This window comes from Cinclus cinclus, chromosome 3 (genome assembly GCF_963662255.1).
Source record: "Cinclus cinclus chromosome 3, bCinCin1.1, whole genome shotgun sequence".
NCBI lineage: Eukaryota > Metazoa > Chordata > Aves > Passeriformes > Cinclidae > Cinclus > Cinclus cinclus.
Genome location: NC_085048.1, coordinates 116,470,290 through 116,747,647, shown reverse-complemented (window position 1 = coordinate 116,747,647; position 277,358 = coordinate 116,470,290). Strand labels below are relative to the sequence as shown.

General features: G+C 53.0%; 14 protein-coding genes across 23 annotated transcripts; 4 read left to right on the top strand and 10 right to left on the bottom strand.

Moving 5' to 3' along the window:
- Window positions 1-13,215: 13,215 nt before the first annotated feature.
- Window positions 13,216-38,133, bottom strand: LOC134042805 (cullin-9-like). The gene is made up of 42 exons (XM_062490730.1): window positions 38,068-38,133; window positions 37,867-37,928; window positions 36,221-36,820; window positions 35,275-35,429; window positions 34,384-34,917; window positions 31,537-31,675; window positions 30,350-30,540; window positions 29,487-29,865; window positions 29,073-29,274; window positions 28,611-28,818; window positions 28,329-28,522; window positions 27,988-28,205; window positions 27,612-27,843; window positions 27,120-27,225; window positions 26,583-26,810; window positions 26,324-26,414; window positions 26,085-26,256; window positions 25,800-25,905; window positions 25,542-25,637; window positions 25,274-25,449; window positions 24,621-24,754; window positions 24,365-24,541; window positions 24,016-24,131; window positions 23,407-23,589; window positions 22,915-23,072; window positions 22,420-22,630; window positions 22,156-22,321; window positions 21,888-22,033; window positions 21,593-21,710; window positions 21,013-21,209; window positions 20,674-20,933; window positions 20,232-20,595; window positions 19,811-19,951; window positions 18,098-18,262; window positions 17,837-18,000; window positions 17,607-17,700; window positions 17,342-17,416; window positions 16,746-16,856; window positions 15,338-15,455; window positions 14,859-14,992; window positions 14,586-14,677; window positions 13,216-14,211 (listed from the first exon to the last, which is right to left on the bottom strand). Exons 3-42 carry the CDS (start codon window positions 36,804-36,806, stop codon window positions 14,013-14,015), a joined length of 7,536 nt encoding a protein of 2,511 aa, XP_062346714.1. The 5' UTR covers window positions 36,807-36,820; window positions 37,867-37,928; window positions 38,068-38,133; the 3' UTR covers window positions 13,216-14,012.
- A 4,187-nt stretch (window positions 38,134-42,320) lies between these two features.
- SRF (serum response factor) lies at window positions 42,321-55,042 on the bottom strand. Its single transcript, XM_062490731.1, has 7 exons — window positions 54,602-55,042; window positions 53,063-53,329; window positions 47,814-48,072; window positions 45,560-45,679; window positions 44,661-44,852; window positions 44,075-44,151; window positions 42,321-43,807 (listed from the first exon to the last, which is right to left on the bottom strand). Exons 1-7 carry the CDS (start codon window positions 55,040-55,042, stop codon window positions 43,712-43,714), a joined length of 1,452 nt encoding a protein of 483 aa, XP_062346715.1. The 3' UTR covers window positions 42,321-43,711.
- A 5,229-nt stretch (window positions 55,043-60,271) lies between these two features.
- PTK7 (protein tyrosine kinase 7 (inactive)) lies at window positions 60,272-95,278 on the bottom strand. Of its 2 annotated transcripts, none has more exons than XM_062490727.1 (20): window positions 95,112-95,278; window positions 72,524-72,817; window positions 71,865-71,967; window positions 71,166-71,356; window positions 70,405-70,552; window positions 69,339-69,469; window positions 68,823-69,089; window positions 68,468-68,601; window positions 67,933-68,068; window positions 67,701-67,820; window positions 67,408-67,557; window positions 67,017-67,167; window positions 66,525-66,652; window positions 66,030-66,239; window positions 62,812-62,967; window positions 62,396-62,628; window positions 61,809-61,889; window positions 61,577-61,728; window positions 61,324-61,502; window positions 60,272-61,117 (listed from the first exon to the last, which is right to left on the bottom strand). In XM_062490727.1, the coding sequence occupies exons 1-20, from the start codon at window positions 95,158-95,160 to the stop codon at window positions 60,957-60,959; spliced, it is 3,174 nt and encodes a 1,057-aa protein (XP_062346711.1). In that variant the 5' UTR covers window positions 95,161-95,278; the 3' UTR covers window positions 60,272-60,956. The 2 variants fall into 2 exon arrangements, with proteins under 2 accessions (XP_062346711.1, XP_062346712.1); XM_062490728.1 differs by having other exon boundaries at window positions 66,039-66,239; window positions 95,112-95,276.
- Window positions 95,279-97,375: 2,097 nt separating this feature from the next.
- Window positions 97,376-101,755, bottom strand: LOC134042320 (heme-binding protein 1-like). The gene is made up of 5 exons (XM_062489515.1): window positions 101,596-101,755; window positions 101,417-101,502; window positions 98,788-98,929; window positions 98,465-98,648; window positions 97,376-98,316 (listed from the first exon to the last, which is right to left on the bottom strand). Exons 1-5 carry the CDS (start codon window positions 101,753-101,755, stop codon window positions 98,142-98,144), a joined length of 747 nt encoding a protein of 248 aa, XP_062345499.1. The 3' UTR covers window positions 97,376-98,141.
- A 168-nt stretch (window positions 101,756-101,923) lies between these two features.
- On the bottom strand, window positions 101,924-127,344 carry KLC4 (kinesin light chain 4). 2 transcript variants are annotated; one of them, XM_062490725.1, is made up of 16 exons: window positions 127,263-127,344; window positions 116,630-116,896; window positions 116,213-116,443; window positions 115,837-115,915; window positions 115,525-115,750; window positions 115,133-115,220; window positions 114,724-114,825; window positions 114,236-114,409; window positions 113,982-114,081; window positions 113,362-113,414; window positions 110,839-110,906; window positions 110,649-110,757; window positions 109,721-109,870; window positions 102,910-103,034; window positions 102,738-102,795; window positions 101,924-102,387 (listed from the first exon to the last, which is right to left on the bottom strand). In XM_062490725.1, exons 2-16 carry the CDS (start codon window positions 116,876-116,878, stop codon window positions 102,298-102,300), a joined length of 1,902 nt encoding a protein of 633 aa, XP_062346709.1. In that variant the 5' UTR covers window positions 116,879-116,896; window positions 127,263-127,344; the 3' UTR covers window positions 101,924-102,297. The 2 variants fall into 2 exon arrangements, with proteins under 2 accessions (XP_062346709.1, XP_062346710.1); XM_062490726.1 differs by having other exon boundaries at window positions 109,748-109,870.
- A 119-nt stretch (window positions 127,345-127,463) lies between these two features.
- MRPL2 (mitochondrial ribosomal protein L2) lies at window positions 127,464-129,080 on the top strand. The gene is made up of 6 exons (XM_062489514.1): window positions 127,464-127,726; window positions 127,803-127,944; window positions 128,038-128,153; window positions 128,243-128,353; window positions 128,668-128,741; window positions 128,832-129,080. Exons 1-6 carry the CDS (start codon window positions 127,477-127,479, stop codon window positions 129,042-129,044), a joined length of 906 nt encoding a protein of 301 aa, XP_062345498.1. The 5' UTR covers window positions 127,464-127,476; the 3' UTR covers window positions 129,045-129,080.
- A 1,356-nt stretch (window positions 129,081-130,436) lies between these two features.
- On the top strand, window positions 130,437-144,794 carry LOC134042801 (cullin-9-like). The gene is made up of 29 exons (XM_062490722.1): window positions 130,437-131,025; window positions 133,236-133,390; window positions 133,748-134,266; window positions 134,390-134,525; window positions 134,736-134,926; window positions 135,411-135,789; window positions 136,002-136,203; window positions 136,458-136,665; window positions 136,746-136,939; window positions 137,063-137,280; window positions 137,425-137,656; window positions 138,043-138,148; window positions 138,458-138,685; window positions 138,854-138,944; window positions 139,012-139,183; window positions 139,363-139,468; window positions 139,631-139,726; window positions 139,819-139,994; window positions 140,514-140,647; window positions 140,727-140,903; window positions 141,137-141,252; window positions 141,679-141,861; window positions 142,196-142,353; window positions 142,638-142,848; window positions 142,947-143,112; window positions 143,235-143,380; window positions 143,558-143,675; window positions 144,059-144,255; window positions 144,335-144,794. The coding sequence occupies exons 1-29, from the start codon at window positions 130,440-130,442 to the stop codon at window positions 144,617-144,619; spliced, it is 5,886 nt and encodes a 1,961-aa protein (XP_062346706.1). The 5' UTR covers window positions 130,437-130,439; the 3' UTR covers window positions 144,620-144,794.
- Window positions 144,795-144,920: 126 nt separating this feature from the next.
- Window positions 144,921-199,699, bottom strand: LOC134042802 (phosphofurin acidic cluster sorting protein 1-like). 2 transcript variants are annotated; one of them, XM_062490724.1, is made up of 25 exons: window positions 199,623-199,699; window positions 164,947-165,034; window positions 159,801-159,890; window positions 159,352-159,477; window positions 158,995-159,157; window positions 158,756-158,835; window positions 156,734-156,814; window positions 155,894-155,953; window positions 155,108-155,259; window positions 151,116-151,209; window positions 150,735-150,806; window positions 150,323-150,453; window positions 150,067-150,199; window positions 149,839-149,943; window positions 148,504-148,610; window positions 148,038-148,192; window positions 147,834-147,944; window positions 147,644-147,746; window positions 147,247-147,279; window positions 146,851-146,893; window positions 146,721-146,763; window positions 146,493-146,634; window positions 146,180-146,394; window positions 145,869-145,982; window positions 144,921-145,775 (listed from the first exon to the last, which is right to left on the bottom strand). In XM_062490724.1, the coding sequence occupies exons 1-25, from the start codon at window positions 199,676-199,678 to the stop codon at window positions 145,660-145,662; spliced, it is 2,613 nt and encodes an 870-aa protein (XP_062346708.1). In that variant the 5' UTR covers window positions 199,679-199,699; the 3' UTR covers window positions 144,921-145,659. The 2 variants fall into 2 exon arrangements, with proteins under 2 accessions (XP_062346708.1, XP_062346707.1); XM_062490723.1 differs by lacking the exon at window positions 147,247-147,279 and having other exon boundaries at window positions 146,180-146,403; window positions 158,756-158,847.
- Window positions 199,700-205,408: 5,709 nt separating this feature from the next.
- LOC134042318 (transmembrane protein 121-like) lies at window positions 205,409-207,638 on the top strand. The gene is given in 3 exon segments (XM_062489513.1): window positions 205,409-205,447; window positions 205,450-205,478; window positions 206,705-207,638. Coding segments are annotated over 3 exon segments (1,002 nt in total).
- A 2,722-nt stretch (window positions 207,639-210,360) lies between these two features.
- Window positions 210,361-218,980, bottom strand: RRP36 (ribosomal RNA processing 36). Its single transcript, XM_062490721.1, has 7 exons — window positions 218,715-218,980; window positions 215,526-215,661; window positions 212,168-212,234; window positions 211,297-211,401; window positions 211,104-211,178; window positions 210,885-211,002; window positions 210,361-210,655 (listed from the first exon to the last, which is right to left on the bottom strand). Exons 1-7 carry the CDS (start codon window positions 218,866-218,868, stop codon window positions 210,516-210,518), a joined length of 795 nt encoding a protein of 264 aa, XP_062346705.1. The 5' UTR covers window positions 218,869-218,980; the 3' UTR covers window positions 210,361-210,515.
- A 349-nt stretch (window positions 218,981-219,329) lies between these two features.
- On the bottom strand, window positions 219,330-222,368 carry NPAS4 (neuronal PAS domain protein 4). The gene is made up of 8 exons (XM_062489132.1): window positions 222,268-222,368; window positions 221,554-221,720; window positions 221,319-221,455; window positions 221,028-221,133; window positions 220,662-220,908; window positions 220,285-220,394; window positions 219,719-219,854; window positions 219,330-219,625 (listed from the first exon to the last, which is right to left on the bottom strand). The coding sequence occupies exons 1-8, from the start codon at window positions 222,366-222,368 to the stop codon at window positions 219,334-219,336; spliced, it is 1,296 nt and encodes a 431-aa protein (XP_062345116.1). The 3' UTR covers window positions 219,330-219,333.
- A 1,847-nt stretch (window positions 222,369-224,215) lies between these two features.
- On the bottom strand, window positions 224,216-243,384 carry KLHDC3 (kelch domain containing 3). Its single transcript, XM_062490719.1, has 11 exons — window positions 243,249-243,384; window positions 237,209-237,444; window positions 234,820-234,996; window positions 232,574-232,689; window positions 231,160-231,231; window positions 230,719-230,932; window positions 230,350-230,436; window positions 228,992-229,100; window positions 225,445-225,518; window positions 225,059-225,137; window positions 224,216-224,841 (listed from the first exon to the last, which is right to left on the bottom strand). The coding sequence occupies exons 2-11, from the start codon at window positions 237,360-237,362 to the stop codon at window positions 224,775-224,777; spliced, it is 1,149 nt and encodes a 382-aa protein (XP_062346703.1). The 5' UTR covers window positions 237,363-237,444; window positions 243,249-243,384; the 3' UTR covers window positions 224,216-224,774.
- MEA1 (male-enhanced antigen 1) lies at window positions 242,420-244,802 on the top strand. The gene is made up of 4 exons (XM_062489131.1): window positions 242,420-242,446; window positions 242,943-243,845; window positions 243,925-244,039; window positions 244,107-244,802. The coding sequence occupies exons 1-4, from the start codon at window positions 242,420-242,422 to the stop codon at window positions 244,268-244,270; spliced, it is 1,209 nt and encodes a 402-aa protein (XP_062345115.1). The 3' UTR covers window positions 244,271-244,802.
- Window positions 244,803-244,909: 107 nt separating this feature from the next.
- On the bottom strand, window positions 244,910-274,896 carry PPP2R5D (protein phosphatase 2 regulatory subunit B'delta). 7 transcript variants are annotated; one of them, XM_062490712.1, is made up of 17 exons: window positions 274,749-274,896; window positions 272,404-272,456; window positions 271,211-271,300; window positions 264,527-264,746; window positions 263,254-263,453; window positions 262,752-262,862; window positions 261,315-261,407; window positions 260,726-260,856; window positions 260,555-260,614; window positions 259,790-259,898; window positions 258,880-258,933; window positions 255,951-256,121; window positions 253,849-253,976; window positions 251,061-251,162; window positions 248,469-248,541; window positions 247,896-248,012; window positions 244,910-247,559 (listed from the first exon to the last, which is right to left on the bottom strand). In XM_062490712.1, the coding sequence occupies exons 1-17, from the start codon at window positions 274,753-274,755 to the stop codon at window positions 247,422-247,424; spliced, it is 1,857 nt and encodes a 618-aa protein (XP_062346696.1). In that variant the 5' UTR covers window positions 274,756-274,896; the 3' UTR covers window positions 244,910-247,421. The 7 variants fall into 7 exon arrangements, with proteins under 7 accessions (XP_062346696.1, XP_062346702.1, XP_062346698.1 ...); XM_062490718.1 differs by lacking the exons at window positions 272,404-272,456; window positions 274,749-274,896 and adding an exon at window positions 272,073-272,129 and having other exon boundaries at window positions 264,527-264,725; XM_062490714.1 differs by lacking the exons at window positions 272,404-272,456; window positions 274,749-274,896 and adding an exon at window positions 272,073-272,099.
- Between the last annotated feature and the right edge of the window lie 2,462 nt (window positions 274,897-277,358).

Below are 277,358 nucleotides of genomic sequence, written 5' to 3'. Positions count from 1 at the left end.
ATGATAATTAGTGAAATAACCTGTTGGAGGGAGCTTGGTGGAAAAATTAAGTTTTATGCTAACATGTGCATTATTAGGACTACTGTTCATCCCTGGTCTTGCTCCATGCTTCATTCGACTAATCCAATCCGCAGTTCAAGAAATGCAAGTTGCTACAATACCAATAGACCCTGAGATAGCAACAAAATTAATGGCAATAAATGAATTAAATGAAGTACAAGAAGCACTAGCAAAATTTGAGGCTCGAACACAAATTTATTTGAAAAAAAAAAGAAGTGGGGAAATTGTGATAATTAAGAAAATATTAGTGTCAACAATAAAAGTAGTGGGGTTTGTATAAACCACAATACTCAGGTCTGAAATGAAGCACGGACATTAAAAAGAGAAAAATATATATGATTAAATCATTTTGTTTAATTTTCCCTATTATGAATATTGTGTTTTTTAGTAAATTGTATCTGACACCAGTTTGTACAATGGGGGTTTCCCACAGCCTGAAACTTTTCCAAATCATATTTCCTGCCTTTGTACAATCAATTGCAGCCTGCAAGATTTTGCAATACCAAATTTCCTGACTTGGTGCAATCAGTCGCAACTTATCTGTTAAGACAAGACCCCCCAGGTCTACTGTTCCTTATTTACCAAGACCAGAGGACAAACTGTCTGGAGACTACAAGGAAAACCATCCCATAAAAAGGAGCTGCAAACCAAGGTTCCATGGAGCGTGGAGTGGGCGGGGAGCCCTCACCTTCCCCAGCGCTGTTTGCTCCCTCTAGATCAAATAAAGCAATCTAAATCTTTGCTAAATATCGAGACTTTGTTTCTCATTTATAACAGTTGGGCTTTCAGAACTGGAAATGACTTGCAAGCACAAGAAATCACCTTTTTTCCTTCTTTCTCCTGCTGGACTTGCCTCTGGGGATGCGTGCTGAGCTCTCGCTGCAGGGGACTGTCAGGCCTGAATGGCTGGGAGTTCGTCCTCTTCTCCCTGGGCAAGCAGAAATTGGCATTCATTACACCACACAAATGCTTTCTGAAACCTTTCCCCTCCCCTGTCCTTTGCTGCTACATCTTCTCTCGCTGCCTTGGAATTGACAGCTGTATCCCTGATATCATTTCCCCTGCCTGATTTCTGTGCAGCTCCAAGCTGGGACAAACTGGGATAACTTAAAGGGGGACAGAGGTGAGACTTTCAGCTGGATTTTTCTCCAATTTCTAATTACACCATAACCTCCTCCAATTCCCCAGGGAGAAGAGCACAAACTCACAGCCATTCCGGGCTGGCAGTCGCTGAGGGAAATGTGACACAGTATCAATAAATAAGTGACCTTTCCTGGGAGCAGCCATCACCCCAGTCCTCCAGCCTCGGCGAGCTGCTGCAGTCAATGGACCCAACTTCCAAGGCTTAACCTACATTTCTGTCAGCTCTCGTTCGAAAGCTCCCGCACAGTAAATCACACGACAGAATTTTAAAATGGCACCAAGAATAACAGAGCCCAGGCCAAACCCAACCACCCCCATCGCTGCTCCACCCCGCTCTTGGCAGAAACAGTCGTATCCTTTAGAAATCTTCTCCTTCCCCTGCTACTCAGTCCTTCGCTGCCCATCCCCACAGAGGATTTACTCCACCTTTGGCTCCCCACAGCACCTCTCTCCCCAGCACAAATCCCACTTGGCACAGACACAGACGGAGCAGACCTAAGGCCATGGATCCAGCGGCAGCTGCGATTCCGAGCTCCCCGTTCCCCGCACGGCTCATCCATCCAAGCACTCCCGGCAATCTCACCTCAGCCCGGACTCTCTGTTCCTCAGAGGCAAACACGGCCTGATGGGGCACGGCTCTGGCACCCCATTTCCTCCGGCTGCTGCCGACCTGGAAAGCCACAGGGAAACGCAGTCCCCCGGAACCTCACGTCCCTGGATACCAGCAGAGCCGCAGTTTCACCCAGATCCCAGATTCCATAGACACTTCATCCCAGCGGGGAGGAAAAGGGGAACCCTGCGGGGGCAGGACCGGGAGCCCTCCAGTGCAGAGCCCTGGTGCTGAAGCCTCTTGGCTCTGGCTCCTCAAACAGCACAGCTTTTGGCAAAGATGAGAGGAGTGGAACCATTTCTCTGGTCCTGAGAGAGAAGAAAAGAAAATGAAGTCCCCTGCAGAAGTCAAAGGATCCCAGCTTTTACACTTCTGCTCTGATTGCTCAGTGTGGGGCTTGATCCAAGACAGGTGACACCAATTCAAATATAGAAGTGCCCCTCTCCAGCATTTTTGTTCCTAACCCTTTCAGACAGTAAAGGGATGCTCGTTTTTCTTATTGCAGTCTTTGCTCCATTTTAACAGAACCATTTTCATGCCAGACCCCACTTGTCACTCACTCAATCCTCCTTCACCACTGGACTTTGCACAAAGGGACACCCGGGGTGCTGCATCACAAGAAATCCCAAAGAGAAACCCCTCCAAAACCTGACAGAGAAAGGTTTCAAGGCACTCCAGAACACAGACACAGCTGTTCAGGACTTCTCAGGCCACACCAATCCTGTCCCATCCACCTGAGCTCTGCAGGTGAGCTGTGCAATGGCTCCCCTTCCTCCCAGGCCATCGCTGTCTGAAGCCACAGATGTCCCCCCTGGGCAGCACCTGGAAACAACGTGGGAAAGGCAAAATGAGAATGTTTTCTGTCAGAAAATGAGGAATAATAATACTAATCAGAAGTTCTGGACAAATTTAATAACAGCACTTTCATATGGTGAATACAGGCCATGCCCATCCTTCCAGCCCAGGTGAAAACAGGAAGAAGAACTACAGGAAAAGCACAGTCCCTACTTTGGATGTCTTTCCGAAAGACTCTCTGCACTGTATGCTCTTTGTACTCTTTAAATTAATGGACTGCTGCTAAAAAAAAATCTCAGCCCATATTTTCTCAGCCACAGGCAGGACAAGGTGGGCTGCAGCTGGAGAGCCAGGGAGATGCAGGACCTTGGCACGCAAGGGATAAGGGCAGGGGATGCAGGGGGGAGAGCTGGACAAGTCAAGGAACAGGCATTTTCTTGTCTACATTCATCAGGGCTGGGAACTTGGAAAAAAACACGTGGTGCTGCATGCATCCAGGACACAGTGCCCACGGTTTGGTTGTTTTCCCTCTGCTCATAAGCCCGGCCTTCAGCCCGTCTCCAGGGGAGCAGAGAATTCCTCCAGGCTAAGGGTGAGTCCGGACCCACACCCCAGGGATGGGTCCGGTAAAGCAGGGGAGTTGTTTACAGGAACTGACCGCAAAAATCAAACCCAACAAACACTGAAATGGGCTCTGTGGAGCTGCAGCACCAAGTGTTGGCAGCAGGCAGAGGCACGAGGTGCACGCAGGACCAACAAGTAACACCTCACCTGGTTCTTCTGCTTACCTGTATTGCGGTCCTGCTTCACCTCACAGCTGCTCTTCTGCCAAGGCCATTTCCATTTCCACAAGCCTGTGTCACGCGTAGTCAAGGCTGGAATTCCTCCCTAAGGATTTCCACGTCACATCTGGATTTGCCTTCCTCCAGAGGGGATCCCCCCTAACCCGCACCCCACCCTCTCCCCCGGACCGCCTCTAAAGGAGGGGATCCCCCCAACCCCAGCCCCGACCCCCCCAGTGTGACGTAGGGAAAGCCGGAACCCAGCGGTGTCAGGCACTGTGTGTGACAGGGATGGGGACACCCTCAGAGCAGGCCAGTCCTGGTGTGGGGGCTGCAGGGAGGGTGGGGGGCACCCGGTCCGGACCCCTGGGGTTTATTACCCTGCACCTGAAAACCCCCGGCTGTGGGGGAGACAGAGGGAAAAGGGACAGAGAGGGGGGATAGCAGGGATGAGAAGGGACAGAGAGGGGGGATAGCAGGGATGAGAAGGGACAGAGAGGGGGGATAGCAGGGATGAGAAGGGACAGAGAGGGGGGATAGCAGGGATGAGAAGGGACAGAGAGGGGGGATAGCAGGGATGAGAAGGGACAGAGAGGGGGTCGGGGTGCGGAGGGAAGCAGGAGGGGAAGGTAAAGGCTGGGTACGGGGAGAGGGACGGGGGACAGAGGAGGGGGAAGGAATAGAAGGGGGGGTATCGGGGTAGGGACAGGGGAGGAAGGATGGGGGGGTCCGGTTTGGGGGGAGAGGAGGGGAGGGTTTTGGGGAGAAAGAACAGGAACACGAGGAGGAGAAGGGAGGTGGAGAGGGTTCGCGAAGAAGGGAAGCCCAAGTCCGTCGTGTCCCTGTGCACGGAGCTCCGACAGCAGACACCCGTGCGCGCCGCGCTCAGAGCGACAAAAGGGCGAGCGAGGCGATTTCCGGGAGTTAAATCACCTCGGCTCCGGCCGCACAGATGGAGTCCCTCACGGCTGAGCCGAGCCCGGGACCGGCCCCGAATCACCGCCCCCGGTCCCTCCGGGCCCCGCCTCACAGAGCCCCGGTTCCCCCCCATCGCCCGGGCTGGGGCGGGACCATCGCTCGCCGCCCGGCCCCTCTCCCCTGAGCCGGACCTGGAGTTCACAGAGCAGCTGAGGTGGAGAAAGTGGAAACTCCCCTTGAAGATGTGCATCTTCAACACTCCATTTTTTCAGGCTTCTTTCCCCAGTGCAGCATTTTCAGAGCTGACGTAAATCTCTGTGGCAAAGGAGTTTAGCGCAGTCCTTGCCTGTGTAGGTGTTTCCTACAGCCATCCTGCCCCATGCAAAACAACACCTGGGACAAGGCATCACTGACAGCTGGATTTCTATCTGTTTGTTTTAAGGAAATGCACTTGGTGAATATTAAGTTCCCTTTTGAAAAAATAAAACAAGAAAGGTGGACAATAGGCAGCCAATGCTTCTTCATTATTTAATTCTGGAATGCTTTTTCATTTCACACAGCTCATGGAAACAGAAGCTTTTAAGTGACATTGCTTTGAGGTTCAAGTCACAGAGTGTCCCCTTTCTTCCATTCTCAGTCTGGGTGTCTTTCTAAAAGGAAAAAAAAAAGCTTAGAGCAAGAAAGTTTTGTAACAGAAAGAGTTTTGTAACAAGCCCTAATTGTCTGCAGGGTCAAGTTCTACCACACTGGACTGTGGAATGTGGGTCTAGTGCATGCTATAACCAAAGCAGTCATCTGCATTTTTCATCAGCTGTGTTTTCCTCTTGGTTTTCATGTACTGCTCAATAAAAAAAATATATACCAATAAACTAAAGCTGATATTCAAAAGATTCAGCGTTAGAGTTCACAATGTGAAGGAAGAATGCTTGCCCTCTATGTCCTGGTTAATTCAAGTTAGACATGGTAGTGAATCAAACTGGAACAAATCAGGACTGACAAACAAGTGATTTTTTTTTTTTCAGCACATCCACGAAATAAAAATATTGCAGTGTTGTATTTAATTCAAAGGATTTTGTGTTTAATATTCAAAATGTTTTTTTTTTACAAAATAAAATATTTTACTTTGCATGTTAATTAGGTTTCTCTAAAAATAAGCGTTTTAAATATTTGAAAATATGCACATTTTCTTACATCCCATTATCTCAGAATTAAATTCTGTATAGCAAACTTTACTTCCATGTGCTGCTGAAATACCAAATAAGGAGGGAAATTCTGAATACTTTCTTTGCTATTTGTTGACAATAACCCTAAGGAAAAGTGTCATAAGATATTCATTGCAAGCATCATGTCTTCAAAAGATCTGCATACTCAGTATGCAATAAAAAAAAATATATCTGATTGCTTCATTGGAAATACATAGCTGGAAAGAATATTATGAACTGCAGATTTTCTTCTAGAAACTGGTATGCAGCCACTCCTGAAAAATTAACCATGATTTACAAGAAAGATGCATAGTACTTCCATTGCTTGATGCTGTTTACATAAGAATTGAGGCCACCCTCATTCTGTCATGGCCACTGGTAAACAATTTTAATGATAATGACACAGCTTTTTAAGATTGGTCTAAAGATTCACTGTGACCTGTGGTAAGTTTTCTACTGACTTCCCTGGGATGACAGCAGGGAAAAGTATTACAAATTCAGTAGATATTAATAATATTCATATGCACTCTTCAAATAGTTTCAAAAAATTGTATGGGCCTGTAATCACATAAAAATATTGATCTCACTGGACTGTGGTCCTTAATCTGAGAATTCTGAAATACTTGAGGCAAAACACATCGTGCATCTATAGATCCTGTAAGGATCTATGAGGGTATGGAGGAAAAGAGCCAACTCATCAACAGTGCATTACAACAGAAATTCTGTGACTTTATCATGACAGTAACGTAACAGCAGAGCAAACATTGTTTTCTCAAAATATCTCCATTGTTAAAGGCAGGTGGACATTTCTATCTCCAGCTGGCCAGTTGGTCAATTCTGAATGAATCTGGCATCACTGAAAAGGCAATTGTGCTTGACTGAGATGCAGTGATTTTTGAAATAAGAGCATCTAGTGCCACCGAGATGTAAACGCTCAGACACGTTCAGGCACAGCTGACAGTCGGGACACAGGACCTAGAGGAGAACCAAGTCCACCTAAAATAGCAGCAAAAGCTAGTCAGGAGAGCCTAGGACATTTCATAGGACACTAAGCGTCTGCACTGGCAGCTGAATCAGGCCCAGAGACCGGGATTTATCTCCCTATTAAATACATGTGGCACCTGCATGTACACGTGGCTAAGCTTCCTATGCCTCTCCTAAGGCAACAAAACATTTTCAGAAGGTGCCGTGGGGTGTCCTGAGACTCCTGCACTGGGCTCTGTCACCCATAAAGCAAGCCTAGGTTCAGTTTCCTGCTGTCCAGCGTAATTTTCCTGAGAGCATTTAGCCTAAAAGGCTCTAGAGAAGAGAGGGTGGGCCTTTAAAATCCTAAGATTACTCCTATGAGACGCTTCGGATCTGACACGATTAGATTTGAACTCCGAGGCTTTAAAAAAATTAAGCATCTGTTAAAATTTCTTCGTGAGCCACGACCAGGAGAAAACATCTAAAACATATTCTAGGCAATAAATGTTAAAATGGCTTTGGCTCTTAACCCCACACCCTTAATGAAATAAAATAAAATGAAGAAAAATCAATGAAGACCGTAGTTTTATTATTGCCACACGTATTATGGAGGCCCCCTGTCCTTTCCCTGCGCCAGGAACGAACCCACGAGCCCTGGTATCCCTGTGATAATGCAGTTAGCAAACGGGGGAGAGCCCCGTGCACGGCAGCAAGCGCAGCCAGCGAGAAGAGAGAAAATCTGTGAAGAGAGACAACTCCGCAGACACCCTCGGGGCAGGGAAGGAGGAGAGGGAAGGAGATGCTCGAGGCGCCGGAGCAGAGCATCCCTGCCCGCGGTGAGGACCGTGGAAGGTCTGCGGCCACGGGGGTCCGTGGTGGAGCGGAGATCCACCGGTGCCCACGGAAAACCCCCCACACCTGAGCAGGTGGATACCAGAGACGGCAGCGGCTCCGCGGGATGCCCGAGCCGGAGCAGAGCGTGACAAACTGCGAGCCGAGGGAAGGGCTCGGCCGGGATCGCGCTGCACCGCCTGCCATGGGAAGGACCCCCGTGCTGGAGGGGAAGAACGTCCGGAGTCCTTCGAGAGAGGAGGGAGGAGAGGCAGGGACAGGGAGAGCCGGACCGAGCCCCTGCTCCCGGCCTCGCCCGAGGCCGCTGGGGAGCGGGAGAGAATTCCCGGGAGGAGCCGAGCCCGGCAGGATGGAGGAGCGGGAGAAACAGGGGTCAGCTCTTGGTTTTCTTCCTCACCGCCGCCTCTCCCGAAGGCAGGCTTGCTACCTGCAGCAGGGACAATTCACGCACCCTGCCGAGCTATTTCTATTTCTCACCGTAGCTCGTGCAAAATGGGGAGCCGGGTGGCAATTCAGGGAAGCGGAGCTCTCCAATAATCCAAAAAATTACACCACTTTTACACTTGTACACGCAGGTCTATACCCTTATGCAGGCAAATCAGTCACACAGAGCAAATACCTTGTTGCCGGGGGTACGCGAAGGGCATCTGAGGGGCAGGCGGTGACTCCTCGTGTCGCCGAGGAGCCGGGATGTCGTGGGAGAGGCGTACGGGGACCCAGCCTGGGGCTGAGCGGGCGGCAGGCGCCCTGCGCGCCGCTCCGGGGACACCAGGATCGCCGAGGGGGACGCCGCTTTGCCGCGGGTCCCTGCAGGAAATGAGGCTCGCCGGGGACGCGTCCTGAGGGAGACGGGGCGGATCCCGCCGGGCGTGCGAGCGGGCGCCGCGTCGATCATCTCTGCCGCGCCGGCGGGAGCTCGAAGCCCCCGCGTCCGCACGATGGAGGCGGAGCGGCAGCGCGGCCCGGGGGCTTCCCCACACGGTAGGCGCGAGACCGCCCGGCGCCGCCCCGAGCGGGGCGGAAGCGGAGACGTCGAGCTCCCGGTGGCGCGGCGCCCGGGATCGGCGCGGCGCCCGCTCGCAGGCCCGGCGGGAACTCGACGTCGCCGTGTCCGCTCCTCGTGGCGCGGCGCCGGACCGGCTCCCGTCGAGCGTGTGGGGTCAGCCCCTCGGCAGAAGCACGGAGGGCGAAGGGGCAGCGCGGGCGGGGCTGCACGGTGCTTCAACTTCGGACGGCAAACGCTGAGGTAACTCAAAGGGGGCAGAAAGAACTTAATCGGGGAGGAATGCTGGAATTCCCTGGCTTTACCTGTAGGGAACGGGATGAAAATTTTGGGGAAAAAACTGAGCAGTCTGGGGGAAAAAGCTGCGGTAATCTGTGGAGGATGTGCGGCCGCCATTTTGTTGGGAAAGTCTGAGGGGAGCTCTACCCGAGCCAATGGCTTCTTGAGAAAATTTTTTTTCTGGGGAAAAGTCAGAGGTAATTTGTGCAGGAAAGGCAGAGAAAACTTTGTGCTGAAACCTGAGGTAATTTTTAAAGGGCAGAAAGAACATTTTTTGTGATCAGATAATCTTCACAGAACTGAACAAATGTAAAATTGGAAGTAATCCCCATGCAATAAAATATTTTGGAAGGAAAATATGGGGTAATATGTAGAATATATTTTGGAGGGAAAATTCAGAGAAATTTTGGGGGTGCAGGACGGATATGGGTGTAGAATGTGAAGTAATCACTAACGGACATTTTGGAGAGGAGACTTGAGCTAGTTTAAAGGAGACAGACTGAATAATTTTTGGTGAAATTTTAGGTGACATTATAAGACAGATTGGAGATGTTTTAGAGGGAAAGCCTAAAGTAATTTATTTGGAGGCAGAAATCCATTTTTGCTTAGAAAACCTCAGGTAATTAGATAAAAAAATTACGATTTTTTAATGGGCGAATTTATTGTAAGTGAGAGAGAAAAAAAGAGCATTTCTGAGGGAAATAATGTTGTAACAGAGTAGACAGCAGCAGAATCTTTGACAGAATATCTAGGGTAACTCAGAAGGGACATAGGAGAGATTTTGAGATGAAAAGCTAAGCATGGCTGAAAATCTAAAAATTTAGGAGGGTACTGTCGCAGGCAGAGTGGGAGTTGCAGACAAAATTTCTTAGAAAAGCCCAGCTATTAAATCATGAGGTACAAAAGTGAATCTCTTACTTTTCTACGCTCCCTAGAGAGGAACCTGGGTGTGATAGAATCCAGACTTATCCCCAAGATATCCTGAGAGCTTTACACCTGAAGGATTGCAGAGGACTAATAGATTTTCTATAGAATTTTGTCATTCGGGATAATGTAAAGGAATGCAAACGAGATAAATAAATAGAAATAATAACACGCATAACAAACATAAATGAACAAAAGTAGCTAAAGTAGAAATATTTGCTACATAGCGCACAGTGGATAAAAACTATGATCATAGAGTGCACAGCATTAAATGAGAATAAAGGTGACTATATGAAAATTTTTACGAAAAAAAATTAATGTCACCTATCCATAAAACAAAATAGGTAAAGTAATTGTACAGACCATCGAAACTTAACTGAGCTGTGTCCTCAATGACAAAGGGATCTTGACAGAGAAATTCCAAAAAATGAATAGATAAGAAAGCATACTGCTAAAGATGTATGTGGCAGGCAGCTCGAGGGTCGATTTCCCCGGGGGGCGCTGTCGGGTGGCGGTTCCCCGCCCTGAGGAGCCGGAGCTCTCCGGGCCTGAGCGCGTGGTGGTCCGTTGGCAGGAGCGGCGGGACGCCGAGGCAAGAGCGGGCCGAGGAGAGCAGCGGCTTCGAGCTCAAGAGTGGAACGGCGAGGCAAGAGGGAAGCCAGGAGGGCGGCAGGTCGCAGCTGAAGGAAGAGGGGGCGAGAGAGGCCCTCTGGGCAAATGGCATTCCTGTCACGGCCGGGGCGCCTTGTGGGTGCCGCGGTGGGTTTTGCGCTGGGCAGCCATCCCTGTAAGCGGGGCTTGGCCTTTGCTGTCGTTGGCCTTTTGCCGTTGTGCTCCTTTGGCTGCCTGGAGAGAGGGGCGACCCTGTAAGGAGGGTGAGAGCCCCCGTCTCCGCACCCGCGGGGGGGAAACAGAGCTCTGCCGGTCCCCGGCCCGGCCTGTAAGCAGGCCAGGGCTTTCTCCCGGCCCGGCGGCTTTCTGCCCCCTGCCCGCCGGCCGCCGGGCAGCGTTGAGCCCCTGTAGTCGGGGCTCGGGACAGCCTTTGTCCCTGTGCCAGCCCTGGAGCGCCTCCGTGCGCGGAGGCCCCTGCGTCCTAGGCGCAGTACAGGGGCAGGCCTGAGGCTTTTCTCTCCCGCTGAGCGGTGGGGATGGCTCCCTGCACGTTGGCTGCACAGAACTCGCTCCCTCTTCTGGGACGGTGTTCCCCTCCCCTGCCATCCCCTGTGCTGCCCTTAGCTGGCGTGAGTGAGAGAGCGAGTTGATGGGTTAGGCGCCCTTTAGCACTAGAGCAGCGTGGTTTAGGCGTCCCAGGAGGGAAAGAGGATCTCTGTGCAGCCATGGGGCCGTCCCCAAGAACGCCCGGGTGGAGAAACGGTCCGGCCTGGCCCCCGCTCTCTGAGGACGGAGCGAAGCCGCTTAGTGGTAGCGTGGGCAGCGGGACCCGCCTGTAGCCAGGGCCCGGGGTCTCGGCCCACGCTGCGTGGCTGCCAGTCCCGCAGCTGAGCTGCCAGGCGTGCCGGCCCCGTAGTCGGGGCACGTGTCACGACCTTGTGGAGCCCTTTGTCCCCAGGAGCGGGCCCGGGGCGCTGTAAGCAGGGCCGGCGCGGCTCCTTTAGCCGGGAGACAGGAACGAGCGGCCCCCGGCCCTTGCGAGGCCGCAGCTTGAAGAGGCGCCGCGTAGGGCGGGCGCGAGCTCCCCGGGCTCCCTGGTGCGTGTGAAGAGGCTCCCCGGGCTCCGGCCGGCCCTGTAAGCGGGGCACGGGCCGGAGCCCGCGCCTCGGTGGCGCTTGCTGGGAGTGCCGGGCCGCGGGGGGCGGCCCCGTAAGCGGGGTGGCGCGCGTCCCCCCGGGCCCGGCGGGCGGTTGGAGGGACCCCCTGTAATCAGGCGGGTATCCCTGGCCTTGGCCTTTCAGAGGCCCGGGGCCAGGAGTCACGGGGCCGGGCGTGCGCCCTCCCCGTCGTCGGGGCTGGGAGCCCCGGCCCCTCGGCGTTAGGCCGTGAGCTGGAGCGCTTGAGCGTCGAGTCTCCTTCCTGTCTCCCTGGGGGAAGGCCGAGCTCTGTGGCCCCCTGGGTGTTGACCGGCCTGTAAGCAGGCTGCAGGTCTGGGAACCTTCGTGCTCCCTCAGCTGGCAGCCTGCGTGGGGCGAGCGCCCCCTTGGTGGGGAGCGGCCCGGAAGCGGAGAGAAGGAGCCTCCGTAGGCCCTGGGGAGCGGGGCCGCCCCGTAAGCGGGGGCCGGTGCCCTGGAGTCCCGGGCACTTTGCAATCCAGGCAGCGGCCCGAGCTCCCTGTAAGCAGGGCTGCAGCTGTGCCCAGCTTCATTTGCCCAGAGGGCCTGGCTCCCAGCAGCGCACGGGACGCCGCGGGACGTCGCAGCGGTGAGTGAAGCTGAAGCTGGAGGCTTTTGTGGAGGTGGGGGTGCGCGGGAGGCGGCTCGAGGGTTGATTTGCCAGCCAGGGCCTTGGGTGTCCGCCCATTATGCATGGCTGCCAGTCCTGCAGCTGAGCTGCCAGGCATGCCAGCCCTGTACTCAGGAGGGCTTGGGGCAGAGAGCAGTGGGCACGTGAGAATCTTGGTCTTTTTGCTGCTGAGGCAGTTGCTGTGCAGTGCTCGAGCAGAAGAGTTGGAGCTTGTCACTCTGCCCTGCCATCCAGCTTTTGTCCAAGAGTAAATGAATGGGTTGGGAGGTTTGGGTTCTGAGTGCAGCCAGCAGCCTGGCCTGAGCCCAGGCTGTGGTGGCACAGGTGGGACCGGAGCCTCCTGCCCCTCACCGTGGCTTTCTGCTTTCTCTCTCCAGGCTACCAGGAACTCATGCCATGGAAACGGCGCTGTCGCTCAGCCTTCCAGTCTGGCAGGGCTGGGGAGCAGCAGGTGTGCATTTGCTGTCAAAAATAAATCTTTTCCTTCTTATGATCAGCATTGTCCGAGTGTTTCTTTAGTCTTTTTCCAAGCTTTTGGCCTCCCTTCTTCCCCGGAAATCTTTTTCTGTCCCTCTTCAGGCACTTGGTGACATTTGGGACGGGGAGTTAAGCAACATGAACCATTCAGCAACGGCTCCTTTTGCCAACTGTACGGCCCGTTACAGAGTCCTGAGCTTCCAGCTCGGTCTACGTCTGCCTTGTATAAGGGTGTGGTTTGCAGGGATGGAAGTGTCACCCCACTGTTAAAGCTGGGAGGAAATCAGAAGTGGCAAAGTGCCATTTTGGCTAAAGTGCTGCCCATATTCTTTGTCCTTCCCCTTTCCCTGCAACTGATCAAACCATTTAGTTAAAACAGGTCAATATCCTCCATGAGTCCATTTTGACATGGCACTTTACAAGTTCCATGTTGGATCATATGCCTTACTCCGGGCACCAGATGTTACCACCTCCATCATCACTCAGGCCTCCGGTCTTGGACCTGGTCCCAGAAACACCAGCCCCACTACTCCCTATGGCCTGGTCCCCTGCCCTCTTTCACAGCCCTCCCCATCCCCTCTCACTGTTACCTGAACTTCCCTTGCCCAGGAAGGAAAAGCCACTTTGCAGGGAAGACTGTGTGGCCTGCCTGGGGATTACAAGCCCACTTATTTCACAAATAACTTCTGGGATAAGCACATCCAGGTCACATCCTCACTTGTTACCCTTCTCTCCCTCCACTCTCCTGGTCCCCACAGACAACAATAAGGCTTGTGCTACAAGAAAACTGTTTATTTTTTTCAAACAGAACTTTTTTTTTCAACACTTGTTTGTCAGGGTTTTCATTCTTTTTTTGCAAAGATGCAGTATTAGCTGAACAATCTCTGCAGATACATATATATAAGTGTATGTATATATATATATATATATATATAAAATATATGTGTGTGCATGTATTTATAAACTTAAACAATCCTGGAAACTTGTGTCACTCATAGCCCTTCCTGCTTTGTAACAGACAAGAAAACTCCCAACAAAGGGCAAAAATGCAGCCCCTCTCAACCAGAACTGAATCATATCCATCTGTGGCTGGACACCATCTCACCAGCTCCAGCTGCGAGGCTCTAACTCGAGTGTAAATGCATCCTTTTACAGCATTTCTAGACACTGGCCATTGCTAAATAGGGCTGTGCTGGGACATTGGCCCCCCTCCCCTGTGCCCAGCCCTTGGGGAGAGCACACCAAGGACAAGGAGCAGCCCTCTAACAGGTGGCAAATGGTTCTCACTTTGCAGGTGGGCTATGACTTTCTAACTCAAATACCTACAGGCAGAACTGGAGACAAAGGAAAAAGGGAAGGAGATGCTTTTCTGAGAGAAGTGGCCACAGTAACACAGACTGGCTGCCCAGAGCATGTTTCTGCTTATTCAAGAGTCACTGAGGAAGAAACCTCCCAGAGGAAATATTTTGTTCCACCTGAGAGCTCCTCCCTGCCTTTGAGGAAATACATTAACACAAACTGGTTGAGACAAAGTAGAGGCAGAGGTCCAAGGTGGTGGGCTGGGGGACAGAACACTTCTAGTGTTAGCTACGATAGCTATCATTATCATCAAAGTAAGAATCACAATCTGAATAATTACCAATCATAAAGTTGTCTTCATCAAGGTCATCATCATCATCATCATCATAGTCTTCCTGCCACTGTGGATCATAGTCCTGGTCTTCAACCTCCTTTTCATCTTCATCTGTGTTGGGGGAGTCACACAGGATCATACATTTTTGCCTGTTGAGAAGGAGAGCATAAGAGCAGAGCCTCTGCTGTGAGCATCAGCTGCCACCTAGCCCCACAACAGCCCACTGTCATTGTCTCAGCATCTCCATCCAGAGACACTCAGGAGAGTCCAGGGAGAGCAACTTCCATAACTGAGTCTGCCAGTGATGGAACTTTCTTGATCATAGCTGTATACAAGCAGAGGTTTTGCTGGTTTCCCTACACCACTATGTAACTTAAATTGCTACCTCAAACCATAAAACAGGATTCAAATAATCAAGTGTCTGTCATTCACCCTCTTGTATGTCAGTGAGCACAGGAGAAAACTGCTCACCTGCTTTTTGCCTGCACTCACTTGCCCTGTTAACCCCACTAAGAAAACTAACCCTGTACATGCAAGGGCTGAAGCAGGAACATTTGCGAGTTTCAACTTTCTCTGAACAGCATCTCCTGAAGTCTGGAGTCCAACATGGAAATCCTGTTAGCAGGAAAGAACAGCCAAAAGAGACAGAGAAACAGTATGTAATTTGGGGTGCACACCCTTACCCTGCACACACAGAATCCTGAGTATATCCACTCAGCTGATCAAGCCCCTTAGTCTGCCCACAATCAAATCAGACCAGAGCAAGACAAGCCATGAGCAGCCAGGTGGCCTTCACCTGTGTGGAGTGCCAGAGAATTGCAAAGAGACGCTCCTTGATCTGCCGCATCAACTCCAAACCCACGCGGAAGTGCTCTGCTTTCAGGAGCTGCAGGGAAGTGGCCAAGTCCTGGTATTGCAGCAGGGTTTCCTCTGCAATTCAAAGCCAACACAGTCATGCTGCATCCCACACTCTTGAGCAGAGACCAAGTCCTGGGCTCTGATTGTGAAGTCAGCCAGAGCTGCTTAGATCTCCTGTCCACTTGCATCCCCCTTTCAGAACAGAACATTGCTGCTCTTTACTGCATCCATCTCCACGGGCAGCCGAAGTGCTCCAGTGGACTTTCTCAGAAGTTACATCAAGAAGGCAAAAATGGACTGGGAGAAGAGAGGCCAGCTGGGTGTTGGTATATATGCTACTGCCCCACTAGAGAGCTGCTGCTCTTTGACTACAGCTGGAAATGCTAGTGACAGCTTCAAAGAGGCTGCAGGACTTACCTAGAAGGATCTGTAGAGCATTAGTGAGCAGCTCCAGGCTCTCAGTCTGCTGTTTCACAATATCCATGCTCTCAGTGTCCTGGTTATAGTAGCTGTACACACAGGAGTAGGCCAGCACCTGGAAAAGTATAGATCATATAGTTAAGCACCCTCTTTCAGCTTCAGAGTGGGCAAAAAGGGAACAACATCAAACCCTTCCAGACCTCATTATTACCAGTGGGATCTGGCCTGTGGCCATAGCCCAGTGACCCATTATAAGCAGCAGCAGTGCCAGGCTAACTAGAACTACTGGCAGGATTGGAAATGAATGTGCAAGTATTTTATATTGAAGTCTAAAATACCTGATTGTTCCCACCTGCAAACCATCACAAGAACACAGACTGTAAATGCATAACAAGTGTGATTGAGCAGCAGGCAAAGAGTCAAACCCACCAGCACACAGGACCATGCAATGCTGGCTGAACAAAAGTGGCAGTGAAGTAAGAGAATGGAGCCCAAAGAGAACCAGGCATGGTGCTTTACAGCACCAAGAGCCCACAACAAAGGCATTTCAACAAGTGGCAAACTTCAGTTATTAATGAACAACCCCTAAAGCCATATAGGCACCCAGCTGGGAATGAGATCACTGCTTCCATTTAAAGAAATTGGCCAGAAAATTTGGTATCAGCAGCAACAAGCAACAGGGATATGTACCCAAGAAAACTCAGGGGTTAAGACACTGAGAAGACAAAATAGGGTCAGGCACCCTTGTCCTACATGCCTCTCTCAAAATCAAGCTTACCTGCAAAACCAAGGTGTATATGCAAAGTCAGTACTGCAAATACAATTCCCACCTCCTGCTGTTGTTTCAGGACAGAGCAGGCATTACAGGCCTAGAGTGTCACAGGCTAACACACACACAGTGGCTGCACTACATATCCTTTTTCATGTGGCTGTGAGGACATGCAGTAAGTAACTCAGTGCTTCCAAAATATCTTAGTTCATGAAATCAAGATAGGAAAATAAAATCCTAACATGAATATCAAGAGGAACTTCCTGACTGCAACATAGCATCAGGAGATTTCCAAGTACCTTCACTAGGGCATTTCTAATAGGAAGGGACCAAACCGAGTGGATGAAAACCCTAAATATAGACTTTGTGTTGATTCCATGGTGTTAACTTGAGCTGAGCTCCAAACCCTATGACCTGACTGTAAGGAACATTGCAAACAAAGCTCAACTCAGACTCAAAACCCGAAAGGGCAGACATGAGCTCTTCTGTCCTGATGCTATTCCTCCCCTCAAGTTTTCTCTGTCTCATCTTGCTTGGAGAAGAACGATGTTAGTGTCTCCTCACTTTAAAAAAGGCATGAAATACACCAACAGAATTAAGTCTAAATCTTAGCAAGACTGTATTATCCAGACTTACCTTCCGTGCCTGTTCTAGCACTTTGCAGGCATCAAGAACAAAGGTCAAGTTCCTAATTTTTGGCATCTCTCTGATGGAAGAAATGCTGTTCCTCAGACCTGTGGCAAATTCCTGCAATAACCAAAAGAGAAGGGGGGGGGGGGGGGTAAGTCAGTGTCACTGTCAAGCTCCACAAGACTAAAAAACAGCACCTCCCACACAAATAACTGCTAAGCATTCTGAAGTGCCATCCCAGAAGATGCAGGCAGCAGCAGAGGATTTAATGCATCCAACTGTAACATTTCTAGTGTGCCATAACTTAAACTTTTTACAGCACCTCATCTCAGCCTTCAGTCACCATTGCTTCCAACTCCTACACCACTCTGAGCCCCTGAACACCACCAGTCAGGTGCTCAATTTCCACAACAGACTGGATAAAAGAAAGCAGCCAAGGACTACTCCTTTATGACAGAGTCAGGGCAAAATGATCATCCAGTGATCCCCACCTGGATGTGAAGCCTGCTTCTAAGCAGAGAAGACACTGACACAACAGCAAGTGCCCTGCTCACCAGGGCTGAGCAGCAGTCAGCATCTGCAAAGGAAGGAGGAGGCCTTACCCTCGCATGGTGATGAAAGGTGCATCTCTCGTTGTAATCCTGGAAACGCTTCTCCTGCCAAGCTGCTTTACTCACCTGAAGGGAAAAGTACAGGAACTTGTAGCAATTTCCCTCAAGTACCAGGGCTACCTGGAAATGCCAGCGTTACTGGCAAATCCACAAAGTTCAGAGTAAAGGGCCCAAGTGGAGATCCTTACCATCTCTGAGATGCTACAAGAGCCTCTGAACACAAGCATGAACCAACGAGACACAGCAAACCACTCACCATAGCAGAGCAGTTGTAATAATCCTTGTGATTCGGCCTCCAGGGCTTGAGGCAGCGCCAGCAGAAGCCGTGGTTGCACTTTGCACATGTCATGCTGCAGAAGGACAATGGGAATCACTCAATCCTGAAAGCCACTTTGCAGACAGCTCCCGACAGTGCTCCCCTGCACCATAGCCAGGGACTGTGCCACCCAGTCACGAACACAGCAGCAAACAAAACTGTATACTCACTGCAGGCACCCCTCATTTTTCTCTATCTGAGCCTGGCAGTTTGGGCAGTGCTTTGAAATGAGCTTAGCCAGATGTTTGCTTTGGGCTTCACTTGTCATTCCCTCATAGTATCCATCATCATCCACCCACTGAGACATGTGGCTGCAGCTGGCAGGATAATGGGCCTGAGAGAGAGGAAAAGACCATCAGACAACCACACAAAAGCAGAAGGGTGTGTGCCAAACCTAAGACAGTACAGCTTGTGATCTAGCTCGGCCTCACCTCTGGGAAGTTGCAATTGAAGCAGGATATCCAGGAGCACTTGGAACAGGCTGCTCCATAACCAAGTCCATCCTTAAGGAGGATCTGATCACAGCCCTGAGGATTGGTGCACCATGTCAGGTTGGAGCAACACTCAACGTAGCATCTGAGGAGGGCTTTTTCATACTGTAATGAGAAGCCAGGAAAGGGATTTAAGCCTGAGAAGCTGCATGGTTAGCCCTTAAAAGCAGGGTCTGGGGCTCTGGGCTATGCATCTCACCAAACAGCTGCTCACAACAAAACAGCAGTCAGTTTACATTTTAATTCCCTTTGTGCTAATTTTTATATCTTACCCATGTTATATCTGGAAGCTGTTTAATTTCACAAAACTGCTGAGGTAGGAAGACATTTCTGGAAATAAAACCTGGTCCAACCTCTCCATCTTAAAGCATGATTGCTTGGGACTCCGTCCAGCTGGATTTTGAATATAGCCAAGCATGGACACTTCAAACCTCTCTGCCCCAACTGGTCCCATGTTTCACTTACTATTAAAAAAAAACAAAACAAAACCCTGACCCCAACAACCAGTTTTGTTATGTTTAAATATAATTCCAGCATTACATATTCTTACAATAATCTAGTTATTTTGAGCTCGGGATTGGACCACAGACCTCCACGTATTATTGTAACTCAAAATATTCCATGACTTTATGTGTGAATCTGCATCAGACATTAACACTCCAGCCACACGACTTACAGATGAAAAGGAAAACATAACATTTCAGTGAGAGCAACTTGTTCAAATCAGCTGCTATTTATGTCCACCTGCAATAATTATTTCTTTTAATAAAACAGAGCCACAGGCTAATAAATCCTGCTTTCAGACAGGTGTGACTATGGAATTTGCAAAGGTAGTAAGGACTAACTATCGAGATATACGCACTAATTCTCCAAACAATTCCTATAAAAAAACAGGACAAAAGATACACCTGTCAAACAACAGAGCAGTGGAAAAGAGACTATTCTGCCCAGCAATTAAGAGTCTGTCGTGTGACAACTACAACTCTGCCATTTTGTGGGGAGGGCATTCAGCTCTAAAAACTGAAAGAATAGAAAAAGTAGCTTCTGCTTTAGAACAAGCAGGTTCTGCTGTAGCCCCATGACAGAGCACTAAGGTAAGCAGAGCTCAGAAAACCTGGTTTAGAGACATCTGTAGACTCACACAGACTTAGAGTGAAGATTAAGTCTCATGTGGTAATTCCTGCCATCTTCACAAAAACCTGAACTGCTGAAAGCCAGAGACTGATGGAAGAAAAATGACACAGGGGTCACTGATGCAGCAGTAAAATGAAATTGCTTATGTTTTTATTTGGCTTTGATTTTTATTATTATTTAATTGCTCCCAGCACACTAGTAAAGGATACTTGTCATAAACTGCTACCATGGCTCTCATCTAGTCCTGAAGTAATGATCTCCCTGAAATGTTGCTTGCTAGAGATTTATTTAGAGGAAATACCACTGTGCTTTTTTGTTAATGTTATGCTTTCCTGAACAGCTTATGATTATGGTATTGAACATAATCAGAGACAACAGACAAAATCTGGCTGGCCACCATTATCGTGCTACTGGACTTGGTAACAGGAAGGGGAAAAGCAGAAACAAAATTATCTGATAGTGCTGACCAAAATGTAAGAAGAGAGCTTGGACACCTAGCAAGCACCCCTCCTGCTTTACCTTGGCTATGATCTCCTGGGAGGACACGATGGAGTAGATGAAGGCTGTTGTTGGCCGAGCACGGCACTCGGATATGGGACAGGTGCAGTTGACAACCATGTTCTGCTCGATGCGAGTCGTGAGATACTCCCTCCAACAGGGCTGGCAGGGCACAAGAGGAGAGATCAGACCTAAAAGGGGCCGTGTGACCCTGCAAGCCCTCCCCACCCAGCAGAGGGTGCGCAAAACCCCACAGATCATAGGCAAAGCACACAAGTAGGAATAGACAAACCAGGGAGTGAAGAATCACAACAAAAAAAAGTGAGCTAAGAGAATGTACAAGCTCTGAAAAGTCCCCGAACACATTCAAAGAACAGCTGCTCCAAGTAGACAGCAGCAATTCCCTGTTAAGTAGCAGGAACAAAAGCCCCAGGACCTTCACCTTGCAACAGTAGTGCATGCAGCAAAGGGTTGGTGGCTTCTCAGTAGGACACAGCTGATTCACACAGACTGGGCAGTGGGTTCCAGGACTTGGGGGAGGCTGGACATCCTGCACTTGCAGCCCTGAGGAGATGAGCAGGGCCTCACGGTTCTCCACATAGCACTGGATCAGGAAATCCACGTTCCACCTACAGTGCATGAGCAGGTGCTGAGCAATATCATCCGGTACGCTCAGAGTATCCTGGACCTGCTGTACTGTCTGGTTCATGAGCAGCTTTGCCTCCTCTGGACTGAGCGTGTGCCCCATTGGCACCTGCAGCATTGCCATGAGATATTCTTCTGCCTTGTCTGTGCCAGGATTCCGCCTGATACGGAGAAATGTGTTAGGTTCTTACAGGGTGGAGATGCACTACCACACACACCTGGTGACACGAACCCCCTACCAGTGCAGGCTGTCCCTGCTGTCCTCCTCCAGAGATGCCTGGGCCAGCCTGCATTGGAAAGTCATCTGTGCTTGGCCGCCAAGAGGTGCTGTGGATTCAGCAGAGATGTATTCCAAGACATGAGGCCTCCCCTCCTGGCGCCGGAGATAGCCCTGGTTCAGCAGGTGCAGGATGCAGGACAGCACGTCCACGCTGTGGCAGCAGAAGCTCAGGAACTGCACGCCTGGCCCCAGCTCGCCCTTCTGACAGGCATCGATCACCTACGGCAGCAAGGGAGCCCCAGTGCAGTGGCTGCAGCCCCCGGGCAGCCCCTGTGCCCCCTGTGCACCACCCCCGTACCCTGAACACCAGGTTGTCGATGTGCAGCTGCTTCTCCACCTTGAGGATGCGTGTGATGAGGCAGCACAGGACGTTCCTCTTCCTTTCCAGGGCGCTCACCTCGGCCCTCTCTGTCCGCAGGTACCTCTGCTGGGGCAGCAGCCTCAGCTGCCGGCCGGAGCTCTGGGCCAGGGCTGCCTGGTTCAGCCGCAGCACACCTGGAGCCAGCGCCCAAGCCAGGCTCAGCCAAGCCTCCAGCTGGGCCCTGAAGGAGCCCCAGGACCCCTTTGTGGCTGGGGACCCAAGCCGGGGCTCCTGCGGCTGCCGGCACCGCCGGCCACCCCAGCCCCGTCCCCCACCCGTGGCCACAGCCACGCACAGACCCGAGACCCGACCGCCCAGGCTGACCCACGGCCCCTGCGTGGCCCCGACCCCGCCCCACACGTGCCCCCAGCCTGACACCCACCCACCCCTGTGCCCCGAGCACCGACACAGGGACACAGCCCCCTCACCAGCCCCACGAGCTCGTGCACCCCTAAGCCCAGCTCCCCATCGGGGTTCAGGCCAGCCCCTCCCCTGGGTGCCCCGGCCCTGCACTCACCCCCTGGAGTGCAGCTCCCCACCAGGACGCCCTGGCCGTGGGTCAGCGGTGTCAGCGCCTGGTGCACCAGGTCAGCAGGGAGCCCCGTGGCCTGCAGCAGGGCCTCCACCGCCACCTCCTGCAGCACGGGTGGGAGGGCAATGGCCGAGGCTCACTGGCCACAGGCCTGGCCTAGCAGTGGGCTCCTGTGCCTCATTCGCTGCTGGAGACCCCAACAGAAAGGAAGGGAGGACGCTGCCCTGCCGTGCTCCTGCCTCCACTGCTTCCCTGGCCCCACCGTGGCCCCAGCCCCTACCTGGGCGTTGTTGAAGCACAGCAGGACGTACATCTGCAGCGTGGACACGTGCAGAACGCAGTCTCCAAACCGCAGCTCAGCGTGGCCCAGCCACGTCCACTGCAGCCGACGGGGCTTCGTGCACTCCCAGCCCGGCCGGCCCTGGCCTGCCAGGGACAGTGTCAGTGCCAGGGATGGGGACCGGCCCTGCCAGGCACTCCCAGCCCACCACCCCTCGTGGCTGAGCTGCCCTGGGGGGTCGGGGCACACCCCCGGCCCCAGCACTCACTCTGCCGGCAGAAGTCGGCAAACTCATCCAGCGGGGAGGTCAGCATGGCCGGGAAAAACCTCCCAGGGTTCTCCATGTAACACAGTGGGGAAACGGGCCAGCAGCGGGGGGACAGGGCCAGCACCTTCACCTCTGGCGCATCTGCCACGGCAGCTGTCCCCAGCACCTGGGCGCAGGGGCACGAGGGCAGCTCGGGTCAGGCTCCAGGATCCCCGCGAGGAAAGCCTGGGGCCTCCGGCCTCCCCACGCCACCATCCCTCTCACCTCGTCCAGGCCCGTGTCCAGCTCCAGCAGCCGCTTATCCTGCTCCTGCAGCTGGAAGAGGCAGAACTGCCGCTGGAGCTCCTCCGACTCGGCCAAGTTGCTCAGCATATCTTGGGGAAAGCGGCTGGGGAAGCACAGCCCGATCTGCTCCACGACGCCTCCTTCCAGCCAAGACGGCCCTTGCGTCAGGAGCCGGTCCCCCAGGTAGTGCCTGCCACGGCCGCCAGCTTCAGTCAGGGCTGGGACCGAGCCCTGTGGCCGTCAGCCACCCGCCAGGAGACGGCCACAGCTCCCAGCCCGGCCTCACCCCGCGGCACACGGGCCTGGCAGCGCACACCCGTCCCCTCCCTGTCCCCAGCAGGGAACCGATTCCACACGCTGGCAACACCCACGGGCCCTCTGCCCGCGATTCCGTAAAAGCAAAGCGGGAGCGCCGCTGCCACGCCAGGCCACGCTGCGCCAGGGCCCTGGCTCTGGGAGACGCGGCAGCCTCACCTGTAGAAGTGTTCAAAGGCGTGGGCAAACTCCAGGCCACTGAAGACGACGAAGGGCTCCAAGAACTGCTGCAGCCGCTCCAGAGGCCCCGTGCTGCCCGCAGCCCTGCGGAGCTCCTGGATCTGCACGTCAAGGTAGCGGGCAAACCGCTCGCTCACCTGCAAGGGACAGGGCTGGCTGCGGACAGGACTCACCAGGTGCCCGCAGGGCAACGTCCCTGCAGGGAGCAGCTGGGAAGCTCCGGCACTCCCGAGCAGGGGCTGAGGGTGCCCAGGCACCGGCCCAAGGCAGGAGTGTGCCAGGGCCGGGCCCACGCTGGGATGAGCGCCATGCGTCTGAGCTGGGCACCATCCAGGGTGCCAGGCCAGGGTTCAGTGACTCGGGGGGAACAGGACAGCCCCCACCCAGAGACTGCCCCTGTGCCGTGGGCCAGGGCAGCTCCCCGGCCCGTGCCCAGAGCCGCGGCACCGGGGCCGCGCTCCCTGGACTCACGTGCAGGGCAGTCAGGAAGGAGAGCTGCAGCAAAGCCCCCGCAAAGCCCTGGCCCAGGGCCAGCACGAAGGTGGCCTGCTGCCCGAAGAGCTCCTCCGTGGCCCCGCGCAGGCGCCGGTACAGCCGGCAGTACCGCTCCGCGAGGTCCGGTGCCTGCCCCGCCGCCTCCAGGAACCGCTGCACCTGCGGGAGCAGGGCGAGGGCTGAGCCCCCAGCAGGATGTGCCCCTTGGAACAGCCCCTGCCCTGCCGTGCCCTGCCCTGCCAGCAGCAACTGCCTGGGTCCCTGGGGCTCGGGGTCCTGGTGCTGCTGCGGGGCTGCCAAGCTGGGAGTGCAGCTCTGAGGGCTGGGCAGGGGCTGTGGGGGCGCTACGGAGACACAGCAGCAGCCCAGCAGAAAATAACAGCTCGCCACTGGACCCAGCTCCTGGCCTGCAGCAGCAGCCTGGCAAACGCAGCAGGGCTGTCCCCGCATCGCTGCAGGCTCTGTGCAGGCCAGGGACAGCCCCGTGCCCTCCCCGTGCTCCCAGGGCACTGCCAGACCCCGCTCCCTGCTCCAACCACCCAGGGAAGGTCCCACACCCCTCCCAGTCGGCCCTCCAGGCTCTACCTGCTGCTGCACCACGCCACGCCAGCACTGTGAGATTCCCCACAGGCCTCTGGACTTCTCCACCACCGCCTTTGCAGTCCTGGCCAGCACCTCCTTGTTCTTCCCCTCCTTCCCACCTGCCAAGGGTCAACCTCAGGCTCCGTGTGCCTCCATGGGCAGGCCCCGCAATGACCCCCCACAGCAGGGCAGAGGGGACGCTGGGGAGGCCACCGCTGGGGCATGACCACAAGCCTTCCCTGCCCCAGGAGCCTCTGTGCCATCGGACGCTCCCCAGAGGAGCCCCACGGCCACAGCCTGGCACTCTGGAGCAGCGCCCACCCAGCCCCAGAGCAGGGCAGCCCCGGCTCACCAGCTGCTCTGGTCTCCTCTGCCTCGCGGCCGCCGGGGTCCACGTGCACCAGGAGCTGGGTCAGGCGCCGCACGCAGGACCCAAAGGCAGCCCTGCGCCCCGCGGCACGGCGGGGCAGCTCCGCGCTCTCCAGGTACTCGCTCAGCAGCCAGGCCAGGGGACTGACACCATCAGCATCTGCAAGGCCAACCAGACTCAGAGCCAGGTGCCTCTGCCTGGGGCACAGCACGGCTGGGTCCCGGAGAGCGCGGGGTACCTGGGCTGGTGATGCTCTGCACCAAGGGGTTCACCAGGGCCTCCCAGAACGTCCTGCCCAGTGCCTGGGCTGCCTCGTCGTCAGGAAGGAAGCGGTTGGCAAAGCCCTGCTCGTGCTGCAGCGCCCGGTTCAGTCTGCAACAGCCACCGGGCAGCGCACGGTGCCAAGGGCTGGAGAACTCCCACGGGAAAGCAGAGCGCAGTGCTGGCTCCCTGCTCTGCCCTTGCCAAGGCACCGTGGCTCACTGGCCCCACTAGCCCCCAGCAGCCAGCGAGGGTCCCTTGCTCCCTCTGGGACCTGCCCCCAATGGCCCTTGGGGCCCTCGCAGCCCCCGACAATTGGCAGCTGGGCAGTGCCTGGACCATGAGATCCTGCTGTGCCTGCCCAACCTCTGCCACGTCAGGATGTGCTGGCCCTGGCGGGAGATCAGCATCCCCCTCTGAGGGGTTAGCCCAGCTTAAGCCCAGGGACCCCAAGGTGGCCCTGGCCATCCAGGACCCGACGGCCAGGAAGGAGCAAGGGTCCCTCCCATCCACGTGGCACATTCAGCAGCTCCTTTCCCAGCCCTGCGGTCCCCTCACAGGCTGCCAGCCGCGTGTCCCCCGGGCCCTGGGACACCAGGCACGCGATGGCACGGCCAGGACGCAACTCACCTGCCAAAGAGCTGCGGCAGCCGCCCCCGGTCTCGGCAGATCTCCTGGCTCCAGGCATGAGCCCGAGCAGTGCAGGAGAGGAACGTCCGCCGGCACAGCTGCTCCTTGAAGATGGGCCAGAAAGTGGGCTTGGGACCCAGCACCTCGATGCCACGCACACGTGTGTCAATGCCACCCTGCGGGAGAGCGGGACCCTGGGTTCCTCGGGCACGGCCCCGACGCCCCGACGCCCCACGCTGCCGCTCCCCGGCCGGCCCTGCTCCCCTACCTGCTGGCACCGCTTCACCCGGATCTGGATGACGGGCCAGAAGCGGGTCATGTTCTCCAGCAGGATCACTCTGCTGTCCGAGGGCAGGATGGTCACCTGCAGGGAAGCGTTGAGCCCTCAGCACGACGGGCAGCCCGAAGAGGCACCGCAGCTCCTGCCGTTCCCACCTCCCCGAGGGCACCTCCCAGGGCCTCACTCCAGAGCCAGACCTCCACGGGGCACAGCAAGGACCAGCCCGCCACTCCCACGGGGACTCACCGCGTTGAGCTCCGTCCTGATGGTGGCAGGGCTGTCCCCGCCCAGCACCACCACCCGGGATGGCATATAGCTGGAGTCCTCGCTGGCCACCAGCATGCTCAGCTCCCTGCAGCACAGCAAACACGGGGCTGCCCAGCTCTCCCCACCTCCCCGCGCTAGCCCCTGGCAGCGCCACGCCCTGCCGGCCACGTCCCGCCGCCCCCAGGGCGGGGCCCGCTGTGGCAGGGCTGCCACAGATCCCCAAAGCCCTCTCCTCCACACACAGCCCTCCCGGCCCAGCCCCACCTGATCACCACTCCACACTGCATGTGCACAGTGATGAAGTGCGAGCCGGTGCTGCCGTTCGACTCCCAGAAGGTCTTGGGGTTCCTGTCCGTGAGCCTGCAGGCCAGGTGCGAGTTGGAAGAGACCTGCACCTTCTCCCAGCACCTGTCCTCCTTCACCTCCATGCTGGAACCTGCGGGCAGAGCACATGGAGCTTCCGGCCACCAAGCCTGCCGTCAACTCCCCCTGCCTGCACTCACCTCGGCACAGGTTGCGCAGGAAGACATCAAAGAAGGGGATGCTGATGGGCTGCTGGCTCCGGCGGTGCTCCTCAATCTGCCCCAGGACCAGCTGGGGGATGGGGCAAGGCTCTTACCGGGGGCCCCTCGTCCTCCTCCCCTCACCCCCCGCAGGGCTGCGCCAGCCAGAGAGCACAAGGCCGCCCCTCAGCAGCAGGGACAGCCTGGTGCTCCCAGACCCAAATCCCCAGCGCAGCCGGGCCCCCCCCCCCAGGCCCACCTGGATGCAGCCAGCCAAGATGCTGCTCGTCAGCTTCTCGTAGAGGCTGGCGTACTTCTCACACTCCATCACCAGCTCCAGCAGGGCCGGCGCCAGCGACGGGACGGTGCTGTGCTTTTCCAGGGCTTTGGACAGAGCCTCGTGGGTGCCCACGTGGCACATCACCACCACACAGTCCTTGCAGGCGCTGCCCAGGCGGTGCAGGAAGCCAACAACCTCCTGCAGCACCTACCGAGACGCAGCCGTGAGCAGACGGGGCACCGCTGGCAACTCCCCGGGCCCCCCAGCAGCCGGAGCTGCAGCTCCATTCCCCTCATCCCAACCCCACCAGCACCCACCAGAGCCTGGCAGGGCACAGCCAGACTGGGCACGCGGCCGCCAGGACACGGCCAGCGCAGCCGCTCCCCCCCTCTCCCAGCACCTCGGACACGAGGCCAGGCTGCCACCAGCAGGGCCCTGCTTGCCCAGAGCCAGGCCGGGCCGAGGCACGGCCGGCGCAGCCACCCCCGCCTGCCGGGAGTCCCGGGGCCCCCTCACCTCCCAGCTGCTGCTGTGGGTGCTCAGGAAGGACACACAGGGCTCCACACTCTCGTGCCAGGGCAGCGCATCCTCCTGGTAACCGTCCAGGAACCTGTTCAGGATCCTGGGTGATGGAAGGGGCCTGCTCAGGCCGGGGCACAGGCACAGCAGTGCTACAGGCAGCCCTGCTTCCCTGCCCTGCATGGAAGGCTCCTCTCAGGACTGGGAGCCAAGGCTCCCCCGGCACCTTGCACACCCCACCAGCACCCAGGCGTGTCCTCTGCCGCCCCTGCGTGTCCCCCCCGGCCCCCAGGCACACACGCTGCCGTGTCCCCACACGGCCCTCTGCCCCAGGACGCTCCCATCAGCGCCTGCCTACGTGCTGGGGTGAGCCCGCCCCCAGTGAAGAACACCCCGCCAGAACCCGCAAACGTTCACTGGGTATCCCCAACGTGACCACCAGCACTCTCACACCTGCTGAGGGGGTCCCAGACCTCCCCAGTCACCCACCTGAGGATGCTCAGGCTCACGGCCTTCTCTGTCCCCAGCAGCTGCAAGCTGCGCAGCAACAGCTGGAAGCAGCTGTGGTCCTGCAGCAGCTGGGCCACCTGGCCACAGGGAACGGAGCCTTGGCTGCAGAGCTGCCGTTCCAGGGCCACCACCACCTCCTTGGACAAGATGCCATCGTCCAGGCCACCCAGCAGCATCTGCACGCCCTTGGGGTCCAACGGGACCTCTCCGCCTGTCGTGACAGGGACACGTGAGCCCAGCCCGGGCCCTCGCTCGGTGGCAGCAGCCCCTCAGGGCGCTCTGCCCTGTCAGGCCGGGCAGCCCTGCCCGTGGCACCCGCGGGGCCGCGGCCGGGGCAGGGTGGGCAGCGCGGTACCTGCAGCCTCCGGGCCCAGGGGCAGCCGGTGCTCCGCCAGGCGATTGATGGCGCTGAGGGCCAGCACCGCCTGGGGGCAGCCGCTGCTCTGCCCCTCCCTCCAGCAGCTCTGCAGCACCGCCGGGAGACCGCAGCTCGCCAGCTGCTCCGCCAGGCCCCGGTGCCCGTCCATCAGCATGTTCACCACCAGCAGCCCGTTCCGCACCCCTGAGGAGCCCCTGCAGGGACACGGCCGTGCCACTCTCCTCCCCCAGCCGCAGAGCCTGCCCTGCGCCCACCCGCCCGTCCTTCCCCCCGCACGCTCGCCCCAGCCTCAGCCGCTCCCCACACTCTGCCCCTACCCTGGGACCCTCTGCATGGTGCTCAGGGCAGCAGGGATGCTCCTCAGCAGGCTGGCAGAGCCCTCGCTGGAGGCAGAGCCGATGCTGGCAAAGATCTCCCGCATCATCTGCGCGTCGCCGTGGTTCCAGGGCAAGCACTTCCCTCTGGCACCTCCCGGCTCACCGTCCGCAGCTCCCACCAGCACCTTCAGGGCCTGCCGGGACAAGAGCGGCGCTCAGGCCGGCGGCCCCTCCGCCACCCCCGGCGCGGCCCTGCCCACCCCCGGCCCCCCGGGCACTCACCGCCAGCCCGGCCTGCTGCACCAGGGCGGAGCAGCCGTGCTGCCGCATGCAGCCCAGCACGGCCCGCACGCCGCCCTCCGTGGCAAAGGGCACTCGCCGCTCGTACCGGGCCAGCAGCACGGCCAGCAGCCGCAGCGTCACCGCCACCAGCGCCTTCTCTGCCACCTCCGTGCTCAGCAGCTCCACTGCCACCTGCACCAGCTTCTCCCTGCGCGGGACGGGACACCTCAGGCACAGCCTCCTGCCGCTGCCGGCACCTTGGGCCCCGCCAGCCGCCTCCTTGCTGCCCACCCCGCAGCTGGGACAGCCCCACCAACGGGCCTGCCTGGGACAGAGGCACACAGAATCCACTTCTCCTCTCGCACGTGGCTCCCTTCACGCTCCCACTGCCACCCCCCGCTCTTCCAGCTCAGCACTGTCCCCGCCTGCAGCAGGAGGGGTGCGCAGCACCCCAGCACTCACCCGGCGCTCCCCGCGCCCAGCCCGCCCTGGGCTGCGCCGACTTGCCGCTCCGACCTGGGCTCCTCCTCCAGCATCTTCAGGATGTGCTTGAGCCCAGCCAAGCGCAGCCCCGCCGCTGAGCTGCTGCTCTGGACCACGTCCACCACAGCCTCAACCTTGGCCAGCGAGCCGCTCTCACTCAGCCCCTTGGAGCTGCCCAGCGCTGGCCGGAGGGACGGAGGCGTCAGGGCAGCGCTGACGCCTCCAGCGGCTCCCGGGGTGCCGCAAACCCACGGACCCGGCACCCGCAGGCAGCCCCGCTTCAGGCAACCCCTGCCTGCACGGCCCCGTGCCCTGCCCACAGCCTTCCCCTGTGGAGGCAGCAGTGCTGCTGCCAGCACCGAGCCTGTGCCCCAGCGTGCGGCAGGACGTTACCCTGGCTCTGCTCCTCCGTCGCCTCCGGCAAGAACAGCCCTTCCCTCTCCAAGAGCTCGCTGAACAGCTGCGAATCCGACTTCGCTGCCTCACCTCGGCCCTGGGGCGGCCCCGGGGCCGCACACGGGTCTCCCTCCTGTGCTGCCTCGGCCATCGCGCCTTCAGGGCCGCTGCTCCCGCAGCCGTCACCCTCTGAGGACTCTGCGGGGCTCCCTCCACCGTCCTGCTCCGCCCCGCTACCGAGGAAGTGTCTGGCGTAGACCCGGGAGCCACGCAGGTCACGCAGGGAGCTGCCCTGGCACCGCTTCTCCAGGACCCGCAGCACCTTCTGGGCCAGCTCCGCAGGTACCGACAGCTGCACCAGGCCCTCTTCGTCCACCTCCGACAGCCACCCCCACGGGGGCGAGTTAATCTCGGGCTCGCCACGCACCCCACGCCCCTTGCGGTGGCCACTGGCAGAACGGACAGAAAGGCTGCACCGCCACAGGTGCCCAGGGCCACTCCCCGCTGCCGCCCTGCCCTGGCTGACCCAGCCCAGCTCCCACCAGCCCACACCTCCCACCCGTGCTCACCACCCAGCTGCAACTGGCAGGATGACTCCACGGCCCTGCCTCGCCTGCCCAAACCCTGCTGGACAGTCACTCTTCCAGTCAGGGCACCCTGCCTTTCCTCTCCTCTCCCCTCCCTGCTCTGCTGGGCCAAGCTCTCCACGCTTTCGCCATCCCCGCTCACCCTCCCCTTTCTGCCCCGTCCAGGCTGTCCCTGCACAGCTCACACTTGCCATCTCCTCTGGGCCTGTTCCCTTCCCTAGTGCTCCCCTTGCTCCTCCCTCCCATTTCCCTGCTGCAGCCACTGGACCCTACCTGCTCTCCCTGGTGCTGCTGGATGAGACAGCTGATCTCTTTCTGCTCCTGTGCTTCCAGCTTCCTCACAAAGAAGAGCAGCTCCCACCATTCGCCACGGCTCAGTGTCTCTGCAGCCTTGGGCAGCTGCTGGCCCAGGTAAGGCAGGGAGTACAGCCCCCCCAAGGGCTTGCACAGGAATGGCTGTGGAACTGCAGGGAAGCACAGCAAGGAAGGGCACTGTCAGCTCTGCCAAATCCCCTATCCTCTGCTGCAAACCCCACATTTCAATTCATATTCTGTGTGGCATATGATGCCTGGAAAGAGTAATACAGAAGTGAAACAGAGCTCCTGCTTCTCCCCAAATCAGAATGACCACGAGAAGGAGATATCCAAGTAAGTTTGTTTTAAATTAGATACTGCACAGTGACATGAAGTTAAGCCTTTAACTACAAGAGCAAGAAGCCATTTAAGAAACCATCTTTTCAACTGGCAATAAGAATATTTTCAAAGTGTGCAATTAGCTGATGATCTCAATAATATTCTCTCTTGCAACCAGTAAATCCAAATCACTCTACACAAAAGATATCCTAGAAGATCACAGCTGTGATAAAAGCTATCCCTGGCTAGAATAATAAGAGATGCTGAACAAGAAAGGGGTATCTGAAGTCTGGATTCTGCCTTTTATCTTCTCCCAGTACAAGGGCAATGTTAAATGATTTTCAAGATGCTGCAAATGTCTTATGAAAATACTTCTTTAATACTTTAACACCTTGTTAAAAGCTTAACCATATGAAGTTGAAAAAAATTGTTGCTGTATTACTGCTTTTAAAAATCCTTATCACTTACTTAAGGGGACTTGAGTGCCCCCAAAGAGCTTCACCTCAGAGAAATTCTAAGCTCATGTTTTGGCAGTTTGGTCAGTTAATTCAAACACAAAGTTGTGACAGTTGCAGTTTAAATCAAATCTTATGCTTTTTGTATGATTACTTTTATTATACATCTTGAGAGATGCCTAGGGTTCAAAAATACTCCACTCACAAACCATGCAATTCCTTAACTAACTTTACATGGTCACACAAAGTAATAGTGCCTTCTAAACCCAGCCTGCTACTTTGCTATGTGTTTGGCCATATAGAGGTCACCACTCCTATCCCACAGCATAATCAGAAAGAAAGAGATGATGTACACACACATCACAACCTCACCTGTGTCTAGATTAAAGCACTTTCTCCCGCTATATTCCTTTTCCTGAGCAGCAGGATCTCTCCACTGGTCCCCAAAACCAACAATCTCCAGTATGTGCCAATGCATCCAGTAGGTCCGACCCGTTGACTCCCGTAAAACCTGTGGGTGAAACAAATCCAGATGATCAGATTTGCTCACTTGTTCAATCCTCTTGCTACATTTGTCCTCCTACTTCCAAAATGCCTGGGAACAGGAAGCACTGCTCAAGTAGAAGAACACCCAATTTGTGTACAAATTTCAGCACACGCATTGTCCAGTTTTGAGACATACCATCTTTACTAACTTGTTGCCTTGGTTACACCTGGATCTTTATTTTTTTAAAAAACACTAACTTTGCCTGCAACCACTACAGATCTCACTTGGTACAGCAGCAGAAGCATGAGTGCATCCAGTTAAACACCCTTGTTTCAAAAGTGCCAAGCTGCAGATGCCTTGGGAAAAGTGGAGAAAGGAAGAACATAACCAACATTTCCTCAAGACAGATGAGCCGTACATAAAGTACCTCAAGGCACTTTTATAACCTTGGTCATTCATCAACCCTCTCAAACAGGTTTTGGGCTCTTGACAAGCCTGCCTCAAAGGCAGCAATTGTTTCCTCTGCTTTATCCAAGTTGCCTCTCAAAAATCAAAAGGATTTTTTATGGCTTCCCATATCACAGTGTTACGTTTAACCTTCTGAGCAGAAACCAGCAACAGCAAGTACAACATGTCAGTAGCTAAAAAAAACCAGCAGAAAAACATATGGTTTGCCTGTTTCACTGACCTCTTTTGGAGTTACACCAGTGCTACTAAACCCACTGTGTGACAGGTGAGATGCAGACAGACTTTGGGAAAGACTGTATGGAAGGAAACTGAGTTGAAGTACATACAATACCAAACTGCCTTCAATGTATCTCTCACCTAAACTAGTTGTGCACCAATGCTATCTTAAAGGAGTCATGGAAAGATATGGCTGCAGGACCAGACACAACAGTGAAATTCTTTCTTTGGAGAGGCAAGAAAAGCAACAGAAATCTGAGCAATGTAAGAAAAATGAGACAAGGTAAGAGACAGACTCATGACAGACTGGCCCAATTGCTATTCAGATCTGGTTTTGTCAAGAGTGTGAGCCTTACAAATAACTTACTGAAAATAACCCTGGATGGAGCAACTGCAAATTCATTCAACCCAATTAAACAGAAAAACAGACAGAAGAGGGAACCCAAGGGACCAACAGGACAAAGGGACTGAAAGCTAACAGTACACTTGAGCTCAACATTGCAGAGAAAACCCTTTGAAATTTATGTCACTGGCAACAGAAGAAAAATATGAAAGTATCTCAGTGCTCTTTCCAAGTGTCCAGTTGATTAAGAGTAAAAGCAAGTACAGGTTTGTAAGAAAGAGAAGTCACTATTCCAAGAAAACACAGATATTAGAGACAAAGAAGAATAAGGACAAAGAGAGAATCACTACAAAATAAATTTCCTTTGCAATTTATCTTTATGGAATGGGTTATAAAAGAGGTTTATAAACCACTTAAAAATAAGATGCAAAGAAGTTATTCAGCTTAGGGGGCCTGAACAGAAACATCACCAGTGCATGGACTAGAACCAGAAAAGCCTTTTAACTGAGGCTTTTATTCCCTGTCTTTTATATGAAAGACAGGGAGGTGATTCCAGAAAACCAGGGGAGAGTCTTGCCTGGCCAACCTACTGGCCATCTGTGATGGAGTGACTACATCAGTGGCCAAGGGAAGAGCTATAGCTATCACCTTTCTGGACTTCAGTAAGGCCTTTGACAGCAATCCCACAACGTCCTTTTCTTCAAACTGGAGAGATATGGACTATTTAGTTGATGAGGAATTGGTTGAACGGTCATATCCAGAGGTCAACAGCTCAACATCCAGCTGGAGATCAGTGACTAGAGTATCCCTCAGGAGTCAGCATGGGGACCAATACCATCTGTGACAACAGTGAGACTGACTGCACTCTCAGCAGGTTTGCTGACATCACCGAGGTGAGCAGTGCAGTTGACAAGTCTGAGGGATGGGATGGCATCCAAAGGGACCTGGATGAACTTGAGAAGTGGTAACCTGATGAGGTTCAACAAGGCCAAGTGCAAGGTCCTGACCCTGGGTTGTGGCCAACCCCAGTACCAATCCAGGCTAGAGGACAAAGGGATTGAAAGCAGCCCTACAGAAAACTCAGCAGAACTGGTGGATGAAAAGCTGGATGTGACTTGGCAATGTGCAGACACCAAAGAGCCAACCATATTCTGGCTGCATCAGAAGCACTGTGGCCAGCAGGTGAAGGGAGGTGATTCTGCCCCTCTGCCCTGCTCTGGTGAGACCCCACCTGGAGTACCTGCACCCAGCTCTGAAAACTTCAGTACAAGGCATGGACCTGTTGGAGCAAGTCCAGAGGAAGGCCACAAAACCCATAATAGGGATGGAACAGCTCTGCTATGTGGAAGCTCTGAGAGAGTTGGGGTTCTTCAACCTGCAGAAGAGACGGCTCCAGGGAAACCTTGCAGAGACCTTTCAATACTTAAGAGGGGCTTGTAAGAAAGATGGGGACAGCCTTTTAAGTAAAGGCTGTTTTAGAGGCCAAGAAACCTTAGCAGCACAACCCATACAAAACCAACTAGCCTTCCATGCAACCCACCCCTTCAGCTCTGAAAGGCATTCTGCTAGGACAGATGCAGTGATACACATCATGCCACACCTATTCTCTGACTTCCTGCATATAAAGGCATCATTAGGAATTCATCAGTCATCCCCACCACTCCCCTCTGCCATTCCAGCCAGAACAAGTCTCTCCATGACCTACCTGTACTGTGTGCGTGTTACTTGTGCTCTGGAGAAACTCGCCTTCCTCCCCAGCTCTAACATCATCACAGTCCTCCAGCAAGCGCACCCTCATGCCGCTCACCAGGTTTGCCCGCAAGTACTCCACGTAGTCACTGCTGTCTGAAAAGTCTGATGCAGTCAGGAAGGTACAGCCCTGCTTTTTGTGAGGGCCAGGATTTGAAGGCAACGCAGGCTTTTGGACAGCAGCGCTGGCCGGGGTCTTGTGCTGGAAGATGGAGCGGGCAGGGCGAGGCTGCGGGTCCCCTTGGGGCAGCGGCTCTGCCTTGTGGCTGCGGCTCCAGCCCATCACGTGCACCAGCTCCGAGATGAGGCTTGCCATGGCCATGCTGAACTCAAACTCCTGCTTCACACGGCTCCTCTCCTCAGGGGCAGGGCTGGGCACAGCACAGCCCTGCTGCTCCTCTCCCCGCTCCACGCCGCTGCTCAGCTTGTCCAGGAGAGAAGTCACACGCAGGTAGCGCTTCACCAGGACGAACAGCTGCTTGCCAGGGATCTGCAACAAGCACAGCTCTCACGCACGGTCTGCAGAGCACCTCCAGCCCCCAGCTCTCTCTGAGCCACCAGCTCATTCCCAGCCAGGCTCCCCTGAGAGCTCCAGAACAGCTGGCAGCAGCAGAGACCTCAGCCCAGCCTCCCCTCCCTGCTGGCAGACCGTGCTCTCCAGGTGCCTCTGCACCACTCCCAGCCTCTCACCAGGCCCAGGTCCTGAGCCAGCTCTCCCAACAGCCAGTCCTGCTCACCCGCCCGCCTTCCACTCCCCTCTTGTCCTGGACAAGGGTGCCTGCCCTGGCCCCCCCACTCCCACCCCTCCTGCCCCACAGGCCAGGGCTGGCGATGGGTCTGTCACTACCTGCGGGAGGTGAATCCCCTCGAAGGACATGCAGTGCTCTGCAGAGGACGTGATCTCAGCAAACAGCTCCAGCAAGGTGCAGCGGCTGTCAAAGTCCATGTGCTGCTCAATGCCATCCTGCTGGCTCAGGGACAGCAGGACATAGGCCCGGCTCCCTGCAACAACAACAAAAGCTCTTCAGGCCCAAGAAAGACAACCCTCACCCCACCCTCCCTGTGAGAGAGACAGAGCCACAGGGAAGGAACAGCTTTGCTGCTCAGTGTCACCTGATCCATATTCTGTCTCTTCCTCTGGAGTGGCAACAAAAATACTCCATGGGGTATTTTTTCTACTCCTAACTCTGCAATATTCTCACAAAGCAGCAACCCCAAATAACTGACTCCAGAACAGGGTCCCGGGGAAGAAAAGAAGTCCAGTTCTAACCTGAATCAGGCCCTCATCTGCCCAACTTCAGAGCTGCATGAACTCGAGCACCAGGACAGGGAAAGCCTGATCTCCTGTGGGATACCCCACAACCAGCAACCTTCCAGGTGCACCCAAGTCTCATCAAGCACTTCCAAGCCATGGCAGCACCTCTTAAATGAGGACTAGACTCTATTCAGGACCTGAGGAAAGTCTCCCTGCTAAGAACAGGCCAGAGACCTTCCAACTGACAGCTCGGAGCAAAGTCACCTCACACTTTGCCAATCTCCTTGGCCTAAGTCCTCCTAACAGTTAATCTGCATCCCAGCTCAGAAACATGGCAGGGGAAAGAGTTTCTAACTCCAAGAGCAGTCCAGACAACTGCAGCCAAGGAAGTCTGGAAGATCCAGGCTGAATCTTCCCCCTTTGCCAAGAAGCCCCGAGACATGCTGCTTCCCAGGCATCTCACCCCTCCCAAAGGCCTGGCACCCCTCAGCTGCCCGGCAACACCTCCTCGGCGGCGCCGAGCAGGAGCAGCCCCCACCTGCATCGTGTGCACCCAGAGCGCGCAGCATCTGGCCGGCAGCGCGGCGGATCCGCTTCTCCTTGTGGCACAGCAGCGTCGTCAGCAGCTCGAGGGCTCCCGTCTCCCTGAAGGCGCCCGCCAGGGAGCCGATGCTGGCGTAGGCGCCCAGCACGTGCACCGTGCTCAGGATGGAGCCCTCGGGCGTCCCGGCCTCGGCCACCTGGCGCCCGGCTCGCTGCACCAGGCTCCTGACATCAGCCTTCATCTCCAGCAGCGAGGCTTCGTCCGGCGAGGCTTCGTCCGACGCGCCGGGCGCCTTCTCCTCTTTCGGCCCTTCCGGCCTCCTCCGGCCCAGCAGCGCCGGGCAGCTGGCGCACACCTCCTCTGCAGACATCCACATGGAGATGTTCTCTGCCTTGGTCTCTGCAGAGGAGGCACCGCTGCCTCCCGCTGCTCTCTCTTCCGAGCTGACGACGCTCCACCGGACCAGGTATTCCGGCCGGCCGGCGTGGCCTCGGCGCTGCCGGAGCAGCTCCTTTGGGCAGGCCTGCAGCTTGGGCCCCAGCTGCACAAGCAGGGTGCCATTGTGCTTCTCATTCATCATGGCAGCAGATGTGTCTGCAGAGACAGAGGGGAAGCAGGGTCAAGCATTTATTTCTGAGCTGCATGCTGGGGGAAGTGTGAGCCAGCACTGACAGTAGAAGTGGTCAAGGCACGGGCTTTGATCCTGAGATCCTACACCCAGGATAAAACTACTTTTCAGAGGCTCACATTCCCCTCCCAAGAAAATAAGACAGGTTTTCATAAACAAAACCAGTTCCAAGTACTGCTGGCACACACAGGAGATTCTCCTCAAAAAAGAAACTAACACAAGACATGAAGGCAAAACAGGCCCTTTTACAAGATAGCAAATAATAGGAGATTTTAATCCTGTTCACATCCCTGCCACTATCCACAACATGACTCTCACAAGTTGCTGCTTTTGCAGTTCTGCCTTCTCTCTTGCTATTTACCGTTTATAATTGTTTAGATTGTGAGTTTGCATAAAGCTCACGGTACTCTTACTGTGTATAGGGGCCTTCGTATCACCAGGCTCTGAAGAAAAGCATGAGCAGTTTCTCAGATCTAGTTCATACACATCAAATCAGGTTCACTACCTGAAAGTCTCTCAGTATTTCCTCCTTGGCCTCTTCTCAGAATTCTTTACCTTTACAATGTTTGTCAATGGACAAAATCCACAGTACTAAAAGGTTTCTACTCTGCTGCCTGACTGTTCTGCATCTTGGGACTACAAAGAAGACACTGTGCTTCTCTGCTTTCATCCATGCACAGAAGTAATCTGCTGTCCAAGACAATCAGCAAGCCAGCTGCAAGCAAAACCACCACGGATTGAGTTGACAAAGGATTCCACATCAGGCTGATAGAAAGGATCTCACGGGAGCTCAGTCACGTGGCAGTGGGAAACGCTCCTACCACTTACACACACTGCAAGAGAAGCAGTGAAGCAAGTCACCAGAGAAACTGTTTTGGCTAATCACGGCTTCTGTATGAAACCATGTTTAACCAAGGAAGATACTAACCATCAAAGACTATGACAGGCACGTTAAAAATATTTTCCAGGTGCAGAGAGAAGCAGCCTGAACTCCCAAGACATTCATACTTACCTTCGATTGCGCTGCCTTCTTTGCAATTTGCAGCACGCCAGATGGGAATCTTCTTGCAGTCTCTGTAATAAAAAGACCAAATTACTCTCCTGTGCTTTGTAACAGTGTTTAGATACCAAACCACAAGCACAAGAATTGTCTTCCTTCAATGAGCCTGCACAGTGCGCACACACACACAGAGGACAGCTCGCACCGACGTGCCTCGGTCCTGGCGCCGCGGAACACACGGGCTTTCCTCCGGGTCGTCCCGGACACCCCGGCGAGCCGCGCCCCTATGCCGGGCCCTTCGCTCACCGCTGTTCCGCAGCCACGGGGAACCGGGCACGGTAAGATCGGGCCCAGCCCCGGTACGCAGGAAACCAACCAACCCCCGAAGCGGGAAGAAGGTAGCGGCTTTTGAGGCGTCGGTCCGACCCTGCGCACGCCCCCGGTCCGACCGTGCCCACGCCCCCGGAGCGGCCCCGGGCGGAGGCGCAGAGCGGCCCCGGCTCCACCGGGAGGCGGCGGAAGCAACGCGCCGCTTCCGTACTCGCTACGGACAGCGGCGAGGGACACGGGAGTAGCGGGAGTTGCGCGTTCCGCGCCCGCGCTCCGCAGTGTTCCCGCCGTGTCCCACCTCAGAATCCCAGGATGGGTCCGGTTGGAAGAGACCCCCATGGTTCATCTGGTTCAGCCTCCCTGCTCAGGCAGGGTCATGGCACAGGATGTGTCCGGATGCTTCTTGAACGTCCCCAGCGAGGGAGACTCCACAACCACTCTGGGCAATCTGTCCCAGTGCTCGGGCACTGCACAGGGAAAAAGTTCTTCCCCATGTTCGGGAGGAGCTTCCCGAGCCTCAGTTCCTGCCCTCTTGTGTCCCCTGGTGCCACTGCCCGGCCCTGCCGAGCAGAGCCTGGTCCGTGCTCTGCCCCCTCCCTGCAGACACTGACAGACATGGATGAGGTTCCCTCTCAGTGTCTCTTCTCCAGGACGAGCGGGCCCAGCTCCCTCAGCCTTTCCTCACAACTGAGGTGCTCCAGCCCCTTCCTCATCTTTGTCACCCTCTGCTGGACCCACTCCAGGAGCTCCTTGTCTCTCTTGCCCCGAGGATCCCAGAACTGGACTCAGCACTCCAGGCTGGCCTCACCAGGGCTGAGCAGAGGGGCAGGATCCCCTCCCTGACCTGCTGGCAATGCAGTTCCTAATGCAGCCCAGGATCCCACTGGGAATGTCCCACAAGAGCGCTGCTGGCTGCCCCACAGGGCGCCTCAGGCCAGCTCGTGGCTCCCAAGGGGTTTCAGGCTGGCACAGAGCCCAAGGGCCATGGATTACAAAGCTGCTGTTCCCCCACAACGGGAAGGGTGGTGGGCAGTGGAAAAGCATGAAAGACTGGAATATCCTCTGATTCCCCTGGCTAATGTTAGAAACGAGAACAAATGGAAGTTGCAAGCTGAAAAAGGCATCTGCTAGAGCGAGATGCTTTTTGGTAACGTGGTAATGTTGTGCTGGGTGTTGGTACCATTTCTCTGGTGATTAATTCTCTTCATCAAGGGCTGTAGCAGGATGGGTGGCAGGATGGCTAAAAGCATGTCACGGCAGCATTCATATCATTAGTGCAAATGCACCATTAATCAAGAATTACAGTGCAGAATTAAAATGTCAGGCCCATGGCCCTGGGGTGGTTCCAGCCCTGTTGAAGCCAGCTGCACAGAAATTTAGCCTGTTTCCAGCTCCCTTCCAGCTTTGGTATTCACACTGATCTGAAATGCCCATACCATAAAATCTAAATTTTTATCCTTTGCCCATACTTCCCTTCCTTGGGGTGCAGGTTTCTATCAATCTGATAAGATTTGCTTTAAATTATAAAAACAACCAACATTAAAATCATCAGCTAACTGGATGAGACTTTGCTTTCTTATTTCATCCTAGAGCAACTTGTATGTGCCCAACTTAATTTCTACCTTCAGTACTAATGCAATGGATTAGAAAATTTCTCTGTTTTACAATAGCAATCAGCAATTAATCCAAACAATATAATTGCAATTAATTATAGGCTGGATACAACAGTGCTGTGCTGTGTTAGTTCGTGGAGGCCATACTCTAAAGCTGTGGCACCAATGGTAGATTGTAAATTTTTGTGTTTCCAAGCCACACTCTCGATTTCTCCATTAGTACGTGCGATCTCTGTTGATCCTATCGATACTTTCTTTCCAGAATCCCATGGATGCTCTTGAAATCTCTGTTCTCAATTAATATGTAGTTTTCTTTCCCCATTCACTATGTAGTGAGTGTAGGCATGAGGCTAAAAGTGAGGTTGTACTGTGAAAGTGAGGCACCTCCTAATGGGGAAAGAGCCATTTCAGCTGCCTTTGGTCCTAATCCTTTCCCTCCCTGAGGTATTTTCTCCAAACTGCACACTTTTATCAGTGATAAGCTTTCCTCACACTATATTGGCATCTGCTCCAGGATCTGCTGCTATGGAGTGGCCAGCAGTTGCATTTTTAGCTGGCATACTCTGGCCCCAGCAGCCCTGATGATGGCAATGAGCCCCTCTTCCTTTGGTTTTAGTCACACCATTGAACACTTTACTGAGCCTCCACGTGTCCTTGATCTGGCTTCTAGGCCTCTGCCTGACTTGAAGTGACATCCCTCTGGGTTTTGAATATTCCCGTATCTTGTCATAGCAGTTCTCTGCAGGGAATTTAAATCTTCCTGCTCCTCCCTATAAACACCCATGAATTAGAACAATTCTTTTTCGAAATTCCCCGTTACTCCTCATTGCTGGTTTTTACTACTCTCGTCTTGACACCATGCCCTGCTCACCAGGGGCATCACTCCAGAGCTTTCAAGAAAGAGAGCCCTCACAGCCCTTGTCAGGCACTGGCCCCCACATTAGGCTGAGACTCCAGAGGGTAAGTCCAGGTGGTTAGGAATAACCTGTGCAGGAGGCAGGAGGGATGGCGACTTTTTCCAAGAGCCCCTCTTTGCCATGTCATGCTCAGACAGCTGCAGATCCTCCTCAGTGCACAAGCAGGTGCAGGAATCTTCCCCTGCTCTCCATTTGTTAGCCCTAAGGTGTGCATCATCCCCTTCCGGAAAGCATAGTCAAGATCCCAAATCTGTGCACAAAATGATAACATTTATTGAAAGAGTAAATTTTTTTTTTAATACAAAAGAAAGCTCTGTACATAGTACTGTGATTACTTCCACATCCTTCCAGAAACACAACCCTGGAAACTGGAGGGAAAAAAAAAATAATCCCACACACACTTATGCGTACACACACACACACACACGCACACACGCGCACACACACCCCTCAAACCAGTAAAATGAACTAAAAATGTCACCACACAATAAATGCCATTTCATCCCTGATAACACAAGTGTTCTTACAGGTCTGCACTTAAATAAAATACACCATTAGCGTTTAACCAGCAGTTGCCTTTGGGGAGCCAGGGAGGGGATGCAGTCAGACATCCTGTAGCAGCAGGGGCTCTCCGCCGTTCTGGCCCAACAGCTCTGCTCCATAGTGCCAGCAGAAGCAAAGCAGAGCAAAGCCAGGCCACAGTGATGTGCTAGGGCAAAGGACAATGCAAACTCTAACTCACATTTCTCCCTGGATGAACTCCTAGGTACCTACATGGTTTTGGAAGCACCACTGAGCAGTTTTTCTACACTGAGCCATGGGACATCATGGCTCAGCACTCCCACATGCTCTGAGCTGCAGGGTTTGTATCACTCTTAGAGCAAGAATTCCAAGGGGATGCAGCATGCAATGTCACCTTCACCAGATGGACCACTTTGCTCCCCACAAGCCCTTCCCAGGCTGCCAACCGATCGAGGGCCGAAAGACCCTCTGGGAATTCTTTGCACAGGGAGCTTGGAGGAGACCTGTCCCATCTGTGTGCTGCAGAAGGGCTTTAGAGAGGGAAATACAGCCCAGATCGTTGGCCAGTTCAGGAGATGCTGCCTGCACGCCAAGCAGGGAGAGCAGGGATTAGCCACTGCTGGTCACTCACCACAGGGAGGAGTGGGGACGCCCCTGTCCCTTAGGCAGACACAGGCAGCACTGTTCCACACCAAGAGCAGTGACAGTGACAGAACAGCTGTAGGTCCCTGGACCAGAAGTGACCAGGGCAGTCATCAGGAAACCCAGCCCGCCTCTGGCTCCTGGGCACATTGCAAACTGCCTGCTTCTGAGGAATGGGTTTACCACTTCCAGAGACCAGCCACTGCTTCACTTGCCTTCTGCCCATTAAGCCCAAAATTATGGGTATGAAGTCCTCGTTACAGGTGTAGGAAACAAGCATCCCACTCGGTTCAGCTTGATCCCTGGCACATGCTGGTGGATGGAGAGTGCAGCTTAAACGCTAATGCTGAGGGAACATGTCCAAGGTTACAATACAAACTCAAAAGCAAGGCCCCATTCCTGCCTCCATGCCCGCCCACCCACCCCTCTCCCATCCCCCTGATACAAACCCCATTAAAACTGTACAGGAGCCAAACTTTTATTCCTTAAAGAATTACATAAATACTGAGTTTAACACTTAGAAAAATAAAGTAATTTTCTTTTTTTTCTTTTTTTTTTTTTTTTTCTCCAAGGCTTCTTTTTTTTTAACTTAAAAAAAAAAAAGTTACTGCTTATTCCCCTAAGGATTCAGCAGCTTCTCTCACTTGCTCACTCTCCCTCCAGGGACAGGGCTAGGTAGCAGAGCCATTCACAGCAACTCCCATGCAGGACCAAGCATGCCCCAGCCCTTCTCCCCCAGCCTTGCTGAGCTTGTACAGGCATCACAGCTGCTCCCCCACAGCCCAGGATGGCCTGCCGGTCACCCTGCTGCTCAGAGGAAGAGCCTGCCACCTGCCCAGCAGCTCTGTGCCCCATGGGCTCTTCCCTTTGACATTGGAGTTGTTTCTCCACCTTGCATCAGACACAGAAATTTAGAAAGCGCTGGCTGGAGCTGCAGGGGGATGTAGAAAAGATCCAGCCACGTTCCCCTGGGTGTATGGAGTCCAGAAGCAGTGTGAGGGCTGAGAATGTGGGGCTGGGCAGAGCACAGGGCCCCTGAGGAGCTCTCCAGGGCATCTTTGTGTTCCTGGGCATCAATCGACCACCTCACCTGTGCAAGGGCAGCTGCCGGGGCAGGGCCAGTCAGGCTGAAAATCTGCCAGGCAGCCCAGCGAGGAGGCACTGAGGGCAGAGGGCTCACTGTAGTGCATACGAGGAGGACAGGGCCACGTGCCACCAGCTGTGCCCTGCCCTCCAGGGAGAGGGCACGCAGGCCCAGAGATGCACATGCAAGCTGGCCCCTCTCTCCTGTCTGGAGCACAGGGTGAGTTGCTGCGGCCAGGACCTGTCACCCCCACAAAGGCACATTGCTGAGGCCAGCAGCACAGCCACAACCCACTCTGCTCCAAGCTGCACCTGCACGACGGCTCTGGGTCTACGCTGAGCCTCACACAGAGTAAATACTCATGGGCAAGGTGACTCAGAGCACCCAGAGGGAGCCAGAGCCTCCAGCTGGGAATGTCCTGCAGTATTTATTTACAGTGCAGAGCAATCCTCCCCTCAAGAGACAAATTTCTTTGGCTGGCGTGAGACAAGCACAGCTATTGCAGCATCCAAATGCCCCGAGCCCTGCACGACCCCAGCACGGCTCCACCCCGGGTGGGTCCTGCAGCCCCACGCGCATGCCTGTGTGTGTGGGGGTGGGTGAGTGCGTGTGTGTGTGTGCATGTGTGGATGAAGGAAACGTGAAAAGGCAACAATAAATAACTGGTGCAGTCTGTACGAGAAGGAGTTGCTGCCAGCCCCGACACTGGCACGACAAGCCAGAAACAGAAGGCCGGCAGCAGAGGCCTCTCAGTCACTCTTGACGCTGTGTGAGGTGTCCAAGTTGACCACCTGCAGCTCCGTCAGGCTGCTGCCACTGCTGCTCTGCTGCCCGATGACAGCCATCTAAGAGAGAGAAGGGAGGAGGAACCACTGGGGGACAGCATGCCCTGAGACCATGAGTGCCATCAGCCCGGGGGGGCGCTGTCCTTCCTGGGCACCAGTCCAAGGAGGACAAGGCTCCCTCACCCAAGGGTGGGTAGCACAGACTGCATTCCCAGACCTGAGGACTGATCCTACCTAGCCAGGTCTGCCCAGACACACCAAGGATGTGCAGGCAGAAGAAAAGCAAGAACAACCCCAGAACACCTGCAAGTGCTACTCTGTGCCTACCTGGTGAAGTTGGACAGCTGAGACTGGGATCTGAACCGTGCCTGATGGGGCTGTCAGGAACACTTGGGGGACGCCACCTGCCGCAGAGAGAAGCAAAAATGACACTGTCCCTTCAGCAGTGCTCCCCCCATGGATCCTTTCTCAAACTACTCAAGGACAAAGCTGCCTATTTGCACACAAGGAGACATTCCAGAAGAAAGCCACATGCACTAGTTTTCCAAATGCCAGGAGAAGCAGGCACAAGGCCTCAATCCAAGCCTTGCCCGCGTGGCTCCATGCTGCTTTTCCCCCTCATGCAAGCACATATCCTCTCCAAAGCTTCCTGGCTCCCTCTGCTGCCTGCCTCACGTGCCGCCCCATCCCAGAATCCCTCACCCTCCTTTTTACCCATCAACAACCCTCTGCACAAGAGAATGGCAAGACCTAAAAGCACACACAGAGCATCGCCCCTGCCAGGCCTTTTCCCAGCCACCAGGACTGCTGCGAAGAAAACCCTTTGCGATGAACGTACAGCGTAAATATACGCGACCAAAACCAGGGTGTCGGTGCACTCCCGGGGGAGCACTGACCTGGAGAGATGCCTTACCCTGATCCTGGACCTGGCTGTGGGACACCTGCATCGCTGAGGGCGCCTGTGGGAAAGCGTTGAGCACCGCGAGCCCGCCGTCGGCCAGGCCGGAGGTGGGCGCGTACATCACCGCGTGCGGGCTGGGGTACATCATGTGGCCGCCCACGGTGGTTGGCACGGACGACGTCATGATGGTCGCCGGGAGGGTCACTGCCACCGGGACAGACCACACGTGAGCCCACGGAAGGAACCTGCCACGCTCGCCCGCTCGCTCAGCACCCCCACCCCAGCCATCCCAGGAATGCTGTGCTGAAGCACGGTGTGTGGAGATACCCATCTTTGTCTTCCAAGCTCTTGGGAAAAAGCCCCAGACATCAAGCAGGAGAGGGTCAAACCTCTCCTTCCGTGAGTATGAAGAGGCAGGAAAACACGGTAGCTAAACATCCCAGGACTAAATTCAACTTGTATCTCAATCCCCTGATGAAACTTTAATAGAAGTGTTGAACTAGACTCAGCCTGCGTCCAGGCACCTGAACTCAGATTTTGCTGACAAAGAGATGTCTTCTGCAGAGACAGTGAAAGTCTCAAGAAGGTGTGAGCCGATGCCTTGTGCTAGAGGCAATGCTGGCTCACTAAGAAACCCCCTGAGAACTGAGCAACCTGTTCCCAGCTCCATGCTGCAAGTGAGAGCTGATGATGTATCAGGAAATCCCTTGTAAGGTGCCCTGTGCCCAGCGTAGGATACACCATAGCAGAGGACCTGGCAACAGGGATCAATAGGCATGGGAAACTATCAGAAATCCTTGGATAGAGTTGGCCTGAAGAAGGAAACTGGCCAGGGAACAGGCATGGGGCCTGCTGGTGTGGGTTGTTTTCAGCAGTGGTTAGGAAGGCTGACAGAAGGTGGTTACCAATACCTGTTCCGCTGGAAGAGGTCTGGGTAAGGTCAGTGCTGCTGTCACTAGAGGGAGACGTTTGCTGCGGTGCCTGGTGCACCTGGATTGCCTGGACTGGAACCTGCTGAGCCATGGTACCACCTAGGGAGAGAGAGGAGCCCGTGAGCCTGCGGCTCCCCAGGGATACAGGCACTCTGGGCCATGTGAAAGCCCCCCTGGTTCCTTCTGTGGCTGCACACAGCTCCACATCACCATTCTGTGCTGCACTGGGGGAGGCTACACAGAAGCAGTGCGTGGCAGAAACCAGAGAACAAAACCTGCTCCTTCCTGGCACGTGGGCCAAGAAGGGGTTAAATGCCTACACAGCTCCAAGAGGGAAGAAATGGTCCCAACAGCTTTTGCCCAACTCCCAGCCGTGGTTCAGGAACATTCAGGATCCTCCTTGCCATTCCTGGTTCCACCAGGACACAGAATAGACGTTGGGAAGAGAGGGCCGAGATCTTCCTCCCCAGTGAGGAGTCAGCTCTGCAAGGATCACCTTGCTGCACCGAGTGGAACTAAAAGGGCCCAAATGCCCACACCAGCTGGGCTCTTCTTCCTTCACATTCTGGAGCCCAGCTCCATCTTCCACAGGGCATTTAGGGTGCAGCTCTCAGCCCACTTGTGAACTTAAGGACATTACAGTGCCCTACAGAAAAATGAATTAGAGAACACCTGGTCTGAAGGTGTGCGTCCCAGAGCTGCAGGCCACATAGCCAGCCTCTGTCCCAGACCACTCCCTGCAAAGCACTTCAGATCCAGAAGAAACATGGCTTGGCACAGAAAGGTCTCCTAAGGCTGAGGTCCTGTCTCCAGAGGGAAGAGAAAGGGATACAAGGGACTGGCCAGCTTGCTCAGACTGGGCATTTCCCAACACATCACACCCCAGAGACACACATCGGTTATTCTCCTATCTCCTCCAGATCACAAAGGAAATCCACTTCCCTTGAATGGAAACCTGCTGTCTACCCAGGCCCCCAGGAGCCTTAAGCATTCCAAGAAAGCACAGAAGTTACCAGAGTCATGAACTTAGGCACAAACAGGGAGGACATGAGAAATACTGTGTCACTCACTGCTGGTCCTCAGATGATGGATGCCACCAGCAAGGAGAGCCCAGCCCTACTCTGAAACTCCATCCAGGAACATGTCCAGCCCAAGAACAAACACCTGGAGAGCCTTAACTCAGAACAAGAAATTTCTACAAAGGACAGTGCACACAAGGCAGCAGAGCAGCACCATTACTCCGCTCTGGGTCTCCCCTAGCCTGTCCTCTGCACTGTGGTTCAGTGGCTGACTGCAGATACAAACACAGAAGCAAAGGCAGCTGCTCAGATTCAAATGCCAGCACTCAATAAACAACCACTGGGCATCTGAGGCCCTGTGCTATCCCTCCATCAGTTCTAGCAGCACAGTTCACCCTCAGCACAGCTGCACTAGGGACCTGTCTCTGCTGCATCTGTTAGCCACAGGCCAAGCCCTGGGGCATGAGACTGAAAATCCACGGCTTCCCTTGGTCTGCATCCCTCAGGATGCTTCTCCTGCCTAGGTCAAGCATTTTCAGCCCCGTCTTCCCATCTCTCCCCAGCAGCCACAGCCAGAGTTCCCTGTGCTCTGCCTCCTCTGTGCTCCCACTCAGGGATCAGCTCTGTGGCCTGGCCCAGGACCCCAGAGACACCTCCATTCCCCCATCTCTAGCAAGAGGAGGAGATGCAAGTGCTGACCTGTCAGCGACACAATCTGCCCTCCAGCTCTGGCAGGGAAGTGGAAGACTGTCTGCTGTGCCTGCTGCAGCTGTCCAGCTGTACCTGTGACCAGCTGGCCCTGCTGGCTGGGAAGAGCCAGGGAGTGCGGCTGTAACTGAGTGAGAGGAATGGGAGGGGTCCCCAGAGAAAGGGAAGCACCTGCCAAAAGGAGGGAGAAAGAAAGGCTTTGTCACCACCAGCTCTTTTCACTCCCTCCAGGTCTCTCGGTGCTGCCTTGGGGTCCCAGTTCAGCTCCCTGCCGTCTCCCAGCAGCAGAGCCAGCTGGCAGCTCTAATTAAACAGTCACTACATGACCCTTCTCCAGCCACTGGCCTGGCTGGGTTTGAGCACAGAATCACAGCCGGGCTCACCTTACAGCAGCAACCACTCTGCTTCCCTTCTGCCACTAGGTCTCCTCTCCTCTGCAGAGAGCAGCAACGCGCTCCAGGTACAGAGATGGACGGATGCAACCCTCAGTCCCTAAAGGCACTGACCTGACATGAGGGTGAAGCCAGTGGGTATCGGCATGAGGCCCCCAGATGTCACTGCACTGGCTCCAGTAGTCTTCAGCACTGTCCCGTTGGCACTGGTGACGGCATTGGGGCTGATGCTGGCAGACACTGGCGCCAGGTAATTAGTGATGGGGAATGACGGGCCGCTGCTGACCTGCATGGAGGTCGAGGTGGTCGGGGCTGTCTGGATGGACGTTGTTCCCGGCAGGTTGGTGACAGTGAACGCGGGTTTCAGGGCGTCCTGTAAAAGGAGAGATTGTCACAGCTTGGGCCAGCCCACGAGACCAATAACCAGGCTCTGTAGGTTGCATCCCCTTGCCAAACCATACCCCTCACAGCCTGCTGCCAGCACGTGGAGCAGAGCCAGGGGAGCAGAGGAGAGCTTCTTGCACAAGCAGGAGGAGAGACGGAGAGAGCTCCGCATAAACTCTGGATGCAAGCCCAGGGCCACAGAAGTCCCCTGAGAGCCTTCCCTACAGCACACCAGGGGACAAAGCAACTGTCCTACTCCCCAGGAGTCCCCAGAATGTCTAAGAAGAGAACAGCCTCTTTTTGGCACACATCAGGCAAAAGCAGCCCTTGCAGGGACAAACATAAAGGCACAGAGACTCCTGTCAGGAACACGCACCACTTCCCTTAAGGCAGGAAACACACAACCAAGAACAAGCTGAGAACTGGCTCTTAAAGGCAGCTGTACACTGGAAGTGACAGGGGAGAGGTGACTAAAGAGAAACCTAGACACTAGGGAGGCCAAAACTCAGCCCTAATAGCAGCTTTGGCAGGCCCTGGGGAATGCCTGCACACATCTCCTGAAGCAGAGGCCAGGAGAACCTGTCTGTAGGAAGCACTTATTTGCCAATCCACTGGCAAGAGATGGGCATGAGGCAAATGCTTCCAAAGGAGCCCACGTGTTCACTACAGCCAGCACGGTCCTGCAAGGAGCATCGCCAGAGGAGCTGAGCACCAGGAAGAGGGCTCTGTCCTGGGCCAACACTGGCCTGAGAGACTGGCATCCCAGGTCTGGAAACAAGGGAGGGATGTGCATGCCAACCTGCAGTAACACATTCGTTTCCACAGCCACAAAGCACATGGCTGGATGTGGCTTGGATCTGCAGAAACCAACCAAGCCCAGCACGATACCTGCTGCCTCCATCTCCCAAAATCCCCTTGGGAATACCCAGGGTGCCCATGACTCCTCTCCTGCCCTGCTCATCTGGCCAAGAGCACACTGAGAATGCCCTGCTTCACAGGAGCCCACGACACAGGCCACAGGTGACCTGCTGTCCCCATGGCCTGACACAGCTGCCAGCACGCCTGGGAAGAGTTAAGGCTGCCACACTCCCACCCCTCCCACTGCAGCTGGTGGGCCCAGCTCTCCCACGTGCTAAGCCTTGTTCCCAGCTTGTCAAGCTGCCAGGAGCAAGGAATTCACAGCTCAACGAACAGCTAAAAAAGGGAAGGCAGCCCATTTTGGACAGGGGGATCCAATCCCAGGCACTCAGTCGTGCCCCAGGGCCCAGGGAGGGAGGAGAGCAACACCCCTGTGCCTTGGCACTGCAGTCCCTGAAGTCCAAATTAGCAGAGGCACGTGATAACAGAGCAAAGCCCAGCAGAGGCACTTTCCATTAGCTCAACCACAAACTCCTGCCATCCCACATGGGACATGGGAGGCTGTGGGTGCCCTCCTAACGTGGGTGACAGGGCAGTGCTCTTCCCAGCCCACTAGGGAGCCACAGCAGAGTTGGGTAGGACAGGTGCTGTTCCCAGTTGGAAAATCCAGGGCTCCTCATCCCCTGCTATAGCTCTAAAGTAGGTACCTCCATGAGATATAACCCCCAACCAGCCAGGTAATTAGCACCCAGTCATACTCCATATTCCCAGGCCTGGAGAAGGCATCCCTGAAAGTTCACAGCACTCTTCTCAGGGCTCCCTAGAAGCCAAATCTAGGGAAAAGGGCAAATCTCAGTACAAAACAAAGGTGCTTGGGAGAGATGCTACAGCAACAGACTCAAATCATGCACAGGCCATCTCTGCCCTCCCCCTTCTGACCCTGTTGAGACTCGGATTCCTCCCATCTTTATTGTGCTTCTCTTGGGTGGTAGCAACAGCTCCCAATACAGGGGAGCTGGGAGAGACTTTGGGATTGGACACCCATTGCCATCTACTCATGACTGTCTGGGATGCCACAGTGATCCCCTGGGCACTTTGTCTCTTCCCAGCACCCTTCCCAGAGCCCAGACCACACACATGAGGCAAGTCATGGGTCACTTCAGCAGACATCACCCAAGGGGCCAAGGACAAACCCTGAGGCAGACAGCAGCTCTGAGAGCTCTTCCCTTCCTTATCCAGCTGCGCATCTATTCCAGCTCAGTGCAAACTCAGTGTCTGCAGAAGCAGCACACAGCAGGTGTCTGCCCAGACCCACACCACTGCTTTGCAGCATTGGTGGACCACAGGGCACAGACCAGGACAGCTGATGCTCATCCTGGACTGCAGTAGGGCCTTGGGGATAGAAATGATCCCACTCCACAGTTTTTAGGGACTTCCTGAGGCGATGCTGTTCAGCATGGCCCAGGCCCCTAGACAGAATCATCACACAGGTGTAAGCAGGACAACAGGCCTTGGAGGTATTGTGGGAAATCCCAGTCTGGTCTCCTACACCTGGTATGCGCTCCAGATGTGGCACAAAGTCCCACATTTTCCCATCCCAGAGAGATGACCAGATCAAGGCTACTCCCATGCTCTCACCCCAGACTAGAACCCCTGAGCTCCCTCCAAAATATCCTTTCCCACACAAGCACATCCAGGAGACTGCACGCAGGCAGTGTCCTTCGGAGCCTTCAAAAGATGGGAGGTATCATCATGAGGATACAGCTACTGTCTCAAAAGTACAGCAAGCCCCAATCCCAGCACCACAGCAGGGAGATTGGTTTTGGCACAGCAGGAGGATTTCAGAGCTGCTGCTGGTACAGCACAGAGAAACAACCAGCAGGCTGCTGACTGCAGGTGACAGCCTGGCTGCATTGTATTCCCACTCCACTGCAGCACTGAACACAAGCAGGTTTTGTCCACACAGAGATCTGGGAAGCAGAGTTCACATAGGAAGGCCAGGGAGTCTTTTGGAGCATCCCATGCGGCTGGACGTGACAGTCCGGGCACTGCATCTCCTGCCACCTCCTCCAGTGAGGCACCTGTAACCCAGCCTTGTGCACCACCCACAGCCAGCATGGCCCAACCACAGGCTCCTTTCATCCTCAGAAGACTTCTTGGTCTATCTGGATTGAGCTGGTCTCTGCCTGAGCACCAACCAGGCTTCCAGGCCTGCAGAAAGCATAACAGGACAGCCCTGTCCCCAGCCCCAGGGCTTGTCATGACAGGAACTCTCAGCCAGCCAGCAGCGGATTTACTCAAGAATGTCAAGCAGAAGACAGGGCCATAGGCAGAGAAGACAGAGGCCTCCAGCCTCTCATCAAATGCTGGCTGTGGCCACTAAAGCACCCCACACTAAGCATTAGCACTGGGACGGAGCTTTCAGGTTGCATCAGACAGTGAGAATAGAGAGTTGTGTTAAGAAAGTCTTTGCAGAGTAATTGCACCCCAAGGGCACAGTTCCCTTGGGGCCAACTAGCAGTACTTCCAGGAAGAGTACAAAGGGATATGATGTGGACAGTCTCATGCCAGGGACAGGTGATTTGTCTCATTACGAAATGCCCACAGGACTTGCCTTTTCATCCAGGAGAAGCCCAGGAGGCACAAGTCCTTACAAACACAGGCTGCACAAGGGAGAGATTGCTGGTGTTAGAAAGCTTCTTTGCCTACTGGATAGGGCTGGCACATCTTACACTAGCACCCAGAGGCACCCAGGGAGGACATGCCACACTGGGACAGCCAGGACTGCTGCTGGGATCCCTTCAGCAAGAACCATTCTCAGGGACTCTTAAGGGCTACAGCACAGAGATTCAAGCCACACTTTGGCCCACCACAGCTCCTCGGCCGGCACGGATCTCTGGGGCTGCTGATATTTTTCAGGGCTCGGCAGCAATAAGCTTTTGCTTGGTGCAGCACATGTGGGCAGGCGGACACTGAGGAATAGGGGGTACCCAGCAGCACTGTGACCAGAACTGTTTGTGCTGCCACAGCATAAAATCAGATAGCTGAACACCTCTGCAGCCCCAGACATGTTGGGCACATCTCAGGGCTACGCTTACTACCTTTGCAATTACAGCAGAGAGGTCTCCAGGTTCTGTCAGCTTAATGCATGAAGCAAGGCAAGGCACGGCAAGGATGTTGTGGCTTGAGCAGAGACAGCTGGAGAGCTCCTATGACAAGGCCAATGGCAGAACACTTTTGCAGCAAGCCTGGTACCCATGACAGAGGTACAGCAGGGCTGTTCTAATTCCCAGCAACCAGCAGAACTGCACACAGGCCTGGGAAGCTGTGGCAGAGCCACAAATTCAGCATGGCATCCCAGTCTTGCACCACAAATTTCCCTGCCTCCCATCTCCAAGCACCTGTGGATCTGAGCACCAGCCTGCAAAGGAAGAGGCAGGGATGTGGGACAGAGCTCTGAGGAACAGCTGCCAGGGAGCGCAGGGACAAGACGGGGGGGCCCTTCCAGCAGAAAAGCTGATTCTGCCCAACTCTGCACCCACAGCCAGGCCACCCCGGGCAAAAGGCCACAACAAGCAACACGGGCAGGCAAGGGCCAGAGTCTGCAGGGACAACAGGCAGGGAGCAGAAATGGTCTGTCCAGCCAAATGTTTCCATTCCCCATGTCCTCCCTGCCCCCTTCCAAAACAGCACCAAAGCAAGAGACAGCTGCAGCTTATAAGGAATGTGAGGGGCCCTGCCAGGGACTCTGGCGAGGGAAACCAGGCCTTATAAGGCCATGGAGGCAGAATCAAATTTTTATCAATGAGTGTGAGAGCATGGAGACGCCTGGGGAGAGATAACAGTGCTGAAAGCTGGCCAGGGGGGTGGGCTGGGCCAGTGGGGAGCCACGCTGCAAGGGCCAGGACCAGGATACCTGCCACCCGCTTCCCTCCCTCTTTCAATCACTGCTGCTATCAGCCAAGGAGCCAGCCAGCCCCGAGACGACACGACACAAGCTCGCTGCAACCGCAGTGAAAGGGGACTAGTCCTCAGCTCCCAGCGGTGCTATTTAAAGAGGGTTGGGGATGATCAGGACTCCCGGCACAGCCCACGCCTCCCTGGGTGCCCAGGAGCATTACCTTGGTCTCCCCGCTGCTGTCCGACTCGGACACCTGGTAGGTGAGGTCAGTCTCCTCAAAACCAGTGGCACTCATGCGCTGGTCAGTGGTGGGGTCCGAGCGTGGGGGCGAGTCCGGGGAATTGAGGCATGTTTGGATCAAGGCCTTCCCCGTCTCGCTGGTGATCATGGGCTGCAGCTTCCGTGTGGCAAATGTGTACACATGGCCCGTCTCGCTGGCCACCAACAGCAGGACTTGAGTGCCAGTCAGCGTGGAGAGCTCATAGGCCTGCCAGCAGGACAAGGGAAGAACAGGGAGTCACAGGTGACAGGGACAACACAGAACAGGACAAGAGTCCCCGCGTGTCCCCCACGTTCGCAGAATGGTTTTCCTTCTCTTCATGCCAGCTTCAGCTCCCTGGTACCCCAGAGGAGCTGTGGCCTCTAAAACCAACCCAGGACTGGCTCCCTGCAGGTTGAACTGCCCCATGTTGTGTTCCCATCCCCTTTAGGGAACGTGGCCGCCAAGAGGCCATGGGTAGAGTGGTCCTCTCAGTACAGTAATCTGAGAACGTGGGGACAAGGGACTGTCTCCATTCTGGAAATCCCTCTGGGTTCTCCAAACGTGTCTGGATGCTTCCCTCACCTCTCAGTGATACTCGGCATAAGTCTCTGCTACCTCATTTCCCTCACCAACACCGCGTCCAGGTTCCGACCCAGATTTCCCTCTCAGACTCCAGACTTCTGAGCACAGCTGCACCCAAGCACCATGCCCCAGGTGAAGAATGCATGTGGACTAGGAAGTACACACTTCACATGCTATCACTGCACACTCAGTGGTCTCACACAAGCTTCTACGGACAGGACGGCCTCATTCTACATTCCGTGGTCCCATACATCCAGGACGTACCCAGTCCAGTACTTCACATCCATTCCCACCTTCCCAGGGTGCACGATGCCCAGCTGAACTGGCATGCAGCACTACCCAGTTGTTCAGAAGATGCTGTGAGCACCACCGGGGATGCAGATCAGCCGGCAGCACCCGCAATCTCCCAAGTTTCTATTCTGCCTTTGCACAGCAGGAACCGCGGATTGCACTCTGGACCGGCCGAGACGTGGCCTTGGTCCCTTCCGTGGCCGAAGCAGCCAGTCCTGCCGGGCCCTTGGTGGGACAGGGCAGCCCAGCTGTGTCACCAAATACTCGGGGCTTTGGTGGCGGCTCGCGGCTCACAGCTCACAGCCCAGGGGCTGGGCCTCCCGGGGCTCATCACTCGCCTGGAGACCGCCAAGCACACCGGCATGCCCCGGCCCCGAGGGCTCCCGCTCCAGCCGCCCAGCTCCCCGCCCGCAGCCCCCCGGAAGGGGCTGGTACCGGGCCACCGCCCCCCCCCCCCCCCGGTCCCGCCCGCGGGACGGGAAAGCTGCCGCCGTTTCCGGGCACGGCCCGCCGGCCTGCCCCGCGCTCGGACCGGGCCGGGGCTCCCACGGACAGGTGGGTGCCGGCGACACCCCGGGCCGGGCCGGGCCGCCCCCCGCACCGGCCGGAGTCGCGGGGCCGCACCTTCTTCATGATGCCCGTCTTCCTCTTGCTGAAGGTGGTGTAGCGCCGCAGCTTGTTGTCGATGAACTCCATCTTGATCTTCACCCGGCCCCGCGTCTTCTTCCCGGGCTTGGCGCCGCTCACGGCCCCGCCGCCCCCGCCGCCGCTGTAGGCGGCCGCCGCCGCCGCTCCCGCCGCGGGCCCCGCCGCCGCCGCCGCCGCCTCGGCCAGGCCACGCTTCACGCCGCGCCGCTCGCCGCCCAGCTCCTCCTCCTCGGCCGACTCCGAGTCGCCCTCGCTGCCGCTGTACAGCGCCTCCCGCTTCAGGCGGCCCCCGGGCGCCCCCGCCGCCGCCCCGCCGCCGTTCGCCCCACGCGGCACCGGCGACCGGCCCAGCCCCGAGCCGCAGGCCAGCGCGGCGGCGGCGGCGCCGTTCCCGGCCCCGGCCTGGCTCGGCAACATCGCGGCGGCGAGCGCGGGTCGGGTCGGGCCGGGTCAGGCCGGCCCCGCCATGTCCCCGCCGCGCTCCGCGCTCACGGCCCCGCTCCGCCGCCGCCCCCGCCGCGCCGCGCCGCCCCCATATAAAGCGATACAATGTTGCCTTTTATGGCGAAGGCGCTCCTTATATGGGGCGAGACGGCGCCCCGTCGGGAGGCGCCACCCCATTGGCTGGCGGCCGCGGAGCGCCGGCGCCCATTGGCCGCCGCTTGGCGTTTGATTTGCATACGGTCTGACCGCGCTCGCGTCACGCCCGGGTTGAAACGCGCAGGGCGGCTCTTAAAGGGCCAGCGCGGCCGGCGGGGGGCGCGGGGCGCTCGGCCCGGGGGCTGCGAACGGGCGCTGGGATCCCCACGCTGCCGCCCCTGCCCCGGCCCCTTCCCACCGCCAGCTCCGGGCACGAGGGTCCTCCGCGCCTGCCTCTCAGCAATGCCACCAGCTGTTGCTCCAGGCAACCCCGCACCCCGGCTGTTGTCACTGCCCGCAAGGGACAACGCGCCGTCCATTTGGCTCCGGTGGCTGCAGAGGCACAGAGAGGGTGTGGGGGCCACGTGGGTGCTCAGGGCACAGGGCTGAAGCCAGTATGTCCAAAGCACACATTGCTGAAGCACAGGCTGATCGCTACGCGGTAGAATAAAGATCTCCCATTAACCAGGATGGGAGATCCTGCTGCTGCTACCTCCACACCCACAAGGGAGCGAGGCTGTGGTTCTGTGCCACCGCCATCCGTGGGTGGGACAGCGCACCCGTACACACCCTGGCTCACGGCCACTCTGGCTCTGCACATCAGGCGGCTCCAAGCGCTTGGCACAGCTCACATCCCCCGTGCAGGTGTGATCCAGGTGTGATCCAAGGCTTCCACACCAGAGGGACAGCCCGCACGGTGCTCGTGGGACAGCTAAGGTGCAGGAGGGACAGCACAGCCCCAGAGCTCGAAGCTGCGAGGACAGGCAAAGAATTCCTAGTTGAGAAAATGGGGTTTCACACAGCCTGTCTTAATAAACAGGAACCGCAGCCCAGGGCAAGACCTCACCTCTGGCAGCAGCGGTCCTGCCCCAGACCCATTTTGTTTCCTGGGCACCCCGTGGAGGGTTCTGTAGCTTGCCCAAGCCCTTTCCATATCTGCCTCATCACTCAGAGGACACGCACGCTCAGCAGCAGCCCTCACAGCTGTCCCCCGCAGCCCAGGGCCAACCTTCCGCAGAGCAAGGGAGTAACTGCAAACCCGACCCCCCCCCCCCCCCTCACTGCCACCACCGCCTCCCCCTCCTCCCGCCAGCCATGCTCCTCCAGTGAGCACACATGCCATTTATAGCTCCCAGCAGGGCTGCTGGAACTCACATGCCTCCCATCACATGCCCTGGCCACCCTCCCTTCAAGCTGGGCACAAACTACACCTGGCACAGGTGAGGCCGTGGCCTCGCTGTGTCCTGCCAGGCTGAAGAAGGGTCAGCAGGACCCTCTGCGTGGCTGGAGGCACCACAGATAGGCTGGGAACAATGAGTACATGGAGCTGATAGCCAGGGCGGTCTGCCTGCCTAGCACAAGTGTGCAGCCACTGCAGGTAGCAGGATTTGGGTTTGTCTCGCTCATGGGACAGCTACACCTTTCCTGCTCCTCTTCCCTGGGCCTTCCAACTGCAAGGTCTTTTGCTCCCCAAGTGCAAGAGTGTCTGCACAGGGAAGAGGTGAGACCTGGCTTGTTCTGGGCTGGCTCATCCCTTCTGCTGCCGTCCTTTCCTTCCCAAGCCTCATCCTGTGGATGCTTTCCAAGATGCCTGTTCTGCTTGTGCTCTGAAAAGCCCCAGAGCTTCAGCCTGCCCCAGCTTCCCAGGATGTCAAACTCTCACCAAGGCAGTCAGACCCACGCTGGAGAGCCAAGCCCTGTCCCCAAGCCACCATCACCCACGGGACACAAGTTACCAGCAGGCTCTCCCTTAACCAAACCAGCAGCCACTGACAACCAAAAGCAGCTTAAAGCAAGTTTTCAGCCTTCAGGGATTTTTCTCATTTAGAACCCACACATAATAAAATTCCCATCTCTAGCCCTGTTCTTAAAGAGTTTTAGGGCACAGAACTTGACACTACACCTTAAAAGCTTCTTACCTGGTTTCCCTCAATGTTCCTTCCAGACAAGCTGCCTGACAGCTCCACTGGAGCACAGACCCTGCTTTTCCTGACTGATTCTGGATACAGTTAGATGCTCTTGTTTTCTTTTTTAACAGCCAGATCTCTTCCATCAGCAGTAACTACTACAACAGAGATACTGTTGCACATGCAAAACTAAGTAACAGCCTTTCTTAATTTTTTTTTTTTTTTTTGTGAACAGACAGGTGCAGGAATGGGGCTGACCCCTGAGGGGTGAACCCATGTCCTCATGGACAGGTATAAACCCACAGCACCTGAGCAGAGCAGCAACAGGTGTTTGTGTCAGGGGCCATCCACAGAGCAAGCCACTGACTAAACCGAGCATCCACTTGGTTCCAAGATGGAGCCAAAATCCTGACTGGATAATAAGGCTACCATATTCACCTAGAAGACGAGGCTAGAGGCAAGGCCAAAACAGGAATACCTGCAAGCTTGCTCGAAACAAACATGAAAGCACAAGTTTGAGCTTAAATACAGCTCAAGAGAGTGAGGAAGTCCCATGTGAGGCTGCTTAGGACAATCAAGGCCCATTAGTTTTTACAAAAGTGCCTGGCACAGCTGCAGAAGAGGAATCACAGGGCAGCAGAGGAAATCAGAGCAAACCAGAAAGGCCTTCCTCAAGCTGGACAGATCTGTGCACTCACAGACCAGGGGTGCTCAAAGGATGCAGGGGGGATTTGGGTAACTTTAGGGCAAGAAAAAACATCAGGGACTGCTGTAAATGCCTGGTTTGGAGGTTTTATGCTTTAGGGTGTTAGTTGGGACTAACACACAGCTGGCTGCTCTCTCATTCACCTTTTAGTGAATGTCCAGTTTTGGCCACAGCTGGTGGCTCTCTGAGTGGACCTGTGCTCCAATGGAGCCATGAGGTTCTTTCTGGTCCTGGATACCACACATGGTCTTCTGTAAGGTGCTCCTTCAGTTTAGGCTAAGGCAATTGGATCCCACCTCTGTCAACTGCCCAAGTGCTCTCATTCTCCTGCAGGGGCTCTGATTCTCTGCTCTGCTTCACTACCTTTAGCTGAGACTGTATTTGCTCAGCCTGCTGTTTCCAATTACTTTGGTCAACATCTGTCCCCTCCCCAGTGATACAAAACTTTTTTCCTGACATCACTCCCAAAAATACACAATCCCAAGCCCTGTCATTCTGTACTCTTTGGGTCTGGAGCTTGTCCTAGCTTTGGTGACTTTCCATTTGGGTGCTTCCTTGTAGTCACCAGGTCTTGACTGCATGGCAAGCAGGCAGCGGAGTCTCCAGGATGGAGGACCTCCCACTACATGAGATGCCTTCACACAGAGAGCTGGCAGAACAAGGGTGGTATCCACAAAATCCTTAGCATTTCTGGTCTTTAGCTGTGGCAGTGCTGAGATTTTGCTTGGCTAGGCCACCACACGTGGCTTGGCTGCAGGAATCAGCCCACAGAGTGCAGCACTCCTGCCTGGAAGGAAGGACAGCAGACAGGAAATGGAATGGATGTGAGAAGAGGAATGAAAGGACACCAAACAGCTAATGCACAAGGACAGGTCACTTGCAAGATGGAGAGCACGTAAGCAGCAGTGCCACAACACCCACATGCTTCAGGAGGGTTGCACACATACTGGGAGGAACTGAGGGGGGGCAACAAGAGGGACAGGAGGGCGCAAGGGGTAGAAGAAAAGGCACATCCTGATCCTTCTGCCCCTAACAGGTCTCCCCAGCATGCACAGTGCCACCAGTCCCACACTGTGGCCAGGGTCTCTGGTCACAGAGGCAGGCAGGGGACAGGGTGGCAGTCACCTGCTGCCAAGCCTACTACATCAAGGAACACCATGTGCAGTGAACTAGACCTGGCTGTTCCCCCCTAGAGAGTGGCTAAACACCCAGACACTGCCACAACTTAACTTGTCAAGAGACCTTGGCTTGGGGAGAGTCCACAGCTCCCACCTGGAAGACACAAGTGTTGCAAAAGGGACAAACACCTTTGATAACTGGCAGAGCAACTGCCAGCAACCTTCCTTACACCCAGCTTCCAAGCCTGGGCCAAATCTGAGCTCAGAGCCAGCTAACATATTGCAAGAAATGAGCACTTTTCCCCCTCCAGCATCTCCCTAACCTCTTTGGGTAGCAGAGATGGGAAGCGGATCTTGGACATTTCTGGTCCATCCCTGATTAAAGCAGAGCCAACTACACTGGGTAGTTCAAGACTTCTCTGGTCCAGGATTGGGTATCTCTGATGATGATGGAGATGCCACAGCTTCTCTGGGACTTGGGCCTTTATTACCCTTGAGAGGAAGCATTTCCCCCAATACCCAGTATGAATGTCCCTTGTGCAGCTTATGCCCACTGCCTCCAGTTCAGCCCCATGAGGTCTTCTCTAAATGCTCAGATATAAGCCCCCAACACAGGGCTGTGCAGCCAAGTGAAACTGCTGGTCCCAGTGCCTCAGTCTGGATCCAGGGACAAGCCCATTCTGGCTTGGCTCGTGTTCATGCTGTGGGGATTGGGGTGCTTGTACACCACGTGCACACCATTCCTCTCACAAGAAGAGACTGCCAGGAGCCTGCCATTGTTCTGGGCCATCAGCACAGAGGAAAGGGCTGCAGACCACATGTGACAGCAGGATATCTCTCAATGTACCCATCCAGGCCTGGCCCTGCTAGCATCCTGCAAGCAGCAGCAGCTGAAATCTCCTGTCCAAAATCACAACCCAGTGTGGGCTGCAAAGCTGGCCGAGGCTACAGAAGTGGGTACACAAACCCAATCAGTACCTGAAATGGGGGCAGCCAATCAGCATGTCCATGAGTGGTGGCTTGCTTGCAGTCTGAGAGAGACATTTTCTCTTTTGGGACAAGTCCCTCTTGGAGAGCAACCCATGACTGCCCAGAGAAGCAAAGTGCTCCCTCAGAGCACAAAGGGCTGGGAACAGCATCTCAGATTCACCTGAGAAGGGGGCAGAGGGGTTAAACACAGCAGACAGATGCCTGAAGAACGAGCCCCAAACCCTTTCCAGGAGCCATGTGGAAGAAAACCGCTATCTGACAGCAGTATTTTACAAAGACAAAAAAAAAAAAAAAAAAAAAAGCGCCTTCTTTATTGAGAGCAGCACATAAAAACCCAACAAAACCCAACCCTTCTTGGCTGCAGTACCCTCCACTCAAGCAAACAAACTAACCCACTCTAGGCTGCATTCCAATAACAGAAATACTATGGTAGGGAGGAGTCAGCGCTCTGAAAGAGGGAGACAGGGGGCTCTGCCCAAAGTCTTAAGTACAAAAAAAAGGCACAGGGTTAACTGGGAAAGGTAGTGAGCTCCTTCATATGCCAGGCACTTTGTGCTCCTGTGGGCTGGCCTGTCCCCAGGGGAAGGGGCAGGCAGGCATGCCTAGCACAGACGGACAGGGGGAGAGCCGGGCCAGGCCGGCAGAGGTGGATGTGGCGAGCAGGGACGCTCGAGCTCCTGCTGTGGGAGGGGGAGCTGAGCTCCATCCACACCAGCAGCCTAAGGGCACCGGGCTGAGCAGGCAGGGGGCAGGAGGCAGCGAGGGCTGTCTTTTGGGACCCACTGGGGAAGGGGGTGGGGCTGGGGTACACTGGCTTGTGCTTTGAGTCCAGCAGCTGCTGATGCTGAGCTGCTCGCTGGCGCATTGGGGTCGGGCTCAGCAAGGGGCTGTGGGAGTGCCAGGGGGCTCCCCAGGCACACACAGACCCCTGTCCACCCCGCCACATCCTTCACCAGCAAGGGCCGGGGTGCTCAGGCTTTGCTGTCAGCCGGGCTGTCCCCAAGGGTGGTGGCAAGCTCACTGAAGGAGGGCCGGTCCTTAGGGCTGGGGGCCCAGCAGCGCTGCATCAGCTTGGCCAGGCGGGAAGGGCAGCCCTCGGGGTGCGGGAGCTTCGTCTTTCCTGACTGCAGACCTGGCAGGAAAGAAAAGTCCAAAGGGCCATTGGGAAGGGGTGTGATCCTCTCTGGGAGGTGCAAGGAGGGTAGCAGTTCCCCGTGCAGGCTGCGGACAGCCTCCCCAGCCAGACCAGCACTATCACACAGCTTGTATGGCCCCCCTTTACCACGTGGAAAGCAAGTAGGCTGCAATTCCAGGGACAGCACAAGGTACTCCACATACCTGCTAGGACCTCATCATCTGCCAGTGGAGTGTAGGGCATCTCCCCATGCGTGAAGACCTCCCACATGAGCACCCCAAAGGACCAGACGTCCGACTTAGTGGAGAACTCATCTTCCAGCACAGCCTCAGGTGGCATCCAGCGCAGCGGGATCCAGGCCTGGCGGAAATGGTAGTACTCGCTGCGGGCAGGACAGACAGGCAGTGAGACTGGTGCCATTTCATCCCCTCCCATGCCCCTGTCAGGCTCCCTGACCTGTTGTACACGTCCTTGCTGAGGCTCAGGGATGAGACCTTCACCTGCCGCTGGGCACTGACCAGGCAATTCCTGGCTGCCAAATCCCGGTGCACGAACCTGCCGTTGGAGAGGTGCTCCATGCCAAGGGCCACCTGCGTGCAGAGAGACACCTGACCCCAGAGAGCTGTCAGCACTGGCTGCCCTCCTTAGGGTCCCCAGCCCCACAGCACTTCCAAAGCTGCACGGTCACCTTATGTTTGGTAGTGAGTGGCTGTGGCTTCAGGGACTCATCTTTGCTCTTGGAGATTCTCAGAAACTGCTTCAGGTCCCCCTGGGAGACAGACAGCAATTCAGAGTCAGCACCTCTACGGACTGACAAGTCTCATTGCAGTGCCTGGATGTGGATCCTCATCTCCTGAATCAGCATTCCTGCCTGTCCTCCTGGCCCTTGCCTTGTAAGGCAAGCCAGTATCCTGTTTCTGGGCCTCAACTGGCTAAGATTAGGGCAAGCAGTCCTGAAATCTCCAGGTTTTTCATGTCCCAAATTTACTTCTCTCCTACCAACTTCAGACTCCTCATAGCCCTTAGCATTCACAGCATGGAGTCCCACAACTCAGCTTATGTAGCCGAGTCCAGGACATAAACCAGAAATCAGGAGGATGTAGAGGACAAAGTCACAGGTCTTGCAGGAGACTCCTCCACAGGTTGGGAACAGCAGTAAGCTCAGCCTGCTCTCCTTACACCTTGACTGCCTTGTGCTGCCAGCCTGTTGTCACACTTGCAGGCCCCACACCCACTGCTGCCACGTCCCTGCTTTACTGCTGGCAGGGCCCTTACCAGGTCTACGTACTCCAGGACCATGTAGTGTGGCTCTGCCTCGCGGCACAGCCCCAGCAGCCGCACCACATTGGCGTGGTTCAGCTTCCCAAACATCTCTGCCTCCCGCCGGAAATCCAGCTGCAGCTGCTCATCCCTCGTCTGCAGGCTCTTCACCAGCACCAGAGCTTCACCCTCACCATCTTCTGCACCTTTGGCCTTGGCCAGGAACACTTCACCAAACTCCCCCCTGCCTGGAAGCGTAGAGAAGCACAAGGGAAGGCGGAGTGCATTAGGACAGCAGGTGTGCTTGACAGTCCAGGGGCTGCAGGGCCCTCTGTGCCCAGCACATCTTGTTTCGTGGCTGGCACGTGCTGGGGTTTCAGCCACAGGTTTCCTGCTGGAGCGGGGACAGGGCCAGGGTGGCCCAGCATTACCCAGGGTTGTGATCGTCTGCAGGTTGGAACGTGGAAAGTGCATCTTGTCGGTAGAGCTGTGGCGCTTGCTGGCCCCAGAGCTGCTGCCCAGGTTGGTCAAGGCCACTTCTTCCTGGATCTCTGCTGTCATCTGCCCATTCTGCAGCAAAGCACCGCCTGTGAGGGAAGCACAAATAGTTTCAGCATCCTGCCAGGCCACACAGTGGAAGTTACTCTGGGGCTCAGCCCCTCCTGGGGCACCGACACTCCAAGCACTCCAGCCTGATGTCCAGCCCCAGGCAGCAGAGTGGCCTGGCCTCAGTTTTTGCCCCATCTCTGGCAGCCCGGCAGCCGCCCTTGAAATCAGATGCTGAGCAATGGCTTTGGTCCCAGAGCCAGCCAGCTCCATCTGGCCTTGTCCATCCCACGCCACTCAGTCATCCCCAAGCAGTGGCTACATCCAAACTACCACTGAAAAAACTGCAGGACAGCAGTGGGAGATGGGATGGGATGGGTGAGGCAGAGGTGGAGCAGACACTGCTCACTATAACCACAATCTTTTGATACCCAAGAGACTCCCAAGTCTATGTGGAATTAGCTGCTGCAGTCTGATGTCCCTGCTCCTTACTCACTTCCCAGCAAGCCTTGGGAATGTCCTTGGAAATGCTGAACCCATAAAAGCAGACCACTCTGGATTTTAACTGGCTGGGTTAAAGCAGTGATAGGAAGCACTATCCTTGCAATCAACCCCAGCAAGCTTTCTGCACAGGAACTTCATTAGAAATTTCCCAGCACAAACACAAGCCAGAGAGCAGGAAAAAAAAGATTACTGACTTGAGAAAGTAGAAAACCCTGTATTTTACAGGCAGCTTGGAGGGAAATGACTGCACAGACAGCAAACCTCAATTTTGAATATATTTATTGCTTGGATCTGACCTGGTTACTTAGGAAGTGGTACTTTCCATAAGATGAAGCTAGGAGTTGGAACTTAAAGCAGGGAACAACCCCAAGCTAGGGTCACTCACACACCTACAGCATCACACTCTACTATTCCACGTCAGCTGCCCCTGGAATAAGCACTAGGCAAACAGCCACACTATAGGAAATCACAAAATTAAGACAAACCAGCACGAGATGACTCCAACAGGAGTCCCACTGCCTGTAGTTTCCATCACAGGCTGTTGTACTGCACCACAGTGTGTGTACATGCCTGCTTACAATGCACGTGTGCAAGACAGGTACCAGCACCTCCTGAGCAGGCCTGGCCACCCTGACAGGGACCATGGCTTTGTCACAGGTAGGACTGGAGCTGTGAACACTGAGGTATGTTGACTTAAGAGCCATGACTACCGACAGATATCTGCTCTCACATGGTAGAGTAAGATTTTCAAAGATAAAAGCAAAAAAACACCACTTATCCTATAAATCAAAGCTGGATGCTCCTTACACTCTCCCTGCTTTGACACTCATTATCAGGACTGTTTGACCCTGTGCTGTCTGCACTCATGACTAATCGTGTCTCCAGACCACAGGCTTGAAGCCAAGACACAAGACGACCACTGCAACTGTGCCAAAAAAATCCTGAGGGCTGCAGAGTGAGTGTGCTGCCACTGAGAGACAGGACCAGCAGGCAGCAACAAGAGACTTTTGAGAACAGACATTCCCATTTTTCATAGAGCCTGGACAAGGCACTTGGTAACAAAGGGACAGGAGGCTTCATTTGCGTATCCAGCAATTCAGAGGGGAACCAAGTGTAAGGAAGCTGCCTTCTTTGCCCACCTGCCTGCAACACCTGAGCATCTCCTGGAGAAACAGACACAGCCACGCTGCCCTAGAGACACTAGCACAGAAACCAGTCCCCACAGCCATGAGGCTCCCCAAATGCTATGCCTGTATTCAACAACAAAAATAAAAGCAGCACAGTCAGACAGGGATACTGAGAGCAAGCTGTCACTACAGAGGATGTGGCACACCAAGGACGTGACCTTGGAAAGTAACTGCATGGTTAGGAGTGCACTGATCCATAGCAAATCCGTAGCAAAGATCCACTGCAAGTCCATGGAGAGGTTACATCAGTCTGGACCCTGAGGGCATTGGAAAAGTCAGCTGGTGATCAGCCAGGGAGTACTTGTAGGTACTGAGACAGGTGCTGAAATACTTTGGGTCACCCAGCTAACAGGGGACCATGTAAAAAAAAAAGAGACAGAATCATCATCTTGGAAGACTGTGATGAATGGAATGACTCCACTAGAGCTGACAGCAAACACAAACCACTTCTCCAGAGAGGCTATGGAAGTACCAAGAAGGACTGTAGACATCTGGGAAGCTGGGTCTGCTTGTAAGCATGAGGAATCATCATTTCTTCTCCAAATGAAGAGAATAAGAAGAGGTAAACTCTAGCAAAAGAGCAATATAATAAAGATGGGCCAAGATAAAAATCTGAGACCATCTCAGAAACCATTTCTCAGATTAAAAGAAATTCTTTCCCAGGAAGGGGATGCTGGCCAGAGCCTGCTGGCACAGGTGAGCTGCCTGTGACTTTTCCACAGAAAGATCTCACAGTGGTGACAAACGCAGAGCAAAAGCTGCTGAGATGCTCCAGCATTCCTGCTCCTAGAAGGTTCCCCACAACCAACTTCTCTTCAGGAGGTTTGGCTCGGTTCAAAGTGCCAATGCAAGGAGAAAACCAGGAGCTAAGCCCAGGAGCAGTTACGTTTTGCCAGGCCCTCACAGCAACTTGCACATGATCAGGACATGGCTGTGTGCTGGAGAACATCTGCATTTATGGGGAATATGTAAACAGGGAGATCCAGGGAATTAGGGACAGCAAACTCAACTGCACCCCAGCACTTATAAGTCCTGACTGGAGATAACAGAGGGAGTTCAGGGAAACATCTTTCCTTCAGCACCAGGAGCTGCTGAACTCTGATTTGATATTTCACTACACTGCAAAAGGGATCCTTCCTTCCCTCCCCTGGTCTGTGTGATCCCATGTACAGGTGCTGGGATGCAGGAGCGATACATAACTCAGCAGACAGAGATGGCCACAATGTGAGGCTGGAATTCAGGTTTCACACTAACTTGCCTATTTCTCACCTGGCAGCAGGTCTCTGCCACACGCCAAAAACCAGAGTGAGAGACCAAGGGTTAGGAGTCCCTATTCCCTGGGAGCTCCCTGCCCCTCAGCCCCTCCAGCACAGGGACAGGGACAGCAGTGAAGCCTCCACCCTCAGGCGTACCGGCCTCACCGTTCAGACACTCCATTTCAGGCTCTTCCCCCTCTGGGTGCTTCTTCAGCCTCTTAGCTTTTCTCCTCTTCTTACAGTAGAACATCAGCCCCAGCACAATGATAATGTAGGCAACAGCTGCCCCCACTGAGAGCCCAATGGTCTGGATCATCTTGTAGGGTGTGTGTCCAGGTCCTGCATCCTCTTCTGCTGCTGGCTTGTCTGTGGGGCAGAGAGCATCCAACGCATGGGGGTGTGGAGGGATTTCCCAAATCCTGCTCAGGAATGTGCTGGAGGGATGTGAAAAGCCCCCAGCCCGCTACCCACTGCTGGGGCCACCTCCTCACCCAGCCACAGCACACTGGGCACATCCCACAGCACACTCTGCTGTATTCCAGTGGGGATGCTGCTGTGAGTACCCCGCAAGCACAGCTAGGGCCAGAAGCAGGGCCTAGAACTGCCAGGGATTCCAGGAAGTCATGTCCCAGCACTGGGCATCTTTCTTACCTACAACATATAGGAAGGCCTCCCGGTGCTTGATGTTGCAGCTGTTGCCAGCGATGCAGGTATATTTTCCAGAGTCCTCAGTGGTAACATCATAAATCACCAAGGAGCCATTGGGCATGATCTGAATCCTGCCAATCACACACACAGAGCTCTTTGCAAACACCAGAGGGCAGAGGCAGGCTTGGGGCAGCTGCACCCCATCTCCCCAGGATGCCTCAGCCCCACGTTCCCACTGCCACCAGCTTCCATCTCAGGCTGTGCAACACTTCAGGACAGATGACTGCAGCTCAATCACAGCTTGGCAGGCTGCGGCAGAAAGGGAAACCCTGGGGCCAGGAGAGTCCAGGTCCTGGCATGTGGAGTCAATTACGTGCCCACCAAGCTGGGAGCCCAGGACCGATTGCACCATTGGCACCCTCATACTGGGCAGGGATGAAGGATACTTGGGAATGCCCTGCTGCGCCACGTGTCTGTTTGGAATGGAAGCTGTACCTGGGCAGGAGCTTGCCGGGATCCAAAATCTTGTCCTTCCCTTTCCACTGGATGTGCGGTATGGGGTCCCCCTCTGCCTGGCACTGGAACATGGCTGTGTGGCCCTGGTACACCGTCGTGGGCTCTGGCTCCAGCTTGAAGGTGACATACACTGAAGGCAGAGAGGCCGACAAGTAGGCTGTCAGCTCCTGGGAATGGTGCTAAGCTCCCACAAGGAAGCACGGCCAGCACAGCAGCACGTGCCACGTCAGGCTGCGCGCAAAGCACCGACAAACCAGACGCTCGAGTGCCGTGGGACGCAGCTTGGAGTCAGACCAGACATGGCTTTTTTTTTGCCACCCAGGCAAACCCAGTGCAAACCACAGCAGAAAACGCCCCTGCCTGCCCTCACCTGCTACCACGAGCTGCACGGTGGCACGGATCTCGCCCTGCGGCCTGTTGGAGGCGATGCACGTGTAGTTCCCCGAGTCGCTCCTGCTCACCTTGTGGAAGGACAGGATGCCAGCATTGTGGCTGACATGGGATGGCAGGCTGCTCCCATCTGCAGGACACGAGAGGACAGATGCAGCAGTCACGCAGGAAGCGCTGGGCCAACGCTGCTGCTTCATCCATGCTGGAGGTGGGACAACGCGATGGTCCCGTGGCCTCAGGTCAGAAGCAGGCATAACACGACCAAACCCTGACCTGTCTTAGTCCACTGGATGGTGGGTTTTTCCCGGCCCGTGGCTGAGCAGGACACTGTAACCTCCTTATCAAACTCCATGCACTGCAGAGGCTGAGGTGGTGGGGTGAACTTCAGCTTCTCTGCAACAGACAGAGGTGGTGTTTCAGCTCCCTCCCTACCACAGGAGACCTTGGAGCTGGAGGTATCCCACGTGCACCCACAAGGGAGGGGCAAGAGGGGTTGTCAGCATACCCAGCACGTGCACCCGTGCGTATCCCTCGATGCTGCCCGCCGGGGTGCTGCTCACACACTTGTACATGGTCCCATCGTACACCTCCACGTTGTTGATGCGCAGCGTCCCGTTCTCCGAGATCTCAAAGCGTGAGTCCTGCCCAGAGCGGGGGAAGGAGCGGGGCAGAAATGACCCTGTCACCAGCCCTAGGGCTGGCCCTCGCTTGTGGCCCTGCTGACACTCCACGCGCCCCACACCGTGCTTCAGTGAGAAACGCATCCCTGCTGAGACCCACACGGAGAACTGAGACAAGCTGTGGGGACCTTTCTCTTGCCCCTGCCCCAAAAGCGCAGAGTTGACTGCCAGCCAAGTCGGCAACAGACAGCCAACTGTGCACCCACACATCAGTAGGATGGAGCAAGTGCCAGGAATATGGCCAAAGTGTGGGTGACAGGGAAGCTGGGCCTAGGAACAAGGTGAGAAACAGCAGCAGCAGCAGAGCAGGTGCCCAGCAGAAGTGCCCGTGAGGGACAGGGGCTTGCCTTGTCGCCTCACCTCAGAAATAGAGACGCCGTTGCGGTACCAGGTGACGGTGGGTTTCAGGGAGGCCTTGCTGAGGCAGTGCAGGTATCCTGGCTTGCTCTCCTCCAGCTGGCTGTCCTTGGGCATCTCCACCCACTTGGGTACCGCTGGGCACGAAGGCAAGGGGTTACACAGAGCCATTCACCACCCCTCTGGCCAACAGCAGTACAGAACACACGGGTAGTTGGCAACCAGCCACGGGGCCCCGCAGCTCGGCCACGAGAGGTGCCTCTCAGTACCAGTGAGGTGATAAGCTATGCTGCCCAGCTCACCCTAACCCCCTAGCCAGACCCTCTTCTTCTCCCACCCTTTTCAGAAAGTTTCCTACTAGCCACAGTGATGCTCAGCTCCTGTTTCTTCTCTCCAGCCTTGTTGGCAGCATGGCACGTGTAGATCCCTGCATCCATCTCGGTGATACTGGTGAAAATGAGCTGCTCTGCCTCTTGGTACACTCTGCCAGCAGTGGGAACTCTTTCCTGGTTTCTCTCCCACCAGACCTGGGGTGTGGGTACACCTTGTGGGGCAGTACAGGACACACGATGCCCCTGGTTCGCTGTCAACACCTTCGGGGAGAAGGGTGCCATGTCTTCAATCTCTGAGAGGAACAAGAGACCACAGGGCTCAGAGAGGGCAAGAACGCGTAGTCAACCCACCGGCATCATCGCTCATGGAGGGGGCACCATTTAAAAGAGAGAGCACACAAACTGTGTTTGCTCCCCTCATCCAGACAGCAAGGACAAACCATTGCATGTACTGACCCGCTGCTATATTGCCACATGGCTCCAGAGTGGCACTGGAACTCTGGGACCCACTGCCCACCCTGTCACCAGCCCCAGGACCTCACCTGCCAGCCGCAGAGTTGCCTTCAGCACAAGAGATTTCCCCCTCTGCCCATGGCCAATGCACTTATAGACACCGGTGCTGCGAGCCCTCACCTGGGTGATCAGCAGGGAGCCATTGGCAAACACGGTGGTCCTGGGCATGCAGGGAGAGGAAGGGCTCAGTGGGCATCTCTGCAGCACATGGGCCAGAGCTACAGCGCTGAGATGTCCTGCATGAACCCTTGAAACCAAGAGGCTACCAAGCCAAAGCTTCCCACCACACATAAACAAGGAGATGGTTGGGATACATTCTCCATAGAGGAAATGAGCTCATAGAAGTCTTCTTCTTGGTGGAGAGCTGACTCTTACCAAAAAATGCATCACGGAGCATGAGCCAGTTGTGAGAGCACACAGAGCCAGAAGGGGCAGGGGACACAAGGTGGCGCCCGGGGGCTGCCAGGCCGAGGGCATCCTGCACCCAGATGGCACTGCTTGCCTTCCAGAGTCTGGAACAGACACATCCCAGCTCCGGGATCACTGTCCCAGCTCTGCAGACTGCCCATAGGTAGGCTGTCTGGGGCTCAGAAACACTCCTGGCTCTGGGGAGGAACGCGGAGGTGCAAAAGAGCCATAGGCACAGCGACTGCTGTTCAGATATAGGAGGCTGGGAGGCGTTCCCAAGTCTGGGGACCACCACGTGTTGGCATCTGGTACTGGGACACATCCCTGACTGTGAATTTTCCCAAGTGGGTGTCTGCACCTTGAGCTTCCCTGGCTCCATAGAATCACCACATCTGAGGTTGAGAGACATCCCTAACTGTGGGGCCATCATGCAAGGGCATCTAGGAATTGACAGCTCCACAGACTTGTGTGAGGACAAACTGCTCCCCGAGTCCCGTTCAGGTAAATGTCACGCACAAGGACCAAGTCCCTGCTAAACCCAAGCCAGTCAAGCTGAGAAACCAATCACCATGGCCACTCTGATGTTGCATGCTTGCCCTCATGTACAGACAGGGTTTGACCTCTCTCTCCTGGAACACAGTGCCCCTCTCCTCCCAGCCCTGCCCGCATCACTGGGGTCCCTATTACTTGGATCTGTTGGTGATGGGGTTGTCTTCAAAGAGCCATTCCTGCGTGGGAGGGGGCACAGCTGCAAACTGGCAGTCAAACATGGCCTCTTCGTTCTTGGTCACGATGAGGTCCTGTGGGACGATCACTGCCTGAGGAAAGCTCTCATCTGCAATGGCAGAGACCACAGGAGGGTGAGAGGGATAGAGAGGCCTGTGGTGCACCAACACCAGTGCTCTGGGGAAAGCTCAAAGAAGAGCTGGGTGCACCCTGCAAGCCCAAAGGAGGTGAACATGCCAGCACAGCTGGAGCTGTGGACTCAGAGCCCAGGACTGCATGAGGGAACTGCTCTGGGGAAAACCCCTTCTGCTTCCAGCAGGGCCCTGAGCATCCTGGTTCCCAGCAAACAGAACAAAGCTGGCACTGGATGGCAAAATTCCCTCGTCCAGTTCCAAATGCTCCTCTAACGTCAACAACTCCTGCCCACCTTGGGTCTTGCCTCCAAAGGCTAACAGGGCATCTACCCACATGGTATGATATTGGCAAAACCAGAAGCACCTACAGCCTCCAGGGTGCTCCATAACAAGAGAAGACAGCATAAACCTGGCTCCAGAAAGACACAGGGGCACATTAACACCCACAGACAGGGCAGGGTTCCAGCCTGGCCAGGATTTGTCGGGTCTGTCTCTACCCAGAGGCACTGCACAGAGGGAAGTCGCACCAGCCCGACGGCTCCCCTGCAGCAGAGGGGAGGCTGTGAGCAGGGCAGGGACACAACTCACCGATGACATTGAGGGTGAAGTTGTCGTGGCTGCAGACGAAGCCGGCGGCGCTGCGGGCGCAGCAGTAGTAGAGCCCGTTGTGGTCGGGGCTGGCGCTCGGCAGGGTCAGCGTCCGCTCCTTGTTGCTGACAGAGTAGGAGCTGCGGCCATCCGGGAGGGGGCTGCCATCCCGAAACCATTGCCACGTGGGGCTGCAAGGCAGGGGAGAGCAGGTGAGCAGGGGCACGGCACCGGCAGGGCTGCCCCGGGAGCAGGCGTGCGGAGGAGACAGCCCAGAGATGGCCCCTTTCCCTGGCTCTCCGTCCCCGCTGCTGGCCCCGACACAGACACGAAGCCATGAGACATGCAGCCAGGTGGACGGGACACGACTGGGAAGCGACTGAGAGTGACTGCAGCACACCAAGCAGCTCAGCAGCTGGACTGTGACAGCCCATCCTTACTGTGCTCCTCGGCTCTGTAAGGGGGAAGCCGTTTGCCTTCTCCCACGGCGCTCGGCCACAGGCTCAATCCTGCCTTTCGCCTTCCCTGACTCTACCGAATTCTTGCAGGAGAGAGGAGGGGAGGTGGGGGAGGAGGAGAAAGAAAAAGGTGGCGGGGGAGAGGGAGGGGGATAGATAGAGAGAGAGAGAGAGAGAGAGACCACACAGCCAAGGTGCAGGGGCCCCTGGCAGGGTCCACTCCTCAGGAGGCAACCCTTACCGTGGGTGGCCATCGATGTGACACCGCAGCACCACTGTGGAGGAGGGCTGGATCTCAGCTACGCTGGCCGGCTGCTTCAGAACCACACTGCCTGTCTCAATCCCTGTGGGATCAAAGAATACCAACACAGCTGGCTCTCCACACCTACAGAGCCCAGGTGGTGGTTATTGGTGACTCACTGATAAGCAGAGGAGGCAGCAAGGGCACAAGCATGCTTAGAGATACATATGCCCTCAAGCCAGCGTGGAGTTAAGAGACACCCACACCGCAGAGATCCCACTTTGCCCTGTGTAGCTGTTCTCTTGAGGGTTAAGGTGAGTTTTGAAAGGACTGCAGTGCCCAGGACACATTTGCTGCATTAGTGTCCCGGTTTCACGTGCACAAACGGGGAAGACAGCAGGAGAAAGCAACTCTGATGGCCTCGGGGACACCAGAAGACACAAGAGGACCACAAGGCAGGACAGACACGGCAGCAGGAGAAGAATCCTACTTGAGCAACCCAACCCGTCCGATTGCGTGTCTGACCCACACAACAATTACCAGACAGCCCGGAGAAACTGTTTCCAGCCTCGGGCCCTGCAAAGAGAGTGCTTTTCCCCGTGGACAGCGGGCAGCACCAGGCTGTGGTGTGTGCCTGGCCGCCTTTGCCCCACACTCACACTTGATGTTGAAGGAGGCGTTGGCTGTGCGCGCCTCCTCCCCGGTGAGCACGTTCCTAGCCAGGCACTGGAACGCTCCGGCATCCCGGTGCCGATCCACGGCAGCGAACTGCAGGTTGCTGCCTTCCTTGAAGCGCTGCTCCGTGTCCTGAACGGGAAGCCCGTCCTGCAGCCACTCGAATTCCACGTCCCCCGGCTCCTTCACCTCGCAGCGGAGGATGGCGCTGCGGCCGTGCAGGGCGTCCTGGGAGTACGGCTCTTTGGTGAAAAGGATGCTTGCCTGAGTCCCCACAGCTGCGAGAGAGAAAAGGGAGGGCATGTTTAGAGCAAGGGAAGGGGAAGAATGGATCAGGTAAGCATGTGCTGTTCTCAAGGGCCTCCAGACAGCCAGAGCCATGTAAGGAGAAACACGGCTCAAAGCACATCTGTCAAAACTAATTCGGAGTTTTAACAGATCTGTGCTCGGATGCCAGCACAGCTGCTTTAAGGCTGTCTGCAGCCATCCTTGGAATAGGGGTGCCTGGGCTTGCCACAGCCAAGGAGAGCCCTCTGCTCCCTGGGGACAGGGGCATTAAGAGGGAGAACTCCCATGACCCACTACTGAGTGTCACACTTCCAGCCTGAACAGAGAGGTGTCTTGCAGTGTATGAGCCAGGAAAGCAGTCACCGAATCCCTGGAGAGCAAGCAGCTTCATGGTCAGTTCCAATGTTTCTTTAAGTGCTTCTTGTCCTGTCTTTTTGGGATGCCTTGCATCCAGATTGTCCCTGATCAGAAATACTGAACACAGACTGTTTCTAGGTTTTCCTCAAAGTCCCTCTCCTCAGGACTATGTCTCTGACTCACCTCCACATCCCCAGCAATTACCCAGAGAAACACTGGTGTGGAACAAGGATTATCTATGCGAATAAATACAGCAGCTGCTGGAACACAGCACAAGAGGATGCAACAGGGACAAAACAAACTTGCGCTGGTGACTCAGCCCACTCGCAAGTAGAAGCGGAAACAACAAATTGCAATAGCTGTCCTTGGGGCCTGGCAGTGGCCTGAGGGGCTGGAGGCATCTCTCTACAGAGATGGAAACCCCAAAGAGCCCTCCTTGACACACTAACACCCACCCAAGAGCTCAGGGTGCTGGGGACAGAGCAGCCAGGGGTTCCCTAGGCAGTGCCTGGCGTGGCTGCTGAGGGACCGTGCTTGCTCATTCCCAAATCTGGCTGCTGCCCGCCCACAGCCAGCCATGCAGGCGCTCTGCTCCGGTTACCAGCTGGAAAAGCAAGGGAAGCAAACAAAAGGCAATTCAGCACATGATGATGGCTCTTGGACTCTGCTACCAGCACCATGCTCTGCAGGGAAAGGGGCCAAGCCAGGCTGATTTCGAGCATCTTAGAATGAAGATGAACAAGAACGTGGTCAAAACAGTGTGCTCCCACCACTGCAAGAGAAACAGCTTCAGAAAGTGGCTGCCTGGACAAGTTACAGGAGCAGTATCTGAGTCCAGCTGAAAGGCAATTCCTCTTTGGACACTCAACCACGTCCTCCTACCTGAGGTTTTTAAAAAAGCCTGGTGAAGGGATACAATTTCACAATACATCTCAGTCAGACAGAGCTAGGGATGAGGAATCCTTTTCCAAAAGAGATGTTTTGAACACCACCGAATTCCAGAAAGCCACAAGTGCCTTTCCTATGCTGAAAAGCCTTTGGAGCCTGCTACACAGAGCAGGGGCCAAGGCAATGGTGCTCATGGGCACCCTGGTACCAGCCACACATTTCCTGCAGGGCTGTTCTGAGCTCTCCCACTCACAGCAGCTGCAAGGCACAGACACAGCACTCACACAGGGTTTCATACCTGTTCCAAACACACCAGCCAGCAGGAGGGGCTGGATTTTGCAGTGACCCTCCTGTCACTGAATTCCCAACTGAATTTCCTCTGATCCCAGAGCTGTGAACTCTGAATTTGGCTGTCCTGACTTCTGCAGCAGAACAGCACCCTCCATACATTTCTCTGGAACCTGTTGATGGTCCCATTCTCCTGGGTCTCATACTGAGCCAAATCCCATCAACATGCTGTGCTCCAAGGGTCAGCATGCCCAGCGAAGTTTCCATGGTCATACAATTCCCCTAAAGGTAGGAACTACCCATCAGTCTGTGACAGCTGTCTCATGAACCCGAGATGAACACGTACCTCAAGGTGATACAACGTGCAGGAACACGTGTCACATCAGGTCTCTCTCATCCAGAGCACTCAGCAAGGCAGCAACCACCCAACCTCACTCAAATACAGCCGTGTGCTCCAGAACATCAGGAGCTGAGCTCAGCCAGAACAGGCTTCTGGGTCAGACAGGCAGGAGGAAAGGTGAACAGAACAGTCAAATCCACTCAAGTCTGAACCTACAGAAGGTCTGTTATTTTCCCCAGTCATGCCTCAGGACTCCAGGTATATGTCCATCAAACCACATCCCACATGGGAAGCAGGGATTTTACCAGGTTGTTCAGGAAACACTGGGATCCAGCTCCCTGGTGAAACGGGAGGAACTATTTATGTTGTTTTTTTTTCCACTCTGGGGAAACGGACACAACCACTTCAGCTCAAGCAAGACCCCTGTGATGAACTCCTCATGAGCACAGGTGTCAAGGCAAACTGGGATAAATAAATGTTAAAGTGCAGCAAGAGCCACAAATTTGTGCTGAATCCAACAGCATTCAAGGTGCCACCGGTGAACTACACATGCTGGAAACCATTGTTCCAACCTTGGATCACATTTGGGCTGCGAGGAAAGACCAGGAGCAGCTACATGTGCTCCAGACAGTTTTGGGGTGGAAGACATCAGAAGCCCAGAGCTGGACACAGCTTCTCACAGTACGTAAATCCAGAGCACCAGGGCCCAGTGTTCAGAGATTGGAACTGCTGCACTTTCCTGGAACACCTGTGCAGCCCTGGCCCAGGAAAAGGCTGCAGTTAGCAGGGTCCATGCATCCCCCCTCCACCTCCTGGACTTTTGGGACAGAGGTTCAAGGAAGCTGCCTAAGGAGAGGGCTACTGTGTGGCATGCCATTATGCCGGAGTTTGGGTAAAACCTGTACAAATCTCCACCTGTGCTGAATAAAGAAGAAAATGACTTTGTTTGTTCCACTCAGCAGCTGGAAGACCTCCCAGCACTCCTGTGTGGCAGAGCCATGGCCATGTGTGGCTCAGCCACTGGAGGCTACCCCAGAGGAGAGAGCAGAGGCAACCCCAGCTCAAACGGGACACCTTCCCAACAGCTTCTGCTGTGGTTTCATGAGCTCATCTGGGCTGGGACACATTGCTGGGAGCTGCTGAACGAAGCAAAACGATTCCCATAGTGAGAGTCACCTCAAAAACTATCCAGCAATGCCACATCAGCCTTGGCAAGACCGAGCCAGTGCAGAGCTCTCCCCCAGCAACACAGCTGGGATAGCCACGGTCCTGCAAAGCCAACACCAGCTTGGAGCAGTCCCAAATGCGTGTGCTGGCAAACACCCGGCCTCTGCACACACATGTGACACAAGCCACCCCCGGCTGGGAGAAAAAGAAACCCTCCACACATGTTTCTGGCCTAAAACTGTCTCAATCGTGGCTACAGAAAGCTTTTCAGGAAAGCTTCAGCCAGATTAGATAAAAAGGTTTGAAATGCAGCACACTTGAAAACACCCAGTGGTGTGCTACCCAAAGGATACTTAATTGAAATGCAAAACCCTACAGTCGAGGTAATAGATAAAGGTTAAGTGAATTGTGTAGGGAGGTTGAACTGGTACCTACAGGTCCTCAGGGTACCATTCCCACACAACACAAAGCAAATCATCTGTAGGGAGTGGACATGGACTAGTAGGATACACAAGGATGGAGGGAAGAGCAGGCTCAGATCCCATCCTGGCTCTGAGATCATCCTTCTGACAAAGATCTGAGTGCAGGAACACAGCATCTTTCAGGCAGGGGTACCCCCTGCTCAAAACTAATTTCATTTTTTTAAGAAGGCAAATAGCAGCTCCCCAGGAAAAACAGTGACACTAATGTATCTGTATTACCAGTCCTAGTTTCTAACAAGTGTATCTCAATTCACTTTTTTGACTTGGGATGTCCCCAGGACTCAGCCACTGCTGGACTCCAGCCTGAGAACATTCAGAGTATTTCAGGGTGACAAATAAAATCAACAAAGCCATGTCCAGGACAGACTTCTGAGCAACCCTATGAAGTCAGTCATTGCTGTCTGAAGCTCTGGAGAGTAAGTTTTCAATCCTATGGGACAGCCAGGAAGCAAAGGACTCTCCACACCTCTGCTAAAGGAGTCCCAACCCCTTGCTACCCATCCACCTTGAAGGGTGCCACAGCACTAATGTGATGTGGCAGCAGACTCAGTACTGACTGGGAATGTCTTTGGGATCATTCTCCAGAGCCAGAAGAGTGAGACACATCAGTGTTGCTTCTTTCATCAGCCACAACTGTAAAAAAATGCACCAAAAGAGTAATAAGGATTTGGAGGAGCCATGACAGAACTGGGGCTAGCATAGGGAAACTGGGGCTGAAATTTTGGGGGGGTCTCACACCCTTTCCCCACCTGAGAAGCACCCAGTTTGGTGTACCCTAAACAGAGAGGCATTGTAGGGCTCTGGGGGAAGGAGCTGGCAGTATATTGCCCAGCCCTATGTTGCAATGCTCGTCCTCTGAGGCTGGACACCGTCCCCCCACTCTGTGCCACTGACACAGCTGGGCAACAGGCTCCAGCCTCATGGACTGCAGACCTTCATGGGGTGCTGGGCTTTTGGTGAAAGCCAGAAATTGTGTGGGGTGGCAGGACTCATCCTTGGGAGACCAGCCTTCCCAAAGGCTGTATTTAAGGCTGCAGCCAGCAAGAGGGTGTGGCACAGCCTGGACACACCTGGCAGTGAAGGCAGCGCCCTGCAAGAGCCCTGAGAGCACCAGGGATGATGCCTGGTAAAAAAATCCCTGCCATGGCACCAAGACCAAACCTTCATGGTCATCTTCCAGACTGCAAGGATATGGGGCAACACTACAAGCCATGCCTCGACCCAAGCTGGGTTCTCCATTCACTGCTCTCAAGCCTCAGTGCCAGCTCCATAGGCTCACCTAGGGACACTCCAGTAGCCCAACACCATCTGGGTACTGCAGAGCAACTGTACAAGCTGGGGAGACCAGGCAGCACATCTCCTGTCCTGCCTGACAGGCCAGGCTGCCTACATCTTGAAACAATCCGAAAATCATGGTCTCCTTGCCTAACAACATCGCTTGGGAATGCAGCCTCAACCACAAAGCCTTCAGCTGCTGCACAGCCTCAGATTCCTCCAGAGTCCACAGTCACCTCTCTCACCTACAGCCCCAATGGGGAAGCAACAGGCAAGGCAGCTGGAAGCACAGTGGATGCTCCACATCCCCAGCCCTGTGGGAGATCCACGCTTCCATCGACCCCAAACTGCCTACACCCACATGCCCAGTGTGCAGCTCCTGGGCACCAGCTCCTCCAAACTAAATGAGCTCTGGACAAAGGACAGAAAGGGAAAAGGAAAGGATCCATTTCACTTAGTACCCAGGAGTTTACCAATCTCTGAGACACCACAGGATGTGAGTAATCCCAAAGCTGCTTGCAACCAAACTAAAGGAACTAAAAGCATGGGAATGGGATTTGAGAGAGGGCTTTGTGCAAGTATAAGATTTCCTGGTTTGGAAAGCAAACCCAGCACTGTGGTGCTTCTGCAGCTTGTAGCCTAGCCCCATTCTCCAGCCAGGCCCCAGGAGCATTATTCTGCAGACTTGCTTCCAGAAGCACTTCAGCAAAATTCACCCTGGGTCAGCTCAGCCAGATGTGGAAGCCAATTCCTTTAATGCTCTGCACCTGGAACAGCAGTTTAGAGGATCTGCAATTCATCTCCAGTGCCCAGGACAGGGCAAAGCCCAGAGCACCCAAACTGTACCACCTATCTTTTCTCCCCAAAAGGGAACCATCCTCTTCCTCTTCTTCCCTGCCAGCAGGAGGTCTCAGACCTACCCCAGCTATGGAGGAGGACAACCTGGCTTAGAGGAAACAAAACTTAAGACCCAGGATGTGATAGAAGCAGCCAGCTGCAAAAACTGGCCCAGACAGCTGTTCTGGCAGAGGACAAGACTGGCTAGCATCTGTTTGGCCTCCCAAAGCAGAGTGGACCTCACATGCTCCCATGCCAGAGCAAAGAGCTCACAGCTGTCCCAGCTCCACCATGGAGCCAGCTCTTCCTGGGGCTGCAAAACAAGCATGCAAGCTTCAGACCTGAGGTGGGAGCTGAATGTATTTACACCACCAGCTCAGCACTGAAGAAGACAGCTTTGTAACACGCTGCTGAACATTTGTTCCCTGTCTGTGTTCATTCATAGTTAGCAAAGATGACGTGATCCCTGGGAAGGCACTGCTGCAGCACACAGAGGGGAAGGCTGCTCCCCCCTGGCTCCCCAAACCTGCAGGGCCCTTTGCAGCACCCGAGGAGCACAGCACTTCACTAAGGGAAGGCCCTGGGCACCTTGCAGCAACCACACAATACACTTTTCCTGCAGAATGGAGTCCAGGGAAACCAGCTGGGAGAGAGCAAAGCTGACCTGGCCAGAGATGCCCTAGTCCCCACCACTAACTTCATGTGAACAAAAGGAGTAGCCTGAATCTATTCCCAGGCTGCAACACTTTGATTCTGACTGAAAGACCAGGATTAAGAGACCCTTTCACCACTTTTTAACTCAGCTACCAACTCTGGATGCGTCAGCTAATCAAAAAAAACTTCAACAAAGCAAGGTGGCAGTGATAGCTTTTAGCACCCTCGGAATCCATTCCCAGTACATGACGACCCTCCCCCCCCCCCCCCCCCCCACCACATCCACACTGTGACCATGATGCTTCTGCCCCTGCACTGCTCAGACCACTGAAGAAACTAAGCCTCTGCAATTTGTCCAGCAGCAATACAGGCTATTGCTCTTTGATGAGAAACCACTAAGGAAAAGGAGGATTTGGATGAGCTAATGCGCTCACTCATATCCCAGTGCCGCACTCGCTCCCAGCTCTGTGAACCTGTAACAAGGCAAGGCAGACACAGGCAGGGCTGCCACTGCATCCCTCAGCAGCTTCTTTAGCTGCTGCTAACCCCAAGAAAAACCAACAAACCAGAACCACACCTTGGAGGGTGACTTGGCTCCCTGCAAGCCTGGGGCAGAACCCTGACAGTCCCCAAAGGAAAAGAGCAGAAGAGACAGAGAAGCTCACACTCAGGTCCCATGTCCCAAACGCAGGACTGACTGACCACCTGTTCTCTGAGAAAGACATTGGGTCATAGCAGAAGTCTGGTGTCAAAGGCAACCACAGGCACATTTTCAGGAAAGACCATGACCTGTGCTCCATCCGAAGGGCACAAAAAGCACAGCAGGGATGGTGTCAAGGCCTGGGGTCCTGGCCTCTCACAGGTTTCAACATCATGCTCCCAGAAAGTGTTATCAAACAGGTCTTGTCTTTAGGAGCAACTTAAAACATCATTGTCTGCAGGCAGCAATTCCTTCAGTTGCCAAGTCCTTGGGAATGGCTCCAGCACTCAGGCTTTGCTTTTAGTCACTCTTGGATCAAAGAGCAGCGAACTCTACATTCAAGCCCTGGCTTGCTTCCAAAGGCTGGGCAATGAAATCACTGAGCTAGAGCATCCTGAGCTTGCTGGTCCAGAAGACTTGATGAGCCCTCTGTCAGAACAAGGCTCCACTGCCTGCAGGCAGGTTTAACTCCTCATGTGCTGGGTGTGCACTGCTCAGCAGCAGCTCAGCCCATGCAGGCTTGGCAGCACTTCCTACTAGGGAGCAACACTCAAGACAATGAAGTGCTGCTAATGTTCAGGACTGTAACTCTCCCCTGACAGCCTTTTCTTCCTGCTGCAGCCAGGCACAGCTTGCACGTGATGCCTAGGACCTAATGGGATTGACATATCTCTCCAGTTCTCCCTCATCCCCATCCACAATTGCCATCCTAAGCTATCAGCAGCACTGTGCTTGCCCGCAGTGTCTGGGCTCCTTCTAACCCAGCCTTCACTGCAAGCAGCCACATCTCCAGAGCAGCAAGCCAGCCCTCTCCAGACCAGGAGAGCCACCAAGAGCAGCAGGCAGTGAAACCACTCACCTGGTGTCCTGTCCTGTCCTCTCTGCCAACACTGGCTCAGCCAAGCACTTCGTACCTTGATCCCATCTTCTGCTCCCCATCCACTGCAGCCCACAGGACACAGACTGCCACAGAGCAAGCAATGCACACCAGCATCTGCTCTTTGTCCCTGCAAGGCTCTCAGCGAGCACAGGGCCCCATACAGACCTCCCATTCATGTCTCCAGCAAGCCATGTGTTTCCTGGCACAGTTCATTATGAGCACGCTCATATAAAAGCAGATTTTTGGCATGCCAGAACAGGGAACAACACATGGGTCGGCTTTTCCTCCCCTCCTGGTCACAAACGTGGAGCCACAGCAGGCTCACTTGAGCCAGCTGAAGCTGCAGAAGCAAGCAAGGAAAATCATGAATGCCCAGTAACATGAGCAACCCCGTGCCTCCTGGGCTGGCCCCTACAGCCACATAAAGCAGCTGCTGGGAGCAAGCCCGCTCCACACACAGCTTCTTCCACTGCTTAGCAGATACCCCTGGAACAAGAGCCAAGCCAAACACCCAGAGATATTTGCATCTCTAAATTATTTCCAGCCAGAGTGTTCCTCCATGCGAGAGGTTCCAGTTGAGAGAGCCTCTCAAAAGGGTAGAGCTGCAAAAAACCACCAGGCCAGATGGAAATGGTTTGATTCAGGCAAGGAGCTCTGAACGCAGCGAGCAGCCCAACATCTGGAAAGTCTTTGGGCACTCATCATATAAGGTTTTTAAAACGACATCTTTTCCCATTCCAGTTAAAGTAAAATCAAGAACTCGCTCTGCACCCAGGAAAGTAATCATGGGCACAAAGCAGCATTTCCAAGAAATGCTCTGCTGAAGTGGCTTTGGCTTCATGAGGCAGGAGAAACTGGACCGGTACCAAGGAGCTTCAGGTCATACCAGGGTGGATGTAAACGATTTGGAACTTGGAAAAGACATCATCTATTTGCCCCTGTGATTGCATCACACACCTGGATCCACCAGCTCTGCTGTGAGAGCGTGGGTATGCTCAGATGACCACGGAACCTCCTGCCTTTGTGGCAATTCACTCCAGATTTGCAAGAGACATGATATGATGCCTGCACACCACCACTGAGTTTGCTCCAGGTGCCCCATAGCTCCTCTCTCTACTGCTTTCTGTGTGGAGCACACACAACCAAGCAAATATTGAGAAGCCAGTTCAGCCCTTCAAACAAAGCTCTTGAATGGGGAGGAAAAAAACCAAAACATCCTCTCCAAAAAAAAAAAAAAAAAAAAAAAAAAAAAAAAAAAAAAAAGGAAGCAACCACTTAGCACAACTCCCATTAGCCTCCCAAAAACTGTTCAGAGAGGCTTCAAGCTGTGGGGTATCCCTACCCTTCCAGGCCCAGAATCCCGTACACGGGAACAGCCAAGCCCAGTTTCTCAGTAATTATCCCAAGAAACCAGAATAAAGCCACTGGTGTCTGAACGCTGTGAATCAATTGCTGGAGCAGACTGGCAGCACTGCCAGTGATGTGCTGGGGTACAACTGGGCCCTGGGAAGAGCTCACTGCACACACAGCACAGCAGCTTCTGCTGCACACAGCCCATCCCAAGGCAGGCAGGTACTGCTCACACCTCTGCTGCAGGAGAAAAGGCCACTAGAACTGAGAAAAAGGCTCATCACAAGGACACTGAGCCCAGGAAACCAGCTCCAGACTCTTGACATCTGCCAGCACGTGTCAGGATAGCCAGGCCATCCTGGCACTGACCTCACTCACCCAGTTCACACCAGTCTGGGGCTTCCCTGCCTCTGTTCTTCATGCTGCCCTTTCTACTTTCCAAGTCCAGACCCTCTGAATCCCAGTCCTCTCCCCAGCCACACATCCCACAGACCTGCTTCCTCCAAGACCATCCTAGGCTCAGTTTCCTAACTCTGCTACAGGAGCTCCCTGCCTTCACCTTTATACCAGCAGTGAGCAGAGACCCTGCCTTCCTGTGTGCCCAAAGACAGGCAGCAACCCAACCAAAGCATCAGAATGGGATGACACCCTCTGAAGGCAGGGACAGGTGGGTGGGGAATGAGGAAAGAACTAGCTGCTACTCTGGCAATGAAAAAGAACAGCAAACAGGGGTGCTACTCTGCAGCCACAGAGCAATGGGAATATTTTGGGAGGTTCCTACTCATTCCCAAGCTAAGCAGGACTGCTGTCAACCAACACCCCACTGCAGGCTGACGTAATCTGGTGGGGCAGACACCATGTTGCAGAGTTTGTCCCCAAGGCTGTGGGATTTGCCAGTGGTCTTGATGGAGATATGTGTCTGGGCTGAACTGCCAGCTGAGCCTTGCCCCACAGTTTCTCCCAACATCTCAGCATCTCGCTCAAACAGAAAAAAGCTGGAGCAAGAGAGGGAACTCCCCACGGTAGCTAAGCTCCTTGGCTCCCTGAAACTGCTGGGGCTGCTGAACCAGAACAACTGGCCTTGGAGGAGCCCATCTGCCCTGGGAGCACACTGACACTGCTCCCAGCCGTGCTCTGCTGCACCAGGGCTGCAAGATGGGGCATGGGCATCTCGAGAAGACACTGCACCAGGGAAAGAACGCCATTCTTTTGGGTCACTGCGTGGTCCCAGGCCACTAAGAGAAGCCCAGACACCCTTTCTGAGCAGCCAGCCCAAAGAACCAACCCAAGCCATGAGTGCAGTGCTGCAGTCACAGAGCTGCGACAGGAACGGGGCAGAATTAGCAGCCGGATCACTGCTTCTCTTGCCCAAACACCTGGGGCACAGCTGCATGCTGGCAGCACCACTGTGGAACAGTGTGGCAGCACCATGGCCTGTGGAAAAGGAAGCTTTGGCTGAGTAAGTGCACCCATACCTGCTTGCCAGGCATCACAGCAGTGGTGGCCACGGGACTCCCAGACCAACACCTTCGTCACAGATAAACAGAGACAGAAGAACAAGTAAGACAGGAGGCCTCAAGACCAGCACAAGAGATGGGAGTCCTGCTGGCTCAATTAAACCATCTTCAATGGGGCTTCAGCCAAAGGCTCCTGAGCAGACATTGCCAGCTGCACTGCCAAGCCCCAGTGAGAAACACAAATGTTTCAAGAGCGACTCAGCACCACTGACAGACTTGCTGCACCCACTGGTCCTGCCAACCAACTCTCCCAGGCTTGCTCTGAGCCCTTGAGCAATTCCCTGCTTTCCTCATAAACACCTGATGTTTGCTGCTGGCAAGAGACACAGTGATCTGAAGGCTAAGCTCTCTGGCCAGCATAGCAGAGGGAATGCACTCTTCTCCCAATAAAAGAAACATGGTAGAAAGATGCCAAGTGGAAAAGGACAACAAGGACGGGCCACATGCTTCCAGTATAGTGGCCTTGAAGGATGATGCTTCCCCCACAATTTAAGCGTGGGCCATGTGAGAATGAAAGATGTCTTTACTAAGCAAAACTCCTGTTGGTAGAGGAGAACCCAGGTGGTGTTGAACAGGCAGGCAGGTCCTGCCAGCTGGGAAGAGCTGTGACAGAGCTGGCTCATCACTCCTTGCCCCAGGGCTGGAAGCAAGGTCCAGTGACACTGCTGCACCCACAGGGTCTGTGTGGCTCAGACCTCATCCCATGGCAGCTGGGGCCAGCACCTCCAGGTATCCACCAGTTCTTGCCAATCTATCTTCACATCCTTGCACTCAGGCTGAGGGCCAAAGGCTGACGTTGCTCCTGCCATCCCAAGCCCAGCCAAGAGGGATTCCCCCATAACAGCACTGTGTGTGTGGATGGAGCTCCTGGCCAGGGCTCCACTTTTTCCCTGTTCCAGCTGAAACACCGTTCCAGATGATGGGAAAAAACAGAAGAAGCTCCATAAAACTGTCTGGCACTTCCCTTCAGCAAACAGGAGCCCCAGCCAGCCGCTCCAGAGAATGGAAGCTCAGGCTGTAAAGACAAAAGGGTGTGGGGGTGGGAAGAGGCCAGGGCAAGGGAAGCAGTGCAGAGGGGAGCAGCACGCACACAAGGTCTGCAAGCAAAGCCAGCTGTTTCAGAAACAGAGCTGCTGCCCAGAGCCAGCTCCTCTGCATGCAGCGAGGTCACCAAGGCTGCACTGGGCATGGAGCACTCCCAGCAAGCCCTCCTTGCCCTCCCAGCACTGCTCGCTGGAGAACAAACATTGTTTGCCACTGGAAGTGCTTGAGTGGGCTGTTCCTCTGCATGCTGCCACCAAACCCACTGGAAGGAAGAAAATATCCCCAGTACCACCCAAACCTGCGCTTCCCTTTGGGTATGCTTGGTCTGGGCATCCTGCAAATCTTGCTTGCTCAGGGGGAAAACCTTATCCAGCAGACCCCAAGGCAGGGCTCACCAGCAAACTCTACGAACACCCCGAGAGCTACAGAGCAGAGCAGCAGCTGTAGGAGCAACCCAGGGACAGAAGCTGCAGTGCAAAACTCACATCTTACACCACTGCAAATACCCTCTGTCCATTTTGCTGACAGTTGTATGTTTACACCATCTGTATGGACTTCAAGCCCACCCATAAGCAACTTGCTGGTCCCAAACAGGACTCTGCAAGCTGGGGACAAAGGGACAGCTGCACTTCTGAGCCTTGCGTGCAGGGAAACAGACAGGGAGCTTATTTATATCCCAAGCTCTGCTCTAGGATAAATATTTTAAATCTCTCTCCAGGTCATGTCAGTATATTTACAGCTAAGTTTCCCTTAATTATATGCCTGTAGAGACTCAGATGGATTTGCCATGAAGATCCAGCTGGCCAAGCTCTCCAGACAGCTTCCAGCTCTTGGGAGAAATGGTTCGTCCAGTGCCATGGTCTTGAAAACGACACCGCTCTGGCAACTGCTGCAGGGATTCAGCTGTGTTCTCCTTCCTGCTGCTGCCTCTGTACAGCCCACCCACAAGCATGCACTCAGCCACTCTGCCTTCCCAGGGATGAGGAGAAGTCATGGAGACTGGGAAATGCCACCAGACAACACTAGATCGGGGCAATCCTACTGCTGAGCTCCCTACGGAGCACAGCTGCGTTGTGGGTCTCACTGGAAGCGAATCCCTGGAGCATCCTGCTTCACCACTTGGTTGAGCGAGGGTTTGACCTGCTTGCTGCCCTCCTACAGGAAGGAAAGAAACTCCCACGGGAGGCAATCACTCTTCCTAGCAGCCATCCCGGTGCGGCAAAGTAAAAACTGCTGTGAAAAGGCACAGAGGAGATAGCTGAAACAGGCCCCACTCCATTACCTGCAGTGGTTCTTCTTGTATTTCTGTGGGCTCTGCAAGGTTGGGTTTTGACCTCTAGCTACCTCTGAAGCTTGAGGAGGATGGACTGGTTGCCCAGGGCTTCCAGCCGGGTTCATGGGATGTCTACCAAACACTACCTGTTGTGCACTGTACATCCATTTTTCCATCTGTGTGGCACTGGCTTCTTCCTGGCTACAAAGCACCATCCACAACTCCCCCTGTCTGTCTCCAGCTATGTCCTACAGGTCTGCAGATTTCTCCTAGATCCTTCTCTTTTCATTGCTAGAAAGCTGAAGATCAGACCCTGTTTCACAATCACAATTTAAAATTGTGCAGGGAAATGCTGTTGTCCAGGACTTACCTCCTGGGACAAACGTCACCAGGGAGGCTGGACCAGCAGTACCACCTCTGAAAACAAAGAGGGCACAGAAAAGAACAGTTCCTTGTTTATTCGCATTAAAGCCATTTATGAATCTATATTAAAAGCCACAAAAATAGGAAAGCAGATGGGAGAAGCTAGTACTTCTTCTGCTCATGCAATATTAATTAAGAGGCAGCTTCTGTATGAGACATTGCTACATTATCTCAGCTAAAAATGGAAAAAAGTCACTGAGTGGGAAGAATATACAGCAGGGCACTTTCTGGAATATTTTACAAATCGATAACTAGGCGGAATGTTTGCTACAGATAAATCTAATGCAAAGCCCCAGTGTCAAAGAAAAGCTCAGCTATAACAGACTCGCTGAGACAGAAATTCATACTTAACCTTGAGAAATAAGTGCTTTTCTCTATTGCAGCAGAAAAGCTGATCTCCAGTATATCTGGAGAACTATTTGTTCTTACTGGACAGTCAGAAAGCCACCGGTGCCAAGAGTACCCAGACATCCTAAGCACCCAAATGCCAAAGCAGCACACAAACAGTGGCAACAGACACTCAACAACCAGGTCCTGGAGGGCAAGAAGCTGTGCTAAGATAGCTGTGGATGCCTGGCTGCTCAGTGTGGCCACTCAGCAACCCAGGTACAATGGATTGCTCCATCAAACCCATGGCAGGCCTTTGTCAGCAGGAATGCATCTCCAGCCAGTGAGAGGCAGGTCAAAATCCCTGCAAGGCCACAGAAACAAAACACGATGGTGAAGGATGCCCAGTGTGACAGTCTTTGTTACTTCCTTGCCAAAATTCTAACCATTCAGATTAATGCTTTCTGCTTCAGGTCATGCGGCTTTGAGACTTTTCCTCAGATGAGCAGAAGAATCCTTATTCAGAAAGTCTCATGATCTCCAAAGACCACCTGAACACCTCAGCAGCCCTGCCCCAGCTCTGCTCTGATTGCTCATCACCTTCTGTGAACTGGAGGCCTGACTCAGGAGACAAAGGCAATCCCAAGATGGCAAGGGGAAGCCACAGCCACACCTGGGAAAACAGCAGTGCCCAGAGGCAGGCACTGGAGAGAAACCAAGCAACAGCCAAGTCTGAGAAGGGGGCGTGTGGCATGCCATGGCAGGTCTGGATACAGAAAGAGGAATCAGGAAAAGGTGGAGATAGGAGGCACAACTGGAAAAGGAACTTTCTGGCACCTGAGCCAGAAAAAGGCAGCAAGACAGAGACAGGACAGGGGCAGGAGGGTCAGTGCTGGTGAGGGCCCAGCAAGTAGCTCCTCCACTTACACAATGGAAGGCTGCAAGCAGGCACACAACTTGCAGGGAGAGCCATCAGGAGTTAACTCAAAAGAAGAAAAAAATGTCAGATGTGTTGCCTTCGTCCCTCAGCCTCTGCTTGGAGTATGGTGGACAAAGAACTGCTTGAACCTAGTTGCAGGAACAAGATCTCACTGCTACAGAAGAAGTCTCAGCCCAGGAACTGGCCACTCCCATAGCACCTGCCAGGTGCTCAGATGTGTGCCAGGCTCATGGTGTTTACAGCAGGCCATATGGGTGGATAGGAACAAAGAACATCAAATAACTCATGAGAAGCTTAGTTTTTTTTTTTGTTTGTTTGTTTTTTTTTTTTTGTCCAAGGCACTTTGGACAATTCTTGCAAACGCTGAAAGAGAATTTTGGTGTTGATCCCTCTGCAAAGGCAACTGCATAACTCGACCTCAGCAGCACAAACCCATCTATGATCCCATGAATGGTTAAGGAGAACTGGATGCACCACCCTTTGTGGCACCCTACAAGAATGTCTGCCTTTATTCTCTCTGATCTTGTCTTTGCTAGGAAAGACAAAATCCATACTCTTTCATCCCATTAATGCTTCCCAGTGATCCAGGCACTGCCAGCAACCTCAACAGAGCCAGCAGCTTGGAGCAGCTCCGTGCCACAGGAGTGCCAGGCTGCCCCAGCAGAGCTGGGACACACACCAAGGCACACTGCACTGGAGAGCAATAAAGGCACTTGCAAGCTGCAGCTTGTCCTGCCCTTAACCATTTGGACAGTCACTGTATGGTTTGAATCAAAGACTTCCTTTGTGCTCCCAAAGAAGCCAGTGAGCAACTGCGAGGAGGAGAGCGTTTATAAGCACGTCTTAAGCAATACCATGCCTATGTCATGCCAGCATCACTCACAGAAAGGACAGAGTCCCCCCCAGAGCTGCCCAGAGGCACAATGAGCCTCCCCTCTGCAGTCAGAATGGGACTTGGCCTCCATATGCCATGGCTCTGAGGACAGAGCTGTCTTCTGGAGTGATGGAGGACAGAGCCAACCTGCCAGTCTGCCCAAATCCATAGCAGTAGGTGCAGTCTTGGCCGCTCTTCAGGCTGGCCTGAGCTGCATCAAAGTGTGGCATCCTGCTGCTTGGACAAACCTCATTTCACAACAGTATCACAGGAGAGGAAAAGTTACAAATCCTTAATATCTTAGACCTACAAACATCTTGGGCATTAGCACCAAAGTCTGAGCACAGCGCTCACGAGCACTGCTGTCTTACAGGATAGAACTCACCTAGGAACTGAACACAGGTCAACCGGGGCTGAAATACAAAGAGGCTTGTAATCCTCACTCACTTAAACCCCAGCTCCTTTCTGCACCTGGTCCCAGCACAGACAGCAGCCCTACGCCATTGCTTTCTCCCAGCATGCAACATCTTGTTTTCTAGAGAGGGAAGGTTCATGCCCTGAAATCAAATGCGTCACACGCCACCTTCCAGATAGGAATCTGCTCATATCAGTTTTCTTCATTCATCATCCTGCACAATACAACCATCAATCCAAGCCATCCCAACCTCAGAGAGTCTCAGACCACCTGACAGTGGTGGATTCAATTCATGCATGCTCAGGGGCCCTGTGCACACTCCAGTTCACAGATGCCAAAATCCCTGCCTACTCCATTCAAGTCAGAGCCTAATATGACAAGAAGAAGACAGGCCACGGGTATCCCGCTGGCAAGGACCATCTCACAGGAGGACTCATCAGATAAAACCAGCCACACCTCCTCTCCTGACACACAACCTGTGCATGCCCCCTGTACAGGGAGACAGGAGTTCACCAGTGCTCCTCACAGTTCTGTCCTGAATTCCCAGTTTTCCTTCTGCTCTTGGGGGCATCTGAACACCCCAGCATTCATCTGTTCTCAACCAGCAGAAATGTTTTAATTATAGCATGGACCTTGCCTGGATGGCACTTTCTATTTTTAAGGATTAAAAGGCATTTTCAAAAGACGCCCTTGCAAAATAATTTCAGAAGGCCAAAATCAGAGAATAAAGATTTCTGCAAGCCGATCAAATAAAAGGAGCAGCCCCAGGCAGTAACTGTCTGCAAAGAGTATCGAAATAGTACCCACCCATCAAGTTTCCCAAACTGCTAAGACAAGCAAGCTTGGGAAAAGTCAGAGCTGGGCAGGCACACCAAAACTTCTCATCCCAGTCACACAAACCAGGCTTTCAGAAACTTTCAGACCACTCTGAAGTCCCCCCCCCCCTTGCCTCTCTCTTTGCTGATCAGACAGTTTTTACTAGTTATCTCTCAAAGCAGAGGTAAGCAGTCTGTTCTGTGACCAGACAGAGACTGCGTCCCTGAAAAATACAAGGCTTAAGTTAAGACTAGAAGTACTGTACAGGTCAGCCTTTTAAGCTCAGGAAAAACATATCTGTATGAAGTTTGAAAAAGAGCTGGCAAGAGTGAGAAACTGAGCCAAAGCAGCAGTCAATGAAAAGCACATGCACTGCAAACCTGGCTGCCAACAGAAATTGATGCTTTGAAACAAAGACCACTTGTATTTTGGCTTGAAGATCTTCCACAGCTACTCAGCAAGAGCTGCACAGATTAAAAGGAGACACAGGTAAACACGGGACAGTGCTTACTGCCAAGTAATTCTCTGGAACAAAGGAATGACCAGAAATGGAGTCCTTGCCTTGACTGGGTAGCATGAGTTCATCCTCACTGTGCTGCAACGTGCTAAAGAAGGTAGAGGCAATAGGAAACAACACACAAACCTATTCAACTTCTATTCAAGCAGCACCTGGATCCAGAGCCTGGACTTGGAAAGCTGAAGCTGCTTAAAACACTGAATAAGCCTCCAACCTTAAGAGCCCACAACAACTCACTACAACCAGCTTTACCCATTTCTAGAAGAGACCCAAAACAACTGTTCTACCAGTTCTTCACTCCCTGAGACTACAGACACCTGTGTGCCTCCTGCAAAGCAAGATTCAGGTCTAGTTCCCAAACCAACCTACATCCATATAAAGACCTGTCTTGCAAGCCTTTTCTCCTTCCTACTCCCTGCACAGTGATATAATCAGAAGGCACAGCAAGAGTGAAAAAGGAGATGGTCTTCTCCACAAAGATGATCCTTCCTTCAGTCTGGTCTTTTTTTCAGGCACACCAGCTGTCCACTCTAAACCAAATGGCAAAGTCAAGAGTTCCCATTGCAATGCAAAGGCGGATTTGCTGGTCCTGTGTGACTTCAGAGGTGACCTGACATTGCTCCTCCCCCTAACGCCCAACAGCAGTGCAAGAAAGCAGCCACTGTGATAGGCAAGGAAAAGGAGAGAGCTGAGAGCTCATCACCACAGCACAGCAGATCCTGACAAGGTCTGGTAGGATGAAGAAGCTGGAGCTGCAGGACTCTGAACAGGCCACATCCTCCAGACTCAAATCTGCTTGCTTGCTTCCATATGCTGTGGTTCAGCAATGTCAGCATTAGGAAGCAAGCAAAAAAGTTTCTAGAAGACCTCAGGGCCCTCACCATACCAGCAACTCCTGAACAACCTCCCTAAAAACCAGAGCCCAACCAGGTAATGTTTCTGGAGTGCCGAAAGCTCACACGGACATCAGGAAGAAGATGTGAACCATGTGCAGAGCCTCCAAACCATGACAAAGCCCAGGCAGTGGCCATCGCTCTAGCCACAGCCACATGAAGAGCCTGAAAACCTGCAGCATCCTCACCAGGTCTCCCCCAGAGAACAAATCCTTCTGTGTGCAGCAGTGTGATTGATTCTTTCAGGCAAGGCAGCACACGAGGTATGCTAGAGGCACAGCACAGCCCTTTAACCTCTCTGTGCAACACACAATCTGCTCTTCCAGCAGACTAAAAGCTTTTATAAGTAGCTCTGGGATGCCACCTCCCAGCATCTTCCAGGCAAGGAGTAAGACATGGAATCAGACCACCCACCTTGGCACCTATGCCATGCTGATGCACACTGATCCCAGGAAACAACATGTTACCAGCTGTCAGATTATCATTTCTCCATCTCTCTTCCTCCTCCTCTCACAGACACAGATGATTTCTTTTAAAGGTAGAAGACACTGCAGTTGCTGTTCTCCCACCTCAGACATTATCAGCCTTCTCCAGCAGGTACTGCCACGCCAAAGGTGGGGCTGCCTCTTCCCCTTACACAGCAAAATCCACTGTGCTGGTTCACAGCCTTTGCAAACCCCACCAAACCCAAAGCTAACACCCTGTGCAACTTAAACCTCATCAAGAGGAATGTTCCTGTGCATCTGCCAGGCATCCTGCTAGTCCCGCTGCCCTCCAAAGAGCTGCCTGTCCCAGCCCATGAGACCAACACTTCATGTTAGGAGAATGAGAACTGTTCCTTGGGGTATGGACAAACAATTGCATGTCCTCCAATCTCAGGGGAATTTCCCTCCAAACACCACAGCGGCAACTGCCTTCACAAAGAGCACGTTTGTACCGAGTTCTGTCCACTTCTAAATAAGCATTTGTTCCAAGTTCCCAAATATCGAGAGCAGTGGAAACACCCACTGCTAATGTGAAATATTTTGCATTCCAGGCCTGAGAGGTATGCTTGAAAATGTTCAGAGAGGAAAGAGTGTTTATTCACTGGGAAGAGGTGTACTAGGTCTTGCTATTTACTTTAGTCCACATGTGCTTGCTGTAATACAGCTTTGATCTTTGTAACCCAAATAGAAGATGAATTGAAATGAAGGCAAGAAAAATATTAGTGTAAAGATCCTCTAGTAAATACCTGTAACCTGGCCTCACAGCCTTCAGATCCTTTTGAAGTGCCTTATCACTAACAGCCAAACTGGCCCTTATGTTCTTGTCCATTGCCTCAAGGCAAGACTCTTCTCCTCCTATCCCTTTCCTCCCTTCTTCCCTCCGCTCCCATTGAGCTCCATGGCCTTTAGAGGAAGTGCAGCCTGCCTTCCCAGGACACACATGCCTATCTGCTCGGATGCAGCACGAACCAGCCTTTGGCCAAACAAGGCGAGACCTACCATCTGAGCAATGAGCAGATGTGACCTGCCATCCCCTCACCTCCCTTGACCAAGAGGCATTCAGCAGACTGAGAGGAAACCTGCTCTCATCAGCAAGAGCATTCATCACCCAGCACCCAACTAAACACAGGTGCTTGCTGTAGTTTAAATAACTGCCCATCTGCCTTTAGAAGATGGTCTCATTACAGGTCAATTAAGAGCTCAGAACACATCTTTCAAGGGATCTTGAAACAGGACAGCCCCCTGACCAGTGCCAGTTCCCAGTGGTTCTGGACCCCACTGTGCAAAGAAGTGCCTACAGCCACTATGGAGCTGCCATGCCTTTGAAGCTCCTGCCACTTCGAGGCTCCAGCCTGCCTGGAGCACTGTCTGAACACAGCCAAGTCCCAAGGGGGATCAGATCATTCTTGTTTTCAGAAAATTTTTCTTCTTTAAGACCAGACTTGCTAGGAAACACAAGAAAAGCACTGCCATACAGAAACACAAAGCTCAACACAGGACATGGATGCATTTCCAGAACAAAACAGACCTTCTGGGCTTTTTTTATTTTTTTTTTTTTTATTTAAAGGAAAGTTGACTCAGCAAATATTTCCTCTGCTAGCGTTTTAACCACATGTTCCAGCAGAAGTCAGCACACATCTGGCATGCTGCAGTGCCACTGCCAGAAAGATCACAGCTTTGCTGAACAATGGAAGTGGAGGAAGAGGGACCAGCAGCCCAGGCACCGAGCACTGGTAGATGGCAAAGGACCTGCATAGACCCATGGATACTCCACACCTCCCAAGTCTTTCCCCAGTGCTCTTTCCAAACAGCATCCACATGCAAAGAGACAATGCCCTGCAGCCCACAAAACTTACACCAGCCCATAAAAACCTAGACATCAAACTGCACGTTTTGGCTGCACTGATGGCGCCTGAGATTTTTTACAGAGTCTGCAAGCTGGACAGCTGCGTGTTGCCCCCAGTGCTGTAGGACGTGTTCCTGCTCAGCAAGGGAAACAAGGGGGAGTGTATACGATTGGAGCAGCACGGAAACTCCAGCAACAGCAGAGTGACAAGAAAGGCAGCACACAGGCAGGCTGGCACACCTCAGCTGCCAATGGTGGCCTGCTGGCATATAGGTGAATGCAGCGGCAGGTATAAAGGGCCCTATGACTTCAAACCAGAGCCCAAGCTAAGCGTACACTCCCCCGCCAGAAACAGCCTTCCCAGAAGGCTGCCAAGGGGATGGTAATCATGGCGCTAATCAGCTAAGTAAGTGCTGCTTTTCGTGCTTATCAGCTGTAAATTGGACAATACTTGCCGCCTGGCAGCAGGGCTCAGCCACGGGCTCCTGATATGGACAGGCAGCAGCGCTGTAGATAACTTTCCCTCGGAGGCAGTATTCCGCCCAGGTGCTAAACTAAGATTGCTCTCGATTTTACAGCAGAAACTGCAAAGCAAACTCTACAAGGGTGAGACAGAAAGGACTGCCAACAGCTACTGGCAGGGTTCCCAAGGGAAGAAACGAAGGTGATGTGGCATGGGGCAGCCGTGGGACCCTTCAAAGCCAGGCTGGATAGACAGCTCACAGCCCCCGTGGCTCTCATGCACAGCCAACACCTTGGGCTCCTCAGACAAGGAAAATGGTGCTAGGAGGTCAGCGGGGAGAAACACCACGGAGCAGAGCGAGAGAAGGGAGAGTTCAGGCCTTGCAGCTGGACACCGCGAAAAGCAGCAGCCAGGAAAATCAAAGGGGCCGCAGAGCTCGGAAAGGGCAGGAAGGGTGGCACGGGAGGCGGGGCAGCGAGCTCATCCAGATGCGCTCAGCAAGGGACAAAAACCCCTCAGCGGCCGGGAGGGCAATCTCCACGGGTGAGAACTCACCGCGTGCCTACTGTTTTTCCCCCGGGTTCTGATCTGACCACAATTCATGGGAAAATCCACCCGCTGCTCCGCGCAGCCCTCCCGGTGTCAGCGCCGCCGACGGGGCCGGAGGGGCGCGGGTCGGAGCCAAGCCCCGCTCACGGAGTCTCCGGGAGCCCTTCCCGGAGCGCGCTGCTCCGGGGGTGCCTGCTCGCCGCCTCCCAAACAGACAGCAAACGTCTGGCGTATTTGCATCCCTGTGGATTTCGGCACGACGCTCCCCCTTCGGAGCGAGCGGGCGGGCAGGGCGAGCCGGCGCACGCCGGGGAAGGAGAGCCGGGGGAGGCGTCCCGGAGGCTCCCGCAGCACAGCGGGGCTGAGCGGGGCGGGGGCGCGACCGCCCGGGGGAGGGGGGGGGCAACAGATGGGGCCGCACGCAGCCCCTGCTCCGCGCCCGAGTCCGGCGGGACGAGCGGGCCCCATCGCCACCGGGTTCACGGGGAGCCGGGGTGGGAGGGGGAGAGAGAGGACACGGCCGCACCACCTTCACCGCCGGGGACGGCCGTGGACCCCCGCCCGCCGGCCCCAGAGCGGCCCAGCCACGGACTCGAGGGGAGGCGCGGAGCTCCACCATCCCCCGCCGGGATCCGCATTCCCTGGGCGGGGGAAGCTGCGGTGGCTGTCCCGGCCCGCACTCACCCAGCACCAGCAGTGCCCGCACCGCCGCCATCCTCCGCACCGCCGCCATCCCCCGCGCCGGTCAGCGTGCCCGCCGGACCCCAGCCATGCCGCCGCTGCCGCCCCGCCCGCCGCCGCCGCCGGGAGGGGTTCCGGAGGAGGGGCGGCCACCGGAAACCGGGCGGGGTCGGGAGGAGCGGGGTCCCGCGGGCAGCGCCCGGGTCGGCCCCCCGTGCCTCCGCCGCTCGGGGCTCCGGGCTCGCTGGCGCCATCCCCCGCAGAGTCCCGCCGGCACAGGGGATGGGGAGGGTCCCGCCCGCCTCCTGCGCACCCTCCCCAGCTCCTGCCGGCGTCTCCGGGGTGCCCTGAGCAGCGAGGAGGCGACGGAGCTCCCCTCCCGCCACAGGCGTTCCTTGTAGCCGGGCTGTTTGTTAAACCCGTGGCAGAAGCTCCCCGTCTGTACCGCTGTGAGAGACCCTGTGAAGGCAGCGAGGAGCTAAGGAGCTTCGCACCCTGCTACGGGCAGAGGGCTGGACACACAGTCACAACGCACAGCTCGCTGCCTTCAGCCTTGCTACTCCTCTGCAGGACCCAAGCTGAGGCACAGCAGCAGGAGCTGGTCTGGCCATCTGCGTGGCCCGGGCTGGAGCCTCTCTGCCCGACCCAATGCCTCTGGTGGAACCTGCTGCAAGCCCTGCACCACCGGCTCTGGCAGTCGTCACTCCGAACGCCAGCTTTCCAGCCGGTTTGTTGAGCCTCCAAAATACTGGTTTTGGTACTGTGTGGAGAACTTGCCATCAGACATGGCCCTGAGCACTGCTGGATCCATCACAGAGGACGCTGGAGCCTTTACTCAGAAAAACCTGTGGCACAGGATTGAAGTGTGCTTGCTGCCCTGTGTGGCCATGCCAGCCTGTGCTGCACCAGAAGCCCCCACCATTACCACGTCCTGGCAGACCACAGAGCTGCTCCCACAGTGCATGCAACTGTGGAACTTTGCCAGTAACCACAGACTAGTCCCCTCTCATAGGAAAGCCACGGCCTCCTGCCACCAAAAGCTGTTCTGGTTTTGGTTGGGGACCAAGCAGCCTCAGAGGAAGTGGTAGCCTATTCAACACCCTCTAGAAAGGAAGTTTTACTTCCACCTGCAAGCTCAGGGCAAGCAAAATGGCTGATAAGATAGTAAGAGAAAGGGTCTCTGTCCCACACAAATTAGCAGACGTTGCCCTTATGCTGATACTGAGCACCTGACCCCAGCTTCAGAGAACTGCTTCTCTTTCCCCAGGAGGGAAAGTGAGCTAAGCACTGCAGATCCAGGTATCATGACTTCTCTGAGGAGCATCTGCCGCATCAGCCCTCAGTGCTGCAGGCTGTCACTGCATGTCCTGTGTCCATATTGCCTTTGGTGCCTGAGGACCAAGAACTATATCACAAGATAGCCAGGGAAACACTGTCTGCCCTTGCTGTGCTTACCCAGACTGCCTCAAGCTCCCCTGCAGAGAACGCTGCATCACGTTCAGCCCCACTCTCTCCACAGGCTGGGCATCCAGGTTCCCCACAGCCAGAGGGCAAGCCAGCCCGGAGGGGACAGTGAGCATCATCTGACTGGAGAAAGGAGTGTCAGAAGCCACCTGGGCTGCTGAGCAGCGAGACCACAGAACTGGCCAGGCCTTCCAACCATTCCTATCCCAAAGCTGCAGTGTAGGGACAAAGGGCCAGAGCTGGAATTTGAGCAACAGCGGCAGGCAGCATGGCATACAGCATGAGGAAATTAATTGGGAACTGCATCAGAAGCAGTTAAGTGTCTCCACACCAAGGCTGTTAAGCACATCCTTGCAGGAATGCACCAGTTCCTGCAGCCAACCAGCACGACGTGCAGTCGCATTTGAATTCTCACCTCCAAAGATCAGGTGCCCATGGGGAGCACAGCCACACTGTCCAACCAGGGAAAAATGAGGCAGACCCCTTCCAACATACAAACCTCCTTACCTGCAGGAGAGTGTGCCCAGCACAGGAGAGTTCTTGCAGCAGCAACAGAAGCAGCCTGTGCAGTAATGCAGAAGCTGTGCTTGGCTAAACAGGATGCTGTAACCTGGGCTAATTAGAGCTCTTCTAATTAGCCACAGCTTTGCAGCCTAGAACATCTCCAGGAAGGACACAGCAAGGCTCTTCCCAAGTCAACCCAGCCACCCCCTCATCCCCACCATTAGTGATCTGTAGCTGCAGAGGTTTGAGCTGGGTTTATTTACTGTTAGCACTGCAGCTTCCCCCAGGAAAGCATAATGGTATTCATGGATGTGCAACTCACTAATCAATGCACAACACAACACACGGTGGTGCCACTGCTGCTGCTCTCTGGACCTGCCCCTCTCAGCTTACAGCAGGTCTGCAAAACAGCACCCACAACAGATGGACAAAGGCTGCCAGCGCCTTAGTCTTGGCCGAGGAATGGTGAGTGACAGCCAGGGAGGCACCCAACAGTCCAAAGAGAACCACCCCAGCAGGAAACATGCAGGATTCACACCTGAACCCAAGCCCTTTTCCCCTTGGAACCCAACTGTCTCTGTAGCAGCATTTCAGTGGTTCTGTTCAGGACAGGAAGCAGGCCAGAGGCTACACTGAGCCCCACATCTTGTACACAGTCCTTTGCCTTCCAGACACCATCACCTTGTGATACTGTCCAACACTGGACCCACAAGCCTTCCCCGGCACAGCTCTGCAAGCCCAGTACAGGTCAGGCTAGCACATCACACAAGCCCACATGGTTACTGCTTAATGAGACCCCACCACGTGCTTCCCATCAAGAGCTTGCTCTAGAGGTCCTCCTTGGTGCCAGCTCCAGCCTCAGCTGTGGGGGCAGGTGAAGTGCAGACCAGGCAGGAATTCCCCTGGCAGGACCCTTGCAGGGCAGGCTGGAAACCCACCCCACAGTCTCTTGGTGTCTCACTGTGTGGGTGAATAGCGGGTCGGGACGTGCTCCATCTCCTTTGGGTCAGAACTGCCATCTACACCGGGCCCGGTGGCGCGCTGGCCTGCCATGACGGAGGGGACTCACTCGGCCTGGCAGATGAACCAGATCTCATTGCGGCGCCGAGGGATGCTGGGGTTCTCGTAAGAAGCCACGATGTAGGTTTCCCGCAGCACCGTGTCTGTGGAGCCCAAGAGCTCCCAGAAGAGACTGATCTCCCGTAGAATTGTCTCCTCAGTGGTGATCCCATAGAAAACCCTGCAGCAAAGGGAGCAGCGTAAGCTACAAAGCCAGCACATTCCCGCTGCTAGAGCTCCCATCCCTCTGTCTAACGACCCACAGCAGCCATGCAGGAAGTTTGTACATCTCTGCTGAGCTGAGGAAACACCTCTGGTGCTGGGGTCACCTGGTTATAACCCGGAGCGGTGCCCTCTCGGTGATGTGGATTTCGGGGTCCATGGGAACAGGGGGGTTTTGCTGGAACACTCCTGGGAGATAATAGGCAGTTAGGACCTCACGCTCCAGCTCGGTCCCCTCCTTGGTCAGGTGGATTTCGTTGAGCACCGGGATTGTCATGCCCAGATGGCAACCTGGAAAGAGGTAGGCAGGCAGTGAGACAGGTGTGTTAGCAGCAGCAGCAGGAGCCCTCCTCCCCACTCCTGATGGACAATGGCAAAGCCCTCCCCTCTGTGCAGTCTGCCAGCCCCTCCAGCCCCTGCCTGCACACACCTACAGAGTTCTCCTTGCAGATGTAGCGCATGAGCTTCATGAAGCTCATGGAGATGCTCTGCTCATACATGGGCTCCCCCATGGTGACACAGGCCCACTTCCCAGCTGGGTACCGCCGCTCCTCGTAGGCCGCTTCCTCGCACTGAAACAGGCCACAGACAAGCCGAGTCAGAGTCAAGCACGCTGACAGCACTTCAGCAGCTGGGTGGAAAACCAACACTGACAGGCAAGAAGCGGGGAGACATAAGCCTGCCAAAAGGAGAGGCCCTGCTAGGCAGTGGTTGGCAGAGCAGGACAAAGAAGGTGAGGGGAGCCGGCATCACACGCACCTCGGACAAGGATACTGATGAACGCTGGGCAAAGGCCAGCAGAAGTCAGCAAAAGGAAAGGCACAGACAAGGGACAGGGTGCAAGGGAGACTGGAGGCTCCTGGCACGCACAAGGAATGCAGCACATCCTCAGCAAAGGGCATACGGCTTCCAGTTCCTCTTCGGTCTCTGTCCAGCCTACTCACAAGGATGCTCCTGATTCCAGGCACCCAAAGGTCTTCAGAAAGGCTGATGTTGTTCTCAGGTGCAGCGGCTTTTCCCTGGATCGCTGCTTGCATGGAGGATAACAGAAACATCCCTGCCCAGTAGAAGGGAAAATCTGGCAGAAGAGCTCTAGCACCCAGAAGAGTTGTGAAGACTGGAATAAAAACCATCAAATCCTTCTCCCATGTCACCAAGAAGTGACAGGAGGAAGAAAAGACATGAACCCAGCTGTGGAATTTTGTGGCACGGGTCAAAATCTCTATTTTCAACACAAAATGTCCAGTATTCTGGACAAACCTGACACAGAAGGGGGGGCAAGGGGAGTGGGGAAATTGCATCTGGGTATGTTCACATGTCAGCTCCTGGAATGTCTGTGACCACAGGTAACCTAAACAGGGGCTGGGAAGTTGTAACCAGCACCTATCTTCCTACTGTTAACTTGTTCTTCAACCAGATCAAAGTGGTCATGAGACAAACTTGTTCCATGGAGGCCTGCTTGTGTGCATCAGTGGGATGCCAGTAAGAAGAGTACCTCAAAACACTGTGGGCATTCACCCTCTAGCTGGGGCCATGCCTGCCATTGTCCCACCAAGCAGATGAGAGCGAGAGCATTTTCCAAGCAAGGAAATCACCAATGCCTCTACTCTACCTGCAACTCTCATCTGCCACACCACCTGCAATAAATGAACCAACCCAGTGAAGTCACAGCTTCTGGTTATGCCACAGCCTGATCCTTATCCTAAGCTCCACCACTCTGGATGACACTTGTCCAAAAGAAATATTGAAGATGCTTCACGCAGACGTAGTAGCAACAGGCCCCTGCAATGTGAGCTGGGGAACTGAGCCCTGACTGAACTGGGGGCTGAGTGCTGACAGAGCAGACTGCTGTAGGTGGCATAATAATTCACTGGCCTCCAAGAGGATGAGGGCTTGTAGCACTGGTAGCTCAGGAAAAGCAACTGAATACTACTGATCTGCCTGACCTGGCAAATGTGTCCCTAAGAGCCCCAACTCCAAAGTCCCCTCAGCAATGATGTCAGGCAGTGGCTCTTCTCACTCAGCCTCACGCTCCAAGAATCCTCCTCAGGCACAGATGGGATGCCAACAACAACAACAACAAAAGAGCTCCAGTTCCCACAAAGTCTTGGGGCCCCATTCCTGCCTGGGACTGACACAGGCAGAGAAAAGGCCAGATTAAGTCCCTGGGACCCAGAACAAGGAAAGAGGGAGTGTGGTGAAGCCTCAGTTCAGAGCTGCAGAAGCCACATGCTCAGACATGTTTTACAGGGCGTGTTGGACCCCAGCCCAGAAGAAATTGGTTCACCATTTCTCATACGGAGGACAATTGACAGATGTCTTCTTGGTAGAAAGCCCAACTAGGCTGCAGAGACACAAGAACCAGTCTGACAAGCAGTTATTTCTCAAAGCACAGAAGCACCCTTTTGTGCAAGAGATGAAAATGTGCAACATAGCCAGCACAAAGATAAGATATTCAGGCAAAAGATACCATGTTTGGATTGATGGTTGAGACAAATAACAGCACATGCTCCCCGTCTGACAGCCAGGGTCACAGGCCCTGTGCTCCCCACAGACACATCTTCATCTTGTGCCCGCTGAAATCTCCAGCTCAACCAGCCAACAGAACCAGCACAAACACAAAGCCAGCAGGACTTCGAGCTATGCAACAAGGTGTTTGGAGAATGGCAGCGAGCAGGCGCTGAACTGCAAGTACACTTTCTTAGATGTGCCCACCCCAGCAAGAGCATAGGCTGCTGAAGGAGGCAGCTGGGAGTCAGAAGACCAGAGAAAGCAGCACGACTTGTCCAATTTTAAAATAAAGGCCGGGAAGCTGAGCATTGCCATTTACTCTACGCAGGAGGAGGCGCAGGAGCGGCAGAATACGGCACCGATGCAGAGGTGCCATGCCGGCCGCGGTGCTGCAGGAACCCCGGCGAGGCTGGTGCGCGTATGCCGACACCTTCCCTTCCAGGGCCCGGCTCTTCCTACGGCCCAGGCCGGCAGCAGCACCCGAGGCAGCCCCAGCACGGGCTGGCGGCGGGCGGGAAGCCGGGCGTTCGGAGAGGGTCAGGCCTCACCTTCCCGTGCTGCGAGAGGGACACGTACGGCACGGGCTCGCGAGCCTGGCTGTGCCGGACCATCTGGGCGATCGGGCCTGCCATGTCTGCAAAGGCAAAGCACACGAGAGACGAGGCTCGCCCCGGCCGCGGCGCAAAAGCAAAGTCCCGGTCCGTGCCACCGCAGCCCCGGCGCTCACCTCGGGGTAGGCTCACTCGGTGCGTGCTGGCCACGGCCTCCCAGTGGGCGAACAGCCGTGCCTCCCCCTCCTGGTCGTCTTCGCTGTCGCCGCCGTCCCCCTCGGCGGCCGCGGGCTCCTCGCCCAGCCGCTCCAGGTCCTCCAGCGTGATCCGCGCCATCGCGTCCGCCGGGAGCGGCACGGGAACCCGCCCCGGCGCGGCCCCTCGCGGCGGAGAGCGCCCCCTGGCGATGCGGCGGACCGTGCCGCCGCTGTTCCCCCGGCAGGCGGCGCCCACCCCCGCCCCGTCCCCCTCAGGCCGAGCCGCGGTCGCTTCTAGGGTCGGTTTTATTTAATAAAATAAAGTACAGCGATCATTCGGCGGGGGACCGGCGTCCCGGGGGGGAGCATGGGGCACTCCCGCCGCTGCCCCGGCCCGGGGACAGCCCCCCTCCCCGGGCTGGCGATTCTACCTGGCGAGCGTGTGTGACCGGTACCGAGCATGCGGCCACCGGAGCTGCGGGCCCGGTGAGCAGCAGAGGAGCATGCGGAGGGGCTGCGGTGCCCGAACTAGCTAGGGACCCCCGGGGGAGGCCGGGCTAGGCAGGCAGACGGTGGCACGAGAACTGGTGATGGGGAGAACAGAGTGGGTGGTGTGGGGAGGTGCCGGGAGCTGCCCCGTGCAGTGGGAAGCCGGGGGGGCCCAGCAGCGGAGCAGCCGGCTCAGTTGGAGGAGAGCAGCGAGCTGTGGGAGGACAGGTCCATGCTGCTGGCGCTCAGGCCTCTGCTCTCCGCACGGAGGCCTTGGGTGCCCTGGAACAAAACACAGCGCGCATGAGGTAGCTGCAGTCCACCCTCATGCCCCAGAGCTGCCATCCCAACTCCTGTAGCCCTTGCCTTGCAAGCCAGGACGGCCCTGGTGCTGCTGTCACGTACAGTGGCTGGTGCCTTGGCTCCCAAACTGTGGCTGAGCTTTGTGGGGAGGAAGGTGGGTCCTTGGAAGGGACACCTTCAGAGGTGGAGCTCTGACCTCACATGAAGGGCTACAAACTCAGGGGCTCTCAGCACTGCACCTGGGGCCCACTACTATGCCCCTTGCCCCCTGTGCCACTGGTCACACAGCCCCCAGTCCTGTACAGCCCTACCACTCACACTGTGCTTACCTCAAACGAAGCATCACCCGACTTGTGCAGGTAATTTAAGGACGCAGCTCGTTTCATGCTGTAAGAAAGCAGAGGAGAGCAGACGTGATCGTGCTGTGAGTGGTCAGACCCAGACACGCTGGGTGCTAGGGCCTCCGCCTGTCCTTGCACGCAGCCTGATTCTCACACCTACCTGGTGTTCCTGGGCTCCAGGGGACCATTGCCCTGCAGTTTCTTGACCAACATCTCACTGCTCCTCCGTATCACATCCCGGATTTTTCCCAGGGAGCTGCTGCGCTGGAGAGTGCCACTGCCATCCTGGACACAGAGACACAAGCCAGGGTGATGGCTGAGTGGCACTCATCAGGCTCTGGCATGCTGCTGATGAGTGGCTGGAACTGGCTCCAAACATCCTCTTGCCCACTTGCATTGAGGGTTTAGCCCTGGCCCAAAGCAGACTTACTGCTCACTACACTCACCGGGTTCTCCACATGATACGATAACCACAGAGTCAAGACCCCTGCTGCTATGGTCTGGCTCATCCAGCCTGATACTCCCTCCTGCCCAGTGCAAGCTCAACACCCAGACAGGCTGGTGACTTGGCCCAGGCCCCCAGCACAAATGGCACTGGCATGCACACAGTCCTGCTCAAATAGGACACAGCTCCATCACCTGCAACAGCTCAGGCAGCAACTACCAAGGAGGTCCCAGTGGCCAGGGAGGCAAGAAGCCCTGTTGGGAGTCCCAGGATTACAGATACTTTTGTACACTTTGTCCTTCAGGCCGGGACAGGGTACTGGGGCTTTCATTTCAAGGACTCTCACCTCATTTGCTGCTGGTTGGAGACCATCCTGATCCCCCGTCTCCCCTTGCCCTTTCTCACTACACCATCACCATTCCTCCTCTCTGTCCAGCACTCATACAGATGCACACCCTCGTCCTGCAGGCTCACTCACATCACACAAGAACATTCAATATTGCACACACAACCTTGTCCCACCTCTACCACCACCAAGACAATTAGCTTTGGGCTATTGGAGCAATTCAGGGAGCTCCACTGGGGATGGATTTATTTGGCTGCACCAGCACCTATTCCTAGGTCCCTCAACTTCAGCTGCATGCAGCCCCACTAGCTGCCCCAGAGGGTGGCACTTTGCAGGGGGCTTTTCACATTTGCCTGCTTTTTCTGAAGAACAAAACCAGCCTGAAGTCTTGTTCCCAAGCCAATTTCCTCCCACTATTTTTGCCTCCAAAAGTCCCCAGTACCCAGTGAGGTGCTCTCAGCCCTTGACATGCTCCAGTCCACCTCCTCCACTTTGCTCCACATGCATGCAAGGCACAGGCTGCCAGCATGACACCACACCATGCCACCATGTCATCATGCCACCAAGCTTTTCCACTGTGGCCTGGCCTGCGTGTTACATAAGGTTGTGAAACCACTGCTGATGTGGAATTACTTTTGCTCTGATGGCCTGGTAACAGCAGTCTTCCCTCCTCCTGCTTTGAATAGCCCCTGGAACACTGGGGCAGAAGAAAAGGAAGGGAAGTGATGGCAAAAGCCCTTTAGAGGCTCCTTAGGAAGATGTGAAGCACTCCAAATGACCAAAACGCCTCGTGGCTCAGGCTAGCAACAGCAATTACCTCAGCACTGTCCAAGCAGCTCTGCAGGTAGGCAGGGTCTCTGCCTTAGGCCAACCACCCCCTGCTGCTGAAATTACAGACTGCGGTGCTTGGGGAAGGCTTTTCTAGCACTCCTCTGCTCTGCTTACCCAAAGCTGATGCAGCCCTAGACTGCTCTCTAACAGCTGACCAGGACTTTTCCTAGCAGCAAACCTTTCCTGGTATTCATCTCATCCCTTCTTTGATAAAACAAGTGCACTGAACCTCTTCACATTCTCACTGGGATGAGGGTTTTCCAAGTTGAGAGCCATGTGTTCCTGCTGCAAAGGGACCCACTCACCAGAAATGGAAAGAGCACCCAAAGCAGCAAAGTAAACAATTCAATTCCTGCACGAGGCATCCCAGGCAGGTTTTGGATGAGCTGAATATCAGTGTGAAGCATTAGCAAAGATAGGGAGGTGTCTTTTGCCTCTCCACCAGACTTACACTGGGTCACCACTCTCCCTGCAGGGTACTGCTATGCCAGGTACTGTTGCTTTTCCCAGGGCACACAAGCCAGGAGTGGAAGAGGGAATACAGCTGGAACAGGTGGGGGGCAGGACCATGGTACAACGGCAGCAGGATCAGGTCAGGAAGTATGCTCTTGTATCAGGGCTGGAGGATGGAGCCACATTTTCCCAGCTGCAGTGATGCATACTGACTGCAGACCAACACCAGAACCAAATGCTGCTGCATGCTCGGTTAAAAATAGCCTTTCTTCTCCCCCCACTCCCTTTTCTTACAGGTTATTTTTAACCCAGAACATTTATGGGTTTGGTTTGCCGCAGAGCCCCTACCCCATTGCACCCACCAGGATGAGAACATTAAGGAAAAAAAAAAAAAAAAAGCAGCTCTACCACTGAGCTCCTCTCCAGGGCACGCTCCCACCCTGCCTAATGCATGGAGGCAGAGGACTCCGGCAGGATTTGGCAGCACGTAGAGCTCAGCACTGAGGGACACAATGGGGTATTTCTTTGGCTAAAAAGAAATGCCTGTTGAGGAAGGTCCAAGCTCAGATGCCCCAGGGCAGCCCTGCCACACGTGGTTACAGAGTTGAGGTTAGCAGCAACTCCAATTTGGAGGACAGGGAAAAGCACAGCAGAGCTGGGTCCTTCATCTCCAATGCTCAGCCTGGGAGGGGTGCCCTGGGGGCAGCACATGCCCCTGTACACACACAGACAAAACACCAAGCACCCCCAGACCTGCTCCAGCAGCACTTGCACCCACCACCCCAGGGCTGACCGACGCTGGCCTACAGAGCATGGAAAGAAGCACAGGGCAGCGATTTGGGTCAGTCTACCTTTAATTAGAGGTATGGTTGTTACAGCACCAGGTCCAGGACATGGCAAAGCATAGGGGCAGGTGGCCCCGAGGTCCAAACACAACCTTGCCCTGGGAACTCACCACTCTCCAGAAGCATGGAACAGCACTGGGACAGAGAGGCAGGGAAGGTACAGTCCCTGCAGCACTGAGCCCTGGCCTCCACACCCCATGGTCTTGAGGACAAGCTTCCTTTCAGTAAGCACAAGCTCCCAGGGGAGCAGCATGCATGCGCCCCAAGGCTCTGCACCACCACAGGAAAGCCAGACCCAGACAGATACAAGCATATTTAGTATCACAACCTGCCAGATGACTAGCATAAAGAAAGGATCTAGCTAAATAAATAAGGACTCCTGTGCTGGCCCCTGGGCTCTATCCTGCTGCCTACAACCTCACCAGCTTTCTCCCCAGATAGAAGGGCCAGGGAGGTTCCCTTCCTATAGGAGGTGGGATGAGAGTGTACACTCAAGGATGTGTGACCCAAGACAGTGGAGGTCTGGCCCTAGGACACATTTCATATCCCAGTAATGACTAACAAACAACACCAGACCATGTGAAGGCCTGAGGTCATCAGAGGCACTGAGCCACCCCCACAGGGTCAGCACTGTGACCCTATTGGTAACAGGGTTACCCATTTCCCACCCACTTGGCTAGGGACAGCCAGACTGCAGTCAACCCCACAGACCTGTGAAAAATCCAGCCTCTACCCCTGCAGCAACGTCTCTCCAGCCATCTGCTCCCACCTGCTCAGAGCACCTCCTGCCCTCGCCCTTTGCTTCCTCACACCATCTCTGCACCTTCTTTTTCTCCCAGTCACTCTGCTCCAATCCAGGCCATTCCCCATCTCAGCCACTTCTAATGGTCTGGGGTCTGCCCCTTGGAAAAAAGCTCTCCTTTCCTCCTACCTCTCCTCTGCTTTCAAGGAACAGCAAACAACTTCACCCCCACTTCTCCCACCAACCACACATAAGAATCCTGTAGCAATGGGGTCAGATTCACCCCTTAATGCCAGATGAGGAACCTGGCTATAGCACCCAGTCAGGAAGTTGCAGCTAAACATGCTTGTGCTGGCCAGTTCCTGTATATAGTCCTTGGCTGTTGCCCCCTCATCTCATCTTGGATCTACAGCGGCCCTATGGACTGCCCTACACTCCTGTGCCCCTGCAGAGAGACCCACACACTGCTCTTGGGTTACAGAGCTCAGCAGGGAGGAGGGTAGCAAGATGGGAACTGCCCTGTGCTACAGGGAGAGCCCATCTCACGGGGAACCAGCACAGGTTTGCTACAAGGCACTAATATCAGCTAAGCCTACAGGGAAGAAAGCAACTGGGCACATGACAGCCCTGCCTAGGCCAGGCCTCACTGCCTCTTAACAGCCCTCCATCTTTGAGCCTCTGCAGAGATGGAGGGAACAAGCTGGGAGGGCTGAGGATGTCTAGTGACAATGGAGTCGGCAAGCCTGGAGTGAAGACAATCCCCTGCAGGCCTGGGCCCCAGGGATGTGCCAGGGCAGGCCAGGGGTGGGGGCACGCAAAGGGACGGTGGCCCATCACCCTGGCCTGGGGGAGCTGGCAGCTCCTCGCAGATTCTTCCTGCTCTTGCTGGCCACGGGACTGGAGCTGGGCCATGTGGCCAGGCACTCCTCTGCAGGCGTCGCGGTGCCCTCGCGCGCCAGGAGGGCTGGGGGACTGGCGTGGAGCTCTCGCCGAGGAAGGAGGGATGGTGTGGAGGAAAAGTCGGAAGATACAACACAAACATCCAGGTGACTGCGGTGGAGGGGAAAGAGGGAGTCTCGGGAGGCATTTAAGCCTAGTGCACAGAGAGGAGAAAGACACAATTTACAAGGCTGTGAGGTTGTAGGTCACCTAGGGAGCAGGTGGGACAAGGCCCAGGCTGCATGCAGAGACCACAGGCCACATTTGGGCAGGGAGATAGTCTTGTGAGGCTGAAACTGCAGCCTCACTTCTTTACTAGTGGACACAGCGGGCTGGCAGTAACAGCTTAGTTCAGGGAGGAACAGCCTGGGTCTCCTGCTCCGAGGGCTCCCTGCTCCTGGGCGATGGGTACCTGACAAGGCAACTGCACCATGGAGCTGGTGCCACCCCCTGATCTCACATCCCAATTACCTGGCAACAAGCAGCTGGTGCAGACCCTGGGGTACTTCCAGAGCTGCCCATGGGCACAGGGCACCCTGGGGGCTCCCACAGCCCCGCCTGCAGCAGAAGACAGCTAGGGGAAGGCAGAAGAGGCTGCTTTAAGGCAGCATACCTGAGGTCTCTGGACCAACACAGAAAACAGGCCCTGACAGACAGGAGCAGCAGGAGCTGCCTCAGCCTTTTTTTTCAGGGAGCTTCAGTACAGTGCAGGGCTGCTGGCTCAGAAGAGAAGACTGGCTATGTGTGCAGCAGGCTGGAAAAGGAACCATGTGGCAGCAGCTGTGTCCCCCAGGGTGCTGGGCTAGCCCTCAAATCCTCTATTTACAGCTGTCTGGGTCAGGGAAGCTCTGCTAAGACCCCTGGGGAAGGGTCACATGAGCAGGGACTATTCCCTGGGAATGGCTATGTGAGAGGGTGGCACTGCCTACTTGCCTTAGGATGATCAGTTCAGAGACTGTCAGGAAGGTCTCCCAGATTATCACCAGTGCAAAGAGACCACCCAACACCAAGCACAGTCAGGAAGAGCTGCAGAAAGACACCAGCCAGCATAGGGACCAGGTGATTCTAATCCAAACCTGCAGCCCCTTCCCCTGTGCTTGTCTAGCCCCCTTACTAGTGAGGGGTGCAGGGGCCTAGGTTGGTGCCTTGCGAGAGCTAAAGCCCTCTTTGGTCCTGATGCCAAGACCTGAGGCAAAGGACAGCCTCTGTTGGGTCCACTTGAAGGTCTGCTTTTCAGATCTCCTTCAGCCACCTCCTGCGTACAATCCACAATCAAGAGAGCCAGCAGGCTTCAGGCTTTGGGTGTTGAAGGGCTGTCATGGCAACAGGGAAGAAAAGAAGAGGAAGGGAGGGAGCTCATGCAGATGGGGATAGAGCAGAGCCAGGTGGGGAAGGGTTAGTGACAGCAGATGTGAGGGGGCAGCAAAGGACGCTGTGTGCTCAGTGCCTTCCCTGTGCCAGGCTGCAACAACCCAAGCTACTCTATGCTTTCAGAGTTTGCAGAAGAAATGTAAGCATTAACAGCTCTAGCAGCCCTTGAACCAAGCACACACCTGCACCATGCTCACTTGTTGCCTCTTCTCCATCCTGCTTGCAGGAGACAGAAGGCACCTGTACAGCCCTGGATCACTACCTTTCTCCAAAGTCAGTTCTAGTGACCGAAGTCACCCTCAGCCTCAGAGCAAGCCTAGACAGGTTCAGGTTGCCCTGTCTGTGCCTCAGCTAACACCAGTCTCTTGCCTTCACTGGCCAGCCCAGCTTGCCATCCTGCAAAGACCTGCCTTTTACCCCTCTGCTTGGCCAGAGCCTGCCAAGGGCACGAGACCAGGAGAGGAAGACAGCAAAGATGGTGGCTACGGACTATTCCTGTGCCCTGTGGTCAGTCAGTCAGTCACAGACACACCAGGCATATCACACACACAACCCTGCCCAGGCTCAGCATCGTCAGAGGCACAGTGCAGGACAGACAGCCAAATGGCTCTCACAGGCTGGGTGAGCCTGAAATGGGGCTGATGCTCTCAGCCGGGGCCTCCAGAGGGGTGCAGCAGGGAGAGATGTTAATAAGGTTACAAGGCTAAGATTAAGGGCAGACCAGGACCAATTCATGCTGCGCACTGCCAGGGCCTGGCAGCTCCCTGGAAGCAGGAGCCCTCAGCTGGAAATACCTGTTCTGTACACAAGAAGCCAGACCCAGACACGCACCTTTGCGGGCTGCCTGGCTCATGCCAAGAAAGGGGAAGGAAATGCGCAGGGAATGAACGGAGGCAGACAAGGATGCCACGACAGGCCACGCGGGGACAGCCCTCAGCCAGGCTGTCCCTTCCCTCTGGCAGCCGGCTGAGGCCATTCTTGATGGTGTCTTGTACTTACCCCGCTCCATTCCACGCCCATACTCACTTCCTCGCTACCGTCTGTGGCATTCTCGTACTTGACGCTGCCCCCCAGGCTCCGATGTCTCTCTGTGCCATCCCCCTCCTTCAGGATCTCCACCACCTTCGTCTGGTTGATTGGGTCAATGCCCTGCAAGTAGGAAAGGATAAGGAAGAACTGTGATTTGTCTTTCTGTGTTCTGTCCTTCTAGAGATCCACTGTGCTATCACTGTGCTTGGTTCCTGTTCCCTCTCTTGGCAACTGCACCATCACAGCCAAAACTGCCCAGCACAACCAGGATGGAGCCATATGCCATCCTGCACTTAGCAGTCTCTGTTTGAACTCCCAGCTCAATGAATCCACACATAACCAACCCTGGGGAACCCGTCCTTGCTACCCCAAAACTCACAGCTTTTTCCCTTTGCATTTTGAAGCGTGAAAGATTCAGCTGTCCTTCAGTCTTTTGTGCTAGGTGCTTACAGCTCCTGCTTTATTATTTGAGGATTGAGAGGAGTTTAAGGCAAGAGGTACTCCAAGAAATTCTAGTATTTTTTGTCTCTGGATAACAAAATTAGCGTGAAGAAAACATCCCAGTAAGTGTAGCTCTCCCCAGTAGCTGACAAAGTCTGGTAACCTGCCTTAACCCAGCTGCACTATTTCTGCACTCAGTGAGCCATGCCTTCCCCACACCTGGACATCTGCTCCATCCATACACACAAGCACCACTTCACACACTTACACACGTCAGGACCCCCTCAAAAATGCATCCCAAACCACCAAGACCCTCAGGTGTCATGGGAACGTAAACCGAGAACATCAGAGAGGCCCAGGAAAGTTCCTCACCACACCCCAACCAAAGGCAGTGCCATAATGTGCCACCCCAAGCCCTGCAATGCCCCCACACCAGGGAAGATCCCTCTGGGGTTACCTGTCTCCGGGAGCGAACCGCACACTCCTCCAAGGTCTCGGCTGCCTCCAGCTTGCCCTGGCGCCGGTACAGCGCACCCAGGTTCCTCAGAGTGGTGTTCACTGTTGGGCTGTAGTAACAGAGGGAAGGTGAGCACGAGCCCTGGCATCACCTCTCCCGAGTCCACAGCTGCTTACAAACCAGCTCTTACCTGCTAACCTTACAGGCCTTGTACCAGCCACCGTACTCAGCATAGGGAGTGCTGTCTCTGTGCTTGCTCTACAGGGCAAGGAGAGAAGAGAGCTCTTAGTTCTATACCTACTGCCCTTCTCTGGCCTGTGCTCTGTCACTGGACGCCAGGGTCGGATCTCAGGCTGCACCCCTGCACCAGCCCAACGTCTGGAAACACAATATGCAAACACAGTGATGAAGCCCAGCAGTTCCCTGATAGGAAAGTTAAAAGCATGTTTGCTGCAACAGATTTGGGCCACAAGCAAAAGTGATATCCTAGTTTCAGGAATGAGCATAATCTCATCTCCTTACCCCCTTCCACGGTACCAAAGGCAGCAGGGACAACATAGCCTATTCTCATGGCATAATGGAGGGCATGACACCCTAACCAAAATGCAAAAGGAAGAAAACCCCCCAGGCATGCCGGTCACCATGGGCACTAAACCCCTTAGCCAGAAGTAGTAAAGCAATCAGTCAGCCACTTCCCAGCCTTTGGCCAACAACATCAGGCTTACCCTACAGCAGCTCAGCCCAGTGAGCTGTCCCCTCCCCATGCCCAGCCTTTGCACCCCAAAGATGGCTGGCTGGCCCTGTCCCAGCCAGCTGCAAATGGGCTGCTGGCCAGAGCAATAGCACAGGGGGCACAGCTTGATGCTCAAGGAGGAAGATCTGGACAACCCCCACTGCAGGGCACTAGCTGCTAGCCCTGGGTCTGTAGGACCATGGCACCAAGCAGGTGCAGGGAGCCACTGCTCCACAGCATGAGTTACCCTCTAGCCCAGAAGAGACTGTCTCCATGGGGACCATTTATCTCACTCGGTCCCACAGCATTTCTCAGCCCTTTATCCCACATGCCAGAGTCTCCCTGTGCCATAGGCACATGTAGTTTTCTTCACATCAGAACCTACACAGCCTGGGCAGGCACCAGGGATATGGGAGTTCAGCACTCAATACATCTCTTCTGTAGAGGCAGCCCTAAAGGATGTCTGAACCTAGTAGGAGAGGTATCAAACCCTCTGGGGCAGATAAAGCCTCGAAGACCAGGGCTGCCAGCTGTGTCTGTTGATGGCATGAACTGCCTCCCTCTGCTGCCAGAAAAGAGAGGCAAGGGACAAAAGCAGTCAAGCTCTGTCAGAGGAATTTCATACATTTTTAACAGAAGATATGGAAACAGCACAAGGCAGAGCACATCAGCCCCAGCTCCTGGGCCAGGAGTACAAGCAGGTCTGTGACTACTACTGTTGCCTGGACAGGAATACCAACCCTGCTTTGCCATGGGGGCACAGGCACAGCTGCCTTGAGGACAGTAGCCCCAGGGTCAGGGAAAGAGGCTTAGCCCTTGCCTAAGACTCACATGTAAAATTAATCTCTTACTCCAACTGCGAGTCTCCCAGCCCGCTCTCTTGCCCCATGGAAGAGTTTGCATTATCTGAAGCATAGCACCATACTACAGCTATCTACATTTGACCCCCTAAATTCTTCAAAGATACCATCAGAAGAGTCTCAATTCAAGAGGGAGCAAGGGGAGCCTAGTCTCTCCTCCAGTTTGGATTTCTCCAGGATGGTGCTGCAGCAAGTGCAGGTTCTTTGCAGCAGAGCCTTTGCAATACAGCGACAAGAACAGTGTAAAGCTGAGGAGTGTCCTGAACTGGGAGCCATGCAGAGTGGCTCAATAGGAAGGCACAGGATGCTGTGGGAAGCCCCTGCCAGTGCCCTGCTTTTAGGGCTGACAGGATGGGACTCATCAATCACTAAGTCAAGCCTGCCAGACTGCTGCCTGAACCCTGGAGGGTTGGGGCTTACTCTGAGGGCAAAAGAAAAGTAGAGTCCCGCTGCAGGTAGAGGACTAGATCAGAACCCTTCATTGTGCTGCTTCACCCACCTGCCAAAAAACAGACAGGGTCTTACACTTGGCAAAAGCAAAGACACAACTGCTGAGTTTACCGGCCTGGGCTGCAGGAGCAACAGTAGCTTTGCCTTTCAGCCTAGTCCAAGGCAAGCAGAGTCCATATATATCCTCTTTCAGAGGCCAGCTAGGGCCCACCCTCTGCAGAGACCTTTTTCAGATATGGCTCCGTTTCCTAAGCAAGGTGACAGCAGCAGTTTCTTCTTGACCACCATTTTTCCCTAGACAGCCTTAGAGCTGCTTCAAAAGCCAGTTATGCTCTGGGTACTGGCAGCTCTTTGGAACAGCATGCCAAGGTCTTGTAGCACAACCCTCTGCAATTTTCCATCATCTGCATGCCCAAGAGGGATCAATCACTAAAGCAGAGAGAGCATGCAGCCATGGCTGAGAGACTCAACAGCCCTGCCCAAGGAAAAATACTCTGCTCTCTGATGGGCCTTCCCTCCCTGTTGGCCCAGGGAGTAGCAGTCTGTATCCCCCCTCTCCAGACACCTCCTGGCCTTGGCAGCTCTTCAGACTGCAGCTTCTCCAGGAAGGAGGAGAAGATAAAAGATAGGCTGTGACAAAGACGACCAAATCCCCTGGGATCAGACTCACCTTGCTCATCTCCTCTCTCTCTTCTGCATGCATCCAGATTGGCTTGTGCTCATCTGTGTGAGGAAGAAGGCAAAACAGGTCCACTCATCACCCCACACTGTTGCTTACCTCCTGTACAGCCCAGCACTCTGTCCCCAGAGCTAGCACCTCAAAGGGAAGTGACACTTCGATCCTCCCCCCAGTCCCTGGCCCAGAGTCCCAAGGAAGGCAACCAACACTGCAAAGGCAGGGGAAGGACAGGGAAGGACAGGGAAGGACAGGGAAGGACAGGGAAGGACAGGGAAGGACAGGGAAGGACAGGGAAGGACAGGGAAGGACAGGGAAGGACAGGGCCTCCCAGCAGAAGTACATGTGCCAGGTGCACAGGAGAAACTTCAGCCTATGCTTGAGCACGGTTATGCCATTTACCATTCCCAACCCCGTAAGGACTGGGTTGAGACTCCTGAGACAAAATGAGGGAACAGCATAACACACTAGAATGGCAGCATCTCCAGGGCTAACCAAAGCAGGGACTCTGTAAGGCATCCCATCCCTCAGTCTGGGCAACACCAGAACCAGACAAGTCTAGGCTGAGAGCCAGGAAACCCCTCCCTAGCTCCAAGGGCTTCTGCTGTACGAACCATCCACAGAGCCAAACTCCTTCACGTGAGCACGGGTAAGGATCTCCTTATACAGCACCTCTGCATCTTTGTATTTGCCTTGCTTCAGGTAACAGGAAGCCTGCAACAAACACAAAACAGCTCCAGCCCCACTAGGAAAACAGATTAACTCTGGCCACCTCTTGCAGCTATTGGTCTGTCTCTAAGCACCAGGCAATGCTCACCTCTCCCACAGTGCCCCTCCCCAACACTCATGGCCTTTCCCCATGCCTCACCAGGTTGTTCTTGGTCTTGGCCACATTGGGGTCATCAGGACCCAGGCAGCTCTCATAGATCTCCAGGGCCCGGCAGTAATAGTACTCCACTTCATCATACTTGCCCTGATTCTGGCACAACAGGGCTAGGTTGTTCAGCTGCTTGGCCACATCAGGATGGTCTTTGCCTAGAACCTGGGTGAAAAAAAAAAAGAAGAGAAGCCACAAAGACTGCAGCAGACTCCTGGAGTTAGTGGACACTGGAGTCCCCCCAGCACATGCCTATGCCAGACAAAAGCCAAGGTCTGGAGAGGCAAGGAGGAGAATTTCCAGCTTCCACCTCCTGGCAGGCCTCTCTAGGGCTGCAAACACAGGAGAGACAGTAAAGGTGATGGCAGAATGAGCAGCTGAACAGACTAAGCAGGCCCTGCATCTCCCACGTGCATTGAGATAATGGGAGAAAGCCCACAGAGAGAGCTGAAGGGAGAATGAACATGGAAGACTCATACCTTCTCACGGATCTCCAGGGCTCGCTTACACAGTGGCTCTGCTTCTTTGTACTTCCCTCTCTTGCCATAGAGAACAGCCAAATTGTTCAAAGTCGCTGCCACCTACAGAGACAGAAGTTTCTCCATGAAACAAAGCAAATTCCAGTGGGACCAAACAAAGGGCATAAGCAACACTAACAGTGACTACCCCACTTCCTCCATGCCTGCAGTACTGCTGCTTCTCAAGAGAAGGAGACCCAGACACAGAAGGCTGTCCTGCCTGTATCACAGGACCCAAGAGAAGCCAAGTCCTTACAGGCCATACTGAACCAGCCAGCAGGAAATAGTGAAGCAACAAAACACTGCTGGAACAGTGCCCCAGCAGCATTCAAAGGTGAAGAAGTGACTGAAAGAGCAGAGAGACACTCACCGCTGGGTGGTCTTTGCCTAGAGTCTTCTCACGGATGGAAAGAGCATCATTCAAGAGGTGAGCTGCTTCTTTGTATTTGTTCTGATCCCTGCAGTGCAAAGTCAACCAGTTATTTGGGATTTGGACACTACAGCCCAGAGCAGACAGAACTATGAACAGTGCTCCTTCCACAGACCCAGCCTTCACAGTCCTTTAATTTCTCCATTCCTCCCTGCTTTAGTCAGTCCCTAGCTGTATCTGGGAGTTCAGCAAAACAAACACCCCATCTAGGCCAAAACCTTTCTGAAAGGCAAACCACTGAAAGCCTGGGGAGCCCCAGGATGTGCTGTAAAGGGAAACAGGAGATGCAGAAAGCTCTCTGGGCCTAGTCCTACCCTTCCCTCCATGCTCACCTGTACACTAGTGCTAGAATGTTGAGCATGGTAGCCACATCAGGGTGATCATGGCCTGATGTCTTCTCCAGGTCCTCCAGTGCCTGCTTGCAGAGCGGCACAGCCACCTCATAGCGTCCCTGGGAGGCGTACTGGATGACAAGGTTGTGGAGGGTGCGCAAGCGTGCAGGAATCTCATAACCTCCCTGCTGGGCAGCTGCCACGGCACTGCTGTGCTGGTGGGGCACTGTGGGCACAGAAATAAACATGGCACAGTTGGCCCAGCAGGTTAGAACAGAAACAGGCAGCACCCATGTATGAGCAAGCACTTACGTCCAGGACCATGCTCTTCCTCTTCATTTGGGAACAGGTCATCCAGAGAGTCCTTGGTGGAGTCACCCTCCTTCTCCTCCTGAGAGGATGAGAATCACAAATACTGTTGGTTCTCAGCAGAGACAGCAGCAGCCTGAGCTGTCAGTTGCCAAACTCTTGGCCCTTGTGCAACCCAACAACACACTCAGCTTCTCCTGCTCTCTGGCACCACCTCCCCCCACAAAACAAAATCCAGAGACTCTGCCCCGTGCAGGCCCCCTTTAGCTACAGGCACTGCTGTGCATGGGATGGGGCAAAATCCAGGGCAAACGTTATCACACACAGGCAGTTCTCCCAGACCCATAAAAAGCAGCTGCTCAAAAGGATCGGGGCCTACCGAAGGCGAGACATCCTCATCATACTTCTTCAGCTGATTCATGAACTCAAGGTGTTTCTTCTCCTCCTCCAGCTGAGCCACGGTCTGTTCACTGCGCTGCAGCTTCTGCTGGGTGTTGGCAAGCTCATCACGCAGCCACTGGTTCTCCTGGCACAGTCTCCGCACCTGAGCGCGCAGCTTCTGCTTCTCTGACTCCACGGCGTTCAGATGGTTGGACAATGCCATCATCACCTTGTTAAGAGTCTCAGTCAGTAACAACCACAATCTTGTCTCTCCCTCACACGCATGCTTAGGGTCCATGCTAGCCTTCTACACTTAGCCCCTTCCCAACCCATGGAGCTTATGGCAAATGGCCACATGCCTACCCTTCCTCTGTCAGTCCCAGATAACACCTCAGGAATCACCCACCACCCTCACCTGAGCTTCTCCAAGCCCCAGTTCTATCATCTCCACCGACTTGCGGAGCAGGTTGGATTTCTCATGCACGAGGTTGGCTTCTTCATCCTTCTTCAGGCACTTGATGGTCTCCAGCAAGCTGTGCAGGATGGAGTTGTGTTCATTCTTGAGTGCTTCCAGCCCTTGCATTACCAGCTTGGTGTTGGAAATTATCTCCTCTTGGCTCAGCTTGTCCAGTTTCTCCTCCCTCGGGTACACCATGGTGGACATAGTCCTACTCCTGCAGCCCTGCACAGAGACCAAGACAAAACCTGAGTGCCTCAGGGCTGTTTCAGAGAGCCACAACCAGACACAAGTGTCACAACCTCCTTCAAGCGGTCAGATACAGCATTTTCGTGATTGCCTACTAAGCCTTTCTCCTTCATCTTCCCCTCTCCCTTTGGCAGCAGGCAGCTGTCAGGGTGCTTGCCTCTGCTTTTGTGGCTAGGAGTGCTGGCAACCAGTGCAGGTGGCCCATGTAGACAGAAGACCAAAAGGCTACAACCAGTGACCTCCAACACCCCCACATTCCCAGCAGGGGGAAGACTAATTTAGCTCCCATTTAAGAGCAGAGATTTGTGGTTGGCAGCTGGGGTTGCAATCTATACACCTTCTGTCCACAGACCACTGATGCAGAGAGGCTGTCAGAGCTCAGCATCTCTTCTGACAGCAGAAGAAAGGGAACACAGAGCAAAGGGATGCCAGCTCAAAGCTTTCTGTTTCCTCAAAGGAAAACCTCCTAGAAGAACATCTCAGACAGGGAGGCATCGGCGGTATTACTGTGCCAAAACAGTGCCTGTTCAGAAGAATACATCCTGAGGATTGCAGCTTCAGCACAGAAATGCCATTGTGGCACTAAGGGACATGCCACCAGCAGGACACACCACACCACTACCTGACAGGAAGCTCGCATACACCAACAGCTACAGTCACACTAACATAACCCTTGTGCAGGTGTCGACTTTAAACACCACAGCTTTTCCATCTTCATTCACCCTGCTGCCACTCCAAGGACTCCTCAGGATGGCCTAAAAACTCTGCACTCCTTCCCTGTCCTGTTCCCCTCAGATACACAATGGGAAAATACCAGCTACTGCCTTTGCACAGCGACACCAAGTGCTACAACCCTCAATGTTAGCGTGGCTGCAAGATCCCTGCATACAATGCCCAGGAGCTAGGGAAACACAAGAGGCAGGCAAGACCCCTTTTAGCAGGACCCTGGCTGCTCCATGACTCACTCGTCTAGCACAGTCACAGCCTCTCCCACCAGCTGGGCCTCACCCCAGCAGCCTCCTTACTTTATTCAACAGTAAAGTCACCTCCCACCTTGCAATCAGGTCACTCCAAAACCAAGCTCCCGTAGCACCCTGCACAGGCAGCACCTGCCCAGCAACACCTCCTTCCTACCTGGAGCTGGCAGAGGCCTCTGCAACCTGAGTGCCCAGGGCCCTGCTGCCAGGAAGCTGGTAAACTGCCCAGAAGCTACACAAGACAAAGTGAGGGAAGTGCTGCCAGCAGATCTGCCTTTGGCCTCCTGCAGGACCTACCTCTGCACATTTTGAGCTCTCTTCTCAGCAGCTGCCTTGTGCCTGTTTTACTGAGAGAACAGAAATACTGTCCCAGCTACAGGAACAGAGCAAGCAGAGCTCCCCTTTCTGGCAGGGCTCCTCACCTATGCACTCTGCTCAAGTGCCAGGGAGATGCTGGGGAGTGGGCCCTGAGCAATAGAGAGGCCCAGCTTCCTCCTCACTGCAGCACTTAAAAGAACTGTCCCAGTGCTGTTTGTCATCTTCACTTTAAGTACACATAACTCATTATTAAACCCACTCATCTCCTCATCTGTAGCCTCACTCTTCTTTCAGGTGTTTTAGAAGCCTGAACTCTCCCTCAACTCTTCTTTGGTTTCTGTTCCCATGATGTACATCCACCCCTCAGGAAAAGGGGCAAATCCTTGACACACAGTGGAGACTTTACTGAACCCCTCGGCATGGCAGAAACACCTCGTGTCTCTTGAAGACTGGGTTTCTGTTCACACCTCTGAACAAGAACTGAATCATCCTCCCCCAAAGTCACAATGCTGACTTCACATTCACTTCATGATCTAGCATCAGCACCAATTCTGAGTCATACTTCACTGTATTTTTCACTTTTGGGTATCTGTCATGCTCCACATGCAGTTAACCCTGCACGTTGGGTATTTTATATCAAAACAGTCTCATCTGGATCACGACTTAGGCCAGTTTGCTTTAGAGAATTTTATATGATAAGAATAGCATGAAAAACATCATTAAGGTCAAGACAGAGGACACAGACTACTGTTTCAAAAGGAAAAACAGGTTTGCTGAGAGTTGGTTGCCATTCATACCCTATCTCCCAAACTCATTCTCTAGAAACTGGCAGCTAAGCATTCTGGTCAGCAGTTCCCCTAGTTATTATTTCCTCCCACCTTTCCAACACACCTGGAGTGGGATCAAGTGCTAAAGCAGTAAGGAAAGCTTTGCTTCATGCAGACTTCTGCAGGTGAGCACAACTCAAGAAGAGATGTGCAACAGCTCCCAGCCCTAGAGAAAAGAGGTTGGCAGCCCAAAGGATGTTGGTTCTGCCTGATCCGGCCAAGCACTCCTGTGCCCTTCCCAGGAAGGGTCAGCAGGCACTTAGCTCTTCCACAGAACCCAAGGTGATAACTGCTAAAGGGTTAAATGGCCCCATCACTGTCTCCAGCTTATAAAGAAACACACCCCGATTCACTTGCAAACAGGGAAACAGGCAAGTGGGAGTTCTCAGGACCATAGGCAATGCTTGGGACACAAGAAGATACCCAGGAACAGCCTCATACCCAACACAAAAAAATAAAACTTTGCTCTAAAACTCTCACAGCTGAGCAGTACAAGTCCCTGTGGGTACTGGGCCAACTGAGAAATGCTGCCAGTTTTCATGGCAGCATCACTTATGTCCATACAGAGATCTTGCTGCCGTCTTTAAAGAGTGCAGTACAAACACATTGGGAAGAGCAACATGTTACAGGATAAAAAGCCACCAGACCTCACACCTTCCTAGGTAACAGTGTCGGGCAGACAACACCCAGATCCATAGAAAATCAGCCTCATTAAATCCACTGTAGACAGAACTACTCCTCAGCTGTGAAACTGCTGTGTGGTAAACCATCAACATCTCTACTACAGCAACATTTTTTCTTCAGCCCTTTCAGCAGAATATGTTCATGCACTTCATAGTTCTCACAATCAACTTTTTTTTTTTTTTGTAATTGCAAAGACTTCAGACTGAGAAGGAAAAATAAATCAAAATATCCTGATCCACAGCATCCAAGACTCATCCTACCCTGCACCTAGATCCTCAGATCCTCCAAGGCATCCCAATAGAGTATTATCTTCTCTCACAGGCTGTGCAAACATCTGTGACAACCTCAACCTTCCTCCCCTAGGGTGACATCCTGGAAGCATAGCTCTGCTAGGTACTAGCATGTTTCCATGTTCAACAGTGGACAGAGGATTGTCCAGGCTGGGCAGAGGGTGCAAAACCCAGAAACAACACACAGCTGCTCAACAAGAAAACAAAGAGAAGTAATTTGAATGCTGTTACCTCTTGTACTGCAAAGAAAAGCAACAAACACCAGTGGGATTTGACATAACCTTCCAAAGCAGGAATTTCACCCCAGAGAGCTTATTTCTAGTTCTTCCCAGTACTTGCAGGTCTACACTCTGTGCTCAGCCCTCCAAAGAGGGAATGCTCGCTATGGCAGCCAACACCAGGGTCAAACAGGCTGATGTAAAGGCACTCTTCCCACTCCTTCACCTTCAGTAAAGGGCACTGAGTGTCCTTTATCCGGGCAGAAAACACTCAGATTGAGAAGGGGACACATCATGGTTTGCCTTTTGCAGGGTGGAGCTCAGACTGGAATAGGAAGAAAGAATGCTTTTCCACCAAGCTCCTTGAGAGATGGAGAGTCCTGTTCCCAGCTTATCCTGCAGCAAGTCCTCATGCACTTGCAGGTGTCCCATCCCAGGTCTCCACCCACACGTTTCCGCTCTAGTTGGCACATCTTCCCTATTTACAGGGAGCTGCTAGAAGAGCCTGCCTTTCCGACAACACCCATCTCATCTCCCGTCTTCTGCTCCCGTTTGGAGGACAGGAAAGGAACATGCATGCACTGAGCTTTGTGGCAGCTGCAGCAATCAGCTGGGAATCCAGCAGCAAGTACATCCTGCCAGGCAAAAACCTTCCTCCCGTATTCAAGTGCATAACCGCGAAATCGCTAAGCATCAGCAATTTCAGCAGCTCATTTTTCTGCCTCTCAGAACTGCTCCCACGTGCAAGACCTTTAAGAGGAAAGAGCTGGAAGCTTCACTGCTTCTATCTTCAATCTACAGCATCTACAAGGACGCCAGATTAAATGGGTCCAAGTGAATCTTAAAGCTTAGGTTATGATGCCTACTGCTAGAAGACGGTGAGGGTGGGGGAGGAGAAGCACCAGGGAAATCAGGAGTCAACTACAAAAGGACAGAGATCTCAGGTCTAGCAACAACTCAAATAATGCAGTTCACTGCCTCTCTGCATGCAGAAGACAATAACTGCAGCATCCTTCGAGCTGCAGATGGTCTGCCAGCACCTTCCGTAAGGAAGTGAAACAGATTTTTAGCAGCAAATTCCTCCGTAGGAGAAGGTGATCCAAGGATATAAGTGATGTAAAGTAGTTGCAGAAAGATGCCTGGGTTCTGGAAAAAAAGCAAGTCCAACCCACAGCAAGAACCAGTGACCACATTTGGGAGATAGCCAGCAATGGTTTCCATTGAGAAATGAAAACACAGGGCTCTGTCTTGCTTCATCATAATTATCCCAGTCTCCTCCTGTGCTTTTGCTACCTGGAGAAACAGCAAGGTTATGTATTTGGGAAGAAAAACCACTTGGTAAAAGCAGGGAGAGCTTTTTATTTTGTTAGTTTTTCCTTGGACCTCTGCCAGCTCATTACTGCTGAGCAACAAAGGGTCTCTGGAATAGACTATTTGACCTCCAATGAAGCTAGAGGTCAGACTGCAAGTAAGACAGTGAGTCTTCACTCCCATGGGACACTGCAACAAAACCTAGGCCTAATACTTTGGATGCTGAAAAATAAAAGCAGTAAAAAGCAGAGTGACAAAGTTGTACCCATCACAGAGGCTGGGTTATGACCACTCATTTTCTTATTTTGATACTACAGTGTCAGAAAGCAAGCAGATTGTAGGAGATTACAGCCAGCTGTGCAGAGCCTCTGAGGCATCCACTGCATAGCCAGGACACAGTGACACTCCCAAGAACACCTGCACACTGACACACCACTGCTAGAAGAGCCACTGTGCTCAGGGTCACCACCCCAGGTCACCCGGAGCAGAACCACAGAAAAGGGACAAACCAGTGCTGCTGAGCTCCACATCCAAGTTGGTACTTCCAGAGCCGCTCTAATAAGGGCAAAACAAGAAATGCTGAGGTTCACGTGAGGCACAGAGCAGGAATGGTGCTCTGTGATGCCTGTTACTGTTGCCAGAAATGCCTGGATGCTCCCTTAGAGCCAGGAAGAACACACAAAGAGGACATGAGTCAGGAGTCAGCATCCTGGGAGGTCATACCCAACACATCTCCGAGCTGCAATTGTACAGTCAAAAGATGTCACTCAAACTCGAATGTCTGTATCATTCTCTGCCACCAATTGTCACATTCTTCATCCTGTTGCCAAAACCAGGGACACTTAAGAGTCCCATCTTCTGCCCAAAGTTCTTTCCCAATGCCAGCCTGCAGCCTGGACCTTTCCTGGACTGCAGACAGTCTAGAGAGTTAAACCAACACACAGATGACTGCTGTGTTGTAACTTTTCCCTCAGTAAGAGTCTGCCTTGAGTATTACTTGAAGAGTATTACTTGGAATGAATGCTTAGAGGTCTTAGGTCCATTCCCTTGCTCAAAGCAGGTATCTGTGACTAGCTAAAGGACCACCTCCCATATCAGAAATCCCACAAATTATTCAGACCTCTGTACCACAACTTAGCCATCCTCTTGTGGGAGAAAAGAAAAAAAAAAAGGTAAGAAAAAAATTCCTCATCTGAATTCCTCAGATAAACTTAATGTGTTGCCTGAACACCTCTTCGGGACCAAGGAGCAAGGCATCACAGCATGATGAACTGATCCAAGGCCCAGAGAAAGGGAATGCAGTGCCTGCTTCCTTCCAGCAAGGTCCTGCAGGGATTTTTGGACTCCCAAAGCAATCCACCTGTAACAACACAGCATGCAGTGAAGGCAAGAAGTTGTCTCACTCACATCCTCCTATGCCCCAAAACCAGGACTCTCCTTGGCATCCAGACATCTCCCCACATGGCTTTGAAGCCAGTCTCCAAGCCCAGAAAGACTTCACCCAACCAGTTTCCCCAACCCTCAGAGTCATGTATAACAGTGTATAAGCTGACTGCCATTGATGTGCCTTGATCCCTGTCTGGGGGAAAGGGAGGGCTGTCCAGGGATCATGGCCAGGATTGCTTCCTTCAGCAGCTGACACATGCCAGCTCTAGCTGACTGTGAAGCTCTGGAGGTTTTTTTTTCTAGATTCTGGAAGGCTTGTGCTGGGAATGTCTGTGCTAACCAGCAGGCAGCATGAGGCCCAGGGGACCAGGACCAAGGAACTAAGGACTAGATTTGCAGTTCAAACAGAAGGGCTCTCCCTCAAGGAGACTGGAGCTGAAGGCAAAGAGCATGAAGGGAGTCTCCTAACACTCTTCCGCTCCCCACCACCCACAATCTCTAATAAAACACATGATGTAACACAGCCTTCCTGAAACCCAGAGCAAGGTAGTGATAAGGTGGATTTACAAGGACTTAACCACAGTGACTCATGTTCACACCACAACAGAAAGAACACAGGAGTTTCCTATACCTCTCCCACCTTCCAGCCCTCAGCTGGAAATGGACAAGACAAAAGGTACCCGTGTTTGTTCTGATTGATCAGAGCAAGCAAATCCTGTATTATTAAAGCATCATCCAATTCCCGTATGGATATGTACTCTGAGGAAGTATAGACAGAGCATGCAGTCTGGTTGGCTTTGTATCAGACCATTCATTCTTTTAAAGATCAGAAAGGTCTCACTCCATCACTCACATCCATACCAAAGAATACAGATATTGGAATCAACAAAAGTGAAAAAAAAAAAAAACCAACAAAACAACCAACAGCAAAACCAACCAACCAAAATAAAAAGCACCGATTTCTGCCACTAGCAGAAAACCATTTTGCTCTGGTTGTACATCATATTGTTGACAACCCCAGCTGGCTGGGAAAACCTGCCCCTTCCAGCAGGCCATTGGAATGAGAACAGCAGTCATCACTACTCCCACCAGCAAGCTTACGCTGGCACCTCCAGATCAGCTGATAAGACCTTGTTTTTGAACTTGTTCATGTCTGCAGCAGCTCACCAAATCCATTCTGCATCTGTTGTGCCTGGGACTACAGCAAAACACCATTAAAAAGTGTTTCCAGGCTAGTGGAGACAAGAGCTAAGCAGCTGGAACCCAGCCAGGTCAAGCATCTCTTCCCAGCTTCAGAACATGATTGGGAGTCTCGCACTATAAAAAAAACAGAGCGAGAGCAATTACCTTGCCCTGACAGCATGAAGCAGTATTAAAGCAGGCAGAGTAATTCCCAGGAGCCAGTGCCTTTGCAGGCATCTGTCTAATGTGAGGGCTCTGCACTGGATGTGCCTAAGCAGTACGGGAGGCAACCAAGATGCAGATGGGACCAGCAGGAGCTCTGGAGCCACTCAGTGTGCCCTGAAGGGCTCTGGTGTACCCACACAGTGTACCCGAGGCACCTGCAAAGACCAGCTGACTGCAGGCTGCTACTATTTCCAGAAGCAAACAGGTTTTGTAAACCGCAGCAAGGCAGGCAAAGTCACAGGGACAAACCTCTACCTGCATAAGGAGCAGAGGAAGTGTTCTATCTCTGGCTCTCCTGTCTGGCTAGAGCTCTTTGAGGAGCTACATGACTCTCTCCCAGCAATCTAAGCATTTATCCAGCAACTCTGCCAAAGGTCAGAATCTTGCCACGTGTCCTTTGTGCCCCAAGAGCCATTTTGGTATTTGGGGTTAATGCTGTTGTTTCAACCTGGACATTCCTCCAAAACAGCAGATGAGGGAACACATGCTTCCTGCTCCTTCTGCCAATTACAGCAAAGCACAGCCATGTTTATTTACCCTGTGCCTGAGTTGGCCAGATCTTTGACCTGATGTGTGATGAACACCACCCTCTTTCCCCACAAGCACAGGCAGAGGTGGGTGTTTTCCACATCTCCAAGGTGGCGTGGCAGAGAGACGACCGAGGGCACTAGGGGAGAGCCGAGCACGGAACTGCAGCGGAGTGCCAGGTGCCAGCTATGCAAGGCGCTGGGAAGCCTGCTGCTCGTGGTAATGTGCTGCTGCCTCCCACCATTGTGCAGATTTCTCCCGGCTGCCTGGCCAGAGCGTTCTGCCGCAACACCATCCCCCAGCTCTTCTTCAGACACCTCCTCCCAAGCGCATCCTCTCCTTCGCAGCAGCTTACCAGCGATTCCCGCAACCCACCACCTTTGGTAGGGTGCACCTCCACTCCGGAAAAGCTTAGGAAGCAGCTAATTAATGAAAAGACGGCTTGGGGCGAAACAAGGCTCTTCCAGAGCTACTGCTGTACGACCTGCCTCCGTCATCGTTTCTCCGGCTTTGTCTGGCAGCAGGAGGCACGCCCGCTGCGTATCCTTGAAACAAACAAGCCAGAAAAACCCCTTCACCCCTCAGAACCACCGCAGAGAAATTCTGCGCCCACCTGGCTAAGTGAAAGCTTCACAAGGGAGAAAAAGTTTTCATCGGCTCTGCCCCAAACTGCGCATCAAAGCGGTCCTTTGTTCCAGGATGGCCGGGCACCCTGCCCGTCTCAGTCACCGGATGGGAATGTCCCCCGCCCCACGCCGCAGAGGAGCGATACCTGGCTGCCTGCAGCGGCTCGTCCAGCGCCGGTGTTCGCGGAGGCGGCGGAGGAGCGGCGGCCGCGGCGCTGCGCGGCTCCGTCTGCCGCGCTGCCCCGGGAGCGAGCGGCGGCGCAGGCACCCGGCGCTCGGCAGCCAACCACACTGCGGCAGGGGGAGGGGAGGGATGCGGACAGGCTCCGGCAACAGGACGGTCTGACGCTCTCCTGGGGGAGCAGAAAGCGCCTCGCACGCCAAGCTCGCGGCTCCCTCCTCGGGGATCCACGGGAGCGCCCAGGAAGGAGCAAGGCCGAGCCCCCGCGGTGCCGCCCAATGCTGCCCAAGGAGCACTGGCCACCATCGGGCTCCCGTTTATCCCGCCCAAGCCCTGTTCCATCCGACCCTCCATCCTATGGCGGAAGGTTTTACACCCTGTTTGGTACTCCCTCCCCAGTGCTGACCCCATGCCAGCCCCTAAAGCCAAGCTGGTGTCCAGCAGCGTGGTTGTTATCGCAGCAATGGCCAGGAGCCCGGTTGTGTCCACTCTGCGCAGTGTGGGGCTGGGCCGGGTACTGCTGGGAAGCGCTTGCTCAGTCTCTGGCCGCTCTTCTCAGAGAGAAGACAACGACACAGGATCCAGCTTGGATTGCTGTTACAGCTACCCCATCCACGGTAATACACAACTGTCACGGTGCTCCCTACAACTGCCTGAACCAGTAATATACTGGTGTTCCTGTCCCTCCCCATGGATTCCCCCAGAAGGGGAAGGGGTTCAGGTGTCCCAGGAGGAACAGCCATGCTGACACTCAGGTTCTCTCTTGGCTCATCTCACAGCACGTATTTCTTTCCTAAAACACCTTGCTGCCTTCTGTTCCCAAGTTCTGGAGAGCAAACCCGGCTGGCTGTGGGGTCCATACAGCTAAGGCACGCTTACATATCACGTAAGTTACACAGCAGGAGTGCAAACATACATTATTTGTGTTACAGTGAAAACCATTCCTGGCAATGAAGACACAGACTAATTATAGAGCAGTGAATCCCGCAGTCTCCGCGCACAGCACCCTGGAAACAGCCATGACCGGGACTTGGGATGACCCACAATTGCCATACACACACCCCGCTCCTCCCTCGGGGGCTCCCGGCCTCCCCCGGCCGTCCCTGCGTGGCAGTGGGCCCTGCCCGGGGGGGAAGGCCAGGCACACCGAGCCTGCGTACCAGGAGCTGCCCGAGCAGAGCGGACACCGGCACGGCTCCCGAGCCAGTGGCTCCCCCGGTGCTGGAGGGGGCTGATGCCGAAGGGCGCGCCTCGCCGGCTCCAAAGTCCGCAGAGCCGGCAGCGCCCTTAGCGCCGACCCCGCCGAATCCGGGCACGGGGGGCACGGCCAGAATGCTGCCCTCGCCCCCGCTCGTTCCGCAGCCCCAGCGGCCAGGGCGCGCCGGGACGGTCCCCGAGCCACGCCAGCCCCAGCCCCACCACAGGAACCTCCCCAGCTCCCCGCGAGGGTCCCACCGCCCGCCGCGGCCGGCACACTCAGCGTCGCCCCGGGCAGGCCGCCCCCGCTCCGGCCTGCGCCGCCGGGCTCTGTGTGTCCTCCGCCAGCCAGGGCCGCTGAAAGGAGCGACCGAGCCCCCGTAAAGTCCAACCTGCTCGGCGCAACACCTCGATGGCGGTCCCGGTCGCTGTCCCGGTCCCGACGGGGGCGGGGCGAGACCCGCGGCCGGCACCACCCGCCCGCTCAGCGGCGCAGCCCCTTTAAATCCAAGATGGCCGCCGCCTCCGCCCCGCCGGCGGGAGCGCGCCACCTGCCGGTGGCCCCAGCTGCGGCCCCGCCCCGTCCGGCGGCGCCTTCCCGCGGCCATGGCGGCGCTGGGGCTCTGCCGCGCCTTCGGGGCGCTCCTGCTGTCGGCGGGCCCCCGCCGGGCCCGGCTCCCGGCGCTGCCGCCCGCCCCCCAGCCCTGCCTGCCGGGGCCGGTGTCGGTGCCTGCCGCCTGCCGCGGGCTGAGCGGCTCGGCGCCGCGCTGTACCACCGACCCGCTGTGGAAGTGCCGGACCAAGTACACCGTGCGGCCCGTGGGCATGAAGAAGACGGGCGGCCGCGACCACACAGGTGGGCGGGCGGGCGGGCTGCCGGGACCGGCTGGGTGCGGGGGGATCCCGCCTGCAGCCGCTCCCGTTTCCCGCAGGCCGCATCCGCGTGCGGGGGATCGGCGGGGGACACAAGCGGCGCTACCGCATGATCGACTTCCAGCGCCTGCGCTACGAGAAGGGGGCGCCGCCGGAGCCCTTCACCGAGAAGGTCATCAGCGTGCGATACGACCCTTGCAGGCGAGTGCGGGCTCTGGCTCGGCCCCAGCGCTGGGCCCGGGCAGTCGTACTAGCCCTGGGCCCCTGCTCACCCGCCGCGGGTTCTCCGTGCAGGTCGGCTGACATCGCCCTGGTGGCCGGCGGCAACCGCAAGCGCTGGATCATTGCCACGGAGAACATGCAGCCAGGGGACAGCATCACGAACTCGCCTCACATTGGCAGGATGGCAGGTGCACGCCAGGGCCAGGGGCATCTGTGCCGATCTTGCCAAGGGCTCTTCGGCTGCTCCTTGCCCAACTTGTCAGCTTCTGTCTTCCAGTGTCAGCCAGCGAAGGGGATGCATACCCACTGGGGGCTCTGCCTGTCGGCACGCTGATCTGCAACCTGGAGAGCCACCCTGGGAAGGGAGCACAGTACATCCGGGCAGCTGGTGCGTCCCCCCACTGTGTGTAGAGGTTTGGCTGAGCACGGGTGGAAAGGAGGGTAGGGGACACTGCTCTGGGTGGCCAGTGACAGGGAGTTGTTATCTTCTTCTCATCTTAGAGTGCAACACATCCCTCCAGAAAAGCAGGGGTAGCTCTGCCCTGTAGATTCCTCAAGGCCCTGTCTTCAGCAAGAAGGGCTCCATTTAGTACAACAGTGGGGGACTTTGGGGATTTACCAGCATGGGGATGTGCTTGTCACAGGGTGAAATACTTTGTTCCTCCTGCTTAAGGCAGTTGGCTCCTTTCTTGCCTGCTGCAGGTACTTGTGGGGTGCTGCTGAGGAAAGTGAATGGGACAGCCATCGTGCAGCTGCCCTCCAAAAGGCATATGCAGGTAAAGGAGCTGTGCTGTCCCTGGCTCGACTGCCTGGCCACGCAACCGTGTGTCCACCAGAGAGGGCTGCAGCTCTTCTCTGTCCCCTAGGTGCTGGAGACCTGTGTGGCCACGGTGGGCCGCGTGTCCAATGTGGATCACAACAAGCGGGTGATCGGGAAGGCGGGCCGGAACCGCTGGCTGGGAAAGCGCCCTCACACGGGCTTGTGGCACCGCAAGGGTGGCTGGGCCGGGCGCAAGATCAAGCCTCTCCCACCCATGAAAAGCTATGTCAACCTGCCACGGGTCAAAGCAGTGGAGTGATGCGCGGGGACAATAAAGTGTTTTTCATGCCACTGCTGTTGCTTTCCTGATGCCTTTTATGCACTTTCCTCACCTTCCCGCGGGTCAGGCTGTGCTGTGTTCACTCCCTGGCAGGAGTGGGATTGGTGGGAGAGATGAGCGTGGGGGCTGTGGACTGCCTTGGCTTGAGTTTGAAGTTGGCGGGTGACTCGGTTCGGTCAATTGGCACAACAGTGTCAAACCTAGCTGTAGGACACCCGAGCTCTTCTCTCACCCTCAGCTTGTGGAGCAGTGAAGGCAAGCGGATAGGAAGGTGGCTTCCAGCCAAGGCGACTGGGGCGCTGGGAATCACGGACCTCAGCGTCTCACTGCTCCCTGGCCCTACTTCTGCGTCCTTCCCCCGCCGCCTTCCCCTGTGCCGCGCTGCCCCGTCCCTCTGCGACCCGACTGCCGCCCTGTGCTCTCTGGGCCTCATTCAGCCCCTAGCTCTCGGCCCGCTCCCGCAGCGCCCGTCCGAGCTCTCCGGTGCCGCCCGCCCAGGCCCGTCCCTCACGGCCGCCGTCGGGCGGGGCCTGCGCAGGCGCCCGCGGCCGGAGCGGCGCGGGAGCGGTGCCGGAGGTAACGCGGCGGCCCCGGGCGGGCGGCGGGCTGGGCACGGCCGGGCGCGCCCCGAGAGCGCCCCGAGCGGAGCTGGCCCTGGACGGGCCGGGGCCGTTCAGGGGAGGCCTCGGTCGCGACCCCCGGCCGGCCGGGGAAGGGGTGCGGCAGCCGAACCGGGCCGGGTCCGGTGCTCAGTGCCCGTTGAGCTCTCGCTTGGCCCGCGCCGGGAAGGAGCTTTGATGCTGCCGCCGGCCCGCACGAGCCCTGTCCGCGGGGATGGCGGTGCCGTGCCGCCTGCCTTTAGTATGTGTGCCCGGGCACGGGCCTGTCCCTCACCGTGTCCCAGCCCCGGTTGGGTGATGCGCACCGGAGCCCTCCAGCGCAGACTTGCACTGGCCCCCTGATCCAGCATGTGGGCTCTGCCTGGCTTGGGCAGCTCGCTTCGTCAGCGCGCAGCCAGGTGTTATAGTTGAGCTTCCTAGGGAAAGCCGGCCTTCCTGGGCGCTGCTGTCCATATTCTTGCCATGCTCACAGTCTGTTTGACGGTCCAGAAATCACTCTGTTTTGCCCTGTTACCTTGCGACTACGTATATGTGGCTTTCCAAGGAAGAAAGTGAGCCTTATCTCATATTTGCTGTATTAGGGGTTTACAGCACTCTCCTTGAGTACAACCAGTACAAAAGCACTTTTTAATGGTTGCATTGCCATATCACCAGCGCTGTGACACACAGGAACATGGATCTCCAGCCATAGCATGCCTCAGCCACCTCTCCTACCTCCTGCTTCCCCTCTGTCTCTGCAGACACATCTGCTGCCATGGTGAATGAGAAGCACAATGGCACCCTGCTTGTGCAGCTGGGGCCCAAGCTGCAGGCCTGCCCAAAGGAGCTGCTCCGGCAGCGCCGAGGCCACGCCGGCCGGCCGGAATACCTGGTCCGGTGGAGCGTCGTCAGCTCGGAAGAGAGAGCAGCGGGAGGCAGCGGTGCCTCCTCTGCAGAGACCAAGGCAGAGAACATCTCCATGTGGATGTCTGCAGAGGAGGTGTGCGCCAGCTGCCCGGCGCTGCTGGGCCGGAGGAGGCCGGAAGGGCCGAAAGAGGAGAAGGCGCCCGGCGCGTCGGACGAAGCCTCGCCGGACGAAGCCTCGCTGCTGGAGATGAAGGCCGATGTCAGGAGCCTGGTGCAGCGAGCCGGGCGCCAGGTGGCCGAGGCCGGGACGCCCGAGGGCTCCATCCTGAGCACGGTGCACGTGCTGGGCGCCTACGCCAGCATCGGCTCCCTGGCGGGCGCCTTCAGGGAGACGGGAGCCCTCGAGCTGCTGACGACGCTGCTGTGCCACAAGGAGAAGCGGATCCGCCGCGCTGCCGGCCAGATGCTGCGCGCTCTGGGTGCACACGATGCAGGTGGGGGCTGCTCCTGCTCGGCGCCGCCGAGGACGTGTTGCCGGGCAGCTGAGGGGTGCCAGGCCTTTGGGAGGGGTGAGATGCCTGGGAAGCAGCATGTCTCGGGGCTTCTTGGCAAAGGGGGAAGATTCAGCCTGGATCTTCCAGACTTCCTTGGCTGCAGTTGTCTGGACTGCTCTTGGAGTTAGAAACTCTTTCCCCTGCCATGTTTCTGAGCTGGGATGCAGATTAGCTGTTAGGAGTGTTAAGGAATGTTAGAGGTGGCTGTCTCCTCTAGCAGCTCCAGCACCTCTCCTGCTCCATTGCTGGAGCCTAACCTGGGGAGTTTCTCAAGCTGAGAGGTGCAGCTGCCACTTTCCTGTTTGCAGGTTCAACGCGTAGCAAAGCTGGGTGCCCATTCTGGAGCACAGACACATGCAGGACTCTTGACAGCACACACAGCACTCACATAAACACAAGCATAGCCAACCATGTCCACTCCTGCTCTTTGTCTGGCAGAGTCAGAGGGTCACTCCTGCCAGTACACAATGTGTTTTCCAGGCTTACAAATATACACACATTCATGAATCCCTTGGGTACCAGCATGGCCCCTCTGTCCTACACCTGTGCCTGGATGCAAGCTCCTCTACGAGTCTCAGGGATCCCTCTGCTCATAAGTTTGCCAAGCCTGATGCTTACTAATAAACCTGTAGCACTTTTGTTCCACAGTCCACACTGACACATCCCTTGGGACTTCCAGCACCAACCACCACCCACCTCATACCTTGGTCTGGACCTAGGACCTCCTCCTTGCTATTCCAGCATGAAGCTGTGCTAACAAACTACATGCACAACAGGGTTGGGAAAGATGCATACGCTAACCCTGTCCCCCTGGCCCCAGACACTGTGGTCCTGCTTCAGCTGCTGGTGCCAAACTCCTCACTTGCTTCCCTTCCAGCAGCTGTTCTCTCCCCAGTGACTGATGACTGAGGATCCCACCAACTCCAGGCACTAGCACTGGAGAGATCCTTGCACTTGCCCCAGTAGCTGGCACGCCAGGCCAGGTACTCCTACACCCCTGATCAGAACAGAGAAATTTGATCCAGGTCATCTGTACACCAGTCTTCCTGATAACTGGCATTCCAAGCTGAAATCTGTGATTTGATCCAGAGAGTGCTGGCACCTCCAACTGTCACTCATTCCACTGGCTGACTCCACAGGGTTCACATACACCCAGTAAAGCTCCAGTTCATGGTACTGTGAGACCAGCGCTGGCTGGTCTCACCAGCAGCTGGCTCCCAGTCTTTGCAGCACCCTCACACACACGGGGCAGAGAGAAACTTTGTAAAGATTCAGTAAGAAAGTAGGACAAGCTGTGTCAGACAAACACACTGACCAGTCCTAGCTTAAACATGACTGGCACCTTTTATATCCCTTTCTCTGCACCCCCTTTTGTGTTCCTTGCCAATTCCAATTAATCAGATAATCTTACTGAAAAACAATCATTCTTACATGCCAGATGCCCTTACTAACTGTTGTCCAGATGTCCTTACTAATTGTTGTGACTGACCAGATTTGTTTCTCCTCACTGCATCCATTAGCATTTGTCAGTCAGGTTTGTGATTCTTTATGTTCTTGTTTATGGCTTCCTTCTTACTTTGATTTTTGCAGTGAAAAGGATAAGACTGGATACACTTACAGGAACAGACAATCTCCTTCCACATACCCTTGCAGTGAAGACCCAAGTCCCAAAGTGCTTGACACAACCCTGGTGGGAAGAGGCTGGTCCTCTCCCAATTCTCTCATTTAAGAGGCGCTGCCATGGCTTGGAAGTGCTTGATGAGACTTGGGTGCACCTGGAAGGTTGCTGGTTGTGGGGTATCCCACAGGAGATCAGGCTTTCCCTGTCCTGGTGCTCGAGTTCATGCAGCTCTGAAGTTGGGCAGATGAGGGCCTGATTCAGGTTAGAACTGGACTTCTTTTCTTCCCCGGGACCCTGTTCTGGAGTCAGTTATTTGGGGTTGCTGCTTTGTGAGAATATTGCAGAGTTAGGAGTAGAAAAAATACCCCATGGAGTATTTTTGTTGCCACTCCAGAGGAAGAGACAGAATATGGATCAGGTGACACTGAGCAGCAAAGCTGTTCCTTCCCTGTGGCTCTGTCTCTCTCACAGGGAGGGTGGGGTGAGGGTTGTCTTTCTTGGGCCTGAAGAGCTTTTGTTGTTGTTGCAGGGAGCCGGGCCTATGTCCTGCTGTCCCTGAGCCAGCAGGATGGCATTGAGCAGCACATGGACTTTGACAGCCGCTGCACCTTGCTGGAGCTGTTTGCTGAGATCACGTCCTCTGCAGAGCACTGCATGTCCTTCGAGGGGATTCACCTCCCGCAGGTAGTGACAGACTCGTCGCCAGCCCTGGCCTGTGGGGCAGGAGGGGTGGGAGTGGGGGGGCCAGGGCTGGCACCCTTGTCCAGGACAAGAGGGGAGTGGAAGGCGGGCGGGTGAGCAGGACTGGCTGTTGGGAGAGCTGGCTCAGGACCTGGGCCTGGTGAGAGGCTGGGAGTGGTGCAGAGGCACCTGGAGAGCACGGTCTGCCAGCAGGGAGGGGAGGCTGGGCTGAGGTCTCTGCTGCTGCCAGCTGTTCTGGAGCTCTCAGGGGAGCCTGGCTGGGAATGAGCTGGTGGCTCAGAGAGAGCTGGGGGCTGGAGGTGCTCTGCAGACCGTGCGTGAGAGCTGTGCTTGTTGCAGATCCCTGGCAAGCAGCTGTTCGTCCTGGTGAAGCGCTACCTGCGTGTGACTTCTCTCCTGGACAAGCTGAGCAGCGGCGTGGAGCGGGGAGAGGAGCAGCAGGGCTGCGCTGTGCCCAGCCCTGCCCCTGAGGAGAGGAGCCGTGTGAAGCAGGAGTTTGAGTTCAGCATGGCCATGGCAAACCTCATCTCGGAGCTGGTGCACGTGATGGGCTGGAGCCGCAGCCACAAGGCAGAGCCGCTGCCCCAAGGGGACCCGCAGCCTCGCCCTGCCCGCTCCATCTTCCAGCACAAGACCCCGGCCAGCGCTGCTGCCGAAGCAGCCCCCACGTCCCCAGCAAAGGAACCCGTGAGCTTCAAGACGCGCTCGGCCTTCCCAAGCCGCAGCAGCTACGTGGAGTACGTGCAGGCCACGCTGGTGAGCGGCATGAGGGTGCGCATGCTCGAGGACTACGAGCAGGTCAGCGCCGGCGACGAGGGCGAGTTCCGCCGCAGCAACGACGGCATGCCCCCAGTGCAGGTATCCCTGCTGGGGGAGCTGTTAAGGGACCTGTCTGCTCTCCTCCTGTGCAGCCTTGCATGGGGACAGCGGGGATGGGATTGCCTTCTCCCAGCTGGGTGTGTGTTGGGCTCTCCTCCCCAGGTGTACTGGCAAGCTCTGGGCTGTACGTACTGGGTTCACTGGCACATGGTGGAGATCATTGGCCCTTCAGAACAAAAGGAGCTTGAGGGCCAGGAGAAGGTGAACGCCCTGACACGAAACCACAGACTGAGAGCCGGTGAGCAGCCCATCAGCCTCCTTCAAGCATGTTCCAACTCTCCCATTGCCCTCGTGTCACCTTCCTTTCTCCCAAGAAGCTGTGGGGGGCTACACTGAGGAGCTCTTCTGCCCAGCATGAGTTTGTTCTTTGGGGAATGAGGGGGATGCGGCAGAGGATAGGGGATTTGGCAGAGCTGACAGTGCCCTTCCTTGCTGTGCTTCCCTGCAGTTCCACAATCATTCCTGTGCAAGCCCTTGGGGGGGCTGTACTCCCTGCCTTACCTGGGCCAGCAGCTGCCCAAGGCTGCAGAGACACTGAGCCGTGGCGAATGGTGGGAGCTGCTCTTCTTTGTGAGGAAGCTGGAAGCACAGGAGCAGAAAGAGATCAGCTGTCTCATCCAGCAGCACCAGGGAGAGCAGGTAGGGTCCAGTGGCTGCAGCAGGGAAATGGGAGGGAGGAGCAAGGGGAGCACTAGGGAAGGGAACAGGCCCAGAGGAGATGGCAAGTGTGAGCTGTGCAGGGACAGCCTGGACGGGGCAGAAAGGGGAGGGTGAGCGGGGATGGCGAAAGCGTGGAGAGCTTGGCCCAGCAGAGCAGGGAGGGGAGAGGAGAGGAAAGGCAGGGTGCCCTGACTGGAAGAGTGACTGTCCAGCAGGGTTTGGGCAGGCGAGGCAGGGCCGTGGAGTCATCCTGCCAGTTGCAGCTGGGTGGTGAGCACGGGTGGGAGGTGTGGGCTGGTGGGAGCTGGGCTGGGTCAGCCAGGGCAGGGCGGCAGCGGGGAGTGGCCCTGGGCACCTGTGGCGGTGCAGCCTTTCTGTCCGTTCTGCCAGTGGCCACCGCAAGGGGCGTGGGGTGCGTGGCGAGCCCGAGATTAACTCGCCCCCGTGGGGGTGGCTGTCGGAGGTGGACGAAGAGGGCCTGGTGCAGCTGTCGGTACCTGCGGAGCTGGCCCAGAAGGTGCTGCGGGTCCTGGAGAAGCGGTGCCAGGGCAGCTCCCTGCGTGACCTGCGTGGCTCCCGGGTCTACGCCAGACACTTCCTCGGTAGCGGGGCGGAGCAGGACGGTGGAGGGAGCCCCGCAGAGTCCTCAGAGGGTGACGGCTGCGGGAGCAGCGGCCCTGAAGGCGCGATGGCCGAGGCAGCACAGGAGGGAGACCCGTGTGCGGCCCCGGGGCCGCCCCAGGGCCGAGGTGAGGCAGCGAAGTCGGATTCGCAGCTGTTCAGCGAGCTCTTGGAGAGGGAAGGGCTGTTCTTGCCGGAGGCGACGGAGGAGCAGAGCCAGGGTAACGTCCTGCCGCACGCTGGGGCACAGGCTCGGTGCTGGCAGCAGCACTGCTGCCTCCACAGGGGAAGGCTGTGGGCAGGGCACGGGGCCGTGCAGGCAGGGGTTGCCTGAAGCGGGGCTGCCTGCGGGTGCCGGGTCCGTGGGTGTGCGGCACCCCGGGAGCCGCTGGAGGCGTCAGCGCTGCCCTGACGCCTCCGTCCCTCCGGCCAGCGCTGGGCAGCTCCAAGGGGCTGAGTGAGAGCGGCTCGCTGGCCAAGGTTGAGGCTGTGGTGGACGTGGTCCAGAGCAGCAGCTCAGCGGCGGGGCTGCGCTTGGCTGGGCTCAAGCACATCCTGAAGATGCTGGAGGAGGAGCCCAGGTCGGAGCGGCAAGTCGGCGCAGCCCAGGGCGGGCTGGGCGCGGGGAGCGCCGGGTGAGTGCTGGGGTGCTGCGCACCCCTCCTGCTGCAGGCGGGGACAGTGCTGAGCTGGAAGAGCGGGGGGTGGCAGTGGGAGCGTGAAGGGAGCCACGTGCGAGAGGAGAAGTGGATTCTGTGTGCCTCTGTCCCAGGCAGGCCCGTTGGTGGGGCTGTCCCAGCTGCGGGGTGGGCAGCAAGGAGGCGGCTGGCGGGGCCCAAGGTGCCGGCAGCGGCAGGAGGCTGTGCCTGAGGTGTCCCGTCCCGCGCAGGGAGAAGCTGGTGCAGGTGGCAGTGGAGCTGCTGAGCACGGAGGTGGCAGAGAAGGCGCTGGTGGCGGTGACGCTGCGGCTGCTGGCCGTGCTGCTGGCCCGGTACGAGCGGCGAGTGCCCTTTGCCACGGAGGGCGGCGTGCGGGCCGTGCTGGGCTGCATGCGGCAGCACGGCTGCTCCGCCCTGGTGCAGCAGGCCGGGCTGGCGGTGAGTGGCCGGGGGTGGGCAGGGCCGCGCCGGGGGTGGCGGAGGGGCCGCCGGCCTGAGCGCCGCTCTTGTCCCGGCAGGCCCTGAAGGTGCTGGTGGGAGCTGCGGACGGTGAGCCGGGAGGTGCCAGAGGGAAGTGCTTGCCCTGGAACCACGGCGACGCGCAGATGATGCGGGAGATCTTTGCCAGCATCGGCTCTGCCTCCAGCGAGGGCTCTGCCAGCCTGCTGAGGAGCATCCCTGCTGCCCTGAGCACCATGCAGAGGGTCCCAGGGTAGGGGCAGAGTGTGGGGAGCGGCTGAGGCTGGGGCGAGCGTGCGGGGGAAAGGACGGGCGGGTGGGCGCAGGGCAGGCTCTGCGGCTGGGGGAGGAGAGTGGCACGGCCGTGTCCCTGCAGGGGCTCCTCAGGGGTGCGGAACGGGCTGCTGGTGGTGAACATGCTGATGGACGGGCACCGGGGCCTGGCGGAGCAGCTGGCGAGCTGCGGTCTCCCGGCGGTGCTGCAGAGCTGCTGGAGGGAGGGGCAGAGCAGCGGCTGCCCCCAGGCGGTGCTGGCCCTCAGCGCCATCAATCGCCTGGCGGAGCACCGGCTGCCCCTGGGCCCGGAGGCTGCAGGTACCGCGCTGCCCACCCTGCCCCGGCCGCGGCCCCGCGGGTGCCACGGGCAGGGCTGCCCGGCCTGACAGGGCAGAGCGCCCTGAGGGGCTGCTGCCACCGAGCGAGGGCCCGGGCTGGGCTCACGTGTCCCTGTCACGACAGGCGGAGAGGTCCCGTTGGACCCCAAGGGCGTGCAGATGCTGCTGGGTGGCCTGGACGATGGCATCTTGTCCAAGGAGGTGGTGGTGGCCCTGGAACGGCAGCTCTGCAGCCAAGGCTCCGTTCCCTGTGGCCAGGTGGCCCAGCTGCTGCAGGACCACAGCTGCTTCCAGCTGTTGCTGCGCAGCTTGCAGCTGCTGGGGACAGAGAAGGCCGTGAGCCTGAGCATCCTCAGGTGGGTGACTGGGGAGGTCTGGGACCCCCTCAGCAGGTGTGAGAGTGCTGGTGGTCACGTTGGGGATACCCAGTGAACGTTTGCGGGTTCTGGCGGGGTGTTCTTCACTGGGGGCGGGCTCACCCCAGCACGTAGGCAGGCGCTGATGGGAGCGTCCTGGGGCAGAGGGCCGTGTGGGGACACGGCAGCGTGTGTGCCTGGGGGCCGGGGGGGACACGCAGGGGCGGCAGAGGACACGCCTGGGTGCTGGTGGGGTGTGCAAGGTGCCGGGGGAGCCTTGGCTCCCAGTCCTGAGAGGAGCCTTCCATGCAGGGCAGGGAAGCAGGGCTGCCTGTAGCACTGCTGTGCCTGTGCCCCGGCCTGAGCAGGCCCCTTCCATCACCCAGGATCCTGAACAGGTTCCTGGACGGTTACCAGGAGGATGCGCTGCCCTGGCACGAGAGTGTGGAGCCCTGTGTGTCCTTCCTGAGCACCCACAGCAGCAGCTGGGAGGTGAGGGGGCCCCGGGACTCCCGGCAGGCGGGGGTGGCTGCGCCGGCCGTGCCTCGGCCCGGCCTGGCTCTGGGCAAGCAGGGCCCTGCTGGTGGCAGCCTGGCCTCGTGTCCGAGGTGCTGGGAGAGGGGGGGAGCGGCTGCGCTGGCCGTGTCCTGGCGGCCGCGTGCCCAGTCTGGCTGTGCCCTGCCAGGCTCTGGTGGGTGCTGGTGGGGTTGGGATGAGGGGAATGGAGCTGCAGCTCCGGCTGCTGGGGGGCCCGGGGAGTTGCCAGCGGTGCCCCGTCTGCTCACGGCTGCGTCTCGGTAGGTGCTGCAGGAGGTTGTTGGCTTCCTGCACCGCCTGGGCAGCGCCTGCAAGGACTGTGTGGTGGTGATGTGCCACGTGGGCACCCACGAGGCTCTGTCCAAAGCCCTGGAAAAGCACAGCACCGTCCCGTCGCTGGCGCCGGCCCTGCTGGAGCTGGTGATGGAGTGTGAGAAGTACGCCAGCCTCTACGAGAAGCTGACGAGCAGCATCTTGGCTGGCTGCATCCAGGTGGGCCTGGGGGGGGGGGCCCGGCTGCGCTGGGGATTTGGGTCTGGGAGCACCAGGCTGTCCCTGCTGCTGAGGGGCGGCCTTGTGCTCTCTGGCTGGCGCAGCCCTGCGGGGGGTGAGGGGAGGAGGACGAGGGGCCCCCGGTAAGAGCCTTGCCCCATCCCCCAGCTGGTCCTGGGGCAGATTGAGGAGCACCGCCGGAGCCAGCAGCCCATCAGCATCCCCTTCTTTGATGTCTTCCTGCGCAACCTGTGCCGAGGTGAGTGCAGGCAGGGGGAGTTGACGGCAGGCTTGGTGGCCGGAAGCTCCATGTGCTCTGCCCGCAGGTTCCAGCATGGAGGTGAAGGAGGACAGGTGCTGGGAGAAGGTGCAGGTCTCTTCCAACTCGCACCTGGCCTGCAGGCTCACGGACAGGAACCCCAAGACCTTCTGGGAGTCGAACGGCAGCACCGGCTCGCACTTCATCACTGTGCACATGCAGTGTGGAGTGGTGATCAGGTGGGGCTGGGCCGGGAGGGCTGTGTGTGGAGGAGAGGGCTTTGGGGATCTGTGGCAGCCCTGCCACAGCGGGCCCCGCCCTGGGGGCGGCGGGACGTGGCCGGCAGGGCGTGGCGCTGCCAGGGGCTAGCGCGGGGAGGTGGGGAGAGCTGGGCAGCCCCGTGTTTGCTGTGCTGCAGGGAGCTGAGCATGCTGGTGGCCAGCGAGGACTCCAGCTATATGCCATCCCGGGTGGTGGTGCTGGGCGGGGACAGCCCTGCCACCATCAGGACGGAGCTCAACGCGGTGAGTCCCCGTGGGAGTGGCGGGCTTGTCCTTGCTGTGCCCCGTGGAGGTCTGGCTCTGGAGTGAGGCCCTGGGAGGTGCCCTCGGGGAGGTGGGAACGGCAGGAGCTGCGGTGCCTCTTCGGGCTGCCCGTCGTGCTGAGGGCTCAACGCCTCCCTGCAGGTGACCATCCTGCCCTCGGACAGCAGAGTGATCCTGCTGGAGAACATGACCCGCTTCTGGCCCGTCATCCAGATCCGGGTGAAGCGGTGCCAGCAGGTAGGGGAGCAGGGCCGGCCGGGGAGCGGCAGCGTGGGGCGTCGGGGCGTCGGGGCCGTGCCCGAGGAACCCAGGGTCCCGCTCTCCCGCAGGGTGGCATTGACACACGTGTGCGTGGCATCGAGGTGCTGGGTCCCAAGCCCACTTTCTGGCCCATCTTCAAGGAGCAGCTGTGCCGGCGGACGTTCCTCTCCTGCACTGCTCGGGCTCATGCCTGGAGCCAGGAGATCTGCCGAGACCGGGGGCGGCTGCCGCAGCTCTTTGGCAGGTGAGTTGCGTCCTGGCCGTGCCATCGCGTGCCTGGTGTCCCAGGGCCCGGGGGACACGCGGCTGGCAGCCTGTGAGGGGACCGCAGGGCTGGGAAAGGAGCTGCTGAATGTGCCACGTGGATGGGAGGGACCCTTGCTCCTTCCTGGCCGTCGGGTCCTGGATGGCCAGGGCCACCTTGGGGTCCCTGGGCTTAAGCTGGGCTAACCCCTCAGAGGGGGATGCTGATCTCCCGCCAGGGCCAGCACATCCTGACGTGGCAGAGGTTGGGCAGGCACAGCAGGATCTCATGGTCCAGGCACTGCCCAGCTGCCAATTGTCGGGGGCTGCGAGGGCCCCAAGGGCCATTGGGGGCAGGTCCCAGAGGGAGCAAGGGACCCTCGCTGGCTGCTGGGGGCTAGTGGGGCCAGTGAGCCACGGTGCCTTGGCAAGGGCAGAGCAGGGAGCCAGCACTGCGCTCTGCTTTCCCGTGGGAGTTCTCCAGCCCTTGGCACCGTGCGCTGCCCGGTGGCTGTTGCAGACTGAACCGGGCGCTGCAGCACGAGCAGGGCTTTGCCAACCGCTTCCTTCCTGACGACGAGGCAGCCCAGGCACTGGGCAGGACGTTCTGGGAGGCCCTGGTGAACCCCTTGGTGCAGAGCATCACCAGCCCAGGTACCCCGCGCTCTCCGGGACCCAGCCGTGCTGTGCCCCAGGCAGAGGCACCTGGCTCTGAGTCTGGTTGGCCTTGCAGATGCTGATGGTGTCAGTCCCCTGGCCTGGCTGCTGAGCGAGTACCTGGAGAGCGCGGAGCTGCCCCGCCGTGCCGCGGGGCACAGGGCTGCCTTTGGTTCCTGCGTGCGGCGCCTGACCCAGCTCCTGGTGCACGTGGACCCCGGCGGCCGCGAGGCAGAGGAGACCAGAGCAGCTGGTGAGCCGGGGCTGCCCTGCTCTGGGGCTGGGTGGGCGCTGCTCCAGAGTGCCAGGCTGTGGCCGTGGGGCTCCTCTGGGGAGCGTCCGATGGCACAGAGGCTCCTGGGGCAGGGAAGGCTTGTGGTCATGCCCCAGCGGTGGCCTCCCCAGCGTCCCCTCTGCCCTGCTGTGGGGGGTCATTGCGGGGCCTGCCCATGGAGGCACACGGAGCCTGAGGTTGACCCTTGGCAGGTGGGAAGGAGGGGAAGAACAAGGAGGTGCTGGCCAGGACTGCAAAGGCGGTGGTGGAGAAGTCCAGAGGCCTGTGGGGAATCTCACAGTGCTGGCGTGGCGTGGTGCAGCAGCAGGTAGAGCCTGGAGGGCCGACTGGGAGGGGTGTGGGACCTTCCCTGGGTGGTTGGAGCAGGGAGCGGGGTCTGGCAGTGCCCTGGGAGCACGGGGAGGGCACGGGGCTGTCCCTGGCCTGCACAGAGCCTGCAGCGATGTGGGGACAGCCCTGCTGCGTTTGCCAGGCTGCTGCTGCAGGCCAGGAGCTGGGTCCAGTGGCGAGCTGTTATTTTCTGCTGGGCTGCTGCTGTGTCTCCGTAGCGCCCCCACAGCCCCTGCCCAGCCCTCAGAGCTGCACTCCCAGCTTGGCAGCCCCGCAGCAGCACCAGGACCCCGAGCCCCAGGGACCCAGGCAGTTGCTGCTGGCAGGGCAGGGCACGGCAGGGCAGGGGCTGTTCCAAGGGGCACATCCTGCTGGGGGCTCAGCCCTCGCCCTGCTCCCGCAGGTGCAGCGGTTCCTGGAGGCGGCGGGGCAGGCACCGGACCTCGCGGAGCGGTACTGCCGGCTGTACCGGCGCCTGCGCGGGGCCACGGAGGAGCTCTTCGGGCAGCAGGCCACCTTCGTGCTGGCCCTGGGCCAGGGCTTTGCGGGGGCTTTGCTGCAGCTCTCCTTCCTGACTGCCCTGCACGTGAGTCCAGGGAGCGCGGCCCCGGTGCCGCGGCTCTGGGCACGGGCCGGGGAGCTGCCCTGGCCCACGGCACAGGGGCAGTCTCTGGGTGGGGGCTGTCCTGTTCCCCCCGAGTCACTGAACCCTGGCCTGGCACCCTGGATGGTGCCCAGCTCAGACGCATGGCGCTCATCCCAGCGTGGGCCCGGCCCTGGCACACTCCTGCCTTGGGCCGGTGCCTGGGCACCCTCAGCCCCTGCTCGGGAGTGCCGGAGCTTCCCAGCTGCTCCCTGCAGGGACGTTGCCCTGCGGGCACCTGGTGAGTCCTGTCCGCAGCCAGCCCTGTCCCTTGCAGGTGAGCGAGCGGTTTGCCCGCTACCTTGACGTGCAGATCCAGGAGCTCCGCAGGGCTGCGGGCAGCACGGGGCCTCTGGAGCGGCTGCAGCAGTTCTTGGAGCCCTTCGTCGTCTTCAGTGGCCTGGAGTTTGCCCACGCCTTTGAACACTTCTACAGGTGAGGCTGCCGCGTCTCCCAGAGCCAGGGCCCTGGCGCAGCGTGGCCTGGCGTGGCAGCGGCGCTCCCGCTTTGCTTTTACGGAATCGCGGGCAGAGGGCCCGTGGGTGTTGCCAGCGTGTGGAATCGGTTCCCTGCTGGGGACAGGGAGGGGACGGGTGTGCGCTGCCAGGCCCGTGTGCCGCGGGGTGAGGCCGGGCTGGGAGCTGTGGCCGTCTCCTGGCGGGTGGCTGACGGCCACAGGGCTCGGTCCCAGCCCTGACTGAAGCTGGCGGCCGTGGCAGGCACTACCTGGGGGACCGGCTCCTGACGCAAGGGCCGTCTTGGCTGGAAGGAGGCGTCGTGGAGCAGATCGGGCTGTGCTTCCCCAGCCGCTTTCCCCAAGATATGCTGAGCAACTTGGCCGAGTCGGAGGAGCTCCAGCGGCAGTTCTGCCTCTTCCAGCTGCAGGAGCAGGATAAGCGGCTGCTGGAGCTGGACACGGGCCTGGACGAGGTGAGAGGGATGGTGGCGTGGGGAGGCCGGAGGCCCCAGGCTTTCCTCGCGGGGATCCTGGAGCCTGACCCGAGCTGCCCTCGTGCCCCTGCGCCCAGGTGCTGGGGACAGCTGCCGTGGCAGATGCGCCAGAGGTGAAGGTGCTGGCACTGTCCCCCCGCTGCTGGCCCGTTTCCCCACTGTGTTACATGGAGAACCCTGGGAGGTTTTTCCCGGCGGTGCTGACCTCCCCGCTGGATGAGTTTGCCGACTTCTGCCGGCAGAGTGAGTGCTGGGGCCGGGGGTGTGCCCCGACCCCCCAGGGCAGCTCAGCCACGAGGGGTGGTGGGCTGGGAGTGCCTGGCAGGGCCGGTCCCCATCCCTGGCACTGACACTGTCCCTGGCAGGCCAGGGCCGGCCGGGCTGGGAGTGCACGAAGCCCCGTCGGCTGCAGTGGACGTGGCTGGGCCACGCTGAGCTGCGGTTTGGAGACTGCGTTCTGCACGTGTCCACGCTGCAGATGTACGTCCTGCTGTGCTTCAACAACGCCCAGGTAGGGGCTGGGGCCACGGTGGGGCCAGGGAAGCAGTGGAGGCAGGAGCACGGCAGGGCAGCGTCCTCCCTTCCTTTCTGCTGGGGTCTCCAGCAGCGAATGAGGCACAGGAGCCCACTGCTAGGCCAGGCCTGTGGCCAGTGAGCCTCGGCCATTGCCCTCCCACCCGTGCTGCAGGAGGTGGCGGTGGAGGCCCTGCTGCAGGCCACGGGGCTCCCTGCTGACCTGGTGCACCAGGCGCTGACACCGCTGACCCACGGCCAGGGCGTCCTGGTGGGGAGCTGCACTCCAGGGGGTGAGTGCAGGGCCGGGGCACCCAGGGGAGGGGCTGGCCTGAACCCCGATGGGGAGCTGGGCTTAGGGGTGCACGAGCTCGTGGGGCTGGTGAGGGGGCTGTGTCCCTGTGTCGGTGCTCGGGGCACAGGGGTGGGTGGGTGTCAGGCTGGGGGCACGTGTGGGGCGGGGTCGGGGCCACGCAGGGGCCGTGGGTCAGCCTGGGCGGTCGGGTCTCGGGTCTGTGCGTGGCTGTGGCCACGGGTGGGGGACGGGGCTGGGGTGGCCGGCGGTGCCGGCAGCCGCAGGAGCCCCGGCTTGGGTCCCCAGCCACAAAGGGGTCCTGGGGCTCCTTCAGGGCCCAGCTGGAGGCTTGGCTGAGCCTGGCTTGGGCGCTGGCTCCAGGTGTGCTGCGGCTGAACCAGGCAGCCCTGGCCCAGAGCTCCGGCCGGCAGCTGAGGCTGCTGCCCCAGCAGAGGTACCTGCGGACAGAGAGGGCCGAGGTGAGCGCCCTGGAAAGGAAGAGGAACGTCCTGTGCTGCCTCATCACACGCATCCTCAAGGTGGAGAAGCAGCTGCACATCGACAACCTGGTGTTCAGGGTACGGGGGTGGTGCACAGGGGGCACAGGGGCTGCCCGGGGGCTGCAGCCACTGCACTGGGGCTCCCTTGCTGCCGTAGGTGATCGATGCCTGTCAGAAGGGCGAGCTGGGGCCAGGCGTGCAGTTCCTGAGCTTCTGCTGCCACAGCGTGGACGTGCTGTCCTGCATCCTGCACCTGCTGAACCAGGGCTATCTCCGGCGCCAGGAGGGGAGGCCTCATGTCTTGGAATACATCTCTGCTGAATCTACAACACTCCCCACTTCTCAGGTCCAGCCACAGGTTGCCTTCCAGACTGTAGAGATCAAGACAGCAGCAAGCCTGGCCTCTGCCGAAAGGAGACAGACTTTTTCTACATTCAGGTAGACGAGACCTGGCTGGGAGGACTCGGGCTGAATCCAGTCTGTGTCCTCCTAAACACGTGTGACTTTTGTTTAAATAAATGAGCCAAGCTCCACCCACTTCCATCGTGTAGTCTTTGGGGAAGCTCAGTTGGTGCACTGCTGGGAGTGTGGCCAGGCCATACCCCTGTGTGCTCAAGCAGCTGTGGCAGTCATATTTGCTGGATTGGAGGTAGTAGGTGCACCCTGCCCAAATTTGTTTTCTCCCAGCTGTGCCCAGTCATAACCTTGGACATGGGGGCACGCACACACAGGCACACCTGCTGTGCCATAACGGTAACAGCATTAATTTATTAAAATTAATCCCGAAAAGTAACCATACAATAAATTTAAAAAAAATAGAATCTTGTAAAAAAAAAAACTCAGGTGCCCTCATCCCACACCTCCAGCTGGCAGCACCAGGGGGTGAGGCTGGTTGGGAAGGGATGGGGAGATGAAGAGGACAGCCTCAGCAGCAGGGCTGCAGGGGGACTGGAAAAGCTGCTGAGGCTGTGCTGCGGAGAGCAGGGCCAGCACAGCAGTGCAAGGCTGGCAGTGGGGCTGGCAAGGGTGGTACAGGTGTGGTGGGCCCTGCTCAGCACCTGCCCCCTGTACAGAGCAATCTGGCTGGCTGCAGCACTGGGGAACCTGCCTGGGTCCAGCCCAGCTGGGACCCTGGCTGGCTAGAGGGCTGGTCTGGCAGGTGCATCTGCAGAGTGGAGCCCAGAGCCCTTCCTGGGGCCCTGCTGGCTTGTGCCAACCCTTGTCCCAGGCTGCTGTTGGGGGACATGGGAGGCAGATGGCATGGTGTCCTGGCTGGTGTTGGAGGGTGCATGGACCCGGTCTCACTGGCCTCATTGGCCTCACCTTCACAGGTCTTGGCCCACAGGATGCAGGTGTGGTATCCCTCCCCCCCCAACTGAGCAGGCAGGGACTGGTCTGCAGAAGATGGGGACAAGAGCATGTCCAGCTCCCTATCTCCTCCTGCAAGCCAGTGCAGCTCCATTCCAGGGATGCCCCAATGTCTCACACACTCTTCGAGTAGCCGAAGATGCCCACAGGGAGGTACTTGACATGTGTTGGCCACTGTGCTGCCAGCTGGAAAAACTTCACATCGTTCCACTCCACCCCATCTATGGAGACTGAGAGGAGAGGGTGCAGTGAGGCTCAGCCCTACCACAGCCAGCCTATGCTGCCTGGTCTGCCCCACTACAGCCCCAAGGGGCTGCCCTCACCTCGCAACATGGTGTTCTGGTGCTTGGCTGTGCAGATGAGGCGTGTGATTCCTTCAATGACTTGGCTTTTGGGTTCTAAGTCTTTATCTTTTGGTTTCTTGCTCAGGAACATCACTGGGGGCCAAGGGCAGACAGGACCAATGTTAGGATGTCCCGACCTGGCCCTAAATGGGAACCCCCCACCCCAGTGCATAGACTGACCCCTGGAAGACTACATCTCAGCCCTGCCCTCCTGCAGGCTCCCCCCCACCCTTTTTGCAAAAGACTGTGGCCCCACAGGCTAGAAGGCACCCCAGAGTGGGCTTGGTTACCTTTCTTGTTTTTCTCCTTGGTGACCACGGTCATGGCCATGGTGCTGGGGGGCACCAGTTCCCCTGTGCTGGGGATGCGGCTGACCTGGAGTGAGCGGAAGTTGCTCTTGAGCGTGTTCTTGATACCCGTCTCCCGCTTGTCACCCTCCTTCTTCCTGTCCAGCCCTTGTGTTGTCCAGTAGTCTACCTGCAGGCCCATCACCTCCACACCAGGGCTCGGAGACCTGGGCAACATGAGCAGCACATGCAGCACACAGGTGGTGCCCTTGCTCCTCTCCCCCCACCTCAGGCCGAGGGGGCCTCGTTTCCTTACCCAGCACCCGAGAGGCCGCTGCTGACAGATGGAGAGGGTGGCGGGGTGCTCACGGTCTCCTTGCCATAGGGAACAGCTGCACTGGAGGCTGGTGTTGAGCTCAACAGGGAGGGGGTGCAGACTGTGGCATCATCCGAGTCCACTGGGGAGGAAAATTGTGAGTTTGAGGGACACCAACATGAGCCTCCCATGAGTGGAGAAGAAAGCTGGGGATTCCCAGGGACTTACCAGAGGCACTGAAAGACTGTTCCACCAGGCCCACCTTCACCACCTGCAAAGACAAACCAGAGGATACCCAGCATCAGCAGGACTGTGCACTGCACCTGTCCCCTCAGCCCCTGCTGGCCCCTCAACTCACCCCCACAAAGGGGACAAACTTCTGGCAGGAGTCCTCGTCGGGGCTGCAGAAGGAAGAGAGGCTTGTCAGGGTCTGGGTGTGCTGAGCATCCAATTGCTATGTCACTACTAACCTTGTGCCCAGGCAGCCCTGCACTTGCAGGGGTCAATATCCACTAGGAACATCTCCTCTGCCCTCCCTCCCGTGAGACCACCTGTCCCCAACATGGCAGCAGAGGGCACACTACACAGGGAGGCAGGGAGTTGTCCCTTCCAGTGCTGGGAAAGGGCTTGCATGCGGGAGGGCAGCCCTGCCCCTCTGTGGGGTCATGGCTCCTCTGCACAGCAAGAGGGATGGACGCACATGGGGAAAGGCAGGGAGGGGCCAGGCAGCGGCACAGCAAGCACAAGCCAATACCTGATATAAAAATCAAAATAGAGACTTCTCTTCCTTGGGTGCCAGAAACCAAGAGAAGGGAGAGGTGAGAGTGTAGCTGGAACACGAGCATCAACCCGCAGACAGCACAGTACCGGCTTGCAGCCCCACCCAGCCCATCCCAGCCCTGGCAGCTGATTTCTACCACTGGGGCTGTCACAATCACAGCTACTGGAGGGGCCAAGCACACCAGGAGGTGGCAAGGAATGGTGCTGTGGGCCTCTCACTGTGTGACCCCAGCTCCCCTCAGCACCATGCTGCTCGTCAGTGAAACACACAGCCTCACTCACTTTGTCCCCTGTGTCCCTCATTCCTGTCTTGGGCACGTCCCAGACTGGGGCCGCACGAAGGAGGACAGGCACACTGGGGCCACACTCACCTCTTCTGCTTGTAGGTCAACATGGCCTCGGAGATGGGAAGCTGGTGAGAGAGGCTGGCTCCAGCGATGAACTGGGCAACACGGCCTGCTATATCCACAGTGTCTGCGGGCACAAAGAGCCATGGAGACCTCGATGGCAGCTGAGCTCCCCCTCAGGGCACTGCTGATGCCAGCCTGCCCCACTCCTCACCTGCGGTGGGTGGCTCAGCCCTGCTGAACAGCTCCCGCCAAGCTGTGTCCAAGAAGAGAGTGCTGTATTTGTTATCCACTGAGGCCAGGTACTTGGCCAGAGGGTGAGAGCCTGCAGGGGAGAAGGGCAGTGTTGGCTTCAGGCAGGGGAGTCTGGGAAGGTGGCAGTGGACAGCCCCGGGGCTGGGCTCCTGATGGCTCTCACCCAGTGGTACAAGCAGGAAGCGAAGGTAGTTGAGCCAGTCGGGTGTCTTGCTGGCCAGCTGCTCCACAAAGAAACGGAGGACAACACTCAGGTAGCTCTGGTCCCCTGCCACCACCACCTTCACAGGGGGAGGCATATGGGAGTTACAGTTACAGCTGCCAAAGGGAGAGGAAAAGGAGACTGTGAGGGATGCGCAGTGGTTCAGCAGGTGGGCCAGGGGACATGATCTGCACCAGGCCAGCTGACAAAAACCCATTGCTGACAAAAACCACACAGCTTGGTGTGCACTGCCATAGGCAAAAGCAGTACTGGGACACCCCCCCCCCCCCCCCCAATGCATACAACTGTTTCTACAGTGGTATCCACAACCCCAAAGGGTCCTAATGAGCCCTGGGGAGCCAGTGCTGTACCCAGCCCTTCTCTGAAACCATACAATGCCACCAGGCTGAGGCCAAGCTGTACTCACTATCGCTGGATGCGGGAGACAGTGGTGTTGAAGGCTGCCTGGATGTCTGCCACGGAGCAGGTGGATACAACCAATTGCTTGTGCGCCTGGAGCTGCTCACTCACGTACTGCCAGTGCAGAGAGCTCAGGTTAAGGCACCCTGGTCGCATGGCTGTGCTGGCCAGCACCAGCCCATGCCTGCCCCGGGTTAGAGCTGAGACACCTGTCCCCACACCTGTGCCATGCAGGGACGCTGAAACCATCAGGTCACTCACAGATGCATCCTGAGCATCCCACTCCTCCCAGCTCTGCTCTAGGGGCCAGCCGGCCCCCTGCTCTTGCCTTTGAGCACAGAAGTCACCACCCTTGCCATGGCAAGGGCAAAACTGTCCCAAGAACCAGGCTGTGTTCCTTGAAATAAGCAGTTTGGTCCAGGGACCCTCTGATTTAAATTCTGCCATCCCAGTTCCAGACTCACTCTGCCTCTGTTCATTCCCTCCTCTTGCTCTTTCCCACTGTGACACTCCAAAATCCTTCTGTCTCTTCAGGTGTCTGCATGCAGCTCGACAATGGTGAAAGAGGCAGTAAGATAGGCAAGGGGGTTCTGGGAGTGGGCATTGACCCTTTTTTCCCTATCCAGGACAAGTGGAACAAGCCAAGAATGCATGGCCTCAGTCAAGACCCCACCACCTCTCACTAAGCCCTATCTTCTGCATCAAAATTTTCCAGCACCATTTCTGGATGCCAGCTGTAGCTACAGGATTCTGAAGGGGTCTCACAAGTGTTTTACTTAACTGCATGTTTGCACACATGTACATTTCCTAGCTCACTTTTGGCTTTAGAGCTCCAGGTATGGGGGAAGAAAGTGCTTGTCAGAGGCCAGGCCTGTCCTCACACCCCACCCTGATGATGTAGTTAATGCTTCCTGGAAGTGGCAGGGAGATTCTTCCATCTCTCAGTGGAAAATACCTCTGCTGCTTCCCAGGGCCGGGTGCCCACAAAAGAAGGGAGCCCTTTGCCAGGGAATCCAACAAAGCTTTGACCCACAGGGTTCCTGTGAGCCAGGACCAAGCAGTGAGGGCCTAAGGCACAGTCTGCTAGACAGCCTTTCTGGGACTGATCAGGACATCACATTTTGAGGATCCATTGATGCTGTGTGATGGAGGAGAGACACCCGACTCCCGTGTATGTGGCTCAGCACCCTGTAAATGCATTGTCTCCCTGAAGGAAGGGTCACACCAGGGGAGAGGAGGGCACAGCTGGTTCCAGTTTCCCTAGGATGCTCTGCTATGACTGGGAGAATCCACCCTGCTTACAGCTGCTCTCATGCATCCAGCTCCCATCACACCTACTCACCTGCCCCTGCCACTCAGCGACATTCACCAGCACAATGCTCTCGGGGAGCTGCTCGTCTGACACCAGGATCTGGTTCAGCTGATCATAAACAGACTTCCGAGGCACCTGCGACAGCACCACCACAAAGGTTAACCCCAGTCAGCCACCCTGGACACTGCCCACAGCTGAAGACCTGGCAGAGCTCTTGAGTGGGAAGCCTCCAAGTGGCGCGAGTCCCAAGGGCCTCACCTGGGTGCTATGCCATGAGTCTGGAGAGCTCTCACTGTCCAGGCTGCTGGCACGTCCACCTTGTCCCTTTGAGCTCTGCCGGTCCTTCACAGAGGTGCTGCGGGGACGCCACAACTGCTTGCTCTCTGCCTTGCTGTGCAGGAGAAGCAGGAGAGGCAAAACTGTTGAGGAAATCTCATCTCCACCAAACCCTACTCAGTTCAGGGAGCCAGCGTAAGCTTGCTCAGCCCTGGCAGGGGGCACAGAGCTGCCTTACCTGGGGGATACAGCACTGGGGAGCTCAGTTTTGGTCCCAGGTCCCAGCTGGGCCAGTCTGTCCACGCTGCCTTCCCTCATGGCAGCCTCTGTGGGGGCCAGCCGGGAACACGGCTCCTCCGCCACCAGCTCCTGAGGGCCACACAGAGTCACTTCACACACACTGCTCTCCTTGCTCCAGCAGAGAGCAGCTCTGTACCCGTGGGTGTTCATCATCAAGAGAGGTCTGGTGGCCCTCCTGGGGAGCCAAGGCTGCAGGGTCTTGGGAGGGCTGGGCTGCACATCCTGCAGACCCTAGCACTCCTTCAACTCTTGCTGCTCTCCAGCACAATCTACTTGTCTTCCCAGCCCCTGGTACTCCAGAAAGCAAGCTGGGGTTTGAGAGAGCTCCACACCCCATAGCCTGGACTCACCACTGCAGGGACCTCTGTTCCTGGCTCTTCCTGAGGTCGCTGTGCTCCTGGGTTCTGCTTGTCTGCCTCGCCCTGGGGAACAGGGAATGGGGTCAGAGCGGGATGGAACACTCTGTGCAGGGCTGCTGCCAGTCACCCACATCTGGCCTCACAGAACACAAGCTCCCACAGGGGAGTCAGGCATCTCTGGGACCGGCCCCAAAGGATGTACCCCATCGCTACCTGTCTGCCTGTGCTGGGAAAAAGAGGAGGAAAGAAGGAAAGGAGCAGCCCCAGGCAGGTGCTGCCAGGAGCTGTGGTCTCAGAGTGCAGGCACTGTGGGGGAGCTGGGCTAGCTAGGGAGGGAAAGGGGTGAGAGGTGGTGGTGGAGGTGTAACTCACAGGGCTGCCCGACTCTTGATCCTGCCCTTTCTGGCTGTGCAGACTGCCGATCTCAGTCTGGGAACCAGAATGAGAGACTCCCTCAAAGAAACGCCTGCAGAGAAACAGACAGACGAACGGACGGACAGACAGACAGATGGGAGAGAAAAAGGCAGGAATAAGAGAGGAACAAAGTCACCATGATCCCAGCACACCCCCACCGGCCTGTCCCAAGCACAGAGCTCTGTGGAAAGGTCCTCAGTGGGACACAGGGCCAGACAGCCAAGTGTCTGGGCGATGCTCAGCTGAGGACCAGACCTCTCAGCAGTGCCCCCATGACCTCGGGGAGCTGGAGGTAGGGTCTCCTGGTGCTTTCTGCCTCAGGTGATCCCCTACCCATGCAGGGCAGGTGAGGAGCTGCCACCTTGCCCCATCTCACTGGTATATGGTCTCTGCCAACACCACAACTCCAGCATGCTGCTAAAGCTCTCTGCTTCCTCTGCACCATCATAGCTTCCACAGACTTCTGCTGCCTTCTTTTCTGCTTCCCTTTTTCCAAGGATTGCTCCTTGCCTCCACCTGCTGCTGCTGCACACTTCCAACTGCAGCATTCACCTTCCCTTTCTGCCTTCCCCTTTCCCGAAGCTCTGAAGATCTCAGTATTGCACATAGAACCACACCTCAGGTAGCACAGTACTTAAATTTGCCAAGTTTTCGGTCTCGGAGCTGACACTGGTGGAGCTGCATAGTGCAGCTCCAAGGTCCTGTTTTCAAGTCACCACAGTTCACACAGGAACTCTCTTGGGGAAGCCAGGATAGTCTCTGCCACTACAATGTGAGCTTCCACCTTTGCTTACCCTTTTTCCACACCATATTTATTTGCCAAGGACCCCTTTCACAGTCTGTGGACTGCTCAAAGTCTTTAGGAAACAAGAGGATCTCACTTGCCAGTTTTTCCAGGACCTTTACAGCAACCAGAATCCATCTGCAAGGAGTGACTTTGCTGCAGGAGATCAGAGCTAGATTCCCTCTAAGCTTTGTGTATGTGCTCATTGACTCTCAGGAAATGTTTCTCCTGATGTCTGCAGATGGGACTATGTGGTAGTGGACTTCCAGGGATGGCCACTGAGGCATAAGATACAAAGAAGTTCTTCTGTTACTACTCTGTCAGAGTTTCTTTCCATCGTTTTCTACTTTTCTCAACGGGATTTACCTGCATCTTCCTGCAGGAAACCTCCTCTCAACATCCTGCCTGCTCCTTTTATTTTCATTTTAGCATGCTTCTTCATTTGTATACAGCACACTGTACTGTCAGGGACAACAGTGTTGGTCAGGTTTTACTGCTCCGGAAAGGACATTCCTCCTCCATAAATAAATGAGGGTTCCCACACAGAGCAGCTCTTCAGCAGCAGTGCTTATACACTGGTTGGGAAAAATCAAGGCTTGATTTCCCTCTCACTGGCTCTGTGACCAATTGCTTCAGGTGTAAAGTCACAACAGTGCCCTGGTGAGACATCTTCTCCAGGCCTCACTGGTATAAATTACATCTCTTTTTACTAACACATTTCTTCTCTCTCTTCCCCTCCATTCTCTGCTACAAAACCTCAGGCCTTGTCACCACTCTGTACAGTCATTGCTCTACACTTGCCTTTTCCCAGCCAGAAATTCAACCCACATAGACTGTATTAGTAACTTAAGAATCAAACCAGAAAAATATGTAGGTTTTCTAATAGATCACCCCTCAATCAGCATCTCTTCCATACTCCTCTATACTGTCCCAAGTAATCCCACCAGAATGTGGCATACCCCTAGTACCACTGGCATCTCAAAGAGGTCTCTTCATTCCCTCCTTTTACTTAGATACTGGATATGCCTAGATTGTATTATACTTCCTCTGGCTTTCAACACTCCATTTAAATTGGGCTGTCTCCCCCCTCCCCACAAAAGCTCTGTTTGTTTATGCCCTCTCTCATGCACAATTCAGAAACTTTCATCCCTCAAGGACATCACATTAAGCACAGACCTCTTCTGCAATTTCTGCAGTTTAAAGGCTCTCCTCCTACAGCCATGACTGAGCCCACATCATAGCACGCCAAGATTTAGGTAACGCCCAGTCCTTCTGCACAGCCTCATTCTGTTCTAAATGAATTTAACCCCCCTTGTCCCATCCATTTTGCCACTCACTTATGCTCCTTCACCTTTGACCTTTAATCTACAGGTCTGACTTGAGGTTCCTCAAGTTCCAGCGCCAGTTTTGCCCCAGTGCAGGAGCAAACTGATGCTGCATGGCTGGCTCAGCTGCCAGCAGCACTGGCCCAATCCAGAACACCAGCCACTTCCCACCATTAGGGACTGCACACCATTAGTGCCCTTGCTTCGCAGAGATGTTTACTGTGTCTAGAAAGGCTGTCATGACAAGACATCCAATGTGAGGAGCACCTCAAATTTAAAGGTTGGGCTGTAATTTACCTCCCTGAGAAGGCCACGTAGCACTTGGGAACCACCGAGTCTACATGAAACACCTTGGCAGGCAGCTTCCACATCTCCTTAGAAAAAATACAGTCCCAGAATTTTGTGAATTCAAGGGATGCACACTCAGCACAGCCACAGAAACTGAGGCACCAAAGACCAAACCAAGCCAGGGACACTTTGTAAACAGGATGAAGAACAGCTCAGAGCCCAATAGGTTGTCCTCCCAGGAACAGCACCAACCATCCCAGGAAAACTGTAATGGTGGACACCAGCACAAACCAGCACTCACTCTGAAATGCTGTTCCAGTGATCAGATGTTTGCAAATAGGCACTTCCAGAACCAGGGTGCAGGTCTTATGTTAAAATACTCTCAGTAGACTTTTAATACAGTTTCATATAATCTATATACATAAACCACTATCTGACCACAGAAAGACCTTCCTTTTTCTCCCACAGCACCTTTGTCTCCTTTGATGAGAGACCATGTGAAACTCCCTTTGGAGTCCAAGCAGATCACTTAAGCAGTTTGCCCATGTGCCTGCTGTCTCCTTCATAATGACTTGTGGGTTTGTGGAAAACATGACTTGTATCACATTCCTGTTTTTTCCCAAGGGGCCCATGGGTACCAGAATCAGCAGATTTAATTTCAGTTTTCCTGTGGCAAACCATGCCTACTACTCCTGCTAAATACCTTCAGCAAGGATACCAACTACTCCAAATCATATATATATATATATATATATATATATATATATATATATATATTTACATGGCAGGGGGTTTGGCACTAGATGATCTATCAGGTCCCTTCCAACCAGGCCATTCTATGATCCTATGATTCCATATATAAAAACAACAATGCCAAGTGAGTTTGGCTTGACTACAAGAGACCCAGTGCACTGTGACAAAGTCAAGTAGAAAGGCCATAAAAGATGTTTTCACAAAAAGACAGCACAAAAGCACAAGAGCCATGAGCAGAGAGGCCAGGTGAGCACAGACCACATGGGAGCAAAGCCTGGTTTCCCTGCATGATCCACTGGAGACCCCTGTGCTAACTGAGCAGTTCTTGGCAGAGCAAGTTACCAGTGCCTAGGGAATGGGGAGAGGAACAGCACTGCTGGGTGCTAGGCACATCTCCACACATGGTGTGAACACAGCATGCACATCTCCCAAGGACCGGTCCAAACAGTCACAAAGTGCTCAAAAGACAGGCATGCTTCAGTGTGGTGAGCCCAGAGAACACCAGGAATGTTGGCAGAAAGATATGAGAGCTGGGAGCAAGCCAGAACTTAGATCAAACAGGACTCTAACAGCAGATTAGTGTCAGATGCTGGGTTGGTAGAAAAATGAGGCTAAATGTGAAGGAAGTCAGATTTAATGGGCAGTTTTGAGGGAGGAGCCAGTAGTGTCAATAGAAGATGGCAATGGGAGTGGAGACAAGACAATGCCTGCATTAGCCCAAGCAACAGAAAGGTGTTGGAGAGCATTTCTCCAAGTCCCAGAGGCTGTGCTGCTGGCCAGGGGCTCCCTGCAATCCGTACCTCAGGGTGGGCTTGGGTGTGCTGTGCACACTCTCATTGTCCTCGATCTCTGGGCCGCTGTCACTGTTGTTGCACTCTTCCAGGCTGTCATAGAGCAAGCCCAGGTCTTCTTCCACCTCCTGGGTCTGGTCTACAGGGTCAGAGTCCAGGACCTGTGGAACCAAGCCCAAAGAGCAGTGAAGAGACATGGAGTTACCTGCATCCCACAGCAGCTATGTACAAGCTGCCTGTCAGTCATGAGGCACACCATGGCATTTGTTCCCACCCAAGGGAGGCAGATCCAGGCGATGGAAGCATCTAGTGACACCGTCATTGGGCCAAAGGAGGGTGCCATGAGCACGACAGCCAAAGGAGTCTCAGCCACCCACCACACTTACTGGCAGTTGGGATACCCGGGAGGAACCTCACCGGCTCTGCTGCACACTTAGCCTGGGCTGTCAGCCAAGGGAAGCCATCCACAGGCTGATGTTACCCTGCAGTCAGTCTAACTGGACAGGATTGCCCCTGCAAAGCCAGCTCCTGGTGCAAAGTCAGTGCATGACAGCATTCTTCTTCCCATGGCACCACCCCACAACAAGAAGGTGCTTTTTGATTTGGGCACAGGGCGCAGAGCTGCCTTCTTGAGGCAGAAGGCTTTGGAAAAGCCATGTCCTAGTCTCTGCCATGTCTCACACCACCTTTGGCTCATCCCTGAGCATTGTGCTCCCTGTGAGTGGGAATCTGCACTCCGACACCTACACATCTGAAGGAAACATTGCCAGAGGGGGCAGTTTTCCTGTTTCTTACCTCTTCTGTCACTTTGAACCTCTTCAGCAAAGCCACAAATTTCTGCTTGAAGTTTGGTTGCTGAAACAGAAGAAGGGAAGAAAACAAGATCAGCAAAACTATCAAACCACATTCCAAGCCAACCAACATACAGGCCATAGTTATTCTCTCTAACTTGTTGTCCACAGGTCCAAGGTCAGCTATGACTGCTGTTTCTCTTGAGATTTACTGTAGGACTTGGACTGTCTCTGTACTCCACAAGAAGCTACTGTTTAGGCATGAGGGAGGGAGGATGCAAGGACTCCTATTTTCTCTGCTACAAGCTGGAACAGCACTTCATTTAAATCCTGTTTCTCCCCAGACCACCTGGTTGAGCAGTACTGCCTTTGAGCAAGAACATATGAGGAACAAACTCAGGAAGAAGGTGGTCAGGGATCTGCAGGGATGAAGTCAACAGGAATGAGAAGTTTGGAGAGCAAGGGTCTGGCAGAGCAGCTCCTCCCTTCTGCAGACATGCAGAGGAGCTGCTAATAGTTCAGCTTTCCTTGTGCCTACCACCTTCCCCTTCCTCATGAAAGGAAAGAGACGATGTGACAGCAGCAAGTCAAAACTCTGTTGCACAACAGACCACCCCTGACACAAAGCCAGGCTGAACCTAGTACACACTATGAACTGGGATACAGCTCTGAGCAACAAGTCAGCTCATTAATGGCAAGACGCTCCTTCTCAGAGCCAAGGGCTCCTTCCCTTGCTCTGCACAGTGCCAGCATCCCCCCTTCCCAACACCCCTCACTGCCTTCAGAGAGGGGAGAAAGTGAATCCCTTCCATCCCTTTGATCATGTTGTAAATGCTGATGTTACTCTGGTAATTGATGTGGTTCGGATCATTTTCCTCCTGGCCTTCTTAGTTTTCCTCAAGTCATCCTCTTCATCAAACAGATCCTGCAGGCAAAAAGTCACAGTATATCAGAACAACTAAGTTTATGGAGCAGCACCTCCTAAAAGTTTCCTGACCCACATCAGCCCTCCATTTTGAAAAGCTTTGACCCACTCAGCTCCCAAAATCTTGTCTCTCATTTCTGCTACCTCTCTCTCTTTAGCACTGTTCACCTTCAGACCTTCTTTCTTAGCACTTCTGTCCCCGGGCCTCTCCAGAGAAGTATGCATCAGCAAGATTAACAGGAGACAGAGCCTCCTCAGAACCTGTGTGTTCTCCTGCTTTCCCCTCTCCAGAGTTAGCTCAGAGAGTGCAGCACATGAATCACAAAAAAACATTTTTTTCCAGGGGTAAGCCTTAACAATAAGCACAACTCCCGGGGACCTGGGCCCCTGATGTATTAACCCAGCATGATGGGACAGGTAATCTGGAGGACCGTTGTGAGAGACTGAAATGATAATGGTTAATGACTCAAACAAACGGCCATTTGCAAAAGCAGCAAGTGAGTTTTGCTGAGGCCCAGCAAACTGAAAGGGAGGAGGAGAATTTTTGGATGTGTGCTGGAGAAGCCTCTGATCTGCATAAGAACAGCCTAGGTACAGAGGGGTGAGCACTCATCACCAGAGACTGACCATGACAAACCAACCTTAGTTTAGCAACAAGCTGGGTTTTGAGCCAGATAAAGGAAGAGGCCACAAGGAGCAGATCCTGCTGGGCAGGATAATGCTTTTCCTTAGGCCAATATCCTCCCTTACACAACTGGCTCAGGTGTAAAACTTCCTCCCCATCTCCTCTCCCTTAGGCCTGAAGATATTCATCCCCTCTGAGGGAGCATAACTGGCTCAACTACACTGAAATGAGAGAGTTCTCATGTCTTAGAAAGTGCCAAACTATCAAAGACCACCCCCCCCCCCCCAAGCACCCCTAGACTAATTTCTGAGGCCTTTCACCTGAGGACTGCACCTAATCCACAGTGTTGCACCAGACAGTGTAAAAGTCCCCACTCCATCAGAGGTACCTGGGTATTCCCACCTAAACCTGAATATATATTAACCACTGAACTCTCTGTTTCAGGTTTCCCCCATCAAGACTGACCATTGTTTCAACCAAGCAACAATCGAATCTGAATCCACAGCTGGTGCTATCTTTCCTCTCCACTATCTACTCTTACTGTTTCTTTACCTCTCTCTATTTCTTTTCATTATATATTTTCTTAAGTGATACCTTTGTACTTTTATACTGTTGTATTACTCTAGGTAATAATAACCAAAACGGCCACATACCTCCTTTCCATTGCAAGCAGGTTGTTCTGAAATAAACCTGCCATATAGACATATTTATAAACACTGGTAATCCAGTGTTGTCTCACTCTAATCTGCCCCAAGAACCTCAGTTACCCTCAGACCATAACAACCCTGAACAGGGGCTCGTCCCTGTGCTTTATCAGCACACTACCACAAGGCTTTCCATGAAGTTGAGTACAGGCACCACAACAAGAGCACAGCAAACAGCAGTGACACAGCTTATCACAGGGCTGGGATGGGTCTGCTACCTCTGACCATTTTCAAACCTACTTCTTGCTAAAATCCCTGTTCTCTCTCAGACAACGAGCAGTCTCTGACCTGTTATCTCAGGGAGAAGGGAGAAAATCATGGTGCAAGATGGAGAGGGCTCAGCAGATCTTTTCTGCTGCAGACTGGACAGCTCCAGAGACAGATGGATGAGATCTATGGCTCTCAAAAGTCCCTTGCCTCACCATGGACTTGACAGCAGCCCACTGCTGTCAAAGTTCTTTTTGCTGTCAGGTATTATGGCTCCTAGCCCTCTGAAACAATGCCAAATGTTTACAAGGATGAGAGGGCTCAGAGTGATCAAGAACCTCAATGCCTGACTGTTGCCCCAGAAACAGGACCAGGACATAAGGCATCTTGCCAGGCCTCCCTTACCTGACCCTGCACAGCATCATCACTGGCTTCCTGCTCTGAGGAGAAGCTGTCATCCTCTTCTTCAGAGTAGTTATCAATGTCTGGGGAGCGATCTGAAAGCAGACAGTGCAAAAGCCCCAGGTAAGCATGATGCCTGTCATGGCTCCAGAAAACAGACTGAGATCACCAACAGCGCTGGGGGACACACTCCATTGCCCGTGTCCCAAATGTTTGCCTGCAGGTCTGAGCACTAAACACACCTGAAGCTTTGATTTTAGGACCTGAGGGGACGTTCCCATCCTCATGGTCGATGGGCTGACTGGACAGAGAGTAGATGCTGATTTCAGCCACTCGAATGTTCACATCCTTCATGTTGCTGTGGAGGCCCAGAAGTTGCCCGCCATCCGTCGGGTGCTGCATAACCTAGACAGACAGACAGACAAGATCCCTGACAGGGTGACGCAACGGCAGCTGGCAGCCCACCCTCTCTATAGTATAGCCAGCCAACAAGCCACAACACTCACAGCAATGAGACCCTGCCTGCCAGCCCAGTTCCCCGCCCAGTGCTGGCACAGGAAGGCCATGTGGGACTCCCCTCTGTTCCCAGCACCCTATACCTCAGCCATGTTAATGATTCCCACTGCCAGGGTCTTGTAGCCCAGGATGGTGCGGTTCTTGTATCTCTTCCTCCGCTGCAGCATGATCTGAAGTTTGTTGCCATCTCTCTTGAGGAAGTGTGGGTACTGGGAAAGGGAAGCACACAAAAGATGGCAGCATGAGGGCAAGGCTCAGTGTGACACACAGGTAGAAAACTCTTCCTCACTGCTGATGTACAGTAGGATCTGATCTGCTGAGCTTTGAGGTGACCCTCAAAGGCCACCTGCACCTAATCCATCATCCTCCCAATCCCAGTACCCAGTAAAACAATCTCTGGAGCAATGGACCAGCTGGCCAACCACAGTAGGCCTCTCCACAGAGGCTGTGCCTTTCACACTTAGCCCTACGGTGCTTGCTGAAAAATACCCAGGATGCAAGGGAGCCCAGGGGACCAGGCAACACCAGGTACCTGCAGTGAGAAGGTCAGCTCCAGCTCAGTCTCCATCAGGCCCCCAGGTGGGAGGACGTATTCATTTGACCTCAGGACTCGCTTTGAACCCTACAACAAGATTGGCAGACGCACACATTGAGCTTGACCACAGACCCCACTGCATCACACACACAAGACAGTGGTGCTCGCAGTCCACAAGGAAAGAGAGAATGCTTGGACTCTGTTCTGTTCCTTGCAGACCCACCTTTCACATGCCCAGCAAATACTTTGGAAAAGCCTGCAGTATCCCCTGAGCTGCCAGAGGTCCCTTCTCCTTGCCCACCTGCCAGGGAGCACCTGCTCTTCACAAGCCTGCAGTGATTAATTCTGCACCTGGTGTGCCAGTCCCATGCTGTGGAAGGACACTCTTGGAACCAGAGGGAGCCATGCAGGGCAAAGGAAAGGCTCCCAACACACTGCCTGGCCAGTAAAGAGACAGGTCCTGGATACATCTCTTCCCCAAGCAGACAGGCCCAATGCAGATCCCTGTGTGAGCACAGCTGGGGGGATGGCTCTGCTGGGACAAAGTCAGGATGTCCAGGAGAACAGAGTTAGCTGCTTGCTCAGCTTGCGTCTCAGAAAACTCTCCTAATCTTTTCCTCAGGCAACAGTCTAGCTCTCTACATACAGAAATTATGTAGAAATGGTTTTTACCAGAAGGGCAGTAACAGAGGCACCCTAACTGCGTTCCCACTCCAACTCTTTCCTTTAACTCTGCCCTGTCTCTACTATCTCTATGTCTTGGCTTCTGATACAGATACTGAATGACTTGGGGGCAGGAAAAAAATGCTGTCTACATGCACCAGGCCCTCCTGGCTGCAGGGTGTCACAACCCACAGATCCTCCCAAAAGCTGTCTGCAATGCTGTTCCCAGAGACTGTGCCAGGAGCAAGGCTTTCCTGCAAAAGGTCTTCCTAAAATGGAAGAGAAGAGGTGGAGCTCATCCCCTACACCATCTGTGAGCCTTCCTGGCCAAGAACATAGTGACCCTTCCTGAACTCCTCTCTGATAACAGATGACAGGCAGTCACAGTGACAAGTGACCATTTACTTTACAATGACAGCACATTTGCATTTTGCTCTTTGTTGCAGAGACATTATCCACCAAAGATTCGTTCTTTCACCAAAACACAAGTAGAAGTGCAATTACTCTTCCTGAAGATGCTAATTCTGGGGAAGGACTTACGGCAAAGAAAAAGTGAGGATATCCTGAGGGCTGTGTCCAGGAAGTGAGAGTTTCACAAACATTGCTGTCCTGCACCTTACTGTCACTTACCACTATGGAAGTTACATGCCCAGCCTCAATCCCAGGTGTATCCAATCCTTCAGTGAAACACTAGTGCACATCCATGGCATTGCAAAGGCTGCTTCATTATCACAGTGCAAGGGCAAGGACACAGAAGTACTGAGCATTCTCCATCCTTTGAGAAATTCAAACCTCAACTGGACATAGCACTGAGCACCTGACACAGCTCAGCTGTTCTGTGACTTCAGTAATGTCGGGAAAGACCAATTTCTCTGCACAACAGTTGAGTAGCCCTAGGAGTACTACAGAAAAACTTAATACCAGACTGCTACAGTAAAAACCATGGATGACAAAGAGTCATCCCTTCAGAGAAGGGAAAAGTAATAGAGACAAGTGGTGGTCAAAGGTTTTAAACATAAGAACTGAAAACACATGGGAACTTTCACTACAATACACAGGTACATGATGCCCGGGTCTGGTTTGCAAGGTACAATCCCAAATTTCAGGTGTAAATCTGTCCTGATTGGTCTAGTTTTAAAGAGGGTTAAGGCTAGAACAGCATACCACATCTGGAAAATAAGAGAGAACTAATATAAGTACTGGACTAGGCAGACAGAAAAATACTAACCAGAAGTCAAGCTGAAGGTGCATTTCGGGAGAGAACAGCCCATTAATATAATAAACAAATTTAGATTTTAGCTAGGATTGCTCAGGCAGGAGTGAGAAATACTACAAGTGGTTAAAAAGAGGTAAGAAACAAAGCATGAGTGAGGCATAAACAGGAAACTGCATAGTAAGAAAGACCAAAACAAAAACCCCAAGTTCCTTCAGGGAGCAGGGCTAGGGCAGCAGGCATGCCTGGCAGAGGCAAACAACCTTTTTAGCCCAGCCTATTTAATAGCACACACTCTTGTCTGCTATGCAGCGACTGCCAGTATCATCTCTCTACAGCAGTACCAAGGCTTGAACCTGAGTCACCAGCTGTATCCTGCAGGCAGATGCAGGAAGATCTGCGTCCATAGCACCTGTCACAGGAGCTGAAAGTTCTGGGAGTGCTGGGGCTTGTTTTCTTCTTTCTATCTTTGATTGTTTCCTCTATTCATGGCTCAAGTACAGGGTGTTTGTGAACAACAGTCTCTGCTGAGAGGGAACACTGTGTTTTCCCTTCATGCCATCAACAGTTGCCATACCATGGCAGTTATCTGCAGCTACATGGAGCCGAGCCAGCACATCCAAACCTCTTAGTGCCACGCTGAACAACACATGGAAGGAAATGCCCTATGACATCTCCAGTCTGTTAAAACAAATATCAAGGGATAAAGGTCTAAAAACCACTCAAGAGAATGAGGGCAAATCCCCTTTTTCACAATAGTTCAGGCTTTATCTCACTTAAATCCATGGAGCATTATATATTCCGGTCACCTCTGGGAAATGGGTAAATTCTGTAGACACAGAAAGTTCCCCTTCACAGTGGTATTTTCAGCTGAAGGAACAGGCAGCTGCACATGGCACCCTTGGAAGCTGTCTTTTAAGACCAGAAGGGCACAGTGAGAAGGAGATCAGGGGTTCTGGACAGGCTGACACTGCCCTTTGGCTCACGCACATTTTTTAAGCAGACTGTCCCCAGCACTGGAGCTATTGCTTGGGTGGCAGCGCCATTCAGGCAGGGTCAGAGCTTTATTTCCATGCAATCTGCCCTTCAGAGAAGCAACTTCCTGACCCTAACAGAACTACTACTGAAATGAGAGAAATACAGCTCTCCTTTCCTCTAGTCCCCAGCTGCCCCCTTGGGAATTTGCAGGTCCTTTATACACTATATGCATCAGCTGTTTCTATCCAAAAGATGCAATGCTCACTGGAAAGCCTTCAAACAGTTTCTAACTAGTGTGACTCATCTGTTACCTAGGAGAGGAGCAGGAGGAATGGATCCATCCAGAGGCCACTCTGTAGGCACGCTGTGCTGAAACTGCCTACAGCCTCCATCTGCCTTCCAGCAGTCCCAAACCCTGCCAAGGTGGCTGGAAGACAGGTGGAAGCAGCATGGGGAGGCACACAAACTCAGCCCACTCCCACAACGACTGCTGAGCCATGGGGTAATGTGGGCAAAAGCATTCTCCTTGTTTTCTTCGGCTTTGCAGGGAGCCTACAGCAGCATGCAGCCACAGCAACGTGGCCATGCAGAGAGGAGGTGACCACGTTTAAATTAAATCCCTGAATGCAGCCTCCATTCCCTGATAGGTAAAGGAGCCCTGCAGCAAGGAGCCCCCGTGGCTTCAATCTGCTGAGGCCTATTAATTTATTTTGCCCTGAGGGTGCAAGATGAGCCTGTGGCAGGGCTGGGGGTGGTCTGTTTGAAAGAGCTGGAGTCCCACAGTGCAGTCTCTTCCATGGTCCCTCATACGCAGCGTGTGGGGGCCGTAGCTGAGGACATGCCCACTCAGCACATGTCAGCCCCAGCTTAAGTGGGGCTGCACAGGAATCCAAGGTTCCGCAGGGCAGAGAAGTACATTCAGCTTGGGCTGACTGTGCAGGAGAAAAGTCAGGGACCACCCCAGCCCTCCCAGTCAAGTAGGACCCACAGCCCCCATCTGGCTGCCAGCTCCCCCGTTCTGCGCTGCTGTCAGCTGTGGCCCAGCCTTCATTGCTTCCGTGTTTCCAAGGGCCAGCCAGGCAGCTCTCTGCTGCTCAGGTTGTTTCCTTGCTAAAGCCTGCACCAAAGGGGCACAGGTCTCACGGATCCCAGGGCTTTCAGCTGTCCTGAATGACACCATACACACAGAGATGGAAAGGCCAGCCAAGTGGGACACTGACCAGTGTGTGGACCACAGCCTCCTCCTGCTGTCCTCACTCTTTGCCCCAGGTTTTATACATTTTGCTTTCAGTTTCTTCTGTGCCAGTGAATCAGATCTGCCATGAAGGCAAACTCCAGCTCCCAGAGCTCCACTAATACTGCAGCTTCCAGCATTAATCCAGGATTTAAATCCTAATGTGTATGGCACAAAGAGCTCTGTGGGAGCACAAAGCTGCTGAGCTGTCGACCCACGGTGCTTTCATTGGGATCAGCTGCTTTCGTGCCAGTGACAAGAACAAAGGAAGGACACCAGTACCGTAACCGGGTCAGGGAAGTTGTGGCAAGGACAGCACACTCAAGATGCATTTTGTTTCCATGCTGTCCTTTGGCAAGTGGAAAGGATATGCCTCCATCCCCAGGAACCTATCTCTCCACCACCAGCTGCAAAAATTGTAGAGGGATCGCATGTATCAGGATGGTGGCAAATTCCTGTCCCCTTGGTGACAAAGATCCTCTCTCCCCTCTCTTCTGCCTGATTCACAGTAGAGGCATCAGGCCAAGCAGGGATGCACAGGGAAAGGGAAGGGATATTAGAGGCAACTGTGAGATCAGATAGGGTACAAATGTCAACAGAACATTATGCACAGAGACACTGATCCCTTGCAGCCTTCCCTTCCCACCCTTCACTCCCCAGGGAGTGATCTGGATGGAAGGCACTGCTGGAAACCATCCAGCACTGACACTCTCTTAAAGGGTAGGGAACAGTGGGATGACAAACTCCAACAGCAGTTTGAGAGGAGGGTCTTGGCAGAGGCAGCAGGGAGGCATGACAGATTCTGTCCCAGCATCTAACCAAATTCATTCCTGATACAAGTCAGCACCAGGTATGTTGCTGCTGTCCCTGGGGCATCATTTCCACCTGCCTGAGAGCCAACATCTCCCTGAGCACGCTGACTGAGACAGAGGGGTTGGTTGGCACTAGGAAAGGGACATGAGAGACATGCAGACCAGCACTTCACAGAGGGCACAAGGATGGGCTTGGCTTGCTGCCATCAGGCAGCAGAGAGGAGAGAGAGGAGAGGAGCCTACCTGAATCTTCACAGCGATAAGCACAGAGCTCAGCTCTTTGTCCAGCTCTTTCAGCACCGTGAGTTTCTTCAGGCGCAGACTGCAGAGCCTGTAAGACAGAGAGAATGGGACACATTCGGGCACCACCATCCCTGGGGCCCTGCCACATGGTAGCCGGTGCTTGGAAGGCAGCCTGGATGCTTGGCCCAGTCAAAGGCACAAGCTTGGCCTAGGAACACTGGCATTCACACGCCACGGAGACAGCCCTTCAGGGAAAAAAGGAAAGAAGGAAAATTAACAGAGCTAAAGCAGGCTTAAGGGATTAGCATGCAACAGGAAGTCCAACGGCAGGCCATGTGGTAAAGAGATCCCTTCCCAAGCAGGGCTGTTGCCAGCTCTGCTTAAACCTACCTTAGCCACAGCACTGTTTATTTATAAACCAAAGCACTTAAATCCACTCTTATCCTGAACTTAGTTAAGGCAAAAGTTCCCGTACAGACATCACTCTTCAGCTCTTCTCTTGCATGCTACCACACAGAGCTGACTTGGGAAGCAGCCCCGAAGGAGGCTTCATACAGCTTCAGCCACCCTGACAAGCTCAAATCCTGGGGACTCAGCATGGTAAGTGGCACTTCCAGGAAAAAGCTAGGAAGGATCCTGAGGCTAAGTGAGAAGAGCTGCTTTTGCTGCTCGAAGGAATAGTCAGTGTCAATGAGACAGCCAGCCCCTCTGATCTTCTGCCTAGGAGCCTGCAGCAGGACTCCCATGGAGACTACTTGCAAGGAATTCTGTGCCAGGGAGCAAAGCCAGACATGGCTTCGCCAGCAGTAAGAGCATGTTATGTTTTGCAAATTAACTTCTGTGCTCCATGGCTGCAGGCTCTGGTTCCCAGGACTTCTGTGGATATCAGCATGCTGGACCTAAGAGTCAGGCCACCCTCCCTGGAGAACAGATTTGGCTACCACCAAATACTTTTCTGTCTGACACACTGTGCTCTCTGAAGGCCTGCTTTATTTATTTTTAAAGGAAAAAACCTGCTCTTGCTATGCTGATATACAGCAGCAGTGTAGAACAACCCAGAGATGGAACGACAGTAAAAAGGGAAGGACAGAGCCAAACTGCATGACAGGTTTAGGGCTTAGCAAGTACTCACCTCTCATCATGTCCCTGCTCTCCCTTCTAAAATAATTTTAGCTTGTGTAGAAGGTTTCCAGGCCCGTGACTGCAACCCTGCTTTTCTGCCCTTCATGTTTTGGTCTCTCCTGATGGAGACCAGAAGTCAGGAAGCTGGGTGTGCAGGGAAGTTCTGCACACTTGCTTGCCAGGTGGCTGCATTCTTTCAGCCAGAACCCAGAGCACAGACCCTAAGCTCTCATACTCTGTGCACTCCAGCACTACAATAAGTGGTCTCATCTCTGTCCAACCCTCCCCTCTGAGCCTCTGTTTATAGGAAGGGAGAAACCTTATTACCTGAGGCAGGTTTCTTCCTCCCCAGAAATACTTAGGCATGGTTAGGGGTGAGCTGCAGGGAGCATGGCCAAAGACAAAGAGGCACCTCTCAGGCAGGGAGGCGGGGACTGAGTTCTCACCAGAAAATGGGGTACAGCAACTTTGTCAGATGTACCAAAGGAAAGCTTGTAAAGAGGCTATGCCTAGCTAACAGCCACCACTAGCCAGTGTTAATTGTGACTGTCCCTAGACAAGCCACAGAGAGAAATGAGGCTTGAACGTGTAAGACAAGAACAGTATATCCACTCAAACTTTCCTTGCAGCACTAATTTAGTCACGACAGTTACCCACACGGAACAGTTATCCCTTAAAGACTAAAACTTACAGAAGGATATTCAGTCTTAACTGGAGGATGCAGAAAGGTCATAATTCTACCAGGCAGCTGTTCTTGGTGTAGAAACACACTCCTTATCCAAAACTAATTCACTCATTATCTCTTCATGCCCCTCTCTGAGGCAGTACCTGGTATTTTTTTCAGAAGAATGAATGCCTACTGGTCAGCTCTGCCCATTTGGGCAGCTCTTTCATCCCCGATATGGCACTGTTCTCTTTCTATCCCTTCTCCAGCTTTCAAGAACTATTTTACACAGTTAGAGATGCTGTAGCCTGCCCCATGTCCTTTCCATGCCACGTGCCAGAAGGTGGTTCCCCCATTCCACCCTCTGCTTTTCTTCCCTGCAGCTCCAGCCCTTCTCAAAACAGTACTTTCTAAAATACCAGGACCCTTCCCACAGCAATTAACATGCATGTTCTAGAGTCCAAATGTACTTGCAGCACAAGAACACACAATTTTTAAGCAGCTTGGCTGTCCCTGATGATCCTCTTTTGATCTATTACTTAACCAATCCCTGCATCACCCAGATTTACATCAGTGCTGAGTGATCAGTGCCAGTACAGGGCAGCATGTCTCACACTAATCTCTGCAGATATCTACAGGACAGGATCAATCCACAGTGATCAAAGGCTGCTCTGAACATTTCAGCCAAATCTCACAGCAACTACCACACGGTTTTGTCCAGAACTGATCACACTGTGACCCCTGAAAATCACTTATTGGTAGAGAAATTATAGATCTGGATTTACTTAGTCCTACAATTAAATGGAACAAGTAGCAACTGTTCTTGAACTACGGAACTGCTGCAGGGAGCTCTGCTATACTGAGTTGTGTTCAATATGACTGTGTAGCATTCTGACAGCAACAATGACTGACAGCAACAAGGAAAATGAGCTCCAACAGGGCAGTCTGACAGTCTCCTGAAACCTCAGTACTCCTACACTCCTCGACTGGTCATTTACTGGTGAGAGGTACTCACTGTTCCCCGGTATTATCTTAAAAAATGCTGCCTTCCTTCCCTCACTAAACGACAGATTTGGAGCTTTTGCTCTGATGTTTGATTGAAACACTTATAATTCTTTTACCAAGCTGGCCTGTAGTTATCTTGAAAATGAAAGCTCTTATAACATGCCTTTTGTGAAATTCAGTGCCAGCAGCAAAGCACTGCCTCCAGCGGTTGTTTGCAAAAGCATCCAATCAAGAGGTCACAGAGGACACACAGTGGCTTATTTCTGTTAAGGAAGCTTTCCTGCCTGACCATCCAGGACCAGGTAACTGTATTAATTCTAACAAATTGAGTATTCTCCAAAGAATAGATACTCTGTCCTGCTGATGTAAAGAATCCCATTCATTCCATAACAATCCTGCTGCCTGACATCCCCCAAAAACATACCGAGGAGTCCATAGAGATGTAAATTCATTTCTCCTCTTCCCCTGAGCACTGCATGTGCCAAGGCTGCTAATCCTGCTCCCTGTGCACTTATCCTTGCTAAGAGTGGTTCTGCTTCTATTGCTTTTACCTGGCTCACCACAGTGTCCTTGCAGGCTGTCCCTGCAGGTAGGAGGACAAAACATCTGCAAAAAGAACTAGATTTGGGTAATATAAGAGAACGTGAGTTAAATCATTCTCTGGTTGACTTCCAAGGTGCATTATACAGGTGATACTCTCCATCAGAGAATCACAGAACTGTTAAGGTTGGAAAAGACCTCTAAGATCATCAAATCAAACCATTAACAAGGCACCACCATGTTCACCACTATTCTTGTAAGCCACAAGTGCCTAATCCACTTGTTTTCTGAATACTTGCAGGGATGGTGATTCCACCACTTGATTCCATAACTGCTCCATCCTTTCAGTGAAGAACTTTTTCTAATATACAATCTAAACCTACTCTGGTGCAACTTGAGGCCATTTCCTCTTGTCCTGTCACTTGTTACCTGGGAAAACACACCAACCCCCAACTCAGTACAACCTCCTTTCAGGAAGTTGTAGAGACTGATTTGGTCACCCTGAGTCTCCTTTTCTCCAAGCCAAACAGCCCCAGGTCCCTCAACCACTCCTCATAAACTTATTTGTCTAGACCCTTCACCAACTCCGGACATGCCCCAGCACCTCATTGCTGGTACCCAAAGTGAACAGGTACCCAAAGTGGGACTTCAAATCATCAGGCAGACAGAGGTGTGAGACCTGCTGAATTAAAGGTGCCACATCCTTTTAAGATTATGTTATCTGCCATTACGAGGATCAGTTCACACCTATGTGCGTTACCCACTGTGGCAACAGAGCTTGGGTCACACGCTGTCTATACAGTACTGTGGAACGCAGACTGTTATGGGATGTCCCAGGATAAAGAGGCAGCTTTCTCCAGTATTGTTGCTGCTGCTGACACAGATTGACTACAAGCTGGTCTTCCCAATGCAACTGAATCAAGTTGAGTGGAATAACATGTGACTGGTTTGTGGCGCAGTTACAATTTCTGCATTATCACTCCACTATCTTTACTTCATGTACATACAGTTTGAAGGGATTTGTATAATCTGGGAGCCTGAGAGAAGAAGCAGACACCATTTTATTGCTTTACAAGCTTGTTGCCTCCCTGGGCCCTGTGCAACAAATTCTGCGTTTTCATTATTGGTTGCCTCTGTCAGAGGCTTAGTCAATTCCCCTAACCCAGGAAACAATAGCTGATGAAATCCCATGATTCTGAAAAATCCTCATATCTGCTTTTTTTGTAACCAGACATAGGAGCTTAATTATGGCTTCTATTCTTCCTGGGTCTATCAGTCACTATCCATTCCTCAAAATATATCCTAAACATTTTAACTTTGATAGAGCTGAAGTGTGGCCAGATCTGCACTGTGTCCCCATTTTTTGCCAGAGCGATACACAGACGTACAGGATCTATTTTACAAGCCTTCTCATCAATATTTGTTATACCAAATCATATACATATTATCCAACAACCAATTCACTCAATTTTATATCTTCATTGCAGTGCAGTAAGTGTCAAAATTCTCTGCAGATTCAACGGACCTAATCATCTACCTCCTGGAAACAGCGAGAGGACATTAAAGCATTTTCTTATCTACTTTTTTTTTTCCTTTTCAATAACAAAAGGTAGTTATTTTGCTTTCCTTTTCACTGAAGGGGTAATATAAAGCATTATGTAACAATTTCCTGCTTGGACAGTACTCTTTGCATAGCTTCCTCCTTGAAGAAAATGAAAGTGTTCCCCAAGTTAAAAGAACTAATGTTATTTTGAAAAGCAAAAAGGTTTTCTGCTGCTCTGACTGTGCCAGTAAACTGGGTCACAGGTGATGCCCTCCATGCATGAACAGAACTAATCAAATCTCTTAAGAGCAACTACAACAGTCCTCCTCATTCTGGAAGAAGCCTTCAAATATTATTTGTGTGTTTACCACCCTCTTACCTATATAAATGTACATTTATAAAAAATACGCTTTTGGAATTTATTTTCAAACGTACATATAAACATAATTATAAGCAAGCGCTAGTCCAAATAAAATCTCATCCAAAACATAAAGCAGTGTTTCAGCTGATGTGCAACAGCCGGAGAACCTGCTCTTGGTGTGGTGCCCACTGCAGCTGGAACAAGCCAGGGGAAAAGCCCAGTGTGCATCCAGAGTCACTGCCCAACCCTGCTCTGCACTCCATCCTCAGAGCTAGTCCTTATCCCCAAGTTAGGGGTCAAAACCATGGAATGCTCTTTTTTTTTCTGCTGATATCCTGGGCTGCTCAGTGCTTGGCTGACCAATCACTCGTGAGTGGCAGCTCATTCTCTGGACAAGACTGTTTCCCTGGACATTTGCACCGATTTCTCCAAGCGGCAGCAGCCTACGACCTTGGGTTTCCCCGTAGTTTCCACGCCACCTCCAAGTGTTAGAGCACATCCACCTTTCCCAGCACTGGCCCTCTGTGCATCCTTGTCAGCACCACCACCCTTACTAAATGCATAGACATGGACTAATGGACATGGCACTTTCAACAGTGTCAGTTTAGCTGTCCTTCAATATTTTTGTTGACTTTGACAGCTCAGGTTTTCCCTTGAAGGTGAGATAAACTCTGGGCTTCCGGAAAGATGCCAGAATTTCCACGGGGCTCACAAGGCACGGGACGCTCCCGATGCTGCTGTACCCCTGCCAACCTCTGGAGTAGCCCCTAATCCCAAAACGTGTTCCCGCTAGAGGGCAGAAGGCAGCCGGCCAGGACCACAAACAAACCCGGGACACCGGGACGCTCTACTGGAGCTGGTCGCATGGAGCGGCTTGGACAAGCACATCTGATCAGAGGGGTGTCCATCGCCAGAGCTCACCTCTGACAGTGGCCAAAGCAAGTGTCAGGGCACACAAACGGTGTGCCAGGGGTGAGACACCACCCGAAACGTGCCACATTCCTGAAGGCAAGATCCTCCCCGAGCCCCAAGTGGTGTGTTTGCATGAGACACCACTGATGCACGCACAGGGGAGGAGAGACCTACTCCACTTTGAGAAAGCAAGTCCCTGCTGCCAGCAAACAGAGCCATGATCTGGGACAGCAGCATCAGGTTCATCAGGCTCTGCAGATCAGGCATCAGGACAGGCAGGCGCACCAATTACATATGGACTGGGAGGAAAGACAGCACCAGCCTGCTTTGAGAGCTTCCTCAAGAGAAAAGAGAGACAGAGGAGTCCAGGCTTGCTAGCACACTCCTTTCACTCTGCCCTCCAGCCACTGCAGCTGCTGCAGGCAAGTGAAGCAAGCTGCACCGAAGAAGCGTAACACAGTAGGATGCAAAGGCCAAAAAACATGACAGCACCCTCCTGTGGTCACCAAAGAAAGAGCTGGGGCACAGCCACCAAATATCTGCTCTGTCTCAGGACCCACAGCCAAGCTACGCGGGGTGGTGTGCAGTACAACAGCCCTGGTGCCAACCAGCATTCCTCTCCTTGCCTTAACAGAGGCATGTGGGCTCGTCTGCACCCTGGCTGACACCAGCTTGCTACCAGCAGCACACAGAGCAGGGTTCTGTTACTGCAAATTGCAGTAGGTTTGACTTAATCCAGTTTCCAAGTGACATTCACAAAGGAAATCCTAAAGCACGAAGCATGGAAGACAAAACCTCCCCAGGTTGCTATGCCCCTTCATTTCCTGTGAAGCATTTCCCAGCTTTTGGCTCTGCCTGCCTCAAGAAATCCAGCCCGTTTTCCCACATGACTATTCCTCCCCTCCATCATCTTATCTCTTTCCAAGTGCCCCCAGACAGACCAAACCCAAATTCAATGTTCAGACATCCCGGAGGACCAGATGACACACTCCTTCCTTTTGTCTTTGAGGGTTTTAACAGCAAAGGAAGGGGTTTCTTGTCCTCACAGCAGCAACTTGGCTACACTACAGTGGAGGAGGATAGGCAAAGTCATGCTGGGGAGGGCAAAGAATAACAGAATCAGTAGGATATACATTACCAAGAGCAAGGTATCATCAAGCAATTCATCCTCAGTCAGGAGGCAAATGGGAAGAAAAGAATGTCCTGCAAGCAGATACATCAACCTTGCCTTGTCTTCTTGGCTGGCTTCTTTCAACTGCCTAGAGTTTTCCTCACAGGCTTGTGTCCTGGTTAGCATTTCCTCCCTGGAATGGCCATTCAAGATAGATTGCAGTCACTGAAAAGAGGCCAGTGCAGTGCATAAAATGGGACCTCAGCACCACTGCACTGAATTAGAGCACCTCATTTTTTTTTCATTTACCTATCCTCACGGAAGGGAAAACCCACACCATCAGCCCCTGCTGTTCTCATCTGACCGGGCAGGCCATTCTTAACTGCATCAAACATCCCCATCCCACTGTGTATACACATTTATTGGGCATGTCCTGCTCCAATCAGCCTTTGGAAGAGTGCCTAAATGTTTATTCTCTGGGCAGATGATCTCTGGTCTGGTCAGCGCACAGATGCTCTATTAAACACTCGGAAGCAGCTTTCCCACTCGCTGCAGGGACTACACCGGGCTCTGCCCAGGGGCTCTGACAGGCACCCACAGGCCTCCCAAGAACCATCTTCTCTTCCAGCACTAGCTCACAGCACTCCTCTGTGCTCAGACATGTATTTCACAGCACTGCAATACCACTGAGACAGCACACAACTGCCCTCAACAGAGCCACAGGAACAGGGCAGGTCATGTCCCAAAGAGACACAACAGTCAGGACAGGGCACAGCAGACATTCCAGGCTGGGTCAGATGCACCAGTGAGATAAGGAGGCTCAGAGAAAGGATAAGGACATCAACACTGTGCATGTCTCAGACAGCAGCAGTAGCTACTAGTGATCACCAGCAACAGCCATCACAGCTGCTTGCTACCAGTGCAAAAGCAGCCAAGTGTAAGGGAGGAAAGTGCACACAAGTACCGAATTCACTGATCTTGTCTGGAAGAACAAAGATTCACCAAACATTACAGAAGAGATTTCCTGGATTTATCTAAAAGAATATAAAAATCTTTCTAAATTACTTAACAAGATGTACAAAATCATCCTCAGGGTTTTCAAAACTGGTATCTGACATGTGCAGCCAAAACTCTTCCTGGACCAGCCACTGTTTTCTTCACAGGAAGGCTGTAGCAGATTATGCTTTAGAAACATGCTTGCTAAAGGAGGTCAGCCAACACGTACCTGCTGAGTGTACACCAGCCCCACACCCAGGGAGTCACACCGGGAGTGGCAGATGCAGTGCTGTGCCCAGGGTGCAGAGCACTTCTCTCTCTTAAAAGCTACATCTACTACAGACTTTCAGCTGCTTTTGTGCTGCCAAAACGCGACCATGCTTGTAAGGGACACCAAATATTTCAACTGTTTGTAACGCTGCATTTCCAGCGAAAGAATGGCTACTTGGGACAGGAGCTAACATAGAGATCCCACTGCTTGTTTGCTGCCCGTGGCATAGCCAAGCTGTTCCAAGCAGGAGGGCACCGATGCAGAGGTCATGAGACCCCAAACCAGGACAGAGCAAGCCTGGCTGCAAAAGAAAAACAGCTCTCACACAATACTCCTGTATGACCAAGGCCATACAGGAATATTCCCTTTTCTCCAGTATCCCCACAAAGCATGCACAGCAGTGACACTCTCAAGTCAGCAAAGATCTCCGAGATTCCCTCCGGTTAGGCCTGCAGCCAACAGCTCCAGGGTACATGTGTTCTCCTTGAGCCTGCTGAACCATCATCTGATGTTTGGATGTGCCTCCTCACATGGACAAGTGTGTGCCAGCATCTCTGCAAGCAAATAGTTTCTAAACAAGACAAATGGTGCTTTCTCAAGCCAATTCAAACACAATAGCAGAAGCCAGTCAATGATAAGCCCATATTATGAAATGCTCCCTTCCTGTTCCCAGGCAGATTTATTTAAGAACAACTGTCCTTTACAGGCTCCATAGCTACAGACAGCTCCAGAGTTTCAGACTCAGTGACACAAGCAGTCTCAAAAAGAAGTGGACCACTCTGGCCTACTACCTGTCCGTGTTGTGGACTTGTGTCTAGGAAAAGCGTGGGATGCTGTAGGCAGCAGACACAGAGATGGCCAACCTCAATATATAACCCAAATGCCACCTCCTGACTTGAGGACTGCTTCCTCCCCATCCTCCCTGCTGTGGACTCAGAATTCCCACGAGTTTTGCCAGCCTGGAGAGCACATCACACACAAGATATACATCCTTCCTACCCTGATCTCTGGGGACATTCCTGCTAATATGCTTAGTCCCACTGGAGGAGGAAACAGCAGCTGCCACTGCGATTGCCAAACCTACCCAGAACCTCAAACTCTGAAACAGGATGAGCATGGTCTGTCAGCATGGGCAGGGCTATTCCAGACTCCCCTTCCTAGCAAGTCACCTTTCTCCAAATGGAATTCAATATAGAGCTCTACCCAGCAGAGTTGTTTCCCAACAGGTTTATAAACCTCTCTGCTGCACAGGTCTCTTAAGCCACTGATCTAGACCTATGAGGCCACTGTACAGACCACGCACAACAAACCCTTGTCTGAAAAGCAGGGAAGCTATGAAAGGGCAGTTGTTAAAATTATGGAAGAGCAATCGGTCTGTGCATTCAGTGACAAAAACCAAGATCAGTGGATGGAGTGAAAAACCCGAGATCTGCCTAGAAAGACACTTGGCTACTCCAACCTGTCACTAACAAAGGCATGCCAGAGCTATCCCACACTCCACAGCAAGGAGCTGCAGCTTACCTGGTGCTACAGAGCATCTTTGCTTTTAGCATAGATGTACCTGCAAACACTCCAGTGTGCATTGCTTCTCCTCACTAGGCAGCTTCAAAAATAGCCCCTCCTGGCAGAGGCATCCATCTTGAAACACTACCTCAGTAATTAAAAAAAAAAGTTTCTTCCCAACTTTGCATGCTTTTCAGAGGCAGGGATGCCACACAGCCCATGCAGCTGGCGTGGAAGTGACAAGGCAGTACACATTGCTATGGCTCACAGTAAATTCCCTGGCTCAGGAATATCTTGGTATTTACCAGGAAATCCCAGCAATAGAGTACTGCTTTTTGTCCAGGTCCACTGACCCTGTAACATCAGGCTCTCTAGCAGCAGGCATCAAAAAGCATGAACCAGCTATGCTGCAAAACATAAGTGTCCAGGGAGCAGCCTGAGCTCCAGCAGAACACAGCAGAGGCAATTTCCCCTCAGGGCCCCCTCCAGGCAGAGCATGCAGGCAGCTGCTGTCCACGGTCATTCGTGCTCAGTGGCACCACAAGATTTCCCAGCAGGCTGCCATGCCAGGCTGTCCAGCAGACTGTCCCTACTCTCCAAGGCGCTGCAGCTTGGGCTCATCAGTGTCAAGACAGTTACCCACAGCTGGCAGGGCCCCTGGGGGCCCCAGCAAGCAGCACACAGACTGAATGGATGACACGGCGTGCACCTGCAACTGCTCGCTTCCACACGTTGTCCCAGTGGAACAGGACATTCTTTCCAAGGATCACTGTTGCCCATTCACCTTCTCAGCAAGCTGCAAGCAGAGCCAGGAGCTGTCACAGCACACATTTCACCTAGCAAAAGGGTCCATAAATAACTTTGTGTGCCTTCTTACCACATCCTGTATTACAGCCACACCGGGCACAGGCAGCCATCCAAAGACAACCTGAGTAAAAACATTTAAATTGGTAACATACTTCAAAAGTTCAACAACCTATCAACCACTTTGTCTCTTTAAAGCACAGTTTTGTAGTACTCACTGAAACACCAGAAGAACTACTGAAGAACTCAGGAAATGGAGGGATAGGTGATTTATCATACAACCCTTCCCACCAACCCACAGGGATCTGTGGCTAAAGTGAATGATTTCCTGCACAATAGGTGCACACAAAACCACTTGGTGCAACAGAGGCACTCCTTTATGCCCATTATCTGGGCATATGCTGTCCTGTACATGTTCAGATGCAGCATCCTTGTTTTCTCTGTAAGTACTTTGAATTTTATACAGGAAGTCGTTAAGCATTTCTGAAATGAGTTGTCCTCAGCTCTTGTACACAGGCTTTCACAAAAAAACATTTGCCAGTGCACATACTGCCTTGAGACTGGCCCACAGGAAGCTCTGCACCAGCCAAGTGAAGCAGAAGAGACAAAAACTTGGCTTTTTCTGGTTCACTGATCAAACTGTAAAACAAGCCAATAAAGGAAATAAAAGCTAGTTCCAGACCAGAATAATACTGAGTAGTTTTTAAAACATCCATGAGGGGACAGCTTTGAATCTGACTCTATCTAGCAGTGGTTAATAAGGGCAGGAAATAAGACCATTAGTGACTATGAAATCGCAGTCAGTTACACTTTTTAAGGGGACAAAAGTCAAGGGAAAGCAACATCAGAGAAGGATATGTAACTAAAGGCCTGGGATCTGGATACACCAAAAGGGTACCACTCAAAGCAAAAACTTCGTTCAAAAATATCTGACAGCTCCTTAATAGAAATGCTGCTTGCAGCTATAAACAGGCTGCCAGTTCAAAGGAGAGGTGAATGCACTCATCAGGATAATCACATATGGAGAAGAGGCAGAGGAAGCTGTTCCCCAGAGAAGGCAGGTACCAAAGCACAGGGTCTTTTGTTAGCACAATTCCTTGGATGCAATCACCCTACTCCTCCCCCACGTGAAAGATCAATCAGAGATTGTCAAGAGTGCTCAAAAGAGCCTATTAAGCTTGCACTGGGTGCCCACACAGAAGAGGCCTGTGCATCCAGGGAATCCCTTTACCATGCTCACTGCGGTTCCCTATCACAGTCAGCTGGGAGAAAACAAGCAGGAAGGAGAACAATGCATACAGCAGTGAGGAATACTAGGCAAGTACCTTGCTATCCCAAATTCATGGAGCTGGGCGCTTTCTAGAGGAGAAAACACAGCACTGGTTTGTTACTGCAGGAAGGGCAGACACAAGGTACAGACACAGCAAGGTGCAGCTCAGTGGAAGCTTCCAGGAACAAAATGTTTCAAAGGTGGGGCGGGAGGTACAACTTCATTGTCCCAAGTCAGGATTTGGGTTTACCTACTGGGATAGAAACAGCCTGCTCACAAAGCAAAATTTCATCAAAAGCTGACCTCCAACTATACCTGTAGTGCAAACAGTACCCTGAGGAATAAGAGGCAGGACAGCAATTACCATTTCGCAGACCCTCCTCAGTCTGACAGTGAGCAAACAAATCAACATGCAAATAACTATTCCAGGAGAGGACAACATCTATGGAAGAAAGTGACTGCATGGAAGGCACCAGTTGGCCCCAGCAACGTAAGGCAGCCTCCCCATCCCAGCAGACACACTGGTCCCATACTTCCCACCCAGAATCTGCCACCAAGCTAGTGAGCACACAACTGGGAGCTGGCCTTTAGTGTCCCTTGCACTCTGTTCCAGGCCCAGCACAGGCTGCCATGCTGCAGGAAGGAGGTGGACAGCAACTTTCACATGGCCCTGACAGGCTTATTTCCAGCTGCAGGAGAGCACCACCACAGCTAGATTAGGGTAGGGCCACCAGCAGGATTTCAGGATGTGTCAGGCAGGAAGGGAAAAGAGACTGCTGACACAAGTGACCCACAGGCAGGATATTTGTTCATACAAGCCAATTGCAGATAGAGTTGAGAAAGTTATTACCATTATTTCTACATTTGCCTGCTTAATCCTGTTGTCCTAGTTACCACAGTCCTGGTGACTAAGGCAACTAGTCTTGGCAAGTAAGATGCAGAATGCAATGAGATATAATACAAATATTTAAGATGACTCTCAAAGACCAAAAGCAGAAAAAAGTAAAAGCAATTCTGTGCCCCCAGCATCACTCTCAGCCTCCCTTCATCTACTACGTTTCTCATCACCTCCACAGGAGCTTAAGAATGGGTACTCAGGAGTGTTTGTGGCATACCCAGGAGACCCAAGGTAGGCTCTGAACCCAATACAAATGTGCCAGAGCTCCCCTACACACTTCCTCTTCACAGTGAGTTTACTCTGATGTCTTGGGTTTTAGCTTTTATATTTTTCAGAATCTCTGCTGCTTGGTGTGTAACACTGAAATTTCATATTAGATGTTAGTAAGCTCTCTTCACGGGGTGGTTAGACAAAACAATCCCTTCCCAGCTAGAGAATCAAGGGCAAGCACTACTCAAAAAGTACAAACAATGGGGAAGGAAAGGGGACGAGCCAGGGGGCTCAGAGTTCATGGCCTGGGGCTGTGGTTGGACAATTGACCCCAAGAGGCAGATGAACCAAAACTCATAAAAGTGTAAAAACTCGTGACCAGGATTCATCTTGGATTTGATTTGGGTGTAGCCTCAGCTGGGCTCTTGCACTGCCCAAAGTGTATCCTTTCAATAAATACCTGTTTTATTCCTTCTGCTCTGTCTAGTCTCTGTTCCAGGTCAGCCTTTCCAGGCAACAACTCTACAGACACTAACATGCATAGTCCTGTGTCCAGATTGAAGATCAGAACTTGTGCTACCATTCAATAAACAGCTCTTCTCTATCCATCTGTGGTCTCTGCAGCGTGCAGGCTGCAGGTTCACAGCACCCTGGAGCATTTCACAAAGGTATTTCAAAGCATCTCCATCTAGGAACTGACACTCCTGTGGTTTCTGAGATCACTATCAGCTCTGCAACTATCCCAGTCTTGAGCACATATTTCCTTCTCTGTTATTTTTATCAGAGACATACAATACTCAGAACATCTCAGGCTCAAGGCTGCGTAAAGTTAAGTCAAAAGTTACTTTAAGTGAACCACGGGACTTGAACAACATAAAGGCACTTCTGCTGCCCACAGTCCAGAACCTCCAACTCTAAACTCTTGTGATCATGATCCAAATGCATATCAAGCCCAAAACATAAGCAACTCTTGCTGTCATAGAACTCTCCAAGTGGCATTTCACTAAGCTTATTTTTTTCTCCCCACTTGCTACTAAACTTCACATAAATGGGACAAGACTACATGCTTTATATTTTAATCAAGGCATCAGTTAGGCAGAACCTGTAAGAGTGTAAATAAAAACTGGAACAGCTTTTGATAGACACTGGTGGACACCTCCCAAGAAACAGGAGAACAAGACTATTATGCTGGGATGGGTGATCAGACCCTGAGGAGAAGATGAGAAAATTTCAATCAAGATACGCATATAATAACCCATGATGCATCATAATAAAAAGGATGTGCTTAAAATATTATTTAAAAGGGGGGGGGGGGGAAGATAATTTTATGTCTCTCCAACCCTTAATTATCCTATGTTAGAGCTGTGTATAGCATTTAATTAATTAGGCTGCTTACCTGTTAAAAGCTAACCACATAAAATAGGAAGTTTCATTTTCTCCCTTTCACATTTTCACACCTGAAGAGACAATCATCCAGGACCTTGTAGGCATTCTTATGAGAAGGTATGGAGCTTCAAGAAGAAAATATTCAAGTATGTGGGGCCAACAATGCTGCACACTGAGCTCTCAGAAGTGAAAGGGACAGTTCTGCACAGGTTGCATATTCCAGGGGGTGGGATGGATTTCCAGCTAGGATACATCAGGCCCTGAGTTACCTCAGAAGCTTGGCAAATTCTGCCTTCCAAGGGCTTTGCTCAAGGCCTTGTTTGAACTACATTTCACTCAAATGAACTTCAGAGGAATGACCTCTCTTGAAGCAAACGCTGTTTTAAAGCCATGTTTCTGCTCAAGTTATCAATATTTTGTCACTTAAAATGAAAACAGCACAGGGTTTTCAAATCAGTCTGACCTAATGCAAAGGGGCCAGGACACAACAACTTTAACTACTTTTGAACTACAACTATGGCAGGAATAAGCAAACAAAGGCAACAGGGAGGCTGCAGAGAGGCAGAGGCTCTCATTCATGTGCCCAGCTGGAGGGAAAGCAGGCAGGCACCATGCTGCAGCCATCACCTCTTCAGAGGTTGCTCCACTTGTCCAGCAGGCAAACTGCCCCAAGGCCCAGCCCCCAGTCTCCCTTCTCCAAAGCAGGATGAATAACCAAGCTAATTTGGAAACCAGAAACCAGGCAGGGGCTTGAAGAAACCTATGCAGGTTGCCACAGCAACTCCACAAATCCATGTCACTGGAGACCACCATACTCACAAAACTCTGACAGCAAAGCCCTTTTAGCACCTGGATGACAGCCAGTTATCCTGTTTTCTGGCAACAGGACTGCAAGCCTAAGTAAGATCAGCCCAGCTCGATCTTATGAATGGAAGCTTTCCAAGGGACACCAGGACAGCTGGCATGTCCAGTGCAGGCTCAGCATCCAGCAAAGCCAAGCTGTGAAGGTACTGTAAGGAAGATCACTGAACTGCCATTGCAATTGATTCTCCAAGTTTTTCCATCTAGGGGAACGACACGTTGGAAATTCTACACTTGTGAGCAGCAGAGCAGCACACATGTGGTGTGCAGCACAGATTGTTCTCTGCTAAAAAGTAGCCTGAGTTGCTTCAGCACAACAAGCAACAAAAACATAAAACTAGACCTACCCAAGTGAGTAATCCTCAGAACTACTTTTAAAAAGGCTGACAATAATTTGGAGCACAGCAGCCTTCCAGCATTTTCCAAAATCAAAGAAATAAAACTGGGTATTTTCCCTTTCTTCTTGTTTATATTCTCTCTCAAAATCTCATCTCAAGTACCTGATATTAAACAACTGGCTTAAGCCTCAGTCAGACAGTACTGCAATCTCTCTGGCTCACAGCATTAGCAAGGGTTAGTAGGCTTAATGCAATTGCTCTTGTCAGCCCCTCTAACTGCTTGTAACCACCACAGAGAAAGATCAAACTATTCCAACAATTGTAGAGATAACCTGAAACAAGAGATGAATCTACCACTCGCATTTCTGTCAGTGTGGCTTTTGCCTCCCTTTGGAATATCCTGATTTGACAGCAAGTCCAGCCTCGCTTTTGGTGATGCTGTGGGATGCCAAAACTCTGCAACTGAATACAGGTGAAATATAATAAACCCCAAAAGTGCACGCGCATCCTTGACAGAGAAAACCTAAGATCTATGGTTTAACTCTTCCTGTGAGAAAAGAGAGTTAACCCAGCAATATGAACAGCTATGAAATATGAAGGAAAAAACCCAGAAGATGCAGGTGGCAACAAAATTCTCAGGACAGAGATCGGGCACATGACTACGAGAAGCTCCTGCATCACTTACAGCCACCTCTGCTTCCAGGTTTGGTGGCTACATAAAGCATAGGGTACCTCCCCCTGGGTCTCCATGAACAGGCTCGGTGTGCACACCTGTGTATGAAGCAGCCCTCCACCTCCCCAGATTAATGCTGCTTACTCCTCAGAAGGCAGGCTGAGTCAGTCTCCCACACACTTGCATTATCTGCTCAAAGAAGAGCTGCTCACCCACACTGAAACGCTGGGTTTCAGACTCAAGGTCAGTTATGCCCCTGGAAAAAGAAAGGCTTAACAGGAAGACTTCAATCATAGAATGAAGACTGTGGAGGTATTTGTCAGCTGTTTCTGGCACTTGTTTCTTCGGTTTGCACTACTTTTGATAAAGCTGGCATCTGAGCACCGCTGATAATCGACCCAGCACACGCCCCTGACTGAGAGCTGCACTCCTGATGAAATTGTCTCTAGCAGAAGATTTCAAAGCCCTGGGAATATCCCTGCCATTCACTTGCTAAATGGTATTTACGTGGAGCCCCAGATACACCGTGGAAATACGGGCTTGTAACACCTCTGTGCACAAGAAATGCTCTAACAGCTTCAAACACAATGAGAGAGGAGGGTTTCTTACACATGCACACACTGTAGTAATGTCCTCGAGAATCCCTAAACTTCAGTGCAACTTCGATGTGCTTTGGTGCTTTCAGAAGATTTTTTTTTTTTTTTTTTTTTTTTTTTCATTTAGAGACATATTTCCATCTCTGCAGAGAACTTTCCTCCAGGAGTCACCTGGAAAATGTGCCAGGGAAGAGAACACCTGAAAACATCCCCCTTAGAACTGGCACTCAGTGAGAAATACCTTATTCTATTCAGTTATCCATGTAAATCACTGTTAATTGAAACCAGCACAACACAAAATTTAAAGAGTGCTACCTATCTACATTAATCAAAGGGGAAAAATTGTGAAGAAATAAAGAGGAGGGTTTAATCTGTTTAAGTCAGAAGGACCTTTTCTTATACTGCTGCCTTTCTCTCAGAGACAATACAGCATGGCTCCATTTTATGGACCTTATGTTACAAGCTGTGCCCATCAGACAGCAAAGAAAGGGCAGCATCAAGCAGACAGATATTTGGGGTGACCTTCCTGCCCATAACCAGGTTCCCCCACAAGTCCCATAGGAGCCAGGACAGTTCCCTTCCAGTCTCATTTTCAGGCCCTTGCCACAGATGCTCACAGAAATCAAGCAACACCCCACTTCTTTGGAAACACTGACAATCCCCTTCAGAGGGTAGAGGCAAAGAAGCTGGAGAACCAATCCCCACCAGCAGAACCCAATGCTGTATCCTTCATTCCCTGTGATTCCTGAGTACCACTGTGTGTTTCAGCATGTGATGCATTGACTCAGCCTGTTCATCCAGCAAAGAATGAGCCTAAAAAACAATGAGTTGTTTCCTTCCAGGCCAGCACTGAGCTAGCTCGTCACATAACCAGGCATGTGCTGGAACTAGTGCCAGTCCAGAGCTGAGAGGCTGGACTGCCAATTTGTGCCATTCCAGGTGTCCCTGCTGAGCATATGTAGAGAGGACCTGGAACTGGGCCTGAGAAAAGAATAAAGCTCTCCCACCTCCTTTTGAAACAACCCAGTCAAGGCATGAATCACCCACAGGAAGCACTTGCAATGCCAACCATACGTATCACCCAGCACCCCAGCAGAAATGCAAGCAATTCAGGGAGGTTTCCACTTAAGATAAGACAACAAGAACTAGCCTTCTTGGGGTGCCTGTCACCTTTCTCTCCCTCAGCACACCACAGCTCCTGAAACAGCTTCCTGAAGGCAGTATTGTTGGCTTTGAGTACTTTTATTTCACCTGGTTTTTTTTCCATCTATGTGTTGAATCCTGCACCCTGCTGCACAGATTTCTACTGACAGTGCTGGCCGTGCTGTGTTGAGACCTCACACAACACCTTTGGGTCATGCATCCCAGCTACCTGCACTGCAGCCCATGAAAGATGCCATACAAATCATGCTCTTTGGGAAAAAAAAAATGAACAAGTTGATATTTGAAAAGATAGTTATGAGAAAACCATTCGGTGTCAGCACCTAATATGTAAGCCTCCAAACCTCAGCATGTGAGGCTTCCCATAGGGGTTTTTCCATACTTGTTTTTTAATATTAGGTGGGCCATAAGTCTTTTAGGTCTGTCTTGCCTGACCTCCTGTAGAGCATAGACAAACAACATATTTGCTCAGGCAAGGAAGAAACGGCACCACACCAAAAACCCACTGAGAAACGGTCCATCTTTTATCAGTGAGCAACAAAACTTGGGCTGGTGTCAAGCCATCTCTGAAATTTACCCCTGTTTTGTGATGTATGTCCACAGAATAAAAAGGGCAACACAGCTGAAAAAGCATCTCGGGTATTAGATGCAAATCCTTGTAACAGACAGACAAAGCAGCAGCCTGATTCCAGGAGTAATTCCTCCAGCAACACAGCATCCAGTATTCATTCATGGAAGCTGAATTCAACATTGAAGTTCAACAACTTCAGAGTCATCGTAGCATTAAACAGCATCAAAATCTTTATACTTAGAAACAGTTATAGCTTTTTGGACCGTTCTGATTCCCATCCTGAACTGACACATAGCCAGGGAGTGACAAGATGTCCTTCAGAAATGGGGACGATTACCACAGAATCATAGACTGGTTTGGGTTGGAAGAGAGTTTAAAGATGATCTCGTTCCAACTCCTCTGCCATGAGCAGGCACACTTTCCATTAGAGCAGGTTGCTCAAAGCCCCATCCAGCCTGGCCTTGAGCACACCCAGGGACAGGGGATCCACAACTTCCGTGGGCAACCTGTGCCAGAGCCTGTTCACCCTCATAGTGAACATTATTGAATTTTGGCAACTTTGAGCATTTTAGGTTGTCCTGTATGGAGTCAGGACTTGATGATGGAGTTGGACTTGAGGATCCTCATGGATCTCTTCCAGCTCTGAGGATCCTCGTGGATCTCTTCCAGCTCTGAGGATCCTGATATATTTGATCTGTAAATACCTTAACACAGTCCTCAACACCTGAAGCATGTGAACCAACAATCTTACAAAGGGGCGTCGGAACAGCCGTAGGATTTGCTTCACACCACAGTCAGCCAAACATTCAGGCAACTTCCAGAAGGGGTGCAGAGAGTTTTTCTTTTTTCCATATGCTCAGGGAAGAAGCAACTGAGAGGAAGAGCCTTGAGAAAATGTGGTTTTTTTTCTTTTCTAAGAAATAACATTTATAATCACCTACCCCTCCAGAAGCCTCTCCAGTCAGAGATAGTTTAGTAGATACTTCACAGATAGTCTGCATGCTCCTTCCCATCTCTTCTGGAAAAAAAAAAATGAGGGAGCAGTGGAAGATACCTCCTGACAGGGAGGAGTAAAGATGAGGGGTGTTCATCCCCAGCACTTGCCTGGAAAGTTGTCATTTCTGCCCACCTACCCACTGTCTGACAACTACCTTAGAAAATACTGGAAAGCTGGCAGATTGTCTCCTCTCTACCACAAACATACTAAACCAGAACAACAGAAGATGGAACTCAGCTACCATGGCTGAAGAAATGAAAAGCACAGCATCCTTCCAGTAGCCATGTTTGGATTTTCATCACACTCTCTTTTTGCCCTCTGGCAGCTGCTACCTCTAGAGAGTCCCAAAAAGGCAATGCTCTTCTACAAAGGGTCAGCTTCTCAGCATCCATGACACATTACTCCATTCTGCTTTGGATTGGTGAGAAAACTTAACTAAAAAGAGAGAAAACAACTACTGCCAACTTATCCCCCGCTAGGGATGTCAGCTGCTGGGAGTTAATGCTGGTTTTGCACTCAAATTCATGCTAACCAGTAACCCCAAATGCTATTTCCAGGCAGGCTTTCCATCTGAACTCCCAGGGCACCGCAGAGTATTTCACACAACGCAGCCACACCACCTCATGCTTGCTGTAATTCTCGTGTGTTACTGAACTACTCACACTGCAGATGATTGAGCAAGGCAGCAAGAGGCTGGAAGTCTGCCAACAGCCATTGAGGAACAGCTTGAAATGCATTTGAAAGGACAGGGGGGAAATCTCAACCATACACCTCATAGCTCAGCTCTCTCAGTTCTGTTATGCTCTGGACCTGTGGCCTCAGGAATTGTCCAGAGTTAGGAGCAAGATTTTACATCCAGTTTTATCGCTGGATGTAGTCCAGGAATTCACAACATACAGACAGATCTGATGCTAAGGCACATGCTTTAGGAGCATCTCATCCATTTCATCTAGCAGCTGCAGCCATGAAGAAACACACAGCTTGTCCTGACAGAAAATTCCTTATTTTATTAGATATCTTCCTTCAGTGCAAAATCTGCATATGTCTTCAAAATTAGATCTTTATTTTTAAGGAGAGGAAAGCTGCTAGCCTTGCTATTCACAGGACTACAATCCTCCAAAGCACAACCTCTGCAGGCAAAGTAGAAAGAAAACAAAGCCTGCCTTTAATAATCACAAAGCTTTACAAGAAACCTCCTACTATCACTGCAACAGAAAGCACATGCCAAATTCTGCAAGGGCAGGAAAGACAGACAGGCAAGGAAGAAATACTGCTGTGGGTCCTAGGGAAGTCTAAACACTTTTGTTCTCAGGGATGCCCACATGGAAGAGCAGGATTTTTCCCAGTTCCAAATATCTCAAGGTCTTAGAGAAGAAAAAATAAATTGTACTTAGGTCCTATTTGTTATATACCTGCATACATACTGCAAGAGAGTTTATCAGGTTCACTTCCCAAGGCAAAGCCGGTATAAATCAGAGGAAAGGAAGCATACAGCTAAGGTGAATTTGCTTTAAGTTTATCTTGCATTGGTGCAGTTTAACGACAGTGAAATGGTGTGGTGAAACTCAGCACAAGCAGTAAATCAATGTGTTTCAGTCTGTAAATCTTAACATGTCAAAACCAAACTCAGGGAATCTGAGACAGGCAATGGCTGCACTTTGGCAGCATCGACTGCAACACAGTACAAAACTGAAAAGCTCTTTTGAATCAGTTGTACCAAACTTCTTACAAAGTCCCAAGGCCAAAATAGTCTCTCTGCTATCTTGTTTCACTGGCCTGGTCATTTTACTACCAGGCAACTGCCACCCCAAACCATCTGTGATTATCAGACCTAGTCCATGAGCAGTTTGTTCAGGAGCTGCTGTTCCTCCCAAACATTGCAGGCCGTCCATGCACTAAACCAATGTCACCAAGAATAGAACACATTCCTTCCCTCAACACCCCTTTTATTCTAATCCTAAACATTAAGGCTTAATCCTTGCATTTCTATAATAGCTGAAAAAAAATGGGAAATCTCAAGGTAATACAAAACCTGAAAATACGAAGGGAAGAAAATCAGCATGTAAAACATGGCTGGATTTGACTCAGCCTCTCCTGTCCTTTATAAAATCTACATGCTCTAGGATATAGTAAAAACTTGAGAACCAAGGAAATAATAAACAAATGGCACAGGCTTGAGTACCTACTGTGCTGACAGCTGTCACACAACCATACAATTAATGACACATTTGCAAAATGCCTTCCAGTTCAACAGGATAGGAGAACAGAAATTCTCCTCCATTTTTGTCCCCTCTCCCTGGACCTACACCAGAGACATGGACACCACCAGCCTGCAACTTGTTTGCTCTAAATGGACTTATTGCTTTTCTAAAAGGTCGAGCACCTCTGTCCCAAGAAGAAGGGGGGTGTGAAAGATAAGCAAGAGACAGAGCTCAGGTATAATGCAGGTATAATGTCCAGAACAAGCATGGTGGTGGAGCCAGGCAGTGCTTTTCAAACACTCTTAATCACCACCCCACCCCTTCACCAGGTATCATTCAGAAGCAGCAATTGTCACTTACAACCCCATGAGCATCCTACAGGTTCCACGTGGATCTGGCACGCCAAAAAGAGCCCACAGGTACAAGGAGAAGCAGGAAGAACCAACAGTCACACCACCGCAGCTCCAAGTCAAAGGCCTTTTAGAGTGCTTGCATTTCTAAAACATCCTTGGCAAGGGTGATAACTTGCCACTGAGGTCCCATTTTTGTCTTTCAGGTGGACAGTGGGAAGGCTGTGCACGTGCCCTTGTATTTCAGTTACATGCCCAAAGAACAACAGATGCTCTACAGAACAAACCCCACTTACTTTGTGGGAATATTTCCTACTGCAAAATAAGGGAAGAAGTTGTTCAAAAGTATTCTTTGAGGCAGCCTGAGATTACCTCTCTCAGCCCCAGAAAGAACTAACTTATTTCCTCTTTAATGGCTTGATTTCCCCATAGCCAACAAGTAAGAGCCAGGACACTCAAAAGATACATGTAGGAGTCCTCACACTGTCACCCATCAATCTCTTTTCTTTTTTATTCTCTTCTTTTTTCTGTCTTCCTTCCTTCTTTTTAGGAGATTCCTTTATTTAGCATTTGTTGCTCTACCTGCTGCTTCTGAGACAGTCTCCCCATGTTGCTGCCTGCCCTTAGAGAAACTGTACCACACATGAATTCACCACTGCACTGTCAATAACTCAGAGATCCTTCTAGAGAGCTACCAGCAGCAAATGTTTATTCTGGATAACAGGAACTGAATTCTGAAACGTCATGTGCTTTTTACTTATACAGTAAAATGTATAATTAGTGCTGACAAAACACCACGTAACTTTGCATTTCCTTTTCATAATCTCCTTTGGAGCGCTGTGATGTCACAAGGAAGATGTTCTGTAACCTGGATAGCTGAGGCTGTGATCACCTTGGGACAGATCTACACTGAGCACTGCTGACCTCAGTGGAAAGTTTGTCTGGCCTGATAACACATCTACTCTAAAAGCAGAGACCACGGAGCTTCTCTCACACCAATTTTGCCTGGATTTTAAACCTTGATCTATTTAATTTTGCCTTCTTCTCAAAAAGAGTTCCAATATCGCGTACATCTCACAGTCAGGTCTCCTTGAAGTGTCATTTACTCTCATAGTAGTAGAAAAAAATAGGCTGTAATTAAGCAGACTTATTAATCTTTTGTCACTTGGGACCTGAAACCTATTCATATTCATGTCAACAGGAGTGTTTGCTGCTACAGTCAGGATTGCACTCAAGACAAGTGCTTCATCATTTCTCAGAAGAGAAAAGAATCTTCTGGGGGCCAATACCTATTCTGCCTTCTGTTCATAGCTGTGTTTAGCTGAAATGTTGATCTCTCTTGCCAGCCCATCACCAACCATTTTCCATTTCTGCATGTCAACCAAAAAATACCATTCCCTTGTCACAGGCATAACCTGCCACAGTCTACAGCCTGGTTCATTGCCTAATCTCACAGCTCTCCCAGCTACCTAGAGGAGAAACAGCCATGGCTGCAGTTGCAAAAGTGGTCTTTGGAAAATGCTTTTCAAGATTCCTCTTCTCAAGAGCACACAGCTATCAGGATCTGCTAAAAGCTTCCAACTTCCCCCAAAAGACACTTAGATCTACAAAGGAAGTCATTCCTTACCTAAACAGAGAGACAGGACTCAAATTTTGGGGCCAAATGTTCTCATGCTCCTTGGACAAACTCCGAGTGCTCAGTGTGGAGCCTCATCACAGATTCTTCAGGCCAAGGCAAGAGGAGGTTTGATAATTTTTAATTCAGACACCAACATCCCTGCCTGCAAGGGTAGGAATCCAAGAGTCCTCTGTTCTAAGTGGGATCCAACAGCGTCAGGATTAAAGTATTGCTGTAACTGAATTGCTTCCTTGTAGTCACAAACAGTAATCACATTAAGAGATTTCCTTTCCCTCCTCTTGGCTAGGCTGTGAGTAGGCAGAAGTTACAAGGCAAGTGGCTGGCTGTTAAGCCATTCCTACTCCAATTGTTTCAGAAGGGTGTTTAGGGTTGTTAATTTTGCCTCCTACTCATTGGTTTAAAGGCACATTCACCTGTGCAGGGAGCAAGTGCACATGGCTGCACAAACCATGAATGAAGCAGATTGTTTGAAACCAATCTCTCAGCTCTGCATCCTTTCACACCACAAACCCACACAGATACATCACTGGAGAGAACACAGCTGAAACACCTTAGCCTGAAAATGCACCATTCTCTCACACACCTTTTCCTGCACCTATATTGGCTTTTTCCAGGCTGCCACTCAGGCTTCTCCCCTCCTTTCCCCCTCCTGATTCTCAATACCACTCCACTAAGAAAAGACAGCAAACCCTGAGGATGGTTGAGTTACCTCCACAGCACACCCAGCCAGCAAATAGGGGATTGAAAGACGGCCAAGATCTCCACCACAGGGGACCTAACAGGACCTCCAAGCTCCCTTTAACCACAGATTTCTGTGAAATACAGTTCTTTGATGCAGCTGCCCTTGCCAAGATAGCACAAAACTGGGCAAACAGGTCAGAAGTTGAGAGAGCTGGACAGACATTGTGTAATTTCCTAGCAGATTCCTGTGTGAGGCTACAACTCATTCACTGTGTTGTTCACAACACCCAAATATGTGGGAAGGAGTAACAAAAAAATAAAAAGGGAAATTAATTGAGGACAAACCATACCAAGCAACTGTTGCCCCACTGTGTGCACAGGAGAGTTACTGTGACATAACTACATTTCCTGGGCCTTGCTACAGTAAGACTTTATTGCCCTCAGAATGATGGAATTTAGAGTTAAGATCTGGATTCAGGCAGAGACATAAGATATAATCTGTTCACTACCACTTTTTAACTGTTGGATGAATAGCTTCACCTCTGCTTCCCCTCATCCATGATCATCCAAACCACGGAGTAAAACCCCCCACAAAACAAGCAACAAACCATAGCACATCACGCAGCGTCTACCACAACAGGATGTGAAACTCTGCCACAGCCTCCTGGCATGTCCTGTCACACAAGCTGAATTCCAGATAATAAGGACACTGTCAAGAAGCATCTCCTGAGGATGCACTAGGATCTGCCCAAACAGCCTGAACCCTGTCCCAGCATGTACATCATTCTACCCAGTCACACAGCCATCAGCCTCCCTCGCGTCCCACTGCAAGCCATGCAGACACTCACTGCCTCGACCAGGAACAATGTCATTCCTCAGCACAAAGAGCCCTTAAAACCACAGCAGAAAGTCCAAATAATTTCCACACACTGCTCCCCAAACCTTAGTCTAGACTCTACCAGTTCCCAGGGGATTCCCATCTGGCAGACTGGACAAGCAAGGCAAACTCTGCTAGTGCTCTCACTCTCAGGTGGTTTCTCTTCACAGTCACCCTGTCCAGGCAAGAAAAAGGCAAAACTTCAGCATGGATACAAAGTAGGGAGAACAGCAACATAACTCATAGCTGTGGCTTCAGGGAGGGAAAGAGTACTTCAACTACAAGAGCAAGCAACTTCAGAATCTGAATCTAAGCCTCATTTCAGGTTCCAAACCACAATGTAATCTTTCTGCTTTATTTTCAAACTTTTTCTTGTTTAACAAAGAGTACATGACCAAATTCATTGCCTAACAGCCTCCCTAGAAACCTTAAAAAGAACTTACTAACCAATCCACAGGGCAGTGGTAACATGTTGCAGTGAACTTTTAGAATATTTTTCTAGGCAATAGAAGGGGTACACTAGGTGGGAAACATCCCATCTTTAGCTGGTTACTGCTTTACTTAAAATCACTGAGTTAGAACTTCCAATTGTTCACTGGGTCTACTCAAAAGCCATCTCAGGACAGACAGGAAATAGTGAAAGTCTGCAGCAGCACACTGATCTCTCATTTTAGCCATGCTGAAATTAGGCATCAGCAATAGTATGGCTAATGTCATGGAACTTTCTTCACAAATGTAACAGACTTTGAAATTTTCTGTCTCCATATGCAGCAGAATTGCTGCACCAGCTGTCCCCAAATCCAAAGCTGCTTTAACAAAAGATGCTGCAGTGCCAGTTCAGCGGAGAACAGCAGTCAGTGATGCAAGGTGCAAATGCAGCACACCTGCTGGGAGCCTCCACAGCTAGAGCAGCTTGTCAGGTACCTGTTGCTAAACAGCTCTGCTCACTGTCTCCAGGCTAAAATAAAATGTGTTAATGAAGCAACCACCACAAAGAACTGATTACAAAAACACCACTTGCAGCCTTTTCTGCAGAAAGGGAAGCACAAGTGCTGAAGACGTGGTGACAAGTACCTTTGAACCAAGTGAGAAAGTGCTAATGAGGATGCAGAACAGAGCACATTCTCACACTCATCACCTGGCAGAGTTCACTGAGATACACCTCCAAGCCTGCTGTGCCAAGGAAGCAAAGCTGGGAAAAGTAGTGAAATGAGGTCAGGGATAGGTCACTGATACACACCAACTCCTTCCATTATCCAGAGGGTCCTGGTTAAGATCTACACACACACGCTGGCAAATAGCAATCGTGCCACACAGCAGCTCCCTAAAGTGCAGTTAACAATTTTCCTACTAATGCTTAACGTAGAGTTCACATTTCATTACAGCTTGCTATTCCTGTAGTAACACGGACAGAACACTGTCATCCCATCCGCTTCCTCTGCTTTTATCTTGAGCTGGCAAGCACCTCAGATCTGAATCCCTGCAGGCTCAGGAACATCCTACCGTGTTAAGTTACACCTGGGACAACAGTACATGGGAGGGATACAAGCCCATGAAAGAGAGTGTCAAACCAGCATGGGCACCCATTTTTGAGACTTCTTCATAAAATAAAGGAAAAAAAGTTACATTTAAAAAAAGTTTAATTCTAAAGAGTTGCACAGGTAAGATGGTTCACTCAAAAGAATGATTCGTACCAAAGCTGGCAAATTTGTTCTTAGGCTTTTCACCAACACAAGCTGTTAATAATCAGTGCCTGTACAATGCAGTCCTCTGCTCAGATCCCTGTGGGTGGAGCAGGAGCCTGAAATGAGGATGACTTGTCCATACTTTCATAAATCAGTACGGCAACAGATAAAATCACCTCCAAAAAATATTAGCATTTCAGCAAGACACAGATGAGGCGAACGCAGTGTAACTGCAGAGCAACGGGAATGCTGCCCTTTTGTCTGAGTGGAGGTTAAGGAACATTAAGAGGCAGGGTAAAAAAAAAGCTTGAAATGTCAAGGGACTTGACAAACATCGAGGAAAAACTGAATAAATTATTCATACGCACAGCAGGTGAAATCCAAATGGGACATCCAGAGTCTGCTTCTGACAAAGGAACGCACAGAAAAGGAAAGAATACCTGGAAGAAGCAGCCTTGAGCATAAGGCATGAGAGAACGGAAAGAAATGTTGACTTATGGGACTGTATTTCAGGGATGCACATATGAGAAAGTTCAAAAAGTCTAGAAGAAAAAAAGCTAATATTCATTAACAGCAAAAAAGATATAAAAGCCCTTAAAAAAAAAAAAAAAAAACTCAAGCAGACCAAGAGCATAGTTCAGCTGAAAAATGCAAGCCATACAAGATGTGGTCATTACAGCTTCCAAAGGAATAGTCTTTAAATTATGAGAAAAAAAATCAAACTACTTTGAGAAGGGAAAAATTAAGACTCTGATTGAAAGGTTGCTCAATTACAAGTATGCAAGTCGCAACAGAAGCAAGAAAAAAATCATGAGAACAGTATCAAAAGTATCAGCAGGCATGTGCAGGGCTTTTGAGGGAAAGGAGCAATGAGAAAAAAGTGAATGTAATTGATAAGGCAGGAAACAGACTACAAGAAGACAGCTGAAGGAACATGGAGGGAAATGCTAAATACATAGGAGCTCTTCTAAAAGTATATAAATAATGTACATCTAAATGACACTTATCTAAATAATACGATTTCAGAGACACTACTTGAATTGTTACTGAAAATGAAACAGCAGAAGAATCAGTAAGAGGCTTTGCATAAACAGGATCTTCTACCCTGGCAGAGAAAACTATTAAAGAACAGGAAAAGAGCAGCAGAATCCTTCTCCAGGGAGTTACTCTTATTCTAACCCTGCTACCATTGCAACAGTCCAACACCTCATTGTTAGCAGTTTTCAGTTTTGGAAAATGGAACTAAAGACGTGAGTTCTGCTGTCACCCTGAACTGCTTATACTGATAAGAATTTATTTATCACATATGCAGAAAAACAATTACAAATTCATAGCTGGGCATGGAACCTGGATGTTTTTTGTCCAAGAAATGGTCCCACATGCACTAGCTTTGGATCTCATGCTACTTAAAATATGTTCGCACTGAAGAATAAGAAACATGATAAGAAATGGAAGTTTAAAAATCAGCATGAGTAGGTAAATAAGGAGAATATAGAACAAAGGATGACATGAGTTCCAATTTACTAAACAGAACCCCTCACTGAGTTAGACCACGATACAGAGAAACAGGGCATGAGAGATGGCAGCATTATAGAGGAGATTGCAACAGGCCAGCAGAAAATGCCAGTGTAATTTTGGGCTGTGTGCACTGAGGCTGAATCACACTGCAGAGCAGGGAGTGGTCTCTGTAACCACAGCTGCAATGTTCTCGGGCACCTGAAATATTGCATCTCTCTTCCCAGCACACTGCAATGAGTGTACTGAAGTAACCAAACAAAGCCTCATTTATCTAAGAGACTTCCAGCTGCAAGAGCAGTGTCACTTGAGCTGTCTGCTTCCCCAGAGGCAGGGACAAGTTCCTGCTGCCACATCCCACACAGAGGAGTAAGACACTCTCACTTCTTGTTTCCCAAAAAAGTATTCACCAGCTTTGATGCAGTTAAAAAAAAAAAAAACCCAAAGCAAACCAAAACAGAAGCACAGCTTCCCCCTCAGCTGGGATGCTGAAAGCTTGGACCAGATAATAACACAAGGTATTTAGAAAATAGCGCTGTCCATACGCTCACCTGGCATGCTGTAAAATGCAGTTTGTTTTTTACCTCTGGCTCTTTTTGGGAAACAACTTCTCAAGTTTACAGGAGACACAGCTTTCAATCTAGAATCATTCCAGGTTCAAACAACTATACAAAAGCATCAGCACAGACTTAACCACAGGATGGATCGCTAGGGGAACCCCGTAAGCTGGTGGTGCTCAGCAATTTATTCTTTTGACAGAATAAAGGTCTGGGGGTCATCATCCCAGAGAAGGGTGCCCTGTACACAAACGACATGGCTGCTAATGATCAGCCACGAGTGACTGAGGATGCCAGAGGAAGAGGAATGGGCACTCGTGGTGTCCCTGCACAGTAAGAACAACGCAACATTTTTGATAAGCCATCAGACAACTGTTGTGACACAGCCTGGCTAATGAATGAAGCACTGGAAAACAAGACCAGAATGCAGCATGACAGGTCCTTCAAATAAAATTAAACCCTCAGGGAAGTTACTATTAACATTTTGCAAGGAGCACATCCCCTATCAATCGTATTAGCAGGGCACGCTTGTCCCAAGTTCTGCTCGATTACTGTATACTCAGAAGGAAAACAAAACACTGCCAAGAGAAGAAATCCCAAACATGCTCCACTGCCACAGAGAGCTACAGATAGTGGACAAAATATGAGACATACTATGCTGCAGGCCTGTAGCCAAGCCAACAATATTAAGAATAATAAGCAATCTTATGGCTGTTTAGAACATACGGTTTTCTAGGTAGAACTGAGAGGAAAACATAACTCAAACACAGCATATCACCAGCTATAAGAGACTGCTTCCCTACAAGAAACTGTGGCCTCTCCCAAGCGCTCCCGGTCTGAAGCTACACAAGTCTGTCACTGCACCACAGTATCTTTTGAAGGAGCAATCTGGAATCATTTAACATTCCCAGAGGTGCAACTCCGTAGCTTATCCAAACAGAACAGATTTTGCTGAGGTTGGAATTTACCATGAAAATGTCTGATTCACCCAGGAAACCACTCAAGAACATCTCAGGCAGACAAATACACATTATTCCAGCTGGAATAAGCATTTCTTAAAGGAACACCCAGTTGGGAGGCTCTTCATTGCCACAAAACTCTTAGGAACTGTAGAGAAGACAGACAATGCTCTGTGCTGAGAGTAAACAGAGCCCTGAACCCACAGCAGCCCCTTCATGTAGCTGGGCCAGAGGAGAGCGTGTTCCTTCACACCACAGGCAGGAACTGCCACTGAAAGGATTCCTGGACCTCAGGCAATGGAAAGCATGCAACCACACCTGCACAAACAAAAGCGTTAACCTGCTCTCCACGAGTTGTCAGGTAATGGACACTGGCTGCCCAAACAGGAAAACGGGGTTACAGAGACAAGAGCATTCACCTCATGGAACTTCTAAAGATCACCCTAGCTGGCACTTTGGGGATATTTCCATGTACCTGCAACAGCTGTTCTCATGCCAAGAAGACATTCATCAGGCTGTAGCTTTCCAAAACAGAAGTTTGCAAGTTACAATGACAGAGAATTCAGAGCACCTTTTGGAATGTAATATCCTGAAGGTACACATACACAGTCTCCCAAAGCAAGCCCAAAACACATGCATTTCCCTCAGTCAATCCTCTCTAACTACCATAAACAGGAGACACTGTGTTCGAGCACACTGTGTGGGTGGCAGCAAGATTTGGAATGTTTCCTCATGCACTGTACTGAGATACAAGGTATTGTGGATGAAATGGAGTGTGTTTGAATCCTCGCAGTGCCATTCACAGCACAGTCTGCACAGGTAGAATCTGCCTTTGCAGCCTGACCTCAGCAATGCTGACACAGTAACCAAAACACAACTTGTATCTCTCACCTCTAACTAGAAATATGATTCCTTATCACTGAAACAACATCCACATTACACTGAACACAGCAGCTGTGTCATGGAAAAAGTGAACAATCACACAATCTTATCTTGTTTCCTAATTAAGAACTCGCATTTATGGACGCTCAGATGTTAGAAGAAAAAAATAACAAGAGCAGTCCTATCAAAAGAGGTGGAAAATACCACTATGTGGAAACAACAAGAACTCAAGAATGTTTGCAACAAAGTCCTTTGACACATTTTTTCCCAACTTACTGCCTGACCAACACACAAAACAATGAAAACACAGTAAGACATTACCTTGATGCAGATGGACATTTTAACTTGGCAAAGCTCTAGTTCCCTTCTGGCAGCCTCTACATAGTAAAAACCTGCTCCTACCCCCAAGGGGACTTATTTGCAAGGCATCTCAATAAAGGCACTCCCACCTCAGAACACCACTATGAAAACTTCTACTAAGATAACTATGAGTAGAAGTTAATGCTGATTGATGGACTAGTTTAGCCAAAGCACGCTTCACATCCTGCATCAGTGAATTAATCAGGTTTGCCTTCCTTCTAAAGCACTGTGATGGAAAGCCAATCATTCTGAGACAATGGGTAGCCTCACTGAAGATGTAGAGCATTCTGTACAGTCTCCAGGTGTTTACTTCTTTCTGCCTCTCTGCATAATAGCCTACTGCCCATAAAATTCAGCCCTGCCTCCCCTGGCAACCACTTAAGCCAAAGGCAGCTGGGTCTAGGCTATGCTCAGTCAGTTCATAGGAAGGACATCAAGAGGTGACAGATCTCTCTCAACCTGGCCCTGAAAAGAAAAAGACCCCAGCAGGAGAGATGATGGCTCCATCCAGAGAGGAAGGCAATTTCCAAAAATAAAGGTGTACTTCGTTCAGTGGCACATGCCCAATTCAGCCAAAAAAAAAAAAAACAACAAACAAACAACTTCCATTACAGGCAACAGCTGAGCTTAGTAAGCCAAGATCCTCCTGCAAGGCATCAAAAGTCCTACAGTCATACTACTGAACCATTCCATGCACCAGGGCTTATACTTCCCACTGCCCATTTTTACAGGTCCAAACTCTTCCTGGTATCCCAAAGGCCTGGACAACCTCCCACCTGTCCTTCACTAACACCTGAGCACAGAGCAACCCCACAAAGGTTGATCCAGCCCAGTCCCACTCCTGCTGCAGCCAGAGCTGCACCTGCAGGAAATGTAATGCCTAAGAAGGAGCACAGGGACAACCAAGACTTGCAATAGAGACTCTAGAAATAAAGAAATCATCTTCTACAGCGTTAAAACCCGTGCAAAGTTCTTCCTCCAGATATGCATGAGTAAGAAAAAATGCAGACTACACATGCATAAGCGACAGAGAAGCCCAAGGGCATTAGTGCCTTTGGATGGAAATTATTTTGCCACCAAAAAGCAAAGAGACCAGAGACCATCTGCGCTGGGCACTGGGACAATACAGCAGAGCGCCTGCCTTGAAGAACACATCAGGACTACACCATATACAAGCAGAGCAGTAGAGAAAGAACATGGGCAAGCAATAAGGAAGCTCAGTGCACAAATACACCATTAACAGCTCGGGTTTGGGGCTTGAGCTCCTTTCAGTGAACTAAAACACTTGCCTGACAGGTGCCCACCTGTGATCTGCTCACACAGGAAAGCTTGGGCTAACTGAAGACTGGAAAACACAGAAGCACGAGTTCCACATTGGTCACTGTGGACTGTGGCAGCTGGCAGGATTTCTCCAGACCTCCTGACTCTACAGACATGACAGCATATCATGTTAGGGCCATGGACTCTGAGGGAAGAATCAGCTTCCATTAGCTTCTTCCCATCTTAGCAGATGCTGTGTTTGAAGATATTCCAGAGACGATATTTCAGATGAATTTCACAGAAGTCTCCTACAAGCAGCTGTGTCAGATGGCTGCCCCCTGGGCTGTCAGCACACAAAGAAGCTCGTGCATTAGAACCAGCATCTACACAATGCTAATGGAAACTGTCCTTGTGAGAAGACACAGGATTCACTGGGCCAAAAAACAGTCCTACAAACAACTTGCAGACTGATTGCACATGACTTCTCACCCATTAGCATCCTGCCACTCCTGTAACCCACTTCTACACTCTTTTACACTCAGTCTCACTACTCTCATTCTGTCTGTGGCTTGCCCAAAGCAGTTCTCCTCTCCCTAGCTCCTGGAGCACTTCCATTTGTGAAGCCTATGTACATGCACATCCTTCACCATCACTAAGATCTGTGCTCTCCATATGCAAATTTTGTTTCTACAGGAAGTCAACCTGGTAATTCTGTCCCGCTCTCCAAATTCCAGCTTGGGACTAACCTGCCCACAAATGAACAACACCTCAAGTCACTTTAAAGCTATGAAATGATCACTTGCTTCCTGCTCCACACAACAGCCTCAGCATGTGTCATCAAAAGGTGCACAGGCTTTTAGCAGACACATGTTGCAAACTCCTTCACATCTGCTGCCTGCCGAGTCCAGCACTCCCTTGGGCACCACAATCCTCCCTTGAGCACCACAATCACAGAGGCTTTCTCTAGTAGCTTGGAGTGTTTTGGAACGTTTCTACTCCAGCCCATCTGGCCATTCAGTCACTGAGTTTCTCCCTACAAACATATCCATCTAGCAAAGCCCCTTCACAAAGGCTGCTATCCTGCTGCCCTACAGGAACATTTTTTTTTACCCCACTTGAATTTGACGCCTCTAATTTTTGTGAAACACTTGAATACATCATTGCAGACAACACACCACAGCCCAGAGACAAAAGGAACCAGGGTGACTTCCTGAATCTACCCTGTAACTCTCATGAAAACACCGGATCAGAGTCTGGTAAGGTGAGTGGGCCAAAGGACACCCACCCACCTGGTTAGCACGTCAGGCTCCTCCTGGCTCCAAGGCAGGTGTTCATAAGCACATCTAGCCTGGACCATACCTTTAACCATAGAGACAGTGACGACATCCACACCACTCAGCTTATCTCCCAGCTCTGCCAGAGATACAACTCTGAGTTCAGCTGGCAGCACAGCGAACCCTTCCTGTTGTTCCTTACGGTCTGGAGTGCAGACGACACAGGCCCACGGACGCCTGGTAGCCCCTGCCTGGCTTCAGGCGAGCGGCTGTAGTGCCATCACCGTTCACTTCGGGGGCAAAGAGGCAGCTTTCCGAAGCACGGCCACGATGATACACCCCCTGTGAGATCCACGGCCATCGCACATGGCAAACGCTCGCCAGAGGCTGCGACACGGAGGCAACGCAGCCGCGGTCTAGGGCTGTGCCCCCCGCCCCGCCGGTCCCCGGGGCCGCTCCCGCTGCAAGCACAGCGGCGGCCGGGGCTCGCTGCGCATCAGCCCCTGCCCGGGGCCGGCCCTCCACGCCACCGAACAGCGCGGCCCGGAGGAGCAGGGATGCTGCGGGGGCCGCCTCCTCCTCCTCCTCCCCGGCCCCGCTCGTGTCCGGGCTCCGCACAGCCCCCGGCGGCGGGGCGGCTCACCTGGGCACGCAGCTCGGCGCCGAGCGGTCGATCTCCCACGTGGCGAAGAGGTTCATGGGCACCGGCACCGGGCTGGCCACCGCCATCGCGGCGGCCGTCGCCATCGCCCCGCCGGCCGCCGCCGGAGGCCCCGCGGCGGGGCCCGAGCCCAGCGCCCCGCCCGCCGCCGCCGCCGCCGCCGCCGCCATCGCCGCCATCCCGCCGCCGTTGGCGCTGGGAGGCGGCGCGAGCCCCTCGGCTCAGCGACGGCCTCCACCCCGTCGCGCGCCCGCGCGCGCGCCCGCTCCCCTCGCGGCCCGTGACCAATAAGAGCGCGGCTGGGGCGCGGGCACGAGCCAACCAGAGCCGGGAAAAAGGGCGAGGACCGCGACCGACGGCGAACAGCCAATCCGAGCCGAGCGACAGGCGCGGCCGGGGCGACCGGCGCCCAATCGGAGAGGCCGGCGGGGCGGGGCCAGCCAATGGGAGCGGCGCCGCTGCCCCGGCTTGGCGGCGGTAGGAGGCCGCGGCGTCGCTCCCTTTAAAGTGCCTCGGTCCCGGCCCGCGGGAGCGCGCCCTGGGGCGCGGTCGGGCGCGTGTTCTAGCGCCGGGGCTGGTCCGTCCATCCCTTCCCTCCCTCCCAGCTCCCGAGCAGAGGAGGAGAATCCCCCAGGGCCTCGTCCTGCACGAGCTGCTGTGCCGGGTGTGGCGGCGTAGATGAACGCGGGAGCGCCTGGTGCGATGGCGAGCTATGAAGCGCCGCGAGGAGAGGATGCTCTCCGCGGGATGAATAACGGGGCCGGGCAGTGGATGGATCTGAGGAGGAACAGAGCAGCTGGATCCGGGGCCACGGCGGGTCGAAGCCAAAAGGAAGCCGAGACCTCTGACTGACTCTTTTCCTCGAAACACTTGGGAAGTCCAAAACACGCTACAGGGAGAGAGGCAGAAATCCCCTTCAGTCCCATTGAATGTCTCCAGGGGAATGCAGCAAAAGGAGGAACCTCGTCGGCCACAAACGGCGAGTGGTGGGTGCCGTGGGCAAAAGCCATTTGTGATCTGGAGACCATGCCCAGAGCTGAGAAAAGATCGTGGATTATAAAGCAGGTGCAGGGCAGAGCACCCCTAGGGACAGAGCCGAGGGCAAGCCTGTGACACTGCAGCCCAACAAGTGCACTCTGTTCTGGTAGAAAGTATAAAGGTTCCCCTCCTGGATCTTGTCTCCAGCAGAAGTATCTGTCTGAAATGGCTCTGCCTCCTGGGGGGGGGGGGGGGGGGGGAAGGGACATCAGGGAAATCAAATCATCAGAGTAGGGTGGTACTGCTTGAGGGCTCCTGAAAGGAAGCAGAGATGGTCCGAGAGCTGCATTGAAAACTGTGTGAAAGAAACAGCCAAGTCAATAGTGGTCAAAACAGAAAACAAAGAAAAGCCAGCAGGTTCTGCAGGGACCTATACTCCTCGATGCATTTAGCAGTGACGGAGTTTTCCATGCATGTAGTGCTACTCCAGGCAGACTGTAAAATGTGACTCATGCCAGTGGAGGAATTAGACTTGAAAAAATGGCAACAGCAGAATCTTGCAAAGCAGCCTAAAAACATCCACGGATTCTACTATCAGTCTTGTGTACAGCACTAGTGTTTTCAAAACATTACCAGGAAACATTTCAGGGGTACGTTCCTGCATACTGATGTATAGTTTGTAATCTGTCCCTTGCACCTCCTTTCTTTACTTGCATTCCTCAGTTTTACATTTCCTCTGCTGTTGAGGTTCAGGTTGGTCAGCAACGTGCTGGCAATTCACACCAGATTCCAATTAGACTAGATGGATAATCTGAACCATCTCAAACTTTTATTTCTTGTTCCTTGCCCACCTTCCTCGCCCATTTCTTGATTTATCCTGAGGAAAAAAGTCCCTCTCCAGCTGTTTGCTTTCATCCATTTGCTTTCTAGTCTGAGTCACCATTCCTGGCTATTTGTGTGGTACTTTAATAGCATTGAGTGCTCCAGGTTTCCAGTGATGCCTGCTCACTTCCAGGAAACCAGAGGCACCTCTGCAGCCCCGGGCAGCCCGTTGAAGTGACTGCCTTCCAGGCACTTCCCAAGGACTGGCAGTCCTGCTGCTCTCCTGGGCAGCCTTTCCCCCACCTTCCTGAAGGATGCCCATCACTTCCAGCCACCTCTGCTCTGCCCTGTGGCTGTGTCGTGTTTTACAATCTGTGACGCTTTCTCAGAGCTGTTGGAGCTCAGGGCGTGGTCCCCAAGCCATAAATGGTCTTTGCCTGTTGCAGCTGCCACTTGCAGTTTCTGGTTCATGAGGTTGTGCTTTTTTGCTGCGTTTCCCCTGGAAGGAGTTTCAGTGCGATTGAGGTGCATGTCTCTGCCTCTTTACCTCCAGCCAGTTCCCTTCAAGTACTTCTTGAAGCTCACTTGGGTTTTTTGGCCTTTTGGCTTTTTCACCGATTAATGTGTGCATTTGTTCTCAGACTGTTTAAATGTGCTTTATTTATCTGGGGGCTTGTCTATACAGCCCATTCTTCATTTTTCCCTATCTTCATGCCATATTGACTTTGTGCCTACAGCATAACCTATCCACAACTGTGCTCTTCCACACATGGTGGCTTTTCCCATTCTTGGGGGTCAACATTTTCCTGTGCTTTTCACTGCAGGTCCCAAAGTCTGGTTATCTTCCAGCTTAAACAGAGACTGGTACAGTTGTCATCATACTCAGCTGCTTTCCCAGCTCCTCATGCTGAGACCTTTCTGTGTGCCAGCCACCAACTGAAGTTTGCTTCACTGTGGATATGATCCTTGTGGACATCAGGGAAAGTATCCAAAGAACCCTTGCTCTTCAGCATCCAGGTAACCCATTTGAAATGTGCCTTCAGAAAAGCCTTTTACGTATTTTATGTGTCACGGACCTCACCTGTGAGCTCTTCCCCAGCACCACCACACCTTTGACAAAAGTGCCCTTTAGCATGCTGCTTTTCCATGATGGTCCTTTCATTCTTCCTCTGAATTGCTTCCAGCAGAAGTAACAACACCCACACTCTGTCCCATCAAGGATGCCTGTGCCTCTGTTTGCAATTAAGGTCTTTTGATAGACACCATTTTCTCAGAGGGCCAGCTTGTACCCCAAAGGATGTCATCACCACTGCTTAGCTCTATTATTTCCATTCTGTATTTCTGACAAATGGTTCCTTGAATTGACTCTATATATTCATATATATTTGTATATTAATTCCTTGTTTTCCTACTTGTCACACTTAATTCCTTGCTTCTCCATTCTGATGCCACCTTCCAATACCTTGCTCACATTAGGTATTTTCATGATGTTAAAATACCTAATGGTAAAAGGGCGCTAAAAAGCGCCCTTCACTCAGAAACTGTTTCCAGTTTGTTTTCTGGTTTGGGTTTTTTAAATTGCCTTTCTGAGAGATGTCCATCATTTCCAGTACCTCTCACACTCTGTGGCCAGGCTGTGGGGGTCACAAAGCTCTTTTTGAGCAGCTGAAGTTCTCAGCACAGTCCCCAGGCCACTGCTAGCCTTTCTCCATTACAGCCACTGCTTACTGTTCCTTGCTGACAAACTTCCTCTGCTTCCCACAGTTGCCCTTTGAGGATATTAACATGACTGATGGATTTCTCCATCTTTATCCCGACAACCTTTGAGTGCATTGCTGTCACTGCCCAAAGGGACTTTTCAGTACCAGTGGTGGGCTGCAGGTTTCATGGGAAGAACAGGCCTAAGCTGAAGATGCTTTTCTACCTGGGTCTGGAGCCAGCAGCAGCCAGAGATCAGCTGTGTGCCTAGGAACCCTGGTGTACCCTCTCTGGTTCCCTTCCACTTTATCCGTGGTACAGATGCATCCACATACCAACTCTGGCACCCTGGTTCCAGCATCGTGTTTTAGAGAAGCACAGAAGGATTTGCTCTTGCTCTGGCTCCTTATTTTTATGTGCCTTGTTAAAGCAGCTCTTTACTGCTTCCCACATGAATGTTGTCACCTCCCATCCTAGTCTCTAGTGGAGACTCAGGGTTTTATGATTCTAGCTCACAGATGAATCATCTTGTCTTTAGCCCCATTGCTTGCTAGTATCCTCCAGCACCCCTCTCCCACCTCTGTTGTGTGGATACTTCTGTGATGTTCCCTCTATGGGTGCCTCCATGGACAGGGGCCCTTTGCTCCTCCCTGCATCCTGCAAGAACCAATGCTTCTGCATTCCGGAGGAAAGAAGTAGATTTTTGCAGTGTCAGCTTGCCCTCTTGTGCCTCACATTGCTCTCCACTCAAGTTGCAAGATCTCCTTTCATTTTTGGAGGCAGGTTGCTTTGGCTGCTTTGTTTCCCTGCTCTTTCAGCCTTTCTGGGGATTGCTCTTTATTCCTGGGCTAGGAGAATGCTCCCACAGCCAAACCCCTTACATTGTTGCAGCTGTCCAACCGAGAGCTCTGCTCCCTTCACACAGGACCTCCACCTGCCTGCATCAAACTGTCCACACCCACTGTGGGACACAGTGAGCTAAGCATGGATGCTGGCCTGCTGTCTCTATTTGCCAAGGACAGCACAGGTTAGATTTATGTGTTCCTGGTGCCAGCTGAGATGCCCCAGGGCATTAGATCCAACAGGGACCTCTAGCCACTCTGACAGCAGCTGGATGTAAGGAGGGCTGGACTTCCCCTGGCACGCTGTCACTTGCACTTGTCCTTGCTCTCAAGGTCTGTGCTTGGTTTTGCTCACAGCCTGTCTCCAGAGATCTTAGAGCTTCCCCATCTTCCAAAATGCATATATCTACAACGAGCACTTCAGAGTCAGACAAAAACTACACTGAAAAACCTTCCCTATGTAGCTAAGACCTAAATCACTTAGAAGAAAGTTTGAAGTGAAATTCAATAAGCTGCTCAGGCTGGTAGAAGAGCAGGTGTAGAGACGTATGTCCACCAGGGTAATCAAAACCTTTTGCCTTCCCTGACCTCCTCTACCTGCACACAAACCCCTGGTGGGGCCGAGCCCATCTGTACCAGAGCCCAAGCTCTCCAGGACCCCGCAGCCCGGCACAGCTGCCTGTCAGGTCACGGAGGTGCAGGCGTTCCTCCGCCTTCTCCAGCCAGCAACGCCAGGTCGCGGCCCCTGTCCCCTCTTGGAGGGCAGCCAGCCTTGCCAGCCCAGGCTTCCCAGGCGCCGCAGGTTCACCGAGGCCTCTGCGGGGTCTGGCTCAGCCCGGGGCTGGATGCGGGCGGGGATACGGGCGCAGCCGGGCAGCGGCGGCGGGCCCGGAGGAGCGGCGGGCGGTGCCGGGCCCGCGGGTGAGGCGGGGGACGTTGCAGTCCCCGCCCGCCGCCGGCCGGGAGGGGCCGAGCGCCGCCGCCGCCGCAGAACCGCCGCCGGGCCGTGCCGTGCCGGGCGATGCCGCGCCGGGCCCGGGGCCGCCGCCGCTGCCGCCCTGCGTCCCGGGGAGCCGCCCGAGGTAAGCGGGACCCGGAGAGGGAGGACGACGGCAGGGCGGGACCCCGGCCGCTGTGGGCTGGGGGCTCGGACAGGCGCGGCCGGGGGGGAGACGAAGCCCGGCGGGGCTGCCCCTGCTCGGGCCCCGGGGCGAGGCCGTGCTGAGCCGGGGCCTGGGGTAGTCCCAGCCCCCCGCGGAGGCTCGGCCAGGCCGTGGGGTGCCAGGCGGGTGAGCCCCCGGCCGTGTGGCACGGTCCAGATGTGCCACGTCCACGGGCTCCCCATGCCCACCGGCCTCTGATCCCTCCCCCTGAGAGGCACCTGTGTCTGACAGGTTCAGGCTTCGCTGCCTCCCACAACGTGCCGGGATGCTGCTGGGCCCGGGGATGCACGACTGCGCAGGACGCCTGCTCCCTCAGCCAAAAAGCAGGAGTTCAGGTAGCTTGTGCCCAGGGCCCTGTGCCATCGATTTCAGCGCCAGGAGCATCCGTGTGCAGGGGCGACCATTAACCGTGCGGCCTCCATCCTGCTCCCAAGCATTCGCTCCATGGTCAAGAGCCACCTGCATGCTGTCCCCCGGATGAGCAGGATGGTGTCCCAGGGCCCCTGCACAGCCCAGGCGTGGTAGAGGCGGGCTCTGCGTGGGCAGCCCTCGTGCAGCACTGTGCCACACAGTCATCAGCCCAGCTTCATCCTCCATTTCATCCGAGGGGCTGGCTCCCCTCCAGAGCAGCTGCCAAGTTCTGCCTGGTGAGGCCCCGGCTCTGTCCTCCCTCCTTGCCTCTGAAGGCAGCTGCCTGCAGCTGTGCTTGGTCAGGGGGAGGGAGTCTGACAGCCCTGGTGCTGTACAAGGCAGGCAGGGTGCTTTTGGGCACAGCGCTTTGCTCTTCCCCAGCCAGGAAAGCTGAACGTCCCACAGAAATCAGGGCCTGTAGCAGAGCTACTTGTGTCCTGGAGCTGTGGGTTCATGCTGCTTTTTCTTGCTTTCAGTTTATGGTGTTGGGGCAGGGTAGGCATTGGCAAATAGCTCTAGGCAAAGCCCTTGGGGAGTGTGAACCTGAAGGAAACTGAATATTGGGTCAGCTTTTTCCCCTCCCACCCCACAAGACAGCCAGGATAAAAAAAAAAAAAAATCCAGGCTTCATCTTGTGCTGTGCATGAAAATAGACTAAAAAGAGCAGTCCTGGACGATAGCATTTAAGGGCCTGTTTGGGTTAAACATGTAAGTCTAGTCTTACTGTGCCTTGTTGGGGGAAACTATAAGCAGTACCACTGGCTGGGAAATCCCATGGAAAATAAGGCATGTACCCTCTTCAGGGTTGCAGAGGCTAGTAAGTGTGATGAGCTACCAGAAGAGGAAGTGGGACCGCAATTGCTCGAAGTGTCCCAGATGTCCAGCCTGCCCCACCATGTGCTTCCTAGGAGCTGAGTTTCAGCCAAAACGTGGCACCAGGATGGCCTGGTTGGTCTCGGGAGCTCTTCAGGTAGAAGAAGCTCTACAGGTTTGGAACAAGCCAGGCACATAGAATGGGAAAAATCTATGAATGGCTCCCTCCCTTTCAGCCATCCACAGCTGTTGAGGAGAGGGTGGCAGAAGGGGGCCTGAGGGTGGGGATAGGGAATCTCAGCAACTCCCTGATGATCCTGCCTGTTCCTCTGTGCAGGATGGTTCCCCCACCACCTGTCAGCAAGCCCCATGTGTGCCTCTCCACTGTGCTCATCATGACCAGCCTCGTCCTCATGGATGCCTACCTGGTGGAGCAGAGCCAGGGCTCCAGGAAGCTGGGCATCTGTGTCATGGTGGCAGTGGGTGACATATGCTTCCTGCTGGTTCTCCGCTATGTGGCTATCTGGGTTGGGGCAGAGGTAAAGACAGCTAAGCGAGGATATGCCATGATCCTCTGGTTCCTGTATGTCTTCGTTCTGGAGATCAAAGTCTACTTTGTATACCAGAATTATAAAGCTGACCGGAAAAGCTTGGATCTCATAGCCCGCAAAGCATTGACCTTGCTGCTCTCCATCTGCATCCCAGCTCTCTACGTGTTGTTGGTGGCCACAGAGCACATGGAGTATGTCAGAACATTCAAGAAGAAGGAAGATCTCCGCAACCGCCTTTTCTGGGTCATTGTGGACATGCTGGATGTGCTGGACATCCAGGCCAACCTGTGGGAGCCTCAGAAGAAAGGGCTGCCGCTCTGGGCTGAGGGCATCATGTTCTTCTACTGCTACATCTTGCTCCTGGTCCTGCCGTGCGTGTCCCTGTGCGAGATCAGCATGCAGGGGATAGGCATCGTGCCGCACCGGATGATGCTGTACCCCATGCTGAGCATGCTCACCGTCAACATCACCACCATCTTCATCCGAGGCAGCAACATGGTCTTCTTCAGAGATGCCCGGGTCTCCAGCATCTTCATGGGCAAAAACATGCTGGCCATCGGGATGAAGGTCTGTATGTTTGTACAGTACCAGCGGCACCGGCACCACACCCCGCCAGGGCCGGACCCGCAGCACAGCACCCCGGCGCAGCCGCCCGCAGGGCTGCGCAAAGCCCGGGACCAACCCCCCTGCCCCGAGGAGCTGGCCCAGGACAACACGTGACGAGCCAGCAGGAGCTCCAGACTGGGCATCCCCATGCCTGGCCGTACCCACAAAGCCGGGGCAGGCTGCGGAGCGCCCCACCTGGACAGAGGGCAATGACCTTGCTCCCTCCTTCCCTGGGTGAAACTGCTCGGGGCCCCGAGGGGCGCATGGTGAGGGCCCCCACTGCAGCCTCTCTAAGGCTGCAGAGCAGTTTGGAACCTCAGCACCCCAACCTGGAAAAACAGTGAGCGGGGGAGGAGGCCAGGGCCGCCTGTTGTGTCTGGGAGAGGCCAGGCAGCCCTACCCTGTGCCAGGCTCCCTGTGCAGCACTGCTCTCTGGCCAACCACGGTGCCACACGGAGACACAGCGGGTCACCCACTTTTCTGCTGTGGTTGGCCCTGGCTCCAGTGTGGTCCTTGGCAGCAGCCTGCTCCCCACTGTGTGAGCCGAGGTCCCCATGCAGGGGGAGCAAGGCCTGGTCTTCCCCCTGCTGTCACCCCTCTCAGCCAGCTGCAGGCCTGGGGGGACCCAAAAAGGGGTGACTGTCCTTTTTTTGTATCTCCCTCTTTGCAATAAAAGACCTGAGCCCTGCAGCCTTTTTATGTCTGTGTCCCTGCCAGCAGGCAGATCCCTCCCTCTCCTGTGGGGGCCTTGTGTGACTTGGGTGTCTGTTCAGCTGCAGAGCATGTAGAGAGGCTCGCTCAGTGACCACCTAGGGCTGGGGAGGGCATCCCAGGCCCCTTGGTCTGGAGCCGTTCCTCCTCGCCCACAGGTCCTGTGAGTGTCTGGTGGGCTCCGAGGGTGTCACTGACAGGGTGATGTGTGGCAGGGCTGTCAGACACCACCGTCTGTGCCTCCAGTGCAGTCACATCAACTGGGACCAGTCATGCCCAGCGATACCCACAGCAAGTCCCTACACTCCACCTGCAGGTGCCCAAAATCATCTTAGAAACAAGGAAAATAAGCCAAATGCTTGAGGCTGGGAGACTACTGGAAGGAGCAGTTCCCCAGCAGTAGGAAGCTCTCCGGAGGTGTTGGAAGCATCTGCTTCCCTTGGAGATGGTGCTGCCATGCTGGCTCCTGCACAATACCCAGCGGCACCTCAGCCCTGGCTGAGCTAGGCAGTGCCCCAGGGCTTCCCCTGCTGAGGGTGCTGGGCCCAGGAGCTGGCAGGCAAACGGGCCACAGGCTCACTGCTCACCACCACTGTGCTGAGCAGAAGCAGGTGACATCCCAGCAAGGATGTTCTCCTTGCAGGCAGGCACAGGCCTCAGCACGAGGAAGAGCTTTAGCTCCAGGGGGCAGGAGGGTAAAGCAAGACCACTTTAGGGGAGCCACCAACCTTGCAGCTGCTGCACCAGACCTACAAGCAGCAGGGGACAGGGACTCAGGAATGCTGAGGAGTGCCACATGACCCCTCATCAAAGCCCTGGCAGCAGGTCTCTTGCAAGCTGGCACGTCCCATGTCTACTGCCTTCCCCAGTTCCACTAAGTCCTCTTAACCAGGGCAGAACTTGCACCACCCACAGGAACTACAGTGGAGGCAAGTGGTTTAGCAACATCCTCAACCTGGCTGACTTGCTCCTTGCCCCAGGTTTTGCTCCCAGCAAGGCCTGTCCCCTGACCCCAAACACCTGTGGCCACCCACACAGCACAGTTGTACCCAGGCACTCTCCCAGCACACTCTGACCTGTCACACTGGGGTCATCTGAGCCATCCCCTTGTCAGCACAGCCATGGCACACAGGGGCAAATGGAATAAGGAGAAGCAAGAGGGCTGGTGGGATACTGGAGAGAGGCATTGACTTTCCTAAGGTCAAACACTTTTGACTTTAACAGCACTGACAGTGGGAATAAAGGAAGATAGGTACTTAATTTCATAACATGATTAGTTTCCTAGAAGCACTAATAGCCCTGTGGAGATGACCCTGAGAAACTAAGCTGCTCTGAAGAAGAGATCCCAAGCACCAATACCTGAGCAGTCACAGCATGCCCAGTGTATGAGGAAGGCCAGCCACACCTAGATTTGAATCACCAAGAGCAGCCCACGTGGAGTAATCCTCTCACCTTTACTCATTTTTTGTGAGACTGCATCCAGGTACTGATCCATGCTGGGCCACCAAAAGATAGCTCCTGCTTGTCTGGGCTGACTCCAGATGAGTATGTGAAAGCTGTCAGAGGCTGAAGCACTGCTAGGAAAGGCTGAGGAAACAGGATTCATTCACCCTTAGGAAGAAAAGACTTTGGGAAGATGTTACATCACTGCTTTCCCACCCACCCCCTCAGACCTGTGACAAAGCTGCTGAGAAGACAGAGCCAGGCACTTCACTGAGAGCAAGACCGTGGTTGTGGACTAACACAAGGCAGGTTTCCTGGATGACGGAACAAAAAGTTCCATCCTGAGAACCAGAAGCAGTTGAGCAGAGGCCAAGAGAGGTATGGGCATCTGTCCTCGGACATTACCAGATCCCACCAAAGCAGCCCTGGGCAACCTGAAGTCAGGGTTGCTGCTCTAAGCAGGCATTGTCCCATGTCCGTTTCTGCCTCAGTGGAAGTCTGAAAGAACCTGGAGTAGAGCTAGCAGTGCAGGGCAGGACTCACACTTTCCTTGCTAGAGTTAGAAATGAGCAGGTGCAAGGGTAAAAAAAGCTGTCATCACCACCAGCATCTGTACGACACACTTGTCACCGCCCAGACATGATCTAAACCCCAAGCAAAGAAGATACTTCAGCTCCATAAATCCCATTATTTCCTTCTGTTCAGCCCTGCTCTGCTGCCTTACAGCATCACTGTACAGTGAAAGGCAGATCCTGGGAAGAGGGATCCAGGCCAGGCCTCCAGGCCTGGCTAAAGCAGAATGAGCCAGTGCCAGACAATAGCACGACTGTCCAACAGTCACAAGTTCTTCTGTGGGGGCAGATGGCGCTTGTCTTTGATGGCATTCCTCTTCCTCTTCTTGTTCAGGAAGCTCTCCAGCTTTCCACTCCTCTTCAGCTCTGTGTACTTCTCAGCTAGTTCCAATTTCCGCTTCTCAGCTGTAGGAGGAGAGGGAAGTCAAGCTTTAAACTGAAGCCCAAAACATCTCTACAGAGCAGCCCCTCTTCACCTCGCCCTCCCTGGTCCAGGCTTAGCTTGTCCCTTTAGTATCAGCACTAGAACAATCCCCCCACAGCTCTGTATGGACACCTTGCTTCCAGAGCTTGAATTCCTGCCAGCAGTACTCCCTCTAGATCTTCCTGCAGCATGCTCACACTGAGTACTCACATTTCTTTAGGAAGAAAGGTTTCTTTCCCTGCTTGGCCAATTCCCTCTGTTGTCTTTTCAAAGACAGCTCCCTCTCTCTCAACTGCTGCTGTTTTTTCTGTGCCTGTTCCTGCTGTGTCTGTACAAAAAGGATGGCCTGTGTCAGCGTTGAGGCAGACCTCAGGTCACAAGACTTCTTTTCCAGTACCTCACAGAGAGGAGATGCTGCACTGAGCTCACCATACGGTTCAGGAGCCGCTGAAGTTTCTCCTTCTGTTCCATGTTCCGGCATTTCTTCAGCTGCTTCTGAACCATCTGAAGAAGAGAGCAGAAAGCTGCATGACTGCCTGTCACCTCCACTGTGAAAAGCATTTCAAGAAGTAGCCCCTGACAAGCAAGGCTCTTCCAGGTAAGGACAGGCACAGAGCATCACCTCCTTCTCCTGCTTCTTGATGCTGTCCAGGAAGCTGTATGTCTTCATAAATATTTCAGGCTTATACTCTCCAGACAGGTCATCAAATCGAGGGTCTCTCTGGACCTGTCAGCGGGGAAGGCAAAGGCAAGAGCTGTAGCCAGTGTTACCCTGTTAACAGCCTGCTTACTCTCCTTTCATGAATCAGCCAATTGTTTTCCCCAGCAATGTTAGGCTCCTACCACTGCAATAACTGCAGTTGGCAAAGACTGAGTATGATGGTCAAGTTGGCATCCCCAAAGTCATGCCCTGCATGGAGTTTACTGTGCAACAGACATCTCCATATGTGAGTCTGCCACCCAGGAATATGCAGGAATAGCAGGAGTGCTGCTGTCATATTTGCCACTCCCAGACCAAGAGCTGGCTGAATATGTGTTGTCAAGGTGATGGATTTGGGAACTCAGACCTATCCAGATTTTCACAGATTAACTGGGTCAGATCACGCAAAAGGGAGGGACAAAAAGAGGTCTCTAACTGTGGAAATTACCACATTCCAATGATCTAGCAGTGATGAGTCAAAAGTTACATTCAGATTGGAAAGGACATGGACATCTGAACTTCTGGGATTAGTACTGAATAATGATCATGGTTTGCAGTGGAACTGTCACTGGTGGCAGTCATTGCACCTTCTAGAAACATCTGAGTCACAGATGCAGCTGCTCCAATCCTCCCATTGTTCTCCCCAGGGAAATACTGTCACTGTCTGCACTCTCCACCGGTCCAGCCCTGTCCTCCAGGAATAGCCTGGGCCATCTGCAGTACCCCATTGCCAATTGTATGCCCCGTCAGCAGCACTAAGGGAAGTCCTGAACTGGGATGGGGCAGCACCCACCTTCTTCCTAACAGGGACAACTTGTCGCAGGAAAGGTACAGGCTTCTTGGCAGACATCTCCAATGGCCTGAAAACAAGAAAAATTTATTTAAGAGGAGCAGATGTCAGAATGAGGCCCAAGCTAATATGCTGGGAGGTCACTTGGACCCTCAGAAGAACATTACTGCACAGCAGACTATCCCAGCTCAAGCCTCACCATGATAGCTGTAGAAAACAAAAGAGGTGACTCAGTCAAAAGCCACAGAAGGCTACAACCAAATATATCGATGTGTGGTTAAAACCTTGTACAGAATCTGGAACAGCTCCACTCTATCAAGTGAAAACCCACTACTTGCATCAATAAATGTGCTGTACTGATTATTCCTCTAAGGAAGTCACAGAATAGCTGGGGATAGAAAGAACCTTTCCTAAAGCAGAGCTACCTAGAGCAGATTGCACAGGATTGCATCCAGGTGGGTTTTAAATATCTCCAGAGAAGGAGACTCCACAACCTCACTGAGCAGCCTGTTTCAGTGCTCAGTCACCCTCACGGTAAAGAAGTTTTTCTAATTCTCAGGTGAAACTCTGTGTTTCAGTATTGCCCCTTGTCGTGCCACTGAAAAGAGCCTGGCCCCCTCCTCTTGACACCTGCCCTTAACATATTTGCAGTGATCAAGTCCCCTCTCAGTCGTCTCTTCTCCAGGCTGAAGAGTCCCAGCTTCCTCAACCAGCTGTCATAGGGAGATGCTCCAGTCCCCTAATTAAGTTTTTTTTTTTTTTTTTGGACCTCTACTGTATGCACCCACTCCAGGAGCTCCTTGTCTCTCTTGCCCCGAGGATCCCAGAACTGGACTCAGCACTCCAGGCTGGCCTCACCAGGGCTGAGCAGAGGGGCAGGATCCCCTCCCTGACCTGCTGGCAATGCAGTTCCTAATGCAGCCCAGGATCCCACTGGCCTTCTTGTCCCCCAGGGCACTGCTGGCCCATGGACAGCTCGTTGTCCACCAGCACCCCCAGGTCCTTCTCTGCAGAGCTGCTGCCCAGCAGGTCACCCCCAGCCTGTGCTGCTGCCTGGGGCTGTTCCTCCCCAGGAGCAGGACCCTGCATTTGCCCTTGTTGAATTCCAAGAGGTTCTTCCCTGCCCAAGTCTCATAGAATGGCAGCACAGCTCTCTGTGTACCAGCTACTCCTCCCAACTTTATGCTGTCAGCAAACCTGCTGAGGGACACCCTACCCCTCCACCCAGGTCACTGATGAACAGGTTGAACAATACTGGACCCAGTACTGACCCCCAGGGACACCACCAGTGGCAGGCCTCCAACTGTACCGCTGATGCTGACCCTCTGAGCTCAGCCATCCAGCCACTTTTCAATCCACCTCACTGTCCATTCATCTAATCCACACCTCCTGAGTTTGCCTAAGAGGATGTTGAGGGAGTCAGTGTCAAAAGCCTTGCTGAAGACAGGGTGCACAACATCCACTGCTCTCCCCTCATCCCCCCCCAGCCTGTCATGCCATCACAGAAGGCAACCAGATTAGTCAGGCATGATTTTCCCTTGATGAATCCATAGAGACCACTCCCAAGACCGTTCTTTTCTTTCACATGCTTAGAGATGCCTCCAGAATGAAGCATTCTATCACCTCCCCAGGACTGGTCTGTAGTTTCCCAAGTCTTCCCTTCCTGCCCTTTTTGAAGATTGGAATGACACTGGCTTCCCTCCAGACCTTGGGCACCTTTCCACTCTCTCCATGCCCTTTCACAGATGATAGAGAGTAGCTGAGCTATAACATCTGCCAGCTCCCTCAGCATTTGTGAGTATCAAAGCTGGGAATTTCTGCACTGGCCTGGTAGTCCCAGAGAGAGATCAATTCCACTGTGGCCAGACCCAGTGAGGAAGTCCAGTTCTTACCAGTAAGGAAAAAGTCAGCCCCCAGGAAAATGGGCTGCACAGCACATGGCACATGTCCTGAAAGAGTCTCCACAATGAATCACGACCATGAGGATCACAGGGACAACCACTTAAGGGAACAAGTTCTCCTTACAACACAGGCCTTCACAGTCTGATGTTTCAGGCGTATGAAGGGGCCAGGATAAGGTGGGAGAACAGGGTATTACTCTCCCCATATTACTTGGGTGCTGCATCCTGTGACTTGTCAGTACATCAGGAAAGTTATCAGAAACATAAGAAACCTGTGAGCCACCTACTGAGAGCACCCACAACCAGCCACAAGTGACAATAGGGCAGGAACACAACCCCACAGGCACAAGTTTTACAAATCCCTCTTAGGGCAGCATTCAGTGTATTCTCACATCCGCTGAGGCTACAACCCTGCACAATGCTCTGGAGTCACTGCAGAACTGAAATTAGTGCCAGGGGATTTTCCTGAAGCCCTTTCTTTAAGAAGCTCACTTCCATAATAAAAACATGAGAGAAAAAGTACGTGGGATTTACAGCAATACATCACTTAACGGATTAGAGGAATTAAACAAAAGCAGAATTATGCAAACTGTGTGGCAGAAATAGAGACACTCTGAGAAGATGTTGCACTACACAAAATCCCCCAGGGTAGAGTCTTGGGTAAAACATAAAGCAGAAACATTATCCTAATCAACTCTTGATGGCAGGAGAAATGTATTTTGTAGCCTCTGCTTATGCATTGAGCAGAGATTCAGAAATAAGTTAAGAAATGCCAGTGTAACAAAGGAAACCCATTCAAATCACTTGGGTGCCACTCTGAGGACTGAAAACTAGCTAAATACTGCAAATAAAGGGTAAGGGTATTGTTGCTACCACTGGAGGCCTTTAGAGAACTGTAAAAAGGTATGATAGCTTTTGTTGTGTTGAATACAGGAAAAAGTCTGTGATAGCGAGTACTGTAGAGAGGAAAAAAAGGAAGATTAACAGGGACAAGCCACAGATGGGAGAGCAGCAGAAGGATGAATGGCATTCCAGAACAACTGTCTGTGACTGTAGCTCCAGCCACTGAGAGCCAGGCAGAAGATACTGATAAGCTGAAAGGGGTTTAGGAACCAGCAGGGCAACTATTTCAGGTCACAGTGGACACTGTCATAGAGCTTGAGAGGCACACCATGCCAATGGTTACAAGTGCTTTAATACAGAGGGTATAAAGGCATTGAGTGCCAATTTAACTGTCAAGTGACAGGTGGCTGCTGGGGATTTGAAGAGGCCAGGATATTAAGAGCACCAGACCATTCCCAAATGAAACACTATAGTGACAGGCATTATTGTACAGCACATTAAAGAAGATCTATGCCAGCTCCAAGGCAACACCACTGCTGTGAGGAGCTCCCAGTGTAATTTCTGGAATGCAGAGAACACACATAGGCATTTTTCTGATAACAAAAGAGCCTCTTTACCCCTTTTTGCCTTGCTGTTTCAGTGGAGCTTTGGTAGGCTTTGCAGTTTTCTTCCCACCAGGCACCTTCTTGCTCACTCGCGTCCTTGCATCGCTCCGCACCCGCAGGAGTTCCTCAAAAGACATGTCAGATTGATCTGGAAGAGAGCACGGGGCACATCTGAACTAAACAGCTTCTCGAGGCACATGTCACCCAAAAACTCCACCAAGAGGGACGTCTCAGCTTGAGACAGTGACACAAGAGTGATGGTGCCATCCCTGTACAACTGCACGGCAGAAAGAAACCACGGCATCTCTCAGCCTTTGACTCCTCTCCCATTGATCACTTCAGTCCTTAACACTACAATGCAGAGCAGCCTCCCCCTCTCCACTCAACAGCACACACAAAAACAATACAAAGTTTTTACCTGGTACAAAGAGCAGTACGAACTCCACACTGCGCACTGCGAATTCTGAGGGGGTCTCCTCTCAGTCCTGACTTTCCCACTTTAATGTTTCTTTAATATCCCTTAATGTTAGTAACCTTTAATGCTTCTTCTAACCAGAATGCAAAAAAGATTATAATCTCTATTATCATACTATTCTTTATTCTAGATTTATACCTCTAGGTGTTCAGAGCCAACAACTGAAAGCCTTTCTTCAGTCAGCACTTGGATATGCTCATTCCACTCCTGTGTAAGGGCAAGAAGGGGTTTGCACTGTGTCCCTTCTGGAAGGGAAAGCCTTGGCAAACTAACTTAGGTGGTGTTTGCCTGCTCAGCACCTCTGGGCAGTGACAGCCACATGCTCTTCCTGAGCCCTTGCCATACAAAACACCCCAGCTGTGACCTAGCAGGGAGAATCACAGCCCGTCTGGATGCCAAGTGCCCCCCAAGCTGCTCTTGTAGCCCACTCACTCCCAAACCCTTCCCACACAAACACAAAACACTGCCCCATGAGCAAGGTTTGCGTGTGCTTTGCCAAATTCAGGAAGCAACATGAGGTCAGTCACATTGGCTGAGAGCATGGATTCATCCCAAGCACTCTCATCCTGGCAATGACCGAGACTTTGAGAAACTACTCTCATCATCCAGAAAACATAATGGGCACAGCCAAGAGCTGCTTCAATAAATGTTTTCATTCTGCTTGTTTTGAATGCTCAGGAACTCTGCTCTGATGACGCTCATTAGTGCTGTGAGGTGGGATATAGGAACAGTGACTATCCAGTCTGCTGCACAAGGGACAAAAGAAATGTGACTACAGCACGATTTCACTGCACTGCTTCCCCTAAACCACCCCCCCCCCCCCTTTATCTGAACTCTGAACAAGGACAGTCAAAAGGACAAAGAAAGTATTAAAAGAAAGGAGTAATTACATGGAAGCACTTAATGAAGACAAGGCAGCATCACTTGCACTCCAATATTCCATTTGGTTCCCATTCCAAAACAATACAATTTAAATAGCAAAGGCTTACAAGATGTCAAGGAAAATGAGATGAAGACACCACATAAAAAGATACACCAATTGGCAAAGGTACCAAAAGGAGATTTGGTATAAATCAGACAAAGCAAAGGCATGCAGAGTTTCCACTGATAAAGTATTTCACACAGTACTATCAGTCCACAAAATACATTCTACTGCCTATTTGTAGGAGATTGAACTAAACACTCACATTGATAAAAACATCACTGGAAATCATTATAGAAAAAGAAACATGTTCTGGGACAGAAGTGAATGGCCCCAGCAGGCATTCACTGCTGGGCAGCAGATTTAGCAACTGTGTGTGTGAAAAGGCTCTCATTAAAAAGGTAGGATTAGCTTATTTTCCTTGTTCCTTGCATTCTTGCTTGGGGACTTATTTCCCCCATTTTTTTCATTCCTTTTTTTCCCCTTAGAATATAACTTACCCGTCCTCTGCTGTCTCTGTAGTCCATTTCATTTTCCCTCCTGCCATTTTTTTCCCTTCATCCATTATTTTTTTGATTGTTTCCTCCTTTTTCCACCTCTTGATAAGCTACTGTTACCTGCTGATAACGGGGGCATTTCCTGCTTTTAAGCACAATCTCCTCGTGTTTTCTCTCCTCCCACAGACTCCTATGACACATGGACACCTTATGCCTTCCTCAGCTGGACCTGCAGGGAGCTATACAACCTGTAGAGCACATCAGAGTGTCCAGGATGCAAGCAGAGATGGCCTAAAGAAATACCTGATATCTGTTCAGTCATTCCCTGCTGAGACAAAATCAGTGCTGGACTCTAACATAACTCCTTCTGCTCCTTCCAGAAACAAGATCACAGATGGCAAAAGCAAAACTGCTGTTCCCATTCCCATCCAGCTGTGGGAAGGAAAGAGTGCCTGTCACTCATCCTCTATCAGAGCTTTGCTCACCATTCCCTCACCAGAGGAAAACAAAATGCCTACAACAGACGGTGAGGCACCTTGCCTGCCTCTGAATCCCATTGCCAAAAGCTCACCTCCAGAGATGTGCCTCCCACATCGACACAGTCCGGAGACCCTTTCACAAGGCAACCAGTGACTCCTCACACCTGTGACACACTGGGTTGTGCCCGGCAGTTGACACCAATGTCCACTCCCTCACAATTCCCTTCAAGGGCTTTTCCTGGATTTTTGGTAAGGTTTTCATTCTCACTTGGATCGTTTTCAGGCGAGGAAACCAAACCGTGTTTGCTGCTGTGGATGAGTACCCTCGCCCCCCGACCCCCACGACCACAGCCATGAATAGCCTGCTTCTTCCACTCTCCTGTCCTGTGGGGGCCTCTCGAGCTCCTGCACAACCGAGCTGGCACACAGAGCTGTCCCCGAGGTGTGTGACATCTTCCACAGCAGCCTGGCCTAGCGTGAGGTGCATCCCTGCCCACGGCAGGGCGGCCGGAACTGAGTGATCTTCAAGGTCCCTTGCAACCCAAACCACTTCACGGTTCTGTGGTTCCACGCGCCGGGAAGGAGACTGGGGACAAGAGGCCCCTACACGTGCTTGTTTCAGGGACCTCTCGCCAGCTCCAGCGCAAACCCTGCAGGTGACGCCGAGCCGCTCAGCGGGGCAGGCGAGCGAGGGATGCAAGAGCCGGAATACGAGAGGGCGCCGAGACATTTGGCAACTCGTTTCCCACCAAACGGGAGCCGCGCCCCGAGCTGAGGCCGCCACCGCCGCCTTTTCCCGGAGTCGCTCCCGCCGGGTCCCCCCCTCACCTTTCCCGCCAGCCCCCGCCACGCTCCCGCCGTCCTCGCTCTCGCCAGAGTCCTCCTCCGCCGGCTCCAGCCTCCCAAGCGGCTGCTCCGCGGTCGCCTCTTCCTGGCTATTCATGGTGGCGGTGGCTCGACCTCGACCCCGTCCCGGAGCCATCGCCCCCGGGACCCGGAACCGCGCTCCCGGAACCGCCCCCGCGGCACCGCCGGAACCGGAAGCAGGGGGCACGCGCAGGCAGAGGCGGTCACGTGGGGGAGAGGCGTTTATTTTTGTGTGTGTGTGTGTGTGTTTTTTTTTTTTTTTTTAAGTAAAAATCGTTCCTTTCTGAGGAATGTGTCACGTACACAAGGGCCCTGGAGATATCCAGCGAAGTAGTCGATAAGTGTTTTAAGTGCAAAATCTGGATCCGTCTGCACCGCTAGACTGAGTGGTCCCGATGCTGGATTGATCCCAGCCTAGACAAAGTTTCTAATCCGAGCACTAAGTGTATAAAACGAGGGTTTGCCATAGTCTCCAACCGGATCAGCTGCAGCTGTGAGAAGTGACCGGCAGGCTGAAGGGAGATGTGGTTACAAACAGCGGCCTGCATTGGGAAAGGGACAGCCAGCAGACCACGGGATGTCAGCATCTCTGTAGACTCGTCACCTGTGACAGCACACCTGGAATGCTGCATCCTGCTTTCTGCTCAAAAGGAAACCGGAGGAACTGGGGAGGCTGCAGCAGAGAGTTCCCAAGGCAGGCAGAGGCATCGTCCTCGGCTTCCTCGGAGCGGGGCCAGCGGCGGGGCACGGCGGGCGGCGAGAGGCTGTCGGCCAGGGCGCGGAGCTGCTCGGCCAGCCTGCCCAGGTCCCGGCCCCCGGGCGGGGCGGCGGCGCGGGGCTGCCGAGAGCGCAGGTGGGCCGCCTCCTCCTCCCTGCGAGGAACACTGGGTAAGGGACAGCCTGGGGACCCCGAGAGCGGCAGGTGCAGGTGATGCAGCCCCGTCCCACCCCCAGATCCCGCTCACCTGAGGCAGCGGCAGGTGCAGGTGATGCAGCCGCCGTCCCGGCGCGCCCACACTCGCAGCCAGGTCCAGGCGCGGTCCTTGTGCAGCACTCGCAGCACGGCGGTCCCCGCTGCGGGCCCAGCCCCGACGCTCAGCGCTGCGGGAGAGGGAAAGGGAGTGCGTGCAGCCGGCAGCAGGGCACGGCCCCGGGCTGCCTGGAGAGCCCGCAGGCTGCCCCCACGGGCTCTGCCAGCGGTCACCAGCCTGGCCCCAGCGGGACAGAAGCCACACAGAGCAGAGTCAGGTCCCTAGCAGTCCGGCCCTCCCAAAGAGCTGGGGCTCAAGTGGGCTTGTCCCTCTTCGATATACTGTGGCAAAGCAGGATGCCCAGCCCCAGCTTGGAAACTACTTATAGACAGTATATGGGGTGCGTAACCACTTCCCTGCCTCAAACTTTTTGCAGAAGGGAGTCACAACAGGGAGGGCTGAATTGGCTTTGTTGCTGCTGTCCTGGGTAGCCACGTTTCAGGCATAACCAGAGCGTGGAGCCAAGGGACAGCATACACCTTCCCAGGACTGACACTCACCCACGGCTCTGTGCTGGGTAGCTGCCAGGTCAGCATCCTCAGGGTGCAGGAGGCTGTACCACGACTGACCGACCAGCTCCTCCCTGTGGTAGCCTAGGTGGTAGGTGACACTGGGGAAGACAAGGAGAGTGGGGACTGAGTGCTGGACAGAGCCTGCACCGTGTCAGCAAGAAGCAGCTGCTGCACGATGGAGAATGAAACAATGGTGGTACACAAATAAGTTGTAAATGAAGGAAGAAATTTGAGAGGTGTCTGTGAGAGTCTCAGTGCTCATGCACTATCTAGCCTGCATCCCATACACAGGCTTAGTGAAGAGAAACTATTCTTGCTACCTGAGATGTACAGCTGGTGCAGTGGTACAAGCAGGGACACCTCACCTCTCCGTGACATCAATAAAAGTCATGTCCAGGAGATGCATGCTCTGGAATACGTCATCCTGGGAAGCAGCTTCGCCATCTGTGGGCGACTGCACAAGGGGTGTGCAGAGGGCCAGGAAGGCTGTGGTGGAGGGGGAGGGTGGCCAGTGCAGGGCCACAAAGCGCCCACACACTGCCACGACCCGATTCCCCCCGTGCTGCAGCCGGAAGGCCTTGGACGTGCGCATCTCGCTGACAAAAGTCACTTCTGCAGGGAAACACACTGTCAGGAGCTCCCTCGCTCTGCTCCCAGCAGGGCTGGCCCTGGCTCTCTAAACACAGCCAAGGGCCAGAGCAGGGTGGCAAAATCCACGAGTGCTCCCTTACCCCTGCCAGGCTCCTCCCGGGCAAGGAGGAGCTTCTTGTGCACATCCTCTCCCACTCTCCCATCCAGGATGTCAAAGACTGTGTCCCCCTGGGCGAGCAGCTCCACCTGACAAAGAGGGGGCTGCCCTCAGAGGCTGTGCCTGTCTCAGGGGGCCCTAGCTGGCATCGTGGGTGCACAGGCTGCTGGAGCCAAAGGCCAGCGTCTGCTGTGGCAGCATGCTGTGCTTGCAGTAAAGGCACCAGGATGGGTACGGGGACAGCGACTGCAACTGCCCGGTGAGCAGGCCTTACCATGGAGAGACCCAGGACCTGAGCCACGTTGTCTGAGATGTAGACCAGCTTGCTGTCTGCTGAGAGCACAAGCAGAAACCCTGGGAGCAGGGACAGTAGTTCTGTGCCAAGGGCTGGTCCCGCAGGAGGAAGCAAACCTGCAGGGGGATGAGGGTGAAGAGGTGTCTTGGATGAGGCAGGGGCAGTGCCCCGCACAGAGCCGAGTGAGTGTGGAGTAGAGCAGTGCTGAGGGTACCTGGAGGGAACAGCTGAGCCCCCCGCAGCCGGAGGCACACCAGGGCCATGGTGTGGAGGTAAGAGAGCCGCTCCTTCTCCTGTGCAGAGATGGGCAGCAGGGAGCGCAGCGCCTGCAGCTCCACATTGATCTGGTCGCGGCGAGCCTTGGAAGCACTCTTGGTTGACCTGCAAAACCAGCCATCTGGGACACTGTCCAGGGAGGAGAAGGGACAACATTCCCTGCCTGTCATTGCGGGAAGAATTGCGAGCTCGGGGACATGGAGATGCTCAGCTCCTGTGCCACCAGCTGCTACCTCTAGGAGAGAAAACCTTGTGGGCACAGGCAGAGGTGCTCAAGCCTACCCAGGGGTACATGCTGCTGATATGGAGCCCCTCCTGCTGGGCACCAACTTGGACAATGACCTGTGCTTTGGTGGGGAGCCCATGTGATGCAACCTCCCCACCAAACCCCACCAGGATGGAAATTGCATCCAGTGCTGGAAAGTGCGCCCCAGCCTAGTACAATACGCCTTTCCTCCTAAACCACCTAAAATACCACTGGCCCTCCAAATTCCTGCACCTCCTCCCCATGGAGGACCGCAAGCTAGCGGTCCCGCCGTCCCGGGCTGGTGTCAGCACCTTGCAAGGGCCATCAGACCCTACACCGGCTATCCCGGGGTTGTGGGAGGCCATCCCAGCCCTGAGGGAAGGCAGGAGGGGGGAAGGAACTCACCTGAAGGGCCTCGAGGCACTGGGCGCCTGCTTGGCCCTGGTGGGCAGGCAGCTCATCTCTGCCTGCAGGGGCCGGTGGCAGTGGCTGCAGAAGATGGTCATGCTGCCGGGGCTGGGATGGCCTGAAGCTGCCAGGGAACCGCTGCTTCCTTCGCCTCCGGCTGTGGCTGAACCTGCTGACCCCGCTGCTCCTGGCCTCCTTTTGTACCCTCCTAGGGTGCAGAGGCCAAGCCACTCACGGCCAGAGGTACCTCTTGTGACGCAACTCCAAACAGCTCCGGGATATTTTTAGAAGGCAGGCTGCTAAAAATAGCCCCTGCAGCCAGCTGTAATTTGAGAGGGGAAGTAATAAAAGGAAGCCAGGGTCTTTAAAGCAAACCTGCCGCTCGGGAGGGGGCAGAGACAAAGGCAGCAGGGATCTCCCTGTGGGGCACACATCTGCCCAGCTCCTGCCAGCCCCAGGGAACATCCTGTGTCTAGTCCGCCTGACTAGGAGCTGCTCTCCAGCACCACTGACGGCTGAGCTGGGTGCTGGGAGAAGGAGTTGATAAGCCAAGAAGATACGCTGGAGACGCCTGGGCCATGGTGGTGAGCAGTGTCCCAGTAGGTTCCTGGCAGAGGTGGGTTAGAGCCACATCACCCCTGAACCCTTGAAGAGGAGTGGGGTGTCAGTGACCCCTCATCAAGTCCTTGAAAAGCCCCTTCCTTTCTTCCCAGAGAAGACTTCTTCCCCACCAAAGGTTTGCTCTCCTAGAGGCAGCTGGCACGGGGTAATGAGCCTTTCTGGGGCCTATGGTCTACACTCCAGAGAGTGTAGACTCTCACCCCAGAGACCGATTCCTCTCAGTGACAGCCATTCATGGACAGAATTGAGGAGCCTCTGTGCTCAGCACACAGGGACCCTGAGTGCTCAGGGGGCATTTCTTAGTGCCTGGCACTCTGCAAGGAGAGTAAGCTTGGTGCTTCAGTGCACGGCAAAAATAACTCCGCCCTTTATTTCACAGCTTGAGAGTGTCTGTGGCTGAGGCAGCTGATGGAGCTGCTGGACAACACAGGGTAGATGTTCACCTAAGTCCTCCTGGGTAAACCGCAGGTGCCAGGGACCACAAGGGATGAGCCCAGGCTGGGGCTGCTCCCCCTCAGCCAGATGTGCTGGCACAGCACACCCTGTTTCCCTCCAGGCTGATGATGCTCATCACCTATCACGGCGAGGTGCTGAAAGCCAGCGGGGCTCCCAGTGCTCTCAACACCACTCCAGACTGCTCCATCGTGCTTGCACTGGCCACCTCCTGCAGGCTCCTCCTCAGAGGAGCCCAGGGACCTCTGCAACCTTGTGCTGCTGGATGAGCACTTGACCCTGGCTGTGTGCCAGCCCTCAGGGCAGGAGAGACAGCCTGGGCCCTCTGCCACCCAGGTTCCTGGCATGCAGCCACCACCATCTTGGCTGCCCCATGACTTTAAATCCCAGGAAACACCCTGAGTGTTTCCTTAGCTTTCTCTGCACTAGCTCCACCACAATTGCCACTGGAACTCCTCTTCATATCAGAGGCCTCACGTTGGTGGGAAGGGCTTGAGCATGGCCCTCTGTGCCAGCCAGGAAGGCTGGGCCAGGCATCCCTCCAGCTGCAGCCCTTAAGTGGGAAGCTACAGAGCATCCACCTATCTGAGGCAGCACAGCCCAGGAGACATACACCATTTTCCTTCTGTCCTCTTGCAGGACAGCACAGCTCTGGGCAAGAGGCAGGTACCCCATGGCAGCGCTGCTGGGGGAGCCCAGCTTCCCCTCCCCACCCCAGGAAGGGCTGGGGCTCACATCAGCCACTGGGGCTGCTGCTGCTGCTGCTGCCACAAGCCACCAGTGGCCTGCAGCTTCAGGGAAAAGCACCCGGTTCAATCTCTCCCCTCTCAAGCCTCTTTTCCCCCAGTTCATCTGCCAGGACACACAGAAACCATGTCTGCCTCACCATTTATAAAACTTCTCCCAGTTGCTGTTTTACAATGGGCGCTGGCAGTGTCCAGCTGGGCCCAGGCCCCCACACTGGGCTCAGCTTGGAGCTGGTGCCTGCCATTTAGTGCCAGGAAGCTGTCAGTGGTGGCAGCAGGTGTAGAGGTTCCTGCTCTCTTGAGGCAAAGCAGGAACAGTTCAGGTTGACCCTGACATCAACCCCAGGGCCATGGTTGGTGGTAAGAGCTGATTCAGACCCTTGGAAAGTAGCTGGATACCGGGCAGCACAGCTGCAGTTCCACAGGCAAAAGGAAGGAAGCTCTAGAGCCACCAGCAAGGAGAGGGATCACAGCTGTGCTGCTGGGCCCAGACAGTTTTTCCCTCAGTGGCCAGCTCTGCTTGTCCACTTGTGCTGCCCAAGGGCAGAGGGAGGCTTAGCTAGGGCAAGACAAACTGAGCTCACACATTCCTTGCTTGAAAGGGCTAAAAATTCATGCAGGCAGTGGAGCAAGAGGTCAGTATGTGGAGGGGTGAGGGCAGGGTGGTAGAAAGACGAGTTGTCTTCAGCCCTGGTTGGAGACAATGGGTCGGCTGATGGTGCTGTTCGTTGTCATGGCTGAGAGCTCCCATCTGTAACACACCAAGAGGATACATTGAGAGAAAGCACAAACACAGTGCCCAGGGCCGGAGCACTTTGCTTCAGTCAGCCTCAACTGTAGTCTCCAGCCCAGCCCACCTCAAAGGTGCACAAAAGTGCCCGAGGCCCTGGGCAGCCCTGAGCCAGCACTGGAGCACCTCAAGGTCAGGGAGCACCCACAGAGTGACCTCCCAGCAAGGCACACCATACCTGATGTCGTGGGGAAGGCAAGACTGGTCCAGGCTGTACTGAATCACTGCTAGCTTACACAGCGTCTTCAGACTGGGGCCTGTGAAAAGAAAGCAGTTTAGCTACAGCAGGCCTTGACTGGACACCATGGAGGCTCCAGCATGATGCAATCAGTGCCACAGGAAACAGGGCAGGGTGCACACCAGGACAGGCTGGGGTGGTTTCTATGCTCCCATAAGAGGTCTGCATGCAGGAGTGCACAGAGTATGGCTGCACATCTGGCTGCACATCTGCCTTAAGCCAAGCACTGGCCAGACAGCTGTCTGTGGCACCTGGAGCCACACAGGGCCTGCTGACAGAGCACCTTGTGGCAAGAGGTACAGGCTGGGCAGGAAGTGCTCACGTACTGAAGTCGAGGATGTAGAGATCTGAGTGATCCATCAGGTCGAATTCATCACCCATTCCCTCCTCCGGCGATGGGCTGCAGAAATCAAGCACAGTGTGTTAGCCAGTGCTGAAATTCTTATACACCAGCCAGCCAAGGGCTGAGCAAGTCCGGGAATGTTCCTGGCCTGCCTGTCCTATGCAGGGGCCCTGTGATCACTCCTGCCCATCTGATGCCCCAAGCAGCACCTAAAGTCATCACTTTCCCAGCTCCTTGCAGAGTAGGTAGAGCTGCACAGAGCCAGGGAGTAGAAACCCACACCGTTTCCTCTGCAGAGCATGGGGGATCTGCCTCCTTTTCATGGATGACCAAGATGACTCCAGCCATAAGCCTCTCCCTCACCTCACCTGTCCATCACTCCTCATGTAGTTAAGATTTACTGGAATTATTTCAGCTTGGCCACTGAGATGCTGTAAGAGGAATGTAGAGAAAGCAGCTAGAAAACATCTGCACATGGCAGGGCAAGCAAAGACATTTCTCAGTCTGACTCAGGAATCACTTTGGACTCCAGCCACAGCTGGAGTAGTTGTGCCAAAATGGGGATGGCATTTCAGAAAACTGTAACTGAGCACTGAGCAGTGCAGCAGTCATTTTAAACCAATTCCAGTTTGCTGGTACTCCCATTTGATGTTGGTCCTGGAATGCTAATGAGGAACTATAACACCAGGCATTCCCAGGGAACAAACAGCCTCACCTATGGTTTCCTACCACAGTGGTCTTGATGGAAAAACCAAAGCACCTGAGAGGCTGGACACTGCATCTCCTTGCACAGAGAGATCAGCCTGTGCTGAAACAGGAAAACACTCCCATGGCTGACGGTTGTTGGGAGAATATGAAAGAAAGGAAAAGTGTTTTAAGTCCTGCTTTGATCTGTGAAAAACTAATTTAGTGTGTCCTCACTTCTTAGCTGGGACCTACCTCAGGCAGTGACTCCTCACCCCCCCCCCCCCCACCCCGTGTCACTTGCTTACCTACCTATGAGCCACTAAGCTTCACAGCTCATGGGACATGAAGCAGTACCTGTCCTCCCAGTTCCCCACCACCCCAGGCCAAACTGCAGAGCACAGCTCACTGCTGGCAGAGAAAACCTGCTGCTGATGGGGCCCATCTGCCCGGATACAGGCAAGAGCCCCTTTAACTCCACCTCGTGTGCTTACCACACCACAATCTAATCTCACATCCACGTCACAGGAAACCTAGACCATCCCTTATCTATCAAAGGAAAGCCAGCAGGCACCACATCTGTGGTTTTAATCACCAAAAGGCAAGCAGAAGGGTGAGCCCAGAGTTCAAGACCAGGCAATCCCCTGCAACTCACAGGCAGCAGAGTGCAGGGCAAACCTTTACCAGCCAGAGCCCAGCAAAACTGCTCATTTCAGCTGCAAAACTCACCCTGCACTCAGTGACAGCCTCTATTCTCTCACCAGAGCCAGGATTCCTAAGCCTTGTCAGGGAAAACACAATCTCAAGCCAAATCTGGAACAGCATCTCTTCAGCTAAACTGTTTTACAGCATTCCTTATCCCCTGCCTTCTTCCATGTGGATGGTCTCTGCACACTGAATTGCTGGTGGGCTTGGGAGGAAAGAAAACCAGACCAGGGCCACAAATGTGACACAAGTAATGGGAACACCAAGCTTCCTGGTCCCTTAAACAGGACACAAGTGACGAATTGCTCCTGGCCACATTAGGGGACCACAGCTGGGACAAAAAAAAAAAACAGGCTCTGGGCAGGATTACTGAGGAAACAAAGCCATAGGAGCAAGCAGCCTGCAGAAGTGCCTCTTCAGCAGTCTACAGAATGTGTGAATCCTGGAAGGGCAGACACAAAGGGGTTTTGCCTGCCCATCCCCCAGTGCTGCTCCCTAGAAAGCTGAGCCAGCCGGCTCATCCTCTGAAAATCCCTGCTGGACAGCCCAGGCTGTGCGATCCCTCCCCCTTCCCAGCCAGGGGAGCACAGGTCAGGAGGCAGACCACTGGGAGTTCTCCATTACAACGACTTCCTGGAAAACTTCTTATCTCTCCAGGCAGCTCCACAATACACCTGATAACTGTTACAGGAAGCGAGCACGGCCCACCCCCACCTCCCACTTCCCCAGCCTGCAAGACCCTCCCTCCAGCTCAAGCAGGCTGCATTCCTGGCTGCCAGGAGCTCTTCCGAGCCCACACTAGTACTGATGAATGTGCCCCTACTGGGGTTGAGCCTGACATAAGAAACAAGCTGAATTCTGAAGTGATTCAGTGGAGAAGACAAGGCACTTCTGCATTGCTTGGAATGTGGACCAAACTCCAAAAATCGTATTTGTTGTGGTTTGCTAGCATTTCCCAGGAGTGCCAAGGCTTAACATCACAGTTCATCTGCTGCTGTAACACAAACCTACACACAGCACAGCATCTGGGACCTCCCAAAACTCCCATAAAGCCCTGCCAAGCTTTCTGTTGTACTGAGAAGCACCCAGTACCTTTTGAGGAGGCTGGATAAATGCGGCACCTCTGCATACTTCACCTGCACTAAGCACTCCCTCACAGTCACATGGACGTCCTACAGCTAAGCACACCCCCCTGAACCCCTGGAACCCGAAGACCCTTCACCCCATCACACACTGGTATGGTCAGCAGAACCTGTCTTGCTTGGATCTCTGCCCCAAGCTGGCTTCGGAAGCATCCCCAAAAAGCCACTGCCAAAATTCCAGAGAGAGCCCCAATGCTCTACAAACCATGTGGAGAGCTGAAAGCATTTAAGATGCAAGGTAGATACTGGCAAGCAGGACTGTGCTCCAGAGCTGCAATTTGTCACTCCAGACAGCACAGAGTGTGTCCTGGTGATAGGCCACTTCCTTTCTTTTAGCAGCTGTTAAGGCTCTTGGCCACATCCAGCTGCCCTGCATCCTGACAGTATCACTTCCAGTGTTTGACAGCTAAATCCATAACACCAGGTCCCTGTTGTGAATGGAAATGTTGCTAAGGAGCAGTGGCACAGAAGGCAACATTGTCTTGCCATGTGTGTAGGCTCCTCAAACAGCTCCCAGCTGAGCTCATATCCCACTGCAGCCTGGCAGCAGAACCCACACTTGCCAACCGAAGAAAGAAGCTCTGGTGGGAGAAGCAGGGCAGCACGTAGGCAAAGGTAAGTCAGTCTGAGGTCTGCTCTGGCACAGCAGACTGAGACACGTTCCTTCTGACAACAGCATCTCCTCCCTTATCCCCACAGCCTCTTTGCCAGAAAACTTGAGCAGTGCAGAGCCCCTCCTGAGCAGCCTGTTTCACTGTTCTGTCTCTACATATACAAGATGGCTTGTCACCAGATGCTTTACAAGCTTACATGACACTTTCAGTCTCTTCCACGGCCTTTTTCCAGGGGAGTCCTGATGTACATGATTACTTGTCAGACAGGCTGACACTTGCCATGTGCCTCTGAAGCCCATCTGATACAGCGTGGGTCAGAGCATGAAGGGACACTGTGCTGAAGGGAGTGGCAAAGCCTCTGGAGGAGCCACTTCACACAACTCACCTGGTACCTCCAAAGAGGATGATTTTGTCCCCCACTCTGCAGCAGCATTGCCGGCGGCGAGGACATGGCCCTTTTCCCTTGGGCTCAATCTTCCTCCAAGAAAGAGAAACTAACGGGAGGAAAAGAGTGCAGCAGCTTGTCACAAGAGCTTGGCCAAGACCAGCTACAAACATGTTATGAATTCAAACAGATCACAGGAAAAGCAGAGGCCCAATACCCCACAGACACCAACTAGCCAATATCCATCCTCCCCCTCCTCAGTAATGGCTAAATGATGCACTTCTATGAGGTTGTTACTGAAGTGTCACTCAGATGCTAGTCACAGTCCTGGAGCTCTGCCTGCTGAGACAGGATTTGCAGTCGTATCATAGAATGGTTTGGGTTGGAAGGAACCTTAAAGATCATCTTGTTCCAACCCCCTGCCATGGGCAGGGACACTTTGCACTAAACCAGGTTGCTCAGGGCCCCATCAAGGCCTTTCACTTGCAAAGCCTGAGCACCAGGACCCACAGACTGCCATGGCAGCATAACCAACATAGCAGGGAGCTGTGCTGGGCACAGCTGCAGCAGCAGACAGGCAGCCTCCCTTCCCCAGAACCTGCTTCGGTCGCGATTTGGAAGAGGGAGACCCAGGAGCCAGCTCCATCTGCTGGCAGGCTGCGATCGCAGAGCACCCTGGCAGAGGTGCATCAGCTGCTGGTTCAGCTCGGCTGAGGGAGGAGGGTGTGCAGAGCTGAACCAGGTGGAGACAGCAGCCTTTGTTCTTGCTGCTCTCTGTTGCAAGGATGCTTGGGGGCGACAACGCACAGGACTGAAACCTGCAGGAGCTCTCACACCAGCTCACAATCAGCTTAGGGAGCAGCAGCCTGGCTGCTCTCAGGTAACTTTACTATGCAAAGCAATTAGCAAACAAAATGAATTTAGACAGTGAAATGTGCCTGAGGACCCCACAACGGCTCGCAGCTGACTGACAGTCAGGGAACCAGCTGAAGAACCACCCCTTCTGCTGCACAGTTGGTACCAAGAGAGGGTGATCCTGAAGCTCAGGTTGAATGGTTTCCCCAGCTATAGTCTCTCACTTCCCTCTATTTTCTCTTCTGTCAGTACTTTTGCATATTTAAGAACAAGACAAAAGTTTTTCTAGTGAAATACGTCTTTCAGCAATACCTCATTTTCCACTTTCTAACTGAGCTCTGGAAACATCTCAAGAAGGAACAGGCACGGTGGCAAATAACTGTCAGAAGAGCCAAGAGCCATTCTCCCCAAGCAGTACTCCTTGGACAGTATGTTCCTCTGAGCAACTCACATGCCTGAGAGCCCTGAGCACTACCACCGCAGCAAGTTAAAAGCACAAATACCTGGATTGAATTTCCAGAGGTCATGGAAGTGTCTGTTCAGGCGTGCATTGTAGCCACCAAATACATATAGCTCCCCATTGTAGCTAACTGTAGGGAGTAAGCACAGACATCAGAGGGCCACCCAGCAGCACCCTGACCCAAAATCAAACACAAAGCAACGTGGTGCTGGCTCTCCACCTCTCCTTACATCACCTTCATGTACAGTGTGGTGTGCAAGGCTTCTCAGTGGGGGGCAGCAGCTTTCCACAGAAACTGGGCTTTGTGCAGCCCTTGCTAACCCACACACCCACCCAGCAGAGCAGACACCCCTTCTAAGGCAGGCAGAAATGTCCTTCCACCATCCTCCACCCTCAGCACATCCACACTCACAGGCTGAATGGCTCCGCCGGCCCTCTGGGAGCACGGGAGTGGGAGGGGAGTCCAGCCAGGAGTTGGTTTCTGTATCAAACACTTTAATGCGGTTACAGTAGATCTCATTGTTGGAATGAAATGGCCCAAAACGATCAGCTCTGCCACCAAACACGTACATCTTTGTTCCAATGATGGTAGCTGAATGAAAGTCTCTCCAGCGAGCTGGAGTGCCCTGAAGGACAGAGTAAAAAAACAAAGACAAAAGAAAGAGTGCAGATTACCCAGGTAAATAACATGTTGTGATGGGGAAGTTGGGTGGCTGCCTTCTCCTGGAGAACTTCCCATCCTGTAAATCCCACCACATCAGCCAGAAGCTGGGAGGCAAGTGTGGGCAGCTACCCCAGAAAATAACAGATGCAAAACTTCCTCCACAAACCAGAGCAAAAAACAGACACTGACCTTGGCAGAGATTAAGGTCCACATCATGTTTGTAGTGTCCAATTTATGGATATCATTTGAAAAGCAGTCCGCCTGGAAGACAGATGAGCAGCTTGGTCACAAAGGGACTGAGAAGCCTGGTCACATCCAGCCCCAGAAAGGATGCTGCCCTACAGACCTGGAGTATCCCTCTGGACTTAGTACTTCCTAAGAGACAAGGTGCTTGCTCAGGCAGGACTTGCCACTTAACAAGAGGAAAGCAAAGCCCATTTCTTCCCAAAGGTATCCTGTCTCCCTGCATCTTTCCCATCTATTTGGTGCCCAGTTCTTCCTCCAAAGGCTGTCCTGTACATGATACATTCTTGGCAGGAACCTGCCTGCTCTCCATGTAGCAGCAGAAAAAAGAGGCATTATCGGGACAGTCGAACTGGCTCTGCTAAGGCTGCCCAACGAGAAGCAGAAGCTAAGATTACTTCTGGGAAGCTGAACATCTATGAGCAAATACACTTCAGGTTCTGAGGTCCCAAAACCCCATCTGCAGCTGGCTGCCTGGAAGAGACTGCATTCACACAAACTATGTGTGTGAATTCCTGCTCTTCCAGACACGGTAGAGAGCAGCAAGACAGCCAGAGGTTTATTTATCTTGGTCTTGGTTAAAAGCAAGACACATCTGAACCTCTCCTGCTGCTGTAATCAACAGAATGGATTTGGCCTGCTATCGTCCTCAGAAAAGAGGGAATAACCCAGAGACTTCTGTAACAGAGCCCCAGCTTTCTTCTGAACAAACAGACGTGATTTTGCACATCTTTTCTGGAGCCTAGTGATAGGCTGAAATTAAATTCACCCACTTCTTAAGATCAGATCATAAGGATTTTCTAAAAAGAGCATTAGGCACACTGACAGCCACTGCAGGATGAACTTTGGCTCAAGGTTTTCTTAATGGGAAGCCAACCAAATGTTTGCTGAAAGGGATCAGCAAGATGTCAGAGCAGGTAGAGACTACAGGGAACATACCCCAGACTAGGACAAAAACTCACAGCAACACTGCAGAAAGTGATTTTTCTGGCTCATTTCTGAGACAAATTAAAATAAATGTAGATCAATATATACTTGTTAAAAACCATTGTGTATTTATGTATCGACATCTGGCTGAGAAATGAGCCAGAAAAAAAAGATACATTTTTACCTCTTTGTGCTAAATATGTTTAGTGAAAGTTTAAAAAATCCAATACTTTTTTGGACTTGATTTTCCAACCACCTTCTCCACAGAGAAATTAGCATAACCTGGGTACTAATGCCATAACTTTGCTAAGTTACAAAATGACAGTGACTAGGAATACAAATACGCCCCCGTGTTCTGCCTCTATCAGTGTCCTGGGTATCAACACTCTCTTTCCCAAGGGTTCACCAATTAGCAGTTACAGAGACTACTCACCAGCTGTTCATAGCCTCCAAAGATAAACATGCTCTTTGCCAGGACACAAGCTGAGTGCCCATCTCTTGCCCCTGGGACCATTCCAGACACCTTTGGCGTGAACCACTTGTGCGTGTCTGAAACAAAAAAAAGAGGCAATGCTGAGAAAACACAGTAGGAGCTGGGGTGGGATAGTTCTGTTACTGCTGCTCTTAATTTCTAAGGCAAAAATCCTTCCTCTGCCATAGAGGCTGCAAGCTTTTTTGGACAAGGCTACCAGCCTGAGCCCCCACAGAGGGACACAGTGACACAAGTCTCAGCCTCTGGGCATGGCCAGTGACTGCCAGACCTGACAAAGAGCTCACATTTTAAGTGGGACTAGCACAACACCACTTGAACAATGAATCTCTTGCAAAGTGTACTTGTGAGTCACTTATCAACTCTGCATTCACATTTTCTATTACAATGGAGCAATAATGCTAAGTGGCTCAACTGACCTCATGGTGTGGAGATGCTCAGTAACTGATCATGAGGAGGAAAAACAGCTCTCAAACCCAGCCAAAAATCACTTAACCACAAAGCTCTCCATGTTAGCTGTAGTGCATATCCCCACCTCTGCAGCGCAGCTCTCCCTGTCTTATCTGCTCCACTTGTTACATTCTCATCCCTTCCTCACTTTCCATCCTTCACAATGCTCCCTGTGAGCCTGCACCAGACAGATTCAGCCCCTTCACCTGCCCACTCCAGGGGCTATCTTGATTTAGTAGATGACTTAAAATCCAGCCAGAGCTGTTCTCCACGCCAGGACTCCAGAGAGCCAAGCCAGCGACTCACTGCCAAGCACAAATGGGCACCTGCCCCAAGAGCTCAGAGAGGCACAGATTAGCCTCAAGGCTGCAGGAAACATTTCTCCCACCTTCCCTAATGGCTCTTGGCTGCCAAAACCAGTGCTTATTTCAGAGAGTCCTAACACTGGAGCCAAAGCATGAGGATGACTTCTCTGAACTTGGCTTGCGGACACAACTGTCCACCTATGCTCCATCTGGCACCACACAAAGGGTCTTGTAAGGTCAGCAGAGTCCCTGGGGAGCCTCCAGAAAGACAGCTCAGGGCTATCCGGTTCCTTTTCTTCTAGGGGCTGCTTCCAAACTCAATCACACTGTATCAGCAACAGCTCACCTGAGTGCAAAATGTTAAATTAGAGCTGGAAAATACCTCAATTCCTGATCTGCTCAACACCACAGGGGCAATACTGCACTCAGACAGGACTTTATTTAGCCTGATGTGACATGTGCAGTGGAACTTATACTACAGACATGGGGCTGTGACTGCCAGCCTTACTTTCCAGGAATGGCAGGCCTGTGTGCACAGACAGCTGCAGAGGGTTTGGAGCAGGCCTTTCTGTTAATTTTCACTTAATGCTAAAGCACTGGAGTTGCCAGGGAGACGAGGCAGGTCCCACAACAAAGCCTCTGTGTAGGCAGTGGTTTACGGGTGGCTTCTCAGCCTCACGTGTCAGGGGAAGGAAGTGGGAAACCCTGTACCACAAGCGGTAAGGTATTTCCTGGTGAAGAAAAGATCCCTTGACCAAGCACCAGAGCAAGCAGTTTCCTTGCAAGTCCAGCAAGACAGTTAGTGGCCAGTATTTAGATGGACTTGCCTCCAGAATCCAAATATACTCCTTTTCTTTCCTGACACTTGTGTCCATGCAGTTCCTGATGGTGCCTTTTCTCAGGAATTGCTCCATCAATGCTATGGAGAAGCCAACCAAAAGGCTCAAGGAGTCTATTTTTCACTTTTATCTAACTTGACTGATGTCTTCCCTGATTTTGCCATCCTGTCCCAGACTATTCCTGTGCTTTATTCCTCACTCTCCTTCATGCCTTTAGAAACAAGGACCACACTGGAAAGGAACCACAATCCTCAAGAGCCCAGCAAGCCCTTTCTTACTTCAACCTTCAGCCACAATTAAGGAATACTACATCACACAGAGAGAACACTTCAGTTGTAGTTGCTATCAGAGAGAGCACACAAAGCTGATAGAAAAATTAAACCAATTTTCATTATTAGACAAGTTCAGCAATCTCTGCCCAAAGGCTTTTACAGAGATTTAAGCATGCACACGACGGCTGAAACAGACAGCGACACCATTTCCTCCAGACTGTCATGTAGGGATAAGAAAACAAGCTGGGGAGCAGAGTGGGGGGTAGAGAGAAGATCTGATCAAGACTAGCTGTGACAAGGAAGAGTGAGAAGCTGGAACTTACTGACATCGAAAGCATAGAGCACATTGCAGGCTCCCTCTGTGTCGTTGCGACCACCCCAAATGTAGACGGTGTCGTCGATGAGCACTGCTGAGTGTCCATACCTCATGTAGGGCACCTCCCTCACGTGGTCTCGGCTGTTTGTCCACACTGGGGGCAACTTGATCCAGCGCAGAGACACTGGAAACACAAGTTTGAGCCCATGTCAAATGCTAAGCCTGCTAAATTGCTCACAGTTCATAACCCATCCCCGCGCGGTGCTTTTTACCCCGTGACAAGGTGCAGGAGCAGTCGAGTAAACAAGAGAAAGCTGTGTCTGACCCTGAGTAGTAGCTAGTTAAGAAATACAGAAGGAAGTCCTCTGGAAGCCCAGAGGACAAAAACAGGCTCTGTTCTATAACAACTCACAAAAAAGGTTTCCAGTCTGGCTCATCCTAGACTGTGAGTGAAGACACAGCATGCACACAAACAAATAGGGAGAGTAAAATGGGAAAGTATGGAGGTGACCATGAATGCAGACAGTACTTCAAGCTAGTGAGATTGCTGAAGATACTCAGAGCTGGAAGAATGGGCATCACAGAAATAACTCATGGCAGTAACATGCAAGGGAACTCCTGAAGGCATCACTTGGACTTAGCAGAGGCACAGTTTAAGTAAAGCAACTCAGCAGCTTTTTCAGTAGGAACAGGGTTGGTTTGCTTTTGTTTTGGTTTTCAAGCTATAGATGAGGTGGCTGTTTGCCTCCTTTAGCTCCATGTGCACTCGAGTTCTCCCTGCTAATCTTGCATTACTAATAGGAGCTCCTTGTGATTACAGGTTCTCCTTCCTGTGTGTCATGTCCAGCAGCAACAGAACAGTCAACAGGTATTAGAGAGTTTAATGTCAGTGCAAGAGCCACAGCAAGTGTTACACAGCCATTACATAAGAGGACCAGTCACCCTCCCTCTGCCACATACAGCCTCCAGGTTTGTTTTCTACATGGAGCTGATACAAAACAGAGCAGAAGATAGTCCACAGTTCCTCTGAAATACTCAGAAAGGGCACTGAGGAAGCACATCCAATGCTAAAGTCAAGTTAGACTGGATGTTTCCTACCTAAACCATAGTCTTCATCTTTGCAAAACTGACAAGAGATCCTTCAAAATCTGCTATCTTGGCTTTAGTACTGCCACCTGACAGTGCTAGCTGAGCAAGAGCTTGGGAAGCCACTGTCACTTCCCATGTGGTGGCTGCAGCATTCTGACACTTTAATATTTGGGAGTGGTAAGAAGGAAAGACAACACAAGAGCATTCCTTTGGGCGCAGTCATTATGCTTACCCAGAAGAGTGGTGCTCTACTTGGCACGTTCTGCAACATTCAAGGGTGCTGAGTGTGAAAGCCCAGTCCCTCTGGACAGAGGTGAACGTCACTGCTCACAGGATCCTGAGCTACACCCCTCTACACTGTGAGTGGGTCACCTTGGCAGCCCTCTGTAACCAATGCTTTTATCCCCGTTGCACATCAGTGTTAAATGAGTGAATTCACTGCATCTTACAGACAAACTAGGTTTGTCTACATGTGGGTGTTAGCAGAGCGTTCAGCACACTGTCCAGTTTCCAAAACTGGTCATTGGTTCTCCATTCCTGGCTCTGTTTTGCTGGAAACACCCAAGCATCCGTGCAATTTTTTAATCACGTGCCTAATTACAGGGAAATACTTAATGGACCAGTTCAGTAACCTCTTCAGTTCAAGGAGCACTCAATCAAGAAATACAACCTCTGCCAGCACAACCATGGCTCCAACTCAGCCCCATGAGAGGCACTGGCTACCCTACACAAATGGCTCCAGCTGCAGATGCTTTTCTGAGCTATGTTGTGAATCTGCATGATAGCTGTTACCAAAATGGGAAGGCCTCCCTCCTAGCCACATGCCCCTACTGACTCCATCATGCTGGCACCAGTTGTCAGCTGCCCCCGCAGGGAAACAGCTCAGATGTCTACACCTGGAATCTTAACTGTGTGTACTGGCTTGAACCCTACTCTTTCCACACTATGGGGAGCTGAGCATGGACATGCTGCAAGTTGGAGGGGGGACCTGAGCCAGCTCGGTATCAGCTCTTTGCACCTGGCTGAGCTCATGTTCACAGAGAACAAGGACAAACCGAGCCATTGGCTATGTGACTACTTCAGTGAGTCCTTATCCTAGCAGTCTAGATGAACTACAGCCCCTCTGTGTCCTGCAAGGCTGCACAAAGAAAGAGGCTCCAACCCACTCTGATAACTTTTTTCTGGAAATTAAGAGTCACACAGCACGATACAGAGTATGACACGTCAGGCAGCAGAAGGCAAGAAAGGCAATAATTGAGCCCGGCAAAGCAAGCCAAGCCCTTCGTGCCCCACAAGGACACGTTTACCTGCGTTGAAAACGTGGACGTCGATCTGCCGCAGGGTCTCATAGTCCTCTCCAGAGCAGTAGCCACCAAAGGAATAGACCTTGTGCCCGACAGCCACGGCCGCGTGGTTCACCCTCCGTGGCCCACCTTCCAAGTGCACTGCCCACCGTAGCATTCCTCCCTGCAAGCCAGGTGGTCTTCAGGGCCCCCAGTGCCACAGCCACATGCTTCCCGGGCCACTGCAATGTCAGCTGGCTCTGCAACACAGACACAACACCAAAATAACAAGATCCGTCCTGCAGGTCTTCCCATCTTCTTTGAATGCCTGCTACAGAAGTTATCTTAATGTATTCTCGTTCACCTGCCTCCCAATTGGAAAGGTTGCTCTTAGGAAGGGGACAGGGAGAAGGGCTCATAGGAGCAAGCAGAGATGCCCTTGCACACAGAACCCCTCGGGGTGGCTGCACAGGCAGCCCCAGCCAAACACCTTCGGGTGGGCTGGCCACGAAAACGTCACGTACGTGTCACAGCCATTTGTCGGCAGGAACGAAAACACAGCGAGAGCCAGCGGTGAAGGTGAAAAGAACAGACCCAGAGGAAAGAGTGTGCTCTTTGGACCAGTTCTGAGAAACAGCAGAGGAAAATATTAAAGCACCCAACAAAAAAAACCTCCAAAGAACCACCCCTACATAAAGCAACCAACTTCCCATTATGGGGGTGGGTGACAACATTAGCATTTGGACGCATTGATTTGAGCACTAGGGTTCAATTTAATTAGACACCAGAGAGCAAAAACCCCCTAATATAAGCAGAAAGCTCTTTGCTAATGCTCAGAAAAGGTCTTTTCCTCCCACAGCAAACCCAGGCATAACTATGAAAATTCTGTAGCAATCACATCTTGTTAAGCAACTGATACCCTCCATTCCTCAAACAGATGGCTTAGATACCATTTTAGAAAAGTCACCACAGCTGATTCTTGCAGAGATTCTCCTGCAGATTTAAGAATCTAGAGCAGAGTCCTGCCCAAATTCTTCAGGTCAGTTTTGAATTTTAACAGTTTTCTCCCAGCTGAAAACCAGCCATTAAGAAGAGATGTCAGCACTTCAGAGAGCACAAATAAAATTATCTTCTTTTATTTCTTGGTTCTAGGTTATTGAAAGATTCGGTCAGCATGCTCCCATCCCCACAAGCAGTTTTAGCCTTTGCAGAATCCAAAGAAATTTGGGGATGCCTTTGAACAAGGACTAAATTCCTATGCATAAAATTCCTACGATCTGCCCCATTTAATTCTGGAAACCAGTGAGTTCAGGCAAGGAGGACTCCCCTCCTTTTTCAGGTTTCTGAAGTAGCCAGAAGGCAGCAAGAGGGGCAGTGCCATGCTGCTCTGCTCCAGCTGGCCACCCCCAGCCAAACTCACTGCTTGGCAACCACCCTAACCTAACTGCAGTCAGTGACCCAGAAAGTTGCACCAAGCTTTGCTCTAGCAGGGGTGCTCCAGAAGGGCCCAGGAAGAGCCCCCATCTTCTACAGGCCATGCTTCAATTTCAGATCTAGCAGGTTTGAGGCTTTTTTCCTTAAGCAACTGTTTTTTTAAGCCAGGCAGCACTCTTGTCTAAGTCCTCTGCAAAGTTACAGAACAGATGAGTTTCCATGGAACCCACCAAAGTCACCTTCCAAGCTATTTTGAAGGTTTCACATATCTAAATCTGTTTCCTGCCTCAGTCACAAGTTATTCCTGAAAAATCTAACCAATATTTTCCACATAATTTCTTCTTGTTTAAGTGATTCTGTAAAAGACTCCTCAAGGAGCTTAGCTGGTCTTTATCACCAGCATCAATATTTTCAACACCCTTCAGACTGATCTCAGTCCAGGAGGACCAAGAGGATGAATCTTACTTCCAAGTTCTCTGCTTGGTTCCTACTGAGGTAGAGGAGCACAGCTGCTTGGCATGGCAGGCAGGCATTGTTACCAAAGCCTGGGAAAACTCTTCCTCACCCTTGGGACTTCCCTAGAGCAACGTGCAAGGATGCTGGTCCTGTCACTGCCACAGGAGCTGGTTATCCTGCCCCAGCAGTTCTGCTACTCTGAGCAGAAGGCAGCTCATCCCAAGAAGTTAATCTGGTCCACTGAGAAACAGCAGCACCAGGCCAAATCCCTGGCACTGCAAGAAAGATGCTGAGATTGAAGCGACAATGTTGAAATGCTGTTTCCAACAATTACTGGGGAAGTTTTCCCCCAAATGAGTGCTTTCCAGGTGACTGGCAGGTCTGGAGTGGTGGCGAGGGCTATGGGATGGGAGCTGGCTGAGCTTTGCCTTGCCTCTGTCCTGGGATACCCCTTTGGAGCAAACACAGAGCTCTGCCAGCACAGCCTCCTGCTGCCCCTCCTCAGAGCCAAGAAAAGCAAACACTCATCTGAACACTTCACCAAGAGAGAATGACCACAAGTGTGAAGTAATCTTTAGAGGGTGGTGGGAAAACACAGGGTTTAACAAGCTGTCAGGGTTTTTCCAAACCCAAGTGCTCTTCTCTACACTGTAATAAAAGCATCTGTGCAAAGCTCCCATCCTCCTGTTCTGCCACTGGCCACAGCCCTACCCTGAAACTGCCACATTTTCCTGATATCACCAGGCATTTGTTTGCCCCTCTTCAGCCACACACAGGCCTGGCCTCCCCTGCTCCCTGCACAGCCCCGTGTCCCAAGGATGCCTCCCCCACTCCACTCCATGATTTCTGTGCCCAGCTCCAGATTCTTCTCCCATCCCTTATATACAATCGTTTCTTTAGACCAATCTTCTGTCCCAAAGCAGTTTCCTCCTGCAAGCCCCCTCTGTGCACTATCTGCAAACAGGACTTGGACACATATTTGGAGGAAAAAAAACCCTGTATTTTCTGTCCTACAACTATGGACATCGTCAAATTCCATTTCTAGTTTGATTTCCAATGACAATTTATATTACATAAATAAACCACTTTTCAATCTCATTCCTGTGAGGATTTCTTAGTACAAGAAGTGCACTTGACATTAAGTTTCAGCTTAGATTTCTTTAAAGATCACAGAGGACACAGCCAAGGAAAGAGGGAAGCAGCAAAATTGATAAGAAACAACTTTCTAACAATTTTCCCCAACTGTATAATATTAAATTATGCAAAATACATTCTGTGGTTTCTCATTTAGGACACCAGCAACAGTGATGTAGGCTATAAACCAAAAAATATTGATAAGACAGAGGCAAGTTGTATTAGAGAACTGGGAGGGCACTGCAGGATGAGACAAACACAATCACAGCTTCTGTTCAAGCCACTGCTTCCTTCCACTGACACACATTAGCTCCTCACTTCCACCCTCCAAAAACTAACAGATCTCTTACTCCAAAGCATGCAATCCCCACAACTCCCCATTTCTCTGGTCTGCCATGATCTATCCAGAAATACAGTAAAGCACAGAGGATGCAGAAAAATTCTGAAACTCTGGTAGGTCCTGTCATTAACCAGGAATGCCAGGAATAAATACATGGCTAAAAATTAGGATGTGCTTCACTTACTGGCAAAGTACCTGATGCTGATGATGCTGGAAATTAAGTGAGCACAGCAGTATGTTGTTTCTTTGCCACAAAGCACCTGGAGCATTTCCCTGCTAAGCCAGGGAACAATCAGATTTAATTCAGCTCAGCCTTCTTCAAATACAGCACCTACAGACAGCACTCCTATATCTCTGAAGATGCACTTAATGCCTGAAACAACCTTCATCCCAACTGCTCCAGCTTACACCTAACAAGAACCTAAGAACACATCATATGGACATCTGAGATCAACAAAAATAACACTCAATAATCTCTCACTGGCATATCTTCCAAAACTGTTGCAGTGACTTGAGCACTGTGACACAGATAGAAAAAAAATCCTCAAAACAACAGCAAAAAACCAAACCAGTAATCATAGGTTTTAGTTGGATTTTTCACCTGTTTGTTCTATTGGCTTTAGGCTTACTATTTTCAATCCCTACAATTAGTTACGAAAATACTACATTCAAGATAGAAAGCTATTGAGCATCTCCAAGCACAGCAGCCAGGTGATATCTTAAAAAAAGACCCCCATATATCCTTGGATCCACTTCTTTGCTCAAAGGGAGCTCATTGGGCTCTCTCACTCCTCTGTGCACACAGAGGGAAACCTGGAGCCATTTCTAAAAGCCACTGAGATTAGCCTTGCTGCATCCAATTCCCAAAGCAAGGGGGAAAAAAATCTCAGCAGCGAGTGGGCTGAATTTTCAAGGACTCATTCTGTCACCCCCAGAATTACAGCAGCACCCCAAGAAGAGCAGCCCTACCCTGCAAAGCTGCTCCAGAGAGCAAATCCTACCGTGTGGCTGCCCCAGTCCTGTCTCCCAAAAGACACCAGCCACAAGGTTTAGTAACCCTTAAAATAGCCCAGCCAGTTCACAGCAGTCCATATAGACAGTGCTATTTCAAGCACATCCAACATACTGTTAGAGATAACATGAGAACAACCCGCTTTCTTCACTTGGGCTTGACATTTATCTAATGCTTGGAGCATTTGTGCTAAGGCAGTGTGAAACTGCAAGCTTGCACATTCAGCAGCTCGGACACTCACAATGCAACTCCAGCCCCAGTAAACTAGACGGTGCTAGAACAGCCCTGGAACTCGTGAACTGAGCCTGCTCTGGAAGCTCATGCTAGCCATGGGAATCACAGACCACAGCTGCTCAGGCACAAATGTATCCCAGACCCCCCCCCCCCCCCCCCCCCCCCTACAGCCAGCCTCACCATCTCCTTATTGTTCACGAAATATTTTGCCCACTGCTGACTTACTTTTGCCTAAAGCCTAGCTGAGATTCTGCACCTACTGAGCTGGCTTCTATTCTTCACCTTGCTTCCCAAACCCCAGCTTCTCTATGAAGTGCACCTAAGTTCTGGAGATACTGTTGACCTGCACTTGCCCATCAGGAATTTGTCTCAGCCTGTCAAGCTGTTTCTGCTATGCCAAGGGCAGCCCTTGTGCTGGGAAGCAGGCTCAGGAAAGCCGAGCTGACAGCCAGTGGGGCATTTCTTGCTTTACATAGGGCTACAGATCAGTTTGTTCCTCTGCTCTTCTGCTGCACTGACACTGATCCCCAGGCAGAGTGGTCTGCTGGGCTTGGGCACACACAGGGCAGGCTCACAGGTGCCAGCCTTTCCTCTGCCTGGCACATAGGACTGGAGAAGACCAGGCATGCAGCCCCACACCAGGCACAACTGGGTGAGAGAATAAATGGTCTGGAACCTCATGAGCCCACGGGATGGAGAGGGAAGGCACAGCAGAGGTCACGCCAGGGCACAAGGGCAGCCTCCCTGACACACCTGTCAGGGGAGGATAGGGATGCGAGGGGTCACGGAATCCTTTAGGGATGGAGAAGACCACCAAGACCACCGAGTCCAGTCATTAACCCAACACTGCCAGGCCCACCACTAACCCATGTCCTGAAAGTGCCACATTTACAGATCTTTGTAACACTTTCAGGCATGGTGACACAACCATTTCCCCGGGCAGCCTGTTCCAATGCCAGACTACCCTTTTCGTGAAGAATATTTTCCGAATACGCAATCTAAGTCTTCCCTGGTGCAGCTTGAAGCCCTTTCCTCTTGACCTGTCCGTTGCTACCTGGGAGAAGAGGCCGGCCCGCACCTGGCCAGCAATCTCCTTTCAGGCAGGCGTAGAGAGTGGGAGGGTCTCCCCTGAGCTTCCTTTTCACCAGGCTGGACGCTCCCAGCTCTCTCAGCCGTTCCTCACTGGAATGACTCTTTGGACCCTTCAGCAGCTCCTTTGCCCAGCTCTGGACACACTCCAGCACCCTTGGCCGCCCCTCCCCGCCCGAGTCCCTCGGTGCCGCCCCGAGCCCCCACCCGCGGGCCCGGCCGAGGGAACCCGGGCAGGGCGGCGGCCCCGCGCCCCCGGCCCTCACGGAGGGGTTCGGCGATGCCTCCTGGCCTCGGCCTCACCCTCTCCCGGCCCCGGCACGGCCCCGGCGGCTCCCCCCGCCCCTGCGGCCCCAGCCCCGTACCTGTACCCGTACAAGGAGCTCCGACAGCCCCGCTCCGACAGCAACTCCCACCGCTCCCTGGGACTTGTAGTACGGTGCGGGTCCACGGGCGTCCCCGCGCCGGAACGGTGCGACCCCCGACAGGCCTGTCCGCGGTGCCGAGCCCCGGCCCCTCTCAGGGGCGGCTCCCTGGGCGCCCCGCCCGGGTCCGGCCCCGGCGCGCTGCTCCAGCCCCGGCCCAGACCGAGATGTCCACACTCGATAGCGACACTCGATGGCACCGGCGGCGCCTCCCGCCGCGCCCGGGGCCCAGTTCGGGACTACAACACCCACAGTGCCCCGCGGCGGCAGCGGCGGTTCCGGGAGGCTGCGGCGGCGGCTCCTCGGCGCCGCGCCCGGTGCATGGCGGTGGTGGGGAGCATGGGCCCCGAGCGCGTCTGTCCCCGGGAGCCCGGGCCGCCGGAGGGCCCTGACGGCGCGGCGGGTTGGAGCGGCGATGAGGAGGAGGAGGAGGAAGAGGAAGAGGAGGAAGGCGGCGGATATTTGTATCAGCCGCTGAGCCAGGAACCGGAGCAGGGCGTCGGCGACGCGGGCCCCGGCCTGCAGGAGCGGCTGCAGGTACCGCCCAGCGCCTCCCGCCGGGCCGGGGTTGGGGGCAGCCGCGGTCCCGACCCCCGCTGCCCGCCTTTCTCCGCAGATGCTGAGGCTGCACCTGCCCGACCCGCCGGTGGACAGCGAGGAGGAGAACGAGGAGGCGGCAGCGGAAGGCGCCACGGCTCAGAGCAGCCACAGCTCCATCCCCATGGATGCAGGTAACCGCGTCTTCGGCAGGACCTTCCCAGGGCTCCGCCGCGGTCTCACGGCCTCTCTTGTTCCCAGAGCATGTGGAGCTGGTGAAGAGGACGATGGCCAGCGTGAAGCTGCCCACCCTGGGCATCCCTGCCTGGGCCAGCCAGATCTCGGAGGAGCAGTGGAAGGATGTGGTGCAGCGCACGCTGCAGGCCCGGCAGAGCCTTGGCAGCCCCCGTGCTCAGTGGAATTGAGGGCTGAGCTGTGGCACAGGGGCTGCAAACCCCCAGCCCTCCCTCCATCCTGCAAGCACCCACTGCCTCCGGGCCAGGTGCTGACAGGACTTGCCAGTATCAACCTTCCAGTTCGTCCCACTGACATTGTCTGGTTTTCCTTCCCACTCCTTTTTCTTGGTTCTGGTGGTTGCATTAAGTCAATGTGATGACCTTGTGTTGGCTTCCTCTGCCTCTCAGGAGGCAGATGGGTTTCCATGCCTGGATGCAAATGGGGTGATGGGGCCTGGCTGGCTTTGCCCAGATTCCTTCAGGACAAACACTGGACTTGGCCTCAGTGTTGACAGTACCAGAGAAGACACTCTCCAGGCTAGGGCTCCTCCTCTCAGGATAGGGTCTCTGTGTTGGAATATCACAGGTGGAGCGAGATGTGTCATTCCAAGAGATTGGTTTTATTTAGTTCTGTACATACAGGGACATCTGTACAAAATCCAACACTTTCATACTATGTAATGCTCTACGGAAAATAAAGTACACCATATGTACATATGAACTGTAAGCAGCTTAATACTTGTGTCCAGGGTGTGAATGCAGTAGTTTTGCTTTTTCCCTTGGGAGGAGCAAGCCAGGTGGAGTGGAAGAGGCAGCTCCAGTTCTGTCCATTTTGGCTGATGTCGGGAAAGGCGTAGGAAGAAATGAGCAGCACTAATGCTAGAAACCAAGTATTGAGCAAGGGGCGGCTATAGTGTGGCAGATGCAGGTCTGCCTATAAGCAGTACATGTGGTGAGAGGGTGAGCACACTCCCCCTTGTCTCACATGGTCCCCTTCTGAGGTGTCCAGGACACTGGAATGAGTAGGCAGCAAACAAAGGATGACGTGAAGGTACTAAGCCTAACTTCCCTGACCCAAAACAAGACACAAAAAGCTATGGGAACATCAAAGCTGTACAGCACGTAATCATGATGTGTTACAATCCTGCCCCTGCACATGGCACAACCCCAGCAGCATTCCTCTGGCCGGGTCAGGGGCTGCCAGCAGAGACAGATCATCTGCAGGACAGTGCCAGCCTCTGCACACCACAAGATTCTGTTCCCTCCGCAGGCAGAGCAGCCCACAGCAGGGAAAGGCAGCCACTGCCCAGCAGCAAGCAGGCTCAAGTGAGGGCACACCATGCTGTAGCAATCTAAAAATGAGGTCTTGGCTTACAGCGCAACGCTAAGCAGCCAGTTGGAGAGCCTGGCTGAAGCAGGAAAGAGCTTCCTGCCCAGCCTGAGCCTGGCAGCCCTCGTTTCCGCTGGGCTGCTCCGGTGCCATCGGCACTACCCGGTGCATGTCCGCATGCTGTGCCAGGCGTGAGGTAATTGATTGGCAGCTGATGATGAGCTCAGACTAATGTTCAAAATAAGCAATAACCTCCCTGAGGTGTTTCTGAAGTCTCCCGATGAACTGGCCCGTTGTGTGAGGTGGAGGGGAGGTGGGGTCCTGCGTGACTGGGGGGGATCTCACACATGCGCCCGCCAGCTCCTCCCAAGAGATGGTGGCATTCCTGGTGAGGGCTGAGCCGGGAGAGAGCTACATGGGGCAGGGATGCAGGATGCACAGGTCAAAACAGCCTCGCTGGGGCTGGAGGAAAGACGTGCTGCACACCAGCAGATAGATTAGAGGGGGTGATCCTGTGACCTGGGAATGGTTTACTGGTGAGGACAAGCAGATACACCAGAACCTTCTACAACATCCCATGCCGCTGCAAAGCGCTGTCAGCCCCGCAGGCTCCCTGCACTACTGCAAACCCACTTGAGCTTACGTGTCAAGAAAGCAGGTGCAGCAGGTAAGAAGCAGGGACTGCCCTCTGTGGCAAACCAGCCTCTTGAGTTGGCACCTTGGCCTGGCACTAAATCTGCACCACAGACAACAGGGGTGAAAGCTGGATCACAGCAGCACCCAGGTGCTGCACAAGCCCCTGGGCTATCAGCAAGTGTTTCTAAATGCTAAGTTAGCATGAGTCCCTGATGCACCACAGAGGGTGCCAACCTAACAGGACAGGCAAACTTTGCTCAGAGCACCCACAAGCGATTCAGCAGTAGTGCTTAGCCATTGATAATAACAAGGAGAAAACGGGACACTCAAACTCGGCCGCACCCCATGAGGTGTATCCATTGCTTCCACTAGCTTGCAGAAATGACTAGCAGCACAAGCTTCCTAGAAACCCTGGCCCTGAAGAGCTAAGGATGGGATACAGAGACAAAGGGAGAGCTGCAGGAGTATTTTAATTGAGCGGGTAGAGGAAGAAAGTAGAACTCAGTGGCTGACACCTGCTACAAAGCGGGAAGTTAATTCTGGGCCCACAATTAATCCGAGACATTGGGAAGGAGATGAGTCAGCATGGACCAACACAAACAGCAGAAGGAATTCATTTTCTCACAAGAGAGCTTCTAAGGATGCTATAAAGGGAGGACTGCAATAGTATGTAGTGCTTGCACCCAGATCAACTGGGGGGTGGCAAAGCACTGAACCCCCACTCCACTGACAGGGGAACAGAACAAGGGGCTTGTAGCAAAAGAAAGGTAGAAGTAAACATTTCCTCTGCTGTACATTAAGACCCTTCAGCTGTGGACCTGCACCTCAAGGTAGGCTGGAGAGGCAGCAGAGCCTTCACAAACTCTGCTTCTGCCCCAAGCTCAGCCTGGCCTCTGACCATGGCAGGGCTCAGCTGCACAGGCAGCACAGGGACAGGTGTGGCGGAGATGGGCACTTGGAGTTTGGAGCAGCACAGAGCCACACACGGCAGGCTGTGCCCAACAGAGAGCCTGAGCAAGGCTCTGGCTTCCTGGCAGAGTAAGATTCGGGTGGCAGCTCACAGTGAAGTGAGTCCTGCCTGGACTGATAGAAGCAGAGGTTAGGCAGGCTCCCTTCATGCCTGCACAGCCAAGGTGGAAAAGCAGGAGGATGGAGAAGAAGCAGGAGGACGGAGAAGAAGCAGGAGGACAGGACAGTGGTGAGATACAAGTTATAACATAAAACCAGATCTACCCTGGAGGTATGCAGATGGAGTGGAGGACAGGCACAGCTCACCATGTTCATTCCTTACTTATACATGAGAACCGAGTGCATTTCCATGACCCCTGGAGGAATGGGATGGGGCAGAGCTTCCTGGGCCAGCTCCTGAGCCCGTCAGAGAGCCTCCTGGCTTGAGGTGAGAAACTCTTCTGCTCTCTTGTGGGCCTCCAAGGCTTTTATAGTATAGACGTCCTGCGGAAGCTCAGACTTCCGGCGCAGCAAAACTTTGTCCTTCTTAATGTCTTTCAGCATCTACAAACAAATCAAAGGAGTCAGCAATCAGTAGCAAACCCCTTCAAGCCTTCAGCCTCTGAATCTAGGATATGCTGGGTGGCACTACAGCATGCTTCAGAACAGGCTGAGAGCCAAACACAGACCAAAGAGGACACAAGAAAGTCCCAGTGGCACTTTCTCCTGAGTGAGAAGGTTAGATAAACTCCACTCTTCACACTTCAGGTTGATCTCTCTTATTGATGAGGGGTGAGAGTAGTGGCATTTACCTTCAGAACATTTGGAAAGAGCCAGTTCTGACTATGCTGGTGTCCTGGACTGGGAGCAACTGTGAAAGGACTCGAGTCACCTACGCACCTGCACAGCCTCCGTCTCCACTGTTTTCTTCAGTAGCTGTATATCCTCTGCAGTCGGGGTCTCTGTTTCCATACAGCACACAGAAGGCAAGGGTAGAGGTGCATAATACATGGGGTACTGCAGACAACACAGACAGCTGCAGAGTCAGCACTCCACCCAACACCATGCCTTCTCCCCCAACATGCTAACACATCAGGGCACAGTCCTTCCAGCGTCCTCTGGCCTCTACAAAGGCAACAGTAGGGACACAGGCAGGGAGGAATATCCTCTCCTCCCCTGTGCCCTCTGGCTCACAGCAAGCTGCATGTGCAGCTGCAGTTCAGAGTGTGGTCCATAAACACATACGTGCTCTCTATAAGGCAGTACATGGAGGTCAGTGCTACAGAGGAACAGCCTGATAAAACATTGCCAGCATTCCTAGGACACTGTTTTTTGGGAGAGACAGACCACCGCTGCAGCAGTGTCCACAGGACTGAGATCAGATGCTAAAACCTGCTCTTGTGGGCTGAGGAAGCAGATCAAGACCCCCAGAACATTTCCACCTCATTCATCCTAGGTCCTTTTGTCACTCACCTGGGGGTTCAGCCGAGCCAGCTCCTCTATTTTCTGCCACATTTCTTCTCGTTCCTTCATCCTGAACCTTCCCCTGGAGAGAGAGAGAGAGAGTAAGAGCAAGTGTGAACTCCTGGGGAAAGCACAGCTTTCATTCATAGGATGATAAAAGCAAGAGACTGCAGAAAAGTGCAGGCAAGGGGAAGAGCTGCTCTGTCATTCAGAGACCCTTAATTCTACCTAATTCTAAATCTACAGGTGAGATGAGGCAAGAAGAGGGGACACACTACAGCTAGCAGAGGGGAGGCAGGCATGCTGCTCGCTCACCTCAGAGCACAGGGTTGCTGCACAGGTACTTTTTGCCCTGGTTTTGTTCTGCCAGGAGTAGAGCAGAGTCTGATGGGGCAATGCCATGACACCAGTCTGGATTTCAAACACATGTTTTCCTGGTGCCCCTCAGATACAGAGGGACAAACCATAATTTCCAATAGAACTGGGGTTCCACTGCCCACTGTTCCTTCTCTCTCTAACCATAACACACCTGAGAGCTGCCCAAACAGCCCAGGCACAGCTCTTGAACTTGGCACAGATTTTAGCACACATTTGAAGTGACTGTTCAGCAAGGCCACTTATAAATTCCAGGACAGTAAATGTCTGCTGCAAACAGAGGTGAGCACCCACCACCCCTTGTTATTCTCTTCTACATTTTAAACATCTGCACTAGAATCTCTGTTTTAATTCTATTAACTACATGACTTTCATCCCAGCTACTGGTCTCTCTAGTGCCCTATCTACCCATGTTAAGGAAGTTCTTATACTCGGTAATGACATCACACTCTTGAAAGTCACCTGGGCTTAGAATGAGAGTGAAGCTGCCAAGTTTTCAAGCAGCAGATTACTCCACCAGAAAACACAGCGTCACAAAAACACCTCCAACAAACCAACCCCAAAACACCCCAAATAAATAACCCATTCAGGACAAGACACTATCTGCCCAAACTTTCTCGCTGGTTTTCTAAAGGAATCTGATGATCCAAAGAGTTTCAAGGTGTCTGGGGACATTAGAAAGGTGCAGTCAGCCCATTTGCACATCTCCACAGCAGAGAGACAGCCTTGCCACATGTCCCTGCAGAATTTGTCCTGTCCCTCATGACCACCCTGGCTGTGGCTACACAGCTGGGGGTGTAGCAGTGACAGGCCTGAGCTGTTTTTCATGGCACTGGTAGGCATGTTAACTAATTAAAAATGAAGCTAAGCCATAATCAGACCTCTCAACATCTAGCTGCAGTCTAACAGTGAATATACAAGCTCTCTCCTTTTTCCCATTTCCTGTTTACTGAATTTCTTTGCACATGCAATCCTTCCCACACACACTGTTTTCTAGTTCACAGCACAAGGTTTTCTGAGGCCTAATTAGACACAGAGGCATTACACACACACAAAAAAAAAATCATCTTAACGTGAGCAGAAAACAGCAGCACTACCCATCCTTTTATTGGACAGCACTGAGCCATTTTGTTGAGCCTTTTCAGAACAATTCTTCATCAGTCACACACCAGTGCTGGAACCTTCAGCAGGTCAGCAGCTAAAGAGGGAGAAAAATCTCCTGAAGCAAAAACTGGGTAGATCTTGTAGGAAATAAACTGTCACTGACTTAAAATATATGTGAAGATATTTGTGGGCTTCACAAACACCCTGGAATGGGAAAAAAAGAAAATTTGCTTGCTCCCATTTTAGATCCTAAAAAACCCCTTAATTTCTCCATAAGCAGGTTACCCATCTGAAGGTCTAATTCATATATCAACTTACTACTTACTATCAAGTTATTTACTCCTATTTCACAAAACAACAGAACATACCCCATAGTTCCACATTCCCAGCAAGGATTAGCTCTGCTCTCCTGACCAGCAGCCCTGGCTCATCCAGGAATAAAGAGCATTGTTTTACATCGTTTTATACTAAGTCAGCAGAAAATAGCCCCAAGGGGAAAAAAAAAAGTTTCCTTCTAGCTTACTGGACTGACTCAGCTCACCAAGGCAAGCCACAGAAGCACCAAAATCAGCACAAGGCAGTAGAAAAAGTGGAGTTCTTTCCTCTTTACAGCATCATGGCACAGGTACTTGCTGAGTTCAGATTTTATCCCCACCATTGGCTCTTTGAAACTGCAGGGATTATTCCATCTTTATCACTGGAAAATTGAAAGCATCCTGTGGCATGAAAGATGCATTATGCCCACTGCACAGAAACTCTTCAGAAAAGTATTTCTAAAGCAATAGGGTTCTACTGACATCACTACAACATTTGTGAACTAGTCTTTCCAAGGCAGAACAAAGCTGAGTATTCTCTACACGGCAATCTATTTGCTCACAACTCAGCATACTCTGTCACTCTTTTCTAGGCTACCTGCTTCAGCAGGACTGAAAGGGTTTTTATCAGGGCACACCTCATCCTTCCTCATAGTTATGGCTAAGGAATCCTACTTTTTGACAGAAAAAGTGAATTACTTACCACCTTTCCATCTCCCTCGTGCCTATTGGCATCTACCATCTGTTACTGTACCCCAAGGAGACTTTAGGATGAGCTCAAATTACTTGGCAAAAACCTGTTACTCACTTCTGCTTTTCTGCCTTGTATTGCTGCGTGCAGTCATCAAAAAGCTTTTGGTTCATCTCCATGAAGAGCTTCAATGCATTGTAGATCAGCCCATGAATTGTCCTGCAAAGCAACAAGGAAAGGAGAACAAGTCATGGTGGGCAAGTTTTTACACCTGAGCTGGCACCAGCAGCACACACAAGAGCTAACAGCAGCAGTAACTCATTCTACAGCGAAGTGACAGAAGATTCTCACACAATCCCAGCTATTACCAGGGCAAAATCCCTTCCATAAACACAGCAGGAACTATACAACAGGGAGAAAGTGGTGGAGAAGAAAGAGAAGACCCTGGGACAGGCCTGCTGTGGTCAGATTAATGAGTGCAAAAATACACATTCATGTGTCCATTTCTTGCAGTTAGAAATGGGAAATGAAGGATGCCTGTTCAGGGCTGTTTTCAAGGAGGATTTAGTGCCTCCCACTGTTCACACCACATACACACAATGACTCTTCTGGGCTGCCAGTATTTGGTCATGAGCTTTTCTGCTGAGCTGCCCAAAACACAGACAGGCAGCAGCCCTGAAGAGATGGGAACCAGCACACAGAATATCACAGAAGCAAAGTCAGCTCTGTGCCAGTGATTTATAGATAGGCTGCACTGTGTGTGAACTCCCTATGGGACAAAATACTCTCCTAGGGAATGAAAACAAGTTTTGAAGCTGTCTCTGAAATACCTGACCCAGAGGAAAAAGATGAGATTCAGCAGATTAAGCTCTGTATCTCTACCAGCTCTGCAAATGGAATACAGAAGAGAGATGCAACCCTGCTGGACTTAAGCAGGCTGTTGGACCAAGTAGATGAACTTTGGGAAGGCAGAGGAGACTCTAAGGTACTCAACCTGCCCTGAGAAGATGTGGCTGTTGCTCAAACAAAGACAAGGACAAGTAAGAGGAAAACACTTTCAGAACTTCTGCAATACCACTGGGAAGCAGACAGAAAAGACAGGAACAGCAGAATCATGAATCTTGGCTGCTGCAGGGACACGGAACTGGTGAAGTGTTTCAGACAAGAACATAAAGTCCTTTTCTGAGCTCTGAACTTGTCCAGCCTCCCTAGAATTAATTTTTAGCCGTTTCACTAAAGGAAGTGTGTTTAATTAATTAATTAAACTTGAATTAACCAGGTAAGGAATTAAATAAGAAAGTCAGAAGAAAGGAAGTTGATAAAAGAACCATAAAACAGAGTAGTGTCTAGGAATCAGGCACAGGAGACAATATTTGACATGGACAGCTGCCCAGTTAGTTCTGCTTTCTCTGTTTTTCCTGTACTCAAGGAGTCAGACACTGTATTAGCCAAGCTCTCTGGTCATAGAGAACATAAGGGTGGGACATTAGTTAACAAGCAGCCAGAAGTCAGATACTGCACACTTCTGAGAGACTGACAACATTAGTGACAGGCAGGTATCAAACTCTATGCAGACTCAATGGCCCCGAGGCTGACAAACACAGGTGCCTCAACTCTTGCAGAAGCAAGCCACTCTGGTGTGCTGTGGCCCTTTTCCATGCTGTAGAGAGATGGCTGGGGGCAAAATTAGAGGACACTGATAAGTTATATTCACATCCTAAGAGAAGGTGTAACAGTACAGGAATTACAGGGGTAAAATTCAGCTGCTGCTCCCTGGATGGAATACTGCTGGCTTGCTCAAAGCCTGCTCCAGGATGGCTCCCCATAGACACAACCTGCAGCCACAGCCCCTGTTGAGTGGGATGGAAGGGAGGGTGGAGCGGAGTGGAAACACAACAGAGGCCAAGTTCCATGGAAGTCCTGGCAGGGAGGGGATCTTGATGGCTCTTTGCAGCTGAAAAACTGCACAGTCCTGTCAGCCACGGGAGACAGGAGGTATCTTGTGGCTGAGCCAGGAGCTGTGGAGAAACCACCCTCCTGGGATGAACTGGGTTCAGTGTAACACAATTGTATTAACACACATCCTGTTCCCGAAGTCACCCACCCCAGAGTGTGACCACCCCTCACAGGGCATGCACTCTGTGCTCTATTGACTCCACCTCTGAGCAAAGTGAGAGAATTTTACACCAATCAGTAACAACGGCGTGTATGACTATGACTCAAGCTCCACCTAAACATAAAGAAATAGTATAAAAGTAAGCTGAGAGTAGCAGTTAGGGAAGACTCCATTGTAACTACTGGGATCAGTCTGAACAGGCTGAGCCCATCTTCTTCCCTGTGGCTAAGAAAGATACTCTGCACACTGGATACTTTTACTGGGAATTAGAGCTTCTCTGAATTGCTTTGGACATGTTTTTGCAGTCAGAGACTTTCACTGGCAGTCCCCGAACCTTAACCTGTCACAATTTTCTGTTAACAAGGAATGTTATTCCGTGAACTGTCAACGCAAGTCCTTCCCAGGCATTGGCAGTCACCAGCAAGAGGGAACATAATCAAATGAAATGGAAGACCTGCTGAGTGGCTTCTCTTATGCCACCGGCGTATTTCCCTGAATAAGTCAGTTGAATTGACCCACCAGGACTACTCAATGAAGGGTCCTCCTAACAGGACACTGACAGACTGGCTGGGCACAAGGGTCTTGGTTTTCCTAGGGTGCTGACAGAGAACTCTGAGGGTTCAGAAAAATCTCCTTCCTCCATGATACACACTGATACCACCAACACACCCCCTGCGTCAGCAGCTGGTGCCACCAAGCACCGTGCATCGTTGCACTGCAGCAGCATGCCCCAAGACTGCCAGTGGGTCAAACAATCCAGCAAATGTCAGAGCATGGGGGAAGACCTACTTGTTCCAGTGACTCTTGGAGTTCTTGTAAAGCGCTGGAAACATGATTGGGAGGATTTTGGCTGCATTATCGCTGATCAGGCTCATGATATATTCATTGTTCCAATAGTACAACGCTCGCTCTGCCACCTGCAGCGGGAGAGAAAGCCATCCTTGAAGGGGCTCCTTCCAGTAACACCTGTGGTGCACAGGGAAGCCACCACCCAGCCAAGGAGCCCACATGCTTCCCCACGGCACAGGGCTGACCTTCATGAGCTTCTCTGAGGACATTCATCCTTCCTTTGCCTTAGCCTCTGCCACACACTTCTCACTTTGCTGAGAAAAACCTCAGTTCTTGAATAGACAAGCCTACTGTCAATATACTGATGATTCCAACACCCTTTACACAACACTTAAGGACAGTAATGTCATCTACTCCAGGTTCCAATTCAGATTAGCTCCAAGCCTTCTTCATTTCCTCAGACTGCACTCTGTAAAGTTCCATTCCTCCCTGGCTTTCCCAAGCAGAGTCACTCAGGGCTTTGAAGATTGCTTCAGTGACCAGTCCTACAATTCAACCCCCTGATTTAGTAAAGGTGAAAATGTGGAAAATCTTGGGGAAGCCATCCTGCTCCAACAAGACAAACAAGTCTAACAAGTTTCCACATGGTGACAAACAACGCAGGCTAATTTCTGCATTTAGTACTAGGCTTAAAAAAACCTAGGAAAAGAGACATCCAGATTCAGCTTTACATTTCAGATAATGCCAAACTTGCTATATCCCCTTAATACATTGTTCCACACATGTAAATGAAATGAAACTCACTTTGCGCTCACTTACCTAGCTTTTGGTTTTCAAGATCTGGTTAAGCCTTTTTCTGTAGATTAACACACAATCCATCCAGAGGAAACTCATTCCCGTGAAGGTGCTCAGACTCACCAAGAAGTCAGTTCCTAATTTTGCTCTTCACACAAGCTGTAGACTGGTCAGCCCGACTGTATGGGATGCCTTTGGGGTTAATTCTCTTAGGCTCTAAAGTGTTTGCACCTTCTCCAGGCTTTTCAGTATTGTTCTTCAGAGTTTGGCAGCAGATGAGGGCTGCTATCAAGTACAGGATGTCTCTCCTTCAGCCTTTACTCTACTTTATTCAAGCTCCTTAGTTCCTTCTGGTAGCTGCCTCCACACCCAAAGGTCACATTAGTCCTTTGGTTCCCATCACCACACCAGTAATCCATGTCCAGCTGGTTTCCCTCATGCTCCCCTTGTCCTCTACATGAAACTGATTTTCCACATGCACACATGACCTAGACTGACATTATTTTTGGCTTGTAAACACATGACTTTGTACCTCTTTATACCAAGAGACAGACTGAAGCCAGCCTGCCTCATTGTGCAGTCACTCTCACTTGGGAGATGGCCGCGTCATTTCTTTTTTAACATTCCACCTATACCTGGGGTGTTTGACCATGTGTTTCACCAGCAAGCTGTATTCTTCCTGGGCATTCTTCATGGCAGACTAAAACAGTGAGCCAAGAACACCTGTTAGGAGCTACTAGCACGTCCCACCACCCTGTACATTTTAAACCTTAAGACTACCATCCACAGAGATTATGTTAGCCAGCTACTACAACCAGTTTCCCTTCAGTGGAAACAAGAAAGAAACAGACTCCAGCACCTCTCCAGTATACCTCACTCTTTACTACCTGTGCCAGAATAAAACAAAGGACTTTCCTAGCACAGTCTCTTTGGTTGGCCTCTCTCCAATACTGCAGAGTGCTTGGTTTTACTCAGCAGGGTGACCTTGGATGGATCTCCTCTGTCCTTGCAAGCCAAAACAGGAGGTGGCAGAGCACCTGTACTCCAGTCCCAGCCTGCTGCAGTACATGGTGCTCAACAGCACAGAGCAGCAGGAAAGGCTCCACAGCTCCACTCTGTCTTCTCTTTGGACGAGCTCACACTGTGGTTGTGCTGAGGATTCTCGCTGCTTCCCATCACATGTCATCCAAATACTGACCCTGGCCACACCTCCACGTGCCAGATACAAGCCCAAAAACTGGTGTCACCCTCACATGCCAAGTGGATTACAAGTCAACGCTCTATCTATTCACTGAGCTGCAACCTACCTGGAAGTGTGGGCTGGAGACACATTTGGCCAACTGCCTGAACAAGGGCTCCATAACTTTCACAAACTCAGATGGCTCAATCACGTCCAGGATCTCCTCCAGCTCATTTAAGAACATCACCTCTTTGGGACTGTGAGTTTTCGGCCAGAACTTCAGCAAGCCCACAATCACCTGAGTGGGGAGAGTACAGAGACAGTGTTAGAGGCTCAAAGTCAATACCAGCTGCAAAATAAATTGTTAAGTGTCTGGTCACAACAGCAAAAGGGGAGGAAGTTCACAGAATAGAGTTTCTCAGAAAGTCAGGATGGATGACCTGGGAAGAAAGAAGACAAAAGCTCAAATTCTGTCAAGTTACACTCATGGCAGCAGCTCTGCCTAGGCTGCTACAATTTCGTATTACAAGCACAAAGCTTAGAATCACTTTTTATCCCCCATCACAGCTTAACGCAGAAGGGTAAAACTGGAGTGGGCAGCAGCTGGCAGACAGTGCAAAGTAACCATGGAAGATCAACTAATAAAACTGGAAATGCTACAGAGAAGGTCTCTGAAGAGACACTACAAGAGCTTGAATACTGGGGAGCACTGAATAAACAAAGGAATGGATGGGTTTGGGACAAGGGAAGGAAATACTGCTTCACACAAAAGTAACTGCATTATGGAACTCATTCTTGCAAGACTTTGTGGAGACTCGAAGTCCAAAGAGACTCCAGAATGGAGCAGACAAGTTTATGGAGTGTGCACCTAATGGTTATAATTAAATATGACAATGCAGATGCAACTTGTGGCTGAGTAAAACTACTTCTTACAAGAATAGGGAAGGGCTACATCTCACTAGATTTCGCTTATTTATTTTTAATACTGCTTCCTGTCCTACCCATCTGCTTCCAGACACTATACAGGCAGGATCCAAGATGCTGCAGATCTTCACTCTGTTGGAAGAAGACATGCTTACTCTGTGGACACTAGAGTCACACACAGCTGGTCATAGGAGCTGCCCTTTCAAAACTCTGTACTTCAGCTACCTGATCCTGAAGCCAGCACTTGAGAGGAATTTCAGAGCAGCAGAGAGACAATGTAGTGGGCAATGCAACAGCAGGATTAGAGATATCTGAGCATTATGTTTCTGCCAACTTAAGGCTTGAGAAGCCAGCAGCTCATTATCCCCAGTGTTTGTCATTATTCATGTCTGCCATTCAGGCAAGAGTGAGCTTCAATGACTCAGAAGTAATTTCACCTACGACTAAAGTGGCATGAGATGTGTAGAGTCTGTGTTTGCTATTACTGAGCATATCTGAGGCCTTGCTCACCTGGCAGTATTTCAGATTGCTGTTAAGGCAAGAGCTACCATGTCAAGCCTTGCTTAGCAAGCTTCTGGGAGGCCCATTTGAGGCAAGTGTGGACCCAGGGAATAATCTGGCCTCTTTCCAGCACTGCTGGTAACATCTCCCCATGCATTCAGACTCTTGCTGATGCACAAGCCCTGTAATTTTTTCCAGACTTCAATAACACCAGTCATCTTGGGGGTCTATTCAAAACCTTCACAAGCAAGGTGCTTCAAGAGAACGCACAGTGTGGCAGTATGGTCTTGGTATGTGTGGTTGAAACACAACACAACATCCATTGAAGGTAACGAGATTGGGGCATTCCACTGCTTTCCACAAGCACCAAGCCAGACCTGGGTCTGTAATCCAGGGGTCACTAAACAGTAATGCAGGAAAAGGCTGTGAGCTATGGAGCTTTACTATCTGAATAAACTGCAAAGTGAAGCCTAGGAATATTGACAGGTTTCTGTTTCTTCTCCCTGAAGCTTTGAGGTGCTTCGGCAGGAGTCTGTAGGACTGGATGTCAGCCACAGGAAATACTTTATCAGGAAGTTACTTTATGCAGCTTGTTTCAGAGGACGCTTCTGGGAACAAAGGAAATGGAGGACCTGTGTTTAAAGGAAAAGCTAGGAGGTCTGCTTCAGCACTGCTGGTGTCAGAGCTGTGAAGCCAGAAAGCTGACAACAGCTGACCAGCTTCTACCCAGCACAGGCAGGCTCACCATGAGCACACACATTTGAGCCAGAGAACAGAACGACCTCAGCCAGCATTCCTCATTAAAACATTCACACTTGTGGTGCTCCCCACTACAGCGACAGAAGTATGTGTTCTCTGCCCATCTGCTGTTTTGAGCCTGTGAAGCTCAGCTCTGTAGAAGACACTTCCTGGCCTGCAGTAGGTGGAGAAACACTTGCCTCCTTCTTGCACCCTCTGCCAAGCTGGCATTTAGCCTGGTTAACACTTCAGGTCTGTGCAGCCAGTAATTAGAATATGTAAGGTCTCCATCTACCCTGCTCACATTTTAGAATCTGCTGTTTCCCAGCACTATGTCCTGAAGGCAAATGTGTCTACAATGTGACTTACCTCTATGAAGGTAGCAAACTGATGCTAAAGCTGGAAAGAGAACATGTTAATGAAGAAACAGTGGCATGCCTAAGTAGACCTTGTGTCCCAGGTTCCTAATCTCATCCTCAGAATTCTGCAGCCAACTCCAACAGTCTGGAGGGGAGTCTTACTATTTCAGAGCCCCCACAAGCTCTGGTTCCATCAGATGGCCATGTATTTTGTCTCTGCGGTATCTCTCATTAGCCAGAAGCTCTGCCCTGGAAGAACAGCTTGGTATCCTGCTCCTTCTGCTACACCAAGATCTGAAGCATAAAGGAAGATTACAGCCCACCTTCCTGAGGCTTTCAGGAGGGAATGCTAAAGGCTTGCACATGAGCAGTAGAGCCCCTTCTACCCCCAGGGAGCCAAGCAAACCCAGTAAACAATACCACTGACTCCCAGCCTCTTAACAGCAAGGATGAAAAAAGAAAGGCTGCTCTAAGTAAGCTGTGAAGCTTTTTGGGACTTGACCATCACACAGGAAGTGAAGCAAGGTTACTCACTGGTTCTGTCAAGCTGCTGTCTTTCTCCAAGAACTGTACAACACAGTATGCCAGCTGTAGGAAGAACACACGGCAAGATTAGAGCTTCCTCAAGTGTACCCAAGACTAAGTGCTACCACCTCCTAGGCTGCAAGTAGCATCATGCCCATTATGTTGCAGCTCTAAACAGATCAAGTTTACTGATGGCAAATGAAGACTTTAAGACCAAGCAGGCAGGGCCTGAGCTCAGGACATATGTGCCATTTAAAGGATAAAACTTCAGTCACCCAAAGCAGTCCACAGCCAATACATTCAGACGAAAGCACAGCTACACACAATAGGGAGGAACAAACCTGACTGACACAAAGCCCTGCCCCATAGAAACAGGGCTGAGAGAACAGACATCTCTACCTAGTACCCATATTTTTCCACTTCCTATCCCAAGTCCCAATCTTCTCTATTCTGTTATGCACTTAAAATTGGAAAAAATTAATCTCTAAACCCATCTAGCAGACTAGCAAACCAACTTCTCCACATATCTCAGTGGTGACTAATAGCTGATACACCACATGCACAGGCTGATGACTACAGCTAGGAAATTCACCTCTCTGGTTTCAGAAGGTCCCCAGTATTTCACAAGCTTCCAGCACAGAAAGACAAAGCAAACCACAGCATTAAGACAGTGGGAAATGTCAGGATATCCTCTTATGATCCAGTGGCACAGGCCCAGACACCACAAGAATGGAACAACTACTAGAGTATGGGACTAGTGCAGACCCCAGAACAACTCACAGCAAGAACTTTGTACATATGGCCTGGTGGATAGCTCTAAACAATTAACTTATAAACTAATGCAAATATATTGAGCTTTTAATACTTATAATCTTTTGCAAAATCCCAATCTGCCCAGGGAACTTGAAGCACTTCTCACCTGTGGATGGTACACACTGAGAGACTTCACTTTGTGCAGTGGTAACAAGACTCTGATGAGGAACATCTTGTGCTCTTCCTTCAGAGGCAAAGCAAACCCATTGATTATGCTAGGAAAAACCAGAGTCTTGTTAAAATTTTGACCCAGCAGAAATACAGTGCCTCTCACCTCACAAAACACACTAGCTCTCACCAGCCCCTTGAGGAAGCACCCACCAAAAGTGTGGTCACTGCAGCCCAGCCTGCACACTGAGCTCAGCCAGAGTGTTCTTGGCAGGCACCACAGGGAAATGCCTCTGATGGAGCCTGGATTCTGCTCTGCCCCTCCCCACACACACTAGGCAGAACCTCTGGGGAAGGCCAGCACTGAAGCAGCCCAGTGCTTGAGTCTTGTCCTTTAGAAAACAGGAAGGTGGCATCACAACAGGGCCACAAACAGAAGGGAAGCTGAAACCCTGCAGAACGTTGCCCATTGCTCAGGCTTCTCAGAGCTGTAAGGAGCTCTTCTCTTTTACTGCCTGCTGAGGCCAAAGAGCAAGTGTGACTGGACTCGAACAGGAGACAGATCTGGGGAGGAGAAGGCTACAACTATGTTTATCTGCATGCTGGGGAGTACTTCACTTTACGCTCTGTCAGACTGAGATTCTTTGGAAGAGATGTCTCCTGCAAGGAGTGCTGAAGGAAGGCACTGCCTTTTAACACAGCACACCAGGCTGGGAGACCTCCCTCACTCTGGGCCCTCTGGGATTCCCAAAAGTGGCCTTACCTTCCCAGGATCTCCAGTAGCTCTGCAATCCCATTGTGATGTTCTGTTTCATAGATGAACCTAAAGAGAAGGATGAGAAGTCATTGTCAAATGCTGGATACATTTTGATAAGCAAGAGGAAGAAACAATGCTGGAGACAGGGAGTCTAAATGGTACTAAGAAATACCTCACCTGTAAAATATATTATTGATCTGTCTCCTCACATATGCTCTCAAACCCAGGAACTTCCCATAGATCCTGTGCAGAATAGTTTTTAGGAAGTCTCGTTCTCTAGGGTCTTCACTGTCAAAGAGATCCAGCAGCTGTGGGAGAGAAATTCAGTCAGTGCCTACATACTGCCTGTCTGACCAAAGCTACCAGCAACACTGGGCACTGCTCCTATTTGCAAAAACAGTTCTTTCAGTTGAGTGATGCCTTCAGCATCCTGAGCACAGTGGTCATTTCCCTGAAGCACGTGACCTCCGACTCACAAGCTGGAACCATCATAATTTCCTTCCCCTTCAGAAGCACAGTGATGGCCTGCACACTCTACAAAGCTGCACGTCCTCAGATTTCCCCTGCAAGGCCCCAGTGCCCCTCTCCACCTGTACAGTGAGTTATGAGTTCCAGTAACCACAGCTTGCCCACAGTCTTGCCCTGCACAGAAAATCCTGTCTGCTCATTCAAGATAAATAAAGGAAAGTCACATAATCAAGCACCAAAATCTGCTGCATGTCCTTCATAGAGGTGGTGCACAGTGGCAGGAACAACAATTACTTACAGACAGCACAAACTTCTGGTCAATATATTTCTTGGCTACATTTGGTTGAAAGTCAGGTGATTCCAGGAACCTGAGGAAGAACTCGTACACCAGCTGTTGGGGGAAAAGGAGAGATTACTCAGAAATTCCCCTGTCCTCTCACCAGTGTTTACTTATGTTCTCCTTCTCCTTAAGGATTCAGGGAAAGGCTGGGAAGCCCCAACAGGAGCACAAAAAACAATGCTTCCTTACACAGTGGGATCAACTCAGCTGCCCTTGCTTTAATGGGCAGGGGGCTCTGGTGGCACGATATTGCCCAAATCTGCATGAGATCTCATCACCTCAGGTCCCCCAAAAGATAACATCTATCTACTCAGATTAAGACATTAGGTCTGGGAAACTCTTCTCCCATCTCCAGCATCACTCATCCCTACAGAGACCAAGAATCTTCAGAAATGGCAAAGGCTCAGACTCACCGGACACCCTTGAGACAAGCCAAGGAATAACAGAAGAGCAGAGAAATAAAATGGACCCCGGGAAAACATGCACTGTCCTCTGCCTCCTGGGTACTGACTCAAGGTTGTCTTTGCCTCACTAAGCCAGGAGAGCTGCATGCTGTGTCCCACTTGGAAAACAAAGGGCAGTTTGCTTTAAGAAGGCTGTCAGTGCTGAAACATCAACTTCTGATTCTGCTGTACTCTGAGAGAAGTGAATCCATTCTCATCCCTCCTAGTGGTTCTGAAGGGCCACTAGGCCAAACAAGATCGATGCGTTTGAAAGGTCTGACTTTGAAATTAAAGGAATGATAGGAGCATGGTAGGGCTTAGCTGCCAAGGACAGCAGTAAAATAAAATCTGAGGTGCTGACCAAAAAGCTCAGCATCCATTTGCCACAAATCCATGCTGGCTTCTACTCAATTCTGAGAAACAAATGCTCCCTAGCACTCACAGCACACTGGTGCTGAGGACACGCTATTTCTATCAATGCTCACATCCCTATGTCAACTGCAGCAGTGAGAAGTGATTAACCACTGCTGCAGAAGGATAGCTTCTTTCTTCTCTGCATTTTCTGCTTCATTCTGCAGTACCTGCCTCTTTTTCTGCCTTTGTCTGCTTGACAACACATCCCTGTGCAAGTGCCTCGAGCTTTCCTCCTGACCTCTACTGCTGAGCTCTGCTAAACCATGCTCACTGTCACTTTCCTAACCCTTTTCACCTAGTCTAAAGCCATCTGCAGGTGAGTGTTGCATACAGGCATCAGCCAGTTCCCAGGACACCTCTTCTTCCTTCACTACCTAAAAGCCACCTCTGACCCCTGGGTGGCAGGCCTGGTCTTTCCCCAGCAACCCTTGCAGGCTGCTGAAGCAGCAGTGGCAGGGCTGGCAGCCTCCAGCTCTACAAGGACTCTCAACTTCCTGGAGATAAATTCACCAGATCTATATCCTCCACCCCTCCTCACCTGAAGGTGTGGCCAGGCAGCCTCTAATGTAGGCTCATCTTCTTCAGGGTCAAATTCTGCTCCTGTGGGATTGGACGATGGTGGGAGTGTCCGGAAGAGGTTCACTGAAAACTGAAGTGAGTGAAAAAAGTTGCATGAATGACATTCTGACTCCTCATGATGGTTCTCCACGCAGCAAATCCTTCACTGCAGTGCAAGACATTGTGATTTGTCACAGCTGTGCCCACATACTGATCCCATCTTGCAGGCTGTAGGTTTGCAGTCTGCACAGGACCTCCTCACATGCAGTCTGTGCCACAGGCAAGAGCTTCCGCATCTCCCTACAGCAGGCACTGTCACTACCACCACCCCCACACACACTCCTCTTTCTGGAGGTGGGTAGGTAAGGAATAGGTAGGAATGGGGTCACACTCCTCTCTGACAAATCCCTATGCCCTCCTCCTCCCACACTTCCTGATTTCTCTGGCACACAGGCAACACACACAGTGGCTCCATGCCCTACCATGATAACAGCTTCAGGATAGATGGCCTCTGTGACAACGTCACGGTTGTGTGTGATGTATTCCACCATCTCATTGAGACCTGCTCGCTTCACCTCTTTGAACTTCAGGTCACTGAGGGGGTCAGAGATGAAGTCAAAAAGAACGCAGCACTGCCGCAGCTTCTGGATGAAAAGCTCTTCTCGTTCGTGTGGAGCAGCATCTGCCAGAGAAAGCAGGGACATCTGTCCTTGGAGACAGGCAGATCATCTTCCTGGTTTACCCAGCTATCACTGTGGTTTGCTCCCTGTGGTCTCCCCCTCCCCTGTCACATCATCCTTGAACTGTTGAAGGGGAAGAGGGAGAGGCAGTGTTATCCCTGCTATGGACATGGCACAAGGGAGGCAGACAGACTGACAGGCTCTGAACCAACTATCCCATGAAGGGATTTCAAAGGTGGTAGCAGTTTCTAACCTGATAAGCACTGATCTCTTCCCTGCACCGAGTACACTGTAAAAAGAACGCAACCAGCTCTCATCACAGAGCAGTGACAGCCATGCCCTGAACCCCGGATTCACAAAGGGAGCTGGGCAGCACACACTGTAGCCTAACCCTCCTGCCAGAGAATAGGGTGGAAGAGAGGGGCCAGGATGGCAGGAGCTGTACACTAACAGATTCTCTTTTTGAAACAGCTGCAAACTACACACTGCCTCGGCCTTCCCCAAAGGCTTGTTTGTGTCCGTGAGCAGCATCAAGCAATGGGTCTGGTCAATGACTGCTGAAAACGCTTTCTCCTTGTCCACACTCATGTTTAATTGCCACATAATGTACACTAAGTGCTAACACCAAGCTGCCCTAATGTGGACAGGTTCAATTGTACTATCGTAATTTGCAATGGGAATACGAGGAGAAGGAAGCCTGGTCCTTCCCCAGGAATGGGTGGATACAGGAATGAAGGACAGTCTGCACCAAGGTCTCTGCACTTCACCATCTTCCTGCACAACCTGCTGAAGAGTCTGAGGCAATCCTCAGTACACAGAAGTGCAAGGGTTTAAATAGTTCAACTGGGAAGGTAAGTACAAAGTTTGCATTGAGAATACTCTAATTATTTTAGGCCATCCATAAATTCTCTACCTGCTAACGAGCACCTTTCCCAGAACCATCCTTGCTGCACTGCCCATGTAACTAGCTGGACACTGGAAGGGTTGCTTTGGGAAGAGCCCTTACACCACCGCACTCTGCCTGGAGAAACTGCAGCTTGTCAGGCAGGTCACTTCCACCCCACTGCCTCTTTACCTTTGAGGGCTGGGAGTTTTTGCAGTTCCCGGTTTTTGCTCAGATTGAAACGGGAAGAGCTGTGCCGGCGCTCCTTCTTCACAATCTGGGGTCCCCCTGAGTACTTGATTTTATTCAGCTGGGTTGGGGGGGGAGCACTGTTACTGGGCCGCTTATTTGAAGTTGGCTGCTGTTGTGGCTGCTGCTGTGGCTGCTGCGGCTGCTGTTGAGGCTGCTGAGCCTGATGAGGGAGAAGAGAGTAAAAACAACTGAGAAGCTTTTACCTACAAGCCTCATAAGCAGGCGCCATCAGCATCTTCTTGGAATGAAGAAACCAGGCGTGTTGAGTGCATCTCATGTGCTCCTGCCAGCTCTAGGGCTGCTAGTTGCATTTGCAGCACACCTTCAAAGTTAACATCAGTTTTACCTGATACCTCATGGCTGCAAGGTACCACAAGGACACTGGAGCCTCTCAGCACAGCCAATGCTATGGATATGGAAAGCAAAGTCACATCTTGGGAACAAGTTACGTGATGCAGAAATAAGAACTTTCTGTGGTTGAAACAGAAATCTCAGTGTGCTGCTGTCTCTGCAGCACCCTGTACAACACACAACAAGCAAGTTTAGAAAACCAGCAATTTGCTTCTTTGTCCTTGTGCAGGGAATCACCTGGGAAAAAACAAAGAAGTATGTAGTACAGAGTACACATAACAGCCTTGGAAAGGCAATAGTGAAGACCACAATCATTGCTACATTCACGGTCCAGGAGCACCTACAAACCACACCGACCATACACACAAAGATATGCAACCTTAGGTCCCAGGCTGTGGGATCTCCCAGTCCATCTTGGCTGCCCTGTCCCATATCTGCCTTGCTGCTGTCTGAACTTCTGTAGATGAGCTTTACCCATATCGCTAGTTTTAGCCACACAAACTCTCTGTCTGCATTCTCCTCTCTCAGTACGGTCTTGTTAGACTGCACTAACAGAGGCACTTTCTCACGTTTAGCATGTGAACAGAAACTCAAGCCAGTGTTTGCTCAGCTCAGCTCAGCTCTCTTCTGACCTTGCTGAAGCTCTGCTGGTTCCAAGTCCCACTTGGACCATAATGACTCAGTAAGTGACCTTTTAATTTCACACTGACCCAACTTGAGGAAAACTGAGCACAAAAGAGGGCAACATCCTGCCAGGAAGCAGAGGGATTAGCTGGAACCAGCACCCAGCCTACCCTGGCTGTGCTGCATGAGCCACCTCTTTCCTGCTGGTATATGCAGCCAAAGAGCTGCAGGATGAACCTGTTTAAGATATGACAGGAATAGCAAAATGGATGGGGAGCAGAGGTGAGTGAAATCCTTGCACATCACCTCCTTCTTTCCCGATAATTCCCAGCTGCCACATAGAGCACAGTGGTACAAATGCACACCTCACCAGAACAGTAACCAGCAGTGTTTTGAGGGAGTGCAGGAGCTCAGCACAGCTCTCCATCCTCCAGATGACCAATCTCTTCCTGGCTGAGCTGCAGCTACTCTGCACAGTCCCTTCCCTGAACTGGTTTCCAAAGAGGTGCAGCACAGCACTGCAGTGCAAGAGCAAGAGTTACTGCACCTGCAGCATGTGGGAAGGCAGCAAGGTAGGAACAGGGAAAGCTGTCTACAAGGAGATGCTGCTCTACAGATTGGGATCAGGAGAGCAAGTGCAAAGACTCCCTGTGGAAAACAGGGCCCAACACAAAACATCAGTTTTTTTTGCCAAGCCATTACTTTGAATGAGAAATCAGAAAAAATTTGGTTCTGGTCTGGCTCCGTTTGAAGGAAATCTTGAGTGGTTCTGTTTCAAGCTCAGCTCCAAGCCAAGGTAGGGGGAGACAAGAGGATTTGAAATCTCTACAGTTTACATTTGTTTTTGATTCCCTTCACAGAGCAGCGTTGTCCCATGATAAGAGGAGGGAGCCAAATGAGCTTGTCATAAAAACAGCAGTGTTTGCCAAACAAAGCAGGCCCAGACTACAAACTGGAGGCAGCTTATCCTAAAGAGTGGTCTCTACTAAGTTAAGTCAGGACAAAAGCTTGCTGGCCAGCTTCCAAGACTAAGAAGTTAATTTCTCACCCTGAATACTTGGGTATCAGGGCAGTGCAAGCCACTCAAAATATTGTTCAGACACCTTTGAGAGTCCTCGACTCTGCATGACTCTCCTTCCGTAGGGAAGAAGGGAAAAATCTGAATGTCGAGCCATCACAGAGAAAAGATGGTCCAGAGAGAAACAGAAGATGCACTGGTGGCCCCTCAGGTAACACTGAAGGAAACAGGACACAGGGGCCCTCCTAGCTGATAGGACATGCCTGTGTCCTCCTCACCCACCCAAGAACACCACAAGCAAATGTTCAGAGCATGGTGTGTTTACTGTATGTGAACATGCTGCATCAGGGGGCTGGGAAAGTCCTTGCCACCAGTCTTCAACAGTCCACAGTCTTCATCATGTTGCACAAAGAGACAAAACATAGCTTCAGGTTTAGCTGCCAGCTATTTAAGAAACTGTCATAGACAGGCAAAAGTTACACAACCGAGACTGCAAGAGAAAACCTGATGGTTGGACAGGGCAGATATATGCTGCACTGCTCAGAGTGTTTATGATGGACTGCTTGCACAGGCAATTTCTGGTATCAAGTTGAATCCCTGCTTTCAGGAGGTGCTTCCTGTGGCAGGCCTGCTGTCCTGCAGCCTTCACCTCCTCCTGCCTTGGCCATGTGAATCAGTAGAAGCTTATTTTAAGTTTCCTAACACTTTCTTCTCTGAAGTTTCCATCCCTGAAAACACAGCAAAACTACTGAACCTGAAAGCTTTTCTCTTCACGTACAGACTCTTTCCCTGACACCAACACCAGCCAACTGCTCCATGGCTGCAGGCACCCCTCTACCTGAGCAGCCTCAGCTCCCTCCTGACAAGCAGGGCTCATGCACCATGACAAAGCCAACAGCTCGGGGGACACCGTTTGCTATGGCTGTTACACTGCACATGCTGAAGTGACCAAAGAATAGCACAGAGGTGTTTGCACCAAGCACAGTGGGGCAGCCCCACTTCCCCCACTGCAGTGCAGCAGCTCCTTGTACCAACAGGACAGGCCACCACTAAATGAAACCGAGTTAGAGCTCCTGCACACAGGCTCCCTACCTCCAGAGCACTTCCTCCCCACTGGCTCCCATCACCTCTCCTCCTTTCCTTGTTAGGAACTTGCCTGCACAAGTCAACGATCCCCAGGCCCTGAGCTTGCTCTGTGCCATTCCTTTTCACTCCAGAGGACAGACATCCTCCAGCCACCCTGAGCTGTGCCAGCACCTCATGCACTCCCCTACCTGTGCATGACCTTACCTCTGCAGGCACTCCTACTGCAGCTGGGTGCATCGCCACTCGGGAAGCCCTTTCTGCCTCACTGGTCCCATGAGCATCCCCTGCTTGCTAAGCTTCTCAGCCCAGATCTGCTCTCAGCTCCTCCTCCTCGGATGACTCTTCCCTTCCCATCCCTCAAGTCAGTACCTGCTCTCTTTGTCTGCTGTCACACAGTTTCCCTATTAATATGAGCCTCTCTACCTCAGAAGTAACACAAACAAGCTGTAATGCCTGTCTCTGAATAATGAACTCCAGGTACTGCAGTAACAAGCCCCATGGAGATATGTGCAAAACATGAAAATACAGCAGCTCACTGAAAATGTGCACCCTCTCCCAGAGCTGCAAATTTAATCAGCAAGGCTCCAAGCTGCCCTTGAGGCTGCAGAGCAACTCCCCTCTTTACTGCTGCTAATGTCTGCTCCCACTTCCAGGTCATTAACTCTCTTCCCCACCCAGCTGCCTCTCCCAGTGTTTCTGGCCAGGAGGAGTAACTCTTTCTCATCCTCTCAATGATGCCTTGGTATCTGACACTATTTATTTTTTCTCCTTAAATAGCTACACAGAAATTCTCTGCATTTATATACTCATCATGTTCCAGAGGGACTGAATTAAACATACCTTTGATTTCCCACTCTCTGCTCTCATGTTTTGCTCCATTGCTCCTTGTCTCTTCTAAAGCAAACTGCCTCCCCAAAGCCAGAGGCTGGCCAAGTTCTGCTGGCTGTTCACATCAGATAGATGCTCATCTCGGAGTAAAACTAAGAGCACTGCAGTATCCCTGTACTTAAGAGAGAATCCAACACTTGCCTTCCCTTGTGGATGTGCCTGCTTTTCAACATATCTGTCCTTCCAGATCAGCTCCACTAAAAGTTCCTTTGCTGCAGAGAACAAAGCACTTTGCTTAGGGGGTTCTGGATTGACTCCTACCCTCTTCATCTCCCTCCACAGAGATCCCCATAGGAGCTCCTAATCCATGGCATTTGCCCAGATCCATCACAACAGAGCTGCTCTGCAACAAGCTTTACTCATCCCACCAGCCAGACAAGTTGCCTGCAAAACAAGCCACAACTTTCTGGTACCAGGATAAATTAAAGTTGATTCCTTCCCCTGCTCCATGGAGCATGGTGTGAGAGAGCAAAGCACAAACTGGAAGAGGGCTGCCCACATGCTGCTCCCCTGCTGAAAGCCTATAAAACATCTACTGAGATACAAAGAAAAAGGAAAGATCTCTTTAGTGCACCCAGTTTTCACCCTAGAACAAGCAACCAACCGAGCACAACTCCACAGGGGAATTCACAGGGCATGAAACTCACAATAGCAGCAGAGTTATCCAGGTTGGGCTCAGCCCATCAACCCCACCAGGCAATACCACTCCCAGCGTTTCTCAAGTCAAACCACCTGTGGCTTCTGACATAAGGAAGGAGTTTTGCTCACAGCACACATTATCTAATTCTTCACACGATGTGAAAGTCAAAATACCTTTCTGTGTTTCCTGAAGAGCAAGAAAATCGCATTCAAACTGGTATACATTTCTTCTTATCAAGTAAAGGGCTCTCTTCCATTCTGCAGCAGAGTATTCCAGAGACAAGAAAGCACCAAGAGGGAACAAACTTCACTGCAGACTCAACAGAGAAAGAAAGAGACCTGTGGCAGTACCCACTGCAGAGGTGCCTCCTTTCTGCTCTGCTCTCTGTTCTTATGATCAAAGGAGACCCAGCTTTCCATCTTAAAGGAGGGCTGGATTTTGTCTGGAGTATGAGGAAGTGGCTGGCTATGTTTTGTGGGAGGGAATTTTAGACACATCACTTCTAAGTTTCTTCTGCACCCAGGCAACTATTACATGCCATTTCAGGTCACAGAAGGAAGCTTGTGACATTCTTCCCTTCTTACTGCACCACTTGTGAGAGCAGTGCCACAGCCTACTGCTGACTTGGATGGGCACATCAGACTGACCTGCTTTGTTGGCTATCCATTGCAAGACCCAGACTTTCCTACATCTTTCCAGAGCTGTGAACTCAACAAAGAGTTCCACATAAACAAAAGGTAAGTCTGACCCCATAATGCCAACACAGGAGTTCTCTCACTTCCTTGGAGTCTGCAGGCAGCTCTCCCACCAAGCTGTTTTCAGCTGTATACACAGAACAAATGGGACAGGATGGAGGATCTACAAAACTGCTGCCTGCTCCAAGGCACACAAAGTAGGACTCTGATTCCTTGCCAGCCACAAGGCAGGTTAGGTGTGAGCACAAAAGTGAGTAGCTCATAGTAAGGTTATTTTCTAAGGCTCTGCAGTGCAGATCTATGCTTTGGAATAGACTCTAAAACGACATTGACTACAACAATGCAACTGTACCACACATTTCTTCCTAGTTTTCACTAGCCCTACACGTCTCCCACACCCAACCCTCCAAATTACAAGCATAATTCCAGACAAGACTAGAGCACACAAGCTTCTATGGATGTAGAAGTGGCACAGCTTGTTTGCCAAACTGCAGTATTAAAATGAATAAACCACACATACATGCATGCTTCCTCAGACGCGTATAACATTCTTCTGAGACAATTCTGAAATTCCACAACCACTGCCTGAATGCCAGACAAACTCAGGGCTACGGGAAAAGTTCCACTGAACACAATTTTGTGCTAATTCTAGACAGCTTATCATACTATCATATTCTGCTGAGGCCATTCTAATGTATCTACCTTGGCAACATCCAAACTGAGAGTGAGACTGCACATCTAGGAATACACACTGTGCCTTCTTGTGAGGAATGCTGCGTTCAGAAACAAGGCTGTTATACCAAAGGAGAGTCATTTAATCTCTAGCAGTTTATGCTTTCAAATGTTCCTATCCATTACTTCCTAATCTCACTCCTCCAGAAAACGCCTCAGAAGAACAGATCTCTTCCTATTGCTTCTCACTACTCTCCCACTCTGACACAAAGTGACAACAGAGTTTGTGGCACTTTGTTCTGACAGGAGCAGAGAAGCAGCTCCCATCTGTCAGGCTTCCAGCTCCTTGATAACCATGGCTTGCCCCTCTCTACAGCCAATTTTGCCATGCCCTGCCCACCTCTGTGAGCAGCAGTCACCCTCAGCTTTGTGCCAAACGTCTTTCTGCAAGTATGTAGGGTATGACACTCGTTCAGTCTCATCCGTAGTCATTGTTGCCTTTGGGCCAATTTTCCTTCTCTGACTTCTTAAGATCCTGGTAACATGTGGTATCTAGTGGAACAGCTTCAAGTAGCTAAAATGAAAGATTTAATTCGTCCCCAAAGACGAGTTGCACACACATACTGCTGTACCCAAGGTGAAAGCCTTACCTCTTCTGAGTTCTCTGCCCCGCCATCCTTCCCGCTACTGCTGCTGCTGCTACCAGGCTTTGCGGTGCTTTTGGTAGATTTTGGAGACTCCTGAAAGAACGAGACCACATTCAGAGAAAACTTCACCCTGTTCAGAATTTTAGCACCTCTCTGCTGTGTGCTGCCACGGACCACTCCCGCAGCACGCCCCGCTCTGGACATCCAGCCCTTTCTTCCTAGGAAGGGCATCCTGAACGACTGCCCCCAGCTGATTCCCAGGGCGAGGCCACGGACCCAAGCCCAGGAGCGACGCTGGCATCTCCCGTCCCGGTCACCGCAACCCTACCCAGCGGGGCACCTGCGGGTGGCGGGGCCCCGTGCCCACCCAGCCCTTCCCCCGGGCGCGGCCTCCTCGGAGATACGCGGTGCCAGGGCACCCACAGCTCCGGCCCGGCCGCCCTGGGCGGCGGCAGAGGCGGATCCGGGCCTTCACCCGGCCGGCGGAGGGAGCAGCGGGGCCAGGACGCGGGTGCGGCCGTACCTCCCCCACCGGGAGCATCCCCGCGGCCGGCGGAGCGCGCAGGGCAGGGCAGGGCAGGGCAGGGCGGGCCGGGTTTGCACGGAGGCACCGCCGGCCGCCCCTCCCGCCCGCCTTCCCCGGGCCCGCGCGCGCCCCCGCCGCCCTCCTGCGCCACCCGACCCGCCCGCCGCGGGCGCGCGCCCGCGCCCCCGCCCCCTGCCGGCCACAGCCCCGCGCGCGCCCCCGCCCGAGGGCCGAGCCGAGCGAAGGCCGCGCCGGGGAGGGGCGGCGAGAGCGAGCCCTCCGGCCGCCGCACCGAGCTCGGGAGCTCCCCCGGCGCCGCCGCCGCTCCCAGGGCCGCACCTTCTCCTTCTTCAGCTTGTAGGGCATGGTGAGCGCCGGCCCCCGACCGCTCCGCGCCCGCCGCCGCCGCCGCCGCCTGCGCCCGGGCCCGGCCGCAGCGCCCCGCTCCCATTGGGCCAGGCGCGCCGGCCTGCCTAGCAACAGCCTCCGCCGCCGCCGCGTGCCGCTGACGCAGGGCGCCCGATTTTTCTGATTGGCCACGGAGCGCGCGGGTGCCGGGCACATCCTCGGGGGCGGGGCTGCGGCAGCGGCTCTTCCGGGGCAGCGGCCCGGGCGCGGGTTCGGTCTCGGCTTCTTCCCGCGGGAGGGACTCGGGGCGTGCGGGACTCACCGGGACAAGCGCCTGCCCGGGGCTCTCAAGTCCCCGCTGCGTGCAGGTGGCTCCTGGAGAGAGGGAGGAAAAGTGACTGTGGCCGTTGCCCGGCTCTCCTCTGCATCGCTCGAGGAAGGAGGAGCCCCAAGAGCCTGAGCTGGCCCCAGGTTCTGCATGTGCATGTGAGCATTGCAAGGCCCAGCACAGCCAGAGCTTTGTGGCTGCTGATTTGGAGAAGGCTGTTCCTGGGACAGGGGGCAAGGACACTTCCCTGCTCACATGGGGCAGCCCGACTAGCTCATTGGCAGGTGGTCCTGCATCCTCACAGTGGGACGATGGTGTCTATCAGCCTTGCTCGTGTCACCTTCAAACTGCTGGGTAAAAAGCAACCAGCAGGTAGCAAGCTGCCCTTCAACTCGTGGACCTACGCAAAGGGCCGCCTCATTAGGGCACATGATATCTCGAAGGTCTAAGGTCAGTTCTTACTGTCATTATCCTAAAGGTGGTGTCTGCTGGCCTGTTGCCAGAGGTGCAGGAGCTCCCATTCACTTCAGTCAGGCCAGGGGTAAGGATCTCATGAATTGTGCCCATGAGTGCAGAGAGAAGCACAGGACTGGGTGATGTCAGAGGTGCTTCAGCAGAAGCACAGTCTTTTCAGTCACTGGATGAACTAACCTGGCATGACATGCGAGGAAAAGATTCCTTAAGAGTGTTTTGAAAGATCAGTGCATCAGCTTATTGTTAGCGTGCTTATCATCTTTGTTGTCCTGACAGTGACTGGCACTCCACAGGATCCTCAGAAGCAGAGCGAGGTTCTGGTTTCTGCTGTCCTTCCTCTGTGTCATGCACAAGTGACTCAGAGCCCCAGCACAACCATCTGGGTACTTGTGAGCAGGAAACTGCCAGTGTAAGCAGGTGAAAGCCACTTCCTCGAAGAGTTTGTAGCTATCATCATTACCTGTCATAAGCTCCCACATGGAATTCTGGATTGGCTTTCTTCGGTCCTGGAGGTTGATGAAACTCAGCTTCACTACACTGATATTTGGCCCCTGACTGTCCTAGTGTCAAGTGACTGATGTTTGGGCTTAACTTCCGTCTAGCACTGTGGCAAAAGGTGGCCACCAAGATCATCTCCAAAAAAGAAGGCACTGGAAGAAAATCTGGGGAAATTCCTGTCCCACTGGTTGCAGGCAGGGTGAGAAGGTGGCATTATCAGGGGGGCAGCAGGAGAAGCCCCTGAACATCATGAAGTTCTGCAGGGCAACAGGGACATCTGAGAGTCCCCAGGGCCTCAGGGGCTAAGGGGGAAATGGGAGCACCCTTTGGGGAGTTCCCCTTTGGGGAGCTTCATGGGCAGCAGTGCTATGGGATGGTTCAGAGGAGCAGGGAGTGGTTGGGGGAATCATGAGCACTGGGGGCACTGTGAGGCAAAGGGCAGGGATTCCAAGGGGCAGGGAGCTCTTGCGAGCTTCAGGAAGATGGAGGCATGGTGGGCACTTTGTGGGGGATTGATAAGGGTTAGGGGACCACTGGGGGGCTAAAGGGATGGGGGTGCACAGCAAAGGGGAGCCAGCGGGGGGCAGGGCTGTCCCATGCCAAGCCCACGAGTCCGCGGATCCTGAAGGGCTCATCTGGCTGAGCCAAGGCATGGAGACAACTTTTATCTCCTCGTGGAGCCGGCCCCCTCAGGGAGCATCCTGGAGCAGGTGCCTGGGAATCACATTCCCCAGCCCAGGTTGTGAAGGACTTCCTGGAAGCCTCTCTTGTTTCCACATCTCTGCTGCACTGCACCCTTCCCTATTCTCCCTCCACATCACTGCTTACCAGTCTAAGCTCTCCTCCCCCTCCAGCCCTTCATTTACCCACAGCTCCTTATTTGTCTCCTGACCTTTCCAGCCCCAGACCTTCCATCTCCCCGTGCCTGCCCACAGCACATGCTGCCTCTTCCGTGCAGAGGTTTAAACCTGGAAAACATTTTCCTGGACAGTGAGAAAAACATGAAGGTCCCCATCTCCAGATTTTCCAGAAGGGTGGTACTGCAGAATGCCAGTGGGGAGTCCCTTGGCAGGGACTGAGCCAGAGCTTCTGCCAATCCTGTGCTCATTCATGTACATCTGCTTCATCTGGCAGAAGAAGCCCTGTGACTTTTCCTGGCAAACACATGGAGTCCTGAGGTGACCTTCTGCACCCTGCTCTGGGGCCACAGGCCTTGTTATGCCACCAACCTGCAGCACCTGCTGAGCCAGACCCAGCAGTCCTGACTTGCCACAAAGGCAGCCCCTGACCTAGGACTGCAAAGTAGGGGGCATGTGGATTCTCCTGCCTCCAGGAGGGATGCATTCAGCATGGAAGGATGGCCCTACCTTCCATCTGAACTCTCCACGATTTTCTCTACACGTTCCAGCCAGGAGACAGTTGGGTAAGCAGATGAAGAAGCCCATAGTGCTGAGGAACAGAAAACTGTCTTCCTCTACATTTCCAGAGGCTGCCTTTAGCAGCAGGTTGCAGTGTCTGCTCTGCCTCAATTCACCTCTCCTTGGCTTTTGTTCCCCTTTCAAGTAACATTTCAAAGAAGATGGCTCTGCCCCTTTTCTGATTTCTCAGAAGATTTCTCTGAAGAGCTTTGTGCTCTCCAGAGACTTGTCTCACAGTGGTTTTCTAACCAGAACTTTCTCCTGGTCTTTCCAGGTCTCTCTGGTATCTCCTGCTCTGAACTCCATCTTTTGGGGAGATTGTTTGAGCTCATCCACAGCCAAACACGGCTCTCATTACGTCTCTTGAAAATGTTACTTAGGATCATTTGCTATCCTTTGCTTTCCATCAGTCTTCCTCATTTCCAGATCAGGCTGGTAAATCCAGGTGCAGCTGCCTCTGAAGAACACAGTATGGGAAGGAGGTTGACACTGGTGTTGAAGCCTGGAAAGGCTGACCTGGAACAGAGACTAGACAGAGCAGAAGGAATAAAACAGGTATTTATTGAACGGATACACTTTGGGCAGTGCAAGAGCCCAGCTGAGGCTACACCCAAATCAAATCCAAGATGGATCCTGGTCACGAGTTTTTACACTTTTATGAGTTTTGGTTCATCTGCCTCTTGGGGTCAATTGTCCAACCACAGCCCCAGGCCATGAACTCTGAGCCCCCTGGCTCGTCCCCTTTCCTTCCCCATTGTTTGTACTTTTTGAGTAGTGCTTGTCCTTGATTCTCTAGCTGGGAAGGGATTGTTTTGTCTAACCACCCCGTGAAGAGAGCTTACTAACATCTAATATGAAATTTCAGTGTTACACACCAAGCAGCAGAGAATCTGAAAAAAAGCTAAAACCCAAGACATCACTTCCCCCCTTTAGAGCTTGACAAGGCCTTTACCTTGTCAGTCTCTATTCTAAATATCTACTAATAATAGGTATTTAATAACAGACAAGTATCTAACAATAGTAACTAACAGATAAATATCTAACAGTAAATAAATATCTAATAATAGATAAGTATCTAACAGTAATTAACTAACAATAATAATAGTAAATAATCATGAACAGTAATAAATATCTAACAGTAGTAGTGTCTTGTACAGTTGGGTTTCATGCAAAGAAAAATAACGATTATCACAAACAGTTTTTAAGCACAGAAGAGCAATCATTGAAAGCAAGGCAATAGATTTAAATAAATTAAAACCCAAGGCATCAGTATAGTCCAGCAGTCTGTGTCCTTCGCCCATGGTCTGTCTCCGGACCTCTTTGGGATCATTCCTCACATACAGAAACTCCTTGGAATGTGTCCTTGCCCATAGCAATAGTTTCTAATATTGCTCTATTGTAATCTTTGTTCATGCCTTGAGCTAAGAAATCCCAAATTCTTTCCCAACCTTTAGTCTGACTCGATTTTCCTGTTCTTCCTGTACATGTTCTGTAGAATTACATAAAGTTACTGGCTGTTTAGAAATCCTGTGTCAGCACATTCCCTCAACTGTTTTGCATTGTTCATGTACAGTATTTGTTGACTACAGATGGCAGAATTTCACCCTGGGTTGCTTGTAACAGCAGCAGAAGTAAGGTTTGTAGTGGACTATTGCCTCCGTGATCTCTCAAGCCAACCAGAATTCCACCAAAGGGGTAACTCGGAATTCAGAATGGATTTTGTGCACTGATTTCTAGGAGGTGTGTGTGTGCTAATTTCTGAGGGCAATTCACAGAAAGGCCCAATACTCTCTTCCATTAGGTCAGAAGGGCAAATGGAAGAACCTCTTAATACTGGTGAGATGACTCACACAACTGGAGTGCTGCAAGGGGTGCCTATAAGCTCTTCAGCCTGGAGAAAAAGAGGTTCAGGGGAGATCTTGCTGCTTTCTACATATTCCCGAAAGGAGGCTGTGGTAAGGTGGGGGTTGGCCTCTTCTCCCAGGTCACACACAAGTGATAGGACAAGAGCAAAGAGCCTCAAGTGCCATTTTCCCAGGAGAGTTTAGAGTAGGAAAAATTGGGTCACTGAAAGGGTCAGGTTTTGGAATGGGCTGCCCAGGATGGAGTCACTACCTGGAAGTGTACAAAGAATGTCTAAACATGGCATCTGGGGACATGGTTTCATGGTGAACATGGCAGTGCTGAGCTAACAGGTGGTCTCAATGATCCTAAGGTTCTTTTCCAACCCTAACCATTGCGTGGTTCTACAATTCCATATTCTATGTACCAGCAGCATAGAGGACATTACACTAAAAAAAAAAAAAAAAAAAAAAGGTGATTCCTGAATCTTAAATATCTGCTATGTTGGGAGAGACCAAGCAAGCACCTGTTTGTACACCTACATAGTTAAGGAAGGGAAGCATTTAGAAATGCTGAGAATAGCTTAAGGCCTCCACAAAAAAAAAAAAAAAAAAAAAAAAAAAAAGACTTGTTTCTTTCTATCACAGAGAACAAAAAAAAAATAAAACAACTGATATTAAGACTCATCCCACAAAGACTGACTTGCAAGTAGTTTTC

Bases quoted from the DNA above. Each gene is read 5' to 3' on its own strand.
- NPAS4 (XM_062489132.1), bottom strand. From the start codon at position 222,368: ATGACCATCTTCTGCAGCCACTGCCACCGGCCCCTGCAGGCAGAGATG. The intron at 221,134-221,318 runs GTAAGGCCTGCT...CCTCTTTGTCAG, and splicing joins AGGTCCTGGGTCTCTCCATG to GTGGAGCTGCTCGCCCAGGG. The intron at 219,626-219,718 runs GTGAGCGGGATC...TGTTCCTCGCAG, and splicing joins TGCACCTGCCGCTGCCTCAG to GGAGGAGGAGGCGGCCCACC.
- PPP2R5D (XM_062490713.1), bottom strand. From the start codon at position 271,748: ATGCTCCCGGTGGGGGAGGTACGGCCGCACCCGCGTCCTGGCCCCGCT. The intron at 263,454-264,526 runs GTAAAGAGGCAG...TTTCTCTGGCAG, and splicing joins AAAACTCCCAGCCCTCAAAG to ATGCTGCTCCACACGAACGA. The intron at 248,542-251,060 runs GTGAGTAACAGG...CTCTCTCTCCAG, and splicing joins TACAAGGCAGAAAAGCAGAA to GGGAAGGTTCAGGATGAAGG.
- RRP36 (XM_062490721.1), bottom strand. From the start codon at position 218,868: ATGGCTCCGGGACGGGGTCGAGGTCGAGCCACCGCCACCATGAATAGC. The intron at 212,235-215,525 runs GTAAAGAGGCTC...TCTTGTTTTCAG, and splicing joins AAACAGCAAGGCAAAAAGGG to GCCATTGGAGATGTCTGCCA. The intron at 210,656-210,884 runs GTGAGTACTCAG...CTCCTCCTACAG, and splicing joins ACCTTTCTTCCTAAAGAAAT to CTGAGAAGCGGAAATTGGAA.
- KLHDC3 (XM_062490719.1), bottom strand. From the start codon at position 237,362: ATGCTACGGTGGGCAGTGCACTTGGAAGGTGGGCCACGGAGGGTGAAC. The intron at 234,997-237,208 runs GTAAACGTGTCC...TTGTGTTTCCAG, and splicing joins CGTCCACGTTTTCAACGCAG to TGTCTCTGCGCTGGATCAAG. The intron at 230,933-231,159 runs GTCAGTGTCTGT...TCTGTCCTTCAG, and splicing joins GGACCTTAATCTCTGCCAAG to GGCACTCCAGCTCGCTGGAG.
- KLC4 (XM_062490725.1), bottom strand. From the start codon at position 116,878: ATGTCCACCATGGTGTACCCGAGGGAGGAGAAACTGGACAAGCTGAGC. The intron at 114,826-115,132 runs GTGAGTGTCTCT...CTGTCTCTGTAG, and splicing joins TAGGCAAAGACCACCCAGCG to GTGGCAGCGACTTTGAACAA. The intron at 102,796-102,909 runs GTAGGTGTGAGA...GCTTTCTTACAG, and splicing joins CTGGAGCCCAGGAACACCAG to CATGAAACGAGCTGCGTCCT.
- LOC134042805 (XM_062490730.1), bottom strand. From the start codon at position 36,806: ATGATGAATGAGAAGCACAATGGCACCCTGCTTGTGCAGCTGGGGCCC. The intron at 31,676-34,383 runs GTAGGTCATGGA...TTTCACCCACAG, and splicing joins GTAACACGCACACAGTACAG to GTTTTACGGGAGTCAACGGG. The intron at 16,857-17,341 runs GTAAGGCCTCCT...TGGTTATTGCAG, and splicing joins CCTTTCATCACCATGCGAGG to GAATTTGCCACAGGTCTGAG.
- LOC134042320 (XM_062489515.1), bottom strand. From the start codon at position 101,755: ATGGCGCGGATCACGCTGGAGGACCTGGAGCGGCTGGGCGAGGAGCCC. The intron at 101,503-101,595 runs GTGAGCGCCGGG...TTGCCTTTGCAG, and splicing joins CCGAGTGAGCCTACCCCGAG to ACATGGCAGGCCCGATCGCC. The intron at 98,317-98,464 runs GTGACCCCAGCA...CCTTTGCTGCAG, and splicing joins CCGCTCCGGGTTATAACCAG to GGTTTTCTATGGGATCACCA.
- MRPL2 (XM_062489514.1), top strand. From the start codon at position 127,477: ATGGCGGCGCTGGGGCTCTGCCGCGCCTTCGGGGCGCTCCTGCTGTCG. The intron at 127,945-128,037 runs GCGAGTGCGGGC...TTCTCCGTGCAG, and splicing joins GTGCGATACGACCCTTGCAG to GTCGGCTGACATCGCCCTGG. The intron at 128,154-128,242 runs GTGCACGCCAGG...TCTGTCTTCCAG, and splicing joins TCACATTGGCAGGATGGCAG to TGTCAGCCAGCGAAGGGGAT.
- LOC134042802 (XM_062490724.1), bottom strand. From the start codon at position 199,678: ATGAACCTCTTCGCCACGTGGGAGATCGACCGCTCGGCGCCGAGCTGC. The intron at 165,035-199,622 runs GTGAGCCGCCCC...TCTGTCTTACAG, and splicing joins GCGCCGAGCTGCGTGCCCAG to GCTCTGCAGTCTGCGCCTGA. The intron at 148,193-148,503 runs GTGAGTACAGCT...TCCCTTTGGCAG, and splicing joins GTCTCCCGCATCCAGCGATA to CTGTAACTGTAACTCCCATA.
- LOC134042801 (XM_062490722.1), top strand. From the start codon at position 130,440: ATGGTGAATGAGAAGCACAATGGCACCCTGCTTGTGCAGCTGGGGCCC. The intron at 138,149-138,457 runs GTGAGGGGGCCC...GCGTCTCGGTAG, and splicing joins CCCACAGCAGCAGCTGGGAG to GTGCTGCAGGAGGTTGTTGG. The intron at 140,648-140,726 runs GTACCCCGCGCT...TTGGCCTTGCAG, and splicing joins GCAGAGCATCACCAGCCCAG to ATGCTGATGGTGTCAGTCCC.
- PTK7 (XM_062490727.1), bottom strand. From the start codon at position 95,160: ATGGCGGCGGTGCGGAGGATGGCGGCGGTGCGGGCACTGCTGGTGCTG. The intron at 67,821-67,932 runs GTATGCTGACAA...TGTCTGTTGCAG, and splicing joins CGCACGGGTGCACGTGCTGG to AGAAGCTGAAGTTCACCCCA. The intron at 61,118-61,323 runs GTATGTGGAGTA...CTTTCCTGCCAG, and splicing joins AGATGATGAGGTCCTAGCAG to GTCTGCAGTCAGGAAAGACG.
- SRF (XM_062490731.1), bottom strand. From the start codon at position 55,042: ATGTTGCCGAGCCAGGCCGGGGCCGGGAACGGCGCCGCCGCCGCCGCG. The intron at 44,853-45,559 runs GTATTGGTAACC...TCCCGGTGGCAG, and splicing joins GACCTCTTCCAGCGGAACAG to TGACCCTCCCGGCGACCATC. The intron at 43,808-44,074 runs GTAGGCACAGAG...TCTCTCTCTTAG, and splicing joins CAGCTGTCCAACTTCACCAG to ATGGCTGTCATCGGGCAGCA.
- MEA1 (XM_062489131.1), top strand. From the start codon at position 242,420: ATGCAGCCCCACACCAGGCACAACTGG. The intron at 242,447-242,942 runs GTGAGAGAATAA...CCTTTTCACCAG, and splicing joins CCCACACCAGGCACAACTGG to GCTGGACGCTCCCAGCTCTC. The intron at 244,040-244,106 runs GTAACCGCGTCT...TCTTGTTCCCAG, and splicing joins CTCCATCCCCATGGATGCAG to AGCATGTGGAGCTGGTGAAG.